The following is a 288358-nucleotide window of genomic DNA, read 5'->3' as shown; positions in this document are numbered from 1 at the left end:
CTTTCTCTCTGCCCCTCCTCCACTCACATTCTGTCTGTCTCTCAAAAATAAATAAACTTAAAAAAAAAGGAAATAATGTAAGATAATTTCTCTAGAAGGAAGAAAGAAAGAAAATCCCAGATGGAAACATGAGAGGAAACAGATAATAAATAAATCTCAATGTAATAATGAGATGTCTCTACAAAAAATGTCAACAAAAGAGCAAAACTTATATTATAAAAGTATATAAATATATTCACATACAATGTAAGAGAGATGAAAAATGTAATAATAAAGTTCCATTAATTCAAAAAAGATAAGACAAAACATGTAAATACATGAGCAATAACCAATGGAGATAATTAACAAAGACAAATGTTACTTCATGAAAACATAAAGACTGAGCAATACTCGTCAAGAGTCAAAAAGAAGACACCATTTACCAGGAAGGAAAGACAGTGATATCACTACAGATCCTACAGAAATTAAAATGATGAGAATATTAAAATGATTCTATGCCAACAAACAAAACTGAGAATGGAAATAAAATGGATAGATTCCTTCATGGCGGGAGTACCAAAATGGCATAAGAAGAAACAAAAAAATCTGAATATATTTATTAAAACAATGCCCTCTGTAATTTCATTAAAAAATCTGAAATATGTAGAAATAAATCTAACAAAAGATATGCAAAAACACTTTACTAAACATGAGAAGTGTTGCTGGAAGAATTAAAGACAGCCAAACTTTATGCAGAGATATGTCATGCTCAAAGATCTGAAAACTCAGTATTTTTAAAGAATCTATTTTCTCAAAATTGACCTATAGATTTGAAATCCCAACAGACTTTACTGTAGAAGTTGACAAGCTTATTCTGAAATATATATGAAAATACAAAAAACAAAAACAAAAAAAAAACTAAAAGAGACAAAATTATCTCAAAGAACAAAGTTAGGGGTTGTGCAAACCCCGATGTCAACCCATACTACAGAGGACAGTCACAGGTCTGTGGACACAGAAACAGATCATTAGCACTGAACAAAGATCAGAAATAGACCCATGTATATTCAATTGATTTTTTACTAAAGCCCCATGGCATCTCAATAGAGAAACTCCTTTGAAAAAAATGGTACTTCATTAACTGACTAAACATGGGAGGAGACTAAATACTAACTCCCTAACTCAGATTTTTCACAACCTTTGACATGATTCATGGACCTAAACATAAAAGTTCTTTCCAATGTCATAGGAGGATAGCTTTTCAAGCTTACTCAGCTTACTCAGCTAAGTAAGCTTAGCTTTTCAAGCTTACTAGCTTCCTCAGATAAGTAAGAATTTCTTAGGAAGGATGCCACCCCAAAATCAAAACCATAAAAGAAATAGGGTAAGTGGGAAACTAATGGTAAGCTAAAACATCTACTCCTCAGAAGATACAACCAAGAAAATGAAAAGGTGAGCCACCAAGTGGGAGAAAACATTTTCAGTGCATGTATCTGATCATGGAGTGAAGGACGCATTCTGTGTGGTGCTGGGGTCAATGGACACATGAATCTATGCAATTGTCAAAACCCATAGGCCTAAAACAAATACACATGCCACATGTACAAAAAAACAAACGTACATGCCACAAAGTCAATGTTAATGTATGCACACTGAAAATAAAAATTAAACTAGAATGTCAAGGGATCCCAGGATGGAATGGCAAACGAATCTAAGTGTCCAAGATGTATGGCAGAATCTCACTGAAGGAGGAAGGAGTGGGGGACCTGAGCAAGGTTAGCTTGAAAAGTGGCATTTTTATCTGGAAACCACAAGACTAAAGACATAGGAACTATCTACTATCGTTGTCTAATTGCTGCTCATAGTGGTGTGAGTTAATAACTGCTAAACTACTTTGCACGTACAATGGTGTTGAACAAATGAGAAATGGCTGGCGGGAAATTGTTGGAAATTGTTGGAAAAGGAAATTAGAGGTAAGCAAGAAGGCAAGGCTGCAGTGGACCCCAGGGGAGTGTGCATGAGTGAAAGACATGAGCTCGCGTGTGTGCATGCATGTACACATGCACATACTCACAGATGGGCGAAAAATTGTACATATGCATGTGCTGGTCACTACACATGTACATGTCATCTAGCCCTAACACTGAGACAGCCTTAACACCTGGTACCAATATCCAGGTTTTGGTGTCTAAACATCATTCTCTTAGAAAGAAACCAGGACTCCGAGGAGAAATGTCTGATTCAAGAGCAATCATGGAATATATAAGTTGAGCCTGGAGCATCTCATCATTCCAGAAAGTATGGAAGTGTTGACAAAAATTGAAAGGGTGGGGACATACCAAAAGGACATGACCAACCTGAGAGAGCCACCACAGCCAAAGCTAGAACCACTTTAACAAAAGGAAAATCATGTAGTTTGAATTATAATCCACAGGATAAAATAAGTCTGTGGGCACATAAATAAATGATTGAATACACAAATAAATGAAGAAGAGGCAAATCTTCCTTACAGAAAAATCTCAGACCACATACGCAGATATTCTCCTCTATAGGAGGTCCACCTTAACCCATCTCCTACCCCATGAGAGTGGTCTGAAATTAGTGACTCACTCACAGGAACAGAGTAGAGGGGAAGGAAGTAACTTCACACTGGAGGAAACTGGCCAACACTCCCTAACCAACAGATCAGGTAAATATGCCATTGATGCTCAGTGGAGGCCAGGTACCCCCCAGGTGACATGATAAGAAGGGGACTTCTTCTCTGCGGTATTTTCTCCAACAACTAACTAAGGTTAATTAGGAGAGAATACATCCAAATTCTGCAGAGTACCTGAGCAGGTCTCTTTAAAACTGTCAAGGTTATTGGGCACCTGGATAGCTCAGCCAGTTAAGCATCTGATTCTCAATACCAGCTCAGGTCATGATCTTGCAGTTTGTGAGTTTGAGACTCAGCTTGGGTTCTGCACTGACAGTGCAGAGCCTGCTTGGGATTCTCCTTCTCTCCCTATGTCTCTGCCCCTCCTCTGTGCATGCACTCTCTCTCAAAATAAATAAATAAACTTAAATATATATGTGTGTGTGTGTGTGCGTGTGTGTGTGTGTGTGGTGATGATCTGAGCTCAAATCAAGAGTCAGATGCCCAACTGACTAAGCCCCCCAGGTGCCCCAATGGAAGGATTATAGACAGATGTGAATGGCTTAGTGTGTCTGCAGCACAGTAAGTAATCACTAATATAATAGTTTAAGATAACAATTACAAAGTAATTAATAAGTTGTCCTCAGCGATCGTACTTGGGTCTTTATAGTAAACGCTTTCGAGATAAAACCCAAAGTTGCTCTTAACAAAGCTTTCTAGATCTTTCGTGTGTGGATCACATGCAGGTTTTCTGCCGTAACTATTCGCTTAGCTATAAAGATCAGATCTAACATCTCTAAACAAGGACACAACATAAAATTCATGGGCCCCGTTTTAATGATACATTCTAAATTCCCGGGAATAAAGAGATACACTCTTTGATGTGCCCCTTCAATTCCTCTTTACCTTATGTGCTAAAATTAGTTTTTGGTTAATGCTTATTTTCTAAGCTGTACTTTTTTTTTTGATGTTGTCTTAGGCAATCTGAAAAATCATTAAACTTTATCCTTCCCAGTATTCCATCCCATGATGCGACAAATACAAGCTGCACTTGAGAATTATTCATGGAAGCTCTACGTGTTCTTCTGGGTCAAGTCAAAGGAACACAAAGTTCAACTAAAATGCCCGTGTTATACCCTATCTGAAACCAACCTTCACAAAAGGAATGTGAAGAACCGATGGAATTTTAAAATGCATTTTTTTCCCTTTCTTTGCAACTTTGTGCTTCAGACGAAGCCTCTGTAAACATACTGTCGGAGTCAAGGATATCTTGTTTCTTAGCTGCAATACAATTTCACAGAACGTGGAAATGAGAGACAGAAGAGAAGTAGTAAATCATCGTGTCCGCTCCCCGCCAGCACAGGATTGCTCCCTGCAGTACATTTTCCATTGCTTTGCCGATTTTGAAATGACTCAAGCAAGGAGGTTTCCGGCACTTCCCTCGGGAGACTTTTCAATGGTTTAATAGCCCTCACTGTTAAGATTGCTCTAATTTTCCTTTGCTCAATTTTCCTTTGCTTAATTTTCTTCTGTCTTCCCCAGTTACACTCCCATGGATGCTCTTCCCTCCCCAGTACTCAGAGAGAGTTGTCATCCCTTGGTCATCGAAGGCGAGAATTGAACTCTTTCAGCCCTACTCAGAAATCCAACACTCATTCCCCCTGGCTTTTCTCATTGACTTTCTGTGGAGACATTCAATTCGTTCTCAGTTAACACCAGATCGATTTAAGCAAAATGTAACTGAATGAGTAGCACTCCATTTCTTCCAGAGCTCCATGAACAGCAAGCCCCTCTGTAATCTAACGCGTACTCAGTCCAACAACATGCACAGAAGTACACGCGGCTTTCCATGGATGTTAACACTAAACCAAACATGTCCCTCGTAGGGCAGAAGAGAAATAGACCACTTCCAGAGAACACACTGGCCTGATTAGGGGTAGACCAATTTTTTAACTGTGAAAACACTTCCATCTTGTTCTAGGAGGTTTCTCTGGGGTCCTTATCCCTAGCCCTGTGGGAAGAAGCATGGAATCAGAGGAACAGACCCAGGAGCATTTGGCTTGAAGCAACTAAAGCCTGAGTCACCCTCAATCTCCTGCCCCTGTTATGAACTGAACATTTGTGACCCCCGCCCCCGCCATTGATATATTGAAACATAATCCCCAAGGTGATGAGATCAGGAGGTGAGGCCTTTGGGAGGTAATTAGGTCATGATGATGTAGCCTTCAAGAAAGGGATCAGAGCTCTTATAAAAGCTACCGGAGACAGCTCCCTTCTCTTTTTGCCATGTGAGAACAAGGTGAGAAGATGCAGGGTGGCTGTCCATGAACCAGCATCAAGTACTGACCAGACAGGAAACTAGACTCCCAGCCTCCAGAACTGTGAGATATTAAGTGTTTCCTGTTTATAAGCCACCCAACTTGTGGTATTTAGTATAGCAGTCCAAACTAAGCCATCCCCCTTCCTTCCATTAATGTTCAGAGTTTCTGGGAACATTCTGTGTGTGTGTGTGTGTGTGTGTGTGTGTGTGTGTGTGTGTGCAGTTTGCAAGGGGGAAAAATTTCTGTGTAAGTATATCTGGTCAATTGCCCAAAGATATTTCAGAAAGATTGAGACCCAAATCTCTAATGTTCTAGCCATTTGTTATCATGTATATTTGCATTCTAAATATGTATTCCATTTCTTTCCTAAGGATGCATTTATAATTTTGCAATTTTTTTCTCAACAAAGACCACCCAAATTGTAGAAGCTTTAGATCATGTCATTGTGAGCTCATCTTTGTTGGGTTAATGCTGCTGCTGATTCTCCAAACCACAGCATCAGCCACGCACAAGATTCCCAACACTGGCCCGAGATGAGGGCAGACTGTGTTCTACTCTCTCCCTCTGCCAAATGATCGAGCACAGAATCCCAAAGGGGCACATGGAGACTCTAGTAACAAAGTCAGCTGATCCAGGGTTGGAGCGACAGTCATTTTATTCCCTAATTTTTACAGGTTCCAAAAAATTCTACAAGTTTAAACTTAAAAAAATCAAAACCTTACTGATATTGCTTAACCAATACTTCCTAATTTTATTTGGCTACAAACCCAACTTTTTTTTTTTCCTTTTTAACACATTACCCACTATTTTGCTGATGGAATTCATGTTCTGAGGAACACATTCTGGGAAATATTCTACCACTGCATCCTATAAAAATCTTGCATATTTGCTCTTTTCACAGTACGGTTTAAAGCACACATTTAATTCATTTGATTATTGAGTCCTGTAAGGAGGTAACAAAAAAACTAGACAGAAATCTCCATGAAGCTCTCTTCCTTAGTTACCAAACACTGACAAACACAAGAGGGGTTAGAATTGTCCTATTTCTGAGTGATTTTGTGGGGTTTACAGTCTCTACCTGGCTCAGAGTCTTTGGTCCTTGTAGGTACTTTCCCACCTGAAGTGTATTGGGCCAATCATGCCAGACCCCTGCCTGGCTGATAAATCACACAGAATTACTGTCTGCCTCAAGCCTCACCAGAGGTTTCTTGAAATGCCATCTGGGCTGATGTTACTTATCCAGCTGTATTTCTTAAATCTTTAATTAGCAACAGGTTTTTTGCGTGAGGACAGAATGCAACCCCTGGGCTACTTTATGTGCCAGTGAACCTCACATGCTCTTGGGAAGGCTTAGTTCCAAATATATTCTCATAGCTTGCTTCTTCCACAAATGATCTTGGTTGGTAGCAGGCGAGAAACAAATTATTGCAATGCCTCCACAGTGAAAATGAATGCCAGTTGGTCTAGAAAATCCTAATATCCATATGATTTCTTCCATAAAATCAGATATTTAGAAAGATGGATGTTTTCTTGCTGATTATCTACTTTTTCTATCAATTCTTTGAGGGAGAGGTACTGAAATCTCCAGCTATAATTAATTAATCTATTTTTCCTTGCAGTCCTTTCAGTTATGTCCTATGAATGAATCCATTCCTTTATCATTCAGAAAGGCTCTTTATCTCTGGCAATATGCTTTTTTCCCCTCTAGAATATAATTTGATGGACAGTATAGTAAATCCAGTTTTCTTTTACAACTGTTTCCAATTTTGTCATTCTAATATATTAGTATCTTTATATTTAAAGTGGATTGTGCATTGCAGTACTGAAAATACCGTAGTATATATGTGGTCTTGTGTTTTAATCCAATATGACAATCTCTGTCTTTTAATTTCGTTGTTTAGACCATTTACACTTAATGGGATTTTGCTACCATTACATTCGTCTATCATTTTGCTATGTACTTTCTATTTGTTTCTTCTGGTGTCCTCTTCAACTGCCCACTTTTAAATTAATTGTACTTTTCATGCTTTCATTCAATCGCCAATGTCAGAGTATTAGATATAACTTTTTTAAAGGTTATTTATTTGAGAAAGAGAGAGAAAGAGCACTAGAAAGACCAGGGGAGGGGCAGAGAGAGAGGGAGAGAGAGAATCCCAAGCAGGCTCTGCACTACCAGTGTAGAGCTTGACATGGGGTTTGATCCCATGAACCATGAGACATGACCTGAGCCAAAATTAAGAGCTGGAGGCTTAACTGACTGAGCCACCCAGGTGACCCTCGATATAACTTTTAGTTTAGCTATTTGGTGGTTGCTTTAGGGTTTCTCATATGTGTCTTTTATGTGTCATAGCCCACTTGCAGGTACTAATACCACCGCATGTATAGCAAACAAACCATAACATAGTATACTTCTATTTATCCCCTCAACCTCTGTTGCTGTACATTCCATTCCCATGTGTTATAAACACCAGGACACAGCACTGCTTTTGTTACTTTTGTTTAAACAGTTAAGAATATTTTTAAATGTATTTAAATAGTAAGTAAGTACTCTTAGATTCTTATTACTGTAACAATTCCCAGTACCCCTCCATCCTCTGGGTAGCTCCACATTTCATCCAGGGCCATTTTCCCTCTGCATGGAAAAGGAAATAATCTCAGACTGCCAGGGATGGATTGCGCCAAGTTTCGTAATTCTAACACCCAAGTCAGTTATTTTGGAATGCAGTTAAAATTACTGGGAAACAGGTTAGTATTTTTGAATTTTTAAGATTTGTTAAGGTGAACCAAAGCAGTATTTAATTGAAAGCTAATTGGCTACCGTTAATGAGGCATGACTGTTCTGAACACTATGCCCAGTATCCCATCAATTATGAGAAGTCCTAGTCTGGCAGATGGGACAGCCCCTATTCCCAGCACTGTGTTACGATGGCTTCGTTCTCTCTAATTCTCTCACGTGGTTCTTTCCTCAGCCTCGGGTGCTTTCTTCATATGCATTCTGAATACTCTGCTTAATATTCAGGAGGGACCTTCTGCAGATTTCTGGAGTTTTCTCTGTCTGCAGCTCCTTCCTCTTTTGTATTCTGCCTTTCAAACTCTAGATGCTGCATTGTCCCTGAACTCTCAACTCCGTCGTCTTTCTCTGGGATCTCACCAGCCCCTACATTGTGTACCAGAGGCTAGCAATTCCCTCAGCCATTAATCTTGGGAAATCACAGGGCTCACTTAAATGGTCTCCCATTTCTCAAGGATAACTACACCAACTGCCTGGTATCTAGGGTCTTAGAAACAGTTATTTCACATATGCTTCCTGGTTTTCATGATTGTTTTAAGTGTCAGGGTGAATCCAGTCTGTTGCCCCATTTTAGATGGACCTGAAAACCTCTCTTTACCAAAACATTGATGAAGTAATAAAGACAGTGAAAGTTAAATACAACATAACAACTTAAATCTACTGAATAAGACTTACAAAATCATCTCAAAGCCTCAACAGGCTGGACATATACCCAGTTCACAACCTCCTTCCACACACTGAGTGCCATATCACTCATAACCACTAGGATTACAAAGCCCAAATAAGACTGGGGTTTACCTTAAAGTCGCCCATTTTATGTATGTAGGTAGGTAGGCAGGTATGTATGTATTTTTCAATATTTATTTATTTGAGAGAGAGAGAGGAGAGAGACAGAGAGAGAACTGGGGAGGGGCAGAGAGAGAGAGAGAAAGAGAACTGGGGAGGGGCAGAGAGAGAGAGAACTGGGGAGGGGTAGAGAGAGAGAGAGAGAGAACTGGGGAGGGGGAGAGAGAGAGAGAGAGAGAGAGAACTGGGGAGGGGTAGAGAGAGAGAGAGAGAGAGAACTGGGGAGGGGTAGAGAGAGAGAGAAGAGAGAGAGAAGAGAGAGAGAGAGAGAGAGAGAACTGGGGAGGGGTAGAGAGAGAGAGAGAGAACTGGGGAGGGGGAGAGGGAGAGAGAGAGAGAACTGGGGAGGGGGGGAGAGAGAGAGAGAGAGAGAACTGGGGAGAGGGAGAGAGAGAGAGAGAGAGAGAGAACTGGGGAGGGGTAGAGAGAGAGAGAGAACTGGGGAGGGGGAGAGGGAGAGAGAGAGAGAGAGAGAACTGGGGAGGGGTAGAGAGAGAGAGAGAGAGAACTGGGGAGGGGTAGAGAGAGAGAGAGAGAGAGAGAGAGAACTGGGGAGGGGGAGAGGGAGAGAGAGAGAGAGAGAGAGAGAGAGCTGGGGAGGGGTAGAGAGAGAGAGAGAGAGAGAACTGGGGAGGGGTAGAGAGAGAGAGAGAGAGAGAGAACTGGGGAGGGGGAGAGGGAGAGGGAGAGGGAGAGAGAATCCCAAACAAGCTCCATGATCACTGCAGAGCCTGACACAGGGGTTAATCTCACGAACTGTGAGATCATGTCCCGAGCCAAATTCAAGACTTGGACGCTTAACCAACTGAGCCACCCAGGCACCCCTGCACATACTCCTTTTTTAAAAAAGAAATAAAGGAAACTATTTTGGCAAAGCCCTGCTGAAAACGTATGCAGATACAGATGGTGGATGTACAATAGGCAGAGAAACATATGTACACAAATAAAATAGGGTCGCTGAATAAGGAAATTCTTAAACAGCACAAATATCCACAGCATTGTTCATTTCCTGCGCCCTCCCAAGAGCAGAGGGTGAATACTTGCTTATTTGCATATTTAAAGGCCTTTGCTGCCGAGGTCACTGGAAGCTACAGCCCTTGCTGTCTGTCCCCCCCGCTCCAGACTAGCGTGTCCTCTCCAGACTCTTTAAAATACCAAAAATAGAAACTCTTTGAATACATTGAAATAAATTGCGTGGGCATTATTTCAATAATTTTAAAATGTTATGGAATTTACCAAGGGAAACCCACAGGATTAAGTTGAAATCAGGCTCTATGCACTGGGATAAGCAATTGGCAAAGTAAGAGTCTGGTACACTTTGTCTCCACTTTGTTTCCAGGCTGCTACATATTCTGTCAGCCTGGTTTCGTTTTGTTTTCCTCTGAATACTTACCTTGAATTTAGCACAGCAGAATCACCAATTATGATACAAATTATGACATTATGACATTTCAATCCTCTGTACCACCTGACTCAGACTCCCAACATCCACCCCCCACCCCCCTACCGGGTGTAAAACGATACTCTCTTGTTTCTCACTTATGCAGAGGTAAGACTGGACAGGTGCATGATAGCTGGGGGGAAAAAAGCCCCTTAGATGATTGTAACCACTGTTCAAAATGGAGACTGTTTATTTCAACATGCAAGTGGAAAGGGGCCAGGTGATACTCAGCATTTCAACTACCACCCCAAACTGTATGTGTCCTATGGAAATTGGATCTGAGGACCTGATTCTGAGTAACCTCATATGTTAGGACTTATCCTCAATTAGGGGAAGAGACCATCCTGCTTCCATCTACTCTATCCCACAGACCAGGTGACACAGACATCAACCTTCTGGAAAACATCTTCCTTCTCAGTCCATGGATCAACTGTGGAAGGTTCCAAAGCCACCAGAAAAGTCATCCTGTAATTCTGCTCTCCACATCTTTTTAAGCTACAAACTTTGTCAAATAGCCAGAAAAGTACAAAACCAAATCCAGGGACTGAGGCCAAATGTATCTGGCATCAGTAGAGGTGTCGGGGGAAAAAAATCCTTGCCACCAGCAGAATGGGTGTAAAATCCTTATTTAGGAAAGACAATGAGGATGCATTGCCAGCTTTCCTCTTGAAATAAAACAGAAATAGTGATGGATAAGGGAAGTAAATCAACCTTTTGATTTGAGTATCTGTTTCTAACACACCCCGCATGTTTGGACCTACAGATATGGCTCAGGAGTTTTGTTACCAAAAAATGAAAAGATAAATACAGCACAAGGTGTGTAAGATGGGTGGCTCTTCTTGTGGTTGTCTACATAATACTAGAAACTCAGTCTCCACAATGTCACCATCTGATCAGTGGACTGTGCCCGTCTCTGCCAATATCCAAACTCCACTCTTATTGGAGGACTAGATCGCCCTATGATGTCGAGCTCAGGTGCAACCACAATGCTCGTTTCAGCCCATGAAGTAGGAGAAATGACGTGTATCACTGGCAGAAGCTTTAGAATTTATGTGCTCTTTGGCATGTTTTCTTTCCCTCTGCCATTATTGTAAACAATAATACGGAAGGAGGTTGATGGAACAGCCTGCAGCTAGACTAGAGCCCTCAGATGACCTGAGATGAATAGCTAGTATGAGCAAGAAATAAAATTTTGATGTTCTGTACCCCTGGAATCGGTGGTTCCTTTGTTACTGTTGTATAACCTAGACTATCCTGACTGATATCTGTTACTACTGACCTTTGTGTCCACCCAAGAATACAGCAACAACTGTCTAGCTATTGATCTTACCTCTCCGAATCCTTTGTCAACATCATCATCTACACTGCTGCTGATGTCAACATAATGGAATCCAAAGTCATTTATGCCTTATCACAATCCTTCTATGAAATAATAGTGCGAGGTCAAACCCCATGGCATAGAAAACAAAGCCATCCACAAAGGGTCACCTGTCGATCAGACTGTCTTCCGCTCATCTTCCTACACCATCGGCTCCCACATTAAGCCTTTTGCAGAACTTGCATTGCTGTCTTTTGTTCGTACCTTCAGAATTTGCGCATGAAGTGTGCTCTCCAGCAGACAGATCTTTGCCAGTCCTTCTTCAAACCTCAGTTCAGATAGCTTCATTTCTGTGAAGTCCTCCCTGATACTAACCTGAAACCACCAACAGTAAATATAGGCCAAACCTTCTAAATATAGGTCTAGGGGCACCTGGGTGGCTCAGTCGGTTGAGTGTCCAATTCTTGGTTTAGGCTCAGGTCATGATCTCACGGTCATGGGATCGAGCCCCGAGTTGGGCTCTGTGCTGAGAATGGAGCCTGCTTAAGACTCTCTCTCTCTCTCTCTCTCTCTCTCTCTCTCTCTCTGCCCCTCTCCCCCTCTTGCACTCTCTCGAAGAAAAAAAATCATAATAAATTATATATATATATATATATATATATATATATATATATACACACACACACATATATATATACATATGTGTGCATATATACATATATATGTATATACATATATACATATATACATATACGTATATGTATGTATACATATATGTATATGTATATGTGTATACGTATACATATGTGTATATGTATATGTATACGTATACATATGTGTATATGTATATGTGTATACGTATACATATGTGTATATGAATACGTATACATATATGTATACATATATACACATATATGTATATGTATATATGTGTGTATATATGTATATGCATATATATACATATATATGCATATACATATATACATATATATGCATACATATATGTATATGCGTATATATATGTCTAATACTGGATGGCATTTGGTTTTGCAATTATGTATTTATTTCTGTACTTAGAATGAGTTCCTTAAGGGATTTTTTCCCCCAGTTCGGACAGCGAAGCTCAGGGATGAAGTAAGTTGCCCAAGATGAGGCCGTTAGTAAGTTGTAAAGGTACAAGCTGAACCCGCATCTGCAGCCCATGTGCTTGCCTGGACAAGCTTCCTGCCTCCAACGGAAGTCAGAAGACCTGTACTCCAGGCCTTAGTCTGAGAGCTGCGGCCAACACAGAAGCTCACCGCAATGGCTGAAGTATTTGAGACACTCAATGGCTGCGTATTCTCCCCTTCCTCAACAGCTCTTCATGTGTGACTGGATGATTCTGTGACCTGGTTCACACAACCCAGAATCTGGAAGAAATCAGAAAGGCACTGTGGATTTCATGGATATCCAGCCTACGCTCCTCATTGTTCTTCATGGAGGTTTTTGTGGGTTTATGTTCTACTTTTCTAATTAACTGAAGATTTGGGATATCATCAGGGTTCATCAGCCCTCTGCAGTGAGGCGGAATGAACAATGAAATCCTTCCCTGGGAATCTATGTTCTAGTTCCCTCCTAGGCCACTAACTGGTTTGGGTCCAAAGCCCTAGATCTCTGGATAAATAATGAATTTTATTTAGATGGTCCCTAGGGCCTGAGTATAAAGGTATGGTTCATCCAAGCACTGAGAGTACATATTTGTTGAGGCCCTTCCAAGCACAAGGTCTCAAATCAAATCAAAGGACCAAATACAGGGACCTGTTCACTAAAAATTGAATCTAGAATTCCTACACAAAGACTTGAAGGTCTTGTTGACAGAATGCACTCTTTCTCTCCTACACTTCCCTCTCTGTATTTCAGGTTAGTAACTCCAAAGCACTGCAACCAGCGTCTTCTTGTTTATTACCAATGGCACCCTTGGCGGGTCCCTATGGAGTAACTGTGGAGAAATTAAATGTTTTCATGCTGGGTGCAATCCTTCAAAGAAAGTTCTTGCCTGAGACAAATTTTCTCCATAGGTTGTAGTTAGTAATTTGCTTCCTGTTAATAATTCCACACACATTGATCTCACAGCAGCTGGTGATTATTTGGCACAAAACCTTCTGGATTTATTTTAAATTTAGAAAAAAAAAATTGCTACAGTACCTGCTTCCTGCTTGGGCATAGCCTTGGGAGACCAGAATATTCTGAATAGCTTGATGAGAATGACCAGTGTTCTCAACAACAACAAAGCCTCAAACTTTTCATCCAGCTGCCCACAGGAACAAAGTTTTTTTGTTTTTTGTTTTTTTTTTTCCCATTCAACTGAATTTCTTCAAACAGTTTCAATTATAAGGCCTTTTATAGCTTCATCCCAATTCACTCAGGCATAAACTACTAAATCAAGGCATTTTCTTTTCATGACCAGCTTCTCTTTTAATGCTTCATACCATCCCCCACCCCCAAAAAGAGTGATTGTTTGTCACTAAGTGCCTCATACATGCATTGGAAGCACATTGAATGCTAGGACAGAAGCCCCACGAAGGCATTTTTTGTAGTGTTCACTGTGGCATCCTCAGCAACAGGAACAATGCTGGGTACATAGTAGGCGCTCAAACATTATTTGTGATGATTTATCCCGAACACCCAACCACATTTTCTACTGCATAAATATTATCTCTTGTCAAATATGAAAAGTGGGTTAAGATTGGTCTGGATATGATATAATGGCCACTTTTGTAAATATAATTTTACTATCCATGCACTATGTCAGAGACGATCACATATGAATGTGGTCAGGTCTCCTATCGGGTTGTCTTGCCTTTAGGAACCTTCCATAATTCACCCCATTGACCACATTATCATTTTCTTTTTTGCTCTAAAACCGTCAATACTCTTGCTGTCTTCAAGGTCAACTAAAATCCTAACAAGAACTTAAGCTTTTCTGGAATTATCCTCAGTCGGAAAATTTATGCCCCAAATGCAACATGTTCACTCTTTTGTCCTTTTAGAGAATCGTTTTCCACTTTTACTTCATTGATCAAATTATTTTCTATTCTTCCAGAGATATCACAGTTGGAACATTCTCCATGAAGACTACCCTAACCAATGCAGCAAAATCAAGCACTCTTTCCTCAGAAAGTCTACAAAAGTCATCTGCATCACTCATTTTCGTCAAAGACATCATGAGTTGGAGGGAAAATGCATAACATTTGGAGTGGAAAGGCTAAAATTAAATTCCTAATTATGACTATTGAACAATAATTGTGGTCCTTGAACAAGCCTCTCAACCCATTTGCATGTCAGTTTCCTCATTTGTGAAGTGTTGACAATATTATCTGATCCATATGCCTTGTGAGAAGCAAATGAGGTAACGATTGTGACTCGTAAAGTACCACACAAATGCTAGTTTTTCATCACCTCCCATCTACCATCCACACGCAGACATCTCAGCTTGTCAACTACCGTCCAGTCTCAAATACAGGAACTAGGCCATTTTGTCCTCCACAGCACTGAATCCTGCTAAGATTTCTTGACTTCAAAATGAATGAAATAAACATTGAAAAAAGAACCTACCATGTGTGCCCTGGCCCCCGTCCTCAATGGATGGGGTTCTCACACTGTGGAAGGGAAGACAGATGAGGAAACGGACAAGAACCCTAGGGTGGGTCTATGCGTTGATGTTGAATGTGCACCAAGGGGGAGGACTGAGTGCTTCTCAGAGAAGATAATCTTCCAAGTCCATTTTAAATGAAGATGACCATCTTCAACCAGAGAAAATAAAGAAGGGCATATTAGGACCAGAGCTAGAAATGACCATGCACAGAGGCCAGTTGGCACACACAGGGTTTTATGTTAAGGGCAGGGTTTTATGTTAAGGCATGGCACGCCTCAGTGTGGCGAGAAAGGATCAAGAACCAAGAGATGGGAAAGTCCAGTCAGGAAGATCAAGTAACAAGGAGACTTGCATGGCAAACTAGGAAGCTTTCACACTACCTTCTTCTAACCTTCTTTGGTCCGTGAACACAGGCTGAACTGCAGGTGTCTGTCCTCCCCACTCCACCCACCCGTGCCTCACTCTTCCACACCTGCACTCACCATCATCTTCTGGTCTCTGAGCTTGACTCTGACTCCATCTAGTCTCTGTAATCTCTGAAAATTTCAGATCCATTATTTCTTATTTGACCTTCAATATTCTTACAGGATTCAACTTTATCTCAACTCACAATAACAGGAAAGAAGCACACTGTCTCTGACTCTCCTGTCACCCTTAAACTGTACCCTTTATCAGGTAAAGAAACTCATTAGTGCTGAAGACACTGAAGTCCAATGTTTAAAGATTATGCTGTTGCATTTAGTAAAAGCACTTACAAGCGCCTGTAGAAAATCTGATTTGAACTAGAAAAATTTCAACATAAGCTCAGGAAGCCTAACCTGCCTGTGTGGGCATGTATCACTTATGTGGTAGGAAACCCTGGGAAAACCACAGGCGTCGTATACGTAATGTACGGAGAGGACATCAAGCTTCTGAATGCCATCATCAAAATGAAATGGAGAATTACACTTCGATTTCATAGATGTAAGCTTTGACTGCGTATTTCAGCTTTCTACAGTTTCCCCAACTGATGTCAAAATGCCACTTGGAAAGTAACTTCCACTAAGCTGAGCACACTCAATGTGGTCTTTACTAGACAATATGCAATGTGTCACAGGGAATCAGTCAAGCAGCCTCACAGAAGTCACAGCTGAATGGCTGCATTCACTGGTCATTTACGCTGCATTCCATCACAAACTGGATTCTTGCTCTGTGAGACCCAGTTGTGCCAGGGTGGAGAGTACAACTCCAGAGCCACGCTGGAGAGCCTATCTCTGAAATGATAAACACCAGCTGTGTTATGTGCTGTGAAATCTTCACACACAGTGTGCTGGGTTTTGGGGGAATCTAGAGAACATTGAAATGAAGTCAGATTATCAGTAGGCTTTATTCTGGACCTTCTCTAGCCAAAGGCCGGCAGCAGACTACATTCTGTCCAACGTTAAGTCCCACTGTTTAGTCATTAACCCATCTATTCATTCAAAGAACATTTCCTATAGATCTGCTCTGTCATATGTGATCATGAAACATGACAGTAAGTGAAGTGAGACACATTTCTACTCCCATTCTTGATCTGCTTTCTAAATACTCACATGAGATAAACAAATATTCTACTTCCTTTCTGGTAGACACCCTCTGAGGTAATGTCTACTGTAATGAATATTCTTCCCTTGAATGTGGACAGGACCAGTGACTTGCTTCTAACCAACAATATGGCAAAGGCTGCTACTCTGTTGATTAGGTTATGCTATATGACAAAGGCAGAGGACATCAGTCCATGATAAGTTTACATTTAAAAGATTATGACTTAGTGGACTGGAGAGAGAGTTTGTCCTGCTGGCCTTGTAGAAGCAAACAGACTATCGAGAAGTGATCAAGGGGAGGGCCAAGTGTCAGGGAACTGCAGTGGTCTCTCGGACCTGGGTCAGACAGGGAGCAGCCAAGGGCATCAGTGCTACAAACATGAGCAAATGAACTCTGCCAACAACCTAAATGGGCATTGAGATGGATTCTTCCCTAATTAACGTCCAGATGAGAACACAGATGAGAACCCCACCTGAAACCTTGGTCACAGCCTGGTGAGAGCCTGATCAGAAGACCCCACTAAGCCATGCCTGAAGGCTCACCCACAGAAGATCTGAGATACTATATTGGCAATAATTAGGTATACAGTAATAGAAAACTAATGCCTCCTTGATCCTAAGATTCCATCTTATAAAGCATAAAAGCAATGCATTAATAACCTTCGTGGGAGACTAGGGATACTGCATCAGTTGTACATTGAAAAAGAGGGACTTAACAATGTACAATGCTTATAGCAGCACTATCAACAATAGACAAATTATGGAAAGAGCCCAAATGTCAATTGACTGTTGAATGGATAAAGAATATGTACACACACACACACACACACACACACACACACACACACAATGGACTACTACTCAGTGATGAAAAAGAATGAAATCTTGCCATATGCAACAACATGGACAAACTGAGAGTTGCTGGAGGGGAGGTGAGGGGGGTGGCTTAATTGGGTGACGAACATTATGGAGGGCACTTTTTGGGATGATCACTGGGTGTTATATGTAAGTGATGAATCACTGGCTTCTACTCCCGAAGCCAAGACTATGTTGTATGTTAACAAACTTGAATTTAAATTAAAAAAAAAAAAAGTATACTGTTATATATTAATGTATCAGGTGCTTTGCCAGACACACAGGAGGACTAATAAAAAATAAAATCTGCAAGTTCTGATGTCAATGGACTCATAGCACAGAGGAGAGACAGAGGTGGACACCAGCACCACACAGAGACTTCCACTGCCAGCCAAGAGGGGGTAAGCCGACATGGCCTTGCTCTCCCACTGATTACCACTGAAAACTCTGCACAGAATACAGAAAGCTTCTTGAGGTCTCTGAAAAGTAAGCGCTACCAGGTAGATTCAGAACTGAAGTGAAAACTTGAATAACAGCTCTTAGCCAGAGTGAGTTTTGTAGATGTTTTTCCCCCCTCGTCTCCCCAAGGGTGAATTTCCCCCCTCGTCGCCCCAAGGGTGAACCGAGCAGCAGGACTCTGTAGCAGTTGCAGACTGCAAAAACAATAGAGAAAAAAAAATCAATAAAATCAAAAGCTCGTTCTTTGAAAAGTCCAATAAAATTGATAAAGTGCTGCCCGGCTGCCCATGAGAAAAGAGAAGACACAAATTGTGTAATTCAAGAACGGAAGAGGAAATGGGATTAGAGACACTTAAGCCTCTGAAAGGGTAATAACAGAATTCCGTGAGCCATTCTGCGCCCGTGAATCAACAACTTTGATAGAATGGAACTTTCTTTGAAAGTCACAAATTACCAAACTTCACTGAGGAAATAGGTAAATATGATTCTTCCTACACATCTGTAGTTAAAAACCTTTCAACAAAAAAGTCCAGATGGTTTCACGAGAAAATTCTATCAAACAATTTAACAGAGAAAATTCTATCAGTTCTATGCACTCTTTCCTAAAAGACAGAGGAGGAAATTCTTCCCAACTTACTTCACGAGATTATCATTGCTTCGTATCAAATCCAAAGAAATTACAACAACATGACTAATATCTCGCATGAAACCAGACACAAAATGCATGAAATAAAAATCAGCACATTGAAGCCAGCAATACATAAAAAGGATAATACATCATGACCAAGGTGGGTTGATCTGAAATAGGTTGACCGAACACTCAAAACATCAATCTAATTCACCATATTGACAGACTAAAGAAGTGTCACATGATCATTTCAACTGATGCATAAAAAGTCTTTGACAATATTCAACATTGGGGCACCTGGGTGGCTCAGTCGGTTAAGTGTCTGACTCTTGATTTCAGCTCAGGTAATGATCTCACGATCATGAGATTGAACCCTGAGTCAGACTCTGCACTGAGTATGGAGCCTGCTTAAGGTTCTCTCTCTCCCTCTCTCTCTGCCCCTCCCCCATTCATGTTCTCTCTCTCTCTCTCTCTCTCTTAAAAAAAAATTCAACATCTATTCATGACACAAATTATCAGCAAACTAGGTAGAAAATGGAACTTCCTTAACCTGAAAAAGAGCTTCTGTAAGCTACTTATAGTTAATACTTAGTTGTGGAAAATTTTATACTTTCCTCCCTAAGATCAGGAACACGGCAAAGACGACCACTCCAATCACACCCAGTTAACATCTTGCTGGATAATCTAGACAACAGGAGATCAAAAGGGGAAAGTCTGAAGCCTTAAAAGGAAGCTGTCTCTTCTAGAAGGCAGTAGGATCAAAAATACCACAAAACCTACAAAAATAGTCTCTGAATTAATGGATGAGTTTAAAATGGTTGCAGGAAAAAGATCGAACACAAAAGTGAATTGTCCTTTTGTGAGATTAGACACCTGGAAATCAAAAAAAATATATGATTTTTAACAGCACTAAAATAAATGAACTAATCCTAACAATACATGTAGTGGTATCATAGGTTGAAAAGTACAAAAGAGTGATGAAAGAAATCAGAAAAGACCTCAAAAAAATAAAAATTAATAATGTAAAGAATCTACATGAAAAGTTTATAGAGGCTTTATTAATAATCACCAAACATGGAAATATTACAAATGACTTTTAATGTGACTGGACAAATAAAATATGGCACATGGGCACCACTCAGAAATAGGAATGAACAAATTATTGACACATACAGTAATAATATTACATTTCAAATGCATTAGGTAAGTGAAACAAACTAGACTCAAAATGATATGTACTGCATTACTCCACCTAAGTGACTTTCTAGAAAAGGCAAAATGAGAGGGTTAGAGAACAGATTGGTGGTTTTCAGGGTTGAAGTGTGGGGTGGCGGAGGGGGTGTCATTAGACTGTTTAGGGTAATGGAACCCTTCTGTAACTTTATTCTCTTATGGTTACAAAGTTCTAAGCATTTGTCAAAACTCATGGAATTATACATCCAAAAGTTAATTTTACTATACGTAGATTTTTAAACTAAAAGAAAGAATTAAGCCATGAATCAAACAAATAAATATAACTGTATCTGTTATACATACTATTAAAGACAATATATAATTATAATAATTAGCTTGGTCAGAGAGGATAGATGTAGACTGTTCAACGAAAGGGAGATTTGAAGGAACAGTGCCATTTCCTGGGAGAAGGGGGTGAGGAGTGAAGGATGTTCCAGACACAGGAGGAGCATCTGTGCAAAGGTCCTGTGGCAGGAAGAAGGGCATGTGTTGGTAACTGAAGTAATGCCACTGTGGCTGGAGCACAGAAAGTAGTAGTGAACAGTTACGTAAACTGGTCTTTATTTGAGGACCAGTGCAAAGCCACTGAATGGTTCTCAGCAGGCATAGAACAAAAGCTCTTCTCTCTCACAGTGGACTCAGGGAAACAATCCATAATTAGGATCCTGCTGTGATATTTCAGGGAAGAGATCATCAGATTCCCACCTGTAGTGGCACAGTGATTATTAACAGAGCTGAAAAGATTTCTGGAATATTCATAAGGCAAGCTGGTAGAAATTCTGTGAGTCAGCTACACCACATGAATGAACAATGAGCGTCAAAGGTCACTCCAAGTCAGGATCCATAAGACTTTTTTATATTCTAGGCTTTGAAGACCATGCATGAACTCTGCTCCTTGTTTTATTTTATTCTGCTTTTATTTTTTAAGTAGCCATTACAAAAATGTTCAGAGCATTCTTGGCTCATAGGCCACGCAAAACAGGCCATAGGCTGGATTTTCCTCTTATTGTAGGGGATTCTGGTTTTTCTAAGACAACAGATACCCTTGCCATGAAACAGTTGATAGGGTTTGAAGTAAACATGTCATGAAATTAAATTTTTAAATGTTGAATTTGAGCTGCCTTTGAAATACCAGAGAGAGACATCAAGTTGTCATTTGGATATATGAAATGATGCTCAGAGGACAAATCTGGGCATAACACAGGATTCGGCATGGTCTGTGCTGGGTGGTGATAAAGCTAGAGATACAGATGGAAGTTCTTGAGTAAACACAAAAGACTGGGAAGAAGAGAGAGATTGAGACTGAGTCTCAAGAAACTGTGGAATTTTGTGTCCGGACTGGAGATGATACACCTGTGTCAGGAACAGGGAGAGCAGGCAGAAATATCAAAGGGAGATTAGAACAGGCTATTACGAGAGCCAAGGAATTAGGATAACATCCTAATTTCTCCTTCAGAATTGCGCTGAAAATGAGGACTTAAGTCTACAAAACTTCTGTCCAAAAAGTCTTCCAGATCCATAATGGTCCTAGGTTGTTTCCTAGATGGTTACGATGATACAATGCACTTTTGTTGACCCATGTAGGGGACAGTGACCCCCTAATCTCTGTAACATCCATAATATAATTTTGATTATTAAGAATAACAGAGTCTTGTTTGTATTTATCATTTGATTAAAATAATTTTATTTTGTCAAAGTCAAGCAACTGCTCTTCAAATTCAGCTGCAAGGGTTTGCTGGTTGAAATTATCCTCCTGTGTCATATCCCCATTCCAAGCACATCAGTCTCACCTAGCTTCTAAATCTGTGTGCTTTTGCAGTATATTTGCCAATATTTATTGTTTCATACGGGATTGTCTCCTACCGCTAAATAATATGTAAGTGTGTAGTATCTTCCGTACAAGTAACCTTCTTTCTTTCCAACAACGTACCGTGATGTCGTGTGTTTATGAGACAAGCAGAGATTCAAGTTTAAATTAAAACTCAACCACCTCTTGCACTACCACAGCATGTAATTGACTTGCGAGGACCCTCAAGTCCCGTTACTATTCCCATGTTGATATAGATCTAGTTTGCCTGTATGAAGGCAGTTTCAAATACAGCAAAACCTTGGACTGCGAGTAACTTGTTCCGCAGTGTTCCGCAAGACGAGCAAACATTTCCAATAAATTTTAACTTGATAAGCGAGCGATGTCTTGCAATACGAGTAGTACATGACGTGGAATGTCACATGATCACAACCGAGCCAATGGTTCTCTCTCCTTCTCTCTCTCTCTCTTGCGCGCACTCGCACTGAGGGATTGTGGGTGATCATCTCCCATGCTCGGTCTCAGGAAGTGGTATTTGGTGGAAATCAGTGATTTTTCAGAACACTGGGAGGTGCCCACAACTGGAACTAGTGTATTTTTGTCACTTCAAAGCACCTATGGACAGTCCTTTGCTTTTCCGGACAAGAGTGAGCTTAGGAAGGCTTTGCTTCTTTCTAGGTCATCAGAGAGGTTTCTTGTTAAAGCTGCACTAAAAGGAAAAGATTCCCTTGAGCCACAAGTTAGCAGTGATTCCGCTAGTGATGGTGAAATAACCCTCCTCTCTCGTCTCCCTCATACCAGCCACAAAGGTAAGTGAAGGTTAATTTGCTTATTTTTCTTTATATTTTGTATTGATTATTTTGTATTATATTACAGTATTGTAACCATTTTTATATGAATATTTTTTGGGTTGTGCAACGAATCATCTGAGTTTCCAGTATTTCTTATAGAGAAATTCACTTTGATATACAAGTGCTTTGGATTACAAGCATGTTTCCGGAACAAATTATGCTCGCAAACCAAGGTTTTGCCGTATATGGCAAACTTTATATGGAAGGCAGCTGACAAGTTGGGCTTTTACATCAGTGTAAGGCAGAACTCAATTTCAAATATCTTCGTGGAGTATTCAGGTTAGAAAGGCAGAACTTCAAGGTCAATATTCCAATTTTACACAGCACATTGGAGAGAAGGAAAGCCACAGTGGAACACAGAGAATGAAAAAATAATGAAATTAAGAGAGCATGAGAAGCATAATCCAGAATTAAATGGTCTAATTTATGGGCAATTGCAGCCCAAAAAGAGGAGAAAAAGAAAAGAACAGAAATGTTGAAAAGATAATGTTTTCCAAACCTGGCGAAAGATATAAACTCACAGATTCAATAATCTCAATAAGCTCAAGTCAGAGAAAATACAGAGAAAACTTAGCTTATATTGCCAAATTGCTGAAAACCAAAGACAAAGATAAATTCTTAAAACCAGCTGGGAAAAACTATCTTACTATATTCAAGGAAGCAGAAGTAGACCTTTTCAATGGCAAACCTGGAAACCAAAATATAATAGAATTGCATCTTTAAAGTCCAGAGGGGGTGGGGGGAGTCCTCTAAATATATTACCTTAAAGCCAACCAAAAAAAAGGTCTCCAAACAAAGGCAAAATGAGCATTGGAAATAAAGTCATTTTCTTACAAACAGATGCAGCGAACTTGTGGTCAGTAGAACGATACTACAAAATTGCTGAAGGAAATTCTTCCAGGTGAAGACAAATACTTCCAAATGCACAGATTTGGAAAGCAATGCAAGTGACAGAAGGAGAAGAAATATGAGGTTCAATCATCCCTTGTGCTTTTTACAATTTTGCCACATTCGTGTTTATTCCCAGAAATAATACTTAGTCATCCAACATTTTAAACTTTATATAAAATTTCATTTCATAGATTCTTTGGCAACTGGCCTTTTTATTTAAAATTTTGATCCTAAGATTTCATCAATGTTTTTAGTACAGTTACAACTCATTTCCATCACTGCCAAACATTCAATTTTGCCAATACCCCAAAATGTATTTATCTGTTCTCCTACAGGACGCTTGGGTTGTTTTCAGTGTTTTGCCAGTTTTTGTCTTATTCATAAAGCGTCTCAATGGATCTCTTTTGTTCAGGCACACATCTAGGTGGACTACTACTGGGCCATAGGTTAGTTTCATCTCCAACTACTCTAGAAAGATTGTTTCCCAAGATGGTTTAATCAATTTAGACCACCAGTAGCAGCATGCAAGTGATCCAATTATTCCACATTTTTGCCAGCACTTGACATTGCCAGTCTTTAAAATTATGCCAATCTTGTGAATCCAATGACTTTGTGAATTTAATTTCCATTTCCCTGAATAATGAAACCGAGCATTTTTTAAATACATTATTGGTCATTTGAATTTCTTTTGCTGTCAAGTGCCTATTCAAACTTTGTCTCTCTTTTTTTAACTACGTTGTTCTTTTCATTTCATATGGGTTTGTAGCAATTGGACATACATCCTACATATTGACCCCTTCTGAATTTTATGTTTGGAAAATATCTTCTAGTTTTTAGCAATCATAATCTTTTTCTTTGGTGGATACTTAGTGGAAGAGAGTCCTTAATTTTAAAGCGTTTAATGTTTGCATCTTTTTGTTTTTCACTTTTTATGTCTTGTTAAAAATTATACCTTACTGTGATAAAGATATTATCCTCGATTATCTTTTAAAGTTGTACACTTATATCCTCTTTCCCTATGACTCTGCAAAGATACATCAGTACTGCTGTAAATTAGGTTTCTGTTATTAACTGCTGATTATGGATTCTTCTGTCTCTTTGGTTAATTGGCATATCGTTGAAGCAATGCCCTACACCCCTGGTCTCCTAAATAGTGTAGCATTAGAAGTCTCAATAACTCATAAGGAAGCCACCCCTGACCCTCCTTGCCCTCGTATTGCCAAGTTGTTCTTCAGTGGCTTGGATTTTTTTTGTCCATTTACCCCCCCCCATATAAGTTTCAGAATCTTTATGTGTGTTATAATTTTATACTTTCATGGTAGATTTAAGTACAGTTTACCCTTGAACAAGGCAGAGGTTAAGGGTGCTGACCCTCATGCAGTCAAAAACCTACATATAACTTGTGACTCCCCCCAAAACTTAGCTACTAATAGCCTAGTGTTAACGGGAAGCTGTAGCAATAATAGCAGTAGGTTAACATATATTTTGTACATTAATATGTATTATACACTGTATTCTTACAATAAAGTAAGCTAGAGAAAAGAAAATGTTATTAGGAAAATCATAAGAAGGAGAAAATACATGTCTAGCACTATACTGCATTTATCAAAAAACATGCGAACATCCACGCAGACGCAGACATGAACTTCCAGGGTTCAGACCCGTATTGTTCCGGGATCAACTGTGGATTACACTTCTTTCTCATGTGCTGCCTTCTACCTTAAAGGCTAGTGCATCTGATATTAATAGAGCTATCACAGCTTTCTTTGGGTTAATATTTGCCTCTACGTTATACCTTTCTGTATTGCTTTGTTGTAGATGTGTTCCCTGTAACTAGCACACATATCTGTATAGAAAAACAATGTTGGGGCCCCTGGGTGGCTCAGTTCATTAAGTGTCCGCCTCTTGATTTCGCCTCAGGTCATGATCTCACGGCTTCGTGGGTTGGAGCCTCGCATCAGGCTCTGCATAATGACCTTGCCATGCGGAGCCTGCCTGCCATTCTCCCCCTCTCCCTCTTTCTCTGCCCGTCTGTCCTCCACTCGCATTCTCTCTCTCTCTCTCAAAAATAAATAAATAAACTTAAAATAAAAGTAAAACAATGCTAACCAAGTCTGATCATCTTTGTCTTTTAACTGGATATTTGAGTTTATGTATAAATAAATTACTATTACAAACACATATACACATGTACTTATTTCTACCTCCTGACTGTGCGCTCTGTATTGATTCACATCACCTTACTTTTAATTGATTTAAGTACTCATTTTGCATTTGTCCCCTCCATTACTTTGGAGTTTATGAACTCTTGTCATTCTTCAGTGGTTATCATAGACAATTTAAAATATATACTTAATCCCTCGGTACCAGAAATACGATAAATAGCTTTACCTTCCCTACTAGCAATATAGAGATCATAAAGCATCTATTTTTTCCATTGCCTGTCTCCTGACTTCTAAGTTATTGCTGTCATTGATTCTACCTTTTTCTTCTTTCTTTAATACCATGCACTTTATTATTACTCAAGTATTAAATTTATGATTGTTTCAATTCTTCTGCATATTTTTTACTGTCTTTGCTCAATTCTTCATGATTCTCAGACCTTCCGTTGGTGATAGTTTTCCTTCTTCCCAAAGGCCATCCTCCAGAAATATTATATTATAAATTATAGTATACACTTTATAAATATGACATATAACTGATATTATAAATTATGTAATATAGCATAGTCATATAATAGCATATAATTATATAACTTATAAATATTACCTATAATAAATGATTCCTAATTATATGTAAAGCTTATAATAATTATAAATATATAATTTTACTTTGTCATCTCTTTTCCTTCAATAGGTTGAAAATCTTATTTCTGAGCTTCCATTGTGGATTTGAGGAGTCAGACATCAAAGTATCATCTTTGTAAATGTAATCTTGTTTTTCTTTTTGTTTTAAAAATCTTCCTTTGGTCTTTTTGGTTTTTTCCCAGTGTCATTGTGCTGTATCTATGTAATCTTTTTATTTAACCCACTGGGGATGTACTGGGAGTTCTGGATCTAAGGATTGATTTCTTTTAACAATTCTGGAAATATTTGATCCATTATCTTTTAATATTGCTTCATTTATGGTTCTCACTCTTACTTCCTTCACGAACTCCAATTTGGTACAAATTAACAGTGATGATCTCTTCTGCACCTGTGTCAACTTCACTCTATCTGTGACACCATTTATCTCTCTGATAGATTTTAATTTCCATCATTTTGGTGTTTTCGTGTTTTTTAAGTTTACTTATTTATTTTGAGAGAGAGAGAAAGAGAGAGAGTGGTATGTGCACACGTGCAAGAAGGGGAGGGGCAGAGAGAGGGAGAGAGACAGAATCCCAAGCAGGCTCTGTGCTGACAGACGTAGGGCTCGATCTCACGAACCATGAATTCGTGACCTGAGCTGAAATCAAGAGTCAGATGCTTAACCGAGTGAACCATCGCGAGTGCCCTGGTGTTTTCATTTTTCAGTATTTCACTTATTTCTCTAATCAACCTTCTTCATTATTTTTAACTTTTTTTTAAGTATTACCAAGTTTTCCTAGTATCTCCTAATACATATACTGTAGAGAGATGCCCCCCCACCCAAGATGTCCACGCCCCATCCCTGATATTTACAAATATGTTGCTTTAAATGGTAAAGGTGATTTTGCAGACATAACTGAGATCTTACTTTAAGATAGGGAGAATAGTTTGGATTACCCAGAAGGATTTGATCTAATCGCAGGAGGCCATAAATCATGGGAGGCCTTCTTCCCCTGGAAAAAGCAGAAAAAAAAAATGCGGCAGAAGAGGAACTTAGTGATGCCAACTGTGATAAGGAGTCAGTGTAACTCTGCTGGCTCTCGGAGGTAGGTGTGCCCATAAAATGACCAAAAAGAGGCCTCATAGCATGAATGGTGGCCCTTACATAACAGTTGGGAAGGAAATGGATCCTAGTCTTACGATGGAGTAGAACCAGATTCTGCCAACAACACGAATGAGCTTGGAGTTTGGTCTCCCCAGAGACTTTTCATGAGGGCCTGACCAGCTGACACCTTAATTTTGGATTCCGGAGATCTGGAGCTGAGAATTCAACTGAGCCAACTCACGCTTCTAACCACAGATCGTGAGATAATCAACTTGGGTTTCTTTAGACCCTAAATTGTGGTAATTTTTTATAGCAACACGAGAACAGTAGTAGAGCATATTAAGCATAATATCAAGGGGCGCCTGGGTGGCTCAGTCGGTTAAATGTCTGACTTCGGCTCAAGTCATGATCTCAGTCCGTGAGTTCAAGCCCTCTGAGGGCTCTGTGCTGACAGCTCGGAGCCTGGAACCTGCTTCAGATTCTGTGTCTCCCTCTCTCTCTGCCCCTCCCCCACTCGTACTCTGTCTCTGTCTCTCAAAATGAATAAAAATGTCAAAAAATTTTAAACGTAATATCAAACCTTTACCATTTAACGTGTGGTCCACAAATCAGCAGCAATGACAACACCCTGGAGTTTACTAGAAATGCAAAGTGTCAAGACCATCTCAGACTTATTGAGTTGAGGCAAGAGGGAAGGGAGACTCGGGAGACAAGCTGATGGAAGTAAAGCCATCTTGGTCTCAGGATGACCTTTAACCTAAAAGTCAACAGGTCATAAAAAGAGTCCCAAGATCTGATTCATGGAAGACCACAGGACCCCACTCCCTCTGAGACTAAAAGCCACAAAGGTTGGACATTATTAAAATTGCTTCCTGTGGCTAACTCCCAGCCCTCAGAGAATGGAAAAACTCACCGCCCAATGTAAATGATAAAACCCAAGTTAATGAGTAAGCCTCTTCCCTGTATGGTTAGCAGATTTTTAAAAACCTACAAAATCCGGCAGGGGCTGGCGGGGGGGGGGGGGGGGGGGGGGGGGGGGGGGGAACCAAGATGGCGGAACAGCATGGAAGCTTTTCATGTGTCTCGCGTCCACGAAATACAGCCAGACCAACACTGAACCATCCCACACACCTAGAACACTGATCGGAGGATGAACACAACCATCTGCACAACCTGAACCACAGAATTCAGCAGGTACGCGGCGCAGACGAGTGAACTTGGGGAGCGGGAAGCCGCGGGAAGGGAGGTGCTTTTGCGGGCGGAGAGAGGATGGGGACTGGGGGAGGGGGGCGGGGAGAATACAAAAAGCACGTCTCCCCCTCCCCAAAAGGAGCTGGAGAGAAAGTGGAAAATGGGAACCGGCCACAGGGACTAAAGGAGAAAGGAGAGGGTTTAAATCCCATTAAGACCATAAACGAGGGGAGCGCAAGGCTGCACCTCCGCAGCTCCCTACCTGGCGGTGCTCTGGTGGGAAGGGCGAATCCCCAGGAACAGAGTGGGGTCCGGGAGGCGCTCGGGCCACACGGGGCAAGGCGGTTCCGCTGCCGGAAGGGCATTTGGCGGAGACTGTTGAAGCCACCTGGTCCCGGCAGACCCCGGAAGGCGGCCACGTTCGCTGGTGCTGGAACAAGGTCGTTGAGGGTGAAGCCTGGGGCCAGACGTGTGTTGCGATTTTCCACCATCCCTGAAACGCTGCTGCTAGCCTGTCTCGCCAACTTTTTGTGGCCTCGGGCCGCAGTCTCGGGGCACCGGCAGCAGCAACAGGGCCCAGCGGGCGTTCCTGGCTGCAGCCGACATTCGGCCGTTGCTCCTTCGGCCAGCGCTCAGGGAGACCCTCCCGCAGAGGGGCGGAGCGGGTCAAGGCCTCAGTCCTTCGGGAGTCAGGGGCCGGGGAAAACAGCCACGTCTGAGGCAAAACTCGGGAGAGAGGTACGGCCTGGGGCCTGGTCACGGAGAGTGGAAAAGCGGGGAGCGGAGGAGGGCTGAAGACGGAGGACGTGTGACAGCGCCATTGCCGATCCGGGAGAACAGACCGGGTAGCCGGGTGACGCCATTTTGACCGCTCCCGCGCAGGCGCAGACGCACCTTTCACCGCTGTAACACTCCACCCCAGGAGGCCAGCAGCGCCATCTAGTGAACAGCGGAGCCGTTGCACTGAGCCCCGGCCAACTGGGCCAACCTCGCTCTTCAAGAACACAAGTCTCCCCGCCGGCTTAGTTTATGGACTATCAGGCGCTACATAGACTGACTTCTAGAGAAAACGAAGTGATTTCAGTCCTACTTCAATCTGTTAGCGGGTCCATCTATTCAATTTTCTTTCTTTCTTTTTCTCTTTTACACTTCTTTCCTTTTTCTTGAATAAAGAAAAAAATTCATTTTTATTTTCAATTTTTATTAAAAATATTTTTCTTTCATTTTGTACTGTATTTTTTGCTTTTATGTAAATTTTTTCAAATTCCATTTTACTTCCATCATTTTATTTTAGTCTACTTCAGTGTATTCACCTTTTCAAATTTTCAATTTCCTTTTTTTCTTTTTCTTTCTTTCTCTTTTTCTTTACTTTTTATTGAATGCAGAGAGAGAAAAACTTCATTTTTACTTTCAATATCTATTAAATATATTTTTATTTAATTTTTTACTGTATTTTTTGCTTTTGTGTAAATTTTATCAAATTCCATTTTACTTCCTTCATGTTATTTTAGTCTACTACAGTGTATTCACTTTTTCAAATTTTCAAACAATTTCCTTTCTTTCTTTTCTTTTTTATCTTTTTTCTCTTTTTCATTTCCTTTCTTCTTGAATACAGAAAAAGAAAAAAATTCATATCTATTTTTAATATTTATTAAAAATATTTTTCTTTAATTTTTTCCACTATATTATTTACTTTTGTGTATATTTTTTCAAATTCTATTTTACTCCCATCATCTCATTTTAGTCTACTTCAGTGTATTCATTTTTTCAAATTCTCAAAGGATTTCCTTTTTTTTTCTCCCCCCCCTTTTTTTCCTCTAATCTGTCAAACCACTTTCAACACCCAGACCAAAACATACCTAGGATCTAGCATAATTTATTCGATTTGTGTGTGTGTGTGTTTGTGTGTGTGTGTGTGTGTTTAATTTTAACATTTTTTTAATTTTAATTTTTTTTAATTTCAATTTTTCTACCTCATTAATTCCTTTTCTCCCTTCAAAATGACAAAACGAAAGAATTCACCCTAAAAGAAAGAGCATGAAGAAATGACAACCAGGGATTTAACCAACACAGATACAAGCAAGATATCTGAACCAGAATTTAGAATCATGATAATAAGAATACTAGCTGGAGTTGAAAATAGATGAGAATCTCTTTCTGCAGAGATAAAAGAAGTAAAAAATATCCAGAATGAAATTTAAAATGCTATAACTGAGCTGCAATCACGGATGGATGCCGTCGCGGCAAGGATGGATGAGGCAGAACAGAGAAGCAGCAAAATAGAGGACAAACTTACAGAGAATAACGAAGCAGAAAAAAAGAGGGAGATTAACGCAAAAGAGCACGATGTAAGAATTAGACAAATCAGTGACTCATTAAAAAGGAACAACATCAGAATCATAGGGGTCCCAGAAGAGGAAGAGAGAGAAATAGGGGTAGAAGGGTTATGTGAGCAAATCATAGCACAAAACTTTCCTAACCTGGGGAAAGACACAGACATTAAAATCCAGAAAGCACAGAGGACCCCCATTAGATTCAGCAAAAACCAACCATCAACAAGGCATATCATAGTCAAATTCACAAAATACTCAGGCAAGGAGAGAATTATGAAAGCAGCAAGGCAAAAAAAAGTCCCTAACCTACAAGAGAAGACAGATCAGGTTTGCAGGAGACCTATCCACAGAAACTTGGTAGGCCAGAAAGGAGTGGCAGGGTATATTCAGTGTACTGAATCAGAAAAATATGCAGCCAAGAATTCTTTATCCAGCAAGGCTGTTTTTCAAAATGGAAGGAGAGATAGAAAGTTTCCCAGGCAAACAAAAATAAAAGGAGTTTGTCACCACTAAACCAGCCCTTCAAGAAATTTTAAGGGGGACTCTCTGAGGGGAGAAAAGATGAATATGTATGTGTGTGTGTGTGTGTGTGTGTGTGTGTGTGTGTGTGTATCAAAAGCAACAAAGATTAGAAACGACCAGAGAACATCACCAGAAACTCCAACTCTACAAACATCATAATGGCAATAAATTCATATCTTTTTGTACTCACTCTAAATGTCAATGGACTCAATGCTCCAATCAAAAGACATAGGGTAACAATGGATAAGAAAATAAGATCCATCTATATGCTGTTTACAAGAGACCCACTTGAGACCTAAAGACACCTTTGGATTGAAAAAAAAGGGGATGGAGAACCATCTATCATGCTAATGGTCAACAAAAGAAAGCCAGAATAGCCATACTTGTATCAGACAAACTAGACTTTAAAATAAAGACTGTATCAAGAGATGCAGAAGGGCATTAGATCATAGTTAAGGGGTCTATCCACCAAGAAGACCTAACAATTGTAAACATTTATGTGCCAAGTGTGGGAGTACACAAATATATAAATCAATTAGTCACAAACATAAAGAAACTCATCAATATTAATACCATAATAGTAGGAGACTTCAACACCCCACTCACAACAATGGACAGATCATCTAATCAAAAAATCAACAAGGAAACAATGGCTTTGAATGACACACTGGACCAAATGGACTTAACAGATATATTCAGAACACTTCATCCAAAAGCTGCAGAATATACATTCTTCTCCAGTGCACATGGAACATTCTCCAGAATAGACCATATACTGGGACACAAATCATCCATAAGTAAGTACAAAAAGATCAAGATCATACCGTGCATATTTTCAGACCACAACACTATGAAACTCGAAATCAACCACAAGAAAAAATTTGGAAAGGTAACAAATACTTGGAGACTAAAGAACATCCTACTAAAGAATGAATGGGCTAACCAAGCAGTTGAATAGGAAATTAAAAAGTATATGGAAGTCAATGAAAATGATGACACCATAACCCAAAACCTCTGGGATACAGCAAAGGCGGTCATAACAGGAAAGTATACAGCAATCCAGTCCTTCCTAAAGAAGGAAGAAAGATCTCAGATATACAACCTAACCTTACGCCTTAAGGAGCTGGTAAAAGAATAGCAAATAAAACCCAAAAACAGCAGAAGACAGGAAACAATAAACATTAGAGCAGAAATTAATGCTATTGAAACCAAACCAAAACAAAACAAAACAAAAAACAGTAGAACAGATGAATGAAACCAGAAGCTGGTTCTTTGAAAGAATTAACAAAATTGATAAACCCCTAGCCAGTTTGATCAAAAAGAAAAAGGAAAGGACCCAAATAAATAAAATCAAGAATGAAAGAGGAGAGATCACAACCAACACAGCAGAAATAAAAACAATAATAAGAAAATATTATGAGCAATTATATGCCAATAAAATGGGCCATCTGGAATGGACAAAATTCCTAGAAACATACACACTACCAAACCTGAAACAGGAAGACATAGAAAATTTGAACAGACCCATAACCAGTAAGGAAATCGAATTAGTAATCTAAAATCTGCCAAAAAAACAAGAGTCCAGGGCCAGATGGCTTTCCAGGGGAATTCTACCAAACATTTAAGGAAGAGTTAACACCTATTCTCTTGAAGCTGTTCCAAAAAATAGAAATGGAAGGAAAATTTCCAAACTCTTTCTATGAAGCCAGCATTACCTTGATTCCAAAACCAGACAGAGACCCCACTAAAAAGGAGAACTATAGACCAATTTCCCTGATGAACATGGATACAAAAATCCTCAACAAGATATTAGCCAACCAGCTCCAACAATACATTAAAAAAATTATTCACCACGACCAAGTGGGATTTATACGTGGCATACAGGGCTAGTTCAATATCTGCAAAACAATTAACGTGATTCATCACATCAATAAAAGAAAGGACAAGAACCATATGATCCTCTCAATAGATGCAGAGAAAGCATTTGACAAAATACAGCATCCTTTCTTGATAAAAACCCTCAAGAAAGTAGGGATAGAAGGAGCATACCTCGAGACCATAAAAGCTATATATGAAAGACCCACTGTTAATATCCTCAACGGGGAAAAACTGAGAGCTTTCCCCCTAAGGTCAGGAACAAGACAGGGATGTCCACTCTCACCACTGTTATTCAACATAGTATTGGAAGTCTTAGCCTCTGCAATCAGACAGCACAAAGAAATAAACGGCATCCAAATCGGCCAGGAGGAGGTCAAACTTTCACTCTTCTCAGATGACATGATACTCTATATGGAAAACCCAAAAGATTCCACCAAAAATGGCTAGAATTGATTCATGAATTCAGCAAAGTTGCAGGATATAAAATCAACGCACAGAAATCAGTTGCATTCCTATACACCAACAATGAAGCAACAGAAAGAGAAATCAAGGAATTGATCCCATTTACAGCTGCACAAAAAACCGTAAAAATACCTAGGAATAAATCAAACCAAAGAGGTGAAAAATCTATACACTGAAAGCTATAGAAAACTTTTGAAAGAAATTGAAGACGACAAAAAAAAAAAAAAATGGAAAAAGATTCCATGCTCCTGGATAGGAAGAACAAATATTGTTAAAATGTCCATACTACCCAAAGCAATCTACATATTCAAAACAATCCCTATCAAAATAACACCAGCATTCTTCACAGAGCTAGAACAAATAATCCTAAAATTTGTATGGGACCAGAAAATACCCCGAATAGCCAAAGCAATCTTGAAAAAGAAAACCAAAGCAGGAGGCATCACAATCCCAGACTTCAAACTATACTACAAAGCTGTAATCATCAAGACAGTATGTTACTGGGACAAGAACAGACACTCAGATCAATGGAACAGAATAGAGAACCCAGAAATGGACCCACAAACATATGGCCAACTAATCTTTGAAAAAGCAGGAAAGAATATCCAACAGAATAAAAACAGTCTCTTCAGCAAGTGGTTCTGGGAAAACTGGACAGCGACATGCAGAAGAATGAACCTGGACCACTTTCTTACACCATACACAAAAATAAACTCAAAATGGATGAAAGACCTCAATGTAAGACAGGAAGCCATCAAAGTCCTCGAGGAGAAAGCACGCAAAAACCTCTTTGATCTTGGCCACAGCAACTTCTTACTCAACACGTCTCTGGAGGCAAGGGAAACAAAAGCAATAATGAACTACTGGGACCACATCAAAATAAAAATCTTCTGCACAGCGAAGGAAACAATCAGCAAAACTAAAAGACAACCGACAGAATGGAAGCAGATATTTGCAAATGACATATCAGATGAAGGGTTAGTATCCAAAATCTATAAAGGACTTATCAAACTCAACACCCAAAAAACAAATAATCCAGTGAAGAAATGCACAAAAGACACGAATAGACACTTCTCCAAAGAAGACATCCAGATGGCCAACCGACACATGAAAAAATGCTCACCATCACTCATCATCAGGGAAATACAAATCAAAACCACAATGAGATACCACCTGACACCTGTCAGAATGGCTAACATGAACAACTCAGGCAACAACAGATGTTGGCAAGGAGGTTGACAAAGAGGATCTCTTTTGAGTTGTTGGTGGGAATGCAAGCTGGTGCAGCCACTCTGGAAAACAGTATGGGAGTTTCCTCAAAAAACTAAAAATAGAACCACCCTGTGATGTAGCAATTTCACTACTAGGCATTTATCCAAGGGATACGGTGTGCTGTTTCGAAGGGACACGTGCACCCCCATGTTTATAGCAGCACTATCAACAATAGCCGAAGTATGGAAAGAGCCCAAATGTCCCTTGATGGATGAATGGATAAAGAAGATGTGGTATATATATACAATAGAGTATTACTCGGCAACCAAAAAGGATGAAATCTTGCCATTTGCAACTACGTGGACGGAACTGGAGGGTATTATGCTAAGTGAAATTATTCAGTCAGAGAAAGACAAAAATCATACGATTTCACTCATATGAGGATTTTAAGAGACAAAAACAGATGAACATAAGGGAAGGGAAACAAAAAGAATATAAAAACAGGGAGGGGGACAAAACAGAAGAGACTCATAAACATGGAGAACAAACTGAGGGTTGCAGGCAGGATTGTGGGAAGGGGGATGAGCTAAATGGGTCAGGGGCACTAAGGAATCTACTCCTGAAATCATTGTTGCACTATATGCTAACTTGGATGTAAATTTTAAAAAATAAAAAAATAAATTTTAAAAAACATACAAAATCCTACAGTAGAGGCAAAGGGAGGCTGTCTTCCCCATCTGGAAGGAGAGACCACTGCTTTGTGAAGAGCTCCTCTCTTACCTCTGCAATTAATAAATCTCTGTCTCTTTCTCTAAATGGCTTGCTCTTGAATTCTTTCTTGTGCAAAGCCAAAAATCCTCTTGGCAAGAGCCTTGAGGCCCTTCCTCTTGGGGCCTCAGCCTTCCGGCATCAGAGTTAGAATTTCATTTTAAAGGGCACCTGGGTGGCTCAGTCGGTTAAGCGTCCCACTTCAACTCACGTCATGATTTAACCGTTCGTGAGTTTGAGCCCCACATCCAACTTTCTTCAGAGCCTGGAGTCTGCTTCAGATTCTGTGTCTCCCTCTCTCTCTCTCTCTCTCTCCCTCTCTCTCTGCCCCTCCCCCACTTGTGTTTTCTGTCTCTCAAAAATAAATAAATAAGCATTAAAAAAAGAGTTTTATTTGAACGAATCCAAATATTACCAGATGACACAGATTTTTCAAAAGCAATGTTATAAGGCATTTGGTCTGATTATGCCAATATCCGACACATTGGTCTTGCAATTGTTTCCTGTTTCTGCTCACGCTTGTTCATGGTTCCTTGGTTCTTTGCATGTTTCATGATTTACTGTGAGCTCCTACTTACTGGAAATTTATCTGTGGGATTTCAGTGTGCAAATGTGTTTACGGATTTTAACTGAGAAGGTCTGGAGTGGGTCCCAAGGACCTACCTTTTTAACAAGGTAAGCTCCTTCAGGGAGGACTTGTATTTGCTTTCATCAGGTACCTGGAGATCCTTAACCCTGAGTGACCTTTTTCATACTACACAGGGAGTATGAATTCAATCTCTATATCCAAGTGAGTTTCAACCTTGTTTTGGATTCTCAGGGAAGATTTCTTTCCCCTTCAATCTAGAACAAAGGCTGGAGACAGGTAGTTTTCCTTGTAGTTAACTGCGGGTGAGGATACTCTACTCTTACACTAAAGTGAGGCCGTTTGAAGTGACAGCCAAGACGGGAAATTCGTTGGCCCTCCCATGATGGCTGGGACATTGTTTTTGTGTGGCCTGGTGCTTAGTGCTGCCTTGAATACTAAATCTCATAATCACCCTGTTAGCAAATGTCCTCAAGGTGACAGCTTATTGTCTGCTCAGCTTCTTTTGGTTTCCTCTTCTACACTCATGCCTCTGAGATGTCCCCGAGGGATTTTCTAAGGGATTGTTATGTAATTAATTAAAAGGATGATTTAGGGGCACCTGGGTAGCTCAGTTGGTTAAGCAGCCGACTTTGGCTCAGGTCATGATCTCGAGGTCCGTGAGTTCGAGCCCCCCCCCCCCCCCCCCCCCGTCAGACTCTGTGCTGACAGCTCAGAGCCTGGAGCCTGCTTTGGATTCTGTGTCTCCTTCTCTGCCCCTCCCCTGATCACACTCGGTCTCTGTATCTCTCTCTATCAAATATAAATAAACATTGAAGAAATTTTGAAGATGATTTATATGTATTTCTAGAAAAATATCTCTAAAAATTGTAAAGTAATGGCATTTTTGTAGTTGTCGTTTTCATCGAGAAGGTCATTCTGGGACCATGGTTCCTTATGCTGCTGGAAACAGATCCCTCCAGTAACCATGCCCAGTAAGGCACTGACATGTGCACAGCAGGAAGGCAGCAGAGTGGAGTTGGGGGATCTTCCAGTACCCTTATCCCCAGGTGGTAGGGAGGTAGGACGTTCTGTGTTTTAGTATTGAACCTGTCGTGTTAACGCTATGTCCACGGGCTTGCATGCGTTGTTTGGAAATAAGGCCTCCCTCGCTTCGATGTTGTTTTCAAGATTCACTAATTGCCTACCCAAACGCTATATCCCAGGACGGATATTGGCATCACTCACTGAAATAAACCAGGACTGAAGGGCTAAGACTTCAGTTTTGAAATGTGAGATGCTTTCTTTGTAAATTTTTTTTCAATGTTTATTTATTTTTGAGAGAGAGACAGAGCACGAGCAGGGGAGGGGCAGAGAGAGAGGGAGACACAGAATCCGAAGCAGGCTGCAGGCTCTGAGCTGTCAGCACAGAGCCCGACGCGGGGCTCGAACTCACAGACCGCGAGATCGTGACCTGGGCTGAAGTCTCACGCTCAACTGACAGAGTCACCCACGCACCCCATGAGATGCTTTCTTTGGAGATCTCCACAAGTAGATGTCGGCTAGGTTGCTGGTCTGGGCAGAGCAGAGACCTGGGCTCTAAGTCAATGTGGAGTGATCTGGGGCCACAATAGGAAGGATGAACACGTCCCATTGGCCACCGGCTGGTAGTAGCAGAGAGCTGCTGGGTGGTGGCTGGAGTTCACACACCAGGCTTCTTGGAAGAGAGGGCTGTCGGAGCCGCGAAGATTTATGAGAGAATTTGCATTCGAGCAAGCATGATGTGCACCAGGCAGTGAGGCTGTGCTGCCGGGAGAATCCTGACAGCAGACCCACCTGAGAGAGGTGGGCAGGAGACAGAGGTGTTTGTTTGCCTCATTACCTCCTTGTAAAAACAATCTCCACGTTCATTTTATTTTCAAGTGGCGTGAATTTAATCTTCCTCTCAACAAACAAACCAACCAAAAGGAACAGAAGGTAAGTACCAGAAACAGACGCTGGAGAAACCTCCAGAAAGGTAATCCGTTAGGCTGCAGTGATAGGCGTCAGCCCTGCCTTGCCAGAGAGCACCTGCACAATCCCAGTCCCTGGGGAAGACGCCGTGGGGGCTGCACGTGGCAGCAGGACCCAGTCCACGTGGATCCAGGATTGCCAGCCGCGCTCCGGAACCCACACTCTGCAGGTGGACCCAGCCGTGCCGGGACGTGCCACGCCGGCCACCTCGCTGCCATTCCTGCCTCGCATGCTGGCTCCTGACGCCCTCCCCAGCTCTTTTCTCCCTCTTCTAGAGCCCAGTCACACACCTTCACCCCAAGCAGACCGAACGTTCTGATGCCTTTACTATAGACGACCCCTCCTGCATCCTACCTCGGACTGGGCTGCCCTGGATGTTGACCCTGGCGTGGATCACACAGAAGCTTCTTCCCACCACTGACCCCCCTCCCTACACGGGAGGGAACGTGTCATTTCGATTCCTGGATCTTAGCACCTGGAGTCGGCCCCGCATAAGTCGGTCCCTTACACCTCAGCTCACGCCACCGATGTCCCTGCTGCCAAGCCCAGATGGCTGTGCTCCGTGCAAACTGGACGTTTCTAGGAGACTCGTTCATTCCCTCCTTCAACAGATACTTATTTCCTGACTGCTGTGGACGCTCCAGCTTCCACAACAACAAAAATAAAGCCTCTCCCTGTCCTCGTGAGACTGTTCTGGTAGGGATGGAGCAGGGGGGGTGGACAGTAATAACCAGGATTACGGAGCACGTCAGGTAGGAAATGTCATGAACAACAACAAAGCAAGGTAAGAGGGAAAGAATCTCCAGGACTGGTGAGGGAGGGGGGTGACTATGTCCAGAGTGTCCCAAGATGGGCCTCGGTAGGACAGAGGCATCCAGTAGGGGCATGAAGGGAGGGAAGGAACCATAAGAATATCCGATGGCAGAGTATCCAAAAGAAGGAACCACAGGGAGGGACCCTGGTGCGGGCACCTGCTCGGCATGTCACAGGAACAGGGAGGACGCCAGGACACTGGGAGGAGAGGCGAGGCCAGCTGGCCAGCAGAGCAGAGCCGGTGGGGAGGGCAGTTAGGTCAAGGAACTCTTACCTGGGGTGAGTTGGAGACTCACAACCAGAAGGTTGTGGGCAGAGGCCTGAAATAATGGGACTTCCAAAAAGGGATCACTCTGAGGGCGCCTGGGTGGCTGAGTCGGCTGAATACCTGACTTCGACTCAGGTCATGATCTAGCAGTTTGTGAGTTCGGGCCCTACATCAGGCTCTCTGCTGACAGCACGGAGCCTGCAGCCTGCTTCAGATCCTCTGCTCCTCACTCTCTGCCCCTCCTCTGCTCCTCACTCTTCCAAAAACAAATGCAACATTAAAAAAATAAAAGGATCACTCCATTCCCATGTCAGGAACAGACCATGCTAGGGAGGCAAGAGAAGCCTGAGCAAATCTGGAGCAGCTGTGATAATCCAGGGGCGCGGTGAGGCCAGTCTGGATCTGCCGGAGGAATGGACATGGGGAGGTTTATTCTGAAGATGACCCAGGAGGACTGTCCACATGAACGGTGGGAGGTCGATGGGACTGAAGGTGCTGTGTAGCTGAGCGAGTGCGGGGTCGGGCTGTCACCTGCTGAGAGGAGAGGCAGCTCCATGTGTGCGTAGGGTGGAGGGACCAGGAGTTCAGCTGGGGACACATGAAAGCAGTGATCCACCAAGAGACCAAGAGATACCAAGCCGGTAGGCGGTCGTAGAAGCCTGGGGTTCCGGGCAGGGACTCGGATAAGCGTTTGGGAGCATAGATGCTGTTTAAAGCAATAGGACGGGAGAAAAACACCGGAGTCGTGTAGTGAGAGCAGAGGAAAGGTGGAGGGCCGAGGGCTGCTCTGCGTCTGCACTGAGAACTGCTGTCCCGAGGAGGAAATTACAGTGAAGTGTCTGTGGCTCTTGGCCCCCAAGCCTGGGTGCTTTAGCGAAAGTAACTCTGCTTTTTGTGAAAAACACACTGAACTCACCCTGCTTGGGCTCCCTAGCAGATTCTACCACTTAGAAGCTCTGTGACCTTGGACAGCGTAGTTAGTCCCTCTGTGCCTCAGTTTTTCCGTCTGTAAAATGGAAATAATGTTACTGCTTTCCCAAGCGTAGAGATTTTTCACGAGGACTGAATGCGTTAAAGATGTCAGGTCAAGGCCAGTTAGGAAATTCACTCTGGAAAAGCGTTGGACGTTACGATATGGTTTATACCTCGGGGTTGTAAATATAACTTCATTAGAACCAAGAGCTTGACCTGCTGAAGGCTTTTTCATGACAAAGAGTGGTGGCTTTCTATCACCACAAGTTTATAGGTAGAGACCCGTTATTATATGCATACAATTATGCATTAATCTTTGGAAGGCAAACAAAGCTTCTTAAATTACGACACAAGAATATGAAATAATGTTAGGGAACCTAGTGTCTGAATTGAGGAATTTTATTATTTGCTAAAATTTGTTTGTAAATATATGCAGCACACGGGCAAAACTCTCCGTTGACTCCCCTTCCAGTCTTAACTCTTAAAGGATGAAAATGAGCCCAGTTAGAATATGTTGTTTCCAATCACTAAATCACTTTCGTACAGTAGTGTCTATAACTAGTTGTTTCTTTGTCATTTCTTTATTGAATAAGGGACTCTTGTGCAAACCTAGACTCGGGCACATCCGCTTCCTAAACACAGGATCGGGGTGCAGGGCGGGGCCTCGGATGGGCCTCGTAGATGCGGAAGTCTACCCTCGAGGAGGTGCGCTCGCCCAGGTCCTACAGCCCATGGCAGGTGGACCCCAGACGGACCCCAGGTCCCGGCTCCTCAGCTCAGGCTGATGTAAGCAACACGGCATTGCCTCCACTGCCTTGGCCAACCTCCTGCCTAAAATGGGGACTCTGCTTGCAAGACGCAGGATCCCCGTTGACAAAAATAAGCTAATGGTGTGAGACCCTAGGCAGCCCTCCAGGGTCTTGACTCTGGATTGACACGCACTTATGGAGCTGCCAGACACCCTGAAGGAAACTTCAGTCCGCAAAGTCTCACTGTGCAGGGCACATTTTGGATGAGTTTTGTGCACCAGGACACTTGGGGAAGATGACTTCTTACCAAGGCGCTCTTGTGAAAGCACGTGCCTCCCTGTTTTCACTGGGTCCTTACAGGAAATATCCAAGACCTCCAAATCTATTTGTGAGGTGCAAAAAGTTTGGAATTGAGGATAGAATTTGGAACAGGAGGATTTTTTTTTCTTCCCAACGATGTTTACTTGACAAATATAAATACGATCAGAGAAATTGCCTACCACCACGTACGGAGTGCCCAATCTTCTAGAACAACACCGCGTACTTCTCTATGAGCCCTGTTCAGGTAGGAAAAATTGTCCCCATTCTACCTGTGTGGCCAAAGGTCACACACTCAGTTTGGAATTAGAAATCAAATACAGGCTTATTTGAATTCAAAACGTTGGCTTTTTCAGTACAAAATCCCCATCTGAAACGGATCATGCTATATTTCTTGTTGGGTTGACTCTTAAACTTCCTTATCTGTGTATGGAAATACCAAGTAATCTTGACATTTCCTGATGCTACTGCAATAGAATGGGCTGATTTTGAAGGGACAGCCAGTTGCAAGATTTTGAGAGATTTACATTTGGATAAGTCTCTAGTTTCAGGTCCACAATGAGAAGATTTTGTCATTTAAGGTTTAAAAAAAATTTTGCCAAACTTGATTTGAAGAGGTAAAATGTTCATCTGCAGAAAACCCCATCAACTGTAAAGATTATCATGAAAAACTCCAAAGCAAAAGTAACAAAAGTAGCACATTTTTACAGAATTGAAGAAGCTTGATTTAGTCAGTGAGAATTTCTTCTTCACACAGATTTTTGTCATTTCTCTCAGCTCTGGGGGCCCCTTAATGGCAAATTAGCAAGGTGCTACTGTCTTGTAACTAGGAGACATTTTAACACATTGACATTCAGCATTATGACCCACTTCTTGCTAGACTGCTAATTAATATTTGCACTGGCTGCAGAAATTGTGTGTTTTTTAGATGATTTCATATGAGAAAAACTGCTTCCAAGTGAAGCAGGATTTCATAAAAAAGCTGACTTTATTTTAACTTTGTTTTATCAGTGACATTGACAAGAAGAATTACTATGGACTACGTATTTTTCTTGCTGGACACGGAGCCATCTTGCACACTTTATCTCAGCGGTGCTACAGTTGGGCAAGAGAAATAATTTTACCCCCATTGTGTGGTTTAGGACACTAAGCCTAAATGTTTAAATCATTTGCCCAACACCTTTTGGGATGAGCACTGGGTGTTGTATGGAAACCAATTTGACAATAAATTTCATATATTGATAAAAATAAAAATAAATAAATAAATAAATCATTTGCCCAAGAATATGCAGTTGATGAGGGTTGCAACTGAGGTTCAAAGCCTCCTCTGTCAGAATCCAAAGACACCCTTAACTCAATCAGACCATCATCCTCAAGCTGAAGAAGTTCCACTTGATAGAGGAGTAGAAACCGATCACTATTCTAAGTGACACACTGTAGATTCTCGTTTGTAAAAGAACAAAAACAACATGCCCTTCCAAATCATTTAATTGGAAGGTATATGACTACATTAGAGCTTCCCTGGTATTCAGCCAGCACGCAAATATAATCACAGCCCCTTGTTTTCTTTAACAACCAGGGTTCATTCTGATTAGTTCACACCCAGGGCTAACCAGTTATTACATATATTGAATCATGTTCCAAAAGAACAGGAATATCATCTTCAAGTGTGACTTCATAGAAACAGGACAGTTTTCTTCATCATAAGAGAAGATGGTTGAAGATACCCATATGGCCACACATCTATGCTCTCTGCTGTATCTTTGTTGAAAGAATTACAAAAGTAAGGTCAAGCTTGGAGGGAACAGGAGCCAGCAGCCTGAGCTAGGTTTTCTCTAAGGAAGAACAATTTGCTTTATGCTTTGATGGTATTTTCAGTCTCTGAATTCTCTTCTGCATTTCTTTTCTGAGCACAAATTTTCTTCCCTGATGATCTAGGTCAATACTTGAACAGATGGCAGCTGGCATTTCCATACTGTAGCTTGGGAGGAACTGGGAGAAACTCAAAGGGCCCTAAACTACAAAAAAACAAAAACAAAAAACAAAAAACAAAACAAACAAAAAACTTAAATTTATAAAGCTTTCACTTTTAAAACAAAGGCCAATCACATCACTGTTGATTTCTTCTTTTAAGGAAAGAATATCCAAATTCCTGTTGACATTTTACCTGGTTTTATTTTAACTTTCATTGTTTTAGTATGCAAATAATGCATGCTTATATGGAAAAATAGAAAATGCAGAGAAGAGGGGCGTGTGAGTGTCTCAGTTGTTTAAGCAACTGACTTCAGCTCAGGTCATGATCTCACAGTTCATGAGTTGGAGTCCCATATCAGGCCCTGCACTGACAGCTCAGAGCCTGGAGCCTGCTTCGGATTCAGTGTCTCCTCTCTCTGCACTTCCCCAGATCACACTCTGTCTCTATCTCTTTCAAAAATACATAAACGTTAACAAAAAATTTTTAAAAAAGAGAAGAAAACGCAGAGAAGAAAAAACAGGAAAGGAAAAAGTCCTGTGTAATCTCTTCAGTGATAAGGGGGTATTAATACCAACTTGCTTTGATTTATGTTAACCCAATTGTAGGGAGGGGGTAATCTTTTTTTTTAATCTCCTTATAGCCTGTTGGGGACTTGTCTTTTTATTTCCTATAGGTTTAGAACATATAAACTCACATTACACAGTGAAATCACACTGTATGTGCTATCTGTAATCGATTATCAGGCTTCCATATTAACAATTTCATTGCATTCATGATATGTTCCTTACAATGTTCATGTAACGTTCGTGATCATCTCAGTGGCTGTGGATGCCAACACACGGGACTCATACTATTATTTGCTACGCAGCCTTAAATTATTAACGTTACAGTTGATTAACTTTTGTTGTTTTTATTTTTAAAAACACTCTAATGAACATTTGTGTATATGTATCTTGGCACTGGACTAATAACTTCCTTGGTATAAATCTAGAAGTGGGTCAAAGCAATGAACATTTTTAAAGCTTCCGATATGGTGTGCAGAAAGGTAACAATAAACTGTTTTCACACAAGCTGTGTATGAGCACACCTCAGGCCTCTCACCCTCTGCCACGCTGTATATTTTTATTCCATTTAATCATTGCCAGTCTCAGCAGTGCAGGAAAACAGTAGCTCTTTTTTGTCCTAATACAGTCTATCCCTTTCAGGCTATGTTCCACACAGATACAAAATCCAGCATGAAACGAGGAAATTTGGACCTTATGCTAGCCTTTTTTACAGAATATTTCTGTAATTTTTTTCTTTCTAAGTTTCTCCATGTTCTGCCTCACTCTCCCTTCTGAATTTCCAGCATTTACCTCAGAAGGAACCCAAGAATGTAGCCCAAGAATTGAGCTCAGAAGCACAGAATAGTAGAGCCAAGGGAACAGACTGTGTCCCAGCATCCCCACCTCACAGGGGACCTAGGAAAAGACACCCAAGCTTCTTGGCACCTACGGCTCTCCAGACTGAACAATGCACAGGCAAGCACAAGGTCTGCAGCCAGCAGCTCCCTGGTTGTCCTTTAATTTGGAATAATTACCTATTTTTATTTTCTGCTATTGATTATCCTTTCAAAACTTACTGTTGGTGGTTCTGATTAAATTCACACATTTTCCAGAAGACAGAGCAGTAGGGCTGAAGCAGAGACATTTCCCCTCACTCAAACTAAAGTTTTTCCTTGGTAGGACAAACTTCTACAAGGACAGCTGTCCCGGGGAGCCAGGAAGAGCCACGGGTGCTGGGGCAGCTCACAGGTTTTGAAAGCCCCTGTAAGTGAGGCTCACAGGTAAGGTGGGAAGCTGTGATTTCAGCTTCAGTCCCTCAAAATCAGCAAATGATGGGTGTTTAGATGGCATTATGGAGCACATGAAGACGGGGCAGCCCATCAATGACTCCTATCTTGGTTGTCTGTCAACATGCATGAACTGGTTAAATGTTAAAGCCCTGAGCCACTTCTACCTCCACATCTGCAAGACGGTTAATGTCCAAAGATGGGAAGATATGGATCTCCTATCATTTCAGGACTTAGTCTAGAAGTTATTCTGCAAACAGTAATACAAATAAGCAAATGACAGACTTTGAAGAATTCTTCCAAGATTTTTAATACCGGAAATACAGAATGTTTTTAATGGGACAGGTCGGGGCATTTGGTGGAAGACATGTGGGCAAAACTTGAGCCAGAGTCCACCCCCCTGCCCCTGCCCCACTCTATCTAGTCACTAGCTGAGGTGGGCAAAGCAGAGGGAGGAAAGCAATCCCCTAGGGGAATACAGTTGAGAAGAACAGGTATTTATGGTGATATTTTAAGCAACCGGAACTAGAAGTCAAGGACTTTCTGAAAATGACTGAAAGAACATAATAAAGGAGGTTGCGTTCTAGCATGTATTGACATGGGATCAGACAGCAAGGTGCCTGCAGAAGCAGAGACCAGTGGAATGTGGCTAAGAGAGTACGATAAATCTAGGACGGACCTTCATAGAGATGATTACCTCAATCACACTTGGCTGAGGAACTTAATATTAGAACCACTATACAGACAGTACTTGAAGGTGTGCAAGAATAGGTCAAATAAAATGGGGAGGCTTTTTTCCTCATTCCATAGTGTGGGCTTGGCCCCTTCTCAACTAATTCTCTTACGATTTTCAGATATTTTGAGTTAAAGAATCTCTGATAGAAATAGATATTGTGTTGTTAGAAACAGATATTTGATCTGCTAGAAATTTGTATCACTGCAGTCAAAATTCTGATAAGAAGTAGAGGAAAACAGATGAAGTAAACAGGCCCCCACCCCCAGAATGCAGCCCAGACAGGGAGCACTCAGGTTCAGGGCTGTGATTTCCCGGCTGGATTGGGTGCTCTGGGCTACCTGCACTCTGGGAGTTCACGTTGTTGCATGTGGCTGCTACATCTGGGGACATTTCATCTCATCCTAGGACATGAAATGTGACGGCCACTTCCAAGCAAGTCCCTCCCTCTGGCTGCTCCAGACCAAACAGTCAGAGCTAGTTAAGGAAGGTCATTGCCCTTCTAAAACAGAAGTGGAGATCTGACCTACTTCTACCCCTGTATTTACATCGATCCCATACTCTAAACCAACTTAAGTCTGGTACAGAAATCCGAGAGAAGAGAAGGAAGAGAAGGAGAAAAGGGGAGAACATGACTCATTTAGAATGAGTCCTGCCCCCAGATCATAAGGGGCATCTCCAGCTCTTTCTATACTGGTTTTCATATCTACCACCTATGATGTTTACTTCAAATTATGGCCCCTTGTGCACTGGCCCCAACAGTACTGCAGGCAAGTGGCTGGAGGACAGTCAGCCCCACTGGTGACCTCACCAGGGGAGGGCAGAGTCTGCATGGATTCTCTTGAATCTTTCTGATGGGGCAGGTTGAAAAATTCATGTCTTGCTCTATCCTGGGACTAGAGATGATGCAGAGTGATTACAGAAATTCCACTCTGGAGTTCAGGAATTAAATCCCTGATCTCAACCAAAGGACTAGGTAAATTGATTCAGGATTTAAGCAGAGGTAGCAGCTTAGATTAATGGGATGTGGACTCGAGACTGGGGTCTGGAGCTAAGGGGCTACAAAATGAACTACATCACCTGGGGAGGCTTTCCTGGCCACTCGGGACTTATCTGAACTGAGACAAACATGTAGCCCCTATGACATCACTTCTCCTTCCTGTGCCCTTGATGGGCACTGAGGATTAAGATCAAGACTCTCTCCTACTTAGGTGGCACCTAGCTTCAGGATAGTGCATGAAGCCCTCTGTCAACCCTATGCACCGCTCACGGTGCAGCAAGAGACAAACACCCTTCTTTCCTCTCATGTCTGAGGGTGCTTCTCGCCAGAAAGGTCAGTACTTATGTAAGGAAAGCCAAGTATTACTCTACTTATCTATTATTAACAAATACTTATTAATGCAAGGTTGCAATACATAAAGATTTACGCTCAGACTTTTTAAATGTTTATTTATTTATTTTGAGAGAGAGAGAGACAAGCCGGGGAGTGGCAGAAAGAGAGAGGGAGAGAGTAAGAACCCCAGGCATGCGCCGCGATGTCAGCTCAGAGCCCAATGAGGGGTTCTATCTCACGAACCATGAGGTCATGACCTGAGCTGAAACCAAGAATTGAATGCTTAACCAACTGAGCCACCCAGGCGCCCCATCCTCAGTACTTTTATATTCCTCTTCTCCCTTATTCCTCACAGCAACCCCATAAAGCATACGACACTATAAATCTTATTTCACAGATTTGAAAGTCGGGGCTTGGGAAGATCAGATGACTAACTTAGTCACACAATTAGCTAGTTACAGGTCAAGAATTAAAACCAGTCTCAGGTTATGGATGAATGGCGGGGGGGGGCAGATAATTTGAAGAGCAGTGAGACTATTCTCTGTGACAAAGTACAGGTATATACATGACATTATGCATTTGTCAAAACCCATGGAATGTACAACACAAAGAATGAACTCTAATGTCATCGGTGGGCTTTAGTAAATACTGTTGCCTATTGGCTCAGTTGTCGCAAACACACTGCACTAGTGAACATTGATAATAATGGGAAACTGGCAGAGCGTAGATGGTCTACCGGAACCCTGTGTACTACTTGCCCAATTTTCTACAGAAATAAAACTTCTCTGAAATAGAAACTGTTACTTCTTTTAAAAAGAGAGAAACAGAGGTAAACAGAAGAATCCAACACAGCTATGGCAAGGATGATTTCTTAATTACAACATGAACTAGTGACATAGGTGAAAGGGGTCAAGACTGCACCTGTTGTGATGAGCACTGAGAATTGTTGAATCACTGAGTAGTACACCTGAAACTAATATAATATTATATGCTAACCATACTTAAATAAAAATTTTAAATAAAATAAAATAGGGGCGGGGCACCTGGGTGGCTCAGTTGGTTAAGCATTCGACTTCGGCCAGGTCATGATCTCATGGTTTGTGGGTTTGAGCCCCACGTCAGGCTCTGTGCTGACAGCTCAGGGCCTGGAGCCCTGAGTTTGACTTGTTGGGAAGAATAAGCCACTCAACTAACTGGTGGCTGCAGCTCCCAGCCCGCCCCCAGCACCACCTCCTGGGGATCAGAGATCCTGCTGGGGAAGATGATGGATCTCACTCTGGACTCATCCAGTCCCAGCCCAATCTCTCCCAGTTTTTCTTCATTTCTTTGGTTCTGTGAGGTCTGCACACAGTCTACCTAAATCCATGGCGAAGGGCTAAGCTGTGTCTCCAAGTTCTCCGTGCTGAAATAGGCCTTTCTCATGTGTGCGTAAGGTTGGTAAATTCTTCTTATTTATATGTCATAATGTCTGGATTTAAATGAACAAGTACGTCTGCAAACAGCAAAGCACATTTCAGCGCAAAGGGATCGTGCGGAGAGGGGCAACCACCAGGGCCCTTGGGAAGCAGTCCCCCAGCCGGAAGCATTGACGGATTTCCGTGCGTGGGCGAACAGCTGGGAGAAGTCCAGGCATGCGCACTGCTGTCCTAGCGGCCTCTACCGGAAGGAGTGGGGGAAGGAGCAGCGAGTGGGGCCTGTGCTGCTTTCCTTCTCTCTGCCTGTCCTTGGGCAAATCAAGTACACTCTGCACGTCCCACTGCACAAGTTCTTGCTGACGTTGTCGTTAGGAATCTAGGACTCGAGCGCGGGGTGCTCCCGAGTTCTGTGGTCAGGAGAGGAGGGGTTCAGTGCCTGTTTCCTTCTGCCTCCTTCCTGGGCCTTGAGGAGGTGATCTTGGGGAGCTCATCAGCTCAAAGCCAACAGCTCAGCCTTTAAAGACATGCTGATAATTTATAGCCTTTTATGAGGCTCCACATTCATTTCGGAGTTTCCTTTGCCAAGTTTGTGTCTCACGTTGGGACTTTTCTCCTTTGGGTAAAAATATCTGTTGGGCTGGCCAGGGCCCTGGCTCGTTTTCCGCTGCAAGAGTGACACCTGCTGTTGAGGACAGAGTTGGTGATTCCTCAGAGGAAATTTCTCCGTGGGGCCAAGACCGCTTTCAGATTTCCAACATCTGGATGCATAAGTGGGTTCATTTTGCAGGCAGTAGGTACCGCCGTGCTGAACAAGCAACATTGAAGGAGTGGCCAGGGACAGGAAGACAAGAAACAAGGAAAGAAAATGTCTCCTGAGATGGAAAACAAAGAAATCAAAGAGCTCTCTGGCCTGACACAGAGCGGCCAGCCAGGGATCTGCTCTGAGATGGCCCTTGGACCCTGTGATTCAGAGCCATTTGCACCATCGGTGGGCCCTCCTCCAGGAGACAGGGTGCTCTGTCTCTGTCACTGGAGGCCAAGCCAGCCTCCCTTCAGGAAGACCCTGACCTACCTTCGGCTTCTGCTGACAGACTTCCCTCCAGGAAAGGACGGCCAAGGTCCATTTCCCACACTCCAGGGCACAGCAGGTGATGAGGGATGTTCTCCTTGTTTGGTCTTCCCTGCCCTGAGCTAATGCACACTGTCGTAGTCTCACCTGCCTTCACTTTACAGGACCTACATGTCCAAAGACACAAGTCTCCAGTTTTTAAAACCCCAGAAATTAGAACAAGAGACATTTATTATCCATGCCCATTTTCCACTTGCCTTTCATGTTAGGAAATAATTCTATTATTAGTGATTTTAATTTGCCTTAACTTTTTTTTCAAGCAGGCTCCATGCTCAACATGGAGCTTGAACTCACAACCTTGAGGTCAAGAGTCATATGCATGACCTACTGAGCCAGCCAGGCGCCTGACTTAACTTTTAAGTGAGGCAACATTTGAAGTGTCTATCAAATTCTTACCGTATACTCAACAAAAAGAGAAAGAGGGCACGCGTGTGTGTGCGCGCGCGCACATGAGTGGGGGAGGGGCAGAGAGAGAGAGAGAGAGAGAGAGAGAGAGAGACAGACAGAGAAGGAAGGAATCCAAATCAGGCTCCACACTGTCAGCACAGAGCCCAACATGGGGCCTGAGCCCATGAACACGTGAGATCACGACCTGAGCCCAAGTCAAGTTGGACGCTCAACTGACTGAGCCACCCAGGCGTCCCAAGGCACATTTTAAAGTGACCTGCTCCTTACGTAGTTATATAAATATTTTAGAAATGATTGTTTTTGTATTCCAAAAATATTTTCTCATCATGGATATAAAGCTCAGCTTTTATTTTGACCTCCATACGGGATCCATCAAATCAATGTGCCTAATACCTAAACGGAAGAGTTTCAGTTTGATAGCAAGAGTGTTGATCTCCGGGTTTGTAGAAGTGGGCGGTCTCAGATGAGGCTGTGTATCCTCAGCAGGGTGTCTTCACCTCTCTGAGTCATAGTTCTCTATGTATCAGATGAGGGAGTCCGAGCATAACTCAAGAGTTTCCAAAGTTTTGAAGAAATTAGTTTAACCCCTTTTGCATATACAAAAGAAAATCTGCACGGAAGCCTAATTTGAAAATTGGAAAAGGTAGGGGTCCTCATTTTTCCCCAAAGCGGCCTTGAAAAGACTCCTTGGCAGCCCAGAGACTCCCCCATGGGCCAGTTTGCCAAGCACAGGGCAAGCCGCCTTGCCCTCATCTCCAGTCCCCACCATGCCCCACAGGGACCACCAGCCCCAGGTCTCCTGTGTCTGGATCCCCATCTGCACGATGAGGACCATTCAGCCTGCGTCGTGGGTTTACTGTGAGAATCAAGGGGGGCAGCAAAGACGAAGAAGCTTTACTTAGTGCGAAGAGCTAAACGATGGTGATTATAAAGGAAAAAGGAAAATAATAATTTACTTCTTTGGTTTCTCTTCCCCCAACTATGAAATGAGAGATTCAGATGCGGTGAGCGTTACTGACACCTTGTCACCTTGGCATGCTGTACTATACACGGCCGTGTCACCCGCACTCTAGTGAACTCCGTGGCGCCATCCCCAGCTTCATTTTCCAGCTGGGGATCGGGAGGTCCTGGAGGTCGCCCAGCCGCACACACGGGTCCTGTGACTCCCGAACCAGTGCTCATCCCAGTATCCCTGATCCCCACCCCTACCCCCGTGACCTCAACGATTGGTGGCTTCAAACTCCGTAGTTCTATGATTCCCCAAACCACTGCTTGGAACGGGAGAGTGGAAGCTTTGCACGTGGATGTGAAACTAACAATCTGCAGGTCCCAACGTACGGTGTGTGACTGCCACGCTCCCCTCTCAGGCGAGCACACGTGAAATAGGAGTATGCTTAATACGCAGCAGCTGGACCACAGCGCGGCTGCATCGGTGGGCAGGCTCTCCAAGGTGTTTCTGGCACACCTTCTGGGGCCGTCTTGACCGCCCCCCACTCCAGCCGTGGGGGCTTTGTCAGCACTGCTGGAATCTCTTAGGGACACACTGTCGTTCCCCATCACACCTGGACGGGATATCACAGCAAGACTTCATTTTTTGTAGTTCCCATTGCCAATCTTCCTCTCTCGCTCATTTTAATTTCACTGATTTGCCCCTTATCACTTAATACAGTTTCCTCATTATTGGCATCTGGGCTGAAGGCTGCAGCACAAAACACTGAAAGACCAAATCGCGATTAAAAAAAAAAAAAAGAGCAAAATATTCCCATTTCAGATGGAGAAGCAGATGGGGCGCTTGGCACTTCGGAGGATTTAAATTGACCCTCTGCACCACACTGGAGGAAGGCGGACTGTCACCGCTGACAAGGAGGCGCGAAAGAGCCCTGCTTCCCCTTCAAACACACAGTAGCATTTGGAGTTCGTTCTCTCGGCAGTGTGTGACGAGAAGAAACCATATGATTCAGTCCGACTCTCTTGAAACCTGAAAAGGCAGCTGTGAGACCCCAGACAGCCCCGGGCAGAGACTGCTCTCTCCCCCGAGCCACCGTTGTGACCTGGACCTGTTGGCCTCAAAGCCCGTTTTGCCATCTGAAGATGGTCATAAAACCACCTGTGTCTCGTTACAGCTCCAGGAAGTACAATAAATGGAGGAGGACGCGCCCAGCACAGTGACCTGCACTTAGTAGGTATTCGGCACATTTGGCTTCTTCCCTACTTTTTTGTACATGGCCAGAGATGTAAGTTTTTTGGAAGCTCCCTCTCTACAGCTTTCTCTTTTTACAGCTGGTAAAGATGAGGGCCAGGTGGGTGGCTCTGACCTTGCCTGGGATGACATTTACAAAATAAGCACTATCCATATGCAGGACAAGTGCAAGGCGGCATTTGAGACCCGAGTTCCTTATTTTAAGCAGGTTTTGAGCTTGCCTGCAAATCTTTAAAATATGGGAATCTTGGACAACCTTTAGTCACAAATCTTGAAGCTGCCCTCCTGTTCAGTTATCAAAGATGTTCCAAATCTCTATGTCTGTCCATTTTCAGCTATTGTAAGCACTGACTTCTTTTTACTTGTGTGAACTGTTTATTTTAATAATAATTAAAAAATCTTCCTCAAACAAATCAAACTATTTGTGCTTGTAACAACAACAACAATAAAAACAAGAAAGAAAGAAAGAAAGAAAGAAAGAAAGAAAGAAAGAAAGAAAGAAGAGAAAGAGAGAAGGAAGGAAAGAAAGGGAAAGAAAGAAAGAAAGAAAGAAAGAAAGAAAGAAAGAAAGAAAGAAAGAAAGAAAGAAAGAAAGAAAAGAAAGAAAAGAGAAGGAAGCAAGGAAAAGAAAGGAAGAAAGAAAAAGAAAAGGCAAGAATAGTATATTAGTTATAGGATGACTTGATACTTAGATATGTCAAACCCAAAGAAAGGAAATCCACTTGGGATATTTATAATGAAAGTGTTTATTATCAGAAAGACCATGAAAGAAAAAAAGGAGAATACAAGAGAAAAAAGCCACAGAAATCATTGAAGAGAGACAAGGATTTGGTGAGCGTGCCTTTTTGAACTCGCTGTTAGACATGTTGCTTCTGTGTTTCAAACCCTTCGTAGGTGCCTCACAGCCCACAAAATGAATTCAACCTCAAAGGTCCAGCATACAGGGATTTTTTGATCAGCTTTTCCCGACCTTTCTCAACTTTTTAATAATCCCCTACATGTCTCCTCCATGGGTAATTTACCACATCAAAGCATTCACATTTCCCAGATCATGCTTCACATGCTAACTGGGACAATGTATGTGCTCAATGTCTGTTGTTTATCCAAACAAAAAAATTAAATCATTGTATTTAAAAGTCAATCGCTTATTAATACACAGGCCACAGGAAATCTCAGGAAATGAAGGTTCCACTTACTTCTAGAAGCAGGAGTAAGAAGAGAGGCTAAAACAGTAGAATCAGTTAGATGCCCATACAAAGAGCTAGACCAGATGCCTCCCCACCCTGGGGCAGTGAGGCAGCAACACCCACCATCTGGGTGGGACACTGGGTGTGTGTCTCAGGGAGAAACCCAACCGGAGTCTCCAGATGGGAGTGAAAAAGGGACAGAAGGTAAAGTATGAGGCTGAAGACAGAGGGAACGAAGCCACCATAATGAAGGGGATGTCCTCCGAACTTCCTCTCCTTGGCTCCCAGCACACCCTGGGCAAGAGGTAGAGAACAGATCTGTGGAGAATGGGGGAGCCTGAGAGAACAGACAGGTATACAGCCACATTCATCCCAAACACCAATCACCCTAAGTGAAGCTTACCAATCCCTAAGCCACACACACACACACACACACACACACACACACACACCCCTTCCCATCACCTTTTATGTACTTGACTCTTGCATCCAAGCTAAAAACCAAGAACAGCAGAGATCCAATGAAAGCCTCTAGCAGGAAAGACAAATCAAAGCTGAAGAACAAGAAAAAGGAGGGAAACTGAGGCACTGCATTGAGAAGGAAACTTTAAAAATATATTTAATTAAAGTCTTCAGAGAGATAAGACATTACATCAACAAACCATGGGCAGAATGCTGTTAAGTATGAACAATCAGAGAACAATAGAATTCTTAGATATTAAAACTAAAATCTGTAAAATTAAAAACACGCCAAAGGGCCAGAAGCTACATTTTAGAAAATCTCTTGGAAACTGGAATAAAAATGATAGGAAATGGAAAATAGGATGTAAGACATTAAGAGGGTTCATCAGGGAAATCAAAGGTCTCAATCACAGGAGTCCCAGAAAGCATGGAATAAATGGAAGGGAAGAATAGTTAAATAAATAATGAAAGAAAATGTCTTGGAATGAAAGGGCTTCAATGGCCAACAGACAAACAAAAATATGCTCAATATCACTCATCATCAGGGAGATGCAAATCAAAATGACCATGAGATATCACTTATGCCTGTCAGAATGGCTAGTATTAAAAAGCCAAGAAATAACATATGTTGATGAGCATGTGGAAAAAAAAGAATCCTCGTGCACTGTTGGTGGGAATGAAAACTGGCACAGCCACGGTGGAAAACAGTATGGAGTTTGCTCAAAATATTAAAAATAGGAAAACTATACAATCCAGTAATTCCTCTACTGGGTATTTACCCAAAGAAAATGAAAGTGCTAACTCCAAAGGCAATATGCACCCCTATGTTCATTGCAGTATTATCCACAAGAGCAAAATGTGGAAGCAACCTAAGCGTCCATCAACAGATGAATGGATAAAGAAGATGTGGTTTATACGGACAATGGAATATTACTCAACCATAAAAAAGAATGAGATCTAACCATCTGTGACAACATGGAAGGACCCAGAGGGTATTATCCTAAGTGAAATAAGCCAGACCGAGAAAGACAAGCAGCATATGATTTCACTTGTATGTGAAATCTAAAAAAACAGGTAAACTAACAAAGCAGAAACAGACTCAAAAATACAGAGAACGAACTGGTGGTTGCCAGAGGGGAGGGGGTTGGGGGATGGACAAAATGGCTGAAGGTGAGTGGGAGGTACAGGCTTCCAGTTATGGAAGGAATAAGTCACAGAGATGAAAGGCACGGCATAGAGAATATGGTCAATGGCACTGTAATAGAATTGTATGGTGACAGATGCATTGTGGTGAGCACAGCATAAATGTAGACTTGTTAAATCACTATGTTGTACACCTAAAACCAATGTAACGTGTCAAATATACTTTAATTAAGAAAGAGAGGAGGGAAGGAAGGAAGGAAGGAAGGAAGGAAGGAAGGAAGGAAGGAAGGAAGGAAGGAAGGAAGGGAGGAAGGAACGGACCAACCAAAGGACTTTAGTTCCTATTGAGTGACCATGGCCAGCTGGATAACAGCCCCCAGACAATGTGTATGCCCTAACCCCTAAATCCTGTGAATGTCTTTGAAAATGTTATTAAGTTAAGGGTCTTGACCTGGGGGGGAGTATCCTGGATTATCCAAGTGGGCTCTAAATGCAACCATTTGTATATCTATAAGAGAGAGGCAGAAGAGATTTGACACATGCAGGAGAGAAGGCACTGTGGCCACAGAGGCAGAGAGGGAGTAGTGCAGCCTCAAACCAAGAAGCACTGGCAGCCACCAGAAACTGGAAGAGGCAGGGAGAAAGTTCTCTCCTAGACCCTCTGCAGGCAGGATGTTGGTCCTGCCAACATCTCGATCCCAGCCCAGGGAAACCGATTTCAAACTATCAGCTCCTGGAACTTGAGAGGGTACATTTGTTTGGTTTCCAGCCACCCAGTTAGTGGTGATTGTTGTGGCCACAAGAAACTAATAAAGTGACCCACTAAATAAATAAACGAATAAAATACCTGCAGCAAGAAACATCATGGCAAACTTTCGGGATACCAAGCATAAGGAAAAGAGAGTTAAAGCTTCAGGGCTAAGAAACACATCTTTAAAGATAAGGACTCAGATGGGATTCATAACAACAATTGCTACAACTCAATGAAATAATTATCTGCAGAATCCAATGTTCAGGGATGAACATAATTTCTGATCTAGTACTGTTTATCTAACCAAAACAAAATCTTCGCTCCAAATAATTGTATTTTTGCATGCAGTCTCCCACCAGATTAACATCTTATGCACATTTTTTTTCTCAGAAAGCTACTGGAGAATGTGCTCCAACAAATGAAAAAGGAAATTTCCAAGAAAAGAGAAAGTCATGAAGTTTAGAAAGAAGGCAATCCAAATGAGGTGTGGCAAAAAGTGGGTTTCCCAGAAACTTGTGAAGGCAAGTGCCAGGGTGACAGCTGAACCAGAGGCTCACCATGGAACAGTCCGTGTTGGAGCCTGAGGATGGGAGGTCTCAGGATGTCTTAACAGCAATAACGCAACGGGACCAATATATATCCTAAGTATTGGGTGGTATTTAGTGGCACTTTAAATACCTTTTCAGAAAGAATTATTAGCAGGTGGATAGAAAAAAAATCAATTTTTAATAAAATATAGGTGCAGTGAACACGTGGTGTGCTGTAAGAACCCTCACCTTCCACAGTGTAAGTCAACAGAGGATGTGCTTAATCTTTTTAAAAAAATAGAGTAAGTATGTATTATTAGAAATCTGAAGTTCTACACCAGAAGAAACAGCAAGGGGTTTGAAGCAGCAGACTGGGGCCTAAGGAAGAGCATCATAGGGTCTACAGGTTTTCCTTAAGCTTTTATTACTCTGAATTTTCTAAACCATACACAGTTATTACTATGATTTTAAAGAGAAATGCATGGGCTCCCTTTCCATAATTGTGTTTATGTGAGTCCTAATCCAGTTTTTTTTTTCTATATGACAGTAATTTGTGAAGCATTCTCATGTGTATATATATATGCATGTGTGTGTGTGCGTGTGTGTATATATATCATTAATTCCTCACTATTAAAATGTAGTTCACAAGTGCCAATTAAAGATGAAGAAAGCAAAGCTTAGAGACACCGGGTCACATATCCACAGTGGCAGAATAAGGAAGCCCATGGACCGTGACCTTTCTAATACGGTCTATTTTATCACGCCAATCCAGGTTTCCTCAACTGTAGCTCTCTTTAGACCTTGTTTGTTCTCTTCATTCCTGTTAGCACGTTCTCTTTCAACTAGTGCTAACCTTCCCCCACATCACAGCAGTAGGAGAAAGGACCTTTACAGACACTAACTTCATCAGGAGGCCAGCTTTCCTGAGGATGCTTTGCAGGCAACGAACTCACCCCCCACCTCCGATCTGTCCACACTGGACCTGAGCCGGCCAGGGCCTGGCACAGAATGAAGGCCAAAGGCGCACAGATCTTAGCATGAACTTGAGCGAGGCTGACTCCTGCCCAGCTCTCTATTCAAGGCAAAGAAGAAACATGTGCTATCTATCTATCCTGCCAAGTATGAGTAGGAATACAGGTGTATCATCACCGTCCTTGCCCCCATGATGTCTAGGGATAGAAATTCGATATGCATTCGGAACTAGTAAAAACAAGTTTTAGAAACTAAACTATTGGAGCCCAGAAGAAGCAAAAATCACTTTAGGCTGAAATGACAGAAGGGGCTTCCTGAAGATGGTTAGCATTTACTCCGGGCCGTGTGAATTGGCAACTGTAACCATAATGCCCCACTCCTTTGCTGACGCCTCTCCCCAGTGGCAGGCTTGGTAACTTCCTCCTTTGCACCCCACAGGGTCCTCTGAAAATACTTGCCCTAACACCTATTACTCTAATGCACTTAATTCCATTTCCCTCTGTGGGCTCTGAACCCTTTCAGGGCTTTGGGTTTTTCTTTTTTTCTTTTTTTTTAATGTTTAATGTTTATTTAGTTTTGAGAGAGGAAGAGACACAAAGCAGAAGTGGGCAAGGGACAGAGAGAGAGGGAGACACGGAATGGGAAGCAGGCTCCAGACTCTGCAGTGACAGCAGAGAACCTGATATGGGGCTCGAACTCAGGAATCGAGAGATCATGACCTAAGCCAAAGTCAGACGCTTAACCGACCGAGCTACCCAGGTGCCCCAGGGCTTTGGGTTTTTCTTAACCAAAGACTAAAGAGTGCTTGGATTTATTAGTAGCTATTAAAAATACTTGCCAAGTGGAAGAAAAAAACGCATGCGTATTCTTTCACTCAGTTCCTATCACGATCCTGTGCTAACTGAGGCAGGGTACTTTCAGAGAGGAGTAGAGCCCATTTGAATGAAGGGGCATTTGCACAAGATTCCAGGGACTGCTGGGTACTGGGTGTGGGCACGGGCGTGGAGTTAAAAGCACACAGACCCACGGTCCATATTCAGTCCCCTGCATTACCAAGCTAGTCCAGTAAAACACAGAGTTTCCACTGGCTTGGAAAATAGCTGCTTGCAATCTGTCATTTTATGGTATGTGTTTTGAAATTAAAATCCAACGGGAATGGAAATGGACATGTTTTTCCTCTTAATTCAAGACCAGTCCTTTTTCCTGGGTTTTTCCTCCTAGCTCCCTTGGAGGCTGGAAACTTGGATGCCAATGACCTTGATACATCACTGGGGGTTCAATCTGCTTCCAAGCAAAAACAGACCTTCAAAAGTAAAAACCCCAACCCAGGGGCTCAGATCACAGGCTGAGAACTGCAACCAGGAAGAGTTGAGGTGTGTATGTGTGTGTGTGTGTGTGTGTGTGTGTGTGTGTCTGTCTGTCTTTGGGAGCATTTTTTCCTGATGTTGGGGAAGAAAAGGGTTTATTTTTCCACTCCCATTCACACCAGCTGCCATGAAGCAGCACTAAAGGCCCCCTGCGCAGCGCTGTGGCTGTAGATCACGGAGCAGATCCCAGCTGCAGATGGACCGGGCAGCTGGTCAGAGAGGTGCCGCCCTGACCCCCCTCCCACAGGCTGGGGACGCGGGGCGCAGCTCACCAACTCCCCCGCCTCCCACCCCAGATTTATGAAGCAGGAAGCAGCCAGCCACAAAAGCTAAAGAGAAAAAGCCCAACTCCTCTGCTTCCTTTTTTTTTTTTTTCTTCCTTAAAGCACACACACACCTAGCGACGTTCCCTAGCCACTCCACTGGTGCAGGTGTCTGTCACCTACAACTGTCGGGAAGCGGACATGCTGGGCACAGAAGGCAGCGCTGTGTGCGGAGGCCGTTACGAATGTCCCGCCTTGGAGTTTCCCACCGTCGGGTCTGCGAAAGGCAGGAAGACAGCCGTCACATAGAGTGTGCACCCACTGGGAGCTGCACTTGTGACACAGACTTCTACACTGACTCGCCACGGGATATTTGGGAGATAAAAGGGTAAGAAGCTTTGAGTGTCATGCCCAGATGCACTGACTGGTCAAGAGATGCTCATCGCTTGGGGCAGAGGGCTGTTTTTAAAAAAAAAAGATCTAGAGTGATCCAAAACTCCCTTACAAGCTTTCTGGATAAGCCATTGACTTGCTGGTGTTTCAGTTGTCTTTAACTGAGACTTAGATTTTTTTTTTTCCTTCTTTTTTTATGGTCTCACACCAAAGCTCAAATTAGGACTGGGACAGAACCCCAGCCTCTCGTCTTACACGGGAGCAAATCAAGGCCTTGGGATTCCAAACAGCCCACCCCAGCTCAGGAAATACCTTTGAGGGAGAACAGGAAATAGAACTCAGTCTCCCAATAAGTACCCGTGCTCTTTACCTAACCTCTTAATTTACATAAAATAATGATGTGCCCAACATACAGCATAAGTGATACAGTCCCCGATATGGACCTGTGGGCAGGAGTCATGACTAAAGGCTCGCCCGAGTCCCCTGTTCACCAAGAGAATGTCAAAGGAAGAGACGAACTCACTGGGATAAATGAACAGACTTAAACGTCTGATGTGCAAAGGAGTTTTGCAGGACCCGAGGCTTGGAAATTGTTGCACAAATATGTGGATTTGGGGAAGTAGATATGGAGTGTGAGGAGGCAGCAAGGATTAGCGGTGTATTTTGGTGGGAGAAAATCCTCCTGGTTGCTATGCATCGACTGGCGGGAGCTGGAGTCTACCGGCGGTGGGAAAGGCCCCGCCCACACACCTGCGGGGGCGGGCGCGGGGGGGGGGGGGGGGGGGGTTGGGTCTGCAGCCCAGCTCATTCAGCTAATGTTCTTCCAGGGACCTGGTCTTGAGTTAGTACCTTGCACCAACCCCGCCCCTTCAAACAACAGGAGGCTGGAATGAGTCTGGAGCTCTATAGTGTGGGCAATGGAAGACGAGTGTCTTCACCTAAAGCAGCCCCCTGAGAGAGGCTGGTAGCCAGGAAGGGAAAAATAACTAAAAACCCAACATCTCCGATTAGTGAAATACACTTATAGTGACCTACCACCCAGAGCTGTGGACTTTCATTTAAATGCAGAGTGTGTGGGGCGCCTGGGTGGCGCAGTCGGTTGGGCGTCCGACTTCAGCCAGGTCACGATCTCGCAGTCCGTGAGTTCGAGCCCCGCGTCAGGCTCTGGGCTGATGGCTCGGAGCCTGAAGCCTGTTTCCGATTCTGTGTCTCCCTCTCTCTCTGCCCCTCCCCCGTTCATGCTCTGTCTCTCTCTGTCCCAAAAATAAATAAATGTTGAAAAAAAAAAATTTAAATGCAGAGTGTGGCCCTGGGCCAGGTGCGTGAAGTTTCCAACAGAAGGTGCTGTGAAACATGTCTTAAAGCCCAAGTACAGAGGCGGTGCTCTAATGTTTGGCGAGAACGAGCAGAGCCGTCCAGACCAGTGGTCTTGCCCTAAGCAGCTGTTATCGTTGGAATCTGGGGATCTGCATACATCTGATAGCGCCAGGATGGACCCTGTCTTCATTGAGACCCTTGCTATAAAGTGGGTTTCCCTTCATTGACACCGGACTGGAGTCGTTGGCTTACGTGTTTCTCTCGCGCACTGGATTATGACTTCACATGCAGACGTCGGCTGTATCTTTGTGTCCAGCACAACGCCTAGCGCTAAGTGAAACCCGGGCAGTCATTATTGAATAAATGGAGAGCGAGTATCTGAAATGGAACATCACGGAGTGCTCTGTAGCCCTCAAGTTCAAGGCATTTTTATTGACTGCTGAATGTTGAGGATCCAAAAATAACACTCTAGAGCCAGACGGAGCTATTGAAAAATAAATAACTTGGCTGTTTCAGAATGGAGTAAGATTGGTTTCTCTAATATAACAAACGCACCTGTTGTCTTCTCTAAGCCCGGGCCCACTAGTGGTTCTCAAGAGAGGCTGCACATGGATGCGATCAAGAGCCCAAGAGAAGCCACTGCTGCCTACGTCTCAGCCCCAGGGGTTCTGACTTAATTCTCTGGGATATGACCTTGGTGTTGGTGGGCTCCCAGGCTCCCAGGTTCTCAGGCGCAATCCAGGGGAAGGAGAAGCCTTGTTTCGTACTTTTGCTTCTGGACACGCTGAGGGAACCAAACTGAACTTTGGTTAAGCAGAGAAAGAATCATGGCTTCTTCCATTTCTGGCCCATGCTTCCTATAAAATCTCTGACGTGGACCCAACACAAAGAGGCCAACTAGTGGCCCTCATGGCCAACAGCTGTAGCATCGCTGGGGCAACGTTACAGGCACTGAGAAGGGCCTGTAGCACAAAATCGCGTTCCGGAGCTCAAGAGCTTGGTGGTGGTGCTGCTCGTGGCTGCAGTCTAGCTACACGTCTCCTCCCAGTGCCTTGCTCGAGTAAAGTCGGGTTTACCGCTCCTGGAGAATCAGGCACGCACAGTGAGCAGTCACCAGTTTTCTTGGCATCTGTTTTCTGGGTGTTTTTCTAGGCAGTCAATTGTATTTTTCTAAGGAAGATCAGGGCGACAGTGCAGGCCCACCAGACTAATTCCAGCGTGCGGGGCCCTTCCTGTATTTGGACAGGGCGTCCACAGGGCTGAGAAGAGCCCCCACCCAAGGAAATGATAAGGTCTTGAGCCAACAGGACCGGTGGTAGTAAGATAGCACCAAGCACAAGCTCAGGGGGCCTTAGCTGGATGCTCTGCCCACTTGGGGCTTGCAGCCTTCTTCCGCCAATGCCTACGCACCGCGTAGGGACTCAGCTCTTCTCCCACTGGCCCCAGACACCAGCGTCAAGTGCAGGGACAAGCACCTGTTTTTAATGGCAAATGATTATTACTTTGTGATCATTAACCAATATCTCATAAAGCAAAACCTTTAAACAGGCTGAAGAGAAACAGACGTTTCTGGGGCTTCACGAGAGGGAATTATGGCTCATCATACGACAGAACCCAGCCCGGCCTCACTCACATGAGCTATAAAACAGCTAAATGGCCTTGCTGGGTGTTTGGTGACACCCGGTGGGAAGGGCCCCTGGTTGGCTTAGATGGAATCTGACGCAGGCTCGGGTGAACATCCCATACTCACAAGTGCACACCCACACAGCACCAGAGGCTGCCTGCAGGCAACGGTTGAATGCACACATCGCCATAAATGACCTTCAGGAGGGAACCAACCAACCCATTCTGACTTCTGAGAACCCGGATGAGTTTAGGACACTCAGGCCAAGAGATAAAGCACCAGCTCTGAGGCCGGTCACGTTTTCCACCTCTCACGCTGCGTAAACCTGGGCAAATTACTTATCTCAAAGGCCGAGTTCCTCATCTGTGGAATTTAATGATCAAATATTATGACAGCTGAAAAACCAACTCGTAGATGCCTGTCTTGTAGAAATACTATGTTTCAAAGCAGGTGAGCCCCGGGGAAGATTTGTAAATGACCAATGATCATAAAAGCCACAATAGGGTATCCCTTATCTGTCACCTCATCAGACCCCTTTGCATTTGGTCTCAGTTCACAGTGGACCCCTCACCCACTAGCACTTGCTTTCTTGGCCAGTCATCCGGAGACGCCCTTACTGACCTGGAGAGTCCCTGGCTGGGACAAAGGTGCCCACGCCATCCCAACCACAGCTGAGACTTGTCCCTCTGCACAGGGCGACTGGACAGCCCGGGTGCCCCGACCCAACAAGGTTTTCCAGCAGTCTGTCTCCCCAGACACGCAGCAGGGAGGCTCCTTCCCCGACAAAGGTGTGTGTGGCCTCCCAGCTCCGTCCACACCAGTCACAAGGTAGTGACCCCCAACCCCGTAAGATGCTCGGGCTTCTGATAAAAACCTGGTTTTGGCAATACACGCCTGAGCTGAGAAATTCTTCAGGGTGGTTCTCCCACCTACTGCTTCATCATTTAGCTCTCAGCTCCCCTTGCCTCCTACCCCAGTGGGGGTACCCTCCCTCCAACTGCTGGGAACCTAGAGAAATCCATCGGGCTTCTCTGAAATGCACTGCCTTCCATCACTTCCATGTATGAAGAGTCACCTACTGGACCCTTCAGGTGAGGCACCTCTGTCCAGGCCCAGCCTCCAGGTCAGCCCCTGCATCTGAGTGAGGGCACGGCCTCTCCAGCGTGCTTCATATCTGAGCCAACTCCTGGCACATTCAACATCACATCACATTCAACATCAAAGCCTCCGTGTTGTGCGTGAGCAGTTCATGCACGTCCACACATGTGTGGGCACCTAACTGAGAGCTGCCCACCTCTGTCTCCTCATTACTCCTCCAAAATTCTAAGGTTCTGGTCGCTTCTTGTCAGTCCTGCAAACGTCACCTTCTATTCTCATGCTGAATCCTTGTCTGTTGCGACAGAACATCTAAGAGAAAAGGGTAACGTTCCCCAAGTGCCTAAAATACGCAGGCACATGGTCGCTCCCTTTTATAGCCACGTTCCCTGAAGAGAAGAGATGATGATCTTTGTTATAACAACATCCACTGAGCATGTAATACTTGCCTTCACTGTTGCATACACCTTGGCATGATCGCATTTAGCCAGGCGTGGAAACTCAGAGGAGGCAGCCCTGTGAACAGGAGTGGAGGCCAGCATCGGAGGCCCTACTCCCTTCTGAAGTCACCTCTGGCCCCCAGTGAGCAACGGCGGACGGACACGGGGCCACGAGGTCCTGCAATCTGGAAGGGGAAGGAGACTCTAACCGCATCTTTCCTTGGGAAAGCAATAGGCTCCTCAGTGACTTCAGACCTTAAAGTCCTAATGAAAACCACACTGGGTTCCTTCCTGTAGACGTCACATTCTGGTATATGCCGCCACCCCCCCCCCCCCCCAGAAACCTTTGCAAAAGCCATCTCCTTGGTCTCACTTAGGAGATAACAAATCTTGAAACCTAAAGTAGATTATTGTATCTACGGGTCCATGGCTTTAGCTTGGTCATAATACTGGAAACTGGAGACTCAATACCCCCAGGACAGAGTGACACATTGTGGCCTCCACCTACCTACTCTCTTCCTCCAGGAACGGCGCAGAATCGACTGGCCTCCAGAACTGCCAGCCCCGCACAGTCCTCTCCCTGCACGAGTGGTATTTCATCTGGAACCAGACACGGGAATTGAGGCGCTCTGTCCTGTATCTTTGGCTCATGTTAACCTCCGCTCTCCCTCTGTCTCTCTGTCGCTCCCTGTCTCTCTCTAAGCGAAGCAAGGGAGAAGCCAAGGCTTCATAATCTGAGGCCACCTCTACCACCCCAGAGCTTCGCAGACCCTCCAGAGATGCTGTCCCATTCACCTGTCGTGGCAAGTCTGCGGGGGCGCCTTGCGGGCGGTGACCATCCTCTGTGAGGACGTCTGTGAGGTGAGGAAGGCGGGTCCGTGGAAAAGCCGGAAGGATGCCTTGACCCTCTGCATCCGGTCCCACCTCCTTTTATACTAAGAGGCTCATAAGTCATTGCAATGCATCAGGGCGCCTGGGTGGCTCAGCTGATTGAGCGCTCGACTCTTGATTTTGGCGCGGGCCACCGGCTCACGGTTCGTGAAATAAAGTCCTGCGTCAGGCTCTGCGCTCGCGGTGCAGAGCCTGCCTAGGATTCTCCCTCCCTCCCTCTCTCTCTCTCTCTCTGCCCCTCCCCCTGTTCGTGTTCTCTCTCTCTCCTGAAATAAATCTAAAAAACAGTACCAACGCGCCAGTGATTACGCAGTAGCAGCGGCAAGAGAAGCAGCTGCCCTGGGAGACGCCATCGCGGTACAAGGAGCGCCAAGTAGAGTCTCTGCAGCGTCGCCAATAACCACAGCAGACGCAGTAACGGGAACGATGGGGGTCCCAAGCAGCCACCGGGAGAGGGGTAACGCAATTTCAGTAGCTCGAGTGACAGTAGTAGCGCCTGCAGTGGAAGGACCAGCACAAACAACTTCCAAGGAAGTCGCGAACCCATTAGAATCGCGCCGGAGAGCACAGGTCACCACGAGCTCTAGCCACTGTGCTCGCCAGCCAGGTGCGCTTATGAGCAGGCAGCCGCAGTTAAAAGCACAGCAGCATCTACTGTGGGGCTAGCACATCACAGGCTCTCCCCCTAAAGTGGGTTAAGACTCGGCAGGACATGAATCATCAGCCCATCTTCCAGACGAGGCAGCTCAGCTAAACAAAGGAACTCAATCAAGGCCAGACTCTTAACAGGTGATAGAGCCAGGACTTGAACTTAAGCCAGAACAAACCTAAGGTTTATTCTCCAAATACCCTGGAATCAGCATTTATGAAGAACGAAAGAGGGCACAGACACATGGGGATGCTCCAGTGGTGGCCCTTTATACGTGTCTCGTTTCATAAGAGATAAAAGTAGACGGAATACATCACAATACAGAAGACCTAACCAATGCAATCAATCAATCAATGGATATTTTTCACATATGTCTAATCATATGCCATGAAAACAGAAGATAGGCCAACTTTTTCAAGTGTCCATGGAACAGCCCTTAAAAACTGACCTTTTGTTAGGCTACAAAAAAACTTCACTAAAAACCCAAAGAAATGCTACATAGGAGAAAAACTTAGAAATTAAAAAAAAAAAATGGAATTGGAATGTCAAACCAGTTATAAAAGCCTTCCAGAAGGAAATTTAAGAAATTTCTATTTAACAACACATTGATCAAAGAGTAAATCAAGGGGTGCCTGGGTGGCTCAGTAGGTTAAGTGTCCAACTTCAGCTCAGGTCATGAACTTGTGGTTCGTGAGTTCGAGCCCCTTATCAGGCTCTGTGCTGACAGCTCAGAGTCTGGAGCCTCCTTCAGATTTTGTGTCTCCCCCTCTCTCTCTGTCCTTCCCTGATTGCACTCTGTCTCTCTCTCTCTCAAAATAAATAAGCATTAAAAAAAAAAAAAAGAGTAAACCGAAACCTCAACACTGAAAAGCAAAACATCTCATCAGGAGGAAAATTGAAACACGAAATGCCAGAATCCAGAGCATAGGACTAAAAGCGTTCAGAGGGATTTTTCTGCCAGAAATATGTATATCAATTAGCAAGCATGAATGGAAATGTGTTATTTAATTACACAACTCAAGAAATTAGAAAACAATAAGAAAAAAAACACTAAGACAAGCAGAACAAAAGAATTTAAAAAGATGAAGGCAGAAATTGTTTATTTAGAGACAGTAAGTGTGAGAAGTAATTAATAAACCCATGAGTTGGTTTTTACACATTAAAGAGCCAACAGTAACAGTAAAAATGATGAACTGTTAACAGTAGGAACTAATGGTGAAGAAATGGCTGCAGGCCTAGCGGGAAGTTTAAAAAAAAAAAAAAAAAGGCAGGAACGTACTTTGCGGAGGGTTCACGCAGCATCTGGAAGAGAACACACACTCATGTGTCCTCCCACAGAAAGGAGACCTTCCACGTAGACCCAAGTTCATGGAACAGACAGAGTCAGGGGATGAACCCCATTCCCGTAAAAGAGCGCCAAGCCCACTCTCTTTATTAACAGGAGATTTCTTTTTTTTTTTTTTTTTTTTTTAACGTTTATTTGTTTTTGAGACAGAGAGAGACAGAGCATGAACCGGGGAGGGGCAGAGAGAGAGGGAGACACAGAATCGGAAGCAGGCTCCAGGCTCTGGGCCATCAGCCCAGAGCCTGACGCAGGGCTCGAACTCACATACTGTGAGATCGTGACCTGAGCTGAAGTCGGAGGCTTAACCGACTGAGCCACCCAGGCGCCCCTAACAGGAGATTTCTAATGAATCTTCGAGGAAAACAGTATTCAGTATTTCCAATCAGGACAAGGAGGGAGGAAGAGACAGAAGCGGAAGAAAATTCCCCAAATCATTTTTGCCAAGCTCACAAAATATAAAACCCAACCCCCCCAACCAAGAGGCAAAAAGAAAAAGAAAAACGTAGCCCGCCAGCGCTTCCAAATCTTTATGTTTAATTTATATTTAATTTCATAGACATGAGCAAGCACAATGCAGAGGCCATTCAAAGACCAGCACCATGAACAGCAGCGATTATTCTGGAAATGCAAGAGTGACTGAACGGTGGACGGCCTACCAGTGCAATTCTCCATTTGAATGCGCTGAAAGGAAGCAATTTCTAGAATTTTTTGGTAAAATTAAAATTTAATTCTCGGCTTAAAACTCTTGTTGTGATAGGAATGGGCAAGACTGCAAGCTGTTTTCTGCTCACAAACTTTTCATTTAGGACCTTCTTAGACTGGACGGATGGTATCTTCTAGAACAAACTCCGTCTGCTCTGCTGGGCGATGCAGGTGGAAATATGTCACGGTGCTTTGATGTGAAGCATCTCACAAATATATAAACCTCCCTGCATCTCATAAACGCATGCGTAGTGGACGTTTCAAAAGTAACACAAAAAGAGTTCTAATGATGATGGCATTGAAAGAAAAAGGTAGCTTTAGATGAAATTGCGAGACAATGCAAAATTTTTTATGCAAAATGCAAGAACACGCAAAATGAATTTTTAAAGAATGGATAATGTGCACGTGAGAGATGCCTGTTCGGTGGACAAGTTAACAGCACCGATGCTCCGCGTGGGTGCTAACCGCCTGTGTTCTCAGAAGAAAGCGACGGATGTTTCCAGAGCGTAAAGACCATTTCATGGGCTCAGCACCCTTGCCAGCCGGTACAACACTGAGACACAAGGTGAGGAAGAAGACAGTGGCTTGGCAGCTAGGAAGACATTCACGGCAATACTCAGGGAAGAAAAAGATTCTCAAGGTAAATTTCAAGGTCTCCGTGATGCCGGGAGGGCTTTCTCGCCCCCCATCTGCCCTGGATATTCCCAACAGCCTTAGGGGACAGTCAAGGAAAGAAAGCAAAGCCCACCTTCAAGAAGAAAAGTCCCGAGGCGTGATATGAATTGTCTGAGACCACACAGCTGGCCAGAAGCAGAAGAGGACCCCGGGTCTTCCACTTTCCCCTTCTAGTGTCCGGCTGGCAACAGGCCAACACCCTGAATCCCCACCCAGAGCCTGGGCTGAGCCACTAGGAAGGAGGAAGAGCTGGGATCACTCCTCTCCTGGGATCACTCTTCTCCTTACGCAAGAAGGATCTTTACTTGGGATAAGAGTCGGCTTTGCAGCCCAAACACCTCACTGCAAGACTGGTGAGCAAATGTTTTGGACCCATATTCTTAGTAGAGTGTGGCGGTTGATAAACGAAAAAGACAGTCCCCTTGTCATCCACGCACAGACTAGCGTCAGGTTAGATCCCGAGATGTGATACTGACCTCCGCAGTCACACACGTTGGTTTCCATTAACGGACCCCTGGATGGAGTCGGACTCTTGCCCGTACTTTACGGATGGAGCGCACACAAGGGACCTGCGGCTCAGAGAGGGACGTGAAGCGCCCAAGGTGTGACTGGTCTCAGTGAGGGGTAGAGACGGCGAGGGGGGGAGGTGATGTGTAGCCCAGAGGCCTTCCAAGCGTTAAACGTGACAGAAAACCCTTTGGAAGGGAGGTGGGCACCCTTGCCTCATTTTTGCTTTCCGCTCACGCCCTGGGGGTTGGGGCGTGCCCCAGGTGGGGCCACACTGAGCATGAGGGAGCTGCACCGGGGGGGACTGGCAGAACCGGGGCCACTTAGGGGGATGTGCCTCCGGAGCTCCTTCTCTTTGTACGATGAAGAAAGGAGCCTATGGGGGGAAATCACGGAGTAAGACAAACCCAGAACGTCACAGAAGGACTTCTGGGATGAAGGTGGATCTCTGTGTCACTCTGAAAGGGGACCTCTTTAAATGGGTGGGGTCACCTGGGATGCAGGAGGAAGTGTGGCAGGTGCACGAAGAGGTACCTGTCTGCCCCTCGTTTCCGGAGCCTGGGCTCCCCCTGCCTGAGGTCTCTGTTGCTGGCAGTGATGACCGCCAGGCCCACGGTGGGGCAGTGGCCCCAGAGGCCTGGCCTCAAGCTCAGAGGGCAATGCGGGGCCCGCCCGGCTGCCCCAGATGCTAGCCTGTCCCCTCTGAAACTGACCACTTGCTTTCTCTTTTTTGCTGTCCTTTCTTATTTCGGTTTATCTCGCGCGGGATGCGGGGTAGAAAGTATTCTAAGAGAAGCTGAAAGGAAGCTGGGTGGGTACAGGGTGGAAGGCCCGGAGGCAAACACAAAAATCCACCACTAACAGGCAAAACAAAAACACCCAAATAAAAAACAAAGTAACAAAAGAATGCAAAGCACAGGCCCGCCTGAAACTCGATAAACGCAGTGCTCGAGTGCCACCTGCTGGCCGCGTCTCGGCACTGCATGCTGGCAGGTGGCTCCCCATCCAGGACCTTCCACTTTCCAGCAAACCCCACAGATCTCAGGCTCCTCCCCTCCAATCCAGGCGCCGCAAAGTCTTCCTAAAGCGTAGGACTTAACTGTCACTGCCCAATCTAAAACCCTCCAGGGGTTCCCATTTCATACAGGGGCAATTTCCCCCAGGAGGGCATCAAAACCTGACCCTCCCGATTCTTCCAGCCTGGCTCCTCCGGGCTCCTTGGGTGAAACCACCCACCTCTCTCTAGGCTCAGTTCAAGGCTCCCTGTCCTCCTCCCCGCCTTTCCCAGCCCGGCACTACTTTCGCGAGCTCCACGCAAGGTTCGTGCCCCTTCGCGCACCCATGGCCCCTGTAGGTTGTGAGGTTCCAGCGACACTGGTTTATCCCTCAGAACAAGGAGCGTGAAACATCCGAGGCTTCCAACCGCTGTCTGTTGAGTTAATATTTGCAAAGAAAATGCCGGTCCTTGGACCAGGCTCCAGTTCTGCTCCTCTTAGGCTAAGAATTGGGAGGGTTTCAAGCACCGGCTCTCTCACAGTACAGTGGTGATGAAGGTCCTGTGGTCCATCTCCTGAAGTTCTGCCCCGTGGACCCAGTGGATCCCTTCTTCCCGAGCCTTGTGAGCACGGCTGTCCCCAGGAGGATCACTAAGGCAACACGAGGCTCTGTCACCCCCCCCCCCCAAACGACCTAAGAGTGTCCCCCTCAACTATCAGTTCCCTTCTCACTTTCTTTCCTGGAGCAGAGCCCTGTCCTCCCCACTGCCAGCATTTTCTTGCTCATCAATCTTTCCTCCTATTTGCACCACTCAACACTCTCATCTCTGGGCAACAAGTCTAGCCTTGAAACAAGTGTTTTACAGGGGAAAACCCTCAGACGGGGCTCAAAGGATAAACCTGTCGCCAAGCCTGTTCTGCCAACCCAAGAGTCCCTTAGGAAGTCTAGAACGTAACAGCCAAACTGGTCGTCTTTCCACTTGGATGCTCAGTGCCACGGACGACTCCATGCATCTAAACTCATCAGTTCCCTGCTCGCTTCAAACATTCTCTGCCTCCTGAGTTCCCTGTGCCGAGCAGAGAGGCACTGCCACTCTCCAAATGCCCAGAAATCTGGGATTCCCCACCAGCACCTGGTCTCCCTTGCTCCCTACATCCCTCACTCACCATGTGCTATTGATGCAACTTTCTCGATGTGACCATGAAGAGTGCACGTCTCCCGGTGGCCAGTGCCCCTCATTTCAGGCCACCGGTGTCTGTGCTGGCCGAAAGCTCAGCCCTCCCACTTACGATGAGAGATGCAGTGACCAGAAAACCATGTGAGCCCCTGACTCTAGCCTGTCAGAAATCTAGTGCAATTCGACGGAAACTCCAATTCCAGAGACGGCGACGGCTCCAGGCCCTCCCGGATTTTCCTCTTGCCTCTTACGGGTTGATCGAGGGCTTCCCTCCATGCCAATCCAGACCCTGCAGTAGGTTTACGAGAGCGGACACGCACTTCCATGCACACACACACACACACACACACACACACACACACACAGCTCTTTCACCCCAAGCACTCTGGGAGGCTAATTAATGGCCGAGAAATGGGGGCATCGCCCCAACTCCCCAACTCCCTGCGCCACCTCTTAGTACTCCCTCCTGCGTCTGCCCCCACACTTCTGGCAAGAACCACAACTCCTCCCCAAGTCTCCGGGGATTGGGGGCGGCAAGCTGGTCGCAGCTTCTACCTTAAATGACCCCATCAAGGAAACTTTTCTGGAGTCTCCCCCACTTGTCACATCTCTGCTGCGTAATCCTCCCTCACTTGCACTGCCGGGGCCTCGAGCAGAATCCAAAGAGATTTGCCTCCGGTCTTTAAAAGGTGGGAACGGCCACGTCTTCTGACTTGCCAGCATTTACCACAAGTTACAGGGTTCTTTCTCCCTCCAGATTAGAAAGGTTTGTGCAAACAATTTAAAAAAGCCTGATAAAGGTCGGAGCGCCTGGGTGGCTCAGTCGGTTAAGTGTCCGACTTCGGCTTCGGTCATATCTCACGGTTCATGAGTTCAAGCCTGGAGTTGGGCCCTGTGCTGACGGCTCAGAGCCTGGAGCCTGCTTCCGATTCTGTGTCTCCTTCTCTCTCTGCCCCTCCCCTGCTCGTGCTGTGTGTCACTCTCTCTCTCAAAAATAAACAAACATTAAAAAAAAAAAAAAGTCTGACAAAGGTTAAGAATTAGGGATTTACCAAATAAATAAGAAAAAAAATAAGGATTTAAAATCAGATTGAGAAGCTGAACTCAACCTGGCTCACTCAGTGAACCCCAGGGAAGGCAGGAGCAGACTTTGAGGCAGAAACCCGGAAGGCACTGCCTATCTCCAGGCCTTCCCAGCCTCCAGCCCGGGGTCAGCTCCCCAGATTCCAGGCCAGCCCTGCCTCCTTCCGGGGTGCTCCTCAGACTGGCCGCCGTCTCCTGGGCCTGCCTGCCCCTCACCCAGGGCACGGTCATCAGTGTCCGACCTGCCTCCCAGGGCTGCATCCCGGAGCCCCTGTGTGGCCGGGAGCAGGAGTCAGAAGGGAAGAAAACCACACTTGGAAGCAGAATAAAGGCCAGAGGAGAGATGCCAACTGTTTCTTCAGTCCCAAGGGGCCGGTGTGGGAGTAGAAATAGGGAACGGGGCCAGAAGGCTGGGAGCCGAGCAGCTCAGGGCTGGAGAGAAGCAGGCATGAACTCGGGGAGGAGGCTGAAGGGAGCCGATGCCTGGACCAGAGTGGGAGCGCAGAGGATCCTGTCTGCCTGCAGGCTGAGGGGGGCGAGGCTCGGAGAGGGCAAGGCACACCCGGAGTGGGGGGTCCTGACCAGGACTGACTTGTAACTGGGCACCTGCATCAGGCTGAGGCCTAGCCGCCCGGCTGCTCGCACGAAGCTGCTGAAATGCGTGGACTTTCGTCCCTGCGATGACGTCATGCGCAAACCGACCCTTCTTCCACCTTTAGGATCCGTAGGGAGAACCTGCCTGTGTCTGGACTCTCACTCACTCACACACACACGCACATCCATACAGGCCCACGTGCATGCACAAGCCTGTGTCTGCCGATGCGCACTCTCATACAGGCCCACACTCGTGCACAAGCACATATCCACACGTGTGCACTCTCATGCATGCACACGTGCGTGCACAAGCCCTGTCCGCATACGCATACTCATACAGGTACACATTCACACACAAGCACGTATCCATATATGTGCACTCTCATGCATGCATATGCGCGTGCACAAGCCCGTGTCCACATGTGCACACTCATACAGGCACACACTCGTGCACAATATGGGCACTCTCATGCATGCACATGCGCGTGCACAAGCCCGTGTCCGCACACGCCCACTCATACAGGCACATGTAGTTGGGCACATGCACACGTGCACACTTCAGTCCCGCAACTTAAAACCAAAAAAGCGTTGGCCAGAAATCTTTTTGGTGCATCTTCCATGTCAGGGTGAGCCCCATGCACAGGCCCTGACCACAGACAGGAGGCTACTTTTCAAAGCAGAGGCAGCTCTGGGGCCTCCTGGACCCGGACACACCCCCTGGAAAGCATGAGTCACCCTCCTGCTCTCGGCCACAGGCCCTGGCCTCCTGCCTCTGCTCTGCCTCCCACGGGCAGCAGGTCGGGGGCCCTGTCCAGGCTCCTTGGCTCCAGCGGGACAGGCCCTGGAGCAGAGGCCGCCCTGCACATGAGACTCCAGGGCCTTGATTGTCAGTGCCCGCAGCCCTGAGGAGGGCCCGTCAGAGGTTAGCTCCAGGGACAAGGAGCAAGCAGACGGGGCCTCTAGACATTTCTGAACCTACCTTGGGGACAGTGACCTTGGGAGTGTTCAGTTAGAAACGGATGCTAACCCAGGTCACATGAAGGTTCATGTTTTGACACATTGTTTAAGGCAGCTTTCTTTTCTTTTTAATGCTTCTTTTATTTTTGAGAAAGAGAGAGAGACAGAGACAGAGGGAGAGAAGGAGAGGGGCAGAGAGAGAGAGAGACAGAATCTGAAGCAGGCTCCAGGCTCTGAGCTGTCAGCACAGAGCCCAACACGGGTCTCGAACTCACGAACCCTAAGATCACGACCAGAGCTGAAGTCAGACACTTAACCGACTGAGCCACCCAGGCGTTCCAAGGCAGCTTTCTTTTCTACCCCAAACTTTAAACTGGGACCCTGACATTTACCAGATTATGGTGGAACCAGCAACCTCCAAGTCCACATTCATAGGAGACGCCACATCCTATGTCTCTCATGAGATTCTCAAGGCCAATAAACAGACGGGTCACATATAAAAGCAGCATCTGTAACTGTATTAGCCCGTCATGTCCCCAGGGCAGGAATTGACAACAAACTTCTCCCTACCCTCCTGCCTCCTTTTAATGGGGTGGAGCACAAGGTGACGTCTGCAGGACACCTGTGGCATATCACCAGTGCCCCGTGGAAGCCTGTCTGGGGAACGCTGGTCTGCAGGTCAAAGGCCAAAGTGTCGGCGCCATGACAGAGGTGACCGCTGTCCCGTCCTCCCCATCGCAGCTCCTCCTGTTCTCTGCAGGTGCACTGTGTTCCAGTCAAGCCAGACAACTTAGTTTCCTTGCAGGCTTTCTAGCGTCTGTGTTGACTGCGCTGCTCTTTCTGAGCGGGCTGCCCTCCTTGGATGCCGTATGTCCAAACTACCCATCCCTCTAGGCTTAGCGCAAAGCCCCCTCCCAGCGAAGTTTCCCCAAACCTCCAGTCATGGCACCTACCCCCGCCCTCTGTTCTACAAAAGCCTTGCTCCCGTAGCTGCCCCAGGCTGTGAATACCTTCTGAGCAAACTCTGCCGTGCGGCCCTCCCTGATTCATCCCCCGGGCATCTCAGATCCCGAAGGGCTGGCAATTAAACAGGCCCGTGAAATAAATGACCTGTACCTCCGTCCTTCTTCGCATTCCTCAAAATAGAAACTCAGACTTCCAGCTTCTGTTTCTCATCAACCCCCCATCTCCTAACCAGGTTAGAAAGAAATGCCCCACGTCCTGGAGGCCTGCGCTCTCATTTGAAGTTAAACTGATAGGGACTGAATCAAGAAGGGACCAGAGAGAGACGTGACTTTGGGTGAATCACTTTTTCCTTCTATGACTTCATGGGCTCATCGGCAAAGCTAGGGGATTAAGTCGATGATCTTTAAAGTCTTTTGAACTTCAACCATCTGTAACTCCAAGGTTTGATAAAGTGAGTTATTTTAAATTTATAAATGAAGGGTTTTGAGCATGAAGTGGACAGCACAGAGGCTATAACAAGTTTTTTTAAGAAATGTTTACTCATTTTGAGAGACAGAGAGCACACACACACAGGGAGAGAGAGGAGCAGAGAGAGACACAGAATTCCAAGCAGGCTCCATGCTGTCAGTGCAGAAACCAACAAGGGGCTCGATCTCATGAACCGTGTGATCATGACCTGAGACGAAACCAAGAGTCGGACACTTAAGCGACTGAGCCCCCCAGGAGCCCCAGAGGTTGGAGTAGTTTTAATGCCACGGCGCTCCTTCATCCATCACTGTGATCCTTTTCACTCGTCTTGTAATTACCATCGACTTATAACTCTCTACGTGCCTGGAACTTTGCATACGTTTCCTTCCATCCCGACAATGACCTACAAAGCAGAATCACTGGTTTATGGAGCGCTGGGTTCAGGCCAAGGCACGTTTCCAGTATTGCACATGTGGCCACACAAATCCCATCATCTCCAGTTCCGAAGCCTGTGGCCATCCCGCCCCTGGAGTAGGCAGGGGAAGTCCCATCATATCTCTCCCGGCATGGCTTCCACAGGAGGCCCTGAGAGTGTAATGAATGAAAAAAATCCGTGTTCCTGCAGCATCACGGAACACGGACTGTTTGGGAGGAGGCCTGGCCCAAAGGGGCAAGCAGCCTCATCCCCGTGGATGGGTCCCTAGAAAAGCACTCTGCATTAGAGGTGGCTGAGGCTGGGCATGTGGGGAAGGGAAAAGCCTACAGAGGGCAGGGAGGAAGATAAAGGCGACTGTGTGCAGGGAGGGGGCCACCCCCAAGGAGCAGCAGAGCTGGAAGACAAGCTCACATCACGCCACACACAGCTGACCCCAGATGGGACTGCAGTGTTTTAAGATCTAAAGGGCAAGCCACACAGGAATAGAAAAGAGGTCAGGGGCAGGAGTTACCGAGAAGTGCGTCTTTTTCTAAGAACATGCTTTTATCTCCAAGATATGAAACGTGAAATTATTTCCCTGGATATTTTTAAACGCCAGATTCTTATACGCTTGGGAAATTTTACACTTTTTTCATGACTGAAAGTGGACGGTCTATTTTAGTTTTCTAAGTGCAGTTGCTTATCACGATCGCCAGGGGGAGCTTGCAGCAGGTTTTACCCGCCCCCCCTCCCCCCCAGGATAGAAATCAGGAACCATTGGGTCTAGGTCTACATTTGGGAAAAGGTCCAGGTAATTCCAACGTACAATCCAGCTTAAGTACCACTGCGTCAGGTGACTGTAAATTATCAATGATCACAAGATTCATCTATTCATACTTTAAAAACATGGTTCAGTGATTACTCAGAGCCTAGCATTTTATTAGGGGACCAGCCAAGGCAAATACAACCTTAGCCCCTACTTCAGGGAGCTCGCGGGCTGCTGGTGATGGAGACCTGCTAACGCTAACCATAGGCTGCCTGTTGGTGCCGGGCCACACCCTTCCCCTTCCCTCCAGCAAGTGATGGCAGAGTTAGTCCCACTGACATTCTGTCGAAGGAAGGAAGGAAGGAAGGAAGAAGGAAGGAAGAAGGAAGGAAGGAAGGAAGGAAGGAAGGAAGGAAGGAAGGAAGGAAGGAAGAAGGAAGAAGGAAGGAAGAAGGAAGGAAGAAGGAAGAAGGAAGGAAGAGGGAAGGAAGGAAGGAAGGAAGGAAGGAAGGAAGGAAGGAAGGAAGAAGGAAGGAAGGAAGGAAGGAAGGAAGAAGGAAGGAAGAAGGAAGAAGGAAGGAAGGAAGGAAGGAAGAAGGAAGGAAGAAGGAAGGAAGGAAGAAGGAAGGAAGAAGGAAGGAAGGAAGGAAGGAAGGAAGGAAGGAAGGAAGGAAGGAAGAAGGAAGGAAGGAAGGAAGGAAGGAAGGAAGGAAGGAAGGAGGAAGGAAGAAGGAAGGAAGGAAGGAAGGAAGGAAGGAAGGAAGGAAGAAGGAAGGAAGGAAGAACAAAGGAAGGAAGGAAGGAAGGAAGGAAGGAAGGAAGGAAGGAAGGAAGGAAGAAGGAAGGAAGAAGGAAGGAAGGAAGGAAGAAGGAAGGAAGGAAGGAAGAAGGAAGAAGGAAGGAAGGAAGGAAGGAAGGAAGGAAGGAGGAAGGAAGGAAGGAGGAAGGAAGGAAGAAGGAAGGAAGAAGGAAGGAAGGAAGAAGGAAGAAGGAAGGAAGGAAGGAAGGAAGAAGGAAGGAAGGAAGGAAGGAAGGAAGGAAGGAAGAAGGAAATGAGGAAGAAAGAAAAGAAGGAAGTGAGGAAGGAAAGAAGGAAGGAGGGAGGGTAAGAATAAGGGAAGGAAGGAAGGAAAGAAGGAAAGGAAGGAAGGAAAAGGAAAAAGGAAGGATGGAAGGAAGGAAGGAAAGAGGAAGGAAGGAAAAGAAGGGAAGAAAGAAAGAAAGAAAGAAAGAAAGAAAGAAAGAAAGAAAGAAAGAAAGAAAAGAAGGAAGGAACAAAGAAAGGGACAGAGGAAGGAAGGAAGAAGGCAAGGAGGGAAGGAAGGATAAAGGTAACACACGTTTGAGGGTAACCTTAATAATTCATATTACTCTATCTTGGGGCGCCTGGGTGGCTCAGTCGGTTAAGCGTCCGACTTTGGCTCAGGTCATGATCTCACAGCTTGTGGGTTCGAGCCCCGCGTCGGGCTCTGGGCCTGGAGCCTGCTTCGGATTCTGTGTCTCCCTCTCTCTCTGCCCCTCTCCCACTCATGCTCTGTCTCTGCCTATCAAAAATAAAGAAACGTAATAATAAAAACAATTTAAAAAAAAAAAAAATAATTCATATTACTCTATCTTTAGAGAGAACTTTTCATGACCTTTCCAGATTAAACACAGCCCTAAAAAAAGAGAGTAGTGAAAAAATGTTCCACATCATATGTCAGGAGGGAATTTAAATTAAAACAACGAGATGCCATTACGTAAATATCAGAATGGCCAAAACCCAGAACACTGACCACATCTAATGTGCTGGGAATGTGGGCGAGCGGGAATACTCTCATCGCTGGTAAAGAAGAGAAAATGGTGCGGTCACTGTGGATGACAGTTTGGCGGTCTCTTACAAACCCAAATGTCCTCCTGCTATATGATCCAGCACATGCACTCCTGGGTATTTAAACAAAGGAGCAGAGTGGCACCTGGGTGGCTCGGGTGGCTGAGCATCTGACTTTGGCTCAGGTCCTGATCTCTCCGTTTGTGAGTTCGAGCCCCGTCTCAGGCTCTCCACTGTCTGCACAGAGCCTGTTTCGGATCCTCTGTCCCCCTTCTCTCTCCGCCCCCCCCAAAGGAAATAAACATTAAAAAAAAGAAACAAAGGAGTTGAAAACTCACGTCCACACAAAAACCTGCACACAGGTATGTGTGGCAGCTTTATTCATAACCGGCAAAAGCAAACAAGATGTCCTTCAGTAGGTAGGCAGGTAAATAAACTGTAGGACGTCCAGATAACGGAATATTACTCAGCTAAAAAGAAATGTGCCATCAAGCCAGAAAATGACATAGAGGAAACTGAAGTGCATACCACTGAGTGAGAGAAGCCGATCTGAAAAGGCTCCATGCTGTATGATTCCAGCTACATGACATTCTGGAAAAGGCAAATCTAGGGGCGCCTGGTTGGCTCAGTCGGTTAAGTGTCCGACTTCAGCTCACGTCACAATCTCACGGTTCGTGAGTTTGAGCCCCGCATTGGGCTCTGTGCTGACAGCTCAGAGCCAGGAGCCTACTTGGGATTCTGTGCCTCCCTCTCTCTCTCTGCCCCTCTCCTGCTCGTGCTCTGTCTCTCTCTCTCTCAAAAATAAATAAACATTAAAAAAATTAAAAACAAAAAAGGCAAATCTACGGAGACAGTATGAAGATCAGTTGTCCCCAGGAGTTGGGGGAAGGAGGAATGAACAGTCGGAGCACAGAGGACTTTCAGGGTAGTGAAAATACTCTGTGATTTTCTAACGATGGATACATGGCATTATACATTTGCCCAAACCCACAGAAGGTACAACACCAACAGTGAACCCTAGGGTAAACTATGGGTGCTGGCTGATTACTATATGTGAATGCAGATCCCTCAGTGGTAACAAGTGTCCCCCACTCAGGTGTGGGGTGTGGATGTGGCGGGGAGGCTGTGCAGCATGGGGTCGGAGGGCATATGGAATGTCTGCACCTTCTCTCAATTTTGCTAGGAACTTAAAATGACTTTAAAAAATTCAATCTTTTTTAAAGTTTATTTATTTTGAGAGTGAGCATGTGCATGTATAAGTGGGGGAGGGTCAGAGAGAGAGACAGAAGGAGAGAGAGAGAATCCCAAGTAGGCTCCATGCTGTCAGCACACAGCCCAACTCGGGGCTCAAACTCATGAACCGTGAGATCATGACCTGAGCCAAAAATCAAGAGTTGGATGCTTGACAGACTGAGTGATCCAGGTGCCCCTAAAAAATTAAATCTTAGCAATTTTAAAGGACAGTAGATCCAGAGGGATTCTCTGTTATAGGTGGCTTTCATACTGATGAGAATGAGTTCTGGGAAAGACAGCTAATTCTTCTTGCCTTAAGCCACATATGGTCCAAACGACACAAGTGGACAAAGCCAACTGGGACGGTGAAACACTGTCAGGACAAGGAGCTTTGTTCTCTTTGCCTCCCTGTAGGTAGATCCAAGGGCAAGCATTCCCATCTGGAGGCAGCGTTGTTAGCGCACCAGGGTCTCGCCACGTCCGGGCAGTGGGACGGCAGATCCGTGGCCCACACGTTGGTAATGGTGGAGTCATGTCAGCCTGTCATCATCTGAACCCGTCTTTGGAAACCCAGAGCTAAGCCAGGAAGGTTGGCAGCCTGGCAGATCGGCCAAGGTCAGGCTGGCTTCCAGGGGCCAGAGGTGACAGCCTGGGCTGGTTCCCTAAAGCATACATGGAGGAAGTCCTTGGATGGGAGTCACGGCTCTTTTGGGAAAGGAGTTCAAGCCAGAAAAGCAGAGTTTTGTGGTCAAGTATGGAAAGGGGTGAGCAGAGGTCTGGCCGCAGGAATAAAAGTGAAGCGAGGAGCCCCCTACCCTGTAACACTCAGGGCTCCGCAGAAACCAAGCACATCATGGGGGGACTCTTCCAGTGTCCAGGGAGGGGGAGTGGCGAGGGGGCAAACCCGGAGACGCATCTGGGATATTCTCCACCTGTCCACAGGCCCGGCACGAGGTGGCCTGGCCAACTGCTTCAAGTGTCAAGTCCTGAGAGGTGAGACTTTGGGATCACCCCATGCCACTTTCTCACGATGCCACCTTCTACAATTTTGCTTATGGTTTCTGGCTCGGTTTCTCATCAGCAAAAGCCCAGCAGCCGGGATCGAGGAAATGACGAGTCACAGGGAGGGGAAATGGCTGAGCGGGACACGCACCACCGAGGTGGCCCTTGATGGCTGCTTGCTCCCGGCGCTGGTGACAGTGGTTGTCCCAGCGAGTGCGGGCGCGGGCAGGGAGCCTGTCGTGACTGCATTCCTGGCAGAGGAGAGCCAGCTGGGAGCCGGGATGTGAGAGAGAGAAAGGGAGAGAGAAAGAAAGAGGCCGCAGGGACGTGGCAGGGCTCGGTCACAGCCCTTTTTTGCACGGGGTGGCCTGTCACTGGGGCCACTTGCAGCCCAGTGGCAGAGCAGATAAAGCACTTCATTTTCACGGCGTTACACTGTGATGATTACGGCCCCCTAGACACGCTGCTGGAGCCACCCTCCCCACGGCTTTGGCAGGAGACGGGGCTTCTCCGTTAACCCTGGCAGGTGGGGAACTGCCCCCAGCCGCGCCCTGGGGAGGGCGGGGGGTCTCCGGAGAGCAAGGAGGCCAAGCCAGGATCCTCCCCAGGCGCACGCGGCCCCCGTGGGCTGGCTCCAGCCACGAGGTCTCTAACAGGAGCGCTCTCTGAGCAGAGCTTTGGAAAAAGAACCGTGTGCTGTGTTCAGAAACCGGTTCCGCGCTCAGGAAGGGCAAGTCTGCGCCGTTCGCCGGTCAGTTCCTCAGCGGTGCTTGTGGATAAGTGTGCAGGCCTGCACGCGGCTTCCCATCCGACCCGCTGCTCCCTCTCCCTGCGGACCTCCTGGAGCGCCCGTAAGTCCCACATCGCTTCCCCCGTTCAGGTCCCAAGGTACAAAGGATCCTTGGAAATGAACTGACCCTTTTTCAATTATCTCCCCCTCTTTTTTTCTGTCCGGGGAACATCTTTCAAGACCCAATTTAAACACTGGCTCCCCTGGGACCCCCCCCGCCCCACCCCATACTTAGAAGCTGTTGTATCACAGCCCCGAGGCGTGAACACATCTGCATCAGTCTGCACCTGCCCCTCTCACGGCCAGTGCCCATCGATCCCAAATGCTGGCTCACAACCTTGTCTCTATCTTGTAGACTAGCTTCCCTATTGAGAAACCACCCCCCAAAATCTGCATACAGATCCCTGGCACGGGGCCTGGCACACACTGAATGCTCAGTAAATGTTTGATAAGCTGAATGGGACAGATGCTGTGAACAGGAAGGCGTCAATTTTTGCAGGAATGCACGTGCTGGGGAGGAAGGTGCTTCCTCAAAGCCGTGTGATGGTCTATCAACACCGCGCCTATCTGTAGGCCGCCTGTGTCTGCCGGGACCCCGCGGAATGGGCCTCCTTACAGCCCAAGGCCAAGGAAGCCTGGCTAATTTGCAGTAACTCCATACAGGTGAGCCTTGGGAACGCTGGTGCTACAGGCCTGGGACAGCACCCTGCAAGCCTGGGGGTGGGGGGTGGGGCTGGGGGGCTGGCTGCATCCCGCAGGCACCTCCGATCAGAAGCTGGGCTTTGGCCGACCGGTAATTATCCTCCCGATGACTGCTTATGTCATGCTACTGCACAACTTCCCTGATTACATTCAGGAGCACAGAGTACAGCCGTGTAGTCAGTATTAACATGGAGAAGTTGACTTTCATCCCCACTGCCCGGTCAAAACAGCATCCTATAGATCGGCCATATGCACCAAGGCCTTCAGAATGCTTTTAGCGTCCGCCGAACCATTTATTATCCTTCCGGGAAACTCCCGAGGAAATGATTAGCCGGCAAGGACCACAGAGTTACTGCAGGATCGTCTATACGACAAAAGTGTGGGGGAAGAAGCTGTATTTACACAGGATTTCTAGTAAAGTAAGAAATCAATTGCAATGTCCCTTTTAATTCAACGTGATAAGCAATTATATTAACAAAGGGTTTCTCACAACGGCAACACATCCTCAACCCACACAGTTAACCTTCAACCACACTGGCCATCTACCCTCAGCAAACCCGGGGGAGGCTAGGATTTGAGAGCACGTACTGTGACAAAGCCGTCCCGTGTGCACACGGGAGCACTAGCTTGGGCGCCCCCTGCAACATCATTCACAGAGTCAAGAAACTTAGAAACTACTTACATGTCCATTCGAACAGCCTGACATGGTAACTGGAGGATATCAAGCAGAGATTTTTCAAACGTTTTTTGGCCACTAAGCACAAGAGGAAACACATTTTCCACTGTGGACCTGCTGTGACTGACGATACATTCCCAAGAAGCCTCAGTAATATGCCCTGTCTCCAGGGCTCTCTTCCCTTTGAACGTGGGACAGCCTTTGTGACTGGCTCCACCAAGAGCCTGTAGCAGAAGTGATGCCATGCGACTTCTGCAGCTGAGTGGGAAACATGCCATCGCTTGAGCCTTGTTTGCTTGGAGCTCGGCAGCCATGTTGGGAGGAAGCCCAAAGTGGCCCAGGTGGAGAGACCACCTGGTGGATGTTCTAGCCAAGAGCCAGCTGAGGCCCCGGAGGGCACCTGTCATGAGACGTGAATGAAGATGCTTCCTGATGCTTCCCAGGGGCCAAGCCTCCCCACCTTTGATTTGTCCCAGCTGGGCCCCCAGACGTCACGGAGAAGAGAGGAGCTATCTCATGGGTCCTGCCCCCAAATTCCTGCTCTGCGGGACCACGAGCAGAATACGATGGTTGCCCTGAGAAGGTTTGTCAGTGACCATTGTAACTGCATCACCAGCGTGCATGTATACATGTAGGCAACAGAAATAAAAGTTTTACAAAACAATACTTTCCTTTTTAAAAAATCAAGCTATACTATAGGAAAAACCTAATGAGAATTAACCTCTTCCTCCCTGTCATTCGCTGGTCTCTCAGTCACATTTCATTCCAAGAAATTCTAAAGATACAGGACTCTTCCTTCCCTCCAGAGTTGTTTATTTGTTCCGGGCCCTCTGCTCTATTCTGAGGTCTCAGAAGTGAGAAAGACACAGCTGTTCCTGGCACAGGGCTTATGACCCAGAGAGGAGGAGACGCACTGAATGACTTTCAACAGGCTTAACTCTTAGACTCGAAGGCATAGAGGTTTCTAAGAGCCTAGGAAAATATGTCACTACCATCACCACGAATAAATCACTGGCTACAAACATTTGTTTAGAACTATAAAGTTTAATTTATAGTTCTCTAAATGTCTCCAAGAGTAACATGTCAACTAGTCAACTATAACTCAACTCCTATAGTTGTGCATTAAGATTACGTGTGATGGGGTCTGTGGCTGTCTCCTGGACCCTCAGTACGATGGGAGGTGGGGTTACCGGTGGGCAGGCAGGCAGGTGGGCAGGTAGGCCTGCATGAACACAGATCTAGTAAGGCTCTGGAGGTGGGTGGTGCCAGAGAGGCTCTCCAATAGTATACAGAATCCACTGGCTTTTATGTCAGGGAAGGTTCCCAACCCCCTGGAAACTGGCACCATGTCACTGGGCCACTTAATGTAACGGATTTCCTCTCTGTGCAAGGTGTTGGCACGGGATGGCGGGGGGGGGGGGGGTGCCGGGGAAGGCAGAATTACACCTGCTCGCAGGAACTTGCTCGTTCACCCTGGGGATGGGCCAGGGCTCCGCCCTCCTGAATACACAGAAGAGTCAGCTCTGTGGCAAGACAGATGGACAGAAGCTCTGTGAGTAACGCTCAAGGGGCTGAGGGCAGAGAACGGGGGTGGGGAGCTGACTCTGGGAGGTGGCCTTCCCTCTCAGCACAGTCTGGGTTGGAGGAGCGGGAAGAATGTTCCACGCACTGTGGCGTAAACCTGGGAGGGCCAATTTATGTCTCTGTGCCTCACCTTTCTCACCTGGGGAATAAGTGTCTTCCTCGAGGTGTTGTTCATGCATAAATGAGTTCATGCATAAAAAGCATTTAGAACAGTGCCTGGCGTGGTGTAAGCGCTTAACAAACCTCAGCTTTGTTATATTGTCTCCATTCACAGATAGGACAGCAGTTACTTAGCACATTCAGCCTGTGCCAGGCGTTGGGTTACTCTGCTCGGCACAGGGCAGGAGTGCCAGACCTCACGCCAACACACCGTTATCCCTGATGAGCCTTCGACTTAATTTCAAAAAGTCACCCATCCCTTAGGACATTCTTCCTGCTACTTCCAGAAAATTATCACATATTCAGAGAAACGTGAGACAAACGTTGAGTATGAATCGGACATTTCGAGCGGCGTCCTGACCTCGTGTCGGTCTTTGTACAAACAGGAACATGAGGTTGCTCCCGCCCTCCAAAGCTCATAATCCATTTCCAAATAGTGACAGGCGTCTTTGCAATCTGGTGTGAACACGGCAGGATTTCTCGGCAGTGAGACACTCAGCGGACTTGGCAGAGGGGAGGCTGAAAAAGGGTTCCTAGAGGAGCTGCTGAGAGCCGGTCTTGAAGGCTGAGCAGACCTTCCCGGGGGGATGAAGACAGGGGACTCATCACTGGCAAAGGGACCGGCCAGGGGAGGGCCCGTGGAGTGACGGAGCTCAGTGTCCCTTAGGGACCGCCACGTGTCCAGTGCAGCTGGAGGGGATCAAGGCATCCAGCAGGACCACATCGCCTCCGAGGCCCTGGTTAGAACTTGGCCTCTTCCAGCTTCTGGGGCTGCTGGCCACCCTGGTGCTCCCTGGCTTGTGACGACAGAACTCCAGTCTCCGCCTCTGTTTTCATGTGGTATTGTGTGTGTGTGTGTGTGTCTAAGTTTCCTCATTTTATAAAGACACCAGTCATGCTGTATCAGGGCCGTCCCTAATCCAGAATGACCCCATCTTAATTTGATTACATCTGCAACAAGTCTATTTCTTTTTTTTTTTTTTAAGTTTATTTTGAGACAGAGAGAGCATATGCGCACACAAGTGGGGGAGGGGCAGAGAGAGAAGGAGAGAATCCCAAGCAGGCTCCGCACTGTCAGCACAGAGCCCGACGAGGGGCTCAAACTCACGAACTGTGAGATCATGACCTGCGCCGAAACCAAGAGTCAGACACTTAACCAACTGAGCCACCCAGGCGCCCCCTGCAACAACCCTATTTCTAAATAAGGTCACTGGTAGCATGGGTTAGGATTTTCACATTTCCTTTTTGGGGACATAATTCAATCCACGCAGGTTCAGACACTATTTGGAAGCTATTTCCCTCACCTGGTCTTCATTCAAAAAGCTCCCTTTTTAGACTTCTTGTGGTGGTCATTTTGCAACATATGTAAATATTAAATCACTATGTTGCACACCTGAAATTCATATAATGTTATATGTCAATTATAGCTCAATCAAAAAAAAAAAAAAAAAAAAAGCTCCCTGTTACTGTCCATGCAGTGGTCTTCATCACTCCATTCTTCTGGAAGTCTCCTAAAGTACCCAAACCCAGTCCCTTTGACACCATTATTAAGTGACATTATTTTAGCACTTCCAGGCACAGGAAAAACAACTCAGAACCTTCAGGAGAAGACCCAGAACTGTTGAGAACGAAGCTGTTTCTGTCACTCAAGGCACAAATTCTAAAATATTTCAGGGAGTTCATCTCCAGGATGGTAAGAAACTTCTATCAGACCAGCGAGAACTGTGTCTTCACCACTGTGTGGATCGATCACTTTCTGCAGAAGTTTCCTGGGGACAAGCGGGGGTCTGATTTCTCATCCACCTGAACACGAATCCCCTGCCCTCATCCCTCCGAGACCTGGAAAGAGGAGCAAGAGAAAACTTGCTGACAATCTGTAATTATTTACAAGGGCTAGAGACTCTGACAGTGACAGAACAGGACAGAGAGAGACAGAGACGAAGGGAGACGGGCGCAGAGAGACACGGGTGTATGGAATGAGAGAAAAGTAGCAAGTGACAGAGAAAGAGAAAGAAAGAAACAGAAGCAGATGGGAGAGAGTACTGGAAAGAAAAGACAGTACAGGAGGTACTCAGGAGGGTACACAGGTATCAATGGAACGACATCATGAAGGGAAAAGAAAACCCGGGTAGAAAAAAGTCCTACCAAGTAGTATGCCGGGGCCCAAGCATGCTTTCAAACTAGGACTCATTTGCTGCTGTAAGTGTGGCACGACCCTGCTATCCATCCATTGTGACCCGCCAGCCCCCGCCAGGGCTCCTGGGGGCTGAGGCAGACCTCCCCGTGGGCCCTGGGCCCGTGCACAGCAGACATGGGCAGTGGGTGGGGGGCTCCAGGTGCGCTGGGCTGCGCCCAAACAGCAGTCCCCACAGCCCCTCACCCACCACATCCAGCTGGGCCAGCCCCACACGAAATCGGGGGCTGTGGGGCCGACTGAACTGGACTGCTTTCCCCGCGGGCTACTACTGACCTAGGGCAGACGGACCCACCCCCCAGCTCCCAGGTTCCTCAGCTGGAAGACGGAGCGGTAACTACCTCCCAGGGTCGCTGTCGGGATGAGGTGCTGGCGTGTGCAGAGCACGGGCCCAGGGGCTGCAGCGTGGGAAATGCTGGTTAACCTCCACTTTCCCATCCGTAGTGACTTCAGTGTCCCTATTGGTGACAGGCCTCTGCCAGCCCCTGGGGTCCCAAAGTCTCCACGCCCACCTTAAGTTTCATCAGCGGGAGGCTGCTGTGATGTCACCACTCCATGATGCTGCCCTCCGGGAGCTGGCTATACCTTCTCATTGTCCCTTCCTCTAGTCCCTCACAGCTGGCGGCCGGGACACTCACTACACCTCTATCCCTGTGGTGCCTGCGGGCACTCTGAGTCTGGCTTTTCTTGTCTGCCTGGCAACCTCCAGCCCAGGCTGCCATTTTGGAATGCCCTCTCTCCAGTCTTGATGGCCTCAACCTTGACTAACATGTCAACACTCGGAATCATCACGATCTCTCTCATTTCTTATCCTTGTTTGTTGTTTCTGATGGTAACACCACCCTCCAGGCCTCCTTTCCCTCATAGTGTCTGAAGCCTGTCATCAGAACGCACCATCATTTTCATGACTAAATTTCTCTTTGGCATCACCTAAATTATTTACCTTTCCTGTTTTAGTTTCCTTGTCTTTCTGTAAAAATTATGGTAAGAACGCTTAACAGGACATCTACTCGCTTAACAAATTTCTGCATGTGCGTTACGTTTTTCTGGACCCTTCATGTGCTGTCGTCCAATAGGTCTCTCGAGCTTGTTCATCCTGCCTGACTGAAATTTGATGCCTGTTAGTTAGTAAACCCCCTTCCTCCTTCCCCTTAGGCCCCAGCAATCACTACTCCACCCTTCCATGCTGTGAATTTGACTACGACAGATACCTCGTACGAGTGGAATCAGACAGTGTTCATTTTCTGTGGCTGGCTTATTTCAACAAGCGTAATGTCCTCAAGGTCCATCCATGTTGTCACAGGTGGCAGGACTGCCATTTTTAAGGCTGATTAGTGTGTTTAGACCATTGTATGTATTTATCTGTTCTCCATTCCCCTGCAGTTGCACACTTGGGTTGTATCCATATCCTGAGTATTGTGAAGAACTCTGCCATGAACACCGAAGTGTTCATTTCTCATGGAGATCCCAATCTCAACTCTGGGATAAACTTCCGGAAGGGGGTTTGCTGGATCTTATGGTAGTTCTAGTTTTCATTCTTTGAGGAACCTCCCTCCTATTTTCCACAGTGGCTGCTCCGTTTTACGTTCCCACCAACAGGGCTTGAGGGTTCTGTCTTCTCCATGGTCTTGTTAATGCTTGTTGTCTTGTTTTTCTTTGTTTGTTTGTTTTGATAACAGCCATCCCGACAGGCATAAGGTGATATCTCCTTGCAGTTTTGATTTGTATTTTCCTGATGATTAGCGACGTTGAGCATTTTTTCACTTACCTGTTGGTCCTTAGGTTTAAAATGTGGGGTAAGAGCACCTGGGTGATTCAGTCAGTAGAGCATAAGACTCTTAATCTCTGGGTCGTGAGTTTGAGCCCCACACTGGATGTAGAGATATGGAGTTTACTTAAAAAATAAAATAAAATGTGGGGTAAACGATCGAGCTCTCAGGGATGGCACAGAAATTAGACATATGGACACTACTGATTTATCCCCGACTCCCCACACCCATCCTGCTATTGAGGGACCTGCTCTCCTGGCCCTGTTGGTTCTCAGTGGTCAAACGAGAGTAGCCATTCGATGACTGTCCAGGACCCCGGCTTCAGTCGATTCAGCCTGAGGAAGGCACTTGATCAACTCCTTCCAACTAGAGTTCTTCCCCAGGAATTGGCATTTGGAACTGAGGGATGCCCACATCAACTTAAGTCCTCTTTGAAGAGTGAATGTAAGCAGTTGTTGCCAGGAAATTGATGTGTGGGGAACCGATAAAGTTAGCCTTCAGGAAGGAGGAGAGGTCAATGCAAGAAGATGGAGAGAAGACTGAGTTCACTACAAAGACCACAGCTTTTTTCCATCCCAATAGATTTCCTGTACACCTGCCTGTATCCTTGTCATGAATCCATCTGCCTTCTTCTTGCGTGCTTAAAATAGCTTGATGTGATCCCTGTAGCCCAAAGAGCCTGAACTAATACACCACGAACAGGGGGCACTGTTTTCTAAGAGGGCTGCCCCTGGGAACCAATTCTGTTCCCCCATGATTAGGTGAGTGCCTTTGGACCGAATACTTCATTTCTAAGTCTCCTGTGCTCAATTACAAGGTAGAAATGAGACCACCAAAGTCACAGTGTTGTTGAGAGTTTTAAAGAAGAAAAGGCGCCTTCTAAAACACTAAGCGCCATGTTGGGAACAGGTTAAACCCCCAGGGAATGTTAGTTTCTCTACCATTATTGTTGTTACGGCCAAGCAAAGTCACGGACGTGTAACAAGCATGTTAAACGCAATAGCTGTTTATATTTACCACAAGCTGGCGTCCGTGACTCTGCTCTCATACAATCTTTTCTTTGGGATCACCAACGCTCTCCTTATGGCTCTAAATAACAGATACTTTCAGAAAGAGCTAACCTGAATTTTATGCAGCATGAGACACTAGACCATTCCTTCCTTTTGGAAATGGTTTATTCTCCACTCCTATTTTCTCCCTCTACCTTGCAGACAACTTCTCCTGAGCCTCCCTTCTACAGGTAGCTCTTCTTCTGCCCATGCTTTAAAGTTAATTCCCTGCCTTGGGCCTCTTCTCCTTTGGCAACTCTCTCTCTCATCCCTCTTTGGCTCCCATATCCTTACCGTCCACTTGTATAACAATGCTCCAAAATTAATATCCCACCCTGAATACTTACCTAAGGGTTATTCTCATATATCCACCTGTCCTTCGAACACACCCACTGGGTGCTCAGCCTGTCCATAGCTAAACCAACAATTTCCCTCCCATCTCCATCCTGTTTCTCCCCCATAGTCACTACCCCAGGGCACTCTGCACATTCATTCAGAGTCTCAAGCCAAAAACAGGGAGCTGCTGACTTCTCCCTGTCATCTCCACAACTCTGCACCCAAGGAACTGCCAAGTGATGTTCCTTACGAACATCACTAAATACAACCTCTATTCTCCAACCCAACTGGCCTTGGTCAGGACCTTCATCATCTCGCCGCTGAACTCCCGCCACAGCCAGGTTTGTGTTCCCAAATCTAGTGTCGGCATTCACCCGGGACTAAACTGCAAAGCCGATTGTGCCCCCGACCTGCCTACAACTTAACCTGAGGATAAACGTCAAACTTGAGCTCTTCCGTCTCTACTCAGGGCTCAGACCACAAATATTTCCAGCCGAGTTGCTGTTGTTGTTTTGTTGTATTTTTGTTCCTCCTAAAGAAGGGTCTCAAGAAAGGAGAGGGGCTGCACAGGCACTTACTGGACACTGTTCCATCTGTAGCATGACCACCCCCACTATGTTGCAGGGGCAGAAGTTGCATATCTGAGCTGGTGAAGAAGCAGTGAAGCCAGTGATCGGTCTGTACTGCAATCAGTCTCTGACCCGAGGAGAGAATTCACTTCTCAGTGAGCAGAGATACGGAGAGAGAAGCTGCATACGTGTCTCTACCGTCTCCTCTGGCCCGTATCACTCAACACTGTGTGCCCTGGAACGAATGGTGAGCAAACCTCATTTACCTCACTCCCCTCCAGAGATGCCTGCCATCTATTTTAACTTGGGACAATGATGTCCTTCCCACTGTGGATGCTATGCCTTGTGACCTTTCCTTGAGACGGAAGGCCTCCTTTCTATCCCTCTTTTCTCGAGTGTTCCGAATCATTGCTAAGAACACAGCAGTGACTGGCACCCGCATGTCCTCCCTCTGTCCGTGTCAAAATCCAAGTCAAAGTCAAAATGAAATAGGTTCGAGCCTAGACTACCAGCGTGGGTGCCTGTATCTGCTCTTTCTCTGACCTCTGCCCAGGCCAGGCTGAGGACAACAGCAGGAAATAAGAGGCCACACAAGGCACAGCCGAGTCCATCCAACTGCCCCAGCTGAGGTAAGGGACACAGGACAGGCCCCAGCCTCGACCCGGAGAACCACGTACCCAGCTGACCCGGAGCTAATCCCAGGGGCCTGGGTGAGCTCTGCGGAGGCTGGAAGAAGTGTCCACGCCACCACTCGATGCATGGGTAGTAGTAAATGTAAATGTTCATGGTTTTCAGCCGCTCAATTTGGGTGGGGATGATTAATTATCAGTAGCACACTGATACGCCCCTGCCTCTTTTATCTGGAGTAAACTGGGGGAAAATGCCTACCATACAAAATAGATGACTTATACTACATATGATACTTGATAGGTAAAGCCTGTCGAGTAATAGGTCTACAGCACAGAGTGAGCATTCCTGCATATTAACTTCCGAGACTCTAGAACTGTTTCTCATTCTCGTGTTGGGTAATTTGAAGAGCTGCGATATCCTGACCACAAGCAAGCGTGAGATGTCATTCTAGGCCTCAGCATTTGGCCTAAATCGTGAATGCCAAAGAATGGGTGTGCTAATATTCAGCAAAATTGAACAGCAGGAGACTGATTCCTGAGCTGTGCCCTCCCTGAACTGGCTGCCTGGGGATGGAATTCTGCCCTGACCCATGGAAATGTGCGCAGATGGGTACAGGAGACAAGCAGTTCTCCGGGAGAGCTTTGGTTGATGTTAGTCTTTTGCCCATCCGGGAAGAAAAAGCCATCAGAAACCTCACCACGGGGCTTAGCTCCAGCATGTTCCCTCGGAATATGATTAATCACTCTCTAAATAATACAAGTCTTCCAGGAACAATAGAAGGCAGTGACTACAGAATATTCATAAATATTCAACTGAAGCCTGGTGGAAACGTTATACTCCCAACAGGGTTCTATGCTGACATTGGAAGTCAGACCCCAAGTCAGACCCACAAAACCATGCGGAAAAATATTTACATAAGCAAGCTCAGTGTGGGCTACGTTATGCTTTTGCCTGGACACTGGGAATGAATTTGGACCTGATGATGAAGCTCCGGTCTGAGTGCCAGCAGCCTATTTATGTCTGTGACCCACTTTCATGTTGTTGGGGGTGAACAGAGTAGGGCTACTGGGGCCACTGTATTAGCAGAGCCCAGGTCATCGAAATATTGTTTTATTTGCCTTTTGATTCTGTGGTGTCCATTCGCCCTTCTAGAAATCATTTGGTACCCAACCCCTAGACACTAGGAAAAATAAAGTGTAGACTCAGGCCCTATGTTCTCTCAAGGAAAGTGCATTCCACAAAGGAATACAGACTCATAAATGTGTCACTGCAATTGATCTCAAGTGTCAACCTGGTGACTAGACCGAATGGTAGAGGGCTGCAAGAGGAAGGAGGGGCTGCGGACGCTGGTCTCAGAAGGTGAGACAGGGTGGTGGCCAGATCTGCAGGTAAGTCTTCACAGAGGATGGGACGTGAGCGGGTCTCTAGGAGGAGATGAGAATTTGCAGGTGAGAAGACAGGGCGGGAGATTCCATGCATCTCTGCTGTGGTCTGGGACAGTGAAGGCCTGGGTGGTGATGGTTAGGGAGCATGAGCTGGAAAAATTGGAGCTAAATCTGGAACAGGAATTTGGAGACCCAGAAAAACACAGTGGCCTTTCCCTCCATCTCATCGTTGGTGAATTCTGGCTGCAGTTTGGGCGAGAGAGGATGACTCGGAGGGCACTGGGCTATGAGGCTGGCTGACTCCTTTGGAATCTGATGGGAACAAAAGAAGCACCAGCCCTGCAGGCTGCCGCGAACTTCGAGAATGGGCTGGCGGTTGCCTGGACATTCGTGCACTTGGACCTGAGCCCTGTTGTCTTTGTCAATGTCCTCCTGGCTACTGATGTCTCTCTGAGAAAGCAGAGTGCCAGCAAAATCCAGCCAGAAACCTCACAGTTAAAAAAAAGCAAAACATTAGAATCAGATCTCAGACCTTCCAAAGTTCTGAAGAAAGTACCAAAAAGGACAAAAGACAGAAGAGAAAACCGTGCGAGAGAAGCACAAAGGCAAGTGTGTGGGAGACGAGGAAGCATGGCCGGTGGGGCTCCATGGATTCGGTCTAGAAAGCCCTTGTTGTGAACCTTATCCTGACGGGCTGCCGCTAGGATGGGCAATACTTCGAAACACTGCTGTGTCCAAAATCAGCATTTAAGCGCCCCTTTCCCCTGCCAACAATTTCAGGTCCTGAACACCGCGTCTGCAATCGTGACACCAGGCTTTCAGCAGATTCGGAGAGCCACAAAGTAGCACTGCATTTTTTTTTTTTCTGCCTCCAGCACCCTTTTCGCTCAAGAAAATGAACTTTTAAACAATTCCTATTAAGCAATCCACTCAGGGAGCTTCTCTGCAACCCCCCCACCCACGACCCCTGTGACTGGCTTAGGGTTTCTCCCTCACCCCTGCCGACTTTGACTTGGGCTAAGTTCCAGGGTAACAAAGCACCGGGTGGGAAAGCTTGGGGTTCTCAGTAGTCAGCATCTCCTGAGAATTGATGGAGATTTCCGTTTGACTCCTGACCCCTGGTTACTGGCACCAACACCGACTGAGGTATCTGCCTCCACTTGGCCCCCAGGCCTCTGTCTACAAGAACCACCCTGCATTTCTACCAGAAGTTTTGTTTTCCCGTGTCTTTGGTGCAGTCACTCTACCCAGAAACCTCAGTATAGACACCACACTGTTGCCCGACTCCAACAGCGCTGGGCTGGCGGTGGTGGCAAACACAGAGGACCAGAGAGCAAGAAACACTGAAAACTAAAACCTTAGGTTAATAGTACAACAGTGTCCTAGTTCATCCATGGCAACTCTCACCAAGCCTCATTGGGTCTCCTCCACCCACTCAGGTTCTTTTTTTTTTTTTAATATTTATTTATTTTTGAGAGAGAGTGTGTGTGCATGTGTGCAAGTGGGGAAGGGGCAGAGGTGGGGGGCAGGGAAAGAGGATCTGAAGTGGGTTCTGTGCTGACGGCAGACAGCCGGACGCGGGGCTCGAACTCACGAACCGTGAGATCATGATCTGAAGTCGGATGCTCAACCTACTGAGCCACCCAGCACCACCCCCCTCCTTTAAGTTCTTCATAAAGGCACATCTAGACACAACAGGCATGTCCAGGGGGCGTAGAGAAGGGAGCATGCATACAGCACCACAGAGATGCCGTCCAAGAAATACAGGATGTGGGAGCCCTCTGTAGGAAACACGGCTCCCTCTTTCACAAAAAAATATCGTAAGGAAAAAAATCTGAGGGAAGAGAAAGCTGCAGAGTCAAACACATGTAGATATACCCAACCACAATGTTTGGACCTTTCTGAGATTCTGATTAAAACCAACTAATGCAAAATCTGTGGAATAATAGGGGAAACTTAAACACCGATTAGAGATTTGTGATATCAAGTAATAATAGCTGATTTTTTAGATACGATAATAGTAGCAGACTTATAATTAATAGTCCTTATCCTTTAGACACACGCAGGGGCACCTGGGTGGCTCAGTCAGTTGGGCACCTGACTCTTGACTTCTGCTCAGATCCCAGGGTCATGGGATCGAACCCCATGTAGCACTCTGCACCAAGCGTGAAACCAGCTTGAGATTCTTTCTCTCTCTCTTTGCCCCTCTCCCTGCTTGCTCTCTATAAAATAAAAGAAAAAAAATTTTTTAAGAAAAAAAAAAAGAATACCTGGAGAAGTGTTTAAACATTGATAAGATATCTGATATTTACTTCAAAATATAAAGGCTGAAGAAAGGCAGTAAGATATGGAGAAAACCAGAGTTTCTGGCCATGATCTGATGATAGTTGAACATAGATGTTGAATTCATACGGGTTCCTCATATTGTTCCATATCATTTTGTATATGCTTGAAGTTTTCCATAATACAAAGCTAAAAATAATAAGTCTGATAACAGCTTTGTCTTCGTACTTTCCCTATACACACCCTCTTGTTTTACATCTGGCCTCCATAGCTTGTGCTGTTGTGTTATCCTCTGCCGGGAGCACCCTTGTCTTGATTCTTAATTTTCTTCTCTTTCCTCCATTTGTGACCCAATCCCTAGTCCAGTTGGCTCTTCGAGTCTTCATGTGGTGGCCACCTCACCTATCACGCTGATTCATCTTTGCACCTTAAATATCTAGCACGGTGCCTGGCACACCGTTGATACCTACATTAAAAAGACGACTGTTATTTTCGTCTCTTCAGTGTTGTGGGGATTAAGTCACATGTGTCCACTGACAAGTATCGGCTTACGTTTGCTCTTCCGGGAAAATGTCTAAGGGAAAATGTACCGTGATTCTTTTCAGTTCTTACCTACGCACCCCCTGGGATTATCCTGGAGTTCAAAGGACTATGTAAAATATATCCAGGAGAGCCTGGGTGGCTCAGTCGGTTAAGCGTCCAACCCTTGATTGTGGCTCAGGTCATGACCTCATGGTTCGTGGGATCGAGCCCCACATCGGGCTTTGCGCTGACAGCGTGGAGCCTGCTTGGGATTCTTTCTCTCCCCCTCTTTCTCTGCCCTTCCCTCTCTCTCTCTCTCTCTCTCTCTCTCTCTCAAAAATAAAGAAACTTGAAAAAAATCACAATATATTCAGGTTGATGGAGGGCAACTAGAACTTGATAATTCTAAGACTGTTAGTAAGGTCACTCCAATCTCCATAGGAAGAATGGAGCCACTCTATAGTAATTACACACAAAAAGCAAATGGTAACTTCCCCATCCATTATGGTCACGCCATCAACAGAGTCCACAGAATGGAGGTTATCTTCACTATTTGGCAAATAAACTTGGCGATCAGAGAAAACGCTTGTCCAAGTTCATTCAGCTAATGAACGGAGAATGAGATCTAGCTCTTGTGATTCCCTGACGCCCTGGGGCCTCTATAACACTTGCCAGAGGGCCACCCAACTCCTGTTCCTCCAGATCAGAAAGCCCTTCCCCACTAAGCTGTCCCTAAATCTTGCTTCTGGAATGAACCACGGAGCACTCACTCCGCAAATATTAGATCTTCAGTGTGCATCAGGTGCTGTGCTGGAAGTGGGGCTAGACAGGTCAAGAGAAAACGGGCTGGCTGCCAGCTTCGAACGTACTGCAGATAGATTTAACACAAGCCATTGTGTCACCGTCTCCAATAAGGGATATAGAGAGCTCCGTGTGACACAAAGACAAAGCTTGATGGCTTTAACCCTCGACCTGGCCACAGTTAAGGCTGTAACGTACTTCTCGAAGTCTCCCTTCTCACCTCCAGCTGACGAATGAGCCATTTCTTTGATAATCCAGACTGGTGAGAGCTCTCAGGGGTCAGACCGTGCAGTCCTGGGCAGGGAACGTGAGGCATCTCAGCACATGAAGCTCCAGAGAAGAGCTCCGAAGGGAGCTCGCCCACATGCCGCACCAGGCAAACGGTCGGGGAGCTTCTGGTGTACACGGGGATTATGGTTCTCAACGCAGTGGATGCAGACACCGGAGATCTGCAGATGACCAAGCCACCAGTGACTCCAGCAAAGTAGACACTGAAGCAAGGGAAGAGGGGACCAAGCCAGGTGGGAAAGCCATGCCATCTGAATTATAACAAAATACGCAAAGGCAACTCCCTAACAGGAAGGAAAGGTTGAAGGCTGTGACAGAAAATGCTGCTGAGAGAATACCGAAGGCTGGGGGTGGAAATGGGACAGGGCTGCAGAATTCACTAGAATGACCCAGAAAAGATCTATGAGGCACACGACCCTTAGGTGGAGTGTGCTGAGGAGGGCCAGTGGGCAGGGAGCTACTGTCCCTTGAAGGCCGTGTCTGCCTCGCCCTCTGCCTGTCCAGTGTGCATTTTTTTTACAGGTGTATTTTGCTTGCGTTTTGCAAAGCAGAAGTTCGCTTTGTTGTAACTGTCCTTCTTTTCCGCCCTCGGCATTGTCTGCTTCTCCTAATTTGTAGTAACTCCCCATCTAGTATCACCTGCATGTTTCATTACGTGCTGATTGCTCCTGTCATGAATAAAAACATTAAATGATTATTTAATATCCATTCTGCACTGACAACCAATCAGTTGTGCAGAATAGAGAAACAGGTTACACTCTAAATGTGCCCCATTCCTCCTGCCCCTGAAAACTTCTCAAGCAACTGAGTGTGGTAAGTTTTTGCCCTTTCCCCTTTGTGGACCAAAAGGATTATTTTTTCAGGATCTTGGGTGTCAGGTGGAACCAGAAAACAAAATCTCCAGAGATCCTCTCTCCCCAGAGAGATGTAACATTACCTAATTAGTCTTTTCTTGTCTATTGCTTTTGTTTTTAAGAACTTATATCCTGGGTGTCTGGATGGCTCAGTCGGTTAAGTGTCCAACTTCAGCTCAGGTCATGATCAGGCAGCGCATGAGTTCAAGCCCCGCGTCGGGCTCTGTGCTGACAGCTCAGAGCCTAGAGCCTGCTTCAGACTCTGTGTCTCCCTCTCCCTCTCTGCCCCTCCCATGCTTATGCTCTGTCTCGGTCTCCCAAAAATGAATAAACGTTAAAAGAAAATAAAAGATTTAAAAGAATTTATGTCCTGTCAAGGTTCCCATCCTCTCATGTAGGACAGTGGCTTGTAAACCCCACCAGACCTTGAGCCCCGTGAGGCTGGGGGCGAGGAAGCTTTGCATCTTTTGGTGTCCTTGTTACTGGTGATTTCCGCAGAGCAGGTGTCTGGCATCCATTGTTTCATCCATCTCCTGCGCATTCATACTTAATCTTCAGCTAAAGTGAATCTCTTCCAGAATGAGCTGAGTGGCCTTTGCCAACATCTGCTTCTGTGGTTTCCAATTTCATCCAGGATCTTATTTTTATTCCAGTTCACACCTTGGGGAATGTCGATTTCCAAGGTGATCCTGTCCTGGGAAGTACTTTGCTGTCCTGGGAGAACAGTCTGGAAAAATCCTCATGGTGCTGTTAATGCCCCTTGATCCTAGCAAGGCTGCCCTATTCTCACGTCTCTGAAACCCTTTCTGAAGGCAGGTTCCCTTGGTCACCACTGGTCCCTGCCCTTGAAGTGCTTACATCCCGAGTTTTCTTTCTACACGCCGTGGGGCGGGGCCTCTGCTCCACAGTCCACCAGTCACTATTACCGGGAAGAGTCAACAAGAAAACACCACGTGAGGATGACAGAGATTGGGGCAACACATCCACCAGGCAAGGAAGGTGAAGGACTGCCCCCAAGTGACACCTGCACACCCTGAGCTCAACTCGGAATAACCTTCCCTGCCCACGTGCTGCCCATCGGTGCGGCCCCACCTCTGGCACCTGGTAATCTGGGTCCCTCTGACTCTTTAATGTTGGCAAATATCATCACTGAGGCATTCTGGGAGGGAAACAGATCATGTGCCTATAGATACAACATGCATACAGATTTACCTGCTCAAAATTGTTTCTCAGCAAGAGCATTCTCTGGGGCTATTCCTGCCTTCCAGATTAGCTCAAAGAATCAAAGTCCAACCAGAGTGCGGAAGCCCTGTTTTGGGGAGGGGAGCTTCAGCAACAGGGGCTTCTGGACCCCAGCTGGGCAACCCCTCACCTTTTGTTCTTGTCTGTCTCCTCTGACTGGCCTCGCCAGGGCGGGACCGCCCACCTGTGGACCATACTATTATAGGCTGCACTGTGTCCCCAAGAAGGATGCTGGGAATCCTGACCCCCAAGACCTGTGATTGTGACCTTACTTGGAATTGGGTCTCTGAAGATGATCGAGTCAGGATGAGGTCATAGTGGACTAAGGCAGGCCTGAATCCGATGACTGGTGTCCTCATAAAGAGGAAAGGTGGACACAGACAGACACACACACACACACACACACACACACACACACACAGGAAAACACCATGTGAGGATGACAGCCTGGGGCAGTGCATCTACAAGGCAAGGGAGGTGAAGGAGCGCCAGCAAAGCACAAGAGGCCAGGGAGACAGGCTGGGAAGACATCCCAGCCCAACGGTCCTCAAAAGGAAGCAACGCTGGTGACACGCTGATCGCAGACTTGCAGCCTCCGAAACCACAAGGGAATAAACTTCTGTTGCTTAAGCCCCCCAGTCTCCGGTAATCTGCACGGCAGCCCAATACCCACTCCCCACAGCTTTAGAGCTCAGTTCCCGGGCTCCACGCACTGGGCCCTCCGAGGTCGGACACTTGGGTAACTGGTACCCCGATGGGCCGGATGGACCAACTTCCTGGACTGGCCACTCCCTTCAACGCTCCCGCCCCGAGTTTTGCTTAGCTGACGCCTACTCATCTGCAAGGCCGCACACGGCATCTTCCCATCAGCCTCCTCTGACCCGCCACCCTCGCCGGGTGCGGTGCATACGTATGCCCTCCACGTAGCACTTGCCACACCTTATTCTCGTCACCGAACGGCAGACCTGCCTCCCCGCCAGACTAGGAGCTCCCAGTGACTAGGAATAGTGTCTTGGGTGCCAGCAAATCACCAGCTAACAAAATACACCCCCTCTGATCGGCACCTTAAGCTTCTAAAGATGGTTTTTAAAATGTAACCACAAACTGAGGGTTGATGGGGGGTGGGAGGGAGGGGAGGGTGGGTGATGGGTATTGAGGAGGGCACCTTTTGGGATGAGCACTGGGTGTTGTATGGAAACCAATTTGACAATAAATTTCATATATTAAAAAAAAAACTAACTTGGTTAGTTGATAAAAAAAAAATTAAAAAAAATAAAACAAAATGTAACCGCAATACAGGGAACAGTCCCCCATTCTTGGCCTGCTGCTTCACGTTAGTAAGTAAGGTATATATTCTCCCACAAAGTTTAAATGCAGCAAATGAAAATCAAAGTGAGTTACCAGAGTCACTATGAAGACAAGCAGAATCTGTATTTATTCTTTTCCTAGTAGGAAAAGGATGCTCATGGATCGTTACGACACTGCCCACAAATCTTGACAGGCTTGTAAATATTCGTCTTGGGCACGGAAGCAGCCAACAGGGAGATGCTTTCTGATGCTGCGTCACTGGACCGGAACCACAAGGAGGAGAGGGGAATGTGTGGCCACTTACCCGGCGACCCGGCAACTCAGATCGGTTTGGCACCAGGAGCTGTGAACACTCCCAACGGAGAAAACCTCAGAAGAGGAAAGCGGTGACGGGAGCCCACCCCCGACCCGCCCTCACTCCCGCCTCCAATCGTCGTGTTTTCAACCTGTGGGCCAGGAGTCAACGGAGAATGTACAAAAGATGGAGCCAGACCGGATTTACAAAAGCAACCTGTATTCCAGCCAAAATCTCTTTAAAAAGAAAAATCCCTTTTCTAAAGGGGGGTGGCGGGAGACAAACTATGTAAGACACAGTACATTTAAAATATGTATTGAAATTACAAACCAAGCTTTTCCATGTGATTCCAAAGTACAAAACACAACATTAAAAGGCATTCAAACAGCTCTTTTATACATCACAGTGTTAGTGGCACAAGATGGACTGACATGTCAAAAACGAGAACCGAACTTTTGTTCTTACCACCGTTGCCAAATACATACTGTCTACGTGTGCATGACCCATTCGTGCATATTTTTATACAAGAGTAAAAATACACCCGTGGTAAAATGAGCAAAGGATGAAGGAAAGGTCAGGCATGTGGCTGGTCCTTACCCCTAACCCAAGGCTCCCAGGAGTGTGGAAGACGAGATTATACCAAGCGGAGGAAGAAGGGCGCCCGTGGGGCTTTATCAACCAAAACAGCATGCTCCCCTACTACTGACGCATTAGCAACTATATTTGGGCGCAGGCCCTTCGTTCCATGTGGCATTTTGGGCAATACCAGTCATAACCTCTTCATTTTGTGTATCTTCCTAAGGGCTTGGGTTAATTATAAAGAATCAACAAGCTTTGGTATTTTTTAAAGAGACCTTCACGAAGCTTTAGACATGCAAAATATTTTCCCTTGATGATTTCAGTGTCATATATATATATGTATATACGCACACACACACACACATATATATATATGGAGACTTATTAATAGATGAGAATCTGAAAAATATACAAAAAGCCCACCCTGGTTCTTTCCAATCTCCTAATTTTTAAAGACTATCAAGGGAAAATGTCTTCTCCCAATTTTTAAATAACTTTAAACTTTGCAAGCAAGATAGATGAAAAAGATAGACTCATCTTGGAGTAATTTTTAGATCTCTGAGGATCCCTTTCCCCACAGGCCCTGGACTCTAAAAAGGAACCGGCCTGGTCCTACACACACTGGTTTTTACGGAATAATATTCCATAAAGAGAACTTGTTCCCCTTTGCAAAAGGTGTGAGCGGTGGTGGAGGTCAGTTCCCTGGGCTACGGCCACTCCGGCGGGGTGAGGAAGAACTGATACGGACAGCCGGTCATGCTTTCCAAGGATCTGATTATGCTCAGGTCCTGAGTCGATCTCTGCTACGCGAACATCTACAGTGACTCCTCCTCGGAGGGCGCCGGCCTCTTGTGACCACTGTAAAGCTCAAAGGCCAGGCTGCAGGGGACATGACAGCCAGACTGACAGACTAGGCATGTCCCGCAAAACCACCCAATGGGGTCAGAGGGACTCGGATGACCCACAGGTCACCCGCACCCTCCAGGGCCACCCCAACTGGACACCGGTTGAGTTAGCCATGACCTGAGGACCTTCTTCCCTCCTCGCCAGGATTTCAAGGCCTCGAAAGGGATAAACATACATGTGCTTCCAGAACGTCGGCATGAAGACCATCCGTGAAAGGGAACGTCATCTTCAGTTAAGACAAGCTATGCCACGTAACAGCCCACTACCAAGTGCAGAACTCCCCAGGTTTCACCAGGGAGTGAGGGCAAGGTTAAAATCCAAGACGTGGGCCGACTTCCCAGGCTCCGTTTACATTTTACATCAGGCATGGTTAGTACTGCACCCCCACGAACAATGGGGTTGGCGTTCCCTACTGAAAAGCGTCACACGGAGGAAATGCAAGTTTATGTAAGGATCCCATTGTAATCCTGCTGGTATCTTCCCAAGGAACAGACGATTTTAGCTGTATAACTACAAAATCAAACTGAGGCATGCTTGGCGCAAAAACTCGGGAGCAAGCAGGTGCCAGTGTGGCTGCGGCTGGCCCGAGAATCTTCCTGGTCCCCACCTGGGTCGACCCACGTGCTTGTGAAACGTGTCAGGGGTGAAGGCACAAGGATGGTGGGGGCTACGAATGTGCAGGGCCTGCTTACAGGTTTCTCCGGGACAGACGAACAGCCCAAGCCGCTAGGAATAGAGACCTGAGCTCTAGCCCAGGGAACGCATCCTTTCCAAAGGCTCCCGTTCTACCTCGGAGGAGAGGGGCACGACCGCGGGGACTTGTGCCGTGTGCAACAGGACAGGGATGGGGTGAGGCCTGCCCCCTCCTGGATCAAAATGCAAACAGGGCCGCAAGCCGGCCGCCTCTGACAGGCATTTTAAAGGGTGCCACTAGACAAGTGCATTCACTGATCCCAGCCTGGGCCACCGACTCGAGCCTCAGGACTCACTGAGCGTGACCTCTCCAGAAAGCCACCTACCACAAGGCCCTGTCGCAACAATTCCAGCGACGGAGACTCACTGCCCAGGCTCCATTGAAAAGACAGTGTCAGGCATGTTCTTATTTTGTTACTGAGTAAGAATTCAGCTGCGGTCATAAGGAGAATGTTCTGAATATGATTTTGACACAGACTAGCTTCCTAATGGCTTCAGTTTCATAAAGATAATAAATACTACAGGTGAAGAGTGAGGTGACGCTGTTCCTTCTAACCTAGCAAATGTTAAGAAACAAAGAAGTGTCTACACGGGGAAGGAAAGCAGGACCCGAGGCCAACACAGAAAGGTAGAATCAAACACACAAAAAACCCGCCACGTTTTACAAATGTGCTCACAATAAGCAAACACGTCAGATTTTCCGTTTCACTCCTTTGTGGAATGTGTAATAAGTTTTAAAAAGTTCCGCGATAATAAATCGACAACAATTGCCTTTCTGTTATTTCAGAGGCCCCCAAGTTCAATGTAATCGGTTTGCTCCTTAAAAGCACAGGTGGCCTCAAAGGCCATAGGAGAGCCAACTCTCTGTAAAGACGCGCTCTCTGCGTTTTAAACTCAACGGATAGAGCAACGTGTGTCTTAGTCATCCGCGCGTTCTGCTGCCATGGTAACAGTCACACGCGGCCTAGGAGAGACCGAGTGGTAAAACCCCCTAAGTGAAAGGGAAGGTGTTTTCAGCGGGGCAAAATGGTTAGCAACGGGACTCGGAACTCTGTAAGGTAACAGGATTTCTCCAAAATAACTCAAGTCATTTAAACAACTGAAAATCAGGAAGCTTGTCCCCCAGGCCCCAGGGGAGTGCTCCAGTCCTGCCAGGAAGCCCTGCCTAAGAGGATCAATAGCACTATTCGCTCCTTACTGTCTGCGCGAGGAGGCTGGGGCAAGCAGCCAAAACATACTGATTCTCCGCAGAGCCATGCCCGAGTCAAACATTTGGTTTCCAAAGACATTACAAAATATCTGCTCATACCTGGATGAGAAGATAAGCCCCATGAGCTGAGCTGAATCACCAAAGACAGAAAAAACAAAAGGAAAATCTAGTGATGAAGATACTCCTTTAAACACGTCAGTATCGTCAAAGAAACACAACAATAGAGAAAGCGCGTTTCTAACAGCACACCGCTTACGGTGTTCAAAACGTCGTCGCAGGTTTCAAGAAAAACACAAAGAGCGCATAAGGCTTTCTAAATCTCCTGAAAAGTGGCCGAGCCAGAAAAGTCATTTGAACAGTAACTTCTTAAAATGCACGTTTCAAGAAAGGCATAGGATGGTTTAGATGCACCTTGTTGATTTTTCACTACTCAGCTGGAAAAACAAAAAGACACCTTCTAAAAAGGATTTTACTAAATGCCATTAGTAATAAAAACAGTTGTCATAAACAGAGTGCTTTTCTCAAGTCAGAATTATTGGATTCTGCCTGAAGTGAGTTGTAATCCTTAAAAGACTCCTTCTCTCAAAAACATGGCACCATCAGGACGCCAAGGAGGAGACGGACAGCATTTTGCACAAGAAGGTCTCTGAAGCAGCCACCAGACACTCCTAGTCTATCGCCACTGGGAGAAAACTGCCCGGGGTGCCTTGCACAGCGCCTCCCTCGTCAAGTCGGCAGAGATCGATTGTGTGGGGACGCACCCTACCCGCTGCAGCCTGCCTTCCCCATGCCCAGGTGACTGCACCCGGGGCCTCGGCAAGCGCTCTGACGCCAGTCCCTGAAATCACGGCATCCAGCGTGACACTGTGAAGCTCTATGGGGCACATAAGGCAAGAAAGATGTTTAGTGAGGGGGGCGGCGGGGTGGGGTGGGGGCGGGCCACGCTTCCCGGAGGCAGGGGTCTCGTTCCAGCATCGCGCCTTCCTCTAGGTGGGTAACGGGTCATCGTCACCTTTACTGCACTTGCACTTGCAGCAAAGTACAAACGGAGTGGCCAAGAGCAGGAAAGGCGAGGCCACCAACAGCAGGAGCCCAAATCCAGCAAAAATGCCCACGACCTGCAAGAAGGAAACATAGGAGCAGAGGGTAAGGTGGCTAGTCTGTAGGTTCCATGACTGAAGTATAAACCACACGACCATCCGTCCTCCCATCATCTACTCATCTGTCATTCATTTATGCATCTACCCAGCCACCCATCTACCATCTAGCCATCCATCCACCCATCCATCTACCCATCCTGCATCTACTACTCATCTACCCACCCATCCATTCATCCATCCACCCAACCCATCTTTCCACTCAGCCATCCATCCATCAAACGATCACCCATCCTATCCCCCCATCCACCCATCATCCACCCACCATCTACCCATCCGTCATCCATTTATCCATCCACCCAACCCATTTATCCACTCAGCCATCCATCCATACCTACATATATCAAACGATCATCCATCACCTATCCTATCCCCCATCCACCTATCATTCTATCCTTTATCCATCTACTCATCCATCCATGGATCCATTTGTCCACCTATCCATCAGTACTTGCTTCCTCTCACATCCCCTGCCCTTTCATTTCTTTTTCTTCCTCTCCCTTTCCTCTTCCACCTACTTCCACCTAAGGACCCAAACTAGCATCCATTGATACACCCAGTTAACAAACAAGTCTCCCCTGAGCCACTGTATGAGGTCTTACAAATACAGAGACACATCAGATCACGGCCCTTGAGGAGCACCAGTTCAGTGGAAAGAGACTGAGACTTCATCAACTGACAACAATACATTTTACAGAAACTGCCATCAGGCTCCAGGTATAAAGGGAGTCCAAGGGTCAGACACCTGCATTTGCTAATGGGAAGGAAGGCTGCCAGTGGGACATGCCTGAGATTACAAAGATAAGGAGGTGGTTAGCGTACAGGAAAGACTAGGATAAGACGGGAGAACTCGAGAAAAGGAACCAGACCTGTGTTACTCCCAGAGTTTAAAACCCAGCACTGCTTTTAAAACTGACTGTTACAGGTTCTGACTTTGTTTTATAACACATGCTTATGCCTCGGTATGAGCAGGTGCCAAGAGGAATAAGCCTCAAATGTAGACACGTTGTCATCTAAGTCAGACAGTGTGGCTGGTCAGGAAAGCAGGGTGTTCCTATTTTGACAGCCTCCAACATTCGCCACCCCCCTCCCCCCCCCACCCCCCACCCCAAGCAGGGGACAATGCAGAACTGAAACCTGATGACAGCGTCACAATGCCACCTAGTGTTCACAATGATAAATACATGACCGGTCCGGGCACTCTGTGCTAATTCTGACTTTTCCGTGTTCCCTCCTCTCTGCGCCTCATTTTTCTCAAATACGAAATAAACACGTGAGATAAAAAGAACTCTAAAGGTCATTATAAGCTCTGAAAGAGGATACCAGGCTATAGCACTCCAACTGCGTCAAAGAAAGGAACCTTCACTTAGATTTCTGCCTGAAAACCGTCACACATACATCGCACTGCATTTATAAATTATACTGCAAATGCTAGGAAGCCATGCTTTCTGCCCAGTTGGCGAAGTCCATTTGTCTGAACATAATATCGACGGTGGAATTATGAGATGTGAAACCAGATCAGGCTTTGTTAAAATCACGTGCATGCTGATATTTTAGAAAATATGAAAACACCCAGAAAGCTGTTGCTTGGAAGGCCCCGGAGCCATCTCCACTACTTGGAACATACCGTCCATCCCAAAGAAGGGACACTCTGCGATCGGAAACACATCAAAATCCTTGACCAAATGCTCACCTTCCTGGCCAATGACACATCCTAGTTTCTACCCCGTTTATCCTGCCTCTTGCTTCGCGTGCCAGGTAGTAAGCAAGGTTAGCCACCCAGTCTCCTGCGGACCAGTGATAGGATTCAGATACTGCCAGAAGGAAAGCAGCTACCAGTGACGAATCAGACAGGATGCAAGTATCACAAAACAGAAGTAATCAGTGAGCGTGTTATAAACGTGTGAGAGGCACTAGACTGTATACTACAGGTGATGCAGATGAGTAAACAGTTCAGGCTCTGGAGGGACTCACAGCAGAACACGGCGTTGTTCATCCTGGCAAACTCTGAGACTTAAAGGTACAGCTTCTCGGGCCACCTGGGTGGCTCAGTCGGTTAAGCGGCCGACTTTGGCTCAGGTCACAATCTCACAGTCCGTGAGTTCAAGACCCACATATGGCTCTGTGCTGACAGCTCAGAGCCTGGAGCCTGCTTCCAATTCTGTGTCTCCCTCTCTCTGCTCCTCCCCTCTTTGCACTCTGTCTCTCCCTCTTTCAAAAATAAACATTAAAAAAAATATTTTTTCAAATTTTTTTAGGGGTGCCTGGGTGGCTCAGTCGGTCGAGCGTCCGACTTCGGCTCAGGACATGATCTCACAGTTTATGAGTTCGAGCCCCACGTCAGGCTCTGTGCTGACAGTTCAGAGCCTGGAGCCTGCTTTGGATTCCCTCTCTGCACCTCCCCCATTCATTCCCTGTCTCTGAAAAATAAATAAATGTTAAAGAAAATTTAAAAAAATTTTTTAGAGTATGGCTTCTCAAATTCAGACTGTATCTTCAGAGTATAACATAGGTTCTGTGACCCGTATAAGCCTCTGTGCACAGACCAGTGCATCTCCTGTACCAAACATGCAACAGACATTTAAGAGACTGACCCAGATGAACAGAAACTGGTACATTTTGAATCCTCTCCTCCAGAGAGTTCTATAAACCACACTCCAGCACTTAGGAACTATATGCCAAAATCAAAGATGCAATAAGGTGAATGTATGGAACCCCTTTAATTCTCTGACACTTGGCATTTGAACATGACATCGAGGCCCACCCAGCACACCACACGCTAGAGAGGCTGGGAGAGGCTGGGACAATGACAGGAATAAGGGACTGAGGGCTGTGGTCGCTCACATGGCTCCTCCCAATTCTCCCTTCAGTGCCATCAGGGGGGGGCAGCTTGAAACAGCCAGGATGGGAGTGTTTACACCACAGGAAGCAAACACCCCCTGCCAGGTAGGCTGCTGTTAAATGACTATCAAGTGGGTGGAGGCATGCCCTTGAGGCAGGGGAAGCCACAAGGTAAGGGTGGGGGCTGTGTGGAGTCTAGCCACGCGCTAGGTGACGGCTCCGCTCTCTCCTGCCCACCCTTTGTAACAGCTCCTCATTTCTCCGCTTAATGAATATCTGTTGTTCTGAACTGTGCGGTGCAGGGCAATTTGTTCTCTGAAAGACGGGGCCCAGCAGGAGGGCAGGCAGCCGCAAGCAGTGACAAAGGGCTGAAGAGTTCTGGGCAGAAACAGATTCTAGACTCAGAAAACAGGCGCTGGGAAGTTCAGGGTGGCTTCCTTAGGGACGTGGCAGGGCCAGCAGGTGTGAGCCAGGTGTGCACGGGCTGAGGCATCAGGAAGAGAGAATTTCTGGCCGGCTGTAGGAGGGTACAGGTGGAAACAGGAAACACAGACATGCGCAGGCAGGACATCCAGGCGGGGTCCGGCAAGGCCAGAACAGAGAGCTCAGGATCCCTGCTCGCAAGTTGAGCACTCATCTCGTTGAGAAACCAAGGGGGTAAGTTCCAGGGGCTTTGTGGAGGATGGGTCCACAGTAGGGAAGATGGAGCTAGGAGCCTACAGGACTCACAGCAGGCCGGGCAGGTGGGAGGGAGGACAGTGACCAGAAGAGGCACAGACGCAGAGGGTGTTCAGAAAGCAAAATCAGCAAGACCTGAAGGCCTCCAAGAACCGTGCACTCAGTTTTGGCTTGAGGGGGATGGACGTGCCATCTTGGTAACGAGAAGAACAGTGAGCTCCATTTGCACGTTCCGAGTCTGGGAGACCCGCGGACACCCACATGGAGATATGGAGGAGGCAGTGGGGACGTGAATCTCGGGCTCTGCGGAGAAGCCAGCAGATTTCAGGACCATTAGCACCGAGATGTTCAAACGAGTGACTGTCTCCCAGGGACGGAGCACAGTGAGCAAGGGAATGAAGCCATCCCACCACCTGTGTGCAGGAGAGAAGGCCATCTCAAAGGCCACCATAACCATGCACCACAGACGGGGCCCAAACACTGGACATCTGTCTTTCTTCCACAGTCCTCGGGGGCAAGAAGCCTGAGACCCAGGTGTGGGCGGGGCTGGTTTCTCCCGAGGCCTCTCTCTGGGCTCACAGACGGCCGTCCCTCTGTGCTGGTCTGTGTCCCCATCTCTTCTTAGAGGGACACTAGTCATACTGGATTGGGGCCCACCCACCAGCCCCACTGTAACTTCATCGGCTCTCTGAGGGTCCACCTCCGGATACGGTCATGTTCTGAGACATCTGGGCTTAGACTGCAACACGGGAATTCTCGGGGCGCCCACCCCGGCGCCTGACAAGGAAGAGCATCAGGACTGTGGGATTTTAGTCCATGTGCTGCCGAAGTGAGCACAGGATTGTAGGAGAATCAGAAGGAACTCGGTGTCAGGAGACCTCGAGTGGAGAGGGAGGAGGGCGGGTAGGGGTGGGTGCAGAAGCAGGTGGCAGGGGACAGATGCACTGATTCTCCCACCTCCCTCCAGGTCTGCAAGCTGGGAGGGGCACACGGGAGACTCAGATCCCTCGGCACGGGCTCGGGGTGGCCCCCAAAGGGCTGCCTGCGTCCTCTAGACAGACGTCTCCTCGATTCCCTCTCTTCATCTCCTGGCTCCGGAGGGTTCCGGGTGCACCCACGTTCCACCTCCGCACCGTGGGCTCAGGGGACCCAGACAGTGTGTTCCACGGGGAGGAGGGCCGGCCACAGCCGGATGAACAGACACATTTCCACGAGCACAGGGCAGGGGTGCCGCCGGGGAAAGCAGACAGGGAGGGACCTGGGAGTGGGGTTCAGGGAACAGAATAGAAACACACTGGCTGGAGGGGAGCAAGCCCCTGAGGAAGTGGGGGGGTCCAGGTCACTGGGGCCTTTCATCTGAGGGCCATGGAGGCCAGCAGAGCACTTCCCACAATGGAGGGGGCTTGGAGGGAAAACCTAAGTTCTGCCCATACACGTCCTGTCTGAAATGTCCACTAGGCACCCACGTGGGGACAGCGAGCGGCATGAGATGCCTCTGCTGGGAGGTCAATGGGGCTGCGACACGGGCAGGGCCACGTGGTCACAGGAGGGGCAGGGAGCACACCAGGAGGGCTCCTTGTTGTCACAAGGGCTGGTCCCACCTCCCTACAAACACCGGATGAGGAAGTCATTTCGGCCCCTAGATTACAGTCCAGCCCAGTGCTCTCATTTCACCAGTGCAAACTCTGTGGCCAAAAGCGATTCGAACGGTCTCGAAATTTGTTTAAGACAGAAGGGACCGGGCATCCTGGGTAAGTACAGGAGACAGTGCGTGTGTCTGTCACTGAGCTCTGGGAAAAGTACCGGTAGGACAGGGCCCTGCATGAGGCTCCCAGGACAGGGGTGTCTGTGGAACAGGACTCCCACCCGTCAGCCTGGACTCAGAGGGCGTCAGCGGCACGCCTCCACGCACACACATGAACGCAGAGACCGGCCATCAGCTGGCTATTAAACACCATCCTGTGGCTAAAAGTGAGCTCTCCCGGGGCGTCCGGGTGGCTCAGCGGGTTGAGCATCCAACTGTGACTCAGCTCATGATCTCACGGTTCGTGGGTTCAAGCCTGCGGCAGGCTCCGGGCCGACGGCTCGGAGCCTGGAGGCCTGCTTGGGGTCCTCTGTCCTCTCTCTCTGCCCCTCCCCTGATCGTTCTCTCCCTGTCTCAAAAATAAACATTTAAAAATAAATTAATAAGTAAGTAAAAGTGAGCTCTCCCTTCACTGTGAGGTGTCCCTGAGCACGAAGACAGTGACGCTTCCCTGCTCAGAGGGGAAGGAGGAGCCCATGTGGAGAGGGCCCTCTCCCCCCCCCCCCCCCCCCGCCCGTCAGGGGCTGGCGTCCCAAGGAAATAGACAAGGAAGTAGTCCCAAGGAAGTCGTGCAGAGGAAAGGCACACGATGGCCGAGTTCGGGGCCAGCACTAGCAAAGGCACCGCAGTGCACAGCAACCCTGTGTAAAGTGACGAGCGGGGGCCGAGGGCAGAGCACAGCTGTCCACCCCCGGCTGCTCACACCCAGGCCTCCGCAGCTTAGTAAGGAGCAGGCCGCGTCTCCACCCCTGCAGCCACAGCCGACACCACCCCGCTCCTTCCTGTGTGCAAAAGTGCCTTCCCGCAAGGAGAGCCTGCCGAACGAAATCAAAACAAGGACGTCGCTCGGGACAAAACGGAATTGTATAAAACCTCTACGCGACAAAGACGCGTTTTTCAATTCATCTGGCGGAACACTAGGTAAAACGTGTTTGGCATCTAATGCTTTCACTCCCACCACAATATTGAGGGCAGCCTGCAATCGTCACAAGGAAGCACACCACAATTCTCACAAACGATCTCTTAAAATAATTTTACCGAACTTCCTATCGAAAGGCAGGAAACGCGAAGGAGCAGGAACCTTGTCCAGCAAGAGATTACACTGGGCTTTCAACCACAGCCCCTACACACAGGAGTCACAGGGCACTGCCTTCAGGGCCGTGTTTGCAGTACTGCGGAGGTCTGTGTCGGGCGAGGCCACGAGCGGCCGACAGAGAGGCATTTCCCTAAGGAGCTGAGGAAGCCAACCCCGGGCAGAAGCTCCAAGCGACATCTGTGTGCCTCAGGGCGGCACCTGACCCGTCTGGGGGATGGTGAAGCAGTCTGGGGGTCAAGACCAGAACTTTAGTAAACAGAACACATCGAGCAGGTAGGATACATACGTGGCTGTGTGCAAGTACTTGACGGGTTGAAGGGCGCTGTGTGTTTCCACCTACAGGTCTCAGTCAAGTTGAAACTCCAAAGCCATTGTTCAGCATGCACTACGGCCTGGGTATGTGATAGGCGGGGGACTGGAGCAGGTGGGGCTGGAGTAAGACCCTGGTCCTGAGGGACCAGGAATGCCAGGATGAGAAGTCTTCAGGTTGTATCCCATCTGTGCATTCTACTCTGCTGCTCTTAAGCCTGCTGTGGCTCCCTAGTGCCACAGTTTTTAAGTCAAAGCATGACACTGGGGGTCTTCTCCAGGCTCAATCACTACTCTGCCCCAGCTTCCCATCCGCTGCACTGAACCTCCAGGCACCCCCATCCTGTCCCCAGGGTCACATTCTGGGCCCCTGTTTCATGGCCCCACACACCACAAGTCTTTTCTGCAGCCTCCCATTTCAGAAACTTTATGGTTAGAATTCTTTGCCCCGCTTTCCATAGTTTTCCTCAAATCTTCCAGCCTAAAAAATCAACGAGAAATACTTCTGTGCTTCTCACATCTCCCTCCGCCTTGCAGTCCTATGAGCTCCTGAAACATGCTTGATCGATGTCTGCTGGGCTTCCCTCAAAGTGCTGCAGGGAGGCCACATGGGTCAGCCCTGCATAGCACAGAGGACAGACAAGGTGGCAGGAGAGATGGGAGAAGCCAGAGGACCAGGCGGGCCCCTGGAGGTGATCTAACAGGCAGACAAAGATGAGCCCAGGCGAAGCTGGGGGTTTCCAGGCAGGGTGGGTGTCCGCTCAAGTGCTGCCCCCTTCACCTGTCACTCTGTCACACCAACACTCCTGCTCCTGCTCCTTCCAACACACGTGCTCCAGGTCCAGAGTCCACTTTTCTTAACAGGAGCCTTTTTGTTTCCCCCAGACAGGGAACAAGTCACAGCGCCTCCCGACGACAGCCAAGTGCTATTTCTCTGAACAGTCCCCAGCCGCCATCAGGCCCCCACCGGGACACCAGCAGCTCCTGCAGGATTCCTGGAGAAAATGGGCCAGCCGGACAGGCCCCTCTGCTTCCTGTCCCACCCAAAGGGAAAAGTAGCTGAGTGAACAAGGACAAAGGTCCCTCCAAAGACGGCTGGCTTTGAGTAGGAAGGCCGTGAACTAGTCACAAGAAAGCCCAACCAATCGACCACACTTTCAACCAGGTTGATTTCTGGAGCATCTTTCTGGCTCAGGCATGGAGCTGGGGCATAAGGCCACAAAGATGAGCAAAACAAGTCCCAACTATGGAGGACAGTCTATCTCTCTTCAGAGTTAAGCCACACGCTCGAGAGGGGAAAAAAAGAGGGGTCGCGATAAGTGATCGGTGTTGAAACAAATGCTCGGAGCCCGGGGTGAGGGGGGGGGGGCTCTGGTAACAGTTGCGGGGGGGTGGGGGGAGATCACGGAGGACGTGACCCCGACCTTGGCTATAGACAAAGGGAGTAGAATCTCCATGAGCCAGACTGGGACAAGCAGAGGAAAGAGAGAGCCGGGGAGATCAGGAGGACACCGGGGTTTGGCAGGACCGCGGTCCCGCAGGCCAGTGAGTGTAGAGCAGGAAGGCGTCGCCAGGCCCTGGAAACAGGGTCCCACCTGCCGTTCTGGGGTGTCCGGGCATCGATCAACCACCACCCCAGGCGCCTCACCAACACTTCCCGGACATTTCAGAGATGAGCTGAAGGGGGACAGGAAAACCCATTTCTGCTCAAGAAGCTTTGCACTAACACAAAGTGAGGCTCCCCCCGCCCCGGGATCAGTAAGAAGCCTGCGGGGAAGTGGGCCCCAAGCAGGAGCCTGTGTGAAAGGGAAGGGAACCGACGGCCCCAGCGGCGCAAAGGGCGGGAGACGCACACGGGAAATGAGGACTAAGCTTCCACCCGATGCTTCACCCTAAGAAGGAGCCACGAACGCCCAAGAGCCTCCGGCGGTGGGTGGTCTCTACCTTGTGCTGGCGGTGGTCCTCACTGTCAACACCGAAGGCTCAGGAACAGCTGGGGCGTCCTCTGCACACGAACATCTCTCCCGGGTGGCTCTAGCCTCCACGCACAAACTCCCTGGGTGAGTCCAGCCCACAGGTCTGGGTTCCACCTCTTCCCACAGTGCCCTTCGGTGAGTCCAGCCCACAGGCCTTGGCTCCACCCCTTCCCACAGTGCACCTGGGTGACTCCCGCCAACAGGCCTGGGCTCCACCCCTTCCCACAGTGCCCCTCGGTGAGTCCAGCCCACAGGCCTTGGCTCCACCCCTTCCCACAGTGCCCCTCGGTGAGTCCAGCCCACAGGCCTTGGCTCCACCCCTTCCCACAGTGCCCCTCGGTGAGTCCCGCCCACAGGCCTGGGCTCCACCCCTCCCCACTTCCCACAGTGCCCCTCGGTGAGTCCAGCCCACAGACCGTGGCCCCACCCCCTCCCACTTCCCCTACTTTGCGTGTTTTGTGATTTACCTTTTCTTCGTTTTGACGCTGGTTCGCAGGTGTTTTACCGTTTTCCCCAAATCTAACACTAACCTGTGGACACCCTCTACTTCTGTAGCTATGACCTTATCCGTTCCGGGAGCTTCTCACACCACAGAGAAGATGTCTCCGTGGGACCCTACACAGTGCATGCTTCTGTTCAGTTCTCCCGCTCAGTTCCTGCGATCGGGGGCACCTAAGTGGCTTCGGGACCTAGCTCGGAGCGGGCACTCAGGAGCCAAAAAGGAGCTGGTAGAAAGGGGTTTCAGGCTAGTGCAGGGTATGGACCCTTGTGTCTTGGATTCTTTCTCAAGTGTATTTCTTTAGTCCCGTTAATGACTGTTACCAGGATCTCAGTGCTGCCCAGGACCCCCCAGGGACATGTAACTCTCTCCGTCTGAATGAACAGGCACACGTGATCAGGTGTGACTGCCCAGGCTCCAGGAGAAAGGGGGACACAGCTCCCATCTTGCCCTCGCTCTGTCCTGGGGGGCTCACGCTTGCCACTAGCTGCCATGTGGTTAGAAGTTCAGGCCACGTGGACAGACACGGTTAGGAGCTCCAGATCCAGCACCAGCCACGGCCCTGCCGTGTCCAGCTACCCCGAAGGAACTGAAGGACACTGAAGGAACTTCTATCCCGGCTAATGCCAATGGGGACTGAGACAAGCCTTCTGTGGGCCCTTGTTCACACTGCAGATGGTGAACACGGCGAACGTGAGGATATGAGGCCAATGCATTTGGGGAGGCTTGTCACACAGCAATAGGTAGCCACCTTTGAGCAAGTCGCATTCCCTCGGCTGGGGCTCATTCCCTACATGGGAAAGGCTGGAGCAGAACATGATCCCCGAGTCCTCCCTTTGCCCTGATTGCCAGTGATCCCGCACAGGTGCACACGACAGCCTCCCCTTACGGGGCTGCTGTGCCAAGGCAGGGAGCCCAAATCAGTGCGGTTCATCCCCACCAGACACGGGAGGAGGACAGCAAACGAGGAACGTGGCCTCGCTATGGTTCCCTTTCCTGCGTGGGGGTGAGGGTGCGGATATAGTTATGGGTAGAATCCTGTCCCCCCAAATATGTTATGTGGAGTCCTGACCCCCAGGACTTCAGAACGTGGCCTGATTTGGGAATCGCATCTTTATAGAGGTCGCCATGTTAAAATGAGGTTCTTAGGGTGGGACTGGTGCCCTTACTGAAGGGGAACGGGGACCCAGATAGAGTTGCACAGACAGACGGCCCGGCCAGCACTCAGGACTGGAGGGAAGCATCTGTGAGCTGAGGAACAGTGCAGACCGATGGCCCCCACCAGAATGGGCAAGAATGGGGTCCCTATAGGTTTCAGAGGGGGTGTGGCCCCGTGACACCTGGTGCCTGACATGGCTCCAGACCCTGAGGCACACGCTTCTGCTGCCGTGCTGTTCGAGACGCTTCCTCGCGAATGACCACAGACGGCCAAACTCACACACAGGTGGGGCTGAGCCCCAAGGTGGCTGTGCTGGCAGGAGGCAGGACACGCACCTGTCTCTCCAGACCCTGGTCAGAGCTCGGGCCCAGGGCCAAGTCTCTAACAGCTCTGCTGGGCTGCACAGTGCGCACCGCTGACAACCCACCCAGGCGGGTGCGCGGGTCACTGGTGTCTGGTGTCCAGAGAATCGTGCGACCGCCACCACTTCAATCCTCCACCCACTTCTCAGAAGGCTCGTTCCTGGAACCCAGCACAGATCTGTTGTTGACACACTGCCCGCAGCTGCTGCTCCCCACTAGGCACATCTGAGGGTTGCGATAGAGAACTCACCGCCAGCAAACCCGACACTTTCTGCCACCGGGCCCCCTGCCGGAAGGCCTCTGTCAGCCCCCTACGGCATGCACCTCGTTGGCTCGGCCACGTGGCCTATAATGATGGTGAGTGACTGACTCACAGGGCATCTGCCCTGAGACCCGCTCCTCTACCCGAGATGGGCCGGCGGACCCACCTCGGCCAGCCGCACAGGCGCTGAAACGTGAGAGCGGACAGAGGCCCTTCGAGCCGCTGGGGTCTATCCTCTGACAGCATCTCTGACCCTCTGCCTCACCCTGCTCGGTCTCCTCGGACCTTCACGCCAAGGTCCTACCAGTCAACCCTCCCTGTCCCCTCTGCCTGCCTGGACTGTCCCCCTGCCTGAATGTCCCCTCTCTGCCTGAACTGTCCCCCCTCTGCCTAGACCGTCCCCTCTCCCTGGACTGTCCCTGTCCCTCTTCTGCCTGACTTTCCCCTCTGCCTGGACTGTCCCCTGCGCATACGGTTCCCCCTCTGCCTGGACCGTCTCCCCTCTGCCTGGACTGTCCCCTATGCCCCTATGTCTAGACTACCCCTTCTCTGCCTGGACTGTCCCCTCCTCTGCCTCGACTGCCCCTCCTCTGCCTGAACTGTCCCCTGTGCCTAGGCTGTCCTTCCTCTGCCTGGACTGTCCCTTCCGCCCTGTCCCCCTCTCCCACAGCCAGCTCTTCCTCATCACTGTGAAATTTACTAAAGGAAACTTCATTTAAAAGGCATCAGGAGGCCAGCAGGTAGAGTTCAGATGCCACCACTGTCCTCAAGGGCAGACCCAACAGGGACCTTGCACTTGGATCCTACTTTAGCTACTACTTTGTTTCCCCAGAAGGAGGAAGGACAGTTTCCTCCCCCACCACCCCTGCCACAACCCAGCCAATGAGACGCTCACAACTTGGCAGTGAGAAGCCACTACGTTTGGAGCCCCCCCCCCCCCCCCCCCCCCCGGTTTATTCCAAAGGACTTCTGATGTGTGTGAGGAGCTTCCCAGCGCCCCCTTGCTTCTATAAAAGAGAGTTCCTCCCCTTTGCTCTCCAGATCGGCCTGTGATTTGGCTGTAGCTTGTATGTCCCAAGCTGCATTTCCAGGCTATTCCCAAATAAACCCATTTTTGTTGGTAAAATAGCTGGAAGTTTTATTTTTAGGGTTAATACCACTCAGCACTCCACCATGGGTACCACCGAATGGCCCTTCCCGACCACGCAATCCCCATCACATCCCCTCCACAGTTGAATTCCTATCACGTATGTCCTGCTGGTGCATTATACACGGCACGCATCTATCTTATTCACTGGAGTACATCTATCTTACTCACTGGAAGTGTTCCAGTGAATAAGACCGATGAATCTTATTCTTCCAGTGAATACCCTGTCCTAGGATAGCGCCCGGCACGCAGCAGGAAATAAATGCATGTTGAAAGTATGAATGAATATTAATGCACTGGCCCTCTGTAAACCCCACAGGCTGCTGCTCAGACACTACCAGGTAGGGACTTTTTCCTTTCTTTCTGTTTTTCTTTCCTGTGACTCACTTGCTTACCTCCAGGCTTCTAGAAAAAAAGCTCCTCGTTAAGGGCCATGCAAGAATTAACCGACAGAATGGATCACCGCCAAAGCCATGAGTAAGGTGCAAGAAACCTACAGTCTGACGTTCCAAGAACCACCACGCGCCAAACGCGATGCCTATTTGCCACAACTTTGGGCCAGGGTGACCAGAAGCACAATCGCAGAGCAAGAAAAGTTCGGGCAGGCTCTACTTTTCTAAACAGCACGTCTCCAACCCACTGGCTCGCACACACACTCTCTCTTCCGGGGATCAAAGTTCCAGGTGAGTCACCTCCTACCTGTGTCCGATGCCAGATCACAGATGCCCTGGAATGGCCCAGCTTGTTCCGGCACGGTCCTTTATCGTAATGGATCAGGAGGAAGTCATCCTGGGAAGAGGAGAGAGAGCAGGGTGGATGGCAGGTTCCTCGAAGTTCAGCGAGTGAGTCCTGCCTGGGCCAAAGTAAGTGGAGGACAGGGACGGGGGTGGGGGCACAGAGGAAGGGCTCACACCCACAGCACCGGGCTGCCTCCTGGGGACCTCCCTCCTCCATTCTCTCCCCGTGGCCTCCCCAAGGGGACGTGGCCTCGGGCACTAGAGGGAGCCCTGCCCCAGATCTCTGGCTTTTGCAGGGGAGAGGCTCTCAGTGCGGTGGGGCTTGTGAACAAGTAGGTCAGAGGCCCCAGCTACTCCGCCAGCCACTCCCGGGCCTGGCTGTGTTTGATGCCCCCAGAGCTCGGCTGCCTTTACATCCTCCGGCCGCCCGCCCGGCAGGATTACCCCCGGATTAGATGATTCTCTTGATCTCCGGTTCATCCTCCTCCATTAGTGCCGGGCTTCCCACCTGGGAAGTGCGGCTTCCTTTCAGCTCAGACCACGAAAACCTACTCATTCCTCAGCAGCAAGCAGCTCGGGAACCATCTGCTGCCTCCAATTCCTCCAGATGTCTGACGTGAGTTCTGACCCACGGAAACATCCTGTTCCTGCCTCCCTCCGGGCGCTCCCACCTCCCACCCTCACGTCCCGTCTGATCGCTGTCAGGTTCTTGGGATGGGGACCCTCAGCCGGGGACAGTCTCTAACTATGTTCGAGGCTCAGCGCTCGGCGCCCAAATCCCGAGCCCGCACCAAGTGAGCAGGAAGGGGCTTTGCACACAAAACCCTCCGCTCCCCCAACTCCAGCAGGAAATGCCGTTTCTCTCCTGTTGAACACGAAAAACAACAGCTCAGTAAACAGTGCAGAGGAGGGGCCCAGGGCCGCGCGCTCATTTAACTGGGGGTGTAAACAGCCAGCCTCCCCCTGAGAAAGGGATAAATGAGCACAGGGCCCCGGGTCTCGGAGAGGCCTGGAAGTCACTCTTCCGAGAGCCCCGCGGAGCCGGACATCAGCCGTGTGCCCGGCCCTTAAACCCAGCTCTGTCGGAACCGGACTGGGCGGCCACCGTCCCCCGGCCCTCGGCTCATCCTGAGAACGACGCTGGCAGAAAATCTGGGGCTTTTACGGGCCACCCTCGCAGTGCCAGAACGCACACCCACATCAGCAGACCCTGGCTTTTCTGGGGCAGCAGCAAGAAGCTTCTGCGGGAGTTGCCGTCCCAGCCTGCGGCTCCTGCCTCAGGGCCTCTCCGGGTCCCCGCGACTGTGGAAGGAAGCCTAGGTACACGTGGACACAAAGTTTCTTCCAGCCGGTGCTTCATCTGCTGTGAAGCTCCTCCTGACGGCGTCTGTCCACCGCGAACCCCCCGCGCTTCCTTGAACTCTGAATTACGCCCTCCTTCACCCTGATATTAACTTACTCATACGCTGAAATTAGTTAATGTTTCATTGCTATGTCTCATTTTCCCAGACGGACTATCATAAGGCCTTGTACCGGAGGCTCCTGAACAGCTTTTGAATTTGTTATCAGAAATACAAAAAAAAAAAAAAAAAAAAAAAAAAGCGGGGGGGTGGGGTGGGGTGGGCAGGGCGATCACTAGCTCCTCAAGATCACGGACTCCGCCAGCCTCCTGGAGACAGCCTCCACCCCAGCCTCTGCTCAGTGGAGCCTGGACACTGGGGGCCAGCTTCCGGAACAGAATGAAAAGCTTGTTCAAATAGGTCCTTTCTTACACCTGACAAAAGCACTCTAAGATGCCTTTACAAAACACACATGATTTCATTGTGATGTTAAGCTTCCTGCCGAAGCCCTGGGGCAGAACCCCCCACCCCCACCCCAGGCCCTGCCAGGAATCCAGGTGTATTTTTGTGGGAGGTCAACATTTCCCTTACTATCGTTCAGGGAAGTTTCATTGAGCCCCTGGCTGGAAACAGAAACAATGGCGCATGAGCAGAAAGCTGCAATCATGGAGAGATTCAAGGATAAAAGTAAATCCCCCCCAGGCCTTTTGTGTCAAATTCGGGCTTGCACCAGTGGGTTCTCCCCCCAAACTGTTGTCTTTTAGAGACTGAAAGATCAAAGAGTAGAGACCATTAAATCTTCCCGGATTCCCCTTGAGAAAAGGAAGTACAATAAAACCTTGGATTGCAAGTAACTTGTTCTGGGCACATCCCGCGAAGACAAACGTTTCTAATAAACTTTAACTTGATGCCGAACGTCACGTGATCACAACTGAGCCAATGGTTCTTGAAATTCACTCTGATATACAAATGCTTTGGATTACAAGCATGTTTCCAGAACAAATTCTGCTCGCAAACTAATTCCAACTCCCACAGACAGAAGGTGTGTAGTAAATCAAATGAGTTTGGGGAGCCTGGGTGGCTCAGTTGGTTAAGCGGCCGACGTTGGCTCAGGTCATGATCTCACAGTTTGAGTTCGAGCCCCACGTCGGGCTCTGTGCTGACAGCTCGGAGCCTGGAGCCTGCTTCTGATTCTGTCTCCCTCTCTCTCTAGCTCTCCCCCGTTTGTGCTCTGTCTCTGTCTTTCAAAAATGAATGAATGTTAAAAAAATTTTTTTAATAAAATGGGTTTATAGAACAAATTGCACAGGGTGGGCCATGTAACAATTACTTCAATAAAAACTATTCCCCCCAAAAAATAAAAGGAAGAGAGTACATGTGTCCCTTTCAACTGTGTGGCGATGGCGGGGAGCAGGGGGAGCACGACGTGCACACCAGTGAGGGTCCGGGCCAGGTGCAGAGAGGAGTATAAGGCCCACAATGGAAGGAAGCAGCCTGATGTGACTTATAACTCCTCAATGTGTACATGTGCAAGAGGCTGTCTCGAGTGGAGAAGTTCCCGAGATGAGAAAGACCAGTAAAGTGCACTCCTGTCTTAGAAGCACTCCTGGCTTCCAGCCATGTGCTCATGCACTGGTCTTAAATCATGGTTATTGTCCCTGATAAATGGCCCCAGGGCAGACTCGCTTTCCTTGAGAATCTGCTTTCTAAGCCACAGGGTCATTTTTCAGCAGCTCTTCCTTTACAGAGACTAACAGGAAGCACTTGGCCAGGAGGATGATGACTTTCAAGGTGGAAAAGGGCAGAGCCGTTCCTCTGTCATCAGTTCAGGCAGAGCCAGGAGGGTCCAGGCCTTCTGCACAGGGTGGGGGAACCCGGGCCTCAGAACGGAGTCAGACAGACAGAAAGACAGACAGACGGGGTGTTTCTCCAGGGACCAGAGCAGAGCCAACAGCTTTGTGTTCAATGGAGACCATTCCCTTTCCTGTAACTTCGTCAAGGCAGCACAGTGATCTCCCCTCCCCACCCCCAACCGCAAACTAAACCTGTTGTCAGCTCCTTTTCAATCCGTCCCCAGAAAAGTCTCCCAGGAGATTTGCTAACATGTAACACAACTGGCATTTCCCTTCCTTTCCCCTGTAGGAAAAGTTGTAAGGAGTGGCAAATTGCAGACCAGATACTGGATGATAACATCAGAATTTAAAAATCAGATTTCCCCCCAAATTGGATTATGGTAAAAATGCAAAATTATAGACATAACGTAGAGAAAGGCCATATATAATTTTATATACATACATATGTAAGAACTTTAAGGCCCCAAGGACTTTGCAGCGCTTGAGACATCCCTCTAACATCTCTCCCCACCACGCAAGGTCATAGAACAAACTTGTTTGGATCTACGCTAGAGATTAACCTTGCCAAACCGATTTATGAAACTTGCCTAGGATGAGAAAAGGAAGCCTTCAGGATAGAAAACAGGTGATGACTCCCTGAGATTTTTTCAGCCACACACGATTCTGCTGTACATTTCATAACTGAAAGTTAATAAATGAACAGAAGCCTTTTCCAAAAAACAACACAAAAGAAGCAATCTAATATTTTTAAAGATGGCCCTTAGGTTACAGATCTGTTACCTTCTTTAAGATTCAATCTCAAATACGCATGTATATTCCTGACAATCTGTAGGCCCGTCCTGAGGACGACAGGCAAACTTTCAAGGTCACTGACCACTCTGATGTAGCCCCTGAGAGGGACACTCACCCAGACCAGCAGAGTGATAACAGAGTTAGGGTAGCAGGGGCAGGCTGTGGACAAATGAACTCCTAGCGATGGAAAGCAGGGGTGTGTGACAACCCCTCCTCTCTTTCACTAGTTTTAGAAGAGTTGCACACAGTCATCCTTGCTGTCCAGGATATACATACACAAACACACAGGACATGGGACTTGATTTGCTTGGATTGTCACTGATCGGAATGATTTTAACAGATGATCATTTCTGGTACTTAATGATAGTGGTTTTTTAAAATTTTCTTTTAATGTTTTATTTATTTTTGAGACAGAGAGAGACAGAGCATGAGCAGGGGAGGGGCAGAGAGAGAGGGAGACACAGAATCCGAAGCAGGCTCCAGGCTCCAAGCTGTCAGCATAGAGCCTGATGCGGGGCTTGAACTCATGGAGTGTGAGGCCATGACCTGAGCTGAAGGCAGACGCTCAACCGACTGAGCCACCGAGGTGCCCCTTAATTATAGTTTTAAAAACCTATGTACAGGGGCACCTGGGTGGCTCAGTGGGTTGAGTGGCCAACTCTTGGTTTCAGCTTAGGTCCTGATCTTGTGGTTCGTGAGTTCACACCCTGAGTCGGCCTCTGAGCTGACAGTGTAGAGCCTGCTTAGGATTCTCTGTCTTTCGGTCTCTCTCTCTCTGCCCCTCTGTACACGCCCTCTCTCTCAAAATAAATAAATTTTAAAAAATAAATAAATAAAAACCTATGTACAAATAAACTCTTGTAAAACTAAAGTCAGAATGTCATCATTTTGGCAAGATGCCCAATCTCCTCATATGGTTGAAGAAGAACATCAAACTGAAATTAGTATCCTTTGCATCTGGCCTTGAAGCTCCAGAGAAAACCAGGTGCTTCAAGAGGGGAGGGTTGTGTGCTCTCGGTGGGGACTTAGCACGTGCAGAGCTACTGGGGTACAGAGTGCTTGGGACACATTCAGCACAGGTCACACTTGGGAGAAGGTGGCCATATGAGGCTAGAAACTTCCATTCTGCCAGATGGCACAGAGTGTATGTTTTCCTGCCCTGTGGGTGACAGAAGGTCACTGAACTGTGCCACTGCCAACATATTCCCCAGTGCCCTGCCTCTGTTTACCCTTCCTATTCCACTAACACTCGTGCTTTGGCCTGCGTGTTTGCATCCTCCCCTCCCCCCCAAATTCATACATTGAAGCCTGAATCCCCCATGTGACGGTGTCTGAAGGTGGCATCTTTGGGAGGTGATTAGGTTCAGATGAGGTCACGAGATGGGTGGGTGCCCCAGGATGGGGTCAGTGCCCTTATTCAACGAGGAGACACCAATCTGTCTCTCTGCTACGTGAGGACACAGTGAGAAGGCGGCCGTCCATAAACCAGGAGGAGGGCTCTCTTGCCTCTCTGGGCACCGAGGGAGGTCAAGAGCCAGGAACGGAATCTGCTGGCACCCTAACCTTGGGCTACCGGACTCCAGAATCAATGCCTGTTGTTCCAGCGCCCACTCTCTGGTGTTCAGTTACAGCAGACTGAGCCCAGATGGTCCCCGCAGACAAAACCAAAGACCTTGAGACCCCGCCGCCACCTGCCCAGGCTCAATCCAAGGCTGAGCCGCCCTTTTGCTTCTGGAACCCCTGCACGAATTGCCATCTTCTGGCACCACTACACTGGGGGAATTAATATTTTCAGAAGCACAGAAAAACATCTGATAATGTTCTTTCTGCTTCCCCCGGGCACACTCTCTAAGCTCCTCGGGGCAGCTGGTGGGTTTCGCACCCAGAGGCTCTACTCACGTCCAGAGACTCGAGGCAGTACCAGCAGAAGGCGTGCTTGCAGTTCTTACACATCATCTGTGCACACCCTTCGTCCCGCTCGATGTACACCTTGCACTTGGGGCACCGCTTGATGGGCGCATCGTCCTCCTCCAGTTTGAAAGCAGAGCTGCGGGAGAGAGTCTGTCAGTGATCCGTCATTATCTGAACCCGCTACATCAGACCCGGGAAGGGGAGGGGAGGGGAGAGGCGTGGGCAGGGCCAGGCTGCAAGCTCTAGTTCAGCCAGAGGGGCCGAGGCCCCTTCTTTTTTTTTTATTTTGTCTTAATATGAAATTTATTGTCAACTTGGTTCCCATGCAACATCCAGTGCTCTTCCCAACAGGTGCTCCCCGCGATGCCCATCCCCCCCTTCTTATCAGATGTTACAGAGTGAAACCGATGAAGCTAACCCTCCAAAAAACAATCACCAAAGAAACTGTGGGTCAGCCAGTTGGGTTCAGGGGGGAGGAAAAAGCAGTGTCAGGAGGCATTCACGTTTAGATATGTGTAGACAAACAAAAGAAATTATGGCAGGGCGCCTGGGTGGATCAGTCCTTAAGCACCCGACTTCGGCTCAGGTCCTGATCTCACGGTTCGTGGGTTCGAGCCCCGCGTCAGGCTCTGTGCTGACAGCTTGGAGCCTGGAACCTGCCTTGGATTCTGTGTCTCCCTCTCTCTCTGTCCCTCCCCCGCTTGCTCTCTCTTGCTCTCAAAAATAAACATTAAAACTTAAAAAAAAAATCTTTCTCTCTCTCCCCCACTCGCTCTCTCTCAAATAAAATAAAACATTAAAAATAAATACGTAAAATTATAAAAAAAAAAAAGAGAGAGAAACTATGGCAAAGGCTTATAATGACGGTGTCTGTGTAATGGGATTATGGTCGGATTGTATGTTCCTTATTCATATATCTGTATAATTTCCAAAGGATCGATGACAATTTTTATGCACTTTGCTATTACCAGAAAAAATGGTTACAGATACATGCTCATCGTTTAATTAGATCTACTGGGACTGTCTTGACAGAATCTCTTTCCTGGCAAGTCCGGTTGTCCTGAGGGGCTGGGGAGTCAGGTGGTTAGCCTGAGGGGCTGCAGGCCTGGGGTCACGTGCTGGCGCTCTGCAGACAAGCTGTGGAAGAGCCACTCCAGGCCTCAGCCCTCCCAGCATGCGCATGCTAGACAGTGACACGTGACAGGAGCCCAGCGTAGGACCGAGCATGGGTGAAGTGACCGATACATGACAGCAACCATTCTATGCTAAGAAAGACATGACACAGATGCGTCGGTGTGACGGTCCATCCCACGCTATTAAATTGAAAGGGAAGGCTAAACAAATATGCATGGAAACATCTGGAAGGATAAATGGTTAACTGCTACAAGAAGTTATCACGGGTCATGGCAACACGTTTGCCGCATTATCTGAACCCGCTACATCAGACCAACACCGCCAGGGGGAAAATGATCTGCCCCTAGGACCGAGCAACCCTTCCAGAACCCCATGCGTTCATGAGCATACGTTCACTGAGAGTGGGCAAATTCTGGCATTTTGGGTGCGTTCTGGCTGGCGGATCTTCCACAGGCATCACAGTAAATGCAACGATCAAAACCGGTTTGACTTCAGTAGAGCTAATCTGATGATCAGTGGAGGCTCCTCGTCCGTGAGGCCTGGGCTCCAGCTGAACGCGGTTCTGTTCTGTTCACTAGCAGGTGACCAGGGAGGACATGCTGGGAGGAGGCAGGCTGTCGGTGAGGAGCCCCAGGTCTAGAGACGCGTGAGTCCCGGCCCTGCCACTCGGGTATCACCAGTGTTAGTGTCCCCCTTCCGCCACTAGAAACGAGGCTGGTGCCTCCCCATCGGAAGCTGTTGTGAAGCTCGAAAGGGTCTCCGTGCATGTGGTACATTCACACGGAACCCGGCACAGGGATAGCAAGGCCCGCAGTAGGTGGCAGTGCCTGTCATGCTGTCACCGAAAGATGACACTGTCTGTGGCTCAAACTCTTCTCTAAAGGGAAGGCAAAACGCCCCGCAGGCTGGTTGCACACGTGACTTAGAATGAACCAGGGCGGTCACGGTCACAGGCGCGGGCGAGGTAACCCTGCGGGAGCCTCTGGCAGGACTGGACACGACGCGAGCCGGCCGCTCCTGAATGTGAATCTGGTTTCTGCAGAGAGCCAAAAAGTCACCAGATCCGTGACTGAGGCCGGCTATCAGCTTAGATAACACTTTCAGTTTGAAAGCCGGCAGTGACCTTCACGTCATGAAAACCAATCTTCTCACGTGATTCATGAACGGGGAGGGGGCGTAACATCAGTGGAGAGTGAAGACCCTCTCTCAGGGAGGCTTTTTAAAACGGAAACAGTTAGGGGTGCCGGGGGGTGGGGGGGCTCGGTCAGTTGTGCGTCCAGCTCTTGATTTCGGCTCGGGTCATGATCTCACGGTTCATGAGATCGACCCCGCACCACACTGGGCTCTGTGCTGACAATGCAGAAACTGCTTGGGATTCTCTCTCTCCCTCTCTGCCCTTCCCCTCTCCCGCTCGCTCTCTCCAAATAAATAAACATTAAAAAAAAAAAAAAAAAAAAAGTAGAGGCTCCTGGGTGGCTCGGTCAGTTGAGCCACTGACTCTTGGCTTCGGCTCAAGTCATTATCTCACAGGTCCGGGGATCGAGCCCCAAGTTGGTCTCTGTGCTGACAGCACAGAGCCTGCTTGGGATTCTCTCTCTCTGCCCCTCCCCTGCTCAAGCTCAGTCTCTCTCTCTGTCTCTCAAAATAAATAAAAATAAACTAAAAAAAAAAATGGAAACAGTTAAAATATGTAAGCTCTGGTGTGTTGTGGCATGTATAGAAATTTACACGGTACGGACAATGGTTTTCAAACATATTTTGGCATTTGAATTATATTTCAAATTACTACTGATGACAACTCTCACTAGAAATTCAAAGTTATGAAGGCAGACAGGAGCCCTCGACAGCTTCCTCATGATCTGCACGTTCTGATGTCTTTATGCGTTTATTTTTTTTTTAAGTTTATTTATTTGAGAGAGAGACAGATAAAGCTGGGGAGGGGCAGAGAGAGGGAGAGAGAATCCCAAGCAGGCTCCATGCCCCCAGCATAGAGCCCGATGAGGGGCTCGAGCCCTCGAACCTTGAGATTGATGAGAAAAACAAAGGCAAGAGCAATGTAGCTTAGATTAAATCTCCTTACAACTCACAGCCCACAGACAGAGCTGAAACATGCAGGTTCCTTGAGTCAGGTCAAGGAACTCATGGCTGCCTCACTTCCTTAGTGATTTTGTTTTACTAAAGACTGAAAGTAACCTTATCTTAACAGCAGCTACTCCAAGGTTCTGAAAGCCTTGCTCTCAAATTCCTTAGAGACTTACGCCATCCCTCACCCCAACCTCAAAGTATATAATCAGTCACTCCTCACAACCCCAGTGCAGCTCTGTCGGTCCATAGTCCTGTCCCCTCACCTTTTTGCACCAAAGACATCTCAAGAATTCTTTCTTAGCCCTTCGCTCAAGAACCCCATCAAGATCACGACCTGAGCTGAAATCTAGAGTCTAGAGTCGGACGCTTACCCGACTAAGCCACCCAGGCGCCCACGCATGTTCTGATGTCTTTAAGAGGCAGACAGGCCAACACAGCCGCTGACACCAGTCAAGCGGTGAAGGGAATGAGGGAAACAACCCTACCACAATGAAAACAGTTGAGTGTACCTCAGTTACAAACACCACCTGCCATCAGCCCCAGGACCGGCGAGCAAGAGGGTGTGGTCACGACTTCGCAGGCTAAAGACAGCACAAACCCCCTTCTAAAGAGCCGGCTGCTTCTGGGCTCCAGCGACTGCCAGGAATCGAGGATGCACGATGGCTCAGTGTGGCTCCGCGAGCCAGAAATTCAGATTTTTTACGTGACATCTTTTGATGTTTACGTTTCCGCAAAATGAGACTGGTGAATTTGTATCTAAATTTCCCTGTGCCATCTTTTTTTTTTTTTTTTTACTATGCAAAATGTGATATTTTTCACTTTTGTTTGTTTTTGTTCTTTGCGAGGTGTACAATGTGATGATTTAATACACATGTATAGGGTGCAATGGCTGTCGCTCTCTCCAATGACCTGAAGAGACCAGAACATCACAGGAGAAGAAATAATAAGTCATCAGGCTCCCAACACTCACCAGCTTCAATCTGAAGGTTCTACGCTTAAGAAACATCATGGCTGGGTCCCTCCTCCACCCCACCCAGGATGGGGCATCAACTCTTTCTCACTCCCGATTTTCCTTCTTAACAGAATGTAGAAACCCATTCACTGAGTTTCTCTCTCTCTCTCTCTCTCTCTTTTTTTTAAATTTTTTAAAACATTTATTTATTTATTTTGAGAGAGAGAAACAGAGAGACAGAATCCCAAGCCTGACGCGGGGCTCCATCCCAGGAACCTTGAGATCATGACCTGAGCTGAAGTGAAGAATTGGATGCTTAACCGATCTACCCAGGTGCCCTGGGTGTTTTCTTTTAAACAGGTAACCGGGTTGCCCACCCGCCTCCTCCTTACCTGGTCCCCACCCTGGACACCCAGCTCTCCCAGCGATGTGCACTCTGACCACACAGAAGTGTGTTTCTTCTTGCAAAGTTACGAAACATTAAGAACCTAAAATACGAGGTAAGTGACTCGTTCCACCATCTGAGTGCCTGCTGTATATGCCAAGATCTGCGGCGACGAGAGTTCAAACCAACACAGGCTGTGATGTCAGGAGCTCAGCCTCGTGGAGGAATCGGCCACGTAAACGGATGCCCCAGGGCACAGTCTGGCTGGCCTCGTAATCCAGGCAGACCCATCTCCAGTGGGGGCACAGAGGGTGGGGTCACCAGTGCCGCCCTGGGAGCTGGGCAGCCTGACAAAGGACGGACCTGAGCCGTGCCTTCCAGGGTGGAGAGTCGACTCCAGGTAAAGGAGGAGGGTGGCGAAGGGGCATCCAGACACAGGCGCAAACGTGCAGACTCGGGAGAGGAGGGCTGTGCCCGAGGGACAAGGAACAGTAGGTTCTCTGTGCAGGTGGAGCTTTGAGGAGCGGGGGCGGGGCAGCAGAACAGGGAGAAGAAAACGGGGAGCAGCTGGTGACCACACGTTCGGGTGGATGGTGGGAGTCCCTCCATCAAGAACGCAGCCTCAGCAGGCACAGGGCCCACGTTGTCTCGGTAAGCCATCTGTGCCACAGACCTTGCAGGCCAAAAATAGCTGAATATTACCAATTTCTTGTGATTCAGCCTCCTTAACTTCAAGGCACACACACTGATGCCACAGGGCCCACCTGGTGGTCCGGCGGAGGGCCCGGCCAGCGGGCGGAAGGGCCTAGACGCAGTCCTGTCGCCCCACGTCTTTCTGACCGCCCCCTCTGCCAGGCAGACGTAACCTCTTGGTCTCGGGCACCTGGGAACCTCTTTTTGGGGAGGCATCTGGTACTTATAACCACGGTCCACCTACTCTGGTTCCCATTCCTGTCCCCGTTCCTGATCCCGTTCCTGACAACGGAGTGTCGGAAAAACTTCAGGTATCACGGGTCATAAAGCCCGTAGTGACAGGTGTTTGTCACGCGTCTGTCTTTCTGGAGAGGCAGAGTGCGATTTGTTTCCTACAAACTTTATAGAGCCACTGCTTTGCTCGCTACCCGACACGTAATCGGTTCTCAAAAATAGTCAGCCGGGGCGCCTGGGTGGCTCAGTCAGTTAAGCATCTAACTCTTGATTTCAGCTCGGGTCATGATCTCGTGGTCCATGAGTTCCAGCCCACATCCGGCTCTGAGCTGACAGCACGGAACCTGCTTGGGATTCTCTCTCCCTCTCCTTGTCTCTTTACCCCTCCCCCACTTGCTCTCTCTTTCTCTCTCTCTCTCTCAAAATAAATAAACCAAAAAAAAGAAAAAAAATCAACCAACCAACCATCCTGGGTTTAAATGAGGCTGAAGAACGGGGCGCCTGGGTGTCTCAGTCGGTTGAGCGTCCGACTTCGGTTCAGGTCACGATCTCGCGGTCTGTGGGTTCGAGCCCCGCGTCGGGCTCTGCGCTGACAGCAGGCCTGGAGCCTGCTTCCGATTCTGTGTCTCCCTCTCTCTCTGCCCCTCCCCTGCCCATGCTCTCTCTTTCTCAATAATAAATAAACGTTAAAAAAATTATAGATGAGGCTGAAGAGGAAGAGACGGATCCAGATGGCGGTCACATCTTCCGGAGACACATGTCAGGAGTCGTGTTCTTCCCTCCCCCCAGCCCCCAGCCCCAGCCCGTGCCTTCCATGGCCGCCCGTGAGGAATGTACCTGGTCTCTCCGGGAAGGAAGGAGATGGGCATGGTCTCCGGGCAGCCCTGGCCGGGATGCCAGCTGGCTTTGCAGGCGGAGCAGAATTCCACGTCACAGGCCTTGCACCGCACCAGCTGGGGTGTCTGCAGCCCCATGTCCTGGAGCTGGCACACGGCCTGGCAGGTGGAAGCAGGGCACCAGGTCCGACAGGGGTCCAGCAGCACCTCTAGCGCAAGGACAAAAACAGCCACGTCAGAGTCCGCACACGAAGGATCTCATGGTATGTTCGGACTGAGGGATCTCGTCAGCGCAGGGCTGCGGGTCTGTAACAGGGTGGGAACGTCCAGACCACGCCGTCTGACATTCTATGCCCTTCGTGATCGGGTGCCGGTCTGGTTCTTTCTCCTCCCCTCCAGACACTCCCTGCTTATGACCCCCCCACGCCCCCCCGCCCCACACAAAACACACTCAGAGTCCTTTAGAGATGCTGCTGTCTGAACCCGGGTGGTACCCGGGATGCCCCTGCCTGCGTTACATCCAGGAAGCCTTGCCCGACGGCGGGGCAGGATCTTCTCCGAGTGCCCACAGGCCACGGTCCAGACAGGCCTTCTGCCCCCTCGTCTGCCTCCCCAGGACTCAGTTCTCTAAAGTCAGGCCCGTGTCTTCAGTCTTGCAGCCTTACCACCTCGCCTCGGGCGAGGTGCGCAGCAGGCACTCGGACGATGCCCAGTAAGGGGGACAGAGAGAGAGGAGGGAAGGAACGTGGCCGGATTCTTCTCCACAAACGGCCCGTTTGCCCAAGGCTGCCGCCCTTCCCAGATTTCAGTCTAAGCCGTGGGCTAACTACTGTGTGAAAGGGCCGGGTTTCCCATCCCAGTGGAGCCCAAACTGCTAAGAAGCCCCACTAAGGGAAGTTAGGGAGGAAGCGTGTTTTGAAAAACAGGATACCCTGACGTTCCCACTCCTCCGTGTCCCGGTGCAGAACTGGCAAGTCTTTAAAATCATCAGCCCCGAGCTGCCCCTGCCTCGTGAGCCTGGTCATTCGTCTCATTCAGCGCTTGTCTGGGGTGACACTGAATCCTCAGTGACGGGCAGCAGCCAGGACCCGACAGGAAACCGCACAGAATGCGAAGTCTCTGCCAGAAAGCTATCGCGGGCCAAAGGATTGCGGACTATTTTCAAAGGCCCTCAAGTAGGCCACTGGTTTCTAAGCTTTCCAGCAGTTGCTCTGGGGAAGTAACCCGAGACCGCCGAATTTTGCCAGGGAAACTTGGAAGGCAATGAAAGGCCCTTGCAAGTTTCCTGGCCGTGTGACCCACCGACGGCCAGGGTGGGTGAAGCTCACCTGCGTGGAAAACGGGATCTGTGTGCACTAGGGATCTAGCACAGCCTGGGGGGCTGGACGTGGGCTGGACGTGTGCCCAGACTTCACCTACACGGGCCGCCCCGGGACCCACGTAGGCAGTGCCACGTTCCCCAATGAAACAGGGAAGCCCGATTCAGCCCTCCAGGAATAAGCTGCTGCGTCAGGTACAACCCTGAAGACTGTCTTCTATTCTGGGAACTGGCAAACGTTTTCTGCAGAGGAGTAGACAGTGAGTATTTTGGTCTTTGAGGGTCATGCGGTCTCTCTCCAAGCACTCAGCTCTGCTCCTGGGGCACAAAAGCAGCCATGTTGATCTGTAAATGAGGGTTCCAATAAAGCTTTATTTATAACGCCAGGCCATGGGCCCGGCCCCTCTGGCCAGCTGGCCATGGCTGGCCCACTCTTGCTCAAATGCGAGTCCTCCCCTGACCTGTTTTTCTGAAGGAGGAGTTAATCAGGGGACAGGAAACCATCACATTGGTAGGTCTAGGGGAAGATTTAGTAGAACCTATTAATATAAAGGAACTCTGGAATCCAGGAAAAAGTGCTGCTTTTTAACCGATTTCTGTTAGAGTAATGAAAAATCTTTATGGTGTTCCTAATTGTGAGTGAATGAGTAAAATCAGCTCTTCTCATCAGTTGAGTTTCAGGGTTTGCTTTTTTAGGAAAGTTTGTGGCCGTCAGATCCCAGGTGGTGCCTCCAAGGCACATGTGTGTGGAACCAGCCTAAGCTGATGGGATGGGAGAAAGGAGGAGGGAGCGAAGGCCCCACGGAGGTCCCCCCTGGGGAATTAAAGCTAGGCAGGTGACCCCTCGGCCCTCCCCCTGCCCGGCCTGATTCACGTCCTCATGTTTCTACACGTCTCTCTGCCTTGGGTGCTCGTGAGTGTGTTAGGGGAGCCCAGCTCCACCCCAACTAGATTCCGGGGTCCCCTATGGGCACGGCCCCTGAGGGAGGGCGATGCAGGATGGGGGCCCCAAGCACAGCAACCCCCACGTGACACGGAGAGAAATCCTCAGCCTGTTCTGTTTTCTTTCCAGATGGACCCCGTGGTTAGTGCTGATCTGAGAGCTTCGGTGAACACGCTGCCCTTATGCAGACCCCTCTGGTTCTCAGGACCCTCCTGCCCCTTCCTCTACTCTGGCTTCAGGGAGGGGCTGGCTCCCCACGCTGCCGGTGACCCCTCCTCATGCACCTATGGCTGTGCCCCATCCCCCCTCGCCCAGCAAACGGAGCTACGAGCCAGCCTCGTCCTCAAAGGCCCAATTCTATCATGGAGTGCAGGGTGAGCAGATCCAGTTAAGGTTTCCATGGCAATGACTTAAATTTTGAGACTTTTGTCCTCGTGGAGCTGTGACAGGCTCTCCCCTGTCCCCTGGGGAGACATTCCCTATCAGAGAAGCAAAGGGCAAATAATCTGTCCCATCTGCCAAATGCAAACATCCTTCCCCTGCTGCCAGGGCACCACAAAACCTGTGAATATGGCCCCAGGGTTTTTGACTTGGACTTCTATTAATATTCCTCTCTTCACCCCCACTCCTGAATTTTGGCAGCTGGTGTAGAAGACAGGAATCGATCAATAAGAAAATCCACTGGGAAACACCAGAGCGCTATTCTTTTCAGGACGCATGTAGGTATACACATCTAGACCTGTCAATCACATACATGTATATATAAAATATGTTACGCATGTTGTATCTTGTATGTGTTATATCCAATATTTTATATAGACGTGTCTATGTATAGCATATATTGTCAAACAAGGCAAGCAGCATATTTTTTGGCATACCAGAAGAAACCAATCTCAGCTCCCATCTCCCAAAGATACATGAATAACAGATTAGGGATGCTTGGGTGGCTCAGTCGGTTGAGTGACTGACTTTGGCTCAGGTCATGATCTCACAGTTCGTGAGTTCGAGCCCCGCGTCAGGCTCTGTGAGGACAGCTCAGAGCCCGGAGCCTGCTTCGGATTCTGTCTCTCTCTCTCTCTCTCTCTCTCTCTGCCCCTCCCCCGCTCGCACTCTTGTCTCTCAAAAATAAACAAACGTTAAAAATATTTTAAAAAATAGATTAATGAAGCAGGTCCCTAATTGCTCTGTCTATAAAAAGCCCAAGACTTTTTAAAAAGGCGCTTTTCTTTTTTAAACACGGTTTTCTCTGAGAAGCACACTACAAGAGGGGACGTGCCTAGCATCCCGTCCCTCACTGACACGGGCTTTCACGGCACCGCTGGCCAGGCTGGCCAACTGGCTACGACACGGAGGCAGTGAGTTCCATCCTGTGGGGATCCCTGGCTCTGGTCAGGCCTGGTGACTGATGGGTGAGCCCAGCAAGTCGGTTCATCTCTCTGGGCTCTATTCTTGTTTAAAGCACCGACACAATGCTGGACAAGACGCCCCTCCAGCATGCTTCTGACCTACACGCGGCTGTCAGACGAACCCGGGAGGCTGCAGGCCCTGTCTCTGGGTGGCAGGGGCTTTGGGACAGAGGAACACGCAAACAAGCACCAGCAGCCCGGCCTGGCGGAGCTCAAACAGGAGCACAGGTACAGTGTCGTGGGGCATGAGAGCGAGGGAGTCTCCCAGAGAGCCTACCTCCACCAGCCTCTGGAGGCTTCCAGATGGGCAAGGGAGCACTCAGGGGGGAAAAAAACAGAGGTGCCCATGTGGCTCAGTCAGTTAAGCATCTGACTCGGTTTCAGCTCAGGTCATGACCTCACGGTTTGTGAGTTCGAGCCCTGTGTTGGGCTCTGTGCTAACAGTGTGGAACCTGCTTGGGATTCTCTCTCTCCCTCTCTCTCTGCCCCTACTCCACTCGTGCTCTCTCTCAAAATAAATGAATAAACTGTAAGAAAGAAAGAAAGAAAGAAAGAAAGAAAGAAAGAAAGAAAGAAAGAAAAAGGAAGGAAGGAAGGAAGGAAGGAAGGAAGGAAGGAAGGAAGGAAGGAAGGAAAACAAGCCCCACAGCCTCCGGCTTGTCAGAAACCCAACTGGAGGAGTGGGGGAGATCAGATTAAAATCAGGGTTGCTAGACTTGAAATTAATAAAACATGCCGTGTCAACCACACTTCAATTAAACAAGAGAGAGCAGAGCCATCAAGGCTGTTATATCAGATGAGTCATTCTAAGACCCAACGGAAACAATGTCTGCAACTTAAAGCCACCACAGAACTGTTCAGTAGCTAACGGTTGTCAGAAGATCTGGGAACTGGGTTTTCTTCCAGGGTATCCTCCCTGGCTGCATTTCAAAAGGACAGAACAGGCTGAAACTTGCTCTATGATCATACCTCAAAACTTGTTCAGTGCACGAACTAGAAGTAACAGCTTTACTTTTAGCTCTGACATCTTGTTTTTTAAGTTTATTTATTTGTTTTGAGAGAGAGAGAGAGTAAGACAGGCAGAGAAGGGCAGCAAGAGACAGAGAGAGAGGGGGGAGAGGGGGAGAGAGAATCCCAAGCAGGCTCCACGATGTCACCAGAGAGCCTGACACGGGGCTCAAACTCACCAACATGAGATGAAGACCTGAGTTGAAATCAGACGCTTAGCTGACTTGAACCCCCAGGCATCCGTCCCTCCTTTAGCTCTCACATCTTAATGCTTCATCCAGAAGGGTCTTTGGTCATACTGAGTCTGAGTTCACTTGGTGTTCTTGTGACTTTTCACATAATGCTAGCAAAATGTTCTAAAGTCATGGGTTTGAGAGATTCCATTAACCTAAGTCAAGCTGGCTTCCTTTTTCTGCAAAGTCTTTATAAAAAAAAGTCTTTGACTAAACCAAAGCACTGGAAATTACAAAGTATTTGAAAGAACAAAGTCAAAATTATTAGGTAGGAAAATTTATCCAGCTGCATTTTTAAATTAAATTCCAGGCCAGGAAAGTTAATTTTCTTGTAGCCCAAATAACTGCCAGTTTCTGTCAGGATTCTCTCCAGAAAATATTTTCAGAAGAGCCTGAAAGTCTCAGAAATCCAAATTCATCAAGTTTATAGCTCCACATACTGACTCTTGTATCACGTGGCATTACATTTAAGCTGTAAACCACCCCAAACTAAATGATATATGGCATTTAAATAAACAGGCTCTTGAAAACAATTTCAATGCCATCAAAATCCTGTTTGATTTTATTTTTTTAAGTTGGCCACACACTGCCTTTTTTTGTTTTCCAGAAGTAAGCCTCTAAAAGAAATGCAACTATCTTTAGCATTTCTTAAGGAAAAAAGAAGGAGGAGGAGGGGGGAAGGGGAGAAGGAGGAGGAGGAGGAGAAGGAGGAGGAGGAGGAGGAGGGGAAGGGGAAGGAGGAGGAGGAGGAGGAGGAGGAGGGGAAGGGGAAGGGGAAGGGGAAGGGGGAGGAGAAGGAGAAGGAGGAGGAGGAGGAGAAGGAGAAGGAGAAGGAGAAGGAGAAGGAGAAGGAGAAGGAGAAGGAGAAGGAGAAGGAGAAGGAGAAGGAGAAAGAGAAGAGGCGCCTGGGTGACTCAGTTTGTTGAGTGTCCAACTTCAGCTCAGGTCATGCTCTCATGGTTTGCGAGTTCGAGCCCCGCATTGGGCTGTCTGCTGTCAGCCCAGAGCCTGCTTCGGATCTTCTGTCCCCTCTCTCTCTGCTCCTGCCTGGCTCAGGCTCGCTCTCTTACTCTTGTGCACTCTCTCTCTCTCTCCCAAAAATAAACATGGGGGAAAAAAAGAAAAGAAAAAATTTTCCACATTCAGCTAAGCTGGGAATCTCTTGATACTTTGCTCTGGTCCATTCTGCCTTCCAGTCCCATCTTGATGGTGTTTCCCAGGGTTGTGTCTCAGTCGTGAGTGCCTGATGTAGACCAGGCTCTGGGTACCAGACCAGGAAGAGGGGAGGGCATGCTCGGACCATTCCAACCTGAGCTGAGGTCAGGGTCCGGATGTGTTATCTACACAGTGAAGTTTTGCGTAAGGAGCGTCACCTACCCACATCTGTTATTCTGCTCCTTTTCAGAGGAGCCCAAGGTCCAGGACATATATGCAAATGAAGGCAAATGGAATTGATGGACTCTTTAGAACATCATCTGATGACCCTGGCACACTTCAGAGAGCAAAGCTAAAGACCAGTCCTGGATGTCCAACCCGTGTGAACGCTTTGCGAGGGCCACCTCGAAAATGACGCCGTCGCTGCTCTGCACATGCCACACCGTGCTCCTGGAGAACCCCGAGGTCTACGGCAGGTCCGGCTCCCACCACGAGGGCTGTGCAGGGCCCTCTGGGGGCCTGAGGGGGATCTGGTCCACACTGCGCCCCACCCACTAGAGGTGGAAATCAGGCGAGCTAGTTAGTCTCTGGGGTGTCCTGTTCGCATATGACGACAACCAGCAGGGCTGTCCGGACACTTACTGAGACCAGGGACTCAGCATCAGGTGCACAGTGAATGTGGAGGACCAGGGTGCTTTCCTGTCAGGATGGCAGTCATCATAACTCACCTATGCTTGGCCTCAGAACTTCCTTGTGTGCCTTTGGATCTTTTAAATTCTGCATAGGTCCCAGAATTTGGTCCTCAAACTATTAGTCCTAACCCGGCTGAAGAATAATAACACCCCGTGAGGGTGAAATCTCTTTAGAACACCCCCTAAGGCCAAATCCCTGTAAACGAGTTATGTTTCATGAATCCTTCTTATGACCAAATGACCTTATGACCCAACAACAGTCCTTCCAACTGTGAGCTCTGCAGAGAATTCAAGGTGACAAATTTCACAGGGTGCCTGGGTGGTTCAGCCGGTCAAGCGTCCATCCGACTTTGACTTTGGCTCAGGTCATGGTCTCACGGTTTGTGAGATCAAGCCTCACGTCGGGCTCTGTGCTGTCAGCAAGGAGCCTGCTTGGGATTCTCTCTCGCCCTGTCTCCCTGCCCCTCCCCCAGCTTGCACACACTCTCTGTCAAAAATAAACATTAAAAAAAATTTTTTTGAGAGTGACAAACTTCAGAAATCCAATTTACATTGACTCTCTCACTGTGGCAGCCAAATGATGCGTAATCCTATCTGCCAGAAGCGCTCTCCCCGCCGAGTTACCTTTCTTCTATCATAGGAGTCATCACCGGCTAATATGCTAGGCCACCTACCTCTTTCAAATTGTAGCTTTTTATATCTTTGCATAATTTCAGCCGCCACCATGCACTCGATCTAGAAAGAAAAAAAAATACAAACAAGAAGTGTAACAAGCCGAGGGCTAGACTATGATACCAGGTCAGCCTAAACCGAACCCACGGCACCCGCAAAGCCAACCAAGCAGGGCACAGTTGCACGTGTTAAAAACCGGATTTGTTCGGGGGCTCATGCCTCGTCCTCCTGCAGGTGGCCTTGCTTAGGGCAGGCGGCATCGGGGCAACTGATCGCAGTTTCCAATCCTTCTTTGATCAAGAGCTCGACATACTGTTTCAGGCACTGAAAAGAAAAAAAATCAGAGAAGTATCTGTAAACATCTTTACTTCCTTAAGGGAGAAAACTCAGCAGGTGCAGAAGAGGTGATGAATCGAGCACGTTGTTCCCTTACAGTTTCGTATTTTCCCTGGGTCACCCATAGCAACCATTGAATGAGAGGTTTCATTCACTCGAGTACTGATGAGGCGCCCCCTGTGCCATGCTGGTCACAGAACTGAGGCTGCGGGTGGGACCCCTGCACACGACCTCAGCAAACACCAAGCCAGTGAGTCTAAGAGGAGGAGGAAGGTCGGGAAGGAATATTTCTCAAATACATATTAGACATCGGGCACCGGACTCAATTGTTACACTCCATTGTTTCATGTACTCCTTAGAACATTCTTTTTTTTTTTTTTTTAATGTTTATTTATTTTTGAGAGAGAGAGAGAGAGAGTGTGTGTGTGTGTGTGTGTGTGTGTGCGCGCGCACGCAGGGGAGGGAGAGAGAGGAGGAGACACAGAATCTGAGGCAGGTCAGAATCTGAGCTGTCAGTACAGAGGCCGATGCGGGGCTCGAACGCACAGACCACGAGATCATGACCCGAGGTGAAGTCGGACGCTTACCTGACTGAGCCACCCAGGCGCCCCTACTCCTTAGAACACTCTTACAGGACAGGCATGACTGTCCCATATTTCAGGTGTGAACACTGAGTCACCAAAGGAACTTGCCAGCTTACCCAGATAGCAAGGGCAGAGCCCAGATTCAAGCCCAGCCTATCTCGACTCAGAAATGCCCCCACGCTCCCCCTTAGGACCCTCTGCCGATCCTTACTCACTGACACCCCGCTTACTCAGTGATAACTTACTACAACCTCACCTACGGGGTGGACTGTTGCAAAGTCGCAGGTCAGTCAAACAGAAAAAGTGGGAGGCACAGCAGGGTTCTAGCGAGGATGATGAGGGTGTACCCCGTGCCGATTTACTCCTGCTTCAGTCTACCAGCCTGGGAAGCCCACACTCCCCTGCAAAGCACATTATAAAGCCCAATTAAAAGAAAAAAACATGGGGGCATCTGGGTGGCTCAGTCGGTTCAGCATCCGACTCTTGATTTCAGCTCAGGTCATGATCTCCCGGATTGTGGGATCGAGCCCCGAGTCAGGCTCTGTGCTGACAGTTCAGAGCCTACTAGGGATTCCCTCTCTCCCTCTCCTTCTCTCTCTCTCTCTCAAAGTAAATAAATAAACATTAAGAGAAAGAAAGAAAGAAAGAAAGAAAGAAAGAAAGAAAGAAAGAAAGAAAGAAAGAAAGAAAGAAAGAAAGAGAAAGAAAGAAAGAAAGAAAGAAAGAAAGAAAGAAAGAAAGAAAGAAAGAAAGAAAGAAAAAGAAAGGAAGGAAGGGAGAAAGAGAAAGAAATAGAGAAAAAGAAAGAGAGAGAAAGAAAAAGAAAGACAGAAATAAAGAGAAAGGAAGAAAGAAAAAGGAAGGAAGGAAGGAGGAAAGAAAGAGAGAGAGAGAGAGAGAGAGAAAGAAAGAAAGAAAGAAAGAAAGAAAGAAAGAAAGAAAAGAAAAGATATAGCCTTCCCCAGTAAGCTCACTACCAAAAGTAAACAGAGACAGACTTTGAAGAGCTCAGAGAAGAACTCAGAGTACTAAACCTGGAGCCATTAAGTGAAGAGAAACCAGTATAAAAATGACAACAGCATATCCTCAAATCAACTTGCAATCACAGCCCAGTTCAATATTTGGGGTTCATGAGGCCAACAGCACTGTTATAATAACACTATTAAAAGTAATAGTGATTCATTGAGAAAAGCCCATAAGCTATGTTTCCCAAGCCTCACCTCCCCCCAGACGTGTTCCGCATTTCCCTAGAAGGATGCGTGGTCATTGCTAATGGGTGTGCCTCAACTGTCCCTGTCCCTATGCCCGGCCTAAGTCTTCCTCTCCTCCTACCAGCCTCGTTTTCCCGACCTGCACTTTGGGGCGCTTTAACCCACCTCCTGGTGGAGCTGTAAGAATTCGCGCAAGAGAATCCAGAAGACCGTGTGGAAAGCAGCGTATGCCTGATTATGTAAAAAATAATTTGACGTAAACGGGTAATTTCCACCATCGTAGCACATCAGGATACATCGTCCACGACAGACCCCAGGTAGCAATTGCTCTTAAAAATACCAATCAAGGTCATCCTCGGAAGGAGCCGTTCCCCGGAGCCTCCCTCCAGAGCGCTAAACAGAACGCGTGGTTTCACCTGTCACCTGCCACGCTGGTGCCCAGACCCCGGCCCCGAGTTCAGCCTGCCCTCCTCTGTCCTGTCTGGGCCCCCGGTGAGTGCAGTCGCCCCGAACGTCTGTCACTCACAGACCACAGACAGTTTACCGGCACGACGGCTGGGAAGAGAGCTCCCGGAGAACCAGGCGTGGATGAGCCCCGCAACGAGGCACAAGGTGGTCCCGGGGGTCCACTCATCGGAGCCAACGTCACAAGCGGGGGAACAGCAGAGGGAGAGGGAGCAGTCACACGGAGCCTCTGGCGGGCCCGGGCCCTGTCGCAGCAGCTGCTCGGGGAAACGGCAATGTCGCGGCTTGGTGGCCGCGACCCTCGCAGCAATGGTGTGTTTACAGCCAGGACGAACGTGGAATGTCCTGTTTACGGCTCGTGCCGCACGCGGAGGGAGAAAGACCGCAGGCTTTTGGAGCCAGACAGACCCATGGAATCCTTGTAGGCAGAGGCCACGGCCGGGCTCCTTGGCGGGTTCGGGCCGCAGCTCCCTCAGCCATAAAATAGGGATGCCCTGCTTGCTGGGCTCTGGGGACTGAAAGAAAGAACGTCAAAGAGCCCGACACAATTCCTGGTATGCGGCCCGAGCCAGGCAAACAGCGACTCCCGTTTCCTGCGCTTTGTCTACCTGTGCATGTTTCCTACAGTCACGGGCATAAAAACAAACCAAAACCTTAGCCACAAGAGGTTACGGTTTATAATCAGTTTGTCTTGGGGCGCCGGGGTGGCGCCGTCGGCCAAGCGACCGACTTCGGCTCAGGTCATGCTCTCACGGGCCCCGCGTCGGGCTCTGTGCTGATGGCTCGGAGCCTGGAGCCTGCTCCCGATTCTGTGTCTCCTTCTCTCTCTGCCCCGCCCCCGCGCATGCTCTGTCTCTGATTCTCTCTCTCTCAAAAATAAATAAAAACATTAAAAAAAACACACAACAGACTCGCATGGAGCAATGATGAGTGTGTCACGTCTGGCTGGGAGCGAACATCCCCGGCCCCTCAGATGTATCTGTGCTGTTTGCAAAATGATTATGACGAGTATGCTCTGGGAGCATCAATTTGTTTACTACATAAAGAGAGATGATCTAAGTGTCTGACCAACCATCCACTGAAAACAAGCCCGGTCTTCTTCCAGATACGCAGTGGGTCATGACTCACAAGTCATGGTTTTCAATTTAATAGCTAAAAGATGTCTTAAAAGGCACACACAAAAATGGGCAGAGAAGCTCAGTAAACTACGCAGTACAAAAGCAGATATCAATGGACTTCCTGCTATCATATTAATTATAGCTCCCAGTGATCAAAAGTCTTCACGTTAGCTGTTAGCCCACTACCCACAGCCTTCCATTTCCCAGATGAGAAAACAAAGGCTGGGGGAAGCTCAGAATGGCCTCGAAGGCATACTCTGTAAGTAAGGGAGCGGGGACTCACGCGTGCCAGAGTCCAGACAGGTGAGTCTTTGTTTCTTGATTTTAATTTCTGCCTTCTTCCTCAATTAACAACTCTTTCAAATGTAATTATCTATTATGCATCTTCAGTGACCTCATCAGTGTTTCTGTTAGAACGGAGAATTGTATGTTCTTTAAACTGGCAAAGTCTAGGGGCGCCTGGGTGGCTCAGTTGGTTAAACTGGCAAGGTCTGAGTCAGCCAGGAATGTATCTGTATGTGCCCATGACGCTCAGATGCAAGGATGGTCCCAGACACCAAGCCCCGGATAGCCACTGCGGGGGGGGAGGGGCTCATCTGCAGGTCATGGTCGTGCACTGTGCCCGACGTCCCAGTGGGAGGACAGGGGCCCCACCCGGATGGGGTCAGGAAGGCTCCCAGAGGTGACATGCTGGCCAGAGGGACAAGGACATCCCAGGAAGGGGGGTGTCTGCTGCACAAAGGGCAGGAGGAGGGAGGGGAGGTGTCGAGAGCCACAGAATGTTCCAGGAATTTCCTTTGGGACAAGGACATCCCAGGAAAGGGGGTGTCTGCTGCACAAAGGGCAGAAGGAGGGAGGGGAGGTGTCGAGAGCCACAGAATGTTCCAGGAATTTCCTTTTCCATTTCGTCTTCCAACAGCCTGAAACCCAGTTCCAAAGAGGAACGGCAATCCATTTCCCGCCGAGCAGAAGCGGGCCACAGAGACGCAGGGCCCTGCCTCGACTACAGCGAGTCTGAAGGTTGTGTGTTTTCTCACTTGAGGGCCTGGCGGCTGTGGAAGATCCTGAGAGCAGGAGAAAACTCCAGAAACCGTGCTCAGAGGGGCCTGAGGAGCCAATGCTCCTCAGGGATCCACTACTTAGGAACATCACATGCAGGCAGGTCCACGCAACGGCAGTGGGACCCCAGTGAGCACTGTTTGAAGGGCAAGGACCCCGGAATTGCACAGCTGGCTTCACATCCCAGCTTACCAACTTGGCAGATGTGAGCAAGGAGCTTCACCTCCCCGAGCCCCACTGGGTAAGCCTGCCGCCAAACGCCCTCCAGCCACCAGATCAACCTGCGGCGGCTGCAGTCACCGGGCGGGCGCCACACGCCTTCCTTGGGCCTCAGCTCCGCAGCCGCCTGCAGCCACCGCCCCCTCGGGTATCAGCGCACGGCTGGCCCCCCCACGCAGGGACACGGGCATCCTGTAGCCCTTTGTAGGCTTGTGATTACAGATGCCGGGTAAAGATGCGGAGCGACAGATTGGTGTGGAACCCTATCCTTCCAGAGCACCGAGGTGGAGGCCCTCAGGCACGGCTCTGTCACGTGTCTGGGGTCTGGGTCGATTCAGCCAGTAGGCACGGAGCACCTGCTTTGGTGACAAGGACCGCTGGAGCTTCGTGGGGGCGAGGGGGAGGCTTGGGGGGCCCTCACTTCACAACAATCAAAGCAAAGAGAGACACGAGCCAGCTGCGGGTGACGTGAGGACCGTGCTGGACGGGGCGGCTGCTCATTCAACACAGTCCGGCAGAGAAGGAAGTGTCCGTCCCGTGTCAGGTCCACGCGAGGCACACAACGCCAGAAGGCTGTCTTGATGGCCGGGGGTGTCAAACAGAGTACCTGGGGCTGGACTGGATTTGCCCCATCAAAGGATACATCATGAGAACCCAGTCTCAGCGGGGGGAGGGGAGACCTGAGCGGGGCAGGGAGACCAGGTAAAACGGCTCAGGCCCACGGTCCCCATCAGGGCCACGTGGCGCTCCGGCTTCGGGCAGCGGTGGTGGTGACAACTCACGGGTCGGGAACTGGGCACATCCTACAGCCCGGCCTGAAGCCACTAGGGACTGAAAAACTTGACCATCGAAACACGGCATCCCCCGGGGTCCCGCACGAGGCACAGGCAGCCCTGTGGACGGAGCACCGGAGGACGTTCCGAGAGCCGGGCCGTGCCCAGTGCCTGGCGGGCTCCAATGAGGCGGGACCCGGAGTGGGGTGCAGTGCGGGGCTGAGGGAAGCCGGGAGGTGACGGTTAGGATGGCCTGAAGGGGGCCCCATCCTGCTCTGACAACCTGCGGGCTTGCTGGGGATTCGGGAGCCTGCGCACTGCTGCTCTCTGCAGGACGGACACCCCAGGGGAAGGAGGACTTTCTCCTGCACAGTGACCGACCGGGGCTCCTGCGCTCCCTTCCTTGGTGCAGAGGCCGAGCTGGCCAGTGGGGAGTGGACAGGTCCCAGAGAGTGCACCACCCTCCTGCAGGGAGGACACGCTCCTCCCCAGGGAGCACAGCCTCCTCGAGGGGGCATACAGTCCTCCCCAGGGAGCACAGCCGCTTCCAGGGAGCACAGCCTCCTCCCTAGAGGTCACGCCCTCCTCTGGGGAGAACACACTCCTCCCCAGGGAGCACACCCTCATCCGGGGAGCACACCTTCCTCCCCAGGGAACACAGCCTCCTCCCTAGAGGTCACACCCTCCTCTGGGGAGCACACCCTCCTCCAGGGAGCACATCCTCCTCTGGGGAGCACAGCCTCCTTCCTAGAGGTCACACCCTCCTCCCACCACACCTGTAAATAAGCTGCAAGGGAAACAGCAAGTGTGGACGACGCGTTCTACCTGCTGAATGTGAAAAACCAAAGCCACAGAGGAGCAAAACTGAGTGACCAAACCTCACCTTCCTCACAAAGAAGGCAGGTCAGAGGTGTCTGGTGGGATGGGGTTAACACGTACACTAGAGGTGGGAACACCAAGAGGCCAGCATGCCATCCACTCAACAAATTCAGATTCACCCCGGAGCAAAGTCTAGAAGCCAAAACCGTGCAAGAACAGATGAGCCCCGGGGGGACGTCTGCCAAAGGGAGTCCGCGTGCTTCTAAGTGCGGCTCTGGGATCACGCGTGTGTGGGGTAAAGGCCTGTGAGAGAAGGGGGTGCACGTATATGACTCTGAGGACCCAAGCGGTGCAACTGCTCAGAGCTGGGGAAGCCTGAGGGCTCATTCCAGTAGAGGGAGAGGCCGCTCATCCCACCTCTTCAGGCCACGTGGTCTCCTCCGTCCACACCACTGAGAATGATTCCATCAAATGGCGATACCAACGGTTTGTTTGTTCTTTACCTCAGATAAGAAGGGGCCGGGAAGATGGGTGGGTGGATCCATCCGGGTACCTTGCCCAGGACCCCACCTGCCACAGACCTGGAAGGGTCTCCTGGATGCGAACACAGAGGTGGGCTTGGGGATGGAGAGTCAACTACACAAGACGGGGACAGAGAAAGCAGCCTCCGAGTGCCCGTTCGGGGTTGGAAGGTGCCAGGATCCAGGGATGTATGACCTATAGAGCAGCACGCGGATGAGTCCAGAGCGGCCCTCTAGCCCTGTGCGAAGTTCCCCGGGAAAGCAGGCGCCAGGAGTCAGCGTCGTCTTAGGGGCCGCTGGTGGATAAGCATCACGTCTGGGTGCGAGCGGCCAGTCTAAGCAGGCCTTTTCATCTTTCTGGGCTGCAGTGGCCTCTCGTGAGATGGGAGAATTCTGGCCACTTCACAGGGTTTTATGACAGGTGCACGTGGTAAGTCACCAGCAGTTAACAAATGTCATTCCCTATCCTTTTCTATCCGCCAGGTAGAGCTTCAGGGGGACCCTACAACAAAAACCTCGCCGGCATGCCTGTGAGCGGCGTGGACAGAGAATCCGAGGGGTCCGGGTGACGCCTTGAGGCAGTGCACATCAGGAAGCATGTGGGCCACATCGACACAGAAAGGCCTTGCGGAGCTACGCGTCCACATGCCTGTCACCTTGGCAGCTGGAAGCCCCAGCCCTCTGGTCCATTCTCAGCCCTGGGCCCCAAGGCACCTCAGCCTGCAAGTGTGCCTTTTCCCATCTAGAGAGCCCAGACTAGGAAGAGGCCCTCTACACCACGGAGCCCCCAGCCCACGGAGAAGAGGCCGGGAGTCTGTGTCCCTCAGAGGCCCAGGGTGCTCAGAGCACTTGGGACAGAGATAATCCACCGGGCTCGTGGCCCCCAAACACCATACGGGCAGAGCAGGCCTGTGTTCAACCACTTCACATGGTTTCAGTCTCCCCTGTAGACTCTGGTTTGAATAGAGACCCTGAACTGCAGGACCCTTTGAAAACTACTTCCTTCCCAGGATTCACTCCTACCCTGGGGGGAGCCAGAGTTAGCTTCCTCTAACTCTGAAGACACTAACATTTCTCAGACTCGTCTCAGAGAAGGAGAGGCAGGATCCGAGCAAGAGTAGTTGTGACAGCGAAGAAGAGAACAGTCAGAGAAACACCTGAGCCATTTTAGAACTCAAGCTGCCTGCCGTTCCAGCAACATTTTGTGTGAGTTCCACTATGTGGACAATGACACAAAACCAAATCCCTGCTCCTCTAGTGGAGGGTATAGGTAAGCAGACATCAGGACAACACAGTGGGACGAAAGGAACCAGAAAATAAGGGGAGCTGGAAGCTTCCGACAGTTTGGAACCATTGAGCGTAGGAATAGAGGAAGTGGACAGAGAGAGTCAGGAATGGAGCTTTGAGGCTGGATAAAAGGGAGGGACCCAACTGCACGGTGGCATTTCCACTCAAGAAGAGTCTCAATTACAGAGGGGGTCACTTGAACTAGCTATTGAAGGACACATGAGTGTGGACAGAGCCATCACAGCAGGCAAGCAAAAGTGGGGGTGTCATGGTGTGATGGGGCCAGACGGGGAGGGTTTTGCTGGGGTTTCCACTGGTTTCTAAAGCGTAACAGTGACATAGCCGGCAGGGCCTGGAGGGGCTCCCGACCAGAAATCGGCAGTGTAGACATTGGGGGAGACGAGCAATGTGCTACCTGCCTGGAAAGTGGGTGGTCTGAGGGCAGCCTTGGGTTATCCACCTCCCACGCCCGGCCACGGCCACACAGGAGGCAGAAAGCGTGGGGTCCAGAGTAGTGGGACAGGAGGACAGGAAATTGCTTTTGACCAGTCAAAATTGCTTTTTGACCTTCTTCCAGTCAGGCCAACTTTTCTGTGTGTCACAGTTTGCCATCGTTTGGCCGCTGTAGGAAGAGCATCGATTACACAGACCATGAGTCTCGGCTCGCTCCGGGATGGCCTCCACCATTAACTCCTGGGGAACAGCATATACGGATGTGGCGAAGAGGCCTACGAGGTCAGAAACAGAGCCTGCATTTCAAGGCAGAGACGCCGGACTGCAGAGTCAGTTTCCCCATGAACCCTTTCCTCCTCAAAATCAATGTACCTCAGAACTTAAGTGTAACTCTTCCGTGATTATTTATTAAGAGGGCGTCCTCTGGTCTCGCACAATTTTCTCTCTTCGCTCTTTCCCACGTCCCCACGTCTGTCCCCCGGGACATCACAACTCTCTGGCTGCGGCCGTGGCGGTGGGCTGGGGTGACATGAGGCCCCACACCAGGAAGAAATGGGGCGTGGGCACCTGCCCCACTCTCGGTCGGTCAACACGCACCTGCTTCCCCTATTCACGCTGAAGAAACGAGCGGAACTGCTCTCAACATTTTAATTTTTAATACCTGGTGGTAAAAAAAAATCTCCGCTGTCACGCCATCTCCTAGAGCTGCAGGTACCCCGTCTTTGAAGGAACAGAGCTATTTTCCCCCTTCCAAAGTCCCCTGGCTTACATTAAGCATTCGATGTGAATTAGAGTTGCTGGTTTTTACTACAATTCTCTACGAACAGAAACCCCAAACAGCAACAGCGAAAGCGGGTGAAAGGCCAGGGAAGGATCAGGTGACGGAGACACAGCAAAGTCGCCCAGAGGCGCAGGGCGGAGGGGACTGGACTCCACTGGTGGAGACAGAGGAAGACTTCGCTTCCGCCACGGGGAGGCGATGGGCACAAAGCGGATTCTCTAATCCACCCAGACTTTCTCCCCCCATCCTGGCGTTTCCCCTAGAAATGAAAAGGAGTCCAACACGCCGCAGTAAGCGGCTGGAGGTCTGTCAGTCCGCCCCTCCCGCGTCCCCCTCCCTCCCATCCTTCGCCATCTCAGGAAAAGGTCAAAAGCAATTTCCTGTCCTCCTGGTTGAAGTGACCTTCCTGAGGCTTTAACGACACACACTTCTCACACGTCAACACCAACGCAGACTCGCTGCAGTTTAGGCCAGCGGCCCTTTAGCGATTAGTGATCACGAGTCCTGAGTAAACCCGGGGTTCCAGCCCCTCGGAAAGCCAGCGGCTGGTTCAAGCCCAAGTCAGAAGATGGAGACATAAATGTTTGCCGAGCTCATCTCCCCCTCCATGAAACGGAGATGGTAACATTGAAGGTGCCGGTGCCCCAGGGACATCAGGAGACAAGCGAAACAAGGCCTGTGAAGCGTGGCCAGGAAGGAAGAACACGTCTCCTACAGAAGGCCAGGGACGGCCAGCTAGTGCCCGGTACTAACCTAGACATCTGAAACATACACAGGCAGGCCACCCAGATGGTCCATTTATAACGCGGTTAAATTCAGAAGCAACTTCTTTGGTTTCTTATAGTTGGAAGAAAACAGTTCTTTTTTTCTTTTCTGGACTTTCACCCCCCCCCCCCCCCCCGCCTTGAATGGGAAGAACCATCAAGTAGAATTCAATTAAGATGATCTGAAAATAAACCCCTACATCCTCATTTTCCCTTTCTTTTTTTTTTTTTCAACGTTTTTTATTTATTTTTGGGACAGAGAGAGACAGAGCATGAACGGGGGAGGGGCAGAGAGAGAGGGAGACACAGAATCGGAAACGGGCTCCAGGCTCCGAGCCATCAGCCCAGAGCCTGACGCAGGGCTTGAACTCACGGACCGCGAGATCGTGACCTGGCTGAAGTCGGACGCTTAACCGACTGCGCCACCCAGGCGCCCCTCATTTTCCCTTTCTGAAGGGTCAGATGCTGGGTCTGACTTAGGCCTGATGGAAACAGAGGTCCCTATAATCACTACCAGCAGATCATCTGGCCCCCAAATAGTGCTGGAGACAATCTGCGGAAATGTAAACGTGATGTCAACATCCCCTCTAACACCACACCAGCGAAAGGTGACGTGAATAGCTGAATATTCAACCTGTGCACGATCACTAGGTCAGCACTCTTGTAACCTCAAGCACAGAACTGTACAATTCAATTTAAAATGAGGAACGGTAGGGGCGCCTGGAGGGCTCAGTCAATTTAGCATCTGACTTGATTTCCGCTCAGGTCCTGATCTCACAGTTAGTGAGTTTGAGCCCCGCATCGGGCTCTGAGTTGGCAGTATGGACCCTCCCTCTCCCTCTCGCTCTGCCCCTCCTCCACTCCTGCTCGTGCTCTCTCTCTCTCTCAAAATAAATAAATAAACTTAAAAAAAAAAACTAAAAAATGAGGTAAGGTGAAGCTTTTCCCTTCTGGAAAGGCGAGCACGCGCCGTGATCAGGTCTCCTAAATTGCATCATCACTAGCTTCTAAAATTCTGTTTGATCACTTTTGGATCACGAGCACCTGTGACGGCCATCTACCCGGGTGCCCGACTGATTTGAAGGAGGATTCCTTCAGCAACCGCGTGACAGACTCGGTCGCTGGCAAAGGTGGGGTCAGAGATTTGCCGGGTGCCGCTAAAACCGAAACCAGAGGCCGCCTCCCAAAATTCCCTCCAATAGTGGATTTCTCCGGAAGGACCCACCAGAGTACAGAATATGCACTGGCACTGGGCGATGGTGGTCATCTGCTCCACCGGGTACTCCCCGAGACACAGCTTGCACGACACCAGCGGATCGAGGGCCAGGTCCCACGTGGGCCGGTACCGCGCTGTGGTCATGGCAGAACAGTCTGAAACGAGAGAAGCACAGGGCGTCAGACCCCCGCGTGGCCTCCAGCAGAACCGAGGCAGGAGTCACCTCTCTCAGCTCCACATGGGGCCCCAGGGAGTGGCCAAGGGGCGGTCGATGGGCCCAGGGATTTAGTTCATTTGGGTCCTCGGAGCTTTAACCAGGGGTCCCCGGGTCCCTTGGGTCTGTGGGTGACCCCTCCCCCGCGCAGAGGGTAACGATCGTGTCTACCCTCCAAATGGCAAACGACCCACCCCCTTGCCGCCTTCCCTCCATCCTTCTGATGGGCACTGAGTAAGACACGCCCCCACCCCCACCAACCGAGCACCTCGTCTAGGAGGGCAAAACCTCGGCAAGCATGGAGAAGAAGCTTCCATTAAAATAGTCTGATCAGACGGGACTGTTCTAGGATTTCTGTTGCAGGAACATCTCAGGGAAGGCGGTGGAGGGGCGCCTGGGTGGCTCAGTGGGTTGGGTGTCTGACCTCGGCTCAGGTCAAGATCTCGTGGTTCATGAGTTCAAGCCCTGCATCGGGCTGTGTGCTGACAGCTCAGAGCCTAGAGCCTGCTTCGGATTCTGTGTCTCCCTCTCTCTCTGCCCCTCCCTTCCTCTCTCTCTCTCTCTCTCTCTCTCTCTCAAAAATAAACATTAAAAAAATAAATAATAAATTAAAGAAAGAAAGCGGTGGGTGTGGCCCCTCCCCCTCAGTCTTCAGTGCCCTCCAAATGGAATCCACCTTTCCACACCACAACACCCAGGTGTTACCCGGCCCCCCCAGAAATAGCCCCAACACCACTGCCTCCTTAAGCACTGGCAGATTTTCTCAAACTTAAGCTTCAGGGAGGCAAGGGCCTTTGGCAGACTTGTTCATTTACACGGGTCAAGTGCATCCAACGATGCCTGGTGTGAACCCCAGGCACCCCAGGAACTTCCACATCCTCCGGGGACGTTCTCTGGTCACTTCCTAACCTGCCCACAGTCTGCTTCCTGATAGCATATGTTTTCTCTTTGTATTTATCACACTGATTCCCACTGCTTGCTGCTTGGGGAAGACGGGGAAGACAGGGAAGGTGCGTGCCTCTAGCCTCTGACTCATCGCCTGACCCACAGCGACCTCTCAACAACTGCCTGTTGAGTGAATGAACAGATCCTTGTATCTCGGGCTACGTCTTCTCAGTCTGAACCCCTGGCACCCGATCTAAGCCCGGCAGTCAGTGTGCACCCGCAGTAGGTAAGCGTGCCCGTGCTCCCCAAACTCAGAACTGAGTACGATTCAGTTAAAATTTCAGGCGCAATCCCCAGCCATCTGAACTCTGAGAGAGAGCTCCTTCTATCCAGCTTTCAGGATCCAAACTGATTTAGACAACCTGGCATCCTTCTCTGCCCAACCTCATCTTTGAACTGAAGGACTAAATGACATAGACAGCAAGAGACACCTGCGTTCCCTGCTAGTTTGTGAGGCCACGAAGGGAGGATCTGTCTTGTCCTGCCTCATACTTACAGCAGAGGGATGGATATAGAATGACAAAGACCTAACCCACGAAGGAACAACAAAAATAAATCAGAACACCAACCAACGACCGGAACATACACAAAATGATTCTAGCATCTTGGAAAGATTCAAAGAGGCAGGAGACACAATTCCCCGCCTTGGGGCGTCTTCAGATTCGGTTCAGGAACCTGCTTGGCCAAAGAGCAAGCTAACCGATACTATAAGGCAGTATATGGTTTATGTGCGAAATCGGTGCTCAAGGCACTTGGTAAAGATGAGAGTAAGTCTGGGTAGAAGACTCCTCAGCAAACTGGAAGAGCTTCATGAGGAAGACGAAGCTTGAGTGTGGAAGGGAGGCTACATTTCACATCGGGAACAGGGAGTGGCTATCAAAGCAGGAGGGAACAGGTTTCACCAGGCGGACCGAGCGTGGCAGGACCACAGCAGAAGCAACAGGAAACTCTGTGCTCTGAGGGCAAACTGAGCGTCCAGGACAATTACGGTGCGGTTGCCTGACCGTCGTCAGCCACGGTGTGCTTCCGTGGGTGAGGGGGTGGAGAAGCGCCATCTCCCGGGGTCGCTGTGAGGTCGAGAGAGGTCATGTGCAGGGCCTGGCACATGTAGGAAGTGCTCAGTAAAGACCCCCGCTCCTCTTCCCCTGCAAGGTCTCATTTAGCCATCCTTAGCAGACTCTGAGGATGCCAGTTAGCTCTCCAACGAGGCGTTACATACCGCCATTCTTTGTGCCAGCTACTCCCAGGGGCGAGGAGTTGTCACGATTGCTTTCTACAATCTACTCATATTCCCTTCTCAACTTTCACCAGTCATCGCTGTGGATCCTACACTGGGCGTCCAGGGAGGGGGAGAAGGTAACTGCAGAATCTTGAACTCAGACGGATTAGACACAAAGAACAAAGGAACATAAGTGATGAAAAATAACGGAGATGCAGGGGGAGACCCTGACCTTTAAGAGCCCAAGCAAAGGAGGGCAGTTACCGGAGGCCGGCAGGAATCTGCACAGAGACAAAGAGGAGAGATCAGCGGTCAGGGCAGGAAAGGGACGGCACCCAGGACCCCTCCCCGGAAAGCTAATCACTGGGAGCAACTTAGTCTAAAGTAAGTGTATTTTCTGTTGTTTGAAAAGAACTCTTTGACACAAACGCAAGGAACTTTTGGATTGGTCGGAGTCTTCCAAATAATTTAAACAAGCCTCATAATTTGACCTACAGCCAACGGGCCAACACTTAGGTGGCTTGGGGTCAGTGAGCTATCTCGGGGCACACATAACCCCCCCACACCCCGTGGGATATGTGTAACATTCCTCAGGCACTTCTGGGTGCCCAAGAGCAAAGGAAAGGACAGAAAACAAATGGTTAAACTGATAAGAGTTCACATCAGTTCACAAGCATCTTAGTACAACTACAAAAAAAAAGGGCAATCTTACCAATAGCCTGAAGTCCAGAAACTCCCCCCTGTCTTAATGCTAATGCTTTGCCAGAGGCAAAAACCACCTTAGCCTGACCATAGCTAGGCCTCTGCTACCCTGGGAGTCCACTTTAGCATATGGAAATCCCTTAAGAAATGTCTTCCTGACTGTACCTCCCCCGACTCCATAGGGTATAACCCGTCATGCCTCACAACGCCAGTGCCGCTCTTCCTGCCCACGGGTCCTGTTCCTGTGCTTTACTAAAATCACCTTTTTTGCACCAAACACATCTTCAAGAATTCTTTCTTGGCCGTCAGCTCCGAACCCGCCCCCCCCCCCAAAAAAAAAACACCTCATCATCATTATTATTTTAAATGTCCACAAGCATTTTCTGAATCCTGGGCTCGTGAACCAAGATGTTTTTTCTTTCTCTCTATCCCTCCACATCTTCTTTTGTTTTATTCCTCAATGATTTTTTTTTTCAAGTAACATTGCTTAAAGCTCACTGTACAGAGCGACGATCCCATTTTGACTATGGAGGTCCACTAGCCCTAAAAGGGATCACAAACCTGTACCAGAGGCGTCGCAGCTGTGGGCGGCGGCTGCTGACTGGTGCGTCCCGCCCGGACAGCTGGGGGTAGGTGGCCGGGAGCTCTGCTGTAAAGGCCCAGTCTCGGATGCTGGAGGGCTCTGTAGCAGCGGTCTGAGGGTAAAGAGGTCCCACGTTGGAAGGGAGAAGGGTTCTGCCGCTTGGGTCACTGACTTTGGACAGATTAGGAAACTGTAGTTGTTTTCACTCCGTAAAACTACACACCGTACCCTCGCGCATCCACTGGCTGGGAAGGGTGAGAAGAGATAGATTTAGGACTCCTGGGACACTTTACCTGTCCGGGAAGTGGGAGTCACTGTCCTGCGTCAGGTTTAAAGCCCTGGGCATGAACCCATATGGACTAAAGGGACAGACAAGGCGCGAGCATAGAAACTGTATGATCAACTTAGTCTTTCAGGAAGTGCCAGGGACAGCGGTAACCTTCAGAAGCAGCACACGAAAGCCAAAGGCCCCTGCTTTACTGTCCGCTGTTCAGTGTGGCCCCCGATCGGACGGCACCCCAGAACGCACCACAGGACGGCTGACGTCTAACCCTTCAACACAGAGTCTCAGCCCCCACCCCGAGTCCCGGGCAGACCAGGGGTCACGTGAGCGCTCGCCTGCCCCACCCACCGTGTACCACCTTCACCCTGGACCACTGGTCACCTCCTGGCCTGGTCGCTCCCAGACTCTCCCCGCTCTTCCTGGCTTCTGGGCTTGGCTCTGTTTCCTGTTTACGGCCTCTCCGAAGATGTGATCCTTAGCACAAACTGCAGGCTTGACCTCTCACTTCCTTTCCTCCTAGACCATGATTTCCACTTGACTTCTGGACACCGTGGCTTCCCACTGCCCTGCACGCAAGGCAGCCCGGCCCCTCATTTCCCTCCCTGGGCGCTACTCTTAAAGCGGGTCAGATGCCAATTTCCTGGTCCCTCGTCAGTCGGTATTCTTTCTCCTCTAGACTGGATACTCTCTGAGGTGCCCCAAATCAGGATTCAAACGGGGGACAACGGGACATAACAAAAGATATTTTTGAAGCCCGTCATGGACCTTCCCGACACACAGGATGGGCTGAATATGATTTTACAAACACTGAACAGCTGCAAACTTGAAATAGGAATTTGCTAAGAAAATCACAATGCACAATAAAAGAAAAGAAAAACAATCTTTGTTTTCCTAATGTGAAGGTCAAGTCCTATGAAGCCAACTATTTTAAGCACATCTGGTCAATGACAAGCGTTGCTCAATGTAAGTGATTCAGAATGTTTATCAGGCAAGTTACTTGTTAAGCGCTGCGGGGGTCGCGCAGAGCAGGCACTGTGGCGCAGGAGGTGTGGACACGGGAGCAGAAAGGGCCGAAAAGGAAGGCAGTCGCATGTGAACACGAGCTCTGGTTGCCGTCCGGAGACGTCCCCCCGCTGGGCTGGGGGCTGTGCGCTTGTGTGGGTCCCTACGCTCCCCGCCTTCACCCCTTCCAGGAGAGCAAAGGAAGGAGGGGTAACTGACTGCCAGCCGGTCACTGCCCACCCTTCCCTCTCCCGAAGACCACCCACAAGCCCCCGCTGGCCGAAGCGCCGTCTCCCCCCGCATCCTGCCTCCCCCCTGCATTCCCCCTTCTTCACCAGGGGTCTGAACCCTCCCAGCCCTTCATGCCCACCATCAGCCCCTGGCGTTGTGAGGTCCCCCCTGGTCCTCTGAACCCATCAGCTGCTGACCTGTCTGAGTCTCTGCTGCACGTGGTCATCGGCCCTGAACACGCGCTCCCCACAACACCAGCATCGGCACCACTGGAGGACTTGCTGGTAACCCAGACCTTCAAAATCAGAAACTCTGGGGGAGGGCGGGGAGGAGGGACAGACAGAGCAATGTGCGTCTCCACGGGCCTTTCCGGGGATTCTCCTCTACAGGGAGGGTTGAGAGCCACTGGTCTACGCCATTCTGCCTCCGGCACCCCCCACCCAGGTCGCGGGCTCCAAAACCCATGTGGGCTTAAGCCCGACAGACACATCATCCCTCCAAACATCGCAGCCGAGCACTGTGTCTGCCAGGCACTGGCGAGACTTGGTATGTTGATCTTCATTTATTCTTTTTAGGACATTCTCTGGGGGAGTGTGGCTTTCCAAGCCTGTATGTATTAGCTTCTCTCTCCAACTTGCTAATATATTATCCAAGGCTAAGTGTCATTCTCTCTCCTTAACAGTGCTAGTCACAGGCACACGCTCATATTCTATATACGCATACGTATGTACATGTAGACACGTATGTACGTATAGACGCATCTTGGTTGCTTAACGTGCACCAGGCATCACGGTCATCACTTCCATGCATCATTTCATTTCTCCACACGGTGACTTTGGGACTTTAACAGTCTGGGGTTATTCCAATTTTACAAACGAGGAAACCAAGGCACAGAGACAGCGTGACCTGGTCAAGCACACACACCCACTGACTCGCAGTCTGTAAGGTGCTGACGCACAGGCATGTGACCACCCTGCTAGACCTCCTTTGTGTCTCCTTCTGGATCACGGGAGAATGGGGCCTCGGTGAATGAAATATGCCAGTTTATTTAAGTGGGCACATCCAGACAATAAACTATTATTCCGGGCTAAAAAAACGGGAGCTATGAAGCCACGGAAAGATGTGGGGGAACCGTAAGTGCATGTTCCTAAGAAGCAGATCCGAAAAGGCTACATACTGTGTGCCTCGAACTACGTGACATTCTGGAAAACGTAAAATTATGGAGACTGTAAAAGAGGGGGGAGTGGAGAAGGGGATAAACAGAGTGAACAGGCAAAGCCATAGACATTTTTTAAGACAGTGAAGCTATTCAGAACGTAATTGCAATGGTGAATATGCGTCACTCTACATTTGTCAAAACTCACAGGATGTATAAACAGCAAGAGGGAGCCCTAAGATGGATGCTCTGAACTGTGTTCCTGCTCCCCAAATCCCTAAGGGGTAGCCCTAACCTTTAATGTGACCGTTTGCCTTTAGGAGGTAATTAAGGTTACATGAGGTCATAAAGACTGGGGCTTTCTGGGTGGCTCAGTCGGTTCAGCGTCCGACTCTTGGTTTCGGCTCAGGTTGTGATCTCACGATTCCTGAGATCAAGCCCCGTGTGGGGCTCTGTGCTGACAGTGTGGAGCCTCCTTGGGATTCTTTCTTTCTCTCTCTCTCTCTCTCTCTCTCTCTCTCTCTCTCTCTCTCTTCCCTTCCCCTGCTCATGCTCTCTCTCTCTCTCTCTCTCTCTCTCTCAAAATAAATAAACTTAAGGAAAAAAAAGAGCGGGCTTTGATCCAGTAGGACCGTGGCCTTATAAGAGAGGACAATGTGGGCACCTCCCTCTCCCTCCCCCACAGTCTCTCATCCACTACGAGGACCCAGTGAGAAGGCAGCCGTCTTAAGCCGGAAAGAGGACTCTCACCAGAACTTGAGCATGCTGGCACCTGATCTCAGACTTCCCACCTCCAGAACCATGAGAAATAAAGTCCTGTTGTTTAAGCCACCCGGTCTGTGGTGTTTTGTTCTGGCAGCCTGAGCTGACACAGTAAACCATGAACTTTGGGTGATTATGATGTGTCACTGCGGGTTCATCCATGTAACAGGTGCCCCTCCGGTGCATGATGTCAATAGTGAAGGAGGCTGTGCCTGTGTGGGGACGGAGCGGATACGGGAACTCTGTACTTGGCCCTCAATTTTGCTACGAACCTAAACCTCTAAGAAACAAAAGGGTTTTTTTGTTTGTTTGTTTTTTAAGGCTACATACTATATGGTTCTAATCATAGAACATTCTGGAGTTGGCAGACTATAGAATCAGTAGACAGATGAGCAGTTACCAGGAGATGGGGAGGGAGGAGGGAGAAGAGGGTTGAGCAGGTGAGGCGCAGGGAGTGTGTGACGGCATGGAAAGTACTTTTGTAGAATACTGCAAGGACAGGTGCGTGCCGCTATGCATTTATCAAAACCCATGAAACAAAACTTCGCAGCGCAGGGAGTGAACCTGGACGCATGCACGTTTTTAAAACAATACTCTAGGAAGAAGGGCATCCTGGCACGGAATGCAGGCTGGGAAGAGAAACTCGAACTCTACTACAAGGGTACCAAATGACCTCACCGCAGGGGTGGGGAAAAGCCCTGACCTGAGTAAGTCTGGAAATGAGTGGAACCTGTAAGACCGCAGGCAAACAGAACTGTCCATAAGCCCCGGACCCTAGCAGACAAAGCTGTCTCCGCTCGAGTGTGGGTTAACAATTCTGAAACTACTATGCATCCGTGTACTAGAACAAACAAGCAAGCGGACTGTGGAAGGTGGGAGTCAGGCTTCTCGCTGTCAGAGTGGAAGGTCCCAGACAAGCGAGGGGAGGTGGCTGGAATGATCCACGAGGTCCTGGCTTAGAGCCGGAGACATCAGCACAAACTCAACGATTAGCTCAACACAGGTGCAGCCCACCACACTCGGCACGGCTTACAGACACACGCGTCTTCGAGGGACAACACACGCACGGCCGTTCCCCTGCTCTGCCGGCTGGCGCACACAGGCGAGGGTGCCCCAGCTCGCCACAAAGCACACCAAGTGCCCAGAGCCTGCTTTCTGAGGCCACGCTGCAACAAAGGAACGAGGGCTCAAGGGCGGCTTGAAGGGCTTGCACAGGAAATGTTCCGGATGATCCTGGAACACTCGGTAGTGCCACAAAGCAAGGAAGTACTCGAAATAAACAGCCACACTGGTGGGGATGTGTCACGGCAACACAATGGGCTCCCAATGGCTGAAGCTGGGACAGTCTGAGCGACAAAATCATAGGGAGCATAATCAAAAATATAAAATAAGTGTCCATAAGCTCACAATGATATACGTAAATGATGAACTGATAAATAAATGGCGGAGAAAAGACATATCCCATAGCTGCTCCCCGCCCCCCAGGAGTTGGGGCACAACTCCCGACTCTACGTGTGGCTGCGCGGGGCGACATCATGCAAAGGGACAGGATGGATGCGGGGAAAGAGTAACTGCACACGGAGAAACCTGGCACACGCCTCGGCCAGGTGGTCAAGGCAAGCATCAGCCGCGGGGAGTCACGACGATCGCACGGACCCTTGACGTGACAGGAGAGAAACAGCACTTGTGCCTCTGCGGTTTTCTCCCCACAACCCACAACCCCAGCCTAATCGCCACGAGGAAAACATCAGACAAACCCCAGTCGAGAGGCATCTACAAAATACCGACTGGTCTTCCCCCCCTAAACTGTCAAGGTCATCGAAACCAAGGTGAGTACCGGTTCATGAGCCATGGCAAGTGCAGCACACTCCTACCAGATGTCAATAATAAGGGAAGCTGGGTGTGGGCGCAGGCGAGCTCCTGGTACTTCCTGTATCTGGGTTGCTTTTCTAAACCGAAATCCAAATCTGCTAACCTAAATCTAATCTAAATCTGTACATCTAAATCTAAACCGCGCTAAAATAAAACGCTTATGAACAAAACAACTTTGCCTTTCCACTTAAACCCAAATAAGACACAGGAATGCAGATTCTACTGGAAAGAAAACATTCCAAGCCATTGTTTTCCCAAATAGACTTACCAAGCGTGACACTAAAAGTCTGAGGAATACTGTCCTCAGTCTAGTCGGACAGGCTTGTTTATTTTTAACGATTAAACTCCGTGTGGTTTCTAACATGCTGACGAACCCAGTGACGCTCCAAGAAGGACGTCGAGTAGGACCGGACAGGACCACACACGCTCACTCACATGCAACCACACGCCATGCAGGTTCTGTAAGGGCGGAATAAACTTCCCCCGTAACAGGCTTCCCTGCCTTCAGAGTCTGCAGGGGCCTGAGGGGAGCAGATACGATCAACAACGGAGAAGGGACGGACCAGAGAGAGGGCCCTGGCCTGTCCGAGCTGTCGTCACGCAGAGGACCAGTTCTTAACAGATCCACTGGAGAAACAGCCATAGCCACGCGGAGGGCTTCGTTCCCCACGAGGACACACACCTGTACAGGTGAGGGAGAAGAAGAGGCCCATCATTTGCAGCTTCCTAACCGCACAGTACCCCAAGGTCGACGGGACTCTGAAGAAGGCCCACGTAACGGGAGCTGTTTCCTCCCATGGAGCAGACCTTGCCCTGCCCCCATCACGTCACCCAGAGTCTGTGCACCTGCCCTGCCAGAAGAAAACGTCACGACTGATGCAGAGACCGCTGGCGAAAAACTTCCTGTAGCAAGGCCCCCAGGAAACCCACGCAGATGTGACAAAAAATCCTGCTGAAAATGCCCCCGGAGGAATTTCCGGTGGCGGCCAGGACTACATATGACCTTGAGGTATGACCTTGAGACTCTTCCTCCCCAGGCTGAGCGGTTCTGCGGACCTGCTCCCCGAAGCTGCCTCCCTGGTGGGCCGTGTGGCTTGGGAAACGATCGGCATTCACGGCAGAGAACTCCCGGTCTCATTTCTAAGGCGGAAAAAATACTCCTTATTTTATGCAATCAAATATGCAAAAAAACGCAAGCTGCAAATGCCTTGGTGGCTTCCACATCACAGCTGACTTCCCACAGATGGCCCCAGACAAGCCTGCCTCTCTGACCTCGGTCCAGGAATGAAGTGCAGAGGAGACACAAAGGACCTATTGTTTCTACTTCGATTTGCCCGCAAAAACATTACACTTTGGCTACCACAAGTGACACTTTAGAAGTCATACATAAAACAATCATTACATTCCAAGGCCGAAGGGGGTCTTTGGATCGTTTGTCCTCTTAGAGATGATTTCCTTACTCTATGCCATTTAGGGATTTGCTAAGAGGCCACACACCGGCCCCAACACCACCTCCTGCTACCTGATAATGAACTACCCTTAATGTATTCTGGCCGACCTGCCAGAGATCTAGTCACGATCTCCTACTTTGTTTCAGATAAGGGCACGGGAAAATGAGCAGCCGGATATACTGACATCTACGACAAAGGCTGAGCAGCCGTGGGCCGTCCCGGCTCCCTGCCCCGAACCACAGGACACGGGTGGGCTGCGGGAGGCTGGTTCCCGCCGTGGCGGGGAGGTCAGTCCTGGCCGGCGGCAGGACGCTTTGGGGGGCACGGCTCTGGCCAGCTCGCGAGATTGGCAGGCCAGGCACCAAGTGGGATCCCTGCTGCCAGGACAAGTCTGGGGAATTCCCGGGTGTGGGGTCTTGCCGATCCTGTGAGTTCGGGGCACGTGATGGAGGCAGGAGCATGTGGTGGGGGTAGAAACAGGCCTCTGAGAAGAGTCGGGAAACCGGGGACGTCATCGTCTCTGCTCTGCTGCTCACCGACCACGCAAACCCTCATGGTGCATAGCCATGCTCCGTGGACCGACGGCCTCGCCTCCACCGTGGCGGGGAGGGCCGGCCTCCAGGATCCCCCCTGCTCCTCGGACCCACCTGAGCAGGTGCAACTCTGCTCCTGTGACAGGCCTCCTGCTCCGGCTGCTGCCATGGCAACAGAATGTCTTCCCGGAGGTGAGAAATGGGTCCCGACGTGACAGGAGTGGAGGACAAACATGCCTCCCTGAGAAAACCCTGCTACCACAGCCCCCAATTCAGAGCACACGATGTGCCCGCGCCCAGGGGCCCCGTTCTGTCCATTAGAGCATGTACGGCAGGTCCTGTTTTACAAAGCAGTTCTACCTCCCCAGGTCCTGTCCCTCCTGGTCCCGATTTACACTCCCTAATCCATTCACACAGGAACTTAGCCACCGTCTACAGGTTCCCACAACGTTCTAAGCACTGTTCTAGACTCGGGATTACGAGCAACAGAGGCGCCACGCACAGAGCACCCACTGATAACCCAAACCCTCTTTCTCTGGCTAACGCACCTGCCTTGGAAGATCCCATCCAGAAAGAAAAAGATCAAGTACAAGGTATAAAATGACAAGGGATCTGTTCAGAGAAGCTTTAGGGAAATCGAGGGGAATCACCTTCTTACCAATATTAGGCTGTGGTTTTAACTTCTTTGATCTACTTCAACGAGAAAATTAAGTAAAATCTGTGGCTTCCAATTATGTGGAGCTCATTTCTTTTTTTTCTTTTAAAAAAATTTTTTTTTATTTTTGAGAGAGAGAGAGAGAGAGAGAGAGAGCGCGAATTGGGGAGAGGCAGAGATAGAGGGAGACGCAGAATCTGAAGCAGCCTCCAGGTTCTGAGCTGTCAGCACAGAACCCAATGTGGGGCTCGAACCTACAAACCGTTGAGATCATGACCTGAGCCCAAGTCAGACGCTTAGCCGACAGAGCCACCCGGGCACCCCGGAGCACATTTCTCACTGCACGGATACTCAAGAATATTTCAAGATATTTCAAAAATATTTCAAAAGTTCAAGAATATTTGGATTTAGTCTTTGCTTTCTGTCCAGAAGCTGGATGGGGAAGGTAAGAGGGCACAGGGTCCCTGAAAACACAGCAGGAGGCAGGTGGGAGTGCTCTGGGAGGCTGAAGGGCTGCGGGAGAGGGAGGCAGGAGCTGCAGGCGGTTCCAGAGACAGAGAACTGGCAGGAAGACACTGGGGCCCACTGATGGGTCTCAAATCACCAGGACGCATCGGTGGCCCCCACCCCAGGTCCTGGTAGGTACACACGCAGCCCAGGACCAAGGCACATGCCAGAGGAATCACGCAGGCCCTGCACAACGGGGAAAGGTATACACGCTTAACAAATGGAGTCATTCCCGCCCAGCTCAGCAAACTGAGATCTGATTCCAAGTTTCAGCCTCTCCCAGGAACGTGGCCTTTTAAAAGTCCTTCCGAAATGTCCCGATCAGCCCCGGGGAGGCCATCCGCGGGATCAAAACCCTGCTGTTCTTTCCCCCTGAAAAGAACCCGACCTGGCCTGAAACAAGCCTTCCTTCTCTTCCCCCGGTGGCTCCTTGACCCGCCGTCCTTCCCACGGACACCTGCCCCTGTGCCGCTGCTGGGACATCCGCTGGCTGCATGCCGCGCTGCCCGGTTCAGGGATCGCTCTTCACATTTACTTGGTTGGGTTTTGTTTTTCTAACACTACGCACACACTCGCCATTTTCAAATGAGGATCGGCGTCGCTGGGGTGGGGAAAACGTGAGCCGCAAGGGTCCTTCGGCTCGTACCTGCTGCAGCCGAGGGCGGAGACCTGCACCAGGTCACCAAGCGGAGGGGTCCCCGCAGCACCCGGCCCGAACGCTGCTCCAGTCACCGGGAATGATACCGCTGAGCAGATGCACAGACCAGGCGGCCTGCCCTCCGGGAGCTTACAGTCCACGGGGGAACGGAGAATGTGTCCATAACGTCAGCGGGTACAACGCACAGCATGTTAGTTAGTACCGTGCGTCCTGTGGGGGGGGGCATTAACTAGGGACGGGAAGGGGGTGCAGAGACCCTGTGCAGGGGTGCAGGGTGCTCCTTACACCGGCGGGTGAAGGGGGGGGCCTGCCGGGGAGTGACTGCAACAATCCAGGTCAGAGGTCGGTGCCTGTCCTGCAGGGGGGGCGCAATGACAAACAGGACTGATGACAAGCGGTCACATTCTGGACAGACTCTGCAAGAAAAGCTGCTGGAAGGCTCACAGTCGGGTGTGGGTGTGAGAGGGGGTGGCGGGCAGCCCCAGGCCTCTGACCTAGCAGACAGGACAGGGCAAGGAGCTGCCACAGGAAGCCGGGGAGGGCAGGTGTGGCGCCTTCCGGGGCCGCGGGCTGTGGGAAAATCAGCGAGACCCCTGAGCTCACCCGCTCCTCTCCCGGGAGGCAGGCACAGTGCTCTGTTAGCAGCACAGAAGGCGGGCGTGGGCCTTCCTACAGCAGGCTCCGTGTGCGGCCAAGGTCCAGGCCTTTTCCTCAGATGGCCTTCAAACTCGGAATACTTTTTTTACATTTTTAAAGATTATAAAACAACCGAGTCACAAGCACACAAAGACACGTAAGCCAGCAAAACTCAAATACTCACTATCTGGCCCTTTGCAGAAAAGTCTGCCGACCCTGCTTGTAGAGGCTGGCATCTCGGCTTCCGCGCAGGGGGCCAAGCAAGGATTCCTGAACAAGACTGTGGGAAGTCCTGCTGGAAGCCCTCCACTGAGAGCAGGTCCCCGGTCAAGACCACGGGAGGACCGGAGGGGCCTGAGTCTCAAACATGCCCCTTAACACGTGCACCTGCTCCACACGTGACATGGTGGGTGCTCGTGACAGGGGCAAGCAGCCTCTCAAGGACATGTTGCCATTTCCGCGCCTGGGCGCTCCCGCCACTGAGACCCACAGGCTCCCAGGATGTGTTCTAGAAGGAGGACCCAGGCCAGAGGGTGCAGCCCACACAGCCTTAGCTCTGAGGACACTTCTCAGAGGGAATGCGAACAGGAGCCGTCCACGCGCTTCTGCTCTCGGGGGCCAGGAGCCCGCACGGAGGGCCCCGCGGACAAACTCTGCAGCCCCCCTGGGAGTCCACCCACGTTCAGTCTCCTGGTCTCGCGATCTGGAAGCCGTAGCAGGTGACGCCTGCCAACCGCAAGCAGCACCCCCCTGACCTGGGGCACGCCACACACGTGACAGATCTTTCCTGTGCCGTCTCCAAACGGGTCTCCACCTCGGGGTATCATCAGAGCTCACTTCTAACTGCTCTGCTCGTAAACTGCAGCCCGCTGTGCACTGAGTTGCGCAGCACCCACGACGTTCTGGGACACGGGGCCTCAACCACCTTCTCGGTGTAAAAACGGTCTGAGAATCGTGAAAGGGCCCCATTTTTTAAGTTTATTTATTTTGAGAGAGAGTGAGAGACTGCTAGCAGGGCAGAGAAGGCAGAGAGACAGAGAGAGAGAGAGACAGAATCCTAAGCAGGCTCCACACTGTCAGCGCAGAACCCGATGTGGGGCTCAAACCCGTAAACCCTGAGATCATGACCTGAGCCAAAATCAAGAGTCTGAAACTCAACCAACTGAGCCACCCAGGAGCCCTACCTATAAAGGGCCCCACTTTGTTTCGAGACTACAAGTGAGACAAGCCTGAAGAATCACATGTCACTCCAGCAGGACCATCACTGGGACAAAAACGTCACTAACCTTTGTTTTCCAAAGCACAGTGGTCTACAGCCTATTTACATCCCCCGCTAGCTTTCAGTCCTCTGATCACCCACATAAAAACACGGGTACCCCCTGACCCCAAGTACCCCCGAACCGCTGCACCTCCAACTGCCTGCACCCCTAACCACTTGCACCCACAACCGTCCACACCTGTAACCCCAAGCACCCCCAATTACCTGCGCCCCTAACTGCCCACACCCCCACCGCTCAAACCCCTAACCGCCCGCACCCCTAACCGCCTACACCCCTAACCGTCGGCCTTTCTAACCCCAAGTACCCCCTAACTGCCCGCACCCCTAACCATCCGCACCCCCTAAATGCTGGCACCCGTCACTCCCTGTCACCTTCCCCTCTCACCCACCCCAGCCATTCTCTGACACACACTATGTGCACATCTTGGTCTGTTTGCCTTCTTCCCCCTGAAGAGAGTAAGCTCCATGACGAGGGTATTACCATTTGACAGTTGAAAATCCTACTCAAAGAGAAATCCTGCCATACATTATCCTGTTCTCTCCTATACTGCCTCGCTAACTGGGTAGAAAAAAGTACTCACATCGATGGGACGATGCCTGTTTCACTGCGGTGGAGACAATTCCTTTCCCCAGCCACCGAGCAGCCAAGCAAACAAACTGCCCCCTGCACTGATAAAATAGGGGAGGTTCAAGACACCCATTTTCCCATCGAATCACACTGAATGGCGTCTCGTGATGCTCTTAGGATTAGCTGCCCTGTGCTTTAGCGTCAGTGTCCCCACTTCTACTCTGCAATTCATCAATCTGCCCTACCGAGGCAGGAAGTCCGCTTAACTATCCTCCCTTAACCCATGAAGAAGTGAGGCTGAAGAAGATGAACAATTGGCCCAAAGTCCAGGGTGACGAGTAGTAATTCCAGGATTCTAACCCGAGGCTTGCGAAGCCCACGTTCCCTTCCGGCACCAGACTCCCCGGCCCAGCAGGTTCCCAATGCTTGCACCACTCCACCAGACCCCCATCTGCCCCATCAGCACACAAAGGGGTGACGTGACCACCCATCCTGTGTCCCACCTGCTAGAAAACAGAAGAGGCTCCCCTCTGAGGAAATACACCTCTGACGTTTTTAGCTTCTTGCACCTGAGAAGAGTATTTGTCATCACAGAGACCCCTCCGGTTGTTAAATGAGGCATCTGGCTTGATGATGGTAATGATAAGACCACTCGGCTGGCTACAATGCAGGAATCCATCCAGCACTCAACCCCTCAGTCTTCCCACAAGGCCAAGGCCAAAGACTGTAAAAGCTAATACTCGGGGAGGCAGGATATCTCTCATTTTAATCAGAGTCTCCTAAGTCTCCATGAGGAAGGCTGGCCCTCGCTAAGTCCTCACACAGGACCACGAGGAGATCAGGAAGGGTGTGCCCACTATAGCTCCGTCCCACAGACAGACTATTCCCAACATGACTTGCATATCCACACCCCAGGCTCAGCCCCCTATCCACTATTCTAGAATTCACGTTGATGCAAGGCCATTCCAATCTCCCCCTCTCCTGGGCCTGGCCAAAGAGACCCCAAGTACAGATGAGTTCACCAGACGGACAAAGGAAGAGTCACGAAAGGGAATGGGACATGTGATCTCACGACAGGGACAAGTGATCATGGCGGTGCTGGGAACCCCTGCACGCCCCACCTGCTCCCCACGCCTCGCCCATCCCCACACTTCATCCTTCGGCTGGAGGATGCTGGGAGCTCTATTAGATATGAAAACAAACCACAAGACTTACTCAAAATCAGCTCTGACATGGTGGCCTGGATCCACGGTGTAGGAGCACAGCTGTAAGTTAAAGAGTATTCCAGGAGAGAAGAAAAGCCCCGGACGAACGAGGCCGGTGCTCTGACGGCAGAACCCGTTCACTGTTTCCTGAACGTGAAGCTTTGTTCCAAGCCCACCCCTGAGGGATTCGAACATAATCAAATAAACTGATGCAACCTTTCCTGAAAGGGAAACACAGACGCAAACTTCAAATTAATCCCAGGAAAACACCAGCAACAAGCTGGGAGCAGGCTTCCAGGAGGAAGCATTCCTGCTGGGAATTCCCATAATAACACGTGTCTGTAAATTGTATTTACTTCCAGCCCAGGGTTAGAACCTGGGTCCCACCCCCAACCAGGGCCGGTGCCCCTGTGTCCGAAGCCCTCAGCTGTGGAGAACACACAGGGCGGCCTCAGAAGGACGGAGTCGTGAAAGACCTAAATGAAAGACAGGAAGCCATCAAAATCCTCGAGGAGAAAGCACGCAAAAACCTCTTTGATCTTGGCCGCAGCAACTTCTTACTCAACACGTCTCCAGAGGCAAGGGAAACAAAAGCAGAAATGAACTACTGGGACCTCATCAAAATAAAAAGCTTCTGCACAGCGAAGGAAACAATCAGCAAAACGAAAAGGCAACCGACAGAATGGGAGAAGATATTTGCAAATGACACATCAGATGAAGGGTTAGTATCCAAAATCTATAAAGAACTTATCAAACTCAACACCCAAAACACAAATACTCCAGTGAAGAAATGGACAAAAGATATGAATAGACACTTCTCCAAAGAAGACATCCAGATGGCCAACCGACACATGAAAAAATGCTCCACATCACTCTCATCAGGGAAATACAAATCAAAACCACAATGAGATACCACCTTACACTTGTCAGAATGGCTAACAACTCAGGCAACAACAGATGTTGGCGAGGATGCGGAGAAAGAGGATCTCTTTTGTGTTGTTGGTGGGAATGCAAGCTGGTGCAGCCACTCTGGAAAATAGTATGGAGGATCCTCAAAAAACTAAAAATAGAACTACCCTATGACCCAGAAATTGCACTACTAGGCATTTATCCACGGGATACAGGTGTGCTGTTTTGAAGGGACACATGCATCCCCATGGTTATAGCAGCACTATCAGCAATAGCCAAAGTATTGAAAGAGCCCAAATGTCCATCGATGGATGAATGGATAAAGAAGATGGATGTGGTATATATTTACAAGGGAGTACTACTCGGCAATCAAGAAGAATGGAATCTTGCCATTTGCAACTACGTGGATGGAACTGGAGGGTATCATGCTAAGTGAAATTAGTCAGTCAGAGAAAGACAAACATCATATGACTTCACTCATATGAGGACTTTAAAAGACAAAACAGATGAACATAAGGGAAGGGAAACGAAAATAATATAAAAACAGGGAGGGGGACAAAACAGAAGAGACTCAGAAATAAGGAGAACAAACTGAGGGTTACTGGAGGGGTTGTGGGAAGGGGGATGGGCTAAATGGGTAACGGCCATTAAGGAATCTACTCCTGAAATCATTATTTCACTATATGCTAACTAACTTGGATGTAAATTTAAAAAAAAAAAAAAAGAAGGACCAAGTCGTTGAAGCGATAATGGGCCTACAGGGACCATGTTCTCCTACGGACGTAAAACTCTTGGGTCAGGGGCGCCTGGGTGGCGCAGTCGGTTAAGCGTCCGACTTCAGCCAGGTCACGATCTCGCGGTCCGTGAGTTCGAGCCCCGCGTCAGGCTCTGGGCTGACGGCTCGGAGCCTGGAGCCTGTTTCCGATTCTGTGTCTCCCTCTCTCTCTGCCCCTCCCCCGTTCATGCTCTGTCTCTCTCTGTCCCAAAAATAAATAAAAAATGTTGAAAAAAAAAAATTAAAAAAAAAAAACTCTTGGGTCACTTGAGAATCATCAGTATAGAATTATGGGACCAAAACTAATACAACCGACTCTGTGCAACCCATGTTGTCCTCATTCACAAGTCCTCAGACACGCCAACGGCTGTGGACGGATTTCCTGGTGTTCCAGAAGGACAAAGGTCCAAGTTCTGCAGGGCTGTGTGAGACCAGGTCTCTGCTCCTGGGCCGCTCACCTGTGCGAAGATGAAGGGAGGAGCTGGGGTGCCTTCTCTGGGCTCCCCGCCGGCCGTGTGCCCACAACAAAGTGACCTCGGCAGGTCTCCCCTGCCTGCAGACAGCCAGGGTCCCCCCCGGTGTCAGGCCTCATAAGCCAACTCATCACCCTCTCCCCACACACGCTTCTCAGCATCCTTCTGGACTTTCCTCTTCTCCCCGGCACTTATCTGTCTTGTTCAACTTCCTTCAATTCTGTCCCCACTCCAGGATGTGCTCTCCTTGAGGGCAGCAATTTTCATCTGCTTGGCTCTCTCCCGCGTCCAAAGAACTCACACAGCACTGGCATGGCGGAGAAAGTCCATAAAAGCAGGTCCACACCATGTGACGCTCCGAAACTCCTTTCCGGGGTAACCGGGTTGAAAGAATTATCTCTTCTATTATCTTAGAAGCGTCCTTAGTAACAGGGAGGATTTTTATGCCCGTGGAATAGCAACTACCTGGGAGAATGTTCTACATGACACCTGGTATAATGTGCTACATGGAGAGTATCTGCAGAGTGGAAGGCTCAATGACTACTAGCAATTAGGTGTGATCTGCTCTACAGGGAAATAAAAACACTCGTTTGGGCCCAATAAATTTATGTGAAAATTGCCCAGGGAACCATGTCATCACCCATGCTTTGGTGTGAACTCATGTAGAAAACGTGCCAGGTGTCTCTTCCTGGGAACGCGGGCGCTGGCTTCTGGGCTCGCGTCTGCCTTTTGGCCAGCTCCGTGACCGTGACATCTCTCAAGTGCTCTGCACCCTGATTACACATGTAGGAAATGATGGGGTTGATTTTCCACTTGTAAAAATCAGCTGCACGTTTTCTTTTTTTTTTTTTTTAGTTTTTTTTTTTTTTAACGTTTTATTTCTTTTTGAGACAGAGAGAGACAGAGCATGAACGGGGAAGGGTCAGAGAGAGAGGGAGACACAGAATCCGAAGCAGGCTCCAGGCTCTGAGCCATCAGCAGAGAGCCCGACGAGGGGCTCGAATCCACGGAGTGCGAGATCGTGACCTGAGCTGAAGTCGGACGCTTAACCGACTAAGCCACCCAGGCGCCCCATCAGCTGCACGTTTTCTAAATGATAATAATTTGGTTCGAGTCAAGGAGAAACCCATCAACGTGACTAATGGCAAGAAGCGATGACAGGCCTTAACAGGCATCAGGCGAGATTTACCCACGAACTTCAAGGTGTTTCAATCCTTTGATCACGAAGCCCCATTTCTAGGAATCTGTCCATAGAAGAAAAAAATCCGGGGCATGAAAATGTTCATTACAGTATTTCTCACAATGTTATAAAAGCTGAAGGGCATAAACCTAATTTTTTGTTTTTTTTTGTGTGTGTGTGTGTTTTTTTTTTTCAACGTTTTTTATTTATTTTTTGGGACAGAGAGAGACAGAGCATGAACGGGGGAGGGGCAGAGAGAGAGGGAGACACAGAATCGGAAACAGGCTCCAGGCTCCGAGCCATCAGCCCACAGCCTGACACGGGGCTCGAACTCACAGACCGCGAGATCGTGACCTGGCTGAAGTCAGACGCTTAACCGACTGCGCCACCCAGGCGCCCCTAAACCTAATTTTTTAAAAGACTATCAAACCAGTAAAAGCAGGAGAATGGAAAAGGGTGGGCTTACACACTGAAGTTCAAAATGACACAGCATGTGGAAAGAGTTTTTTGTCAAAATCTACAAACCTTTACCTACATTTACCCACTGACCCAGATATCCCACTTCTACACACGTGACCATTGACTGAAGAGAGTCCCGGTGGTCCTGTTCAAAATGCCAAAAGATTAAAAACAATGCGAGTTAGACACTGGTTAAATAAACCGTGGAACGTCCACACTGTGGATACCACGCCACCGCAGACAGAGCAGAAAAGCCTTCTACGCATTACAATGGAAAGATGTGCAAAAGACATTAAGTGAAAAGAGCAAAGTATATGCAGTGGTACATGTTATATACCAAACGTTGCATAATCTTCATGCATACTCCCATTTCTTCTTGTTTGCATAAAGAGGCAGTAGATAAATACCCTATATTCTAATTTTTTTAATGTTTATTTATTTTTGAGAGAGAGAGAGACAGTGTGTGAGTTGGGGAGGGGCAGAGAGAGAGGGAGACACAGAATCCGAAGCAGGCTGCAGGCTCTGAGCCATCAGCACAGAGCCCCATGCGGGACTCAAAGCCACCAACTGTGAGATCATGACCTGGGCCCAAGTCGGACGCTTAACCGACTGAGCCACCCAGGCGCCCTGATCCTAGTTAAAACAGTCTTCTAACAGGATGGAGAGGCTTGAGGGTGGAGAAGAGAGAGGCAGAGAACTTCCCGATATTTACAATTAAATTAATTTGCCTGTGAATGCTATGGGTAGCTCTATTTTGAAATTACAAAGATTTTAATGAAATGAACTTAAACTTCATAATCACAGTAGTTTAGGATAAGTAAAGGGTCTCTTTTCTGATCCTTCAATCAAGAGGGTCGTGTCTATTCATTCTGCACACCTGCTTGCCTACTTAAAGTTGGGAAATGTCTGTCAGTATATACGAATTGAGAGAAAACTTCCAAATGATATTTAGTAGCACTTTTTCCTCTCGGAGCTAGCTCCGAGTTCCAAAAATGTCAGTGGATATCTGCTCTCCTACGTGTCTCTTCCGAATTTAAAATCTGACATTTATTTCATCGTCAAAAGAGTCAACATCCTCTGATCAGCTGCCTGTCAGCGTTGAGATTTCAGACAAGTGCCTGTCACAGCTCAGGGAGTAAGGCTTTCGCAGTTCCAGGCTTTGGGGGAGAGTTTTTGGTTTTCCCACAAGGCAGAAAAAAAAAAAAAGCCACGTTCATTCGAGCAGGAATTCAGAAATAATAATAGTAGCTCATGTTTATCGAGATCTCCTCGGCCACCAGCCACCTGCTCGCGGGACGGCTTGGGGAGGCGGGGGCCGGTGTCCCGCATCTGGTGGAGGACCCCAGGCACAGGGAGCCCCGCGACGGAGACGGGGTCCAGTCCCATTCTCCCACCCACAGGCTCTCCCGTCGGAAGTGACACGGGACTGTGCGAAGCCGCGACACTCCTGGCCACGTGCAGAAGCACGCGCCAGTCACATTCTTGTCTTCAGGATGGTCTCAGGCACGCACTACACTCCCGGAGAACAGGTGTACGAAGCTCCCCGCCCCCCCCCCCCCAAAGATCAGGAGGTGGTAAACGAGTGAGCTACGATCCAGGGACGAGCACAAACCACGGCCCCTACACGACAGAGTCCAGAATTGTGACCCCGTCCTCACTTCTGCGGCCCTCCTCCCGCTGCCGCCCTAAAGCCCAGTACAGGTGCCGAGCGTCGGTCGGCAAATTGTGTCCGTAAAGGGTCAGACAGTATTTTGGGTTCCGCGGGCCACGGAGTCTCTCTAGCGACGACCGGACTCTAGTACTGCAGCACCTGGGCAGCCAGAAACGATTCCTAATCCGCCGTGGTCCCTGCTGCAGGGCCCCTTTGGGGAAGATCCTGCTCCCACCATTGCAATCTCTCCCCTTCTCCACACACAGGTAACTAACAGACTTAGTTAATTCGGTAACTAATTAACACCGTTAACTCATGTTAACAAGGGTTTTTTTTTCCCCCCTAAAATTTCACTTCCTCTCCAAAATGCCTGAGCCTGCTGTGAAGACAGGTCACGGCCTCATCCTCTGAGCCTCACACAGGACTCAGACCCAGTCTACACAGAGAGAGAACATTCTATTCTGGCCACGCACTCTAGGGATTATTGTTCGAAGAAGTCCGGGCCTTCCCACACGCGGCCTTCATGGCGCCCGTCCAGTGGCACGGACGTCCACCCACCTCGTTCTCCACCTGGTGAATCTGCGTCCCCCCCTCACGAGCCAGCTGATGGCGTCTCCCGAAACCCCCACAGCACAGGCATGAGGACCCCCTGTGAGTCTCACGGGCCCCGTGTCCGAGGCACCTCACACACCACTTGCCTCCACAGTAAGGTTACAAGAGTCTCAGGGTCAAAGCCATGCCATCTGGCCCCCTGCCCCTGACTCTTCCGTGGCTTTGGGGAAAACATGGCGGCCTTACGATCCCCATACACACAGAGAGGCGCAGGACCGGCCCTACAATGAATCCAGCCAGACGGTGGTTACACAGGTCGTGCAGGTCTGAGAGAAGACCCTCAGTCTCTGTACCCAAGGAGCCCAAGACGCCACTTGAGCCTCACACAGACAGCGGCCTTCGCGGGAGGCGTGCAGTCTCCAGGATCAGCGGCCGCCGGGTTTGAATCCCAGCTGAGCCAACACGTTACCACGTCAGCCGTGCTACCGCGGCAAGTCACACGAGTAAGGCTCACAGCTCCCGCGGCGCTATCTTAAATCGTATGACGCGCACATCGCTTCCTTTGATCCTCTCGCTGGCTGCGAAGGGCACACGCCTACCCCACGCCAGACAAGAGGGCTGAGGTGCTGAGGTTCCACAAAGTCTCCAGGGTTGAATATCAGAGCCCTGATTCCCCCGGGTGATCTAGGTCTCACGGCTCCGACCATGCACTCAAGGCCTCGGGGGCCACGGCGATGTCGATGGCGATGTTGTCTGCTGTCATCGCCGGTTATTCAACGTGGGCTGTTGGGGTTACTCTACCCCCATTGGTACAGGTGTGCACCGTCTGGCTAAGGTGAGCCAGAGAACTGGCCTCCCCGCCTCTCTCCCGTGCAGCCGCAAGCGTCTATAAAACGTTCTCCTCTGCGAGTTTCGGCCAGGACACGGCCCAGGGGTGGGTCCCCTGACCTCCAGGTTGGACACACCCCGGAGACACAGCTGGCCGCCTCGTCAGCCGTGGTCACAGGAACCACCTGCAGCAGGCAGCCAATGTCTTAGGGAAGAGTGTTCATAAGCTAGAGGGGCCGGGAAGCAGAGGACCTAGAAAGGGGAAGGGGTGCCAAGGCGAAGCGAACGCCCCATTTCCACTCCAAGAATAGCAAACAGCCCAAAGAAGAAGCCACCTGGGGCTGTTTCCGCTCACTCCAACCCGCTGGAAAAATTCTCCTAAAGGTAAAAATGACTTACAAACACATGAAGACGTGCGACTTAAGACGGGTGGGCGTGACCGGAGGAAGTTATGTAAGATGCCTGCCGGAGGCTGGGGGAAAGCTGTCTCCCAAAGCCTGACAAATGAACAGAGGGGCACGGCAGCATTTCAGGCTGTCGCTCGATCTTGCTGCAGAACCGCCCCGCAAATGAGCGAGCGAGCGCGTGCCCGCAACCCCCGCCTGGGGGGAAGAGGCGGGGGAGGCAGAGGAGGAGGGGGACCAGTTAAAATTGGAGTCTACTGAGCGGTGCCGCTGTTGCTCGGGCTTCCAGGGGAACGGGTGGTTTGCTCCTACTTGGGTGAGGCTGCGAGCACGGAGGGGAGAGCCGTCCCCCCACCCGGCTGCCGTCTCCCCCCTTTGCAAACCGGGAAGAAAAGAGGAAGAAAACTGCGTTCAGTTCAGCAGCAGCAGCAGAACAGGAAGCTAGAAGTTTCTCTTCTGTACTTTCTTAACTTACGGGAGGAGAACATTCAAGGTCTCATTTCGAAGGTGGAGGTGCAGGTACAGGTTAGAGAATGAGGAATGGCATCCGTGCCAAAAATGCGGCAGAAGAGCGAGGGAGGGGCCCTGGGAATCCTGTGGCCCGAGCCCTCATTCTATAGAGTCCAACGTCGCAGGGCTGAGGGGCGCAACCAAGCCAGAAGACGGGACTCCTGATTCCCAGATCGTTGGAGTTGCCGGCCCACCACACGGAGATCCCAGGGCTTAGCCTAAAGAAGAAGGGATGGCCCGTTCCTAGCCGTTCCGCGTGGCCGGAGTGATGGGCAGAGGGCAGGAAGTCTGCCAGAGTGAAGGCTCAAGGAAAACACTGAGTTATCCTGAAACTCCATCTGGTTCTTAGCCAGACGTCACCTAAGAACCCGGTTCATTTCTCAGCCTTAAGCATCACATCGCAATTTTATTTTTATTCCGTGTTTTATTCCGCAACATTCGTGATCTCTCTGGCACCTACGCTGAACAGGATGAGGGTTATCCTATACACCAGACAGGCCAACGGGTGGGGCCCCCACCCACCACGGCCGACCTCACCCCCTGCAGATCTCTCGGTGCCAAAGAGATCGGGCTGACTCAGGAAACGAGACACCTGCAGGCGGAGCGTCACAGACTCTTGGAAATGGAGGGAACTGAGAGAACACCAGTCCCCACGGCCCTCCCCGAGGCCCCGAGTGACTTCCGGGCCGGGGCCAACCTCAAGGCAGCCGGAGTTTCTGCCACAAGGACCACAGAAAGGGGCGGTGGGAAACGAGCCGTCACCAACGATAAAGTAAAACAAAATGGTGATCGGTAGTTCTGACTTGCTCCACTTGCCGGATATCCTACAAGGTGCGTGCTCTACTTCGTAATACGAAAAACGGGTAAGAGAACGTGAGAACGAGGAAAGAAATGTTTAGGAAAACAAAGTAGGGCCAGGCGTGATGTCAGTGTACAAAATTCATGTCCCCGAGGTTGGTTTATTTGTTTTAAGAAACATTTTCGTGCACTAAGTTTTGTGCAGGCCATGCTTTGGAGGCACTTTAGCTCAACACTTTGAACAGGGCTGAGGGCACGGGGGGAGGAAGGACAGGAGGCACTGGGCCACCTGAGGACTTGCCACAGGAAACCGGGTCGATGACCTTGTTCAGGAGGAAGGACCTTGCACATGAGGCCCTGGAACCCGACGGCCTGGGGCCTCACGGGCCTGCAGCCCCCACTCTCCAGGGAAACTTGGGCAGGTGACTGAGCCACTCGTGCCTCGGTTTCCACAAAACGAGGATAACACCTGGATTAGTTTGCTAAGGCTTCCGTAACAAAGGATCGCAGGCTGAGTGGCTGGAACAATTTACCGTCCGGCTGTTCCGGAGGCTGAGCTCTGCGATCAGGTGCCGCGGGGCTGGGTCCTCTTAAGGCTCTGAGGGACAGTCTGTTCCAGGCTTCCCATCTGCCTGGGCTTGCAGGGGGCTATCTTCCTCCTGTGTCTGCCCTTCTTATGCGTCCGTCTCCAAATGTCCCCTTGTCATGAGCACGTGTGCAATGGCGGGTTACTGCCCACCCCGACGACCCCGTTACCACCTGGTTCCCTCTGGAAAGGCCCCGTCTCCAATAGCAGCACATTCTGACGTCCCGGGGATGTGACTCTGAGGGCACACAGCTCAGCCCACGGCGACGCTCACCTCAGAGAGCTGTCGTGAGGACCACACACCTGAGCAGCTGTGGCACTCGGCCGACGGTGCCCCAGCTCGGTCATGACGTCCCCCGCTCCATCACGGACGACGGGCCGTCACCACGGTCGCAGCCCCGAACCGGGAGTCACGCGATGCCACGTCCACAGTGTCCCTGCCCCGAGACCCCATCCGACCGCCAGGAGTGGGCCGCCATCCGCCAACCTCACACGCCCTCCCAGGGAATGGCGTGGTGCTCAGGGGACACAGTGACGGTCACCACCCGTCCCGATGTTGGAGGAGGGTCACGTGACTCTCAGAGCCACTGGCAACGGCCCCACAGGTCCCAAACTGAATGCTCTGTCCTGAGGGACAGTGCTCGGCTGTTCCCTAGACGTTGCGGCCCCACTGCTTTGTAAATGACAAACTGACAGGTACTTCTGGCTGCCATTTCGTCTGTCTGGAGGAAACGAGCCACTTGCCAAGTGTATGCTCCCCCTGCGAGGACCGCGGGCTGGCCCTGCAGCACAGAGGGGGCTCTCCCACCCCGAGTCCTGCGGGGGGGGGGGGGGGGGACGCGGGGCCTCGGCACTGCCTGTGCCACGGGGCACGATTACTGGACTAGTGTTCCACGCGCCCAGAATAAATCACCGGCTCGCCCCGGCTCAGGATGTGCATAGCAGTCGGGTAAGCTGGAGACTGCCGACCAGAAGTTTGTTCTGGCATCGATTCTGACCTGGCTTCCTTCTGTGCCCTAAATGTTCACCGTCCTCCTCCTTCAACCAAAATAAAATACAAACAAACTCTGCCAACATATTTTAACTCGTGAATCATCCTGGAGGATATTCTCATTCTGTATTTTCTAATGCAAATAAGGAAAGCCAGACGGTTCTAGAACCTGTGTCCAGAGTGGCCGTGAGAGAAGACACTTGATGAAGGGACACGCGCAGGGCTGGGGGGGCTGGATGCCGCCCTGCTGTCTTTCCCGCACACCACCCGCAGCGGACATCCCCACCGTCATCCTCTGTCCCCTGTCCCACGGCACCCTGGCAGTGGCCAGGCAGGAGGGCACACGGTTAAAAGCAACAGACAACAAATCCCAGAGAATTAAGAATCCTTTCAAGGGGCACCTGGGTGGCTCAGCTAGTTGAGCATCCGACTCTTGATTGCGGCTCAGGTCACGGTCTCACGATTCCCAGGATCCAGCCCCACATCAGGCTCTGTGCTGATGTGGAGAGCCTGTTGGAGATTCTCTCTCTCTCTCTCTCCCCCTCTCTCTCTGCCCCTTCCCTGCTCGTGCTCGCTCGCTCTCTCTAAAATACATACACTTAAAAAAAAAAAAAAAAAGAATCCCTTCAAAGGAAACCCTTTCCCCTACTCCCCAGACGTCAACAACTCCCTGCATGCAGTGACGCATTTCTGGAAAACATCAGGGCTCCCTGAGATGCTAATCAGAGGCCCACCGAAACACAGATGCCAGAAGCAAACAGATTAGTGCTTTGAGTTTAAAAGCCCGTTCGCGTTCTTCAACGGGTCTGGTTCTCCCAGCAAGCTCTTCGCATCACACCCGGGAAAACCGAAGCGTGTGGAAGACTTGACCCACCTCCCCCCGCAGCAGGGACCCTGAGACAGAGACCGACGCCGGTCGTTTATCTGGGAAGCGATGCGGCAACGGGGCTGTGGCTGCGGGGGTTTTGGGGGGGGGGCTGGGCCAGGCAGCCGGTAAGGACCTGTCCTCAAGCAACCACCAGCGTGGTTACCGGCAACTGATCCCCCTGGGGACGGTGGGGGCTCCTGTCACACCCTGCTCACCGTCTCGGCATCCTGGAGGTGGAGAGGGTCTTGTCCCTACCTCTATGCCCGAGGGCAGGGAGGGCTCCAGGAGGGGCCCGGGTGCTCATCTCTACACCTGCAGCCTCCACAGGGGCAGGCCGAGGGGGGGCTCCTCACATCAAGTCCTCAGGCAGGAGACGCAGGTGCCCACAGCCGGGCCACGCTGGGGGGCGGATCTCCCGTCCTGCCCCAAGCCCTGTCCTTCCAGGAAGCTTTTCTGAGGAAGGTGACAAGGAGCTGGGCTCTTCTGTGGATGGGGCTCTTCTGTGTCTCCCGTTTGCGGAGCCTGATAGGCGGTAATTTGTCAGAAAAGGCAGACTCCTGTTGGGGCAAGAACAACCCACAGGCACAGACATGGGTGAGAATGTATTCCACTCCATGAGAGACCTGCTAAGAGCCTCCGGCCCTGGGGTGACCACGAGGAAGGAAGGCGCAAAGAATGGACCCCGGAGAGTCCCACGGTGGGGGTGGTGACCGGGGGCATGCAGGCGGATGCGGGGACGGCAGTGTCGTGACACCGTTAGCAGAAATCGGGCAAGAACTCGAGGGTTAACGGGGGGAAAGGTGTCTGTGCAGGGTAGAAACATGCATGTGCAAGCACAGAGGGCCTCCAGGTGGCGGCCTTCAGGCTGTGTGCCCGTCCGGGTACCAGCGGCCCAAGGATCCTGGCAAGTGCAGAAACGACCGCCGCTCCTCCGTGTCCCGCACGCAAAACTCCTGCCCTGGTTACTCCTCTACTGAACAGAGAGGGTCTCTGGACCCCACAGAACCGCCTCCAAAGCACGGCCTCCCGGCGGTATTTACTATACTGCAGAATGCGGGGCGGGGGGGGGGGGTCATGGAAAAGGGACCCAGCTTCAAATGTTCTCTTTATAATAGGCCGTTTGGGATATTTCTGGTGAGCGGGGATTCTGACAGTGGCAATTTGTCCTTCTCCCAAAACAAACCTCAAAGCCCAGCCTTTCAGGTTCTGGGAAGGCCGGGGCCGGCCCGCCGACGGGACACTGCCCTTCAGTCTTCGTGCCGGGCTGTTGTGGGTTCGGCAGCCTGGCTCCCGGGTGAGGACAACATCCCCCATGTGGAGAGTAACCCCAACGTTAAAACATTCCCAAGCCGCCCTGGCCGATGTGCCACGATTAGATGCACTCACATGGCCGACCAGATCGCCTCTTTTTCTTACTAAATACAGGGCCTAAGAATGAAGGCAAAGCTGGTGCCTCACAGGATGGGCCACACAGATGTCTGCTGACTGAATGCCTCCTCTCGCACTGGATGTGTGATTGGGGTGTTTGGGGGTGTTTCCCTTTCTTTCTTTCCTCTTTCTTTTTCTTTTCCTTCCTTCCTTCTTCCTTCTTCCCTTCCTTTCCTTCTTCCCTTCCTTCCCTTCTTCCTTTCCTTCCTTCCCTCCCTACTTCCTTCCCTTCCTTCCTTCTCTTCCTACTTCCTTTCCTTCCTCCTTCCCTCCCTCCCTCCCTTCCTTTTCTTTTCTTAAATAACACTAAACGTTTAACTCTCGCACAACCACAACGCACACCCTGTTTAAAAACAGGAAACAATAAATGAAACCACAGTGAACACACTGGTTCTTAAAACAGAGATTCCCTTTTTCATATGACGAAACTTCATTACAGAGAAAATGCTGTGCCCATTTTGCTGTTTACCTGGAAGGACAAGGGCATGGCTTCCTCTGTGGAGTCCTAAAGACACTACCCTGTGCCATTTTTCAGAACTGGAAGCCACTGGCTGTCCACTCTGGGTCTCTGGTGAAGTCACATTCACATGCACCTGCTCTCCACATAAAACGCTTACATCCGTGTCCACAGTGTAAGAGGGGACCCGCCCCGCATAAGGCACTGGCCCCCAAAGCTCCTTAAAGGCCCTAAATATACAGAGCTTCCCATATCCGGGTAATTGAGAGAAAAGGCCCTCCCTGCGGAAGGGGCCTGGGGCCGCCAGCCCACTGATCCGGCACTTTCCACCGGCCCCAGTGAGCACGGCTCTGCAGACACCATCGGACATCTCAGCCTCCTCACGGGATCAGAAAACCTGCCTCCTGCCACTGTCCCCAACACACCCCCGGACAGCACCCAAGGACACAACCCGTTTCCCTCCCGGCCACCTCAGGGACCAGTGTCTGCAGAGCATGTGACGTTCCTGGTGACAATCCATCCTCCCAGCACGCGGCCAGTTGAGCTGCGCGACGACACTGGTCCAGACGCCACTCCACTCGGGGTATCCTGCACAAGCCCTGGGAGGGCTCCTTCAGACGCAGCGAGCCAACCTCTGCACTGACTCTCCTCGCTGCCTCCTGGGGCTCGAACCGCAGACGGGGGCTCCCACAGCAGGAGAATCCGGGCGAGGGAGGGGGGATGCACTGTCCTTTACATCTCTGCTCCTCTGGCGGTAGTGCTCCTCTTGTGGTTGGTGCTCCTCTGGCGGTATTGCTCCTCTTGTGGTTGGTGATCCTCTTGTGGTTGGTGCTCCTCCAGAGGTGGTGCTCCTCTTGTGGTTCGTGCTCCTCTGGCGGTGATGCTCCTCTTGTGGGTGGTGCTCCTCTTGTGGTTGGTGCTCCTCTGGCGGTGATGCTCCTCTTGTGGTTAGTTCTCCTCTGGTGGTGGTGCTCCTCTTGTGGTTAATGCTCCTCTGGCGGTAGTGCTCCTCTTGTGGTTGGTGCTCCTCTTGTGGTCGGTGCTCCTCTGGCAGTGGTGCTCCTCTTGTGGTCGGTGATCCTCTGGCGGTGGTGCTCCTCTGGCGGTGGTGCTCCTCTTGTGGTTGGTGCTCCTCTGGCGGTGGTGCTCCTCTTGTGGTCGGTGATCCTCTGGCGGTGATGCTCCTCTGGCGGTGGTGCTCCTCTTGTGGGTGGTGCTCCTCTGTGGTTGGTGTTCCTCTGGCGGTGGTGCTCCTCTTGTGTGTGGTGCTCCTCTTGTGGTTGGTGCTCCTCTTGTGGTCGGTGCTCCTCTGGCAGTGGTGCTCCTCTTGTAGTCGGTGATCCTCTGGCAGTGGTGTTCCTCTGGTCTAGGCCTCTTCATGAGATCTCCAACAGCTCTGCCCACACGCTGGTGACACGGGCCAGTCAGCCGGTGAGGAATATGAGACTCCAGCTCCCAAAGGGATGGTCCTCAAATGCACACCTGCCAACCACGTGCAGGCCACGGGCCCTGCACCTTCCCCTCGTCTGGGGCTGCTTGGGGGCAGGAGCCACATGCAATTCGTCCTAAAAACCCCCAAATCCTCACCCAGCGACTGCATATAAAGGACATTCGACCCAGAAGCCCTGAGTTTTACCTCTAGATGTGTCATTAACCAGCTAGAAGGGTTTGACTCTTCAATTTAGAGGAAGGACACAGGGAAGGAAAGAAGGAAGAAACACAGAAAAAGAGAGAGAAGGACAAAGGGAGGGAAGGAAGTTAACCTCCTTGGTTTATTGGACCCTCTTCTCCCGTAATGTTCTTTCATTCTGTCATTCTGGATGGAGGCGGCCAGGGAGACGGCATCCACATGGATCCACACATTCAATTACACACATTAACTCTGATAAGGGGATGGAGCGAGACGAAGTGGTTTCACGCAGGAAAATACGACGCCAAGGAGCAGTTGGAACACGTGACAAAGAATGTCTGGGAGCTTGGAGAGGGACACGGCCCCAAGGCCGAGCAACGAAGCAGGACAACACCAGCGCAGGGAGGGGATCTGACCGGGGGTGCCGCCCACTAACTCCGGGGCCCCAGCCAAAACCCAGTGGAAGTTCCTTCACCTCTAAAATGCACGGGCATGTTTCAACCCAAAGACTCCTTGCTTGGCCAGAGAGGGTGAATGGAAGTCAGGCTCGCATTCTGAAGTACCAAATGCTCCCATCATCTGAGAACTCTCCGTGTGACCTCGACCCCTGCTCTCCAGACCTCTGTGTGCCTTTGTGGAAGGCAAAGTTCAGACAGAAATGTCCTCTCACATCTCACAGAAACTGGATTTCGCGAGTCAAATGCTTCTCTGGGACTCGTTAGCCTCATTCCAGGCCACGTACAGCTAACTCTTCTCCAGTCCTCTGCTTTAGTGCTCAGGACGGCCCCTTCTCAGGAAGGCCTCCTCATTCATCCATCTTTTCCAATTACCATTATGCTCACGTGGTCTCTCTTCCACGGCCAACCCTACCGTGGTCCAAAGACCGCCCCCCGCCAAGGGTTCAGCATCCACCTCGTGATGGTGCAAACCATAGGAAGAGTATGGGATTGTCCAGACATGAGCCGAAGATCTTCCGTGTATGAGCCCTGATGTGGGGCTCGAATTCACAAATCGTGAGATCATGACCTGAGCCAAAGTCAGACGCTTAACCAACTGAGCCACCCAGGTGGCCCTATATTTTTCTCTTTAGAAACATCATGTGAGGGGGCGCCCCGCGTCAGGCTCTGTGCTGACAGCTCAGAGCCTGGAGCCAGCTTCAGATTCTGTGTCTCCATCTCTCTTTGCCCTCCCCCGCTCGAACTCTGTCTCTGTCTCTCTCAAAAATAAACAAACGCTGAAAAAAAAAAGAGAAATAACACAAAATGCATAAAGAAAACAAAGTCTAAATCCACAAACCAAGGAAGACATCAACGACACCAGGTTTATCTCAAACACCAAAGCAGTTTTTTAAGCTCTCCCCAATACCATACGCACACGCACACACCCCTCAAATTGGCATGACACTGACCAATGACCTTACACGATTCCTTCACTGCCAAGTTCACAATAAAATGCGGACCAGTTTTTCCTTCGGTTGAAGGAAGTACACAGACCCCCTGTGAACGTGGGTGCCGGGACCCCGTGTGTGCGCAGACATTCCGGGCATTTCTGCGCCCATCGTGCAGAGAACAAGCTGACGGCTCCTGTAGCTTCCATCAGCCCACCTCTGCACCCCAACTCGTCTGAGTCTTGACTGCTCTCTGCACCTTCCAGACTGGATCAAGTTTCTTCGGCTGCGTGGGTTGGAGAACACCTTCCGGAATACACGCCGGCCACTCTCGTCGCCCTGCTGAAGTAGCAACCGGGGACCCTGGGAGACTCATCGCACGCTGCCGCTCTGACAGAACAAAAGCAGAGGCTCCCCTCCCAGCATCAGAAGCAAACTTTTGCTCGGCTGAATTTTCAAAACTAAGAACCGCAGCCAGATTCCAGGCTGGTTCTTGCTCCGGAAACTTCAGAGAGCTCGGCTCTGCTGTGAAGATTTCCTTCCAAAGGAACAAATGTCCACGCGGCCCATCCTGGCCCATCCCGGGGGAGAAACGGAAGAGAATAAAATCTAAGGGCGGCCTTGAGCCGAGAGCCACACCGAGGCAGTCTCCTTTCCTCCCCCCGCGTTTGCATGCGGTTCTCCAATGGCCTCCGCCGTCACGGAACATCCGCCCAGACAGGACAGGCAGCCTGCACATTTCTGAAGAAAACCTGATTCTCAGAACCCCAGAACGTGAGGGCCGGGCAGCAGGTGGGTCTTAGGAAACCAAGGGTCACGGCAAGGAAGTGACACGGTGCTAACCATGCAGGCCCCGGGTGAGAAGCAGGTGCTGAGGTCAGAGACCGATTTCATGCCAGACAAGCCACGTGGACTCCCACAGGCCTGGGCACCCCACGTGCTGCCCCAGCCGCAGTCCCATTCCCCCCCCCACCCCGAGGATGTGAGCGAGCCAAAGGACCCCAGGGTCTCAGCGTTGTTATTCAACCATGAGACTACTTTGCAGAAGCTCTCTGCACCCCACCTCTCAATTCCTCTGCATCCTTTCTACCCTGTCCACCTCCCAGCAACCCCAGGTGTCTCCGAGGAGAGCAGGCTAGACAGTGGCAAGGCTTCCCCGACCCAGAGACGTGGGTCCCCGAGCCCCCTGGAGCTCCCTGCTGGCTGGGATGCTTCCGACGCGTTCACCAGCCTCACGGGGAGCTGGGTCTTGGCCAAGGCAGCACCTTTTGCAGCATCCGGTGACCCTGGCCTCCCACGGGGAGGGGTGTGTGCCCTGGACAGGTCTGGGGCACTTCAGTGGGACAGTCACATGTCCTCCCTAGGGCACTAAGAGAACAGTGATGCCGGGGGCACCTGGGTGGCTCAGTCTGTTAAGTGGCCAGATTCGGCTCAGGTCATGATCTCGTGGTTCATGGGTTCAAGACCCACATCGGGCTCTGTGCTGACAGCTCGGAGCCTGGAGCCTGCTTCAGAATCTGTGACTCCCCCCGTCTCTCTGTCCCCTTCCCAGCTCATGTTCTGTCTCTGTCTCTCAAAAGATAAATAAATGTTAAAAAAAAATTTTTTTTAAATAAAAAAAAAGAACGGTCATGCCGGCAGCCAGTGCTGCTGAGTAATGACCGTGAGCCAGCAGCGGGCTCATAAGGGCATCGTTTAGGGGGTAGTCATGGAGTAAAGTGGAACTCTCAGCTTGGTATCCGAGGGCCTTCAGACGGGCCCAGGCTCTTGGCCGTGGTCTCCACAACCGGCCCCAGCAGCACCCTGGACACCTGACCCTGGTCACGACCCTGGTCCTTTCCCCAACCTCTCCCTAACGGGTGTTGTGAGTGAACTGGCCTTTCACCACGCAGAGGCCTCGGGTACATAACGCTGAGCTGCACCGGGCACAGGAGAATGGGCGCCGATGGATAAAGACCATCCAACGCCCTCACGGCCCTGTGAGCAGACCAAGGTGTGAGAAGGAAAGCAGGCAGGATTTGGAGCCGGGAAAACCAGGCGTGACGTGTGGGTCAGGCTCCTAACTGCTCTGTGGGCCCGAGCTTGACTTCTCTGGGTCTCCGTTTCCTAACATCCAAACCCAGGTGGAAATGCCCGCCTCTTAGGTCACTGTGGTTACACGTGCAAAGCGCCCAGCCCTTTGGACAACACGGAGTCCTCACTGCCCTTCCCTGATCACAGGAAGACCTTACAAGGGACGGCTGTCTCAGTCACCAGCTCATTCCAGAGTCAGCCCTACCCTGAAGGGGGGAGGGCGTTTAAACTTCTTCTCAAGGGAAAAACACCACGAGCGCCCCCCGCCCCAATTTTTAACAGACACATCACATCCTAACCACAAGTACTTCTGAGATGTGGTCAGTGAATGGGCTGTCTGTCCCCCGCTGTCATAGATGCGGACAAAACTCGCCCTTCTGAGCACACAGGGGAAGGCCAGGACCCACGATGGGGATGCAGGTGGCCTTGAGTCCATGGGGCTCCCAGAACATCTGAGCCAGCGCCCACAGAGACTAAGGAGAGCTCGTCCCAGTGCCGCCTCCAGCCCCTGGCATGTGGCTGGAGGACAGGGAGAGGACCGCCTGGGCACCCCGAAGCCAGCAGCAGGCTGCACACGGGAGCTGCACGCGGAAGGGGGGGCAGGCACAGGGTCTGAGTCCTCTACCCCAGCTCAGGCCGCACATGCTATTTCATTTGAAAAAAAAGACCAAAAAAAAAAAAAAAAAAAGTTCTGCTGCCTAAAGAAAAGTGTTCTGGAAGCATGAGGCCTGCGCGAGCGCAGAGGGCCCCGCGGGTCTGAAATACTCTGCAACCCCGCGGCCGTGAACAGGCCTTCGGTCTGGTAAGGCCGCCCACCCTGCCAGCCGGAACGAGGTCGGCGAGGAACACAGGACGCACGGATCTCTCTGAATGCTGCATTTCCAGGCACGTGCCACACAAACCAGGGTAGCCGTCACCCGCGTCCATGGGCCACGCCGAGCCCCGCACGTCCCCGTGGACCCGCTGACGTTCACGGGAACCACTGCCCAACCGGGAAGGAGCGGCCGGCGGGACCCTCTGGGAAGTCAATTATGGTCACCGGGACGTTCCCAGAATAGTGGACGATGAGGCTTTGGCTTGGCCCAGAAAAGCCACATCAGAGTCCCCCGAACTGGCCCCTCTGACTCAGGAGAGAGTTTGCCGTGCGTCAGCTGAAGGTGCGGGTCACGGCTGACCTCTACAACTTCCCCAGGGGACCTGGAGCTCCAGCAGCCAGGGGCTTCCCAAGTGGGTCACACAGATCACCTTCTTGGGGTATACACCCAGCAGTCTACACGTGACTCAACCATTTGGGTCCCGAACTTTCTGTTTAGTAGGCTGCTCTACCAGAACTATTTTTTTCCTTCCACACTGGGTATAGAGCTAAAGGGGTGGGGGAAAAGCAAGGAAGGCTTGTCCTCATTTACCACTGTCCGTCTGTCTGGGCTGTCTGTGTCACTGCAGTTAGCGGACTACCTGGGATTTGTCTTTAAACGTCCCTTATACTCTCTGGACGTCCGGCCAGCCTTCCCCCTGGAGCGGCAGGTCAGAGCAGTGAGGCTGCAAAGAGCTGGGGCAAGGGGTGGCGATGACCGGGTGAGCACCCCACGGCGGCCACGCAGGACAACCTTCCCAAGCCAGCTGTGTGCTTCCATCTGCCAACTTCCAGGCGCGACGGGACGGAAGCCGTTGGCAGTCCACACACACCTGTCATCCTAACCCCCTGAGCCTGCGATGGCCTAACAGGGCACATCGAGGACCAGGCGGCCTCGGCTGCAGTCTCCAGGAGACAGGCCGAAAACCCAGTATAGGCTACTAAAAACCAGACAAACCGGGACTGGGTGGTGGGTGGGGGGTGGGGGGGGGGAGATCCCCACAGCACCTACAAGGAGGAATCTAGTTCAAAGACTGGGGAAGGGGTGTGCGAAAGAAGGGCATGTCTGTTACTTAAAAGGAAGCATTTGCAGAGTCGGTTCTCGGGAGTTCTCTAGGTCTCAGATGATGCCCAGAAGCACAGCGTCAGTCTCGGCGCTTAGAGAAATCACGGTGTTATTTAATCCCATGAGCACCAGCTCACGCACACAGGCACACAGAGCTGCTGGGAGAACACGGGGACAAACAACACAGGGGCACCGCTCCACAGACCCCACGGCGCCCTGTGCACCAGCGCGTGGAGCCAGGACCCCCGATGCCACAGAGGACAGCCGGCAGGACCAGCCTCCCCCGGACAATCACCGCACCGAGCTCCCGCCTCCCCTGGAACGGTCGTGCTCACGGCCACACTTTGCACACACTCCACACAAGGGGACACAAAAGGGAACCTGTATCACTGCTGCTCATTCTTTGGGCAAACACTCAACAAAATGCATCCTGACCTCCAGGCATCCTCTGAAAGCCCAGCACGCGCAAGGCCTTCCTCACGGAGTGCACCACGCAGTCACCGCTGAGGAAATCCGTGGCCACGGGGCCCAAGAATGAAGGTTACAACAGAAGCAGGTACAGGGGACAGAGAAGGGGCTTCTGCACCAGATTTGCACCGGCACAAGCTTCCTGAAGACCCCTGACTGAGGGGAGGGAGTATCCGGTGAAAAAGCACCCAGCCAGGTGGTCTCCGGGGCCCGGAGAGCACATGAGAGCGGCTGGTGGGGTTCAGATAAAGAGTTTGAACTTGGCCCCCGAGGCCCTGGGAGCCACTGATGGGAGTTCTGAACAGAGTCATCATGTTTGTCATTTTAGAGCAATTACTCCACAGCTTAGGGGCAGAGACACCCAGTTAGAACTTCGCTGCAGACAAGTAATAATGTGGAAACAGCCTCCACGTTTTCCATAGCGTGTGGATGCAGTCAAAGCCGATCATGTAACGAGTAAGGGAGTGGACTGCACAACACCGAGCCTTCCAGAAGTGACGTGCTGAGTGGGGGCTGAACAGCACCCCCAGATGCCATAGATTAAAACAGAGCATCTCGGGGCGCCTGGGTGGCTCCATCGCTGGGGCAGCCGACTCTTGATTTCGGCTCAGGTCACGATCTCACGGTTCTTGAGTTCGAGCCCCACGTGGGGCTCTGTACTGACAGCACAGAACCTGCTTGGGATTCTCTCTCTCCCTCTGTCTCTGTCCCTTCCCTGCTCAGGCTCTCTCTCTCATTCTCTCTCTCTCTCAAGATAAATAAATAAACATTAAAAAAAAACAACAGAGCATCTCTGAGGATCCACCTGGAGGCAAGAGTGAAATGGAAAGAATCCGTGTGTGAGATTCAGCCGACCTAGACCCCACACCCAACTGCCAACTGGATTCCTGAGCTCCCGCCCTGCAAGCCTGCATACTACACCTGCCGGGCAGCCACAGGGGTGGGTGAAATGGTGTGCACACGGGGGCAGGGAAAGCACCAGAGACACACGAACGAAGGAGAGCAGGAACGCGGGGAGCCAGGGGCCGCCCGCAACCATCCAGGCACATACCGTGCTCCAGACGCCAAGGACAAGGGGCGATTATGGAAGGTGTCATCCTCAGCGACTTGACAGGAAAACCAATGTTTCTGACTGCGTGTCTTCCCTCGGGAAAACAAACTAGGAATTTGCCAGCCGGCAGCCAAGACTCCTTGGTGTCAGACATGACTCTCTGTGAATCAGAGCCCCCTTAACCTGTAATCCGGGCTATTTTGGAACACCCCATAAGCCTGAAAAAGTTCTGGAAGGATCACCTCGTTGTCAAAGGTCTCAGAGGGCCCCCAGCCACGTGGTATTTTTATAGCTGTACGGATTTTGTACTCACTCCGAATTTAACTAGTATTTAAGTGTGCTGATTATAGCTGCAAACACACTGCTTATTCCAGCATGCGGTTGGAGAGGAGGACGGGGAAGAAGCTTTGGAAATTTACAGCACAGAAATAGCATGTGGTCTGTCTGCTGGAAAGAATCGATCCCTCTGTGACCAGCAGTGAGAAGACTAGCAGGGGCCTGAAGCAAACAAAAGGCAGAGAAGAGACGAGTCTTTTTGTCACCATGGCCCTGTTACGGGACACTGGACAGGCGTCTCCCTGGTCTGGCAGACCCCCGAGGAAGCTCGCAGCAGACCCAGGGCTGGGACTAAGGAGACACAGCAAGTCTTGGCTGGAAAACTGGGGTCACCCAGGCCAAAGGCCCGGATCCACAGGAGATCTGGGTCTGAAGAAGCAACTCAACTCAAAGTGGACATGTGTAAATCACGTCCTACTTGGCTTCACGTGGGGTAGCAACTCTCCCGGGTTGTGGAAACGAGCAGGCGGTTGCAGAGAACCCAGAAGGGGCCGGGAAGAACTGAACTCTGGTCCCGCTACCAACCAACCCGTGACTCCCTTGGTGCTTCCGCTGTCTCTTCCGCTGAAACGTAGGGGTGAAATGGAAAGGGTGTTTTGCGGGTTCTGCTGCTCCCTGGCTTTGCCTGGGGCCAAGGTGGGGAGGCCGTAGCTGGTGCGGGCTACAGGTGCCCCGAGCTTGTTCCGGTCAGAGCCTGCGCTGACTTTTATTTCTATTTATTTTTAAGACCTTGGACTTCCATGAGACTTAACTTGAAGAAAGAGGCCACTGCACCATCACCTCCCCAAAATAATTTTGGAAACCGCTGTCCGCAGAGCTCCCTGACTTCCTCTGAGCTGAATGTTCTACAATTCTACATCCAGACACATAGGTGTGGCCAGACAATGAAACATCAGGAGAAAAGGCACATCTGATGTGGCCCTAACAGGGTCTGGTGTAATGCCACAGACACCTAATAAACACACCTGATCACGAAACCCTGTGTCCCAGAATCTCAAGTCACTGACGAAAACATGAGCCAAAGAGGTGTCTTCTAAAGAAATACATCCCGTTGGCCTTTTCTTTCGTGGGGGGTAATGGGGCGAGTCTCCTTACCCATGTTGATATACTATAGAAAATAAAAGTCAAATGAGATTATAGAATCCAAACATCTACACTACCTTGTTGATAGTAACTAATTTTAACAGTGATGTTCTTTCTGTATGCTTGCATGACGTAAGAAGGAGCCGCTCTACTCACATACAGGTTAAATCCGGATCATTCATCTAGTGCACACCGACTAACAATATGTCTTTATGCTCATACTTGTTGTACACACTTCACTGACAATCTACACAGAAGTCATGGAAACCTTGCCATCAGGGAAGGGTTTAGCACCCTCTGGGATGCTCCCGATACTGACATGGGCATAGGACTCAAGAGGCCATACCTTTAGTAGCAACAAAGATGCAATGACTGTGACATAAAAATGAGAAACAGCTATGCCTCTCAATATAATGAATTCGATTCTATAAAGGTCCTTCACGTTGGAAAATAAAGTCCCCCACCGAAAAGCGTGGCTGGCATATAAGCCTCTAAGTTAATCACAGTGTGATTGGCCAAGCTGTTGTGTATTTTAAAAACTGAGGATTGAAGAGATTTGCCTTAAGCTGTATGTATAACATGTGGTAAAATTTCAGTCGTATCCACTAAGAGAAGGGAAAATAGAATGTGTAACTGCCAAATCATAAAAGGGAAAAAATGCAGTAAGAACACAAAGAAACATGCCCTTAAAAAAAGAAAGAAAGGAAATAGTATAAAAATACTTTGGGAGAAAATAAGCCAAAGATATTAAAGATCCTACGAAATAAATGGATTACACTGGACAGCCAAAAGGAAGAAAAATGATAAAACCGCATCATAAAATGGGAGAGACACACATGAAACCTCATGGAACTGGAAAGACTGTAAATCAAATCACAGAGGAAGGTGATCCAGGAAAATGCTAACGAAAAGAAAACTATTGGAAAAATAAGAATTTAAAGCAAAAAGCAGAACTAGAAAAAAGAAGGTAACTATGTAACAGTAGAAGGTCCAATTCATTATGAGGCTACAGTGATTCTAAATTTGTATACACCAAACAGCTTCAAAATATGAAAAATAAAATTGACATGGTTACTGAAAAAATGGCAAAAATACCATCAGAGGGGAAATTCGTTACATATTACTTAATATAATAAACATACAAAATTAGTAAGACCATGGAAGGTATAAAAAGCACTATTAACCTAAATTGAATAAACGTCAATCTCATCACCAACAAACTGAGAATTCACAAACTTCTCAAAACTACATAGAACATTTACAAAACCTGACATCACACACAGTCATAAAAAATGACTCCGCAAATTTCAAATAATGGTATCACACGGACCAGGTATTCTGACATTAAGGCAGTCAAGACAGACATCGATAAGGAAAAGAGTCCCCACGTCTGAAAACTGTAAAAGACTTATCAGTAACTCATGGGTTTAGAAGAAAGTACAGAACTTTAAAAAAATGTAGGACTAAACAACAATAAGAATATTTTTTTAAGAAAACCTAGGAGACACCATTAAAGCAGTATTGAGAGGGAAATTCATCATCTTAAATGCTTCTATTAAAAAAGAAGTCTAGGGGCATCTGGATAGTTCAGTCAGTTGAGCATCTGACTCTTGATTTCCACTCGGGTCATGATCCTAGGGTCGTGGGACCAAGAGGCACCATGTAAGTTTCGACCTTCAGCATGGAGCATGCTTAAGATATTCTCTCTCTGTCTCTCCCTCTCCCTCTCCCTCTCCCTCTCCCTCTCTCCATCTCTCTATCTCTCTCTCTCACTCTCTCCCCCTCTCCTCTGCTCATGTGCTCTCTCTAAAATAAAAAAAAATTTAAAAAAAGAAAGAAAAACAGTCTAAAAATTATAGAACTGTCTGTAGTTTAAGAAGTTAGGTAAGAACTACAGAATAAACACAGACTAGAAAGAAAGACCAGTTACAGATAAAAACAAAAATAAATAAAACACAAAGTAAAGTTAAAATAAAGAGAGGCAACAAAGTCAACAGTATTTTTCTTTGAAAATAGTAATAAAACATACACTCTTTGGCAAGTCGGTCAAGGAAAAAAAACGACATGGCCCCAACAAACTATATTTGTGATGAAACACAGCCAGCAGAGACTTAAAATTAAATGAATAGTGTTATGCTAATTTTAACTTGAAATATAGGGGATGTAAATACACACTAAAACCTTGGTTTGCGAGCATAATTCGTTCTGGAAACATGCTTGTAATCCACAGCACTCGCATATCAAAGGGAATTAACTGTGAGAACCGTTGGCTCAGTTGTGATCGCATGGTGTTCGGCATCATGTACTACTCGTATTGTAAGACCTCGTTGGTTTATTTATCAAATTAAAAGTTATTAAAAGTATTGCTTGTCTTGCAGAAAAATCGCAGAACAAGTTACTCTCAATCCAAGGTTTTACTGTACTCCTAGAAAAATATAATTTAAGAAAATTGGCTCAAAAAGAAGGAGTTCAAATAATTTTATAAGCCTTAAAAAAAACTGAAGCGATAGAAATCCTCCAACAAGAAAAGGACTAGGTTCTTGTCTGCAGCTGAGTACTACCAAAATTTCAAGAGCAGAAAACTCAAATCACATACAAAATCCTGCAAGGAATAGGGACAAAAGGAAAAAAAAAAAAAACCTCTTTCTAAATCAGACATAAGCAGTTAAAGTAAGGAAAAATATAGGCAAACTCATTTATGAGTAAAGAAAAAAAAATTTAAACAAAGTTAAGACCAAACAGAATCCAGATGTGTATCAGAATTGTATTTAGGGGAGAAAAACCATAAAGCTGAACAAGCTAGATTTATCGTAGGAGTACAAAAGAGTTTGCCGTTGGAATAATTCATGTAACATAACATAGTAGGAGGAAAACAGTGGAAGCCATATGGCCATCTTAATAGATGCAGAACAGCCTTTGATAAAACTCAACATGCGTTTATGATTAAAAACATAAAACACAACTCTACAAAACAGAAACATAAGGGAACTTCCTTAACCTAATAAGGAACATGAAAAAGAAAAAGCGACAGCAATATCATTCTTAATTAAATTAGAATATTCCTTATAAAAATCAGGAACAGGGAAAGGACATCTTCCATTACTTCAACACAACACTGTATTAAAGGCCCAAACTCGGGCACCTGGGTGGCTCGGTCGGTTGAGCGTCTGACTTCAGCTCAGGTCATGATCTCGCAGTTTGTGGGTTCGAGACCCGTGTCGGATTCTGTGCTGACAGCTCAGAGCCTGGAGTCTGCTTTGGATTCTGTGAGTCTCTCTCTCTCTCTCTCTCTCTCTGCCCCCTCCCCTGCTCATGCTCTCGCTCTCGCTCTCCCTCTCAAAATAAATAAGCACATAAATAAACATTAAAAAATAAAAAACTCAAAATCAGAGATAAGATCCTCAATGGATTCAGAAAACCCATTGTTGGCTCACTATCAATCGATTTAAATAGAACATGGATGGTTTAGCAGAGCCGGTGGCCAGGTCTCTGAATGGAAATCCGAATAACATCTACACCCTCCCCTCACCTCCATGTCCACGGCCAGAGACCCAGCTCTAGGCTACAGAAGATTCAACTCCAATGCCAGCTCTTAACATCCATGATTCTGTGATCCTTGGTATAGAGCACATCCTTGTGTCCTGTCTTATAACAGAGCAAGAATCTTCCTCAGACCATGCACTTTTGATTTATTCTCTATTTTACTGGAAACTTTTTGATTCCTTTAAAAAAAAAAAAAGTATTGTGAAATGCTTTCTCCAGGCTAGCACCCCCTTCAAAGATTATGAAATATGATTTTTCCCCATCTTGAAGCAATTTATACACAAAACATCCTGTTTCTTCTTAATCCTCACATTCGCTCTCTTACGCATACAGTGGAGAAATCACAGAATGCTCTTTCTTCCGATTTTTCAAAACCTCATATTGCATTTGATTTTCTTGCTGGGGCAGGGTGATAAGGTTACGTTCTTTGGTGTTCACTCCAGCTTACGCCAACGTGGAACTCAAAATGGACAAGGAGGATCCAGAACAAAATCACACAGTACTGCGTGGTCACCTTGCATGGCCTCACTTCCAGGGACAGATGCCCAAAGCCCACTGGTACCCCTCCTGTCGTTCACCAACCTTGTCCATTCACGGTCTTAACAGTGACGGTCCTAACCTGTGCAAATAATTCATCAGATTTCAATACAGATGGCCCCTCTCATGGCTGGGTGCAGTGACCAACGGGACTCGGGAAATCTTCGGACACCCACAAAGCACCAGTTCAAGATCAATTTTGCATATACGGACATATCCGAGAACAGATGGTATGTCTAAAAATGGAACTCGCTTTTTTGTACTTCTTCCACATGTATGCCAAAAATCACATAATCATAAAATAAAAACTAGTGTTAGTGATCCACCAACAATTTAATCGGTGGATTTCCTCAAAAAAAAACAAAAAACAAAAAAACAAAAAAACACCTGCTCTGCACAAGAATGAACTATCAAGACATCTATCATTCAAGGTCCAATTTCTGGGAAGTACGTCAAAACAGTACACTAAAGCTACAGAAATATCTTAATTGTACTCATTACTTTCTCTTAGAGGCACCTCGTTTAAACCAACACATTCAGGAAGAATTGAAAAAATATAAATTTTATGGGGTGCCTGGGTGGCTCAGCCGGTTGAGCATCCGACTTCGGCTCAGGTCACGATCTCAGGCCGTGAGTTCGAGCCCGGCATCGGGCTCTGTGCTGACAACTCAGAGCCTGGAGCCTACTTCAGATTCTGTGTCTCTCTCTCTACTCCTCCCCCACTCATGCTCTGTCTCTCTCTGTCTCCGAAATAAATAAACATTAAAAAAAAATTTTTTTTTGAATATAAATTTTAATGTACCTTTCATACAAAATATGTTAGTGCACTGTTTTATTATAACAGGGCTTCATTGTATGTTTGTCCACATTATTTAGTGTGTATTTAGTGTGTTCCAATAACTGAAGAGACAAAGACCATTTTCACTGCCAAACCAATCAGCCCATCAGACTTCCTTCCTATCAGAAAACGTTTCACCTTATTATTCAATTCAAGTGAATGTGTCGATAGACAGACACTTTATACAACACTAGAAATAAATTATGGGACACACTCATAAAATCAATTATTAAAATCAGTACAGTCAGAATGAAAATGAGATTAAGGCAACTGAATTATGTTATCCCTTTTGTAATAAATTATAATGACCCGATACTAATGGTTTCCTCATTGATATTTAATCAAGCAGTGTTAAATGTAGCTAAGATCGTTAAGTTATTTACGCAACCCTAAGGACAGCAGAAGGCATGATGTTTCTTTGGTAACTGTGTATGCAGGAGTCTGTGAGCTCTGTTGTTAGTCTTTTAGGAATGACCAAAAAAAGTACTGTATTTTTAAAACCGGGGGTGGGGGGTGGGGGGTGGAGGGTGGGGGAAGTCCCTTAATTTTGTTAGGTCACATGATCAAATGTTTCTTTTTGACTCTTGGCTGCTTCCAATCTTGCCTTCATATTGGAAGCACAACAGCCTCCAGTGAATCTGTCCGAAGCATTTTTTTTTTTTTAAATCCCATCACTACCAGGGCGCCTGGGTGGCTCGGTCAGTGAAGTGTCTGACTCTTGATTTCAGCTCAGGTCATGATCTCCATGATCTCACAGTTCATGAGATCAAGCCCCTGGTCGGGCTCTGCACAGACACACGGAATCTGCTTGGCATTCTCTCTGTCTCTCTGTCTCTCTCTCTCTCTCTCTCTCTCTGCCCCTCCCCCACTCTCAAAAATAAATAAACTTTAAAATAAATACATAAATAAATCTTACCACTACCTTTCATTTTTATGGTTCTCCATCAACCACAGGATAGATTCTACCTCCAAATATTCAGGGCCCAGCACACGTGGCTCCTGGCACCTCTTCCTCTCATCTCTGCTCCTGTCGTCTCCTGTGGCAGGACAGCTCATGGAGTCTCAGCGGCCAGGGGACCTTCCTGTCCTCGGCAACCCCTCCTCTTCGCCTGGGCTTTGCTCTGTCCTGAGCTCAGGACACTGTTGACATTAGTCACAGAAAAACACACAAGCAGAATCTCCCCCCTTCCTCCCCTCCCGGCCCCCTCACCTGGCCCTGCTCGGAAGGGATGCTCACAGGATGTCTGCCGATGACCCGTCCAGAGAAACCTTCTGTCCCAGGGCCACGTTCTCTCTCTTCCGACCCCTAGAGCCCACTGCCACCAGAACCCGGCACGGGCAAGCTCACGGTGCTTACAGAGGCCGCGCCCAAGGCCCTGCAGAGGCCCACAAGGCAGCGAGCACACACGAGAAGTGACCCAAAGCTCTCAAACCAACAAAAAAAGGAAGAAAAATAAACACAAAGCAACTGCCACTACGATGAACGTGGAAAATGTGGTTGTGATGATTTATTCTAACAGCCTTCAGCCACAGCATCTCAGAGCAGCATCTTTAACTGTTTCCCTTTCTAAAAATATCGCTCGCCTAACCACCTCAGCCACTCTGAAACCCAAGCGAAGCAAAGCAGGGTATTGATATTTTCGATTCTAGTTAGCGTTTTAAACGACCTTTGCCTTAAAGCTTCACTAGCCAAGAGCAGAGGTGACTGAGCCGAGCCTCACGGCTGCAGCCAACGCTCGGCCAAGGCCGAGTCGGAGTTTTTCTCAGCCCGAGACATCTTTTCTCGCCAATGACATTCTCCACTTGAAGAAAAAAAACCAAACACCAAAACAGAATTAGCTTTCAGATTTAGCGTCTGCAGTCACAGAAGTGTGAACGGGGGGTGGTTTATGGTCCATGAAGACTGTTTCTCTTTATAAATCCTAAACATTTAAAAAGATCTTTTGCTCGTGCTGGAATGTCATTTTCTGGTATTTTGGCCTCTTCCACATGAAATCTTTTGTGACTATGAAGCCGGTTCACAGCTCCTGGAATTTGCTGGAACGTCCTGGGAGGTGGGTGTGGGCAGGGAAAAAGGCCCCGCGCCTCCAGGCCTTACAGTGCATTTTCTCGGGGGAGCCCTCCTGTCTCCCTTACACCTGACACTCTCCAGACCTCTGGGCCAGGAAAGATGTAAGAACCCCAGAAGGTTAAAGTTGAGGTTAAAAAAAAGAAAAGGCCAGCAAGCACACAGCCTCCAAGGCATGTGAAGGAGACGAACGATGGCAAATCTCAACGTCTGCATTTCCTCCTTGCCGCGGTGAGGAGGGCCCCAGACCCCCCTCCAGCCCAGCAGAGCCCTGTGCTCCTGGCAACACATTCCCCAGACCGCCCCGGGGCGGTGTAGGCAGCACTGGTTTGTGGTTTGGGGTTCAGCAGGATGCCTCAGGCAGGCTCTCTGGTCAGACAGTGAGAGGCCAGGGTGGGTAACCAGGAGCCGGGGCGGAGGGAGGAACGAGGGACTTTAGGTACCTGCAGGGGCCCCATGGTCCCCAGTGCCCTGCCCAGCCCCACCCCACCACCTGTGTCTCTCAACCACTCCCACCCGCTCCGGAAGGGGACAGTGCTGGCCCTCCTCTAGGCCTCCCCTGCCCAGCGTCTGGCCCCGGCCCCCTCCCTCCCCCTCCCGCACACACTGTCACAACTCAGGCCACCCCTCTCACTTTGCCCCCTCGGCTGGGCCAAACCAGAATTCAGCTCCTGGCCCCCGGGGCGCCTTCCATGCCCCAGCCAGCTGGCTAAAGAAACACACAAGCACACTGATGGGGGAGGAGGAGGGTCTCGAGTCAGGTGCCCGCTTCCTCGTGACCACTCTTTCTAGGCGGCTTTTCACTCCTCGCCCCGTCTCCCCAAACTCGCAATCCCCCCTCCGCCCGGGGCACTCTCTCGGCTGGCCACCGGGTTTCCCATTTCACGAACACGATCGAAGCAACCAGAAGAAAACCGCCGGGCCACCTCCCGGGCACCCGCACGTGTGTCGTCAGCCCCACCCCCCACCCCAAACTTGTCCTCGGCCCCTCCCCCACCCCTAACTGTCTGCACTCCTCCTCCAGCAAGCCTGTAGTGCAAGATGCGCCTCCCACCTGCTCAAGAAATGAGGTCAGCAAGGTCCTTCCAGCACTCCCAGTTTTTCAGTCTCTACTGAACCGCCGCCCACGGCACAAGAGCCAACGCTTCCAACTGAAAGTTGACTCTCTTGGCCTTATTTACCCCGCCGGACACCACCCCCAATTCCACTCCCTCTGCAGCCGAGCTAGCGGCCCAGAACAGCTGTCAGCATCTGTCTCCCGGTCCTCCCCTCGGGCCTTCTCTCCGCAACCACTCCAATGGCGCTTTTGGGCCCACAGCCACCAGACCTCCGTGTTGCTCCCAGAGCCACCAGTGAGTGACCAGCACGGTGCCGACCCCAGAGACTTCTCAGCCCTCCCCTCACCTGCGCCATCAGCTCAGAACCCCCCGCTTCTGAGATGATTCCATGGGGCTTCCAGGATGCCACGCTCTTGGTCTCCCCCTGGTCTCTGGTTGTCCCCCCTTGGTCTCCTTTGCCGTCTCTTCCTCTCCGCCTGCTCCTCCGACAGCTGGAATGTCCCAGGGCCCAGTCCTCAAAACTCTCCTCTCGCTGGGATCTCATCCGATCTTACTCCCCTAAACACCAACCAACCACAGGTCCAAGACTCCCACTACACCCGAGCCGGATCACCGGCCTCCACCATCGGATCTGTACGGACCTGTCCACTCAGCATCTGTCTTACAACCTCTCCACATGCTCAGAACTGAACTTCTACTCTTTTCGTGACCCAACTTCCTCTACCTGCGGACGTCCCCGTTTCCATGGGTGACAGGTCCGTCTAGTGACCAGCTAAAACCCTCAACACACTTACAGACTTGCCCCTTCCTCTCACACCCCACACCCATTCCGCCAGGACATCTTAAGGACCCTGTCTTCAAACTGTATCCAGAACGTGACCACTTTTCGCTCCTTCTACTGCTACCATAGAGCAAGCCACCATTATCTCATCTGAACGACTCTAATGGATTTCTCTATTGGCCTCTCAATGGTCACCTGGTCTACCCACATCTTCCACCCCTACCTCCCATATGGACACAGAGGCCAGAATGAACCTATGAAAATGCAATGCAGATCCTGTCCGTCCCCTGCTTAACACCCTGCACTGATTTCCCATCATAAAACCTAGAATTCCCCGACAGCCTGCGATGCTAGACATGGTCAGCTTCCTGTTCAACCTCCCGACCACCCCCCAAACTCACTTGTGACTGCTGGTTTTCCTCCAGCCACCCTGCCTCCTTGGTGACTCTCCAGCACGCCAGTGGGTCTCTGCACCCACTTGTTCTTCTAACTGCAATGCTCTTGTCCCAGACACTAAGTGGTTAGTTAGCACAACTCCTTAAATCCGCGTTCAGATGTCAACTTTCTAATAAGCCCTTCCTGACCAACCCCCTTTCAAACTGCAACCTCCTCCACCCTCCAAAACTTGGTCTACTTTTTCTTCTCTCCACAACATTCGCGCCTTGTAATGAAACATACAATTTCCTTCTTCACACTGGTGGCTGTCTGTGGTCTATCTGTTCCCGTCCCCACCCCCATCCTCCACTCACACCCCCACTCAACTAGAAGCTCCCTGAAAGCAGGGGCTTGTGTCTGTTGAGTTCACTGTGTGTCCTGAGTGAGAACAGCACCAGGCACAACCCTTGGTTCTCGATGAGTTAATCAATCGGTGAGACCTTTGATACATCTTCTGAACCGGTTTCCTCGTCTACAAAGCGAGACAAGCAATATGGACCCCACGGGTTGTTACAAGCAGTAAATGAGGGCCCATGTGTAAATCTTCATAAAGTACTAATTACTATAATAGCTTAACATAATATGTTGAGAACCATCCTCAAAATTAACAATTGTACTAGGCAATTGTTTCCATGGTGCAGCTTAAGAGGTATGGAGAAATCCACCCAGGCAGGGCTATAGTCTTTCTGGTGGCTGAGGTTCCGCTAAGAAGACATAAATGAAGGTTTTCATTTTTCCAAATTCAAAATTACCTCCGAGAAGTCCTGGGGGAGGAAAGGAACGTCTTCTGGCCAAATCCTGGTGTCCTGCTACGCTCACGTGCACTCAGCTGGCCCCTCCCTTCGTGACCGGCCACCCTCACGGAAACGTGGGAGAAGGTCTCGGGCCCTGGGGTCCCTCCACACGTGGGGACCTGGAGCGGTCCACACTCAGCAGGGTGCTCGGCACCTGGGAAACGTGGGGACAGCACAGGAGCTCAGAGAGCAGGCTGCAAGGAGGAGGCAGAAAGGACACCACGCTGACTTCCAGCCTCCCCAGCACCAGCCTCTCAAATCCCCAAGCCCGGAGGGAAGGCTATTGATACGATTACTAGAAACTGTATCAGATCCACCATTTGGTAAGTATCCTGGTTCACTGGAGAGGTCTGTGGTATAAATAATTCCACCAAGGAGTTAACAGATAAATCCACCAACACAAGTAACTCTCAGATAACAAATCGTCCCCGATTCTCTCTTCTGTCCCCTCCTTTTCCGTTCACAGCCATTGGACTTCTTCTAATCGGATTCCTATAGGCAAAGGTTCAGGTCCACTGAAAAGCTTACAAATAAGACTATGTTGAATGTAATCCCTAAGGCAACCACAAAGAAAATAATTTTAAAATAGGTAAAAAAATAAACAACTGAATTAAAACGGTATTCAAGAAACTATTCAGCATAAAAGAAAGCACACTCGGGGAATAAAAGAATACAAAGGATGTAAGACCCATAGGAAATAGAGAGCAAAATGGTAGGCATAAATTCTACCTTACTGGTAATTATGTAAGATGGTCTAAACGCTCGAATCAAAAGGCTGAAACTGGTAGAATGGATTTTAAAAATGCGCCGTTAGAGAAGAGACACATTTTAGAAGAGCATCAAAAAGAATAAAATAGTTACAAGTAAATTTATCAAAAGATATGTAAGGCTTGTACAGTGAAACCTACCAAAACATCATTGTAAGACTTCAAATACCTCAATAAGTGGAAAGACATCAGTGCACATAGGCTAGAAAACAGTGAAGACAGCAATCCTCCCCAAACTGATCTTCAGATTCAAATGTAATCCCTATTCAAATCCGTTTCCCGTTTTCTTTTCATTTTTTTTTTTCAAAATCGACAGGCTGATCCTAAAATTCCTATACAAATCCAAGAGACTCAAAATAGCCAAAAGAACCTTGAAAAAGGAAAGCAAAGTTGGAGGAGTTGCACTTCCCGATGTCAAAAAAAAGCTACAGTAATCAAGATAGTGTGGTATTGGCATAAGAACATAGAGATCACTGGATTAAAACTGCCGGTTCAGAAATAAACCCATACATTCATGGGTAATTGACTGTTGACAAGAATTCCATGACGTTTTAAAGGGCAAATGACAGTCTTTTCAACAAACGGTGCTGACGTGCAAAAAATGAATCTCAACACAGACCTTATAACTTTCATAAAAAATTAACTCACAATGGGTCAGACCTCAACATAAGAGCTGAAATTACAAAACTCTTAGAAAAAGATCATATAAGAGTAAATCCTTGTGACCTTTGATTAGGTACCAGTTTCTTAAATATATCACCAAAAGTGCAAACAATAAAATAAACAATAAATTTTAAAACTTCATGTGTCAAAAAACACCATCAATAAAGTAAAAAAAAAAAACAACAAAACAAAGAAGGGGAGAAAATACATACAAAACATATGTCTGACAGGGACCCAGTATCTAGATTATACAAAGAACTCATACAACTTAACAGTAAAAAGACAAATAACCCAAATCAAAAATGGGCAAAAAGTTTGAAAAGACATTTCTCCAAAAAAGCCATTCAATGTCCAATAAGCACAAAAAAACGTCCAACATTCAACTAATACATATTTTGTATGTTGTATGTATTATATACTGTATTGTTACACAAAGTGAGGTACAGAAGAGAAAATGTTGTTAAGAAAATCATAAGGAAGAGAAAACACATTGACTGTCCTGGACTGTATTTAGCAAAAGAAATCTACATATTAGTGGACCTGGGCAGTTCAAACCCATGTGATCCAAGGGTCAACTGTACTTTAAAATGATGAATTTTAACCTCAACGAAACTATCATTCACAAAGAGGCGCACCTGGGTGGCTCAGTTGGTTAAGTGTCTGACTCTTGGTTTTGGCTCAGGTCATGATCTCAAGGTTCTCGAATTCAAGCCCCGCATCGGGCTCTGTGCTGGCAGCGTGGAGCCTGCTGGGATTCTCTCTCCTCTCCCTGCCCCTTGCCCCCACCTCTCAAAATAAATAAACTTTAAAAAGGAAAGAAAGAAAGAAAGAAAGAAAGAAAGAAAGAAAGAAAGAAAGAAAGAAAGAAAGAAAGAAAGAAAGAAAGAAAAAGAAAAACATCAGGAGCACCTGGCTGGCTCAGTTGGTGGAGCATGTGACTCTTGATCTCAGGGTCATGAGTTCGAGCCCCATATTGGGTGTAGAGATTACTTATATAAACAAACTTTAAAAAACTGGAAAAAGCCTAAAAAGAGTAAGGCAAGATAACTCCTGAATTTCCCAAACTCTCTTTCCTCAAGTACAGTGTCTGCTCAGGAACTCAACACCAGCATCTGAACTTGGCTTATTTTTAGGCATCTCCGGTCAGGGAGCAAAGCACAAAATCAATTCCGTTTTTCTAGTCACTTCAAAGAGGGGCACAGAGAGCAGGCAACGTTTAAATCCGAGTAGACAGGAGATACATCCCGATGGATAAACCCACAGCTATTCCTTCCTCGCTGCTCTCTCCCATGACAAGATTTCCCAAACGCGATGTTCACGTCAGAGCGCCTGAGTCCAAGGCCTTCCATGTTAAGGCTGAGAGTTCGACCTGCCCCCAGCATCACCTGGCCCTTGCACAGAGCAAGCCTCTTGACCCGCGGAAAGCTACACCTCCTTGGTCCCGAGGCATCAAGGTACGGACTCCGGAAAACGTGATCCCATTGTTTGCAAGTCTACTGTCCACCTTTACTTGGCAATACATTCAGACGCTTCCAACAACACACAACACAAGACAGTCTTCTACTACTTGCTTCTGCACTTTTCCCAGGTTAGAAGAGCCAGGAAGTAGAATTATAATCTCCGGCAGGAAAGGAAAAGCTCTCCGCTCAGCTGGTGCGCTGGCAAAGGAGATTTTTCTAGCTGCCTTTTACAAAGATTTATAAAGGGAGGCTGCATGCAGAGCTCTCAACCCGGGGGGGGGGGGGGGGGGGTGCGCCGTGAGCCCACGTGGCTTGTGGGCTGTTCGCAGGTTGCAAACCCCCCCCCCCAACCCCACCTTTCCAGAGCCCCGCTGCCAGGGAGCTGCCGGCCCCTGCACTGCCCCGGCACAACACAGGCAGGAATGAAAGAGCTGTAGCATCTCCTGCGGTGGCTTTCCTGTCCGTGTTGAGTAGGACTTGTGGCAGCCTCCAGCCGGGGTTCGATCACCCGGGTATCCAGCTCTCAGCAGTGCTCTGCCTACGAAGCTGCACGGAGAGTGAGTGGCCAGTCCCTATCCTGACACTTCCCCACAAGCCCTGCTACTGTTAGTGCACAGTTCTGCAGGGTACCAGGAACGCACATACTGCAGTGTAGCCGAAACACCAATGGTAGTTTCCAATGGTACCAATGGTACTCAGGGATCCACCTTTCCTGCCCTCCTACCATCTGCTGAGATCCCGTGTAGGAGTGATACAAAAATGGATGGCATGTGGGGTGCCTGGCCGGCTCGGTCGGAGGACTGTGCGGCTCTTGATCTCAGGGTCAGGAATTGGAGCTCCACCCTAGGTGTAGAGATTCCGAAAAAGAAAAACGAAACTTAAAAATTAAAATGGATGGGATACGACTTTGCTCTGAAGGAGTTCAGACGTTGTGGGAATCTTTACGTCCGTCCATTGCCCTTTGAATGCTTAAAAAAAGTTAACTGTGTTAGTGGTTGCCATTTGAAGTGTTTGTTGCTTGAACCAAATACGCTGTACTAAAAGTATGGGATGAGGCTTCTCCTTTTGTAAGAGTACGCCCCTGTGGTAATTTCAATTTCATTAATTCTCTCCTTTATGTGAACACGGACGCTACATCGAATTATGAACAAAGGATTCGGTTGTTTGGGATAGCCTGAGAAAGCCAAACTGGCGCAAAAATATGCATTAAAGAGGTTACTCTACTCATTTATTTCTTTCACCAATTGTATGTCCGTCAATACATAAATGGGTCCTGTTAGCACGTATATATAAGATTCTTTTTCGTTAAATTAATTCACCAAAGAACAGTAGAATCACTAAAAAAACGGGGCTAGGGATAAGCATTCAAAACCTTTAGAAATTTGATATATACGCATATGCATATATACACTTAGGTATTCTACATATACACACATATATACACTCAGATATACATAATGACATTCAGATATTAAACATATATACACTCAGATTTTACGTATGTACACGTATATACATACAGTCAGATATTACATATATATACACACTCAGGTATTATGTATACACACACACACACCTATATACGTACACTCAGGTATCATAATGACATTCATATATTATATATACATTCACATATTGTATTTGTACACATATGTACATACACTCAGATATTACATATATACACATACACACTCAGGTATCATATACACACACACACACACACACACACACACATACACTCAGGTATCATACATAATGACATTCAGATAGTATATGTACATCCAGATATTATACACGTACACATATGTACGTACACTCAGATATTACATATATATATATACACATACACACACGCAGGTATTATATTCACACACATGCATACAGATGCACAGTCAGGTATTACATGCACATACATACATAGCAGATAAACACCGGGACGGCTGGAGCCTGCTGAGGGAGCACAGTGGTCGGACACAGGGTGGCAGGGGGCCGGGATGAGCGCTGCGCCCAGCCCCATGCAGCAGCCCAGTGCAAGCACACAGCAGCAGACAACTGTGTTTTAGCCAAAGCTGGCTTTTGCCAGGTAACCAGGGAAGGAGGAGAAAGGGCCACTTTCCAGAAGGAAAAGGAGTGTGGTCGTACGTAAGGGGGCAGCGAACGCCAAGAAGGAAGAAGGGCCGCCGGTCACAGCAGGGATGAAGTATTCAGGTGCACGAGGATAGCTACCATGGGGGACGATGGTGATCCGAGTGGGCGCTAGGCGCCCCGGTGTCAGAACCACCAGGTACCACTCCGGCAACAGGCAGCTGCCGTAAGACAGAAGCCAAGATGACCGGAAAGGAGGGCTAGGGAGAAACAGGAACCTACTTTTCTTTATTTCTTTATGGACTTTAAACAGGATCCTACTTTTAGAATGATCTTCTGTGTAGACAGATACTGCAAATGCAGTAACAGGAAGGCAGACATGGGACTTGTTGGTAAAATCCTCAGTAGGCATGGAGGAGGGCCGGGGGGGTCAGCATAAGGCTCAAACAAGAGGCGATGGGGATGGGATGAGAAAGTCTGATGCTCATGTTTCAAGGGAGCAGGGGATATTTAGGGAGGAAGAGGGGCAGTGGTCTAGAAGCAGCAAGAAGAAAGAGGCATCGGCCCCATCCTGATAAATGTGTTCGCTGACCCAGTAGCAGGTGCACATTGGCAAGAACACAGTCACTGCACAAGGGCTGCATTCACAGATGAGAAGACAGGTAACTATGTGGATACTCTGTGGTCTCCAAACAACTAGAGAAAGACTGGTCTTTCACAACTAGTGTTGGGACACAGGCTGCACGTGAGAAAAAAATGGGCTGTGTCTCCTAACAATGCCTTGAGGTAAAACCACAACTTTACCAGCAAACCTCAAAAGTAAAGAAGTCATAAAGATCTAACTATAAAAATTGGGTTTCTATATGGTAAAAAAAAATACCATAAGTCAAATAAGAAATAAGTGAAAAACGTGGCGTCGTTCCTGTTATATGTAATAAACAATTAACATCCCTAATTGACAAAGGAGAAAAAGAAGAAAAAATAACAATAGAAAACACTGCAATAGAAAAGCTGGAAAAGGATGTGAACAAATAGACAAAGAGAAACAACATGAATAAGTATTTGAAAAGATGCTGGATCTCACTCCTAATTAAAGAAATGGGGTGAAAAGATGCCATCAGAGCAGCAATGATTAAAAATGCAACATTGCTGGATAAAAACTCAATATTGTTGAGTGTGGTGTGAGAGGAACTTCCATTTATTTTTTTAGGAGTATGATAATGGGTGCCATCTGTAAAATAAATTAAAAACAGATCCAAATATACAACATGAGTACCTTTGACCCACACATGCCACCGTAAGCATTAATTCTATGGATAGACTGGCAAAAATATTCCCTATGTGTGTAAAAACATATTCTTGGTAGAATTATTTGCAAAAGCAAATACTGGAAATCTACCTAAATACTCATCAGGAGGGACAAGTTGAATAAATTATATTGTGTCATCCATACAAGTAAAGAATGAGCCAGACCTACAGGGGTTGGTATAAAAAGATGTCTACGGCATAACAGCAAATAATAGGACACAGTACAATTTTTACAATAATCCAATCTGTGAATATACATTTAAGTAAGACACTCACACATAAAGGTTCTAGAAAAACGTAAAAGAAGAAAAAAAACTTGCTGACAATCACTTTAGACTAAAAGGAATTTTACTCTTCATTTTTATTCCTTCTAAATTTTTTTTAATGTTTATTTATTATTGAGAGAGACGGAGACAGAATGCGACTGGGTTAGGGGCAGAGAGAGAGAGGGAGACGCAGAATCCGAAGCAGGCTCCAGGCTCCGAGCTGTCAGCACAGAGCCCAACGCGGGGCTCCAACTCACAAGCTGTGAGATCATGACCTGAGCCGAAGTCGGACACTCAACCGACTGAGCCACCCAGGTGCCCCTTCATTTTATTTCTAATTGAACTGTTGCGTTTTTTTGTTCTTTGTTTTTTTGGTTTTTTTTTTACTTTCTGCCTTTATAACTCTTATGTTTTTAGAGCTAAAGATTTTTGATGTATTACCCATGAGATAACACACATTGAAGGAAAATAATTAGTTTTCTTTGGCCTCACCAAAGACCATGTTAAGTACAACACATTGCAAGTCTGAATTAAAATCCCACAGAAAGACCCCACTGCTTTGCATTCTCAGGTCCCTGAAGCAAATTCTTGGTGTGAGGCTTGCTCTGACATCTGTGCAGAGAATAGTCAGTACAAGCTCAGGCTTCTCCTTGCTGTCTCTGTCTCCTCTGTCCCCCTCTTCGTGGCGAATGCACTTTCAGACTCGGTGTTAACAGGCTCGTGCTCACTTACCTACAACTCCGTCCACACACAGACACAAAAGGAACCCAAAGGCAATCCCTCTGCTTCTCCCCAATCTTTCCATTCCCAAGCTGAGAATTTCTTTTAGCTGCTGCCTAACGTGGAAGTTACTGTTCCCCAAATCAACACAGATCTATGCGTTTCGGCCTGTGCAGCCACAATGAGTGGAGGCTTTCGCATGTGCCATCTGTTTGACTTTATTATGAATAGAGGTCTTGTCCAGCTTCAAGAAAGCGATCTCTGTCTATGAGCATTGTCACTAATGGTCATGCACGCTGGGGGACAGAGAGCCCCACAGGCATCCCTTTAGAGCTGTCCTGCACTGACTTACTCCACCAATGTCTCCTCTGGGGGAAAATAAAATACATTCTCCAGTAATGGAGACATTTGTGAAATTAGCTATGGAACAAATTCATTGGCTCACTGACTATCAATTAATTAAATGCGTTGTTGTTTTTTTTAATTCTCCTGTTGTCATAGAAGGCATTTGGCTAATTCCACCATCATTCCTGATTCTGAGAAATGACTCATAAAAAGGAATTTGATTCTCAGCTTTAAACCTGCTTGCACAAAGGGCTGACTGATTTACCCGACTGGATACTGAATTAGGAACAAAATAAGAAGCTTGTTATAGTACAGGTGTTACTGCAGGGAAAAAAAAAATGGAACGATGACATAAAGCATACACCAACTTTAAAGAACTTAGAAAATAATTCCTTTGACTATGTAGTCTGAAAACAAATAAGATAGATTTTATGTGCTGATAGGGGGAAAAAATCTCCAGATTAAGTAGAAAAAAGCAATATGCCGTATTTCCCATTTAAAAAGGGAGGTGAGGGGGGGCGGTGTGCAAGTATGTGTAAGAAATTGACAGGAGGCTAAAGGCCTAGGGCAGGAGAAAGAAGTGCTTTGCATTGTGAAAGTTCCTGTACTACTAGGCTTTTTAATTTTTAATGTACTATATATTTTTTATTGAAGTGAAATTCACGTAACAGAAAATTAACCATACTAAAGTGAACGATTCAGTGCCATTTACCACATTCACAACGCTGTGCAGTCAGCACTTCCATCTGATTCCAAAACATGTCCATCATTCCAAAATAAAACACATTACCCACTAAACAGGTATTCTCCACTCCCCCTCTGCTCAGTTCCTCACAGCCAGCAATCGGCATTGCCTCCATGGTTTTACCTATTCTGGATCTTTCATAAAATTGGGATAACACAGTCAGTGACCATTTATAGCTGGCTTCTCTTGTAGTTCATTTCTTTTTTTCAATATTTATTTTTGAGAGAGAGAGAAACAGAATGTGAGTGGGGGCGGGGCAGAGAGAAAAGGAGACACAAAATCTAAAGCAGACTCCGGGCTTCGAGGTGTCAGCACAGAGCCTGATGCGGGGCTGGAAGCCATGAACTGCGAGATCGTGACCTGAGCCGAAGTAGGACGCTTAACTGACTGAGCCACCCAGGCGCCCCTGTACTTCATTTTAAAAAACTAACATTTAGGGGGAACCTGGGTGGCTCAGTCGGTTAAGCATCCAACTCTTGGTTTTGGCTTCAGGTCAAGATCTCACGGTTTGTGAGTTTGAGCTCCACATCGGGCTCTGTGCTGACAGCACGGGGCCTGCTTGGGATTTTCTCTCCCTCCCTCTCTCTCTCTGCCCCTCCCCCGCTCTCTTGCTCTCCCTCTCAAAATAAATAAATAAACGTTAAAATAAAATAAAATAAAATAAAATAAAATAAAATAAAATGTTCTGACATCTTTAAAAAAAAAAAAGAAAAAAAACCCTAACATAAATAAAATATTTCCCGGAAATATTTTATCCAATTCATTCACTGTCACTTTTTTTTTCAGAAATATTTGAAAAGCCTAATATCTGTAAACCCATTATATCACGCCCCAAAGATGACAGAGAAATGAAACGATCCCTGCAAAGATTATCCAGAGAAGCATTTTCTGCTCAGTAGTGCAAAAGTTATCAGTCAACCGGAAATTTTGAACACACAACCTGTGCAGAATATCTTGCAAGGTGTCCTAAGTCGTTTAGAAGAAACAGAATGTTAGATTCAGAGCTGGAAGGGAATAGAGGGTTCATTAACTCTTACTCAGAGGTCAGAAAGTCGCAGCCCAGACCCACAAAACTGGCTGCCTTCATGCTGCAGTCTGTCCTGTGTCCAGCTATGACCTGTCCTCTACCACGGCCAACGCCTTCAAGGGGCCTGTGAGGGCAGAGACGTGAGCAAGACAGAGGAGCACGTGTGGGTGTAAAACTTGGAGGGTGGGAGTCTGAAGTTTCAAGTCCAACACGTGTAGCGCAGGGAGGCCACTGGTCGCATCCTCGCGAGAAAAGGTCGGACAAACCAAGAATCAAGGGCTTCTTGCAACCATCGGAAAACGGGGCAGAGGGCAACCCACCCCCCCAAAATGTGGCGAGAGGCGAGACAAAGAGAGTCACAGCCGAGATCTGCTCTCTGTCAGGGCCACAACTGACAGGAACACCTGCATGGCAATAGTCACGAATTGCTGGAGTCTGATGCACTAGCTCGAGAGTGAAAAGGAAACTCCGAGGAGCCACGGTCTTGAGAGAGCCCCACGTATTTGTGGGTTTGACCCCCACCCCCACCCCAACCTGCCAGGAGTCCCACCAGGATCGCACGGCAAAGGGCCAAGAACACCCCCAGCCCCAGCTCAGGCCGGGGGGAGAGTAACCAAGCGACATATGCGTGGGGTGGTCCACGTGACACAGTCTCCCCACCTGACGAAGGACAGTGACCCGACCCCAGCCCCACCTCCTCCTCAGCTCACCTGAGGAGCAGCAAGACAGCTCAGGAACACTGGAGAGGGCTGGCTACACAGGCCTGCTGGAAGCCTGGGGTTGAATCCTGAGAGTAGAGAACGCTTTCCTGCCCCTCAACTTCGCGCCCGTTCACAGGGTCCCATCTGATCACGATGGGTGACAGCTCAAAGAGCTGCAAGAAAGGGACGCTGCTGAACAAGGAAGAAACCCCTGAAGACCACAAGCCAGATGAAAACAGGCCCCTAGAGGACCTGGAGCATCCGGCACCCACCGCTTCTGCCCGAGGAACACAACTCAGCTCCTATCTAGATGAACCTGAAACCTCACACTGAGGTCACTTCCTACACCAGATCCATCACCCCCAGATATCAACGACAATGAAAAATACACAAAGCAGGCCAAAAGGCAAGGAAAATCCCAATCTGCAAGGGCCGCAAGCATTGAAACCAAGCTCAGACAGGACACAGATACTGGAACCATCCGACAGGGAACTTACAAATAATTGGGGTGAATGTGTTAAAGGCACTACGAGAAAAAGCAGACGAGCACACGGCTTATAACCAGCAGGGAGATGGACTTTTAAAGACAGAATCAAAGAAAAGGGCAGAATGAAAACCCAGCTAAAGGATGAAGAATTCCTCTGTCAGGCTCACCAGTAGACTGAGCACAGCAGACAGAAAAGGCAGTGAGCCTCAAGACTTTGACAGAAAAGTTTCTAAACTAAAATACAAACAGGAAAAAATAAAAGAACAGCACATACAAGAACCGTAGGATAATTTCAAAATACATAACATACACAAAACCAGAATACTGGGAAGAAAAGAGAGGATGGGGGCAAAAAATATTTGAGGCAAGAATGGTTGAGAAACTTCCCAAATCAATGACAGATGCCAAACTCTGGATTCAGGAAGCTCAAATAATAAAGCAGGGTAAAAAAAAATGTACACCTACCTATCACAGTCAATGGCAAATATCGAAGACACAGTGAAAATCTTGAAAAAAAAAAAGCCAGAGAAGGGGAAAACACTGGTACTTTAGAGGAGCATGAACAAGAATCAGGTCTGAGCTCCCTTCAGACACCATACAAGCAAGAAGAGAACAGAGTGAAATATTTCAAGCATTGAAGGAAGACCTACGAGCAACCTGAAATTCTATTTCCAGCAAAACTATCCGTCAAAAGTGACAAAAAAGAAACACTCTTAGATAAGCGAAAACTGACCAATGTGGGACCAACTGTGTTGCACTCCAAGAAATGTTAAATGTTCTTCAGAGAGAAGGAGAGTTCAAATGTTAGAAACTCAGAGGAACATAAACGCAGGAAGAGAGAGAAGGGACAAGTCAAGTTAAAATACTTTATTTTCCTTATTTTAAATTGATCTGAAAGAAAATGGCTTAAACAATAACAATGACGACGTATTGGGTGATTATAGCATATGGATAAGGGAAATGAATGACAGGAAAGTCATAAGGGAAGGGAGACCAGAACAAGGAATACTCTGTATCTTAGATAACATTATTACATATCAAGCTGTAGAGTATTATTTGGAACTGGGCTTAAGTTTACTTGCAAATGTATATTGCAAACTCTAGGGCAAGTACTGAAAATGTTAGAAATTAGTATAACTGATGTGTTAATAGAAGAGATAACAAGGAATTATATACAATACTCAGAAGCAGAGAAGTCAGTAAAAAGAAGGGGGGGGGGGAAGAGCAGGTGTAATGGATAAAAACAATTACGAGGTGCCTGGCTGGCTCAGTCAGTGGAGCACACAACTCTTGATCTTGGGGTTATGGGTTTTAGCCCCACTTTGGGTATTGAGGTTACTTAAAAATAAAATCTTTAAGGGGTGCCTGGGTGGCTCAGTTGGTTAAGTGTCTGACTTCAGCTCAGGTCATGATGTCATGGTTCATGAGTTCAAGCCCCTCGTAAGGCTCTGTGCTGACAGCTCGGAGCCTGGAGCCTGCTTCCGATTCTGTGTCTCCCTCTCTCTCTGCCCCTCCCCTGCTCGTGCACTGTCTCTCTTTCAAAAATAAATAAAAACATTAAAAAATGTTTAATAAAATAATATCTTAAAAAATTGCAAACATGGAAGATATCAATCCAACTGTATCAACAATCACTTTAAATGTGAACCGTCTGAATACACTGGATAAAAGTTAAAAGAGAGATTTTCAAAGTGGATTAAAAAAGCAAGAGTCAACTCTATATTGTCTAAAGAAATACCCCGTAAATAAAAAGGCTCGGGTTAAAATGAAAGGGGTAAAGAAGGATATACCATAATCCAAAGAAAGCTGGAGTAGCTGTGTTAATTTCAGACAGAGCCAACTTCAGAACAAAAATCATCAGGGATAAACAGGGACATTACATAAGGATACAGGTGTCTGTTCTCTAAGACATGACAACACTAAACATGTATGTACCAAACAACAGAGCATCAAAATACAGAAGGAAAAACTGACAGACCTTGCAGGGAGAAATACACAAATCCACGATTATAGCTGGAGACTTCACCCCTTCTTTCAGTAACTGACAGATCCAGAAGGCAGAAAATCAGTCAACACATAGCTAACCCAAGCAGCACTAACAGTCAACTTGATTTATTTGACACATAGAATATCCCATCCAACAGCAATAGAATGCACATTCCTCTAGCTCATAGGGAACATTCTAGGCCATAAAAGCTACCTTAGTAAATAAAAATCAAAGCCAAAATCATATAAGCTTTGCTTTCACATCACAATGGTATTAAACTAAAAGTCAATGACAGAAAATTGGAACATCCCCAAATATATGGAGATTAAATAGACTTTTAAATAACATTTGGGGCAGGGGCACCTGGGTGTCTCAGTTGGTTAAGCGTCCGACTTTGGCTCAGGTCATGATCTCACAGCTCTTGAGTTTGAGCCCCACGTCGGGCTCTGTGCTGACAGCTCAGAGCCTGGAGCCTGCTTCAGATTCTGTGTCTCCCTCTCTCTCTGACCCTCCCCTGTTCATGTTCACTTGCTCTCTCTCTTTCAAAAATAAATAAACTTTAAAAAAATAATAACATTTGGGACAAAGAAGAAGCCTCAAAAGAAATTACTAAACATTTTGAGCTGAATGAAAAAAAATAATAAAACTTATCAAAGTACGTATAATGTAGCAAAAGCAGTATTTACGGGGAAATTTGTAGCATTTTTTTTGCTTTGTTTATTTACTTATTTTGAGAGTGTACAAGAGAGCACAAGCAAGTGGGGGAGAGGCAGAGAGAGAGAGAGAGAGAGAGGAAGAGAGAGAATCCCAAGCAGACTCCACGCTGTCAGCCCAGAGCCCAACACTGGGCTTCAACCCATGAGCTGTGAAATCATGACCTGAGCTGAAATCAAGAGCTGGATGCTTAACCAACTGAGCCACCCAGGCACCCCAGGAAATTTGTAGTATTAAATGCATATATTAGAAAATCAGAATAATCTAAAGTCAGTACTCCAACCTTTCTTTAGGAAACGAGAGTTAGAAAAGCAATTTAAGGGGCACCTGGGTAGTTCAGTTGTTAAGCGACTTTAGCTCAGGTCATGATCTCTTGGTTCACGGGTTTGAGCCCCACATCGGGCTCTCTGCGGAGAGTTCAGAGCCTGGAGCCTGCTTTGAATTCTGTCTCCCTCTCTCTCTCTCTGTCCCTCCCCCAATCATGCTCTTTCTCTCTCAAAAATAAAATAAACATTAAAGAAAATCAGAAGGATCTAAAGTGATTACTCCAAACTTCCTCTTTAGGAAAAAAGAGTTAGAAAAGCAATTTAAGGGGCACGAGGGTGGCTCAGTCAGCTAAGTGTCCCACTCTTGATTTCAGGTCATGATATCACGGTTCATGAGTTCAAGCCCACATGGGGCTCTGTGCTGCTGGTGCAGAGCTTGCTTGGGATTCTCTCTCTCCCCCTCTCTCTCTGCCCCTTCGCCACTGGCTCGCACACGCTCTCTCTCTTTCTCTCTCAAAATAAATAAACTTAAAAAAAAAGGGAAAGCAATTTAAGCTCAAACAAGCATAAGAAAAGACATAAATTTTGGTGCAGAAATCAACGAAATCATCAACAGGAAATCACGATCTGGTTCCCTGAAAGATGAATAAAATTGATAAACGCCTAGTCAGGCTAAAATCGTGAAGGGTATGATGGGTACAGAAGATGTTAGGGGTGTATGCCTTCCATAAGAAGTTGTGGCGAACTCAGCCCACGGCCAGGTACACGTCCTGCGTCCACCAGCCGTGGGCTGGGTTCGCCACATTTGCTGGCATCGTCACTGAAAATTTGAAGGAAAACCACCACCAAAAGAGAAAAACAGGGAAAGGAGGAAATACGGCATCATTTCGTTTAGACTGCCCTAGTTTTAGTTGAAAAGCTAGAGAAAATAATAGCAGCCTTGATGGGCCTAATGGTTTCCGTTTTCGCAGACCAGAAGTGCAGTATTTTATTCAACCAGAAAGTGTTTTCCAGATGAATCTGGGGAGAGCAGACAGCGTTCCTGGAGTGTCCGCAGCCCTCCCCACTTCCTCACATCTCGCACCTGCCAAACCCAAGGGGTCATCTGTGAATCTGCTTTTTGGACACGCCTTAAATGGTTTCTCTAAGTTTTCTTAATCACGGTTGATTTCATCCTTGCAGGAGCCCAGAAAAGGCAGTCATCCAAGTACTATTCTCACTTTTTAGATGAATAAGATGGGAAGTTTCCAGACAGGTTCAAGGTCTTTGCAGAGGACCCCGTGGACACTGACTGGAACAGGATCCAAAGCCCCGGAGCCCCTGCCTGGCGGTCGTGCCACGTTCCCCTCAAGTCGTGACCACAGCGGCTGAACCGTAAGGTGCTCCTCGGGCCACACCGTCACACCCAACTGATGTCAGCTGCCCTTGGTCAGACCTGCACAGCTGTGACATAAAACCCCCCGCGGGGGAAATGTGTGCGTTCCGATGGCTTCTTTCATTTATCGATAACAGGGTGCCTTCTCCTTGTTAATTACCCATTCCTCGTCCAGCCCACGGCAGCGAAATGTCCACGTCCGGCCGGAGACAGTTGACTCATTTGTTGAAATATGTATCTGCTGCTTCTGAACCAACAAAATGTAGGCAGGTGTGTTGGTGGGCAAGATTTACAATTAAAAAAATGTTAAAAACAAAACCACGTATTTCACCATAAGGCAGAACCACAATAAAGAGTCAAAAGTAGAAGAAAACGCCACGGTCCTTGTGAGTTATGATCCCTTTCCTCAGCATATTTTCCAAGGTTGGACACGTGTTGTACATGGTACTTCAGTCTCCTGATTGCTTTCGCTTCATGATCTATTACGAACATTTTCCCATGTCCACAATCTCCAAAAATCTTATCTCATCAGAGCAGGATATTTACATAACCATACTTAGATGTTTTCCATTTGGGGCTGTTGCTTAAAAAAACAAACAAGAGAAACATTTGGGCCTAAAGATTTCTTTTTCTCCACGTTTACTATGGCTTCCTTGAGCTACGCTGCCCAGAGTGCAACTGTCTGAAGTATTTGCGGTCCCGAATAAAAATCATGCATTTAAAAAAAAAAAAAGAAAGAAAATCATACATCTAAAAAAAAAAAAAAAAAAGAAAATCATGCATTTATCCTTAAGCAGTCCCCTCCCCCACCCCAGCCGTATTTAGGCCTAGAAATGCCTGCCTTCTGCTGAGGCAGCATAATTTATTCTTAACCACTTCCTGCTCTGCCTCAGAGCCCACTTCGTATTAGCAAATGTGCCTTTAACCTATTCCTCTTAGAAATTCTTTTAAATAAGAAGTTCATCTTTACCAAGAAAAATCTTTCTGACCATTCAAGTTATTTATTATCACATAATGGTAGTTACACTGTAACCACACTGACTTCTAGAGAAACAGTATGGTGTAGATAACATAGACAGAGCTCATACACGGAAAGATTCATATATAATTGAAGCGAAAATCACACAAACTACATTTGTGGCATCCAGACGATTCTCTTTACTAGCAGCTCAGCTAAGGGTGTTTGCCACTGGGGTCAGTTTATAGATGCCATTAGTCTTAAAAATCACCTTAGAGTAGGTTTTAGAAAAACCGAACACATAAACCCTGGGGCAGATCTGAAGATCCTTTATATTTTTTAATGTATCAAGTTGAGTTACAAGTTTAATATACTGGGCACCTGGGCGGCTCAGTCGGTTGAGTGTCCAACCTCAGCTCAGGTCATGATCTCAAGGTTCGTGGGTTCGAGCCCCACGTTGGGCTCTCTGCTAACCACTCAGAGCCTGGAGCGTGCTTCGGATTCTGTGTCTCTTTCTCTCTCCGCCCCCCCCCCCCCCCCCGGCTCATGCTCTGTCTCTCTTTCTCAAAAAAATGAATAAACATTAAAAAAAAAAAAATTTTTTTAAAGTTTAACGTCCTGAAGCTAAGCGGACCAGGTCCTGTGCTGGGAATCCCTTGAGGAGCCCAGCTGGCAGCACGTTCACCCCAAGAAAGAGTGACAAATAAGTGTGGAAGTCTGAGTCCCAGCTGAGGCGGGAGACGGGCAGGATGACCGGGACAGAAGGCAGCAGGGATGCAGGGATGCAGGAAGGAGCAGGTGACGGGGGTGGATACCCTGGGATGCCCTGGACCACAGGGGCGTGTCAGGTGACAGCCAGAAACACAGCCAGCCAGGGACAACAGGACAGAGAGCGGAACCAGCCAGGGGAACCCACATGCTTCCGAGATGCAGAGGAAATCACTGGGAAGCTATGAAAGCAGGGGTGCCCCGAGGAAAAGTGGGGGTGCCGTGAGGAAGGCACTGCTTCCAGGAATGAGGCAAGCGGCAGGGAGGAGGTCGGGGAGAGCCGTCCTGGGCGAGGGGCTCGCCAGCTGGAGGGCAGCTCAGTTTCGTATTCTAAGACTAAGCTGAGACACGCTGACTTAGGGAGCAGGTGCTAAAGTGACAAAATGTGGGGACAGGCTTCTCTCAACCAGCCTTCGCTGGGCTCTACCATGTGGGAGATCCGGGGTACGCTTGACTTGATCCCTGCAGGGGGGCAGGGAGAGGGCCAATGTTCCGGAAAGATCACAGCAGGGGCTGTGAGAGTGACAGGTGGACTCCCTCTCCAGGGAAGGGGGACAATCAGGAGGTCCTGTGGCAGTTAACCTGCTTCCAAGGTGACAATGGAGGCAAATTTCAAGGACCGTGGTGTTAAGTTTGTCCAACCCGACCCCTTCACTTTATACACTGAAAAAAAAAACAAAACAAAACAAAAACAAAGTCCAAGGATATGTGCATCTGAATGGATACTGACCTGAGCCCAGTACCCTGAAGAGTTGAATCTGAATGACACAGGCTACATCGAAGGGAGGCACAAATGTGCCAAATCAGGCAGGAATCTCAAGTATCTGGGGCTAAACTCAAGACATTGTCACTGCAGAGTGACAATGAGAACGCGGCCCAAATCAGGGCCAGACACGCTACTGTGCAGCCCACCGGTGTTGGTGACCCCCGTCCGAGGACGCACGGGCCCTCTATGGGGGGGGGGGGGGGGGCGGAGCTGTTCAGAAGGCCCGTGGACCTCCAAAGAAAGGTATTCGGCCCTGTCCCTCCAGACCAGCGCTATGGCAAGTACAGTAAGGAAATACGATGTGAGCCACATCTGCGATTTTAAAGTTTCCGGCACGGTTTTTTAAAAAGGAAAAATAAGCAAGGAAAATTAGGGTTAGTCAACACTGTATGTAAATAAAGTCAAATTATCTCAACATGCAATTGATATAGAAGTTATTACTGAGATATTTCACACGTGCATATTCTGTCTTTCACAGTAGATCTTCGAGACCTGGGTGCTGTCTACACTCTACACTCACAGACCGGGTCCCTTGGGACGGGCCACACAGCACGGGGCTCGGGAGCCCGTCGAGCCGGCAGCTACCGCCCAGCCAGCCCAGCCCTCCACCTGCGCTCCCCTCTGCCTGTCCGGTCCGGTTTGCTTCTGCTCCACCCGGAGGAGGAGGTCCTGCCTCCCCTAGATAAACACCATCTTCCAGGGAACAGCCTTGTGTGCTCAGCCGGAGGGGCACAGCCCGAGCTGGTCCCCTGGAGAGAGTCCGCACCCACTGCATGTGGCCAGGAACCGAAAGAAAACAAGGTCACTGTCACGGACGCGGGGCGTGGGGCCAGCGGAGAAAGAGTCTCCAGAGCGATTAAAGTATTAACAGAGGGGCGCCTGGATGGCGCAGTCGGTTAAGCGTCCGACTTCAGCCAGGTCACGATCTCGCGGTCCGTGAGTTCGAGCCCCGCGTCGGGCTCTGGGCTGATGGCTCGGAGCCTGGAGCCTGCTTCCGATTCTGTGTCTCCCTCTCTCTCTGCCCCTCCCCCGTTCATGCTCTGTCTCTCTCTGTCCCAAAAATAAATAAAAAACGTTGGAAAAAAAAAAAAAAAAAAGTATTAACAGATAAGAACTGTGCCCCTGGCCACCATGCTGCTATGGGAAGAGCAAGTCCATTTCAGAATAAACTGAAAACGTTTCCTCCTGAGACATGTTCCCGTCTGCGTAGTCCCCAGCCCAGGACCCGGGTGAGGGCTCAGTGAATATTCATTCAACATAGAAACAAAACAAAACAGCACACACCTTAAGTGTTGAGCTCCTTCACGAATAGGGAAAGTGCAGGGTGAGCGGTGATGCCCGATGAAAAGGGATTCCTGTGTGTCCCGACCGGTTGTTTTTACTCCCACGAAACTGGAATTTATGAAATTCCAAAAGCTTACGGGGCGCATACCTGCCTGCTGATTACAGAACAGCGCACCCCATCTGTTCTGGAAGGGCCTCGCCGGCCCCCTTCCCTCCCTCGCGCCCTGTCCTCGCCTTCCCCCCCTGTACTCCTTCATCTGCCTTGGAACCGAGGAGGTTTGCCAAATGAATGGACAAAAGAACAAAAGAAGGAATGGACGAGATTGCTTTCTGGCCTCAGATGTCTTTGAACGGGGAAGATGCCGGGTTAAGTTCCACAGATATTTAGCCGTGCCGGAGAAGCATACAGAAATCAACAGGACGGGACAGTGATTTCCTTGGTGCCCAGAGCACCTGAAACCACAAGTACTCAGAGGAGACTCAGGGTGCTCACCTTACATTGGCAAGACACCAAGAACGCGTAAGCCGCGTGCACCTTGGTCTGGACCTCGTCCCCTGAGGACTCCTGCCTATCACAGAACAGGTGAGAGAAGCAGGCACAATTTATGACAGCACAGTCTGGCCAGGCACCACTGGGGCGCTGGCTTCATGGTCTGTCCCATCCAGTCTCTCAGGGACGGTCTTCCAGGTTCTTGCTGCTTCTCACCTGCCGGGCAGCCCGGTTCAAGGAGACACATGCAGAGGCAGCCGCGGTGCTTTGTTTATTGCGTTTTGTTTAAGTTTATTTATTTTGAGAGAGAAGCGGTGCACGAGGAGGAGGGGCAAAGAGACAGGAGAGAGAGAGAATCCCAAGCAAGAGCCCGATGCGGGGCTCGATCCCACGAACCATGGGATCGTGACCTGGGTGGGGATCAAGAGTCGGACACTTTGAGCCACCCAGGCGCCCCTGTGCCGTGGTGCTTTGGGAAAAGCCTGCTCTTCCCTGATAAAAAGGACAGACGCGGCCCCCCTCTCACGCCACCTCAGACACGGATGTGAGCCAGTAGCTGGGGAGAGCTGGCTGGACCCCGGGGGTACCCAGCATGAGGGCAAAAGACAGCATGCTGAGGAAGCAGGTAACAGCAAGAGCGGAACCGGTTCTGGCCAGCAGCACGGAGCGGCCCCCGTGCCGTCGAGGACACAGAAACACGCTAAGTGCGTGTTAACAGGTGCTCCGTTGCAGGCCAGACATACAGTAACGTACGAATGCACACAAGCGTGTAGGACCTGACGCTGGCAGGGGTGCCATGGGATGAACCGTGTCCCCAGAAGGGACGCTGAACTCCTAACCCCCGGTATCTGAGAATGTGACCTCACTAGGGGTCTCCGCAGACGGTCGAGTCGAGATGTGACCAGCAGACTGGCGACCAGCCATTGCTGCCTGTATCTGTCCATGCCAGGAACCCCACAGGATGGGTGGCTGGTAAACAGAAGCGTTCACTTCTCGCAGCGCTGGAGGCCGCAAGTCCAAGATCCGGGGTGTCTGTGGAGAGCCCGCCACCCGGTCCAGACAGCCATCCACTCACTGTGTCCTCACAGGGCCGACGGGGCGAGGGAGCTCCCTGGGGCCTGCTGATAAGGGCGCTGATCACGTGGATGAGCGTGCCCCGCTCACGACCTAAGCTCGTCCCAAAGGCCCCGCCTCTCACCCCATCGCACTGGGGATGAGGTTTCCACACAGGAATTTGGCGGGACACGCACTGAGCGCACCCTGACCCAGAGGTGGCTTCTTCGGGTGCCACCAGCCGACGGGATAAAAACACCTTCTTTTCTTCCTTCTTCCGCAACGTCGGGCCCTGTCCACCACCCCTCTGGCCTCGGGAAACCACAGGGCCTGGGATCCCGGGGCCTGCGGCTAATGCCTCGTGGAGACACAACGAAGGAAGAGGTGAGTGTGATCTCAGCGGAGCAGTCTCATCCACACGGGGCACTGGGGCCGCCTGCCTGTCAAGCAATTAGGAAGACCTATACACGGTTTTAGCCAACAAGTTCAAGATCAGGGTCAGAGCCTCCCGGAAGCTCCTAATTCCGCTGTGTTAGGGCGTGCGTGCTACCAGGACGCACCGTGTGGCCATCGGGGCGTCGGGAAGCGTCGGTTTATGGTTTCTCCACCTGCTCGCTGACATAACCAACGGCGGCCCCCAGGGTCCCCCCACGCCTTCACGCCTCCCGAAGCAAAGCCGCTCCTGGGCGCCACACCCTGTGTCATGCCACAGAATGGGAGGCGTCACCGCAGACCAAAGGAGGGTGCAGGGCACTCAACAGACTCCTCAGAGGCGGAGAACACACGGAACATTCTACACGCAGCGAGAGGATCTCCGCAGCTGCTCTGTGATTCCTCCGGGCGAAGAACCGTGCGATTCAGGGGCCCACGGCGCATTTACCCGACAAACACTCTTCCTGGGAACTCCAGTCTCCTACTAGGAGCTCCTACTAGGAGCTCTTGTCTCACACTCAAACTGACGTCGTCTGCTGTCTACACAACTGGAGGACCCAGGACCGGCAAGGCCTTCCTCCCTGCATCCCTGGCCCACAGGGCTGGAGCCCACAGCCCTCCCTTCTCCGACCCCAACCGACCCCCACCTGCCCTGCGTTCAGCTTCTCACCGTCCTACAAGCGCACTGCTCAGACTCACCTCCCAAAGAGAGAACCCTCTCGATTTGCTCAGGTCAAGCTGGAGTACAGAACATAAACTGGAATCCGATTTCTTCACCAACAGTCCACCCAAGGTTTCCCTCCTGAGCCAGGTTTACCTTGTATTCAGCCACTTAACAAAAACCACGCATTTAGAAACTGCATGACGTGCGCAAAGAGAATGCAAAAATGAGTAAGTTCTTACCCTTGTAGGGCTTACGGTTTAGCAGAGGAAATAAAACGGTTACATAAATCACTAAAATTAGATTAGAGAGTTTCAAGGGCAATCACAGGTTCTGAAGGAAAAGTTGCCATGGAAGTACCCGGTAGAGAGAACATTTCGGCCCGCGGATGGGAGACAGAGAAAGCCAGGCCTTGGCAGGGAGGAGGCTGGCATTCTGTCCTGTGCTCCACACACCGCCAGTGTCCCATCTGCAAGATGCCAGCCCCCGGTGGGTGGATCTCCATGATCCCCACGTTAATGATCCTGCAGCTTTGAAAAGAAGGCGGTATGTGCGCTGAGCCTGGAAGGACCGCTAGGAATGTGGCCCACGGAGACGGCAGAAGAACGTTCCAGGGCACACGCTTGGAGACCGTGGGGGGACCTGCACTGGGGAGGCGGGCTGGGGCCAAGCGATGAAGACTCCAGGAGGCTCAACCAAGGTTGCACCCCCCTTAGTCGACAAGCAAGGGAGGTAGCCGGGGGTGTCCCAGCAGCAAACTGACAAGACATGATGAGGGACCCGGGTGGGTGTCACACAAAGCTTCCCAAGAAAGTCAAAAAATACCTGCATCGTTCTGGCTTCAGAACACCTATCGAAGAGAAGGTTTTACCCGGATGAAGAGGAGGGAGCCTAACGCAGGGGTCTGCACGTTTCTGTGAAGGGGACGTGTCCCACCACCCCCAAGCCAGGGGAGAGTGACGGCCTCCCTGATCAGCAGGCTACCTTCCCGCAGGGTAGGAAGCCTCGATGGGAGGAGGGGTGGGCGAGCAGGGGAGGACAGGTGGAATTTGGGAGAGCCAGCGGCAACTAGGAAGGACCACACCCCACCCACTGTTGGCCCCCTAACACACGTCCTGGATGCGGATGGACCAAAGGGAAGGGGGGCACAACCCTGTCTGCATGGCTAACAGATCAATGGAAGTCTGAGAGGCATTCTCTCCTGGTCTGACGCAGCCTGCACCGGCCCACCGCCCTCCTGATAACCTTAACATGCTGCGTCCCCCAGCGTTAAGTAAACACACCCCGTTCCAAGGAACTGCACCCAAAAAGGTCCCAGGAAAACCACGTAGTGGCAGGCGTTCCGAGGACAGACACAAAACCCTGCGGAAGCAATAACCCTCCTAGAGCCACCATCCACAGCAACTCTGTGGGTCTGGAATGTTCCCCTCTGCTCTGCTGGGTCGGAGCTCAGGCTCCCACCCACAGAGCTGTGCCGTGGGGGCAGAAGCTACCGAAGCCCGCACCTACAGAGGATGTGGCTGACGACCGACTGGGAGGTTCTCAACAGCGGGCAGGCTGCTACGGGCCCGGCCTTGCTCAGGGGGCCCTGAAGACAAGAGGCAGGTTCCTGGATTGCTGCCTGCGGTTCCGCTCACCTTCTTTGAACTGAATCTCCTCCAGCCCACAGACCTGGCGGGTGGGAAGGGAAATGGGAGGGGCAGAGGCTCTAAAACTACACAGTGAGCCCATCTCCTCCCCACCCCCCGGAAGGGCAGGAGCTTCTAGAAGACACCCCAAACGAAAGCACCTCTTTTACTGCCCAGAGACTCTTGGTTGGAACAGCCTTCAGAGACAGCCAGCCTCCTGGAGAACAAGACTACGGCAGAGCAGTGGGCTCTAAGCTCCCAGCCCACCCTGGCTACTGCCTGCTGTTCCCAGACCCAGATCTGACCTTGGGCCTCCAAAGTGGCCTGGCTAACCCAGACTCATCCTTCAAGTCCTTGGCATCACCGGCTCTAATGGGCAGACTCCTCGCCACGCCCCACTTCACCCTGCGTTCCAGCCCCAGCCATAGAACAATCTACGAATGTGCTTCGACCCTCAACATCACAGAATATACCCTTTCCTGAGGACTCCGGGTCTCACACCGGCTTCAACATGTACCAAGTGCATGGCCTTGGCCAACCCAACGACCCTCGGCTTCACTTCCCTCCCCTGTAGGTCAGGGACAGCAGGAGCGCCTGTCCCGCGGGGCTGTGTGAGCACTGGGTCCACCGCTACGGCCCGACCAGCACCTGCTGATACAGAATGCGCTAACTGAACGTGAACTACGGTTTCCTCTCTCCCTACGGCAAACGCTAGGAGACTCAAATGTTGGTCGACACACTACCTCACACCATCCGGGGGGAACTTATTTTTCTCTGTTAACATTACATCCGGCTTGTCAACCTGCTCTGCAGAGGAAGTCCTGCCCTCCGAGTCCACAGGCCATCCAGGAAACAGGTTCCAACTCAGGTTCTAGATTCCGGGAATGAAGGAAGATGGACATTCTCATCACCAAGAACCACCCTCTCCAAAGCCTACCTCTCAACATAATCATCTGCAAGGGAAGACGCTCTTCTTGATAAATCCTTAAAATTGGTTGCACCTGGGGAGTTATCCTGCAAGGCTGATTCTCCCGGAAAAGCCGTTTAAGGCAGCCCACTGTTCTTTCTGGGTTTTGGAAATCATTCAGGCCAACACCTGAGTTTTACAGTTGAAGGAACTGGGGCCCCGCAAGAAGGTTAGGACACTCGCTCTCAGTCCCGTAGCGGGGTCAGAGAGTTGGGCAAGCTCTGTCCTTCTGGAATAATCCCCAGCAGGTATGTGAACAGTTGCTGCAATTGAATTTCATCACCTAATTAAGAAAAGCTGTTCATGTGTGTCAGCAATGCAGAAACAAAGGACAGAGGAGGCTGGTCCCGAGAATGATGACCTCAAACAATTTTTCTAGTCTTAAGGAAAGGCACCTTCAACTTAGTCCTTGGATCTCCAAGGTAGGAGGCTTACCCGGGTGAATATGGAGAGGGTCCATCCTCCTTAGAAGCATTCTATTCTGTTCATGGCCCCCTGGCTCCCTCTGATGTCCCACCTCCAGAAATCTGGGTGTGGGGGGGCACTCCATGCTTGGTCAGATGACCTGTTAAGAGTCTGAGGCCTCACTGTCATCCTGAGTGATTCCAGACCACCAGACCCCCAGAGCAGCTGACTTCGTCTCCACTGTCCCTAGCCCAAGCGCAGAACAGAAGGAACAGCAGACAGGAAAGGGGATGCCGGGCCCAGGCCAGCCATAGCCCTCGTGTGCGTGGGTCCCCAGGCTGGGGTCGCAGGCCTGTCTCCTCTCCAAGTCACAACGAGTGGCTGGGCTAGGAATCTGTAATGACCATCCAGCGCTGGGATCCTCAGTCTGCAAGGACACGACCCCCTCCTGTCTCCACCACCAGAGAGAAAGGCTCTCAAGAAGAGGAGAAATTTGAACAAAAGAAGGCAGCAGGGCCAAATTAGGAACCACAACGGAACAAAGAAGCGACGTGGCTCCTGGCTTCTGGCTGAGCCGCAAGTTCACCCGCCAAACGTCAGCAGCTTCAGCCGGAGAGTGCGTGGGGTCCCTCCCAAGTCCCCAACCACAGCAGGTCCACAGGAGAAGCACTGTCCTCTAGTGCAGCCGGGACGCGGGAATTACACACTATGAAACCAGGGGCACCGAACACGCTGATCAAACATGCATCTGAAAGTGGCCTTCCGGCTGTCAGGACCCCATCCAGGCACAGCCTGTGGGTGGCCACGGTGCGCCTTCGTGGCCTCAGCTCAGCCCTCAGCGTCTGAGTCCGCCCTTGGGTAGCTCTCCAGGCCCACTGCCATTAGTGTCAGGGCCCCTTTAAACACGTAAACTTCCAAACTCCAATTCTGCTGGATCTGGAAAATTCCCACCCCATCAAAATTAGGTTATGTGCGTCCCGTTTTCTCACGAGGTCTGCAATCCGTGCCTGACCTTTGAGAAGTGGTGGAGGGGGAAGCCCACGCCCCAGTAGGTGGGAGGCGGGGAGGTGGGTCGGATTCTCCAGGCGGCACACTGCACCAACACCCCCCTCATCACACAAAGCAGCGTTCAGCTCGCTCACTCTCCTCCACCTCCGAAACCCTCAAGGGCTCCCACCGCCACTGGATCGAGACCAAAGTCAGCCCCGAGTTTGAAAGATGGTGATTTGTCTCCAAATTTCCTTTGCATTCTTTACAAATCATAAAAAAACAAAAACCGTAAAGTCAACCAGAAAAATAGGAAACACCAGGTGCCTGGTGCTAGGGAAAAAAAATCCCTGCACACCGTGGTTCCCACCCCCGCCCCCCCCCCCCCCCCCCCCCCCCCGTGCTGGGCCAGGCAGATCCCTCCCGCCAGGTGCATTTCCGGACACCTGGACCCGCCCCGCCTTCCAGCTTTGACTCAACAGTCCTCCTTCACCCGGCAGCCCGACCCTCCTCTCCCTCCCCGGGACTCCAGCTCCACAGAAATCCGCACCAACTTACTTTGGGCCCTGCCCTTTTCTTCAGCACACAGCTCCTCCGCTGGCCACTCTCTCCTAAGGGCACCCCCCCACCCCGCCCCATTCACTAGAATGTGTCCTTACAGATCCCCAGGCCCCGCTCCCAGCAAAGAGCTTCCTTGCCAGAACTGTTCATTGCAAGATGTCCAAGTCAGATGTCTTTCTGGTGCCGGGGCCAAGGCCCCCTCCCCCAGGACACCCACTCGGGATATTCTTGAGGAGCCTTATCCAACCCTTGTCCGTTATCCGGACTTCCGCCCGGCGCAAGACAAGCACAGGGTATTTGTTGAATCGGCATTATTGTTATTATTATTATTATTCGCCGCAAAGAAAGGCAGAGAGAGAACTTTGGAAGTGACCATCCTAGACCTGACTATGGAGATCACGAGGGTACAACAGGGAGCCCCTTGGTCCCCGGGACAGGAGCCTGGCCCGAGCGCCCAGGATGGTGCCGGGGTGCTGGGGGTGGCGGGGGAGGGAGTGCGGCGCCGGAGGGCGGAGCGCCCAGACCCCCGGGAGGGGAGGGCGCGGCGGGAGGGCAGCGGCCGCGGTCACCGGGGTGCGGGGATGGGCAGAGCGGAGGACGCGCGGCTCCCGGCCGCCCCGGGCCGCGCCGCCCTCCCCGCCGCCTCCCGCGCGCGGCCGGTTCGCGCTCGTCCCACCCGGCGGCCCGCGGCCTTCCCCCGCCCCCCCCCCCCGCGCCCCAACCCGCCCGACCCGCCTGCCGGAGCGCCGGGGTCGCCGCGCTGCAGACCCGCGCCCGGCGCCGGGGCCACCGAGGGACACGGCAGGGCCAGGGTGGCGCCCTCGGCCGGGAGCCTGCGCGTCCCCGCCCCGACCCCAGCGCCCCGGGACCCCGGCCGGGTCCGCCCCGCCCCGCCGCATCCCTCAGTCCCCCCCACCCCACCCCCGGCCGCGCCCCGCTCCCGCGACGCCGACACAAAGCGACGCGCGTCACCCACCTGGTCCCGCGCGGCCGGGGCTCCGGGGGCTGCGCCCAGGCCGGGTGTCCGGCGCCGCGTGCGGGGTGCGCTGTCCGGTGCCCGCGCCCGCCGGAGCCGCCCTTTATCCCCTGCCCGCCCTCCAGCGGGGCGCACCGGCGGCGGGGGGCAGAGCGGGCGGCGGCGAGCGGCACAAAGACGCGGGCGCCCGGGCTCGGCCCGCGCCCCCGCCCGCCGCGCAGCGCCCCCTGCCGCCCGCCGCGCGCCCGGCCTCCGCCCTCCGCCCTCCGCCCGCCCGCCCGGGGCGGCGCCTCCGCCCGCCGCGCGCCCGGGACCGCGGGGTCCCGCCTCGTCTGCGGCCGCCGGGACCCCGGAGGGGGCGGGGGAGGGGGGGCGGCGTCAGCCGGCTGGGAAGCCGGCGGGTGGACCCCCTCCGACCCTCAGCCGGGTGACGGGAGAGCGCCGCCCCGGGCCAGACCCGAGCCCGCAGGACCGCGGCCGCATCCCTGCCGGCTGAGGACCTGGCGGTCACGGCCGAGGGCCTTTCTCCGCCGGCGTCACGGAGATGCCTCTCCATCCCCGCTACCTGGTTGCTCGGACGGACGGAGGAGAGCCGACCCGGACGGTCGGAGACGCGAGACCCCCGGCAGAAGCAATCCACTTCCTAGTCTCAGGGTTTCTGGCTTGTTGCTGTCGAAGACCGTTGACGGCAGAATTCCTGCAAGATTTATTTTTGCCACTCCCTTTGGTAGCTAGAAGTTCGCCAAGTGTTAAATTATATGCCTGTCGGGCATGCAGAGCCGAACAAAACTCGTTGGTGTGTGTGTGAAACAATGCCTCCTTCAATGCAGAGACTGGGTTCTCCAGAATTGTGGGTCAACCCCCCACAGTATCTTCCTTCCTTAACACCATCCCCGCCACTATGGGCTCACAATTCTAACGCCTTCGCCTACCGGCCCCCTGTGCTTCCTAACTTCTCCGTGCTTCCATTGTTTTCGCTGGAAATGCAGGTGCGTGTGTCTCAGGGATCCTCCGAGGGGTTAAGTCAGTCAGCTACGCACAGAGCAGTATGCACATAACGGATAATGCCCGACTCTAAGGACAGCAGTGCCCTTGGCTGTTATTTCTCCCCTTTACCCCAAACAGGTACACTGCAAGATTCTCAACTTCCTTGACTTTGTGAATAATTGATCTTCCTCTATGGCACACACGTCTGTTTTTCAAAAACATAAATCTGTCTCATCCACATTGGGAAGTTACTCCGGTAAATATTTCCCTTCCTCAAAGGTACCCGTATGAACGTATGAACGGGTACCTGACTCCCGAGGTCTCTCAAATTCCTCAAGGAAATGTCGTTGATCAGGAAGGAGGCATAGTGAGATGAACCCTAATACTTTTACTCCAGATGCTCCGTAGGAGGTGAGAACGGCCCAGCACAGGGGCCGGAGCCTCACAGAGCGCATAATCACCTTTCCCGGACTCTGTGTGACAGGACCTACGGAAGAATGTCAGGTGGAAGGGCGGTTGTGGATCCACGAGGATTGGAAATGAGCCTGCCCGCTCCGTGACGCCTGGGTCCATGCTGAGATGCAGACATGAAATCGAATCAGAGGAGGTGAGAAGGAGCATCTGGGGCTGGAAGGGGGTGTGCTCTTAACCGGGGTACACCTGAGCTAGTGTTTACGCAGTGCCGTGTATATGACTTCATTCCCGCTCTGACTTGGGTAATGAGATCATCTGAGAAAGAGGACATCGTCATCGATAATATAACTTGCATCCAATGGGACTAGAATACAGTTGTTTTCTCTAGAGGCTTCCCGACCAATCGCCTCTTCTCCCACCCCCCAGATCTCTAAACTTGTGTAATACTGAGCTTGTTTCTGTGCGGACCATGGCATCTGTCACACTCGTGTTTCGGATATTTACCGTCTGGTTGTTAGATCTTAAGATTCTGTAGAACAGTGATGAGGCCGTTTTTCTCTGTACTCCCCCATAGGGCCTTGGGCATACTAAGCCCCCAATAAATAAAGGGTGAAATCGTCCACTCTGAGTTCTAACCTGGGAGCGCCCATCCTGGCTCTCTCCAGCAACGAGCTGCCTGGGTCTCTCAAGGTCATTTCCACTCATTGCTGTTTGGCTTCCAGTCCGATCCCTTCACAGGTGGTGACTTTGGGCCATCTCCCCCAGAGGTTTTGTCAGAGGCTTATCACGCCAGGCCCATTTTAAAAGATACCCATTGTTCCTAAGTGTTTGTGACGCATCATTCCCTCACGGAACAAGTGCCTTTTTGATTACCTACTGGAGGCAAGATTCTGGGCTCGCTGGTAAACAGGCTGCTGCCTAAATGGTCCAGAGGCTGGAGAAACGCAATTCCATTCTCGAGGTTCTCCTCCAGACACAAAATTGAGGGAAGCTCCAGATTCACGCTCGTGGATTAAAAGAAAAACATTTCAGACGCCGGAGTTTGTATGACTTTGTAATCACACATTCTTTAAGTACAGAAAGTTCACATTTCTTTAATTTTTAAAATCCGCTTGGATGCCATGCCTCGTTTCAAAGAGCGTAGCCAGCAACTAAATGTCACTTATTGTTCTGCCTCTCTTGGCTGGGATACACAAGAATCAGGAGCATCTCACGGTTCGGGGAGTGCAGGATGGAACCCACATTTGCCCTCAGCACGTGGCCAGGTCCCCTGACAGCCTCCCCCAAGCCGTGCTGTCCCTTTTGAGCAAGCTGGCCACGGTTTCTCTTCCACGGGGTCAGCTCCCCAGGTGGCCCAGGTGGCCTGCGAGGGACAAGGCAATGCCAGATCCCTTCCTGCCACTCTCAGGGCATCCTGGGAAATCTCCCCTGGTGGCCACTCCTGCCTCCCACCTCTCAGAGGCCTCTCCCTTTTCCCCCAACCTACACATCCCAAAGAATCTCATCCGTGCCCAGAACATCCGCATAAGACAGGATGCAGGGAAATTGTCCTCAGCTCTGCCTGCAGCTTTGCAAACACCCCGGAGCTGGAAATACTATAAGACTCAGCTCTTTTCCTAGACTACCTGGAGAGAAGGTACCAAAAAAGCAAAGTTACATTACGATCACTTGAAATACGTGGTCGAAACAAAAAAGAAGCATAGCTTAAGGAAGACAATCAAAACTTCAAGTAAGAAAATACAAGTGGAGAGAAAAATTCACCCCTGTGGTCCCTTGACGGCACTGCTGTGGATGGAATTGCGTCCCCTCCAAATTCTTATGGTGAGGTTCTAACCACGGCTAACTCATGATGTGACCTTATATGGAAATAGGGTCGTTGGGGATGTCAGTAGTTCAGATGAAATCATACTAGAGTAGAGTGGGCCCCGATCCAACGTGGCTGGTGTTTTTCCGAAAAGAGTAAGTTTGAGGACAGACGTGCATGTCAGGGAGACGCTACTGTGAACGTGAACATGAACGCAGAGGTTGGCGATGCTTCCGCGAACTGGGTCTCGCCAAAGATCGCAGGCCAGGCGCCAGAGGCCCAGAGGAGGCTGGGAACAGATTCTCCCCGAAAGCCAACCCCTTCATCTCAGACTTCCGGCCTCTAGAGCTGTGCCCTGATACATTTCTGTTGTCTGAGCCCTTCAGTCCCTGGTGTTTTGTTCCAGGAGTCCGAGCGACCCTGTACAAGCCCCCAGAAGGTGCCCAATGTGTGACTACAATCCAGACAATAAGCGTCACAACAAAAATACAAATGCCATATACAAAGGCAGTAAAAATTAATGGGTGTGTGAGGATGAATTAAAAGGACACCGCACAGAAGTAGGAGTCAGGAGGTTGGGCAGAGGGATCTCTCGGGCCCTTTCACTCCTGGTCATTGCCAATCCGGCTGGACAAGAGGGGCCTGGCAGATGGATGTTCCTTTACCGCACCCACCTGCCGGAGGAAGGAAGGTCTTCTCCTCCAGGACAACAGCCCAGCCAATGAGAAACCGTCACATCTCAGCCCTCGAGGAGCCACTACACTTCCAGCTCCTCGTTTACTCCAGTGGACTCTTTACGTACAACGGCCTTCCCAACGTCCTGGTGTCCTTGAGAAAGGAGCGTTCCTTTCCTTTGTTTGTGGACTTGCCTATGGTTTTTGCCATAGCTTGCTTGTCCCAGATGGCAATTCTCTGTTATTCCTGAATAAACTCGTTGTTGCTGGTACAACTGGCAGGTTTATTTTTTTTTTTAATGTTTATTTATTTTTGAGACAGAGAGAGACAGAGCATGAACGGGGGAGGGTCAGAGAGAGGCAGACACAGAATCTGAAGCAGGCTCCAGGCTCTGAGCTGTCAGCACAGAGCCCGACGCGGGGCTCAAACTCACAGACCGCGAGATCGTGACCTGAGCCGAAGTCGGACGCTTAACTGACTGAGCCACCCAGGCGCCCCACTGGTAGGTTTATTTTTAAGAGTAACAATCGTAAATAAGAAGGTTGCTGTGTCAATAACGAAGTAAAACTGTTGTGCTTGGCATCTTTTGCAGCACACAGAGACGTTTTCTGCCCTGTTCCCCACCGCACTCAGCTCAGGAAGGACAGGTTCTGGGCACGTAATAAGTATTTGTTGAATGAAGTAAATGAATCTCGTCTTCTACAGTCTCACGAACTACGACTTCTGTGTGGCTCAGACGTAAATGCCGTAGATGTACATAGACGTTGAGACCAGGGAGCAGGTTGAGTCTAATCTTTTCATTGCACATCCAGAAACACCAAGGTTTAAAGTGGCCTTTGACGGCTCCAAGATCACCGCCAGCTAGTGGCATAAATGGTGCTATTATTCAAGGTTCTTGGCAGATTCGGAGTTCTTGTGACATTTTATTACACTGCTTTTCTATAGTGATCAATAGAATATGGCCCTTGTGGCTCAACAAAATTTAAAAGGCCTTTTTCAGTTCGGAAGGAATGATTAAGTTATATTCAACATTCGATGGACTTAATTGCGGGCAGACATTTAATGCTCACTGAATACCCCTGTGTTTCTCCACATTTCCCAGCCTCCTTGCAGTTAGGTGGGGACACTTGACTCATTTTGTTCAATAGACTGCAGGCAGGAGTTTCACTTTGGGGCTGAGACAGAGAAGAATTTCAAGACCTCCACCTTGCCCACCCCTACCATAGTGATGATAGACCCACCTCTCGAGATGTTTGGATCACAACGTGAAATCCGCCCGGATCTCGGAGTCGCCTCTTCGTAAGACAATTCCCGGGAGAACGTAAAGTCCCATGTGTCGAGCTATTGAACTTTTAGGGTGCATTTGTGACTGCAGCTTGGTCTCGTGTAAACCAACTGACGCGTTCAGTATAGACTGGTTTTGAGGAGCAGCGATTCGTCTTTCGGCTTCTTAAAGAGAGCCAAAGTGTGCCACCAAGGAAGGAGAACAGATTGTCAAGTGTTGGACACGAGAGCTCATTTGAGGCAGGTAGCAAGGAGCCAGGAAACTCTGGGAACCTGGAAGGAATTTAGGGATCGGGTTGGCAGTAAGGAAACCGGCAGTGTGTCAGGACAAGAGGTGGGGTGCCCAGAGCACACGCAGCCTGGACGTGGCCACGTGGTATCATGTCTTAGAGGTACAGAGGATGGTGAGGCGGGTGTGGGACATAGCACCGCATCCACTGGCCGGGGTTTGGGTGAGATTTCACGGGTGTAGTGAATGCCACAGCGACTTGTGCAGACCCCTGCGCTGGGCTCTGTGTTGGCACCTCAGAGCCTGGAGCCTGCTTCGGATTCTGTGTCTCCCTCTCTCTCTGCCCCTCCCCTACTCGCGCTCTTTTTCTCCCTCTCAAATAAAGAGACATTAAAAAAATTGTTTTAAATAAATAAAAGTGGTAGTCTTAAGATTGTTCAACCTCCTTAAAATGCAGACAATCCATAAACACCTCTCTTTCTGTCTACACACACGTACATACCACCACCACCAATAACAACACAACAACACACACATGAATTCCCTACCCCTTGGCGGCCTGGCAAACCTCTCCTACTATTTCAGACCTCGTCCCAGTGATGCCCTTGGTAACTTCCATGACTCCTTCGGATGCGTTAATCTGACTGTCCTGTTCCACCTGCAAGAACTTTGCTACGTTTTCGTTTTACGTGTGTCTGGAGCCAGACGTGGCCGCGTGAGAAGTTACAACGCAGGATGTGGCATGTCTCTTTCCCCGTTTTGTGTGTGTCCAAAGACCCAGCCACCCCCTTTCCCTTTGGCTCCCTCGCCCCTCTCCTATCCAGGCACGAACGTCGGACCCCCGGGGCTGTGTTTCTGAGAACTTTTATTCCAGGACCACAGGGTGAGGACATATCCCATTTGCCCGAAACAAGACACACCCTCACAACACCTAACCCTCGGAGAAGGCCCCACGGATTCAAACAAATAAGCAAACAGCAAAACAGAAGCTGAAGGCAGATGTGGAGTCTGGGTCCCTGGCGGTTGGGAAGGAGGAGGGAACAGGTCTCTCCCTCATCTTGGGTCTGACGTTGGCCTGCGCTCTGAGGAACTCGGGTGCTGGAGAACAGAGGGGTCTCTGCCGTGCGAGGACAGGCCAGGGGGAATCGCATACCTGTGTTAAAAAAAACAAGGTTCGACTGAGTAAGTCTGAAGATCCAATTGGCTTTATTAAGTGATTCCTGAATCAGGAAGCATCCCTTTAAGCCAGCGGAGAGATGTCCCAGCAGCCGCACAGGGGCAGGTGTTCGTGGGAAGGACGACAGGGCAAGGAGCTACTGGGGGAAGAAAAGGAAGGCTTGTTTCAGGCCAGGTCAGGTTCTTTTCAGGGGGAAAGAACAACAGGGTTTTGATCTCGCGGATGGCCTCCCCTGGGGCTGATCGGGACATTTCGGAAGGACTTTTAAAAGGCCACGTTCCTGAGAGAGGCTGAAACTTGGAATCTTAGTTTCACCCTCAGGAGTCACGTGACTCCACTTGGGGCTTGTTTCGTTTTTTAACACCTGGAACCAAATCAGCCAGCACCTTGATCTTGGATTTCCAGCCTCCACAACTGGGAGAAACACATCTCTTTTTAAAGATCCATCCCCCCACCCGGTCAGTGGTATTTTAGTATGGAGCAGTAAGTTATCCCTCCTGAAAAGACACGGTTCCAACTTCACATATTCTCCTGTTCTCTGACTCCTCCATAACAACTTGCTTGCGGGAAAGAGCTCGCAGAAAGTTGATTACAACCCAAACCTCAAGAAGTGACAGAGGTCAGACTCTTCAGTCGAGGAGCTAAGGGGGTTTCAGAGTGTGATGCTGTGATTTATACATAATAAGAAATAAGGGCGCCTGGGGGGCTCAGTCGGTTGAGCCTCCAACTTTTGGTTTCGGCTCAGGTCATGATCTCACGGTTTGTGGGATCAAGCCCCGAGTTAGACTCCATGCTGGCTGTGCAGATCCTGCTTGGGGTTCTCTCTCTCCTTCCATCTCTGCCCCTCCCTCGGTCTGTCTCTCTCTCCCTCTCTCTCTCAAAATAAATAAATAAGCATTAAAAAATATTTTTTTAAAAAAGAAATATATCTATGGCCTTTGTCCCGCTTCCTGGTACAGAACTCCTAAAACCCTCGGAATTTCCTAAGGGATCCTATCCTAATGAGAGGGATAAAAGTGTATTTTGTTATGTTAATACGGTGACTTCAGAAAATCTCGAAGGCTAGGAGCTGGTTGCCAGGGGAGACAACCCTGTGATTGGAAGGTAGGATCTTTTCTTCCCACCCCCAGGCATCTGGGAGGGGAGAGGGGCTGGTGATTGAGTTCACTCACCAATGGCTGATGATTCCATCAATCACGCATCTGTAATGATACTCCATAAAAATCCGGAAGGACAGGGTTCAGAAAGCTTCCAGGTTGGGGAACATGCAGAGATTTGGGAAGACCAGTGAACTTGAAAACTGCATGGGGGCTCCTCACCCTTTCCCATGGCTGGCCCTACACACCTCTTCCATCTGGCTGTTCCTGAGTGATAGCCTTTTATAATAAACCAGTGATCTAGAAAGTAAAATGTCTCTCTGAGTTCAATGAGCCGCTCTAGCAAATTAATTGAACCTGAGGAGGGATTGTGGGAACCTCCAATATATAGCCGTTGATTCTCTGGACTTGGGACTGGCATCTGAAGAGGGGTGTGGGGGTCGGTCCTGTGGGAGGGACCACTTACCCTGTGGACCTACCGCTATCTCCAGGCAGAAATGTCAGAGTTGAGCTGAATTGTGGGGCACCCACAATTGGAGAGTGGCTCAGTGGTGGGGAAAAACCTCGCAGATCAACTTGGGAGCAGAATCAGGCAGGGATAAGTTGAGATGGCCCTGAATGAAAAAATACTTCACCTTTGGGGGGGTCTCCCAGATCCTCCAGGAAAGAGCTTGCACAGAGAAGCTGATTTATAATTATAATTATGTTTATATAATTATAATTATATTGTATTTTATATATATTTATAAAATATATATTATATACTTTATGTATATTTATATTTTATATATTTATAATTATAATTATATTATATTTTATATATATTTATAAACTATATATTATATATTATATATTTATAAAATATATATTATATATTTACGTATATTATATATTATATATATTTATATATATTATGTTGTAATTATAATTATTATTATGTTTTTTTTCTAGATAAAGTGACTTCCCAGACCATGAGATACATTCACATTCATAAACAAATCTGTAAGCAACTCAAAACCCAAACCCAGTGATTTTTTTTTTTTTCAAATCAACTGTGGTTTTTGGAACGACATTGAACGTCCTTCCATCTATTAGTGTGAATTGTGAGGAACTGGCCTTTCTCATTAAGGTATAAGAATGCTCACTGACTTTAAAAACCTTCAGAAGGTTTTATGTGGGAAACAAAATTGAGAATGAACTTAACTCTGTTAAAAAAATATGCCTGACCGGAAAGACCTGAAGCAAATTAGCAGTTACCTCTGAGTGATAGAGTTATGGATAATTTTTTTTTATTTCCTTCATTTGGCTTTACTCTGTTTTTTAAATATACTCCAAGCATGTATCGTTCTTGGAATCATGAAGGGGCGTCTGGGTGGCTCAGTCCGTTAAGCGCCTGACTTCGACGCAGGTCGGGATCTTGCGATACGTGAGTTCGAGCCCTGCGTTGGGCTCTGTGCTGCCGGCTCAGAGCCTGGAGCCTGTTTTGGATTCCGTGTCTCCCTCTCTGCCCCTCCCCTGCTCACACTCTGTCTCTCTCAAAAATAAACATTAAAAAAAAAAAAAAAGAAGAAGAGGAATCGTGAAAAAAAAAATGTTAAAGCCTGAATTTTGGAGCCCATCTCAAGAGCACCTGAGTTGGGCTTGCTGGGGGGGTGGGGGGGGTGTTGGGGGTGGTTCTGCACAATTTGCCCTTTCGTTCACCGTGGCTGCATAGGGCACCTAGCACCAGGGGCTTGACACGGAGTCGTGCACCCCAGATGTGGCCTGGACACATGACCAATGACCCGAGCTGCTCCTTGAGACTCATTGGCTGGAAGGAGGCACTGGATCTGCCCCCTGACCTCTGGGGCTGGAGCCCAGGGTTAGCGAGTGTCCAGGAGGGTGAAAGTCGTGAGGCCACATCCCCTTGGAAGAAGCGAGTGCTGTAACCAGAGGTCTGGGTGGGGCACAGGCATGTCTGAGAGAATGCTGCATGGCCGAGGAGGACCAGAGCAAGAATGGAGGGCACGAGGGGGACACCGGGCCAGGAATGCAGAGCACTTGGCTGCGAGAGCCTGGAATTGGGAGCTGAATGAGACAGGGACACGTTGAGATGCCCTGAGGGAAAAGATGAATCACTTATGGGAGGGACGGAGGGGAGGGCGCTGGCCGGCTGGGAGGTAACAGCTCTTCCTGTGGAGCAGGGGCAGGGCCAGGGGGTGCCTGTAAGGAAGGGGTCAGGAACCGACTGGACGGCCGGGAACCAGGGTGCCAGGGGTGCACCTCCTTGGACCCCAGGGCCAGGCACCTGCCTGCCCCTGGGACTGCTGGACGGCTCACACTCCGAGCACCGAGCTAGGCCCACTGGTGCGCAGGCTGGTGCTATCCCTGACGTGACCGGGTTTTGGACACCTGGCCCCCAAGACGCCGGGTTTCATTTTAGAATACAAAGGCCATTTTCTCCGGTGACTCGTCTCCGCTCCCTCTGGTTGGTGATCGGGTTGTCTGCAATGTGCTCATTAATTATTGATAACCTTGTTGATTTTTAAACTGTACTTGCCTTTAGCAATGGCAGTTTGTAAAAGCACACGATTACTTTAAATACACACCCAGGAGAGGCTTCGTTATATTGGCCCACTGAGAGAGGAGGCAGTGTACAAACAATATTTTAATATATTACAACGTCTTACAATACATCAGATCAATACTCCAGAGCAGCACATATGAAGAAAAAATATATTTTTCCCCCTAATAATGGAGACCTTCTATACATACGCAAGACAAAGCTTTAAAATTTTATGGCATGATTGGTCTTCCTCTAATCACAGCTGATTAAACAGTCTTTCAACCAGAGGGTAGCCTATGGGAGGAATTATTGCCCGATAGAGTCTCACTGAGACTTCGCTTGTGTTAGCATCATGTTGTGTCTCTCCCAACACAGGGACTGGGCTCCAGACCCCAGCAGAGAAGGAACAGGAGCCTGCATTTCAGATGACTCAGCTCATGATCTCACTCCCCTTCAACCTTAAAAGAAAATAGGCAACTTTCGCACCATCTATCACTAAATGGCAGGGTTGATTCATACTTTTGAAACCAACATGCTATTACTATTGTCTGACCTTTCTAGGTTTCCTAAGACAAAATTCTACTCATATCATCACCATGTAAACATTAGCAACACTCAAAAGCACCACAAAACCTTTGTTCTTCACATTGAAATGGAGATGCCTCAGTTAAATTTACCATTTGTTTTCTTCCCCCTTTTTGTTCATTATTTTTTTCCAGTTCCAGTTAACGTACAGCATCGTGTTATTTCAGGTGTACAATATAGTAATCGAGCGATTCTATACATTACTCGGTGCTCATCACGAGACGTGGACTGTTTTTTTTTTTCAATAAAAAAGACTTTCACAAAACTGACACTCATATTTAAAACTGAAAATATAAAGCAAAAGGTTCTGTAGTTCAAATTTGAATTTTACTCAGTGTTAAATGTCCCAATTTCTCCCCCTTAAAAATGAACATTTAGATATTTTAAACATTGCAGATCCTAACGGTGCATAAGGAAGGGGACTAGTGATGTAAAAAACAGCCGGAAAATAGATGTAGGATACTCATTTCTCTGGTGCAGTTTTGTTTTGTTTTAGATTTCCTTTGGGGAATGAGTAATACAATTTCCTGCATTTTGAGTTTGATCGAATTTGAGAGAAATTCATTCCAACTCAGAGGATTTGGACTTTCAATTTAGATTTTGTTTCATGATTGAGCACCTGCTGTCTACCAGACAACGTCGTCGGTGCTTTCACATACGTGAACTTCGTTTGCTGAACTTACTCTTGTTGAATAATGTGAAGATCAGCAAAGTGTGGTCATGTTATGCAAAAAAAATCAAAAGTGTTTTATATACTGATTATATATACTAAGGTCATCATAGCTTAGTTACGGTCATAGCTTAGATATGTTCAAGGCCCATACAGGGAAAAAGCTTTCTAATTCATTTTTCTCTTAAAATATAAAACAAAAAAATGGAAAATGCAGGACAGCCCATCCTATTTTATTTTTTTATTTATTTAAAAAGTTTTTATTTTATTTTTTTTAACCCATCCTGTTTTAGATGGGACACAAATATATTTCCGTTGTACGATAGTGACTTCAAATTTGAAGTAGAAATATCTTTTCCGGGGAAAAAAAAATCACAAACCAAAATTTCAAAATCACCAAGTCTGGAAAGAAGATTGTGAAGCGAATCTGTGTGGCTGCTTCACAGACTCGGGCAGCGTTTAAACGCCACCTAGTGACCGACACTGGCATGGCAGCTGGGTTACAATTTCTCCAGGCTTGGGCAAAAAAAAATGGTCCATGATTTTGCTTTTTTGAAACAATGATAGGAAATTATTGTTTTCCAGACAATGAGATACTGTCTAAATTACATAAACAAACTGTGTTTGGTATTTCCACAAGTAGAGAATCTTTTCCCCTGACCCAGTTTAAGTGATATTTTCCCAAAGAAGCTAAGAAAAGGAAGGCACAGGTTTTCTCCTCTTCGCCTAGATTTTTTTTTTTTGACCCAGATTATATCCTTGTTTCAAGTGATTCAGAGTTAGTTGAGAAATATTATATTGAGCCATGGCTTCATTTATGTAAAATCCAGGTACATTCTAGGCGTTTCCCTTCATTCTTTTCTAGACAGCATCCCAGTGCCTTTTCCTAACAGATCAGACCAATCTGGTAGCCGTGATTTATCACAGATACAGGGACAACTGTCTATTCACATGCACTCATACGTTGTTGCAGGGAAGATCCCGGTGGCTTGGATAACAGGTGCATACAGCAATCTGAACCCTGACCCCTTTGTCATGAAGTGTAAAGTGTGTATTTGTTTTGCTGAGACTCTTGGAAGAGAAAAGGGACTAGCAGAGAGAGCTAACATTCACGGAATAGTCAGCATGGGCCAGGGGCCGTGCAGAGCCTGGGCAGATGAACTATCTCCTTCTAGGCCCTTACTGAACACCGATGAGATCATCATCTCCTGCTCTCTGAAAACATCTGTTGACTATTTCTAAACTTCTGGGTTAAAAAGTCCATGACCACGATGGTATGAAGGCAGAAAGGACAGACTTACAGCAGGCAGACTAACCGGGGGAGGGATTGTGTCGTTGTTCTAGATGTGAAAATTGCCATCTCAACATTTAGCAAAAAACCAAAAGAACAAAAAACCAAAAAAACAAAACCAAAACAAAAAAACCAACAAACAAAAAGCCCCCAACTCTATCAAATGAAAGGTCTGATACAAATAGCTTCAAAACTGGGAACACGGGAGTCGCAGAAAACACTGCTCAAAAAACTCAATCCTAAAGAAGCTAATTAACTCAAGTTAAGGGTTTTGCATTATCTATGGGTTTTGATGATCCAGGATTTACCGCGGAGAATCAGGTAGCAGGTGCAACAGACGATGGGACTGGGGGCCGTTGAGAAATGCAGCGGGAATTACTGCTGAGCACGGCCAGCACACCTCAGGTCGGAGCGAGCGTCCCCACGGGCGGGTCGAAGGCCAGGGTCCACTTCTGGGTCTACCAGTCAAGCTTCAGGTCCGCCTTGCTCCACACATATTTGCCTCCTCGCTTTAGAAACATCTTTTCATCAAATCCGCTGAACTTTATAGCTTCTTCTACGCCAACATCCAGGATGGACTTGGAAGGATCCTTCCGCCCGTTCCTGCAATTCAGGAAGCGCATCTAGAAAATTCAAGACAGAAAGGGGATATGTTTGTATAACTGATTCCTTGAAACTCAGTGTTGGGGGGTTAATCCACAGTGACGTTTGACCCTGGAGCCATTTCAACAAATATTTAGCGACGGCTGTTGGCCAGACACTACACTGTGGATGCTGACCTCCCAGAACACTCTTTCTCTGCTCGAAGAGCTCACTTTAACCGACAGAAACACATTAGATCGACGAGCACATGATAAACCAAATTACGTGCCTGCCACACGTCCCTCCATGGGTCGGGGGGAGGTAATGTTTAGAAATTGTGAGGTGGAGGCAGGGGACCTGGGTGGCTCAGTCGATGAAGCGTTCAGACTCTTGGTTTGAGTTTAGGTCATGATCTCATGGTTGAGCCCCTTTGGGCTCTATACTGGCAGCACAGAGCCTGCTTGGGATTCTTTCTCTCCTTCTCCTCTCTCCCTGCCCCTCCGCCACTCGCGCTGTCTCTTTCTCTCTCAAAATAAAAGAATAAACTTAGAAAATTTTAGAAACTGTTAACTGGAGAGAACGGTGTTATAAATGCACAGAAGCATGACACAGGCCGGCATGTAGGTGATACTGCTGGAATGAAAACTGTTCATGCACAGATATACAGGTCTAAAGTTAATAAAACTTTCTTTTGAGAAAGGGAGAGAGTGGGATAAGAAAGGAAATACCAAGGCGGGCAGGCACCAGACCGAAGAGTCTTATATGTCCTGTCAGGCGGGAATGAGGTCTTCACCCTTCTTAACACCCACCATGGCACTAAGCACCTTACAGTAATATTTGATGATTCAGAATGTTCTTAAATTACCAAAAGCAAATTTTGGTGTCACTATGTTTGTGTCAACTGTGTGGAGGCCACAGAGTTTGTAAAGGAGCATTGGTCAAAACCCCCTGCCTATCATGATACTCCAAAAACAGAAATAAATTCTACTTGACTTTTCCTCTCTACCTTGAACCCTCTAACACTGGACATTAGCATCATTGCCTTTCTCCTTATGCCCCATAAAGAGAGTTTGTCCTATTGACAGACCATGAAATGGCTGTGAAACATCATTGGTTAATTTGAAAATAATAAAATACCAAAAGTCAACATGAGCATTTCTCATTTTGACAAGTTCCATGCATACGTTAAAACCATTGTTCTTGTTGGAGTTCATTTCTTTTTTTAATGCTTTTTTAAATTTATTTTTGAGAGAGAGAGACAGAGACAGACAGACCAACAGAGCGTGAGCAGGGGAGGACAGAGAGAGAAGAAGGAGACACAGAACCAGAAGCAGGCTCCAGGGTCGGAGCTGTCGGCACAGAGCCCGACGCAGGACTCGAACTCATGAACCTCGAGATCATGACCTGAGCTGAAGTTGGGTGCTCAACCGACTGAGCCACCCAGGCGCCCGTGGAGCTCGCTCATGTCTTAGAAACAGGTCTTTGAATGGACTTGTTTGTCCTGTACTAGAAATATTGGCAATGGTTTATGAATCTAGCAAAAAAAAAAAAAAAAAAAAGACGAAAGAAAAAAGTAATTTGTTTTTCAAATTTGAGAAGGGGAATATTTTCCTTCTTCTCTGGAAGGCAGAGCCGGTAGCAATCGTGTCAGTGACTTCTGGAGAGGAGCCGCAGGTAACCTCTTCTCACCAAAGCCAAGATTGATCAGGGGACAAGCTGGCAACATCAGAGGTATTAAAGGTGATGTGAAGTGTGATAGGACCTTCCTCCAAAGTACCCTGGGCGCTCTGGTGCTGGAGAACCCCCAACCCAAGACAACAGGACACGCAGTGCCACTTTCTATGTGACACCCGAGGACCCATCGCCCCACGGGAGAAAGCCTGAGCCTTTAAATTTTATAATTCATGAGAAATACTCACATACTCATCCAGAATAAGGTAGGAATCTTTCATCTGCAAAAGAGAAATTAAATACAAATTTAGTTTCAAGTGTATTTTTCAGTATGTGCGTTCAACGGTTGGTCTTATGGGGTTTGCGCGTTTGTGTTTTATTGCTTCTGGAGTCTGCATTTCTTATACCGCGTGAGTGTCTTTGGCTCTGCCCCTTACGAGGGGATCCATCAGTCAGCGCCCCTGTCCCCACCTAACATACATCTCCAGGGGCGTCTCTCACAGTTTTCAGCAGGCTGGATTCTCCACCCCAGGCTGAAAGGGTCAAAGGACACTGTGAGAGCTTCTCCAAGGATGAAATCCCCAGGCTAATTTCCCCATTTTCTCAAGCTGTGGGAGAGCCTTGTTTTTCATTCAGTGTTCCCAATGGCTATTTTTCCACCATGCATGGAATTTCCCCCACTTTCAATGGAATTAAGCTTTAAAGCTATTAACCTGGGAGTCTGCCTGCAGATTTTCATGTTACTTTCACTACCCGTAACTAGCTTTACCTTCTGTAGGTATGTGAAAGGTGTCCCTATTCTCCTAGAGGAAGCTATACCCACCCTCTCGAGGCTGCGTCCTTGGAACAGCTCCCACCGCGGGAACGGTGGGCGGACACAGAGTCCAAGGACAGGGGCGGGGGAAGGGAACCTGAAGGTCTTTCAGAGGCCCCACAGCTGGCAGGTGCAGGGCTGGTGGTGGGTTCCAGCCCGAGGCTGCACCCTCTCATCCTCCTCGCTGAGCCCTCTAAAGGAACAGTGTGTGGATCCCTTGAGCTAGAGAGGTCCCTGCTTGGAACCATCTCAAGATGTGACCATGTCTGCTCCATTATACCTTCTGGTTAGACTCGGGCACCAAGCAGGACACGTCTTTGTGGCGGTCTAAGAATCCTTCAAATTCTTCATCGCTGATGATGAATTGTTGCGCTTCTCTCAAGGCGTCTTCTCCAGAATTCTCCCCCTCGATGAGGAGGCACTGGAAGACCTGGAAGGCGAGGAGGGTGTTTGCTTAGCAGAGAGTGACCCCCCCACCCCCCATGTTTGCGCCCCAAGCCTCACCTCCCCAGACCCGGCTATGTGTCCTCTATGCAAGGAAGAGTCCTCCTACTAAAGAACATTCTAGAAAGACATCTCTCTGGGGCCCTCAACGTCAGAAAGTGCAAACGGTCTGAAAATATAAAACTGGTCGAGTTTATGTTTGAGCCAGTCTGACCATCTAACCTTTTCAGACCACCAACTAAGCGATGTTCACCACAGGGAATGAGAGTATGAAGAAAATAGACAAATCATTTGCGATCCACCAAGAAATAAGTATTTTCGAAATGTTGTCTCTGCTGACTTCAAACATCCCTTATTAAGCCCTCTACACTACGTGGGGCTTTTCTCAGTAGATATACAAGGATAGTTTCGAAAGCCATTAATAGTCTTTTAACATTCTTTTAAGTAAGTAAAGTATGTGTGTGTGTGTGTGTGTGTGTGTGTGTGTGTGTGTGAATTATTATTCCATCGTAAGGAATACCATCCTCTGAGAAGGAAAAAACTGTCCCAGGGACCTGAGCAAGGTGGTAATAGGTGACAGCTGATCAAACGCAGACCCAGCACAGAGCCCAGGGCTATAGGGTTTTCATGTAAGGGAGGGGGGATTGTGCACAGCATGTAATTAAGATTTTAGCCAGCTTAGAATTAATTTTGAAGCGCCCTACATGTTGCCTTCTTTGCTCACTCTACTCCCACCCCCTTCTTCTCTGCTCCCTAGTCCTTAAACATCCATCTCCGCGGACCCTGGTCACACAGTAGATTTACTATTGGCTTTCCTGGCTGTCTTGCTCTGTAGGCTGGGAGCTTCCTGGGAGGGGACACCTCTCATCTTTGTCCCCATGGCACCCGTCCCCAGTCCAGGCACAGGGTGAGGAGAGAGAGGGGGTCAGAGGAAGTCTCCACACAGGTGGGAATCCCAAGCTGGCTTGAATAGCAGGTGCAGTAAAGACACGCAGGGACTTTGGCCGTGGTGACTTTGGTTCTGGAATCCACCAACTTCAGTGGGGCTTGAGAAGCAAAACAGGGGGAAGGGTGGTGGGATTGGATGGGGAAAGTCAGGTGCAGCCTGCTCTGTTGTCCCCAGAGCAAGCCTGAAGGTGATGGCAGACCCCCTGTGGACGAACACTGAGGTTTCTTCCCTCCCACGCTCGTTCAGTGCTGGAGTACTGAGCACGGGGCCTCCCGTGGAGGACGCGGCCTCGGGGGTCCAGGCACCTGACCCAGGGGCGCTGCGTTTCATCAGTTTGCGGCCTGCAGACGCCAGTGATCTGATGCCAAAACTGCTTTTCAAACAGCCAGCAGCTAATCTGCTCCCTCCAGAAAACTCAGGATTTTGAAAAGGCGATTCTGGAGTGACTCAGCACGCAGAAGCCACAAGAGGAGTTACAAGATGGGAGGAAAGAAGCTATGGGATCAGGAAGCTACAAGGAGCTCCTAGCAAACCAAAGCCAGGTATGTATGTATGTATACACACACATACAGGGAGAGAGAAGCTAAAAAGAGAATAATGAGGAAGACAGTAGTGGAACAGAGATAGGGGATCAGGGAAAAGGAGAGTGTCCGGCAGGTGGTTCTAGAAGGAGAGTCTAAGAGCTTTGAGCCTCGCCTCTGGTCCTCGTCCATCCCCCTTGCTGGACCACAGCCTTCGTTCCTGCCCCTGTCTCTCTTTCTTGGCTTTTCTCTAATTCCTTCGGGGCATGGGACGCAGGTCCAAGAAGCTGCGTTTCAAACAGTTCCCTGAGTTGAGTCTGAGGAACAGCCAGGGGGAGGAAAGCTTAATTTGTCATTATCTGCAAGTGTCTGTCCATGGTGGGTGCTGTAATTACACCTTGAATTGGAACGTTAGACTTTTAGTAGCTGATGGAGGGATCGAAAGCACGAATCTCGGTGAATGAACTTTGCTGCAGCTTGGGGATGGTGTTGCCCCAATATCTACTAATAATTCAGTGAATAATATATTAACAGAATTTATGAAGAACGTGTATCCACTTATGAATAAGCCAAGAGTTTCAAGAAGAAAATCCAGTATTACTGTATTTAATAAATAAATACCGGTTAGGTGTTGTATGGATATATGCTTTATTTTTTTAATGTTTATTTTGAGAAAGAATGAGAGAGCGAGGGAGGGGCAAAGAGAGAGGGAGAGAGACAATCCCAGGCAGGCTCCGTGTTGCAGGCTCCATGTGCGTGGGGCTCACACTCATGGACTTTGAGATCATGACCTGAGCCGAAGTCCGACGCTTAACCGACTGAGCCACCCAGGCGCCCCACCTATGGATGTATTTTTTTAGAACACCTGCAAGCATTGACTATATCTTTTGACCTTTATCCTCCCAATATTCCAGAAGGGAATCGGTTCCAGTTTTTAGAAGGGGGAATTGAGGCAAAGACAGCATAAGCGGCCTAAAGTTTAACAGGGCTGGAAGAAAGCATGAGGACCCGGTTTCCTGGCTGGCTCCTTCAGTCCAGAGTTCTCTCTAACCTTGACATTTCGGGTTTCATTGACACAAGCGCCTCCCAAACATTTTCTGAGTTATACTCGGCAGAAGCGACATGGGACACGGTACTTACTTTCCAGCGGACCGGGTTCAGGGCTTTAATCTGTTCCCTCATATCCTCATCCACGTTGAATCGATTAATGACAGAATTTATTTTGAAGGCCACTCTATAATCTCTACACCATGTCCTCAGTGTTTGAAGATTCTCCACGTGGTTCTTCTTTCCTTGGCCACGACCAATGAGGACGTTGACTTGTTCATCAAAGCTGTCACAGGAGATGGCAAGAATGTCCAAATATTCACCTGAAGGAAAACGGGCATCTTTAAGCTTTTCCATTCAAGGGCCAAACCTTTTAGGCCATTTATAGCCTTTTATGATAAAACGTGTCTTGTTTGTATCTAATTTTTCATTTTTTTTCACGTTTATTTTATTTGGGACACCAGGGTGGCTCAGTCAGTTAAACCTCTGACTCTTGGTTTCAGCTCAGGTCATGATCTCACGGGTTGTGAGTTTGAGCCCTGCAATGGGCTCCGTGTTGACAGTGCGGAACCTACTTGGGATTCTCTCTCTCCCTCTCTCTCTCTCTTTCTGCCTCTTCCCCCACTTGCTCTCTCTCTCTCTCTCAAAATGAATTAAAAAACCTTTAAAAAGTAAAGTTTATTTCATTTATTTTGAGAGAGAGAGAATGTGTGAACAGGGAAGTAGCAGGGAGAGAGGGAGAGAGAGAGAAACCCCAGCAGGCTATGCACTGTCAGTGCAGAGCCTGATGTGGGACTTGATCCCACGAACCGTGAGACCATGACCTGAGCCTGAAATCAAGAGTCAGATGCTAAATCTGAACTTAAACTTACACTGAGCCACCCAGGTGCCCGAAGCCCAGACATTTTCTACCACCCACTCATTCTCCGGCCACATCTTCACAGTGGACTGGGTTTGAGCTTTCCCCATTATTAGGACTTTGCAGAATTGGTTGCAAAGTTGATTCTTTTTTTTTTTTTTTAATTTTTTTTTTCAACGTTTTTTATTTATTTTTGGGACAGAGAGAGACAGAGCATGAACGGGGGAGAGGCAGAGAGAGAGGGAGACACAGAATCGGAAACAGGCTCCAGGCTCCGAGCCATCAGCCCAGAGCCTGATGCGGGGCTCGAACTCACGGACCGCGAGATCATGACCTGGCTGAAGTCGGACGCTTAACCGACTGCGCCACCCAGGCGCCCCGCAAAGTTGATTCTTAAAACGACTCCCTAATTATAGAAACTAGGGGTTCCAAAACTCTGTAAGCAACTATTGTCTGATTTTCTAATCAGGGAGCAATTTGAAGTACGATGTGGGGGCTAATACGTTATCCACACGTACGCCCTCCGCCTCTCAACACAAACTGGGAACTGATGTGATTGGCCGTCCTGAACTCTGAACCTTGAGTTGTGATCTATTAATTAATGTGGCTCCATCGTAGGATAACTAATCTTCAGTTTCTCCAAGGACAAGCACTTGTCTTTTACTTCTTTTAGAGGCTCAAAGTATCTAGCACAAAGTGGAACCAGAGTAGGCAACTGGCCATTATTTAAAACGACTCAAAATGGGGCACCGGGGTGGCTCAGTCGCTTAAGCACCTGACTCTGGGGGTTTCGGCTCAGGTCATGATGTCTTGGTCGGTGGGTTCAAGCCCTGTGTTGGGCTCTGCGCTGTCAGTGCGGAGCCTGCTTGGGATCCTCCCTCTCTCTCTGCCCCTCCCCCCTCTCGTGCTGTCTTTATCTCTCTCAAAATAAATAAACTTAAAAAAAAATAAAGCGACTCAAATGTTCTAAAAATTGGTCCCAGGTAAATTCCCAATGGCTTATGATATCGAAGAAAGGAATGAACTGAGAGAGTGGTCTCTAACCCAAACAAAATCAAAGTTCCAAACTAGAATAGAGACCTGTCAGTTATGTTATATTAGTTGATTTCCGAGTCAGCTGAGCATCTCTGTCCATTGGTTTATTCTGTCGCTTCTCCAGCTTCTGCTCTATGATCATGATGTCCCCTCCTCCTGCTCTCGGATTTTCTTGTCGGAGCCCTTGTGAAGAGAGAGTTAGCCACGCAGACCTGTGTGCTCAGTCCTTGTAAGTCTCCAGGAAAGCCTGGAACCTTGGTGGAGTCTTGGCCGATCCCTGCATATATGGATGCCAGCACATTCTCTGGGTCTCCCTTTGATGACGTATGTATGTCTAGGGCACGTTCTACCAGCTTGTCAAGAGTTGTTGGGATTGTTATGCAAGATTCATGACGTACCTGGTTTCCTTGCTGGGAGTCCCGAGTTTCAGTTGCCGTGGGTGATTGCCCAACAGTGCGAGCCTAAGTGACCAGCCCTGCGTAAAAGTCTCAGGCCCTAAGACTCCAATGAGCATTCCTCGGCAAAAACATTCCAAACACGTCCCTGAAGTTCTCGGCTAGAGAGAAAGCACGTCTTGTTCGCCCTGGAGGGGAAGGACCCGGGGGCCTGCATCTGGCCTCTCTGGACCGCAGGGAGGCACATCTTCTGCTGTTTCTGAGCTGTGTCCTTGGCTCTCAGGAACCTTAGCTGTGGTGATAAGTGGCCGCTGAGTCTCGTGAGCACTCCTAGAAAACCACCAGACTCAGCAGCTCCCTTTGTCCACTCAAGCTCACAGACTTACCCTTGGTCCTTTAAACCAGAGGTGGAAAATTGAGGCTTACAGACCACCCGGCGAGACACGAACACTGCCGTGGCCGGTCCTCGTGGCATCTCAAGATATTTCAAATTTCGTGCAAATATTGAATTGGGAGATTTCACAGAGCATGTGGATTTCTGAAGCATCTTTAAGAGTTTCGGGACGTGGCGACACGTACCCCAAACCCCATGTAGGACAAACGCCTGTGGAAGCCCGTGGCCAGCTGGAAGTCAGCTCGTCCACCATGAACAGGACTTGGTGCTTCCCATCCTTCACAGCCTCGCGCTCTCTTACTGCTCCCCGCGGCTGGAGCGGGCTTTTCTCATGCGCTTCCAGCTCCACTAACTCACCCTGCCTCTCCCACACAGGCATCTGGGCTTCTGACCCTGGAGTGCAGGGAGCCCGCGGGGCCTGCTCCCCCGTACCACGATGTCGCCCACATAGAGCCAGTGTTGGAGGGAGGACGTTACGCAGGGACACTGCCAGTAAGCCCGGCCGATCATCCTCTGCTCACACAGTTCCCTCAGCCTCTGTTACCTCTCTGAATCTGGTTCCTAAAGTTTCCTTTGATGCTTCTGACCCTGATTGACTAAGCGGCTCCCTTCACAGTCTTCCCAGATTCGCCTTTCCCGGACACTTTCGAATCTTGTCTTCCCGCTTACCCTTCATCCCATGGACTACACCACCCACGTCCACGACCCCCTCCCCCCCACACACACCCGTGTCTTCACCATCTCTGCAGGGGTATTTGGTCAGAGCCTTTCTGTGAGCAGCCTCAACAGAGAATAAACACGGCCACGTTTTCGGTGGCGGCCAAGCTCACACCGCTCGTCCAAAGGGAGGACAGAACGCTGTGCTCTAAGAGTTAGGTAATTGTCTCCTGAAATGATAATAGTAATAAGAGCTAATATTTTCCGGGGCTCCCTAAGTTCCAGCCTCTGCTCTAGGGATGTTAACATCTACGGAAACTCAGCTGTGAGGGACCTCCAGGGTCTTAGGATCCATGGTTCGCCATCCCGGCTGCAGAGCGGAGCCCCTCGGAGCCCCTCGGAGCCCCTCAGGTTGGTCTGTCTACACGCCACGACGTTCTGACATAATGAGTCTGGGGTTCAGTCCCCCACGCAGATAGTCTATTTAAATGTCTTCAGCAGCTGCATATGTAGCCAAAGGAGGGGAGGACAGTTTTGGCCCAAATGCTTCATCGATGAGACTAACAGAATGACAGTTCCTTGGAGATTTAACAATTGAGCATTAGCAGCAAGCCATAAGGGCTTATTCTGCAGAATGGTGTCACTGTCCCCTGCCAGCGGCTAAGCTAAAGCCACAGGCGCCGATACCTGCTCACTTGGGACGCACAGAAGAGTCGCGGTTGCTAATATTTTCCGTTATCTGTCTTGCCATGCTTGTTTACGTGGAGCCCTGCGGCATGAAAACCTCTAACTGCGTGCCAGCCTTGTAAAGATATTACAGTTTGGTTTCTCCTCCCTGCCCAACCCTCCCCCCCCCCCCCCGCCCCCCAGCCTAAGGCCCCGGGATGGAAGGACCCAGAACCAACACTCACGGCGGCCATGACTCCCGCGTGACGCCAGGCAGCTCACCGTAAGTCCTGAACCAGCGCTCCCGGATCAGGCTCCCATTGCTGACGATGCTCACGCTGGGCAGCCTTAGCTCCTCCTTGCAGAACCTCACCAGCTGGCCCAGGTACTCGCCCCGGTCATGAATGAATGGCTCTCCCCCGGAAAAGTTGATCTTCTCCATCCCTGTGAGAGGCCCGACGTGAATCTTTTATTCCCCCCCCCACCCCCCGCAAAACACCCCTTGTTGCTTTAACCACAAAAGGGCTGTTTTCTCAAGGTAACAAAAACGAGATGATTATCTCCCCCCTCACCCCCAAGCCTGGCTCCCCGTGCTTCCCACAGCGGGGAGGGACTCACACACACACAAGCCGGGGCCTACCCCTTGGCCCCTGCTTGAACACGGATGCATCTTACTAGGGAATCAGTTACACGGGTGAGAGACTGTCTTAGGAGGCAAAGGGGGTGCTGAGTCAACACAGGGATGTGCGAAAACCTCCTCCATCCCATCCAGAATGGTCTTTCTTGGCACCTTCTCAGGCCTAGACGGCCCCGCACGCTGCCCTGGGGGGGTCCCTTCCCTCTCTGCCTGCTGGATGCCTGTGGTTCCAAAATTCCTGCCCTTTCCTCTCTCAACGTACTCCCTTAGTTTGGAAAAGGCTTTCGAAAAACAATATGCAAACTATAGGACTTATGTTTCAAACTACACCTGTGATCAGTAGTTTGACCAGGTATATTATTCTGGGTGAAATCACTTTGCCCTCGGGATTTTAAGGGCATTACTCGTTGTCTTCTAGGTTTTCATACTATTGTTCAGAAGCCTGATAACACTTTGATTCATAATCCTTTCGAAGGACATGATTTTGCTTTTTTCCCTTCCAGAAGCTTTCTTTCCAATGTCCCCAAATTTCAAGGTGATGTGCCTTAGTGAGATCTGTCTCTATTCATTGTTCTGGCCACTTGGCAGGTCCTGGATGGAAAAATACAGCTTTTTTGGGAATGGGACATTTCTCCTATTTTGTCGGTAACTCCCACCTCTTCTCGAACCTGCTTTTCTCCCTGGAGGTTCTGGTCTGTTGGTGCTCCGCTCGTAACCACCGCACCCTCGGGCTGTGTCTCTGGAGTCCCATTTTCTCAGGACCTTATCTTTTAGTCTTTCTATCAAAATTCTAACTTTGGAAATCCCAGTGTCCACTCTCCAGACTCTCCCATATCCTGACTGTTTTCTCAGCATTGTGTTACTTCTTATGCACAATAATTTTCCTCTCATCTCTCTGGGATGATCAGTTACAGATTTTTTTTTTTTTTTGACGTTTTCCTCTATTCTCTTTGCTGATTTGTTTTGGCATCTGCCTTTTACTTTGTCCCTTCTAATTTGAGTGAAGCATAAAAGAGCGGAATGGAATTTCTGTGATTCAAGAAGAAACCACGCAGACGGAGGGTTTCGGTACAGAGTGACAGAGCGAGAAATGGACTTATTCACTGGATAATGCCCCACATGCCGGTAGCCTTGGTGTTTCCTCTGGGCCATTTTGTTCTCCTGGAGAAGGACTCTTAATCTCCTGCTATGCCTGACCACCTGGCTGCCTGTACCCTGGAAAGTACCAGCAGGCCGGTCCTCAACCCCCGGCCTTCAGTGTGGGCTCTCCTCCCAGCCCCACCTGGGGTCCCTGAGCACAGCCTTGGTGGTCCAGATCCCTCAGAAAAGAAGCCGCCTGTCATCTGCAGGACTTGAAGAGGGACCTCGTCTGACCGTGGTGGGGAGAGCCGTGGAAGGGCCTTTGGCCTGTTTCCTCCCTCCCGCCTCACCCCCTACCTGTGGATCAACGCTGTGCTTCTGCATGATAACATGCTTCCCATCTTTGAAATGTCCTACATTCCATGCAGCAGGCTGGTGAGCCTCTTACAGCCACTGCCCTGCAGACACATGCTGAAGGCGTCCAAGAGCCATAAACCATTTAGGACAACAACCTGTGGATTTCCTTGTGGGCTTATGCCCCTTCTTTCAATGATGCTATTGGAACTTTAGTGGCATGAAGGAAAGATTGGAAGGGCGTTCAGTAGAACGTCCAGAAGGTCTAAATACATTTAGAATTTCTGCAGCGATATTGTCATAGTGGCGTTCATTTCCATTCAGTTCAGTTCAACTCGGTTGACTGCGTCTCTACCAGATGCTCTGTTCTACTGGCAATATCAGAGCGGGACGTTTCCAGAACGAACCCTTAATCGGTAAGCAACTAGCTCCGCTAAGTGGAGTTTGAAACGCACGCTTCATGGGACTCTAAGGGTGCTGGTAGCTCAGGCAGCGGACAGCCTGCTCGGATTAGAGACAGAAGCCACCACACTTCAGAGCATGCGAAGGAAAGGGCACAGGGTGACAGGCTGCTGACACAGAAGCGTGTGTGGGCATCAGAGGTCAAAGGAGCAAGCGTGAGACCAGTAAGAGCAGCAAACAGACAGAGTCACTGGAATAAAATAATTAGTAGCACCAAATAAACTAACGGAGAAGGCTGGGGATCTTATTAAGGGCCAAACAGCACAATCTGCCACAAAATTCCCTAAGAATTTTATTTGTTAACATCCATTCAACAAACGTGGTCCCTACAAAGTATGGAATACCGTGCCTGGACATTTCATTTGTGCAAACTCACCGTAGCCCAGCTTTTAAAATGCTGTCCGGACCCGGTTTTGAGGTCCTGGCTGAAGGCCGGTCATCCTTAAATTCATCCTTAAACTCATTCAGCAAGGAAGGCATCATTACCCTGGTTCTTATCATTTGTTTATTGTTTAAAGTTTATTTTTGAGAGAGAGCGAGCGAGCGAGCGTGTGCGCACACATGCGAGTCGGGGAGGGGAGGGGTGGGGCAGGGAGAGGGAGCGAGGGAGTCCCAAGCAGGCTCCGTATTGTGAGCGCAGAGCCCGATGTGGGGCTCAAACTCACCAAAAGCAAGATCATGACCTGAGCCGAAATCAAGAGTTGGGTGCTTAACCAACTGGGCCACCCAGGCGCCCCATCCTGGTTTTTAGTTTCAGGGTTGAAGCCCGGAAAGGTTCACGAATTATTCACGAATACAAGGCTAGGAAAAAAAAAATGCTGAGATGGATGTCCAAGCTCCAAAGCCTTCCATTTTGTCAGCGGGGCGGCCCTTTACCCCCGCTTGCCCAAGCTAGTCCCGCCTGATGGCAGACCAGATGTCACCTGTTATTCTTTTCCACACCGCCTTTCACGTTCCAGTGGGCCTACGACTAGACAGTGATAAGTTCTATCCCCTCACTGGTGAGGGCTAGGAGCCTGGCTGTGTGGCGGTGGTTATATTTAATAAAAACATCATTATTCCCTAAAGTGTGGTTAAATAGGGTCAGACAAACCAGAGAGCGTGACACAGTGTGTTGGCCAGTGACGTGGCCCTTGATGAGTTTGAGGGTAAGACGTAGAGGGGATGAAAGGAAGAGAGAGCTGAGGGAACGGGATCTGGATGCGTAGTTAAGATCTTAGATGAGGAACAATGACTTCACAGTGATCTTAACATACAAGGAGTGATCCTATTACAGCCCAGATCACTACTGACCCCCAGAGTGGCTACCTTCTATTCCGTGTTCTCCGTGTAAAAGCGAGAGGAGTCAGTAATATTCTGGAGAAGCATCTTCAGCCGGAGTAGTACATTTTCATTGTAAATATAATTTGCATTTAGATTTAAAATTTTAATCACCACCAGAGTAGATTTTTCCTATTTTAGCCAGAAATCTCACCTACAGGGCATATAACCTATACTATACCTTAATCATTTTAAGTAATTTTGGTTTTATTTACTTAAAACTGAGAGGTCACCATATAAGGGTTTTAATTATAACTAAAGTAGTTTAGGCCCTATTAAGAAACGTCTGAGCATTTGCTTATCTGTGCCTCGTAGCTACTTTTTGAGGTTGGCATATGAGTTACCTTTACACACATTTTAAAGATTAGTTAACTTACATTCAGAAAAGTTAAATGTCTTGGCACGTCACATAAGTGCTGCAGCAAGAGGTCAAGTCCTGCCTTGCGAGTCAAGAGTCTGAGCTCTTTCCAGGACACCAGACCTCCCTTCATTTGCTCATGTCTCCAAAAACATTTATTACCCCCCTATTACATTCTAGATATTCTCCTAGGCACAAAAATACACAGAATGCTAACATTCAGCCTTGGAACTCAAACCCTTTGGGGACCCAGATATTAAAAATAAAACAACCTGGGGTGCCTGGGTGGCTCAGCCGGTTAAGCGTCTGACTTCAGCCCAGGTCATGGTCTCATGGTTCGTGAGTTCGAGCCCCGTGTCAGGCTCTGTGCTGACAGCGTGGAGCCTGGAGCCCGCTTCGGATTCTGTGTCTCCCTCTCTCTCTGCCTCTCCCCAGCTCATGCTCTGTCTCTCTCTCTCAAAAATAAATATTAAAAAATTAAAACAATGGAACGAAACATAACTTCAAAAGTGCTATAGTACACGTTCATAGCAGGCACCGTGGGATCACAAATAGGGAGAGAGGGCATTCCAGAAAGAGAGGATAGCGTGATCACAGGCCTGATTTATGCAGGTGGTGAGGGAGAATGAGTATAACATGATGTGCCTGGAGCATAGGGCACTGAGGGCATTGGGGTGAAGGATGTCGAGGTCCCCGTGGGGGCAGCAGAGACGATTGTAAGAATCGCAGCAATCCAGCTGAGAAATGGGGAGACCCTGAGCCAGACCCCACAGGAACAGTGAGGTGGGACTCCACTTGGTTGAACGGCTGTGGATGATTGAGCAAACACCACGGGGAACAAAAGAAATCAGATCATTCCATTACGTAAAGTACAAAATCAAGCAAAAGCCATCTGTCCGTTAGAAGACAAACTCGGGGTTACCCTTGTGGGGGGCAGGGCAGTGATGGAAGGGAGACGTTTCTGGGCACTGGGATGCTGTCTGGGCACTGTTTATCTGGGCGTGGTTATTTTGTGCAGTTCACTCAGCTATGCCCTCAGGACGGGCGCGACTTTGTGTATGTGTGTTATACTTCTGTAAAAAAGCAAAACAAAACGACAACACAACAGTTAAGCAAGTTGAGAAAAAGTTGGGAAGGTTGCTGAAGTTGCCAGCTTCCCAGGAGCTCCAGGAAAGACAGGAAGACCAGGTGAGAAGGAAGGACGGATGTGGAAGGGAAGATGCTGCCTCGGAACCACGTACATGCCGAGCCTTCTCGGAGATGCTTCCACTAGCGTGGAGAAGCTCAGTAAGCAAGTCTTGAGATCAAAATCATTGTCGTATTTGTACTGCAAATAGTTTCTTTACAGTTTCATGGGAGAGGGGCGCCTGAGTTGGTCAGTCGGTTAAGCGCCCGACTTCGGCTCAGGTCACGAACTCACGGTTCGTGAGTTCGAGCCCCGCATCGGGCTCTGTGCTGACAGCTCGGAGCCTGGACCCTGCTTCGGATTCTGTGTCTCCCTGTCTCTCTGCCCCTCCCCCACTTGCGCTCTGTCTCTCCCTGTCTCTCAAAAATAAACAAATGTAAAAAAAAAATTTTTAAGTTTCATGGGAGGAACACATACATAATCCGAAGTAAGAGACTGGAACATTGTAGTTCCCAAATCAGAGTTTTCGTCTTTGTTTTCAACTTTCCTCATTAATTCTTTCTGGAAAACCCCCACTGCATCGGTGCTTTGGACAAACTCAGAAAGTAGAACGGTCCCAACCTGCTTCTTGGCAAACGGGGGGAGCGGGGGCACTGGGAGCCTGGCAGGTGCAGGGACCTCTGCTCACCTGGAGGCTGTAGGAGGGATGGGTTTGCAGTCCCTCCGGGCTGCGCCAGCCGACTGGTTCCAAAGGCCCAGGCATCCCCCCCAAATTCACCCCAGGCATCCCCCCCAAATTCACCCCAATTCTCCCTCGCGGGACGGACGCTCTGCAGGCCCTCTGCCACCTGTGCGCATCCCCAAGCCCGTGGCCGCGCCCTGACTTCCTCCTGGGATGGGGGACTCACCGGCTTCCTGCAGCAGCCGCAGCCCTCGCTTGGCCTCGTCCAGGGGCAGCACGAAGGACGTCTTGGCCGTGTGGAAGCAGAAGCCACACTTGTAGTTGCACTGGCGGGTGAAATGGTAGTTGACGCTGGTGGGGGTGGTGGGCTGCTCTGGGCCCTGCCCGCCGTCCCCTCTGCTCCCCTGCGCTTCTCCCCGGCCCGGCTGCGGTGGCCGGGCGCTCTGGCCCCCTGGCAGCCAGAGTGTGGCCCTGAGCCAGAGGACCCAGGGGACCAGGCTGCTCCAGAGGGAGCGCAGGGGCTTCCTGAAAGCGCTCAGCAGCTTTCCAGCAAAAGCCACGGGCACCAGCATCCACATGGTGGCCAGGCTCCCTGAGGCTGTCCTGCTGCCTGGAGACAGGGCTTATATGTGCCAGGAGCGACCTGTCACGTGGGCCGGACGGACACACTTCTGACTAACTCTCGGCTGAGCTCAAGTTTCGATTTTCCTGTTCGTGAAAATGAAAGTTGGGACAGGGCCAAGGCTGAAGGCTGGGGATCGGGGCCAGCATCGGCCCGGCCCGGCCTCACCTTTCACCTGTCTTGGGGGCCGGCACGGGCCTTCTCACTGGTTACAGACCAGGACCTCGCCCTCTGTCCGTCTGGCCCTCCGTCCAGCAGGGAGCCGCAGCCCGGACAGAGATGCCGCGGCTCTCCAGGCGGCACGTTCCTCACACATGACGCTTCCTGCCGCCGCCCCCAGCGAGAGTCTGGTGTGAAAGCCACAGAATGAATGGCACGGGCGGCCCTTGCAGGGCGAGGACAGGACCCGTGAGCCTCGGCGCCCCTCGCAGACCGTGGTCCAAATGCACAGGCACATGATAACACCCATGTTCCATCCACCTTTAGCTGTCCATCCCCACCTTCTGTATTTTCCCAGCGTTGAAACTCAGACACTTACACTCTCCTGCATTTTATTGATTGATTGATTGGAAGTTTTTTTATGTTTAGTAATCTCTGCAACCAACATCAGCCTCGAACCCACGACCCCAAGATCAAGAGGCGCTCGCTCCTCGGACTGAGCCAGCCAGGCACACCATTTCTATTTTAGTTTTTTGTTTTTTTTTTTTTTTTAAATATCTACTTATTTTTGTGAGAGAGAGAGTGGGGGGAGGAGCAGAGAGAGAGGGAGACACAGAACCCGAGGCAGGTTCCGAGCTCTGAGCTGTCAGCACAGAGCCCGACGTGGGGCTTGAACTTGCCAACTATAAGGTCATGACCTGAGCCCAAATCACACGCTTAACCAACTGAGCCACCCGGGCACCCCATTTCTATTCTACATTCAAAAGACCATAGGAAAATCAGAAGCTTTGCTAAGGTTCTTGTTCATTGTCAAGAATTACAGCAGTTTCTTCCTGATTTTCAGTTTCCTAGAGAGCATTGTCGAATTTTGTGCTGAACCTTTTTTTTTGCTTTAGCTGTCTTTAATCAGAATTGTCTTAAAAATTCTTTTTAATGTTTACTTTTGAGGCAGAGAGAGACAGAGCATGAACGGGCGAGGGTCAGAGAGAGGGAGACACAGAATCTGAAGCAGGCTCCAAGCTGTCATCACAGACCCTGACACGGGGCTCGAACTCAGGGACTGTGGTTCGAGCAGGTGGTCTTACGTTTTCCTGAAGCTCATGGAAAGCTGGGACAGTCCTGGTAGGTAAGCTTCTGGAGCCACAAACCAAGCTCGTCACGTACTGGCTATGGGGCTTTGGTAAGTTACTTTATTTCTCTGGATCTCCGTTACCTCATCTGTAAGTCCAGATAGCTCGTGCGGCTTTTTTTGTGTGTGAAGACTGAAAGTTCTCATTTCTGTGGATCACATCAACCGGGACGGTGTCTGGAATGTGGCACGTGTTCACTTGGGGTTAGCTATTGTTATTCTGGCGGTGTTGTGTTCTAAATAGAAACAAAGATGACTTTCACTTTACTTGGAAAGAAAACTGAAAGCAAAGTCAGCAAAATAGCAAGCCTGTGTGTAATGATCTGATTATACACTAACGGATATAACGCAAGTACTTGAAATCTTAGCCCAAAGCATTTTAAAACCTCACTGTCGTATGGCTCAATCAGGAAATACTTTTTTTTCCCCCCCGGATCACATGTGTTTGAAGAAATGAAAACCAAATCGGTTTACATTTCAAATTGAGTACCAGGTAAGGCACAGAGGGTGACCATGTAGGCTTTTCAAACCAGACCTTTTAAGGTCTGAATCCTAATTCAGCCAAGAGTGTTTCATTTGGGGTAAATTTCTTCACCTGCCTGATCTTGTTAACACATCTGGAAATATGGATATTAATGTCACACTCACACAGGGCATTTTAGGGATTAAAATGTATATTCAGCACCGAGAGTAGTGCTTGCGTGATAAATTAACCATATCTAACACACCATATAGCGTTGTGCACCAGGCCCCGGCCTACACTTTGCATGCACTTACTTATTTTACAGCTGGAGAAGCTCACGCCACGCAGGGAGTGTTTGAACTGGGATGTAACACCTGGAAACCTGCTCAATGATAATTATCAGCACGTTAGTTTAGTTTTTCCTAAATCTGTTCTAAGCAGGCCAGTTTCTTTTATGCATTCATTTGTTCCTTCCTTCCTTCCTTTCTTCCTCCCTTCCTTCCTTCCTTCCTTCCTCCCTCCCTCCAGGCATTCTCTCTTTCCTTCCTTTCTTCTTTGCTTCAACAAGTGTTTATTGAGAGCCTCCTACTTTTCAGAGAAAACCTTAGTAAATGTGAATAAAATACAAATCAGATAAATAAGCCCAAGTTTTTCCAGCAGAGAACTCACAAAAGTCAAGTCCTTATGGTATTCCTGGAACATATGTCCTATTCCTTCCAACCTGTCTTTTCCCACCCATTTAAGAGTAAGGTTCAGGAGTGGTAGACTTTCTTATTCAAAGTCAGGGCCTGCACAAGCCAGGGAGGGATTTCTTCCTCCAACTGCTCAAGATGGGGGTGGGCTGGGGGAAGCACAAGGCAGCCCCGTTTTGGCTCTCTAGTGGGAGTCGGCCATTTCTAAAGGCATCCACACGCAACTGGAAAACAGTCAAATGTCATCGTCATTTTTCTGTAGCCAGGGACTTTTTTTCCTAAACATCTGAACATCTGTAACGTCCTCCATGCTCCCTGACGTGTACCGTTTCCTGCAGGGATGTCCCAACAGTGGCTGCAACACATCAGCCGAACATAGAATCCGTTCAGTTATTTGCAGACATCCTAACATCTCTGTGGTAAGTCTTTTGCTCACGCATGCCATACGTCAGGACTACCCATCAACTACTATGCATCCCATACATCAAAAGGTACACAATTCGTAAATGCACGGCACGATGAATCTCTGGTAGACTGAACACATGTATGTAGTGAGCATCTTGATCAAGAAATAGAACTTTGCCAAGAGGCCTCCAAGACCTTCCCTCAGGCCCTGAACCCTACCTCTGCCCCAAAGATAACCCTGTCCTGTTTTCTAGAAACTGTACTCCAGGTTTGCCGCTGTTAAAGTTCATGTGGATGGAATCACAACATGCCCGCTTTCTGTCAGGACTTTCTCACTCAATGCTGTTTGTAGACTTATCCATGTTGCTGTGTTTAGCAGTAGATTGTTCATTTTCCTAGCTAGCATTTATTGATTCTATTGTTTGAATATACCACAATTCATTTAATTATTATTAAAAAAAATTTTTTTTTAATGTTTATTTATTTTTGAGACAGAGAGAGAGCATGAACTGGGGAGGGGTAGAGAGAGAGGGAGACACAGAATCGGAAGCAGGCTCCAGGCCCTGAGCCATCAGCCCAGAGCCCGACGCGGGGCTCAAACTTACAGGCCGCGAGATCGTGACCTGAGCTGAAGTCGGACACTTAAGCGACTGAGCCACCCAGGCGCCCCTTATTTTGTTATGATGAACGTTTGGAATATTTTGCTATCACACCATGAATATTCTTGTACATGTCTTTTGGTCAACATATACATGTGCGTTTATGTTGGGTATATACCCAGGAATGGACTCATTGCCTCATGTGGTGTATGTGTGCTCCCCTTGAGCACATATCTGCAAAGAGCTTTCCAGAGCGCTTGAACCAGTTTACATTCCCACCAGAATACTGTAAGAGTTCTAGCTGCTACACATCTTCCTTCTCATTTGGCACTTTCACTGTAAGATTTTTGTTTTGTCTGGTTTAATTTGGCCACCCAGTGGATATGTAATGGTAGCTCTTTTTTAGTTTCCAGTTCTCTGATGACTAGTGATATTAAGCACCTTTATATATGGGTATTAGCCATCTCTTTTGTAAAGTGCCTGTTCACGTCCCTTGCCCACTTTTGTATTGGACTTCCTGCATTCCACCCTCCCCTCCCCCCACAGTGGACTTTCTGTATTTTTAGTACAGATTTTTAGAAATTCATTCTTTATCATGAACTTTCTTGGTTACACACATTGTACATATCTTTAACTCTTTGGCTTTCTTGTTCACTCATTTACTAGTTGAAACTTAATTGATTTAATGAGTACAATTTTATTAATTTGCAGAGCTGTGGTTTTGTGTATCCATGTGAGTATTTAAGGAAATGAAATGGACTATTAAAGTGCTTCAAAATAAGATATTGTTCCTTGAAATTTTTACTTAGCTGTCTTGTGTGTGGGTATTGGCTAAAAGGATTCATACGACTCAGGAGCAGTTTATACTCCCTGTTAGGGTTTATTCCAGGGAAGGGATGCAGAGTGAAAACAGGAAGAAGATGAAAACTCAGACTGAGTCTGGAGAGGTCTGCACAGGCTTCTGAGCCCTTGGCCTGAGTTGCTCAGGACGGACTTTCTCTCAAGCAGTGCACTACAGGGACAAGTACAAATTAGCTGGTCAGGGAAGCCTGCTTGAGTCTCAGAGTCTGGGTTTATGTGGAGGGCTAGACGTGTAGGTGCATTCAGCTGTGACTGGCCATGGTCACCAAATCTAAGAAACCCAACGGTGAATGAGGTGCCCATCACCAACCTTGGTGTGTGCAGAACAGTGCTGACAGGCCGATGTGGCATTGCTCCGGTATAGACACAGAATCATCAATGATCCGTAGAAAGAACCTTTTGAAGGGCACATTTCTAGGGTTTGGCCAGGATCGATCGTGGCTCCGGTCTCCCCTGGAGAGATGCTCTGAGTGAGCTGTGTTGACTCTTTCTTCATGGGATAACACATAAGCTCTATTAGTGAGAAAATCAACTCTGCAATACGATAGCATATTTTTCAGATTGGAAGCTCACAAATGCATCCAAAAGAACTTTATAAAAGAGAAATAGAAGGCTTATGGACTAGAGGGTTTACCTGTTCCTTAATAAAGCAGTTACTTACTAAATGCGTCTACTTTGGGGTCCTTCATTACCTTCTTTCCCAGGGTTTAGATTATAGAATCATCACTCCTTCCCGGATCTATTTTGTCAATTCTTATTTTCCAACTTCACCGTTTATTTTGTGACATTCAGACGTATTGATGTAGAATTGTATGTAATCTTCTCTGTTTTTGGAGGCCTTCACAATCTGTGGCTTTTTCCTTTCTTGGATACCTATCGTGCTGGTTGCATTTTCTTTCTTTTTCTCCATTTGAATAGTCGACCTAGAAGTATATCTACTTCAGCAGGGTTTCCAAAACCAATCTCCTTTCCAAAATAAATATTAGTATTTTCATTTATTAGTTATTACTTACTGCATTTATATTTATTAATTCTTCCTTTCTGCTCCCCACCCCGCCCATGAACAGAGTGGCCAGGATAGCTTTAGTTTTCCCATTTAATACTCCAATTGTTGAAAACTATGACTTAAAAAATTATTTTTTCTAAATGTTTATTTACTGGGGCGCCTGGGTGGCGCAGTCGGTTAAGCGTCCGACTTCAGCCAGGTCACGATCTCGCGGTCCGTGGGTTCGAGCCCCGCGTCAGGCTCTGGGCTGATGGCTCGGAGCCTGGAGCCTGTTTCCGATTCTGTGTCTCCCTCTCTCTCTGCCCCTCCCCCGTTCATGCTCTGTCTCTCTCTGTCCCAAAAATAAATAAAAAACGTTGAAAAAAAAAAATAAAGTTTAAATGTTTATTTATTTTTGACAGAGAGAGAGAGAGAGAGAGAGAGAGACAGAGAGACACAGAGAGAGACAGAGCATGAATGGGGGAGGGGCAGAGAGAGGGAGACACAGACTCCGAAGCAGGCTCCAGGCTCCGGGCTGTCAGCACAGAGCTGGATGCGGGGCTCCAACTCACGGACTGCGAGATCATGACCTGGGCCAAAGTTGGAGGCTTAACTGACTGAGCCACCCAGGCACCCAGAAAAATACGACTTTTTTAAATGAATGAAGCTGTGTTATCCATTCACTGAGAGACTTCACTGAAGGATCTTTCCAGCTCCCAGCTTCTCTGCTCTCCACCCACAAGGGTAGTTTGTTCCATCGAAACATCCACTTAAGTTGGGACCATCAGATTCTCTGTACAGGATTTTGAAACTGGAACTCAAAAATCTGACAGATTTTTTTTTTCCCTTTATGAGTGAAAATATTCTATATTCAATTGTCAACAGATACGAACGTTGACTGGGCACGGGGGGTGCAAGGTCTTTAATTTCACTGTCTTCTTGGTGGGGGGAGGTAGGTGAAACGGAGAGGAAAACAAAGAAAGGACAGAGGCAGTGGGGAAGGGGCGCGCAAAAAGGGTCAAGAGAGGCTCATGGGAGGTCGCAATATGGGTGTTTTCTTCTTCTGTCTCCCATGTGCTGATTATACACGTGAAAACACCTCTGCGCGCTAAGTGCCCAAAGTCAGATTGCTCACAGAGAGTAAGAATGATCCTGTTCTCGAAGAGCTGAACTGCTCCTGGTCTATTAACCCATAGTTCAACCTCAGGTCTAAAAGTTCCTGCTTGTCGACAAGTTGTATTCCCTTCGGGATTACACATGCACCCGCGCTGAATCCAAATTGCTTAAATCGTAAAGTTTCTTTGCTCTCCGTTCAGCTAACGTTTTCCACCTTTAGCTCAGTTGTGAATTTTTGACTCTTCCCCATAGGATTTTGGTTTTCAGTCGGCCTGACCATCATCGTCCAAGATATCCTCAGCTAAGCAGTGAGCACACAACGATACGTCCAGACAGGCGTGTAAAAGCTGCCGCACAAGGACAGCGATACCCTCGACGGCGGACTTCTGGCTGATACAGCTGCTACCACCACCGACTGGGACCCGAATGCGGGCCTTGGGTTTGGCCCATGCGCGCACATCGGGAGACACCCGGGTTTGAGAGTCAGCAAAAGGAGAGGGGTAAGTCCCAGAAGAGGGAGAAGCGCTCCCCGTTTGGGCAGTCGGAGCAGCTGCTAGGACTTGGGTGGGAGTGAGGGCCAAAGAGCCGGTCAGCGGGAGGGTTGAGGTTGAGCCAGCGGCCTGTGGGTAAGGAGTCTGCACTGAAGGGCCAGTTAAGGGTGGGGAGCAGCGAAGAGTCCCGATCTCTCTCTCCCTCTCTAACGCGCTCGCGCGCACACACACCCCACCCGGGACGTAGACAACAGCGGAGGCATCGGCAGTGCCGGGTCTGGGGCCCCCGCCCCCTCCCCGCCCCCAGCGCCGGGCCCCGGGCACCCTTGGGGTGCAAGCCGGGGCGGGGTGGGGGTGGGGGGCGTGCGCGCCACCCGCGGCCGTCCCCTCCCCGCCGCCGCCGTTCCGGGCGCGACCGCGAGAGGGCGGAGGAGGCCGAGGCCGAGGCCGCGGCCGCCCCACCCCCTCCCCCACCCCCTCCCCCGCGCCCCGCCCGCCGGTCACTTCGCTTTCGATTCCCCGGTGGCGGGGGCGCCCCGGGCGCGGCGGGGGCGGGACCGGACGGGCCATGGCCTCCGCCCTCGGCCCGCGCGCCCCGCTGCCGCTCGCGCGTCTCCGCGGCGCCCGCGCTCTGGCCATGGCGCCGCCGCGCCGCTTTGCGCTGGAGCTGCCGGGCTGCGGCCTGGCCCACTTCGCCGTCGGCGGGGACGCCCCGGGCGCGCGCCTCGACCCCCGCGTGGCCGCGCTCCTGGGCCCGCCCGGCCGCAGCTACTCGCTGTGCGTGCCCGAGGCGCCGGGCGGCGGCTGCGCGGCCCGGGTGCGGGCGGCCCGGCTGCACCAGCGCCTGCAGCACCAGCTGCGCCGCGACCCCCTGCGGCGGTGCCAGCTGCGCCGGCTGCTGTGCTACGGCCCCGGCGGCGGCGCGGGCGGCGTGCAGCGCGGCTTCCTGCTCCGCGACCCCGGCGACAGCCCCGACACCCGGCGCGCGCTCTTCTCGCTGCTCGGCGACGCCCCGGGGGGCCCGAGCCTGGGCGAGTTCGTGGGCGACGCGCACCAGCAGGTGTGGCAGAGCCTGTGGGAGCTGCGGGACGGGGCGGAGTGGCGGCAGGTGGGTCCCCGCGAGCGCGTCCTGGCCGCCCCGGAGCCCGCCCTGCACCCGGTGGTGCCTGACCTGCCCAGCTCCGGGGTCTTCCCGCACCGGGAGGCCGCCCGCGCCGTTCTGGAGGCGGTAAGAGGCCTGCCCCTTCCTCGCACTCGGGGTGGAAACCCCCCCCCCCTCCCCAGACAAGGAGGAGTGGGTTCTCGGGGGGGGGGGGGGCGGTCTATCCAGCCCGGGCGCTGTTGCCGCGGGAAACTGATTGACGTCCCTGGGCAGATGGGGCCGTGAACCTGAGTGCCGGCCTCCGGTTCAGACGTTGCGGCTCTTTTCTGGATCCTCAGCCGCCTGGAGCTTTCCCTCCGAGGCGGCAAGTGATGGATGTCCCGAGGCCGCGCTCGAGTTCCTGCCCTGAATGCGCGGGGAAGGCGCTGCGGGAGGAGGAGGAAAGAGGCCGCTGGGTGCCGGGAGGGTCATGCCATTTGGGAAGCCGTCACGCTGTTGGGAGGCCGGGGCATGAGTTTTGGGGAGAAAAGGGCCAGGGTTTGGGGTTTGAGAAACGCGCACTGAATCTGTGGCCGCCTGCTTACCGGCTGCCCATGCAAGCGGCACAAGCCCCCTGTTTTTCCTGTCTCGTCTGTGAAACACTCCCCTTGAGGTGTTTAGGACAAGGAAACATCTGGGACACAGCAGGTGCTCCGGGAAGGAGCACTGAGAATCTTTTCCCTGGAGCAGCCTGGGCAGGGCCTGGGGTGTCCAGACTCGACTTGCTGAGGCTGCGCAATGGAGTTTATTCAGTGCCTTCTGCAAGCTTTTGGGATGGTATTAAGGAGTGGTGAAGAGGGCAGGAACGGTCTCCTGGGTTTAAATCCAAACTCCGGCATTTGTTACCTGTGTCACTTTCAGTTTCTTAAACCCTCCTTGCCTCAGTTTCCTTAGTCTGTAGTTGGGAATAATAATGCTGCCACCCTCGCAGGGTTACTGTGAAGGCTGGCCATGTTAATCCTGGAGAAGCACGTGGAAGATTAAGCGTGTACATAAACAAACGTGTGGGCCTCGCTGTAGAGCGGGAGAGCGGAGGCGAGAACTTTGAATGCCCAGCACCTCCTGTGCTGCTCCCTGGTGACCGCAGTGCAAGGCTGTCTTCTCCCCTCGTAGCGGGGGCAGGAAGGGACCGGCTGACTGCTTCCGGGAGCTACAGTCCTAGCTGGTTTCCCACATCCCACATACTGCGCCAAGCGGGGCCTGTGCCTCCCCCCCCCCCCCCCCCCCCCCAGTTGTGGCCTTCCCTCTCCTTCCTCTGGGGTAGCTGGCCTGTAAGGCTGAGGGATCTCAGCCGCTGTCGCCTTTTTGAGCCAGAGCTATTCAGTATAAAATGGAGGGACTCAGCCCCTCTCAGGTTCAAAATTGCTTTTCTTTTTACATGTTTATTTTTGAGAGAGAGACAGAGAGAGAGACAGAGAGAGACAGAGCACGATCCGGGGCAGGGCAGAGAGAGGGAGGCACAGAATCCAAAGCAGGCTCCAGGCTCTGAGCTGTCAGCACAGAGCCCGACGCAGGGCTCGAACCCATATTCCAGGAGTGGTAAGATCATCACCTGAGCCGAAGTCAGACACTTAACTGACCAAGCCACCCAGGCGCCCCAGCCCCTCTCAGGTTCAAAACAGCATGATTTTGGTGTGGTGTGAAACACAACTTATGTCTTATTAGCGTTGGGCAATCTTGTTCTCAGCAATCAGATATTGCAAAAGCCCCGTTGCCTCACTACGGCTGCACACGCGTTGTTTTACAGTGTATACCCTTCATTCCTGAGGCCCAAGCAGTGCTCGACCTGGTTGACCAGTTGCCGGAACAAGTCCACAAAGGGAAGTTCCCGGTCATTGCTTTTGAAGGACTGGATGCCACAGGTAATATTACCTTTCAGTTACAGGCAAGGAGAGACATTGATCTCTCGTGGGAATAGACAGGGCTTCACAAGTACAACTTTATACAGAGTTCAGCTCGTAAGCTTCACGGCAGTGTCTAGTGTGTGCCACGCACGGAGCCGGGCAGGCGTGCGATGCAAAGGTGAATAAGGCCTTGAGTGGGAAGCCAGGGGTGGGGTGGAGGGGCTGAGCCTCAGGTGCTCTGGCGACCACGAGAAGGCACTTAAGGCAGCCTCCGCGTGGGGGACGGAGCGTGGTTGGGGTAGCTCCCGTAGGGCTGTTTTCAGTGCAGATCAGAGCAGGTCAGGTGAGGAAGACAGAAGCGGTCCTCCGGGCGGAAGAAACAGCGTGGGCCAAAGAGAAGGGACTTGAGCCAGCCTGGGGGCATTTGGGAAGCACAGGCCATTCTGAGGACCCTTTGGAAGTATTAGGAAGTGGGGGGCAGAAGCGTTGGAGCTGGCAGAGATCTCAGAGTACAACGGACATACCCACACTTGGCCCAAAACACAAAAGTAGGAGTAGTAAGGCTGTAAAGGCGGCGGGAGAACAGCCAAGGACAAGGTGGAACCTGGGCTGAAGTCACGTGGTTCAGTGTGAGGCGGGGCTCCCCGGGTGCAGAGAGTGTGAAGGAGCAAGGAGGTTATCCCAGGGCCAGGAGGTCTCTGCCAGAGTTTATCATTGCTTTGTGATATCTTTCAAGTGTTCTGATACCACACTGAGCAAACCCAGGTTCCTGAAGGTATGCATCTTTTTTTTTTTTAATTTTTTAATTTTAAATAATCTTGGTAGGTAATGAGCTACGCTGGTTTACGGGTGGAAAGAGTGTCTTTGCTCTGAGTTCATCTGAGCAGTTTGGGAGTGATATCGTGGCCATGGTAACGAAGCCCTGTGTTTGTATCTGGCCCGCAGGTAAAACCACTGTGACCCAGTCAGTTTCAGACACACTCGGGGCTGTCCTCTTAAAGTCGCCACCTGCTTGCATCAGCCAGTGGAGGAAAATCTTTGATGATGAGCCAACTATCATTAGGAGAGCTTTTTATTCTTTGGGCAATTATATTGTGGCTTCTGAAATAGCCAAAGAATCTACAAAATCTCCTGTGATTATAGACAGGTAGGTATGAAGATCCTATGAGTTTGGCATTTTGTTCCCCAACGTGTAAGTGTGTGTGTGTACCTACGCATGCATGTATTCAACTGTGTATGTTAAGTCAAACCGCGTGATGATAAGAATAGGAAGAATGCCTATGCTTTATTAATCACCTACGTCACAGGCTGGCATCTCGCTAAGAGCATGCATACCATTGTTCGACATCTGGAACATATGCATGGTTAGTGGATACTATATGTTATTCCCAATTTACTGATGAAAACATAGGTCTTCGAAAGGTCGGGGTGCCTGGGGAGCTCAGGGGTTGAGCGTCCAACTTCGGCTCAGGCTGTGATCTCACGGCTTGTGAGCTCGAGCCCCGCGTCAGGCTCTGTGCTGACGGCTCGGAGCCTGGAACCTGCTTGGGATTCTGTGTCTCCCCCCTCTCTGCCCCTGCCCCGCTCATGCTCTGTCTCTCTCTCTCTCTCTCTCTCTCTCTTTCTCTCAAAAATAAACATTAAAACAAAAAAAAAAAAGGTTAAGTGACCTGCCAAGTGACTAAGCTAGAAATGGTGTATGAGGATATTGGCCAAAGGCTGTGCTTTTACAAATTGATGCTTTCAGTGGTTCATTTGTTCACCGGCTTATTTGTAAAACACTGATTGGGCATCTCCTATGTGCCAAAGATCGCTCTCAATTTAGGGGATTCGGCGGTCCGTGAGCGAGACGATGCCCTGCTTGTGTGGAGCAGACATACTGTTGCAGGAGAAGTTGATGGTCAAGTGCATAAAGAGCTGTGATGCTATCAGAGAGTGATAAATACTCCGAAGAGGGTAAAGCAAAGTGGGTATGGCTGAGGAAGGCCTGTATAAGGGGTAACATTGATCTGAGCTCTGAACGCCCCAGAAGAGGTGGAAATGAAAACTGTGGAGGAACAGTGTTATGGACAGCAGAGTCAGTAAGAGCAAAGCCTACAGACAGAAAGAAGTTGACATAATCCAGGACTAGAAACAGGCCAGTGTAATGAGCACATAGTGGACCGGGGGCTGCTTTCTGGGTGAATGAGCAGAGAGAGAGAGAGAGAGGCAGAGGATAGAGGAGAAGGGCCCGTAGGCGGAGAGAGTGTGGGTTTTATTCTGAGCGCCGAGGGGAGCCGTTGGAAGGTTTCAGATAATGAAGTGATGTAAACTGATTTGTGTGTTTCCAATTCCATACGTAAGAAATAGCTCAACATACCACACAAATGGATGAAAGCAAGTTATCCTAGGCTTTAAATCACCGGGACTCGGTGGTACGGAAATCACAGTCGCGATGAGATCGCAGCTTGCTCTCATCAGGTTGCTGAGAACCAGTTAAAATGCCCTAATGCCCAGAGCTCAGAGCTGGCGCTCACGTGCATGGATTGACGCCCTCCAGGGTGCTGGTGGGGGTGGAGGGCTAGGAGAGCGGTTTGTGGAGACACAGCAGAGTGGAGACCGCTTCACCGCCTGAAGAAACCGAGATGCCTTCAGCTGTGTTCAGATACTGAAAAATGTGAAAAACCAAAGCCCGTCAGTAAGAGAAAGGGTGCATAAATGCCAGCGTATTTGTAAAATGGGGCCCCATTCAGCCACATAGACCAATGCAGTGTATCCCTGTGCAGAAATTACAAAACCGTAATCTGGAAAAATCGAGTTGCAGACAGGTGTTCAGTAGAATACATGCAAATTAAGACAAACTGCAGAGTACGGAGGGATGGAAGGTTATTGAGCAAATTCAGGAGAGGGCTAGGGAAAAAACGCACGGTCGATAAAAAGTACAAAAGGTCATGAGCTGCGTTTGTGTTACTGCTTTGCATTACGTGAATGTTTGTTGCCCTTTCTGCAATTTTGCTTATTTTTGGAAAGATAAGCAACCGTATTGAAGTATGACAAGAGTTCAGGAAAAAGCAGGAATCATAACTGTAAATCTCAAGGAATTTCAAGTAGGGAACACACCCAAGTATAGCCCGCACCCGTGTCCGGACTTACGACCTCACCATCCCCCATAAAGCCACCTCCTTCTCCCACCCGGTCACCGTCTGTTCTCCCCTCCCGCCTCCCTCCCCCCCCCCAACCCCCCCCCCCCCCCCCCCCGTGGTAACTGCTGCCCTGACCTCCATCACCGTAGACTTGTTCCTTCTGTTTTTGAACTGCTTGTCCACGCAGGTGTGCATTACTGCTCTTTGCGTCTGACGGCCTTCATGCCGCGTATGATACTCCCCTTGCTGCTATGAACACATTTTTTAACGTTTTTGTTTTATTTTATTACTGTTTTTTTTATTTTGAGAGAGGGAGAGTGTGTGTGCATGGGGGAGGGGCAGAGAGAGCCAGAGGGGGAGCGAGGATCCCAACCAGGCTCTGCACACTGTCAGTGCAGAGCTCAACACAGGGCTCGAACCCACGAACTACGAGATCGTGGCCTGAGCCGAGATCAAGAGCTGACCGCCTAACCGACAGAGCCACCCAGATGCCCCTTGCTGTGGACATTTTTTACGTAACTCTGGTGCCTGTATATCTGCAGTTCTGGTGCAGAGATGCCCATGACTGGAGCTGCAGGGGCGTGGGGGTTCACATGTGTTCGACTTCAGCAAATATTCCAGAAAGTTTTTTGAAGTGGTTGAAACAACTCACAGCCACCCCCACCCCCCACCAGCAGTGTATGAGAATTCCCTTTGACTCGCATCCTGGTCAACACTTAGCATCGCCAGCCTTTTATGCTAGGCTTTCCCCTTGTTCAAGCTGGTTTGCCACATCTGGAAACTTCTACCCCTTTCTTGAAATACCTTCCCCTGTACTTTTCTGTACAGGCTTTTCTGTAGCTCTGCAACACCCCACGGAAAGGTGGTTCTGAGCGTGTGCAGGAAATAAAGCCTGAGGTGGTGGGTTGCCGGGCGAGAGGAAAACAGTGAAAATGAGTTAGAAGCCGGGTACTCTCGTCGGAGCGACCATGCTGGGAGGTAGTTTTAACTTCGGGGATGGCAAGGTGGTTATTTCAAGAGGTTGAGGGTTGGCAAGAAGGGTGAGAAACTGCCTTCCTTTGTGGGACTTCTTTGGGGGATGTTTTTGCCCCGTTATCAATAAGTGAATCTGCCATATTTGAGATTTTTTTTTTGTTTTCATGCAGTGTCCTTTTTCAATGAGAAAGCCTGAACTTCTCCTCATATGGTGCGACTCGATGAGGCACATTGTTTCCTCCGATGTCCCAAGTCCTGAAGCTGCACTGGCTTCTGTGTGTAGGTGGATGCCGATCCCCTCTGCTCCCGGCTTCCTAATCTGTTAAAGGGGAGAGAGCCCTCCTCACTTCCCCGCCTACCATTAGGACTGGTGATGAATAGCCATTGAGTTGATACAGGGAGAAGTGCTTCGAAGTAGCAAATCGCTATGAAGATACAAAGCGTTATTATAGAAGCTGCGTATAACATGTGGACAAATTGCATCTGATTTGAACCCATGTGGTTTCCCTGAAGGCAGAATGGAAAATACTAACTAGCGGAGAGTCTGAAATTGATGGCCAGAGGGTGTGATTATTTGAAATGAGCCACGGCGTTGTCAGTGAGAGAGCTCTAGCTATAGAAAACCGGGCTTCCATTTTTACCTTGATTTTCCTTCTTTGTGTCTGGGAATTGTCGGCAATTTTGCTCTTTAAAGAGATACTGTATCACCTTGTCAAACGGGAAGAAAAGAGCAGTTATTTGTTGTCTGGGTGGGCTTTGTTCATGTGTAAAGATTTTAATGAAATCCATTTTAGACTATACCCTCATCTAGCTGAAAAAAACGAGGGAGACAGAGTAGTTTTTGATGGTGACTGTGGTTAAGGTTGGCAACTTAATCACCCTCATTACCTTTAAAAGTCTTTTCTTGCTGATGGTTTTTCTACAAAAGGAAGGCTTTTAAAATTAAGATGATATCAGCCTCGGTATTCATAGCTGAGTATTTAATTCAGTGAACATGGAACATGTGCAAAAAAGCAGAATAAATTGTAGTCTGGCTGCCAAGAAACAGAAAACCTGGACCCTTCGTGGATTTATTCGGCTTGGGAGACGAGATGCATCTGAGACAGAAGGTGAAAGCACACGTTTGGAAATGGTGACTCAGGGACGCGGCACAGAGAAATGCTTCCGGGCAGGACTCAAGGAGCTGGCCGATACGGTGGCCGCTTCTGGAGGTGGATGAGGGCTTCGAAGGATGGATGGTGTGAGAATTGCTCACCTCCCAAATTAATTTTTGTTTGTGTCTCCTTTTCAGTACTGTCTGTATTACCATCATTTGAAAATGCAGCTTTAGTTATAAGCAGTGTCCGCTAAACATTAGGGATTTTCTTTAAAAAAAAATTGTTTTTAACATTTATTCTGAGAGACAGAGACAGAGTGCGAGCAGGGGAGGGGCAGAGAGAGAGGGAGACACAGAATCCGAAACAGGCTCCAGGCTCTGAGCTGTCAGCACAGAGCCCGACAAGGGGCTCGAACTCACGAACCGCGAGATATGACCTGAGCCCAAGTCGGACGCTTAACCGACTGAGCCACTCAGGTGCCCAACATTTGTTTTCTTTTTAATTTAATTTAATTAATTAATTAATTAATTTTTTTTTTTGGTGTTTTCTTATAATGACAGTGTGATACACAGATACGGTCTATGTTTGCGGCAACTGTGGAAGAGAAACGGGGTTTTGCATGCTTTTCATTTTCCCGATGAGGAAACTGAGACTACATTGGCTTAAATGAGTTACCTGTGTCCGCATAGGAAGTAGGTGGCAGAAGGTAGATTAACACACAGCTCAGATAACACTGTGAATTCGTTTGGTAGATACCAGTCTGTCCTTTTCACTGGGAAAAGTAGTTCAAGTCTCCAATGATTAGGAATTTAGGATTTTAAAACATTAAAGTTAGTAAGTTGAAAATACAGACAAGGATGGGGCCATGGGTCCTTCTCCACACTGGAATGTTTGTAACTGTTTCATAAATATCTGTGATGAGAGTCCTTTGATCTTGAATTTGGAGTTTTGTAGCCTCTTAAAATTGGAATACGACATGGGCAGGTCAAGATTATAATAAGCTATGCCAATTAATGAAATGATTCCAATTTAGTCATATGCACACCCAGAGAACATTTATTGTGTACCTACTGTGTGCCACACGCTGGTTTCAGGTTTTGGAAGGCAGGAGTGACTAAACAAGAAATTTTCTAACGGAGGAGCCCGAAGAGGTCATGCCTATAAACAACTTGCTTTTCTTTACCGTGAGAAGTTCTTCCTTAGAGTCGGGCGTGAGGGGCATTGGGAGCCCAGAGGAGAAAACAGCGAGCTCTCCGTGGGGCTCCACCTGAGTGGGACTGTGCAGGCAGAGTAGGAGCTTTGCTGACTGAGAGCCTCACTCCCGCTGGAGGAAAGTGTGAAGACAGGCCCGCGTGGAGCCGTGCGCCTGGACACACACCATAACTGTGTCTTCATGAGGCTGGACGTTTCCGGCAGGCAGTGGAAAGCCATTGGGCGTTTTGGAATAGATGTTCTTTTTTTTTTTTTTTTTTTAACATTTATTTATTTTTGATAGAGAGCACAAGTCGGGGAGGGGCAGAGAGAGAAGGAGACACAGAATCTGAAACAGGCTCCAGGCTCCGAGCTGTCAGCACGGAGCCTGACGCAGGGCTCAAACTCACGGACCGCGAGATCATGACCTGCGCCGAAGTCGGACGCTCAACCGACTGAGCCGCCCAGGCACCCCCAGATTGAGTTTTATTTATTGAACAAATTGCAATGCAGGGAAAACTTGAGCAGAGCCGTGCTGGCTTCAGCCTCTCGCGTGGCAGATTTTCAGGTGCACCTTGACCTTGGCCTCTACAGATGGAGATCTCACTCGTCCTCTCCTTCCCAGGTACTGGCACAGCACGGCCACCTACGCCATTGCCACCGAGGTGACCGGGGGGCTCCAGTACCTGCCCCCGGCCCATCACCCTGTATACCAGTGGCCCAGGGACCTGCTCAGACCCGACCTGGTCCTGCTGCTCACAGTGAGCCCCAAGAAGAGGATGCAGAGAATTGAGGGCCGGGGCGTGGAGCGGACCAGAGAGGAAGCTGAACTGGAGGCCGACAGCACGTTTCGTCAAAAGTAGGTGTCCCGATGTGAACGGCAGGGGTTCCTGGCCGTGGCGGAGAGCCAGGATGGGCGCCGGCTTTAGGAATGTGGAGGAAATGACGTTGTTCTCGTTGTTCAAACCCGAGAGGTAGTGTCCCCCCAGAGTAGTTCAGCTCCTTCTGACGGTGCAGTTCCCACACGGCCACAGCATTGGTGACGCACGGCCACAGGGCATCGGGGCTTCCTTCCAGTCCTGGCTGTGCCAGGAACAGTGTGAACCCGGGGAACACAATACACATTTCTGGGTCCTGGTTCCCCAGTCCTAATAGAATGGGCACAGAGTGCTGTCCGATGACCTCACTGTGACTTTTCCTTAGAAGGTGCTTCCCGTGTGTCAGGCATCTGGGTCCGGATGCTCTCTGATGCGCACGAGGGCGACGTCAGCTGTATTTTACGGTTTACAAAACTGAGGCTCCAAGGATGAAGCGACTTGTCTGGATTTGCATAGCTACTGTGTAGTAAACCTGGGATTAAAATCAAGATCTTTTTCGATTTTAAAGGCAGCACTTTTGTTTTCATGAGAAAGCTGTGGGACGGTAGCTGGAGACCCTGGACCAGAGCCTCACTGTCTTAGAGCCGAGGTTGAATCCGTTCCGTAGGACTGGTTTGAAAAGCCAAAGCGGAGTAGTTTATACAAATAAACAATCATAGCACCGCTGTCCTAACACAACCCTGTTCTAAATAGTTAAATAACAACTCGACTGTGCGCAAAGAAACCGTGTCAGGCAGTTTGCTCGTATTAATTCAATTAGGCCTCGTGACACATCACCGGGAAGGCATTATTTCAGCCCTCGTTTTACAGGTGAGAAAACCGAGGCGGACGGGAAAGCAGTTTGATGAGTTCACTGAGCTAGTGAGTAGTAAACAGCACGTGTGACAACCACATGCTGTCACGCTTCCCGAACGCCACTGGCCTCTGTCATTCCTATGCGTCAAGGCTAGCTAACACCCGAAGGAGCTCTGGAACAACCTGGTGAATTTTTCAGAGACTCGTCTGTGAAGACAGTGTCCATGCCGAGGGCCTCTGGCTTGTCTGAAATCCCTCAGGGCACAGACTGTGGAGCGATTTCCTGTGTGCCCAATTAGTTCACCTCTTGGAATCTGCTACTTTCTCTGCAGAAATGGGGGTGACACGGTTCCCTTCCTCAGGTCACCCTGAGTATGAAAACAGGAGGATCACGTAGGACGCTGATGCCTGTATAGAAAACAGGTAGCCGTAAAGGCTAGCTACTAAACATTACTCTGAATTTGTTATTTATTAACCAAAACGTGTCACACGTCTCCTGCGGACAAAGCTAGCAGCCGAGGGCAACAGCGAGATAAATCAGATGGGGCCCTGGCTGTGTGCATCCTGGTGGGGAAATGGCATTTGTGTGTTGAGCCTTGTTAAAAAATAAGCCAACTCTTTTCATTTCTGCCTGTCCCCAGGGTAGAAGTGTCCTATCAGCGGATGGAGAACCCCGCCTGCCACGTGGTCGATGCTAGTCCCTCGAGAGAGAAAGTCCTCCAGACGGTTTTAGGCATAATCCAAAATAATTTTAGCTAATTGTAATTACTCCAAAATGTAATTCTGCGTTTTGGCAGATTGGATGTTGTTTGATACATCTAGGCCCACGGCGGGGTACATGGTGTTCCCAGATTTCTGTTGCATAACCATGGCGTGTGCTAGAAAGCCAAAGACCAGACCATTTTGATTTTACCTACACCGTTATACTCCCTTCTGACCAAAGGACGCATCAAGGTTGAGACCGTCAACGTTCCAGCCAGAGATCAGTGATTGCTTTCTTCAAGTGTAACAAACGTTTTCCTGGAACGCGTTTTCAGCTACGTTCCTACCAAATCCCTCCAAGTTCTGTCTTATCCAGAAAGCATGAGGTATACAGAAATAACCAGGAAGATCTTCCAAATCGGTGGAAGCCCCTCCGGCCCCTCCCATACCTCCTCCTGGGTCACTGATAAGACCCTGATATGACATAGTTACCTCCTTCCCTATATGGCCTCACTCCATCATTGGGGGCCTCAGCCCTGATCCTAGAGCTAAATGCTCCTGAAGAAAGGGTCCACGTGTCCTGGCTGTCTGAGGACAACGCCCACAGGGTCGCCTTGTGGGTAGGCGACACTTACAAAGAAGACATCTGATTTGTGTCTCACAACCCCTGAGACGATCCCCTCGTGGTCAGAGTCAAATATAGAGACTGCCAACCCAGATGCTCTCAATACAAATATACCAACCCACTTTGGATTATGTTCTGTTTATTTATGTTCCTTTCCTTTCCTCTGAAAACACGGCTTTGGATATAATGAGTGTTTTGGACTAAACTAGATGCATTAAAACTTAGCCAATGCAGCAATATATTTATGTTGATATTTACATCATGTTTCTGCTTGGTGGAGGGGCTATGCTTTACTAATTAAAATCAAAGCCAAGAAGCTAAAGGCAGTGCTTGTTGTGTATTTTCATTACACAGATTTAATTTATCTTGCTAAATAAGCACAGTGGATCCTGGAATGGGGTTTCTTAGTAAATTATCTTGCACTTGAATGTCTTATGATTACATATGAAATCAGCTTTGAGATCTGTTTGCTTCGGAAAAAGAAATGGCTGAGGAAAGAGGAAATTTAATAGCTATGTGGCCTTGGGTGAGTCGCTGAACATCAATAGCCCATGTAACTTGATCTGAAAAGTGATAATCATCCTTTATTTGTATTAAGGAGTTGGCTGAACCAGGTGATTACCTAAAATCCCTCTGGTTCTAAGATAGATGAAGCTTGCAACTTGTTTTGGGGGGCATGTCTTCTTGCCAAGACATTTAAGTCTTAGACAAGGCCTTATCCGGTATATGGGGACTTGAATTATAATAAATTTCATATTAATAACTGTATCATACTGTCTTTCAAAAGAATTCCAGGTAATTTTTATATATTTGCATATATAACTATGTAATTGGTTTCTGTTGAAAATATTTTTTAAAACTAATAAATAGCATTAGGTTTCTGTAAGATGTGATATCTGTGTCCTTGGTATTATTTAGTCTGAACATTTTGAAAAGCTTGTGTTGGCAGTCTAGAAAAACAAACATTTAATGCCTGCCTTCTGTACCTTGCAAATGAGTAAAGTTGTTGGGATTGTCCAGTTTATGGTGGTGTCCCCCATATATGTTGGTTTTTCTGAGGCGTCCCTCCAGTGTGGCTTCCTGGAATTTTTGGTCAGCAAAGTGGGGAGGTGTGAACTCGTGGGCCAAGTGGGATCTCTGGTCAAAGTGATTTCAGAGGAAGGGGGGTGTGTTCACTTTCTTGTAAACACTGTTTCAGGAAAGTAGAATCTTTTCTTCATTGCAGATATTAAGAAGAAGAAATTGTTCTTTGTACACTTGGGTTCTTTCATACACCGATAGGTGTGTGATTTATGAGCATGAGACAAGACAGCATCTCCTACCCAGAAACTTGATGACAAGGAATCATTCGCTTGGCTCGATTTCGTGACAAGTTGGGTTTCGCTTCTGGTCTTGTGATAGACCTTTGGTTGTCCCAAGTATTTATTCTCCCTTTCTTCCACAGTAATAGAATTTTTGACTTGACACATGGCTGCCAAGAATTATGAGTACATTCCCAAGGCTTCCTTGCAGCTAGAGTGGCCAACTGGGCACGTATAGGTCTTCCAGGAACCTGTGAGCAGAGGGGCGTATGGAGTGTCGCTTCCTCTGCTGACCCTTCACGCCGTCTGGTATTCGGCGGTGACAGTGAGCCTTCCTGGGACCGAGGGACAAGGGTGACACGTGGAGGTGCAGAGGCAACAACAGGAGACTTGAACGGAGGCTGCCTTCATTCCTGAAAACAGATGTGGACGAGGGATGAATGCGTAAAGGGCATAAAGGGCATCTACTTAGGGAAGGGCCGTCAGGCAGACCCAGGGCACTATGGTACCTCAGATTCCTCCTTGTCCACAGCCTGCCTCTCTCAGTGGCACGTCCTGAACTCTTTTTTGTTTTCCAGAGTGTTTTGTTTTTATTTTTATTTTTTTTGCTGCCCCCCTCTCTGTGACCTCTCTGTCTTCTAGGAGCAATGTGTAGCATATTTTTCTTTTAAAGATTTTATTTTTCTTGGGGCACCTGGGTGGCTCAGTCGGTTGAACAACCCACTTCAGCTCAGGTCATGATCTCACGGTTCGTGGGTTCGAGCCCCGCGTCGGGCTCTGTGCTGACAGCTCGGAGCCTGGAGCCTGCTTCGGATTCTGTGTCTCCCTCTCTCTCTGCCCCTCCCCTGCTCATGCTCTGTCTCTCTCTGTGTCAAAAGTAAATAAACATTAAAAAAAAAAAAAAAAGGTTTTAAAAAAAAAAAAAAGATTTTATTTTTCTTAAGCAATCTCTGCACCCAACATGGGGCTCGAACCCACGGCCCTGACCTCAAGAGCTGCGTGCTCTACTGACAGAGCCAGCCAGGGGCCTGAACTGTGTAGCATCTTCAAAGTGCTTAGGCCCTGGGATCTTCTTGCAATGTGTACCAAGGAAATAGTCGGTGAGGCACATACAAATGTTATATCATCTCCGCATAACACACTTCAAGCAATTGGGGCATACGTATGTATTTGCATAATGTATGTTTATGTATAATATGTATCCGTTAAATACATCAGGGTAGATCCTTTATTATGAAGATATTTATTTATTTATGAGAGAACATGTGCCCCTGTGTGCGTGAGTGAGGAAGAGCAGAGAGAGGGAGAGAGAGAATCCCAAGCAGCCTCTGTGCTGTCTCGAACCCACGGAAGCCCAAGAACCATGAGATCAGTGACCTGAGCCAAAATCGAGAGTCTGCCGCTTAACCGGCCGAGCCACCCAGGTGCCCCGAGGGTGAATCCTTTCAAGGGACTCCTAAGCAGAGTACAGGACACCTAAGAAGCTGTAAAGCATCAAAAATACTTTTCTCTCTGTGAGAGCCAGTGATTTCAATTTCAGCCGAAAGCAAAGATACAGCTGAAATTATTTTACTGCATTTCACTAGGTTGGCAGGTCCAGGATGGGAGCTCTGTGTACGCGAGAGCAACAGTATGATTGCAGGTGTGCTGGGAGACGGGTGTTTCTGGCCTTAGGCTTTCTTTGTATGCAGGCTGTTGTTTTTCTTTGAACCTGGGAGCCAGGCCGTAAGCTATGTTTCACGTTGGCAAATACGTCCACTAGCAAGTTCGTTTGAACCTTAGGCTTCTGTAAAGGTAGCTGTGTTCATATGCTTGGATATATTTCTCGTGGGAGCAGGGAGAGGAGAAATGAATGCTGTCTTTTTTCCCCCAGAAGGTTTTGCTTTCTTCCTCACTTTATTAATGTTTAATTTTTTAAATCTTTATTTATTTTTGAGAGACAGAGACAGAGCACAAGTAGGAGAGGGGCAGAGAGGGAGACACACAGAATCCCAAGCAGGCTCCAGGCTCCGAGCTGCCAGCACAGAGCCCGACGTGGGGCTCGAACCCACGGGCCATGGGATCATGACCCGAGCTGAAGGAGGACGCTTAGCCGACTGAGCCACCCAGGCGCCCCGTTTTTTCCTCACTTTAAAAGCTTCATGAAATCCATTCAGCCTGTTGGCGCAATTTGCAACTAGGAGAAGATGTTTTCCCTTTGCATTTGGCCTTTCTCATGAGCACCGTAACTGGTTAGTGGAGGAAACAGGTTTATTCCTATCAGATTTAAACTTGATGTGATCTTTTAACAGGCCCTCTAGGTAATGCACACTCTTGGAGAGAAAATGCCCAGTGGCTCAGATTCCCCCATCTTCCAAGCTTCACGCTAGCCTTTCTCCGAGATGGCATCTGGGTGGCTGGAGCCTAGAATGTCATTTAGGCCACCTTGAAGATGAGGGGAAAGGGGTCTGTCGTCAGCGTGCCCTCTCTCTAACTGGGTATGGATTGCCCTGATGGCACAGGCAACTGAAATGTGTTTCCTTCAGCCCTCTATGATGAACTTGGCCTCAGTGGGGGGTCTCACCAGTGTTTGGGTCTCCTGAGTCTGTCTTCCATGCAGCCCCAGCCATAGTTGGCTTCGTGGCCACTTTCAGTTCTGCAGCCCTTGGATCCTCCTCTCTGGGGGCTCACAGACTCTCAGGGCATGTGCAAATGTCAAGGAACTGAGAACAATCGAGAAAGTAGATGTGGGGGTGCCTGGGTGGCTCAGTTGGTTGAACATCAGACTCTTGATCTTGCTCAGGTCACAATCTCCTCGTCATGAGACCGAGCCCCAATCCACCCCCAGGGTGGAGCCTGCTTGGGATTCTCTCTCTCCCACTCTCTCTCTGCCCCTCCCCTGCTCGTGTGCACATGCCTTCTCTCTCTCAAAAATAAATAAACTTAAAGAAAGGAGATGTCAAGGCTTCCTTTGCTCAATCATTCTGCGCAGCCTGGTTTATTTTGACAAGACTTTATTTTGGGTTGGTTCAGAGAGGTTCGAGGTCGCCACTGGAGAGACTGGTGCTCTTGATGTCCCCTGGGGGTGGTTCGGGGGCAAAGCCTGGAGCCTGGAGTTGGGGGGCATGGGCCTCAACATGTCCAACCTTATTTTTTCCTCTCTGGAGCAAGCAGGATCTTCCGCTTGCCTACTGGATTCTAAGTTTCGCCATCACATAATTCGGTGTATGTTTTGCTGGGTTCTCGCTGGGTCCTTTCAGTCTGGAAACTCACGTCCTTGAGTTTTGGGAAATTTTCTCTCAGATTTTTTCCTTGATGAATTCTCCTCACTCTTTTCTCTTTATTTTTTTTTCAAACATAGTTTATTATTTAGATGTTGGAAATCTGCTATGAGGTTTTTAAATTCTAAAAGCTTTCTCTTTCTCCCTCCCTTCCTTTATCCCTCCCTTGCCCTCTTCCTTTCTTCCTTTTCATATCTAAATATTCTTGTCTTAAAAAATAATGTCTTTTCTTTTTTCTTGGATGCTAGGTCTTTACTTCTCTTTTTGAGATGATCAACTGTGCCTTGTTTTAAAGTTCTTTTTATAGGGGCGCCTGGGTGGCTCAGTCTTGTTAAGCGTCTGACTCCTCATCTTGGCTTGGGTCACGATCCACGGTTCGTGAGTTCGAGGTCCACCGTCGGGCTCTGTGCCGACAGTGTGGAGCCTGCTTGGGATTCTCTGTTTCCCTCTCTCTCTGCCTCTCTCTTTCTCTCTCTCTCTCAAATAAATAAGTAAACTTAAAAAAAAATGAAGCTCTTTTTAGAAAGTCACCATTTCTTCTAAGGTGGAGTTCTGTTTATTTGCACCTTCCCGGTAGGATGCTTTCCTCAGGTTCTGGTAACCCTGGGAGCGGCTCACGACTGATGCGTAAGACTGAAAACTTTGTGTGTAGCTTTTGATCTCATGGAGTGAAGCTCTCACCTTCTGGATTCTTGCCGTAGACACCGAGTGACCTCTGGCTCTATTTTCCCTGTCCCCTGTTCCTCTTTAAAGTGCAGATATCATAACAACTCTTCCTTGTGGAAAATCTCTCTCCCAGGGCCAGGCAGGGCTGATGTTGGAGTGGTTAGCACCATGAATTCAGCCAGGACAGCATTGTTTGATTTTACTTAAATACAAACAAACTTTTCAACACCGTGATCTTTAGACAACTGAAGGGTGGAGCCTTCGGAGTCACAGCCTGTCCACCTGTGTCAGAGTCTCTCCGCCCCCCAACCAGTCTTCTTCTCCAGTAGAGTAAGGGGTTCCTACCAGGAGCTCACAGTGCAGGTACAGAGACAGAAACACACACACACCATCCACATCATCGCCATACTTTCTGTGGCTGGTGTAGACGGTTAAGACAAACCAGGGTATGGTTTATGTTGGCCAGGGCATGGCAAGAGTGGCTTCAGAGATGGAAGCAAGAACCTCATACAGAATAGGTGTAAATACATGTTAAGCTGGATTGACATGAACATTTCTTGCCCAACCTGGTGCCGTGCTGTTCAGTGCCGTGTCGCTTGCCCTATTCGGTAAAGCGCTTTGACGCACTCATTTTCCTAAGTGAACTGATGTTAGGATTCTTGTGGGCGTGTACTAAGATACACAATATCTAATTTGGACCAGGGTGTTTCGTTTGAAGACTGTGCATTGGTCTAAATCTACTTTGCAAGTTTTTATTGTTAATCTTGATTTTTTTAAAACAAAGTAACATATATAAGGCATTTGGGCAGAAAACTTGCAAGAAATTGCATTTGGTTGGATGCCTGCTTAGGACTTAAGTCACACTAGCTGTTTTCTATTTTGTCCGACGAAGACTTGAAAAATCAATTCCGTACAGAGCAAATACATTGCATTTCCACTAGAGGGAGGAAAAGAGCCAATTTTAAATATTTCCAAGGGAGCCGTGTCCCTCCTCAGTCCTGTGCCGAGATAATCACTTCCCTCATTACACACAAACTGTGCTTGGAAAAACAACAGTGGTTTCTTTCATTTTTATTTAAATGTCTGCTCTAATGGGAGAACAAAGGACAAAACACGGAACATTTCTAGGTCAAAGTAGCACGTCTTTAAAAGTGGCTAATTTCTTGCTTCAAGAATTCTAAATACAGCCCCGGGGTCAGAAAAATATTCAAAGAAAGACCTTAGTGATCAGAGGACTCAATCTCTTTCTTTAATAGTTGTGGAAAATGAGGCCAGAGAAAGGCTTCTGCTGCCCAGGGTCATATGATTTGTTAGCCACAGATGCAGGGATAGAGGAAGGTTTTCCAATCCTTCCTCCCGAGCTCTTTGTAACATGGGAGACGGTTGTCAGCTAATCTGATGCAGTAAAATATTATAGATACACACCTCCGTAGACATATTTGTGTACATGCATATGGATGTATGTATTTTCTTCCCTGTGAGGTTTATGATTTGAGATCTGGCAGGAAGAAACATTCTGGGGTTTTTATGTGTACTTGTTTATTTGCTTTTAAAACCTCCCTTTCCTTATATACTCTAGACGCAAATGGCACTCCTCATGTTGGGTGCGGCTAATGGATTCCACAAGGTCCGAGCTCTTGTAATTACTGACCAATCACCAAAATACCACGGTTTAGAAAACACATCGTAAACTCTCCTGTGAAGTCTCCAAGATTTTTATTAACATGCATGACATTAACGGTTGTGCTGATGTTGCCATAACTGAGGGCGTGTCCCATTGCTCTGAAATAATAAGGCATTTGGGGGAGCTATCAAATTTCACTTTTGGCTGAACCTGGTCTATAAACTTTCCCAAATGCAATGCATTTGGTGTTCATCTTTGAGGTAGGAAAGATTATTTTCCGAGTTTTAATTGGAAAAAAAAAACCCCACCCAAATATTCTATTCTGTAGTTGTTAAAAAAAAAAAAAAAAAAAAAAAAAGAAAAGCCCCGATGAATCTGGACGTGTTTGAAGGCGTAAAAGAGTATTTCTTTCAATGTTTTCTGTAGTCAAAACTTCTGTTAAGGAGTTTCCTCCATGCTGCTGAATATTCTGACTCATAGCTCGGGGCTGTTTCTACCTAGAGAAACTTGCATAAAAGATGAGGTTACGGTCCGGTAGAAGATGCAGAGATCTGTTTCTAAGAATGGTGGTCATTCTTTTAATAAAACAATCGTCTTCATTTTCTATGTGGATCAATAAGAGGTGATGGGTGCAGGAAGAGGCTGTGAGCAGAGGGAGGCGTCATTCCCAACTGAGTGGCTATGTGACCTTGCCCAAGTGCCTCTATTTGGAAAACAAGATCAGGCTGGAAGGGGTCCGAGAGCTTCCCACTTCTCCAGGCCATGACTTCACAACCGCATAATGGATTGGATCCACTTAGAGTCCTAAATCCCTTGTGATTTTTATCAGGATCAGCACAGGATGTGTTGTTTGGTGCCCTTTCGTTGCCGTCTCAAGAACTTGGGAAAGCACGGTGTGGGCACGTACTGCATTACGTCACGCCTTGGTTCCCACAAAACCTTTAGGTAAGTTAGTCTTTCATTTTAAAAAGTCCCTTTAAGTTCCCTAGGGAAATCTAACGTGACGTGGTGTGGCTGGCGAGGACCACTTCTCAGCAGTGCTGGCACCTCCACTCAGTGGAGCCCCCATGTTCCTCCTTAGGAACTGCGCCAATGACCTCTTCACTGGTATTTCTGCCTACACACTACTGCCCCCTAGAGTCTCCAGTTTGCATAGCACCCAACCTGATCCTTCCACGCCACCTCGTACATCACACTCGGGGCTTCATTTTGGTCTTTTTTCAAGTCTCTGTTTAGCGTTACTCATAAGAAAGGCCTTCCCCATCGTCTGGCCTAAAATACCATCCATCTTTCTCTTCTCTTTAGTTCTGACTCGTCACTACAAGTCTCTACCTGTGTCTCTGTCTATGCCTGCGTCTCTGTCCACATTTGTTTGTTTGTTTGTTTGTTTGTTTTATTATTGAAAGACAGAGAGAGACAGAGCATGAGCTGGGCAGACGGAGGAGGAGACCCAGAATCCGAAGCAGGCTCCAGGCTCCGAGCTGTCAGCACAGCGCCCATGCGGGGCTCGAACTCATGAACCGTGAGATCGTGACCTGAGTCGAAGTCGGACGCCCAACCGACTGAGCCACCCAGGCGCCCCTCTGTCCCCATTTACATCTATCATATCCACATCCATGGCTCTATCTGTACCTGTATGCATATCTATACGTGTATACCCATACCGTAACTACATACTTATATCCATAACTATATCCACAACAATATTTATATCCGTATCTATAACTGTATCTCTTTCCCTTTGCCTGTCTATAACTCTATCCATAATATATACATGTTCATTTGTGCTTCTGTGCTAGCATGCACACTCCCTGGAGCCAGGGGCATTGTTTGCTCATTGCTGTAACCTCAGTGCCTAGAACAGTGCCCAGCATATAACAGGAGTCCAATAAGTATTTGCCCAATGGATGAAGGATCTCCTGCCTGTCAGACCTGGGCTGGGATTTGAGGTTTGGCTACTTTATGAGCTCTGTGGACAAGCTACTTAACTTCAGTGTGACTTCATTTTCTCATTTCTGCATCAAAGACATCATCATTTTCTTCAGATTATCTGATGTGAGAGAGAAATCAGGCACTACGATGAAAAGGAGCGATCAGTCCTTGCCCAGACAAGACAGTGTATTACGGTTAATTCTCTTCCTTCTCCTTCTATCTTGCTGAGCATCTCTGGACTCTCACAGATGTCTGGGCTCAACGAAAAACACATCTCTTAATATTCACTGCTGAGTTATTTTGGGAGCTGGCAAACTGAGACTCTCCAGCCCTGGAGTTGTGTCAACATATACATTATTTTCTGCAGGAGGATTGCCACAGCGCAGGGCAAATTTATCCGAGAGTTTATGCACGACGACGGTCCACATCTTTTCTCACAGTCAAGAACATTGGTGGCTTATTATTGAATTTTACTAATAAAGAAAAATGAAGAGTTAAGAGCTACCCCTTTATCATCTAGGTAACAAGAGCTTAAGCATTTGCCCCGTGACCCAACACAAGAGACAGCCCAGCAGATTTTATAAACGAAAAGCTTTCAAGAAGACCTGTTTCCATTTGTAGTTAAAAACCAACTTCTTTTCCAACAGAGAATGTTTGTCTCTTAGAAGTTGGAGTCACCGTAGTCGATGAAAAGAGCACGAAGCATCTGCTAAGTGTTTCACGTGCATTATGGTATGTGTTGTTCACATTAAAACCTAGGAATCATCTACTGCTGTTGTAATCGGTGAAGATACAGTCTCTGGAGTGGCAGGAAATCAAGTGACACAGGCACAAATTATTTTACAGCCTCAAAAAGTCTCCTTTAAGGAGCCAGTTCCATATTGTAAAGGTGAGCTGCGTTTGGCTGAGGACCGCGAAACCCGATCGAATGGACATCGATTTCACGCATTTGAAGAAAAGGCCTCATCTGAGTGTCGGGAAACGGCCAGCCTGGGGTTGTTCTTAATGTGAACCCGCGTCCCGCCTTCGCGTGAAGACCTTTGTCAGGCCTGCTTTTGGCTTCAAGTGGTCTTTCTCCATCGACTAAAATCTTCCTGGAAGATATCACACACGTTTATCGTATTTCCCAGAAGATCCCAGGTTCTCTGGGTCCATATGTATGAATTATCTAGAGTGCAGTTAAATGTCACAGAGTCATACAAGCTGTTTTAATTAATAGGATTCATAAGTGCTCACTGGAAGTCAGCACTATAGGATCCATTTTTTTCGAGCTGACATTTATGTAGCACTCTTTAACATTTAAAATATATTGTCTCATTTTATTGTCCCAACAAGACTGTAAAGTGGTTGAGTAGGAGAGAGGTCTCTTCTTCCCTCCTCTCCTCCCCTCCCCCCTCCCTTCCTCCCTCCCTTTCTTTTCCTTCCTTCCCTCCCTCCCTCCCTTTCTTTTCCTTCCCTCCCTCCCTCCTTCCCTCCCTCCTTCCCTTCCTCTCTCCCTTCCTTCCTTCTTTCCTTCCTTTCTTCCTTCCTTCCTTCCTTCCTCCCTCCCTCCCTCCCTTCCTTCCTTCCTTCCTTCCTTGTATCCTTCCCTCCTTCCCTCCCTCCTTCCCTCCTTCCTTCCTTTCTTCCTTCCTCCCTTCCTCCCTCCCTCCCTCCCTCCCTCCCTCCTTCCCTTCCTTCCTTGTATCCTTCCCTCCTTCCCTCCCTCCTTCCCTCCTTCCTTCCTTTCTTCCTTCCTTCCTTCTTTCCTTCCCTCCTTCTTTCTATCCTTCCCTCCTTCTTTCCTTCCTTTCTTCCTTCATTCCTTCCCTTCCTCCCTCCCTCCCTCCCTCCCTTCCCTCCCTCCCTCCCTCCTTCCTTCTTTACTTCCTTCCTTCCTTCCTTTCTTTTTTCCTTCTTTCTTTCTTCTTTTTTTCATGAAGAAATGGAAAGTCAAGTGGTATTTAACATGATGGAAAGTGCTGGAACTCTAGAGACCTAGGTAGCTTTTTCTGTGAGGTGTGGTCAGACCCCTCAAGAAAGGCACATCACCACCAGGTCAGGCTGTGATGGCGTGGGGGTAGGATGCTGGCCTTCCCTGCTGAGGTTGCAGGCACCCCGCGGGGTCCTGTTTGCCCCCAGGGACACGCTGCTGGTGGAAGAGGAATCTGGAGACCAGGGTCCGGGGCCAGGAGTGTCATTAAGTAGCTGAATAAATTCGGAGGAATAGCCTGACTGCTGTGGTGTGCCGTTCTCTCATCTGTTAGGGAGGGAGTTACATTTTGTTCACGGAAGCATATGCCCGCAGCTGTCATTTCCTGCCAGTGGTGGTGCCGAACTCCTTACAAACATGAACTCGTTCAGTTTTCCGGACACCCTATGAGGCAGGTAACACGGTGACCCTCATTTTGCTGATCGGTAAACAAAGACACAAGGGGGCTCAGGAGCTCGCTCGAGGCTGTGGGCCGGCTAGTGCCTGGCGGAGTAAGGATTCGGTTCTGAGCAGGGATTCAGTTCCAAGCAGCCTGGCTCCATAGCTTGGCTTTTCAATTCTATGCTCTCTCTCGCGCGCTCTCTCTTCTCTCTCTCTCTCTTTTTCAAAGTTTATTTATCTTGAGAGAGAGAGAGAGAGAGAGAGAGCACATGCGTGGGTGGGGTGTGTGGCAGAGACAGGGAGAGAGAGAATCCCAACCAGGCTCCACACTGTCAGCACAGAGCCCGATGAGGGGCTCGATCCCACGGACCACGAGATCATGACCTGAGCTGAAAGCAAGAGTCGCACGCTCATCCGACTGGGCCACCCAGGCGCCCCATCTGCGCTCTGCCTTTTGGTACCGGAGAGTGAGTCCCCTCGTGCCCTCCCGTCTGAGGAGTACGATTAAATGAGATGAGATTTCGGCCAGCGTGGAAAGCTCCTCTTCTGATCCTTCGCATCGAGCCACACATGCCTGTCTCTTGTCCCGCCTTCGTTTCAGGCAGGTGTCCTGCTGGAAGCATCCACCGTGCTGTTCAGCCTGGACGAGGGTTCGCTCGCGGAGGCGGGCCCCGGCTAACACCAGGATTTGCGTTTCTGAACTCCTGGAGGTCTGCAGGCGGCCACATGGGTGGGGGGCCGGCCCAGGGCTCCCTCTCTGTCCTCACGAGCACCTCTCCTGTCCTGTTGCCTCAAGCCGCCTCTACTGATGACACCGAGCGGAGTCACCAGCCCCCAGCTCTGTCAGGATCACAGATTTGTAGGTTAAGAAGCAGCCGCAAGCACGCATCCTCACTTGCTCACCCGTCTGCCCTCTCCCCGCCCCTGGAGTCTGGAACCTTCTCTATGCAAGAGGCAGGGCCCTGAACCCACACCGAGGCCATTCAGGTTCCCGCCCTTCCCTCTCCCCTCCCACTTCAGTTCTCCTGTGAGGGGCACACAGGACGCTGTGACCTTTTCTCTGGAGGCAGTTCTTGGGCTTCTGAGGCTCTTTCTTTTTTTCAGGCAAAACACATCTTATTCTTTTAACTGTTGCTGTAGATCTGAATTTCTCGTATGCTGCTGGCCTTTGTCACCCCCAAGTCAGCTGCGTGCTACACGGTATCCTCACCCTCCCTCTTAAAAAAAAAAAAAATTAACGTTTATTTATTTGAGAGAGAGAGAGAGAGAGAGAGAGAGAGAGAGAGAGAACGAGCGGGGGAGGGGCAGAGAGAGAGGGAGAGACAGAATCCAAAGCAGGTTCCAGACTTTGAGCTGTCAGCACAGAGTCTGACTCAGGGCTCGAACCCACGAACTGTGAGCTCATGACCTGAGCTGAAGCTGGGCCCCTAACCCCCTGAGCCATCCAGGTGCCCTTCACCTTCTCTCTTAAACTCTGTCTCTCTGGGCAACCCAGGTCTGTGTGGTCCACGAGCTCTCCTGCCTGGGGCTCCTTGGAGTCTGGGACACTTCCTCCTTTTTTGGCTCTTCCTGTGCCGTCCCTGTGTCCCTGATGTGAAATGACCTGTGTTTGTCTGTCACTTCCTGTTCTCTTGCTGTCTTCCCAGCTTTTAACTGGACACTTACCTCCTGTCTGTGACTCTGCTCCAACCACTCACTCCATCCCCTGACTTTTCTGAAAACGACCTCGCTGGTTAAGAGCTGTCACTCGATCTCTTTTCTTTCTTCATGAGTAAAATAACTCCACACGGATATATGTTTTGTTTTCTGTGCGTTAAAACACATGGTAGCTTAATGCATGTTTTTTATACTTTGTTTTTTTTTACTTAAGATGCATCTTGGAACTTTTTCACAAGAGAACACAGGTGTCTATTTAATCCATTTTCCTATCCATTTAGTGTTTCGTTGTATGTGTAAATCCTAAGTTATTTAACAGATTCGTTTAAAAATTTTTTTAATTAAAAAATTTTTGTTATTATTTTTTCTAATCCAGGTTAGTTAACAAGTGGTGTAATGTTGGTTTTAGGAGTGGGATGTAGTGATTCATCACCTACGTACAAAACCCAGTGCTCATCACAAGTGTCCTCCTTAATGCCCATCCCCCATCTAGCCCATCCCCCACCCCTCCCCTCCAGCCACCCTCAGTTTGTTCTCTGTATTTAAGAGTCACTTATGGTTTGCGTCCCTCTCTTTTCAGCTTAGCTTTCTTTCCCTTCCCCTATGTTCATCTGTTGCGTTTCTTAAATTCCACATAGGAGTGAAATCTCACAGCGTTTATATCTCTCTGACTTCGTTCACTTAGTGCAATACACTCTGGTTCCATCCGCATTGTTGCAAATGGCAGGATTTTATTCTTTTTGATGGCTGACTGGTAGTCCATTCTATCTATATCTATATATCTCTGTCTATCTACATATATATGCCACATGTTCTTTATGCCCTCGTCAGTTGATGGACATTTGGGCTCTTTAAATTCTTTTATTTTTTCAATTCCAGTATCATTAACATAGAGTGTTGTAATCGTTTCAGGGGTACGAGGTAGCGATTCAACACTTCCGTACATCGGCCGGTGCTCCCCACGAGGGCCCTCCTTAATCCCCTTCATCTCTTACACCCATCCTCCCCCCGCCTGCCTTTGGCCACTAGTTTGCTCTCTATAGTTAAGAGTCTGTTTTCGTTTGTTTGTCTCTTTTGTATCTTTGTATTGAACATATTCTTTTACATTTTTTTTTTTAACGTTTATTTACTTTTGAGACAGAGAGAGACAGAGCACGAATGGGGGAGGGTCAGAGAGAGAGGGAGACACAGAATCTGAAACAGGCTCCAGGCTCTGAGCCATCAGCCCAGAGCCCGAGGCGGGGCTCGAACTCACGGACCGTGAGATCATGACCTGAGCCAAAGTCAGACGCTTAACCAACTGAGCCACCCAGGTGCCCCTGAACATATTCTTGGTTGAGCTGAGCATTGTTGCCAGCTATTAGCTGTAATAATCAGGTGCAGCAAATGCACCCCAGTGTGTGTCTGCATGTGTGTGCGTGTGCAGGTGTGTGTGTGCAGGTGTGCACATGTGTGTGAATATATGTGTATGCATACATATATTGGGTATTTCTGAGAGTGTGTCTGTAGAATTAAGTGTGTAACAAAGTAACCACGGAGTCAAATAATATATTCGTTTTATTCATTTTTAATTTATTCAAAATTGACCGATTTAGCATCCAAAAATGTGTTCCAGTTTAGTGACACCAACAGTGTATGATGTTCCCCCATCTTAATTTTTGCAAGTTGTAGAGGCAAACAATCCTACCGCCTTGTTTTAATGTGTATTTCTAAAATAGAAATGAAGCTGGGGAACGCCTGGGTGGCCCAGTCAGTTAAGCGTCCGACTTTGGCTCAGGTCATGATCTCACGGTTCGTGGGTTCGAGCCCGTCATCGAGCTCTGTGCTGACAGGTCAGAGCCTGGAGCCTGCTTTGGACTCTGTGTCTCCCTCTCTCTCTGCCCCTCCCCCATTTATGCTCAGTTTCTCTCTCTCTCTCAAAAATAAACATTAAAAAATTTTAAATGACGCCGAGAATCCACTTATGATTCTAAATGTTTTGTATTGCTTTTTCTGTGCACGTACTTCACCAAAGCGTTCTGTTGGGCCTCTGTCTTTTTATAATATTGCTTTATGAGATTTCCTTATATATTTAGGCATTAGTCCTATGTCATATGTGTTCTAAATATTTTGCCAGTTTGGTTTTGTGCTATTTTCTGTGTACAAGTTTTACATTTTTTTATGTACTGAAATCTTTTCCTTAATGATTTCTTTATTTTCTAAAAAGACATATTTTAAAGCAGTTTTTCTATGGAGCACCTGGGTGGCTCAGCAGGTTAAATGTCCAAGTCTTAATCTCAGCTTAGGTGTTGATCTCAGCGTTGTGAATTCAAGCCCCATGTTGGGCTCCTTAAAAAAAAAAAAAAAAAAAAAAAAAAAAAAAGTTTCCTTTTTTTTTTTTTAACGTTTATTTATTTTTGAGACAGAGAGAGAGCATGAATGGGGGAGGGTCAGGGAGAGGGGGACACAGAATCCGAAACAGGCTCCAGGCTCTGAGCCGTCAGCACAGAGACCGACGCGGGGCTCGAACTCACGGACCGCGAGGTCATGACCTGAGCCGCAGTCGGCCGCTCAACCGACTGAGCCACCCAGGCG

At 48.8% G+C, this 288358-nt stretch overlaps 3 protein-coding genes and 1 long non-coding RNA gene across 18 annotated transcripts; 1 reads left to right on the top strand and 3 right to left on the bottom strand.

Annotated features, from left to right (window-relative positions):
- Positions 1-61024: 61024 nt before the first annotated feature.
- RNF144A (ring finger protein 144A) lies at positions 61025-224872 on the bottom strand. 14 transcript variants are annotated; one of them, XM_058682450.1, is made up of 11 exons: positions 155192-155974; positions 153483-153597; positions 153050-153238; positions 151748-151881; positions 148116-148261; positions 136720-136824; positions 136503-136563; positions 129075-129282; positions 122743-122890; positions 116821-116910; positions 61025-62087 (listed from the first exon to the last, which is right to left on the bottom strand). In XM_058682450.1, exons 2-11 carry the CDS (start codon positions 153509-153511, stop codon positions 62034-62036), a joined length of 1164 nt encoding a protein of 387 aa, XP_058538433.1. In that variant the 5' UTR covers positions 153512-153597; positions 155192-155974; the 3' UTR covers positions 61025-62033. The 14 variants fall into 14 exon arrangements, with proteins under 14 accessions (XP_058538433.1, XP_058538441.1, XP_058538432.1 ...); XM_058682458.1 differs by lacking the exons at positions 61025-62087; positions 153050-153238; positions 153483-153597; positions 155192-155974 and adding exons at positions 99743-103949; positions 150717-150765; positions 197396-197591; positions 224290-224514; XM_058682449.1 differs by lacking the exon at positions 61025-62087 and adding an exon at positions 99743-103949 and having other exon boundaries at positions 155192-155321.
- Positions 85518-98328, bottom strand: LOC131484313 (uncharacterized). Its single transcript, XR_009248157.1, has 2 exons — positions 86454-98328; positions 85518-85757 (listed from the first exon to the last, which is right to left on the bottom strand). It is a non-coding gene; the product is annotated as an uncharacterized LOC131484313 (long non-coding RNA).
- Positions 224873-234585: 9713 nt separating the features above from the next.
- On the bottom strand, positions 234586-253741 carry RSAD2 (radical S-adenosyl methionine domain containing 2). Of its 2 annotated transcripts, XM_058682447.1 has the most exons (6): positions 253327-253730; positions 247364-247525; positions 243169-243398; positions 240395-240544; positions 239549-239581; positions 234586-237670 (listed from the first exon to the last, which is right to left on the bottom strand). In XM_058682447.1, exons 1-6 carry the CDS (start codon positions 253676-253678, stop codon positions 237506-237508), a joined length of 1092 nt encoding a protein of 363 aa, XP_058538430.1. In that variant the 5' UTR covers positions 253679-253730; the 3' UTR covers positions 234586-237505. The 2 variants fall into 2 exon arrangements, with proteins under 2 accessions (XP_058538430.1, XP_058538431.1); XM_058682448.1 differs by lacking the exon at positions 247364-247525 and having other exon boundaries at positions 253327-253741.
- Positions 253742-261134: 7393 nt separating this feature from the next.
- Positions 261135-273885, top strand: CMPK2 (cytidine/uridine monophosphate kinase 2). The gene is made up of 5 exons (XM_058682446.1): positions 261135-261850; positions 263511-263625; positions 264553-264754; positions 270618-270851; positions 272307-273885. The coding sequence occupies exons 1-5, from the start codon at positions 261191-261193 to the stop codon at positions 272422-272424; spliced, it is 1329 nt and encodes a 442-aa protein (XP_058538429.1). The 5' UTR covers positions 261135-261190; the 3' UTR covers positions 272425-273885.
- Positions 273886-288358: the final 14473 nt, after the last annotated feature.

This window comes from Neofelis nebulosa, chromosome 9 (assembly GCF_028018385.1).
Source record: "Neofelis nebulosa isolate mNeoNeb1 chromosome 9, mNeoNeb1.pri, whole genome shotgun sequence".
Lineage (NCBI taxonomy): Eukaryota > Metazoa > Chordata > Mammalia > Carnivora > Felidae > Neofelis > Neofelis nebulosa.
Note: the sequence above shows the minus strand (reverse complement) of the source record. Positions and strands in the feature narration are given on the sequence as shown.

Coding starts and splice junctions, on each gene's coding strand:
- RSAD2 (XM_058682447.1), bottom strand. CDS start 253,678: ATGTGGATGCTGGTGCCCGTGGCTTTTGCTGGAAAGCTGCTGAGCGCT. Junction 239,582..240,394: donor TGCCCGAGTCTAACCAGAAG/GTATAATGGAGC, acceptor TCTCTTTTGCAG/ATGAAAGATTCCTACCTTAT. Junction 237,671..239,548: donor ACCTTATTCTGGATGAGTAT/GTGAGTATTTCT, acceptor TGAATTTTCTAG/ATGCGCTTCCTGAATTGCAG.
- RNF144A (XM_058682449.1), bottom strand. CDS start 153,511: ATGACCACGTGCAGCAGAGACTCAGACAG. Junction 151,882..153,049: donor ACCCCCGCAGCGCTTAACAA/GTAACTTGCCTG, acceptor CTTTACCCTCAG/ACCGCTGCTACAGAGCCCTC. Junction 148,262..151,747: donor CTGCGACGCCTCTGGTACAG/GTTTGTGATCCC, acceptor CTCTCGTTTCAG/ACTGTTCTGCCATGACCACA.
- CMPK2 (XM_058682446.1), top strand. CDS start 261,191: ATGGCCTCCGCCCTCGGCCCGCGCGCCCCGCTGCCGCTCGCGCGTCTC. Junction 261,851..263,510: donor CCCGCGCCGTTCTGGAGGCG/GTAAGAGGCCTG, acceptor GTTGTTTTACAG/TGTATACCCTTCATTCCTGA. Junction 264,755..270,617: donor TCTCCTGTGATTATAGACAG/GTAGGTATGAAG, acceptor TCTCCTTCCCAG/GTACTGGCACAGCACGGCCA.